At 39.5% G+C, this 265,357-nt stretch overlaps 4 protein-coding genes across 10 annotated transcripts; 3 read left to right on the top strand and 1 right to left on the bottom strand.

The window, feature by feature from the left end:
- Positions 1–7,885: 7,885 nt before the first annotated feature.
- SPIC (Spi-C transcription factor) lies at positions 7,886–35,254 on the top strand. Its single transcript, XM_032644496.1, has 8 exons — positions 7,886–7,930; positions 14,325–14,427; positions 21,397–21,754; positions 25,527–25,552; positions 26,138–26,231; positions 27,916–28,028; positions 29,505–29,613; positions 34,497–35,254. Exons 4-8 carry the CDS (start codon positions 25,550–25,552, stop codon positions 34,922–34,924), a joined length of 747 nt encoding a protein of 248 aa, XP_032500387.1. The 5' UTR covers positions 7,886–7,930; positions 14,325–14,427; positions 21,397–21,754; positions 25,527–25,549; the 3' UTR covers positions 34,925–35,254.
- Positions 35,255–108,324: 73,070 nt separating this feature from the next.
- MYBPC1 (myosin binding protein C1) lies at positions 108,325–203,213 on the top strand. 5 transcript variants are annotated; one of them, XM_032645510.1, is made up of 31 exons: positions 108,325–108,487; positions 125,621–125,662; positions 128,513–128,554; positions 136,507–136,545; positions 137,337–137,372; positions 139,115–139,225; positions 146,653–146,801; positions 147,140–147,257; positions 148,759–148,810; positions 151,067–151,123; positions 156,384–156,550; positions 157,484–157,616; positions 159,362–159,486; positions 160,461–160,566; positions 162,034–162,200; positions 164,109–164,271; positions 165,369–165,475; positions 165,800–165,933; positions 171,893–172,052; positions 173,284–173,388; positions 174,150–174,338; positions 175,784–175,918; positions 181,211–181,378; positions 184,989–185,077; positions 188,048–188,243; positions 190,994–191,133; positions 195,087–195,246; positions 196,142–196,278; positions 198,150–198,336; positions 201,749–201,791; positions 202,928–203,213. In XM_032645510.1, the coding sequence occupies exons 1-30, from the start codon at positions 108,463–108,465 to the stop codon at positions 201,760–201,762; spliced, it is 3,453 nt and encodes a 1,150-aa protein (XP_032501401.1). In that variant the 5' UTR covers positions 108,325–108,462; the 3' UTR covers positions 201,763–201,791; positions 202,928–203,213. The 5 variants fall into 5 exon arrangements, with proteins under 5 accessions (XP_032501401.1, XP_032501402.1, XP_032501400.1 ...); XM_032645511.1 differs by lacking the exons at positions 136,507–136,545; positions 137,337–137,372 and adding an exon at positions 180,230–180,283; XM_032645509.1 differs by lacking the exons at positions 136,507–136,545; positions 137,337–137,372; positions 201,749–201,791 and adding exons at positions 180,230–180,283; positions 200,217–200,275.
- A 13,709-nt stretch (positions 203,214–216,922) lies between these two features.
- CHPT1 (choline phosphotransferase 1) lies at positions 216,923–251,904 on the top strand. 3 transcript variants are annotated; one of them, XM_032645811.1, is made up of 9 exons: positions 216,923–217,384; positions 232,299–232,446; positions 232,725–232,866; positions 240,713–240,797; positions 243,594–243,725; positions 245,977–246,135; positions 246,601–246,726; positions 248,898–249,008; positions 251,731–251,904. In XM_032645811.1, exons 1-9 carry the CDS (start codon positions 217,112–217,114, stop codon positions 251,773–251,775), a joined length of 1,221 nt encoding a protein of 406 aa, XP_032501702.1. In that variant the 5' UTR covers positions 216,923–217,111; the 3' UTR covers positions 251,776–251,904. The 3 variants fall into 3 exon arrangements, 2 of the variants coding, with proteins under 2 accessions (XP_032501702.1, XP_032501703.1); XR_004351786.1 differs by having other exon boundaries at positions 216,944–217,384; positions 248,898–249,097; XM_032645812.1 differs by lacking the exons at positions 245,977–246,135; positions 246,601–246,726; positions 248,898–249,008; positions 251,731–251,904 and adding an exon at positions 245,801–245,970 and having other exon boundaries at positions 216,944–217,384.
- SYCP3 (synaptonemal complex protein 3) lies at positions 251,757–260,054 on the bottom strand. Its single transcript, XM_032645813.1, has 8 exons — positions 257,354–260,054; positions 256,925–256,991; positions 256,724–256,758; positions 254,912–255,029; positions 253,976–254,075; positions 253,005–253,103; positions 251,940–252,044; positions 251,757–251,810 (listed from the first exon to the last, which is right to left on the bottom strand). Exons 1-8 carry the CDS (start codon positions 257,481–257,483, stop codon positions 251,757–251,759), a joined length of 708 nt encoding a protein of 235 aa, XP_032501704.1. The 5' UTR covers positions 257,484–260,054.
- Between the last annotated feature and the right edge of the window lie 5,303 nt (positions 260,055–265,357).

Here is a 265,357-nt window from a genome sequence, read left to right as displayed (position 1 = left end):
ACTGAGGTCATTTGCATCCTGATAGGACACACTGAGAACACAATACGTGTAGCATTTCTGCCCAAAGTGCATGATCTGAATCTAATTGTGAGGAAACCAAATGAAGGGACAGCCTATGAAACAATTGGCCTTCAAAATGTCAATGCCATGAAGGACAAAGAAAAGCTGAGGAATTTCTGCAGATTTAAAAGCTATGAAAGGGGACTTCCCTGGTGGCACAGTGGTTAAGAATCCACCTGCCAATGCAGGGGACACAGGTTCGAGCCCTGCTCCAGGAAGATCCCACATGCCGCGCAGCAACTAAGCCCGTGCGCCACAACTACTGAGCCTGCGTACCACAACTACGTGCCTAGAGCCCATGCTCCGCAACGAGAGAAGCCACCGCAATGAGAAACGTGTGCACTGCACCTAAGAGTAGCCCCCGGGGGGCTCGCCACAGCTAGAGAAAGCCTACACACAGCAACGAAGACCCAATGCAGCCAAATAAATAAAATAAATTTAAATAAATTAATAAAAGCTATGAAAACTAAAGAGAAAGCTCACTAAAATGGAGTCAGGCGACCAGAAGGGGGACGTCTCTTGCATGTACCACCCCACGTCAATACAGATTCCACCAGGAAGAGACACAACTTACATCTCTGTCAGGAAGTGACTACTTTACTGCCACCAGCAGAAGGAAGAAAGATTTTGTCATTGTCTGGCAAGAGCTCAGCCAATGAGAGACTATCATAACTCAGCCAATGAAAAGCCACTATACTTCTAACTCCCAGTTTCTTCCAGTGAACATTTTGTTTATAAAAGTCCCTCCCGGGCTTCCCTGGTGGCGCAGTGGTTGAGAGTCCGCCTGCCGATGCAGGGGACACGGGTTCGTGCCCCGGTCCGGGAAGATCCCACATGCCGCGGAGCGGCTGGGCCCGTGAGCCATGGCCGCTGAGCCTGCGCGTCCGGAGCCTGTGCTCCGCAACGGGAGAGGCCACAACGGTAAGAGGCCCGCGTACCGCAAAAAGAAACAAAAACAAAAACAAAAACAAAAACAAAAAAGTCCCTCCCAACTTTCCCTTCTCCTCTACAAAATAGTTTCCCCTTCTTTGCTTTACCGAACTTGTATGTGGGTTCACCACAGATGCATGTCCAGAATTGCAATTCCTTGTTGCTCCTGAATAAACTCATTTTGCTGGTAAAATAACTGGCCGGTTTATTGTTTTAAGTTAACAGGGGACTAAAGAGAACAGCCACAAAGTGTGATCTTGAATTGGATCCTGGAAGAGGGGTCAAAATTGCTATAAAGGATATTCTGGGGGCAATTGATGAAATTCAAATATAAACAATATGTTAGGTGAGTATTATAACTAAAATACATTTCCCAAACCTTATAATTACACCATGGTTATTAAAAAGGAAAAAACTCAGTTTTCCATCTGTGTGTTTCTTCCCTGTGAGTCTCCTTTACTACTCACACAAAACACTTCACTTCTGATGCTTCTGGTCACCAAGAGATTTTTTCCCCCCACACCAAGCAATTCTCTGTGACACCAGCCGGGTGTCCAGTAATTTAACTCAATTCTGAAACTGTTTATCTGGAGATAACATCAGATTCCACAGGTTAAGGGCTCAGTTCCACAAGACTGCCCCCCACGCCCTGACCTGACATACTCACTTGAGACACCAGTTGCAAGCCCAGCTTATCACCTGTGCTTCTGACCAACTGGCTGTAGATGGGAGGTTCCAATGACCCCCTCCTTGGGTTCAATTAATTTACAAGAGTGGCTCATAGAACTCAGGGAAACACTTACTTGTGTTTATTAGTTTATTAAACGATATGATAATGGATACAGATGAACAGCCAAATGAACATAGAACAAGGTCCGGGAGGATCCTGAGTGCGGGAGCTACTGGCCCCATGGAGTTGGGGTGCGTCACCCTCCCAGTGTGGATGAGTTCACCTACGTGGAAGCTCTCCAAACCCCACACTATTGGGATTTTTTTTTTAACTTTTAAAAAAATATTTACTATTTATTTATTTTTGTCTGTGTTGGGTCTTAGCTGCAGCACATGGGATCTTTCATTGTGGTGTGCAGGCTTCTCTCTAGCTGTGGCACGGCTCAGTAGTTGCAGCACATGGACTTAGTTGCCCTGCGGCATGTGGGATCTTAGGTCACCCAGGGATCGAACCTGCATACCCTGCCTTGGAAGGTGGATTCTTAACCACTGGACCACCAGGGAAGTCCCGCTATTGGGATTTTATGGAGGCTTCCTCCCGAAGGCATGATCAATTATTAACTTCATTTCTAATCCCTCTCCTCTTTCTGCAGGATGGAGAGTGCGGCTGAAAATTCCAAGCTTCTAATCGTGGCTTGGTCTTTCTCGTGACCAGCCTGCCTCTAGGAGCCGTCCAGGAGCCCACCCAGAGTCACCTCAATAGAACAAAAGATGTGCCTAGTGCTCTGTCTTATCACTTAGGAATTTACAAAGGTTTCAGTAGCTCTGTATCAGGAACTGAGGGCAGAGACCAATATATGTTTTGTGTTATTTCACAGCTATATCAGAGAATGTCCTTGTTTAAAGGACATAGATACTGAACTATTTAGACATAAAGGAGCATGATGTTTGTTGATTCATTAAAAATTTATGTATGGATAAAAAATAGAAAGTGAGATAAGCAAATGTAGCAAATCATTAACAATTGCTGAAGCTGTACTGTTCTTGAAGCTCTTTAAAGTTTAAAATTATTTTAAAATACAAAGGTTTCAAAAAGAAGCATTTATTGGTTGGTGCCAGGCACTGCTCTGGACACAGGACAGTACATTTTCGGCAAGGATGTGTACAGAATGCTATAGATATAATTTACTGTTGATGAGGTTGACTGGGAGAATCCAAGCTGTGATTGCCTTCCCTTACCATAAAGGTTTTTGATTCACTGGGCTTGATTTTCAAAGGAAAGTTATGGTTTCTCCATCCTTAGAAGTTTTGAAGGAGGAAAATAAGTTTCTGAGTGGGGTGGTTGGCAGGGGACATGAATTCTTATGACTGTTTGTCCTATGGCAACGTAAAAATCGAGGAGAAATGGAAATCCCATTTGAAAGTAAGGGCATTCTGGCAACAGATATCCAAGGATCTGGTGGATGGGTGAGAATTAGGAAAAAATGCCCCTTCCATTCAAATCCATTCTCCCTCAAAGCATTAGTGCTCTAAGTCAATCTTTCAACAAAGACCACAGATGCTGGTGGTTTCTCATTCTCCCCTAAAGCATGGAGGGCATATAAACTGCCTGATAAAAACTTTAAGAACAAGCAAGCAATCAACAACGTTTCCAAAGCTCCTTTACACCAAGATCACGAGTTTCTAAATCACCAAGAACACTTCCATAGAAGACCTTTGACTGGGAGAATGAAGTTGTGTTTAAAAGGGACAAAAATAGGTTGTAAATCAGAATATTGCAAAAGCAGAGATTAGTTCTGAGAAAACAAAATCAGTTATATACTAGGAGAAATACTCATTGAAGCATCAATATATGTTCCATTCCCCATGGACTTATTTTATCCAACTAGCCATCACCAATTTTGAAAGAAGATGAAAAGCTAACTTTCAAATTTCTCTTCTTCTGCAGGCATGTATATGACTAATACAAGAAATAAGGATTAAATGATTTAATATAGGCAAGGCGTTCAGAACAATGCCAGGTGCATAGTACATTCTCAACTAATGATAATTATTTTTTAAAAGAGACAAAAATATTAGCTAAGCAGTGTTGAGATTGAGTCCCATTTAAACCATAGTTGCCTGGGAACAAGTAAGAACCCATTGCAAACTGTCCTAAGGACCTAGAACTTCATCCAATGCAGGAGGAATTTTGCCCTAGAGAGTCATGGATTTGGGAGTCTAGAGATGCTGGGATCAAACTAAAAGACATTTTTAATGCTTTGGTTCTCAGGTCTGACCCTTCCCATTTTCCTGGGGGATCCAAGATCCTCAGCAGCTGGCTATTTTGATGTTTGCCCAGGATAGAACAATAGTGAAAAAGGTCAACCCTAGCAGGACAATGTCTGGGTTTGGTCCCAACGCTTCCCGGAAGCATGACCTTGAGAATTTGTGTGCCTTGATTTCCTTCATTGCATAATGGAGCTAGTGATAGTATTCAAATGGGGGTGAGGTTATTGGGAGAATTAAATGAGCAAACATGTGGAAAATTCCTAGAACAGTGTGCATTTAACGCATTACAGGTAATCAACAGATGTTAGCAAGCATTGTTATAGTTTACTTCTGCAGCAGCGACTAACTCTTCCAGTTTGCCCAGGGTTGCTTTGACTCTTCAGTTTCAAAACTGAAAGTCCCACATCCTGGGAGATGCTTCAGTCCCAGGCAAACAGGGACAGGTGGTCACCCTATGTACACCAGACTAGCTTTGCCAATCCACTTTGGAAGGGCTACTACAAAAATTGTGTTAGCAGACGTTGGCAGAGTCCATTGGTTCAAGATGATTCTGAAGAGTGTGTTTTAAGGCTCCCTTTCCAATATTCCTCCTCTTTGTGGCTTTTCCTGATTCACTCCAGGCCCTCACCCCACATCCATGCTTAAAACTAAGCTCCCCGAACTTTTTTCCCATGTCATTTCTCATGCGTAACTAGTTGGACTGTTTCCTCATTCACCTCCTCTTGAGACTATCAAGGTCCAAAGGGCAGAAGTCTTGTCCTGTTTCTACACGTGCAATCAACACTGGTGGGTTGAATGTAGTTTTGCTTTCCCGGATTTGAATGGGAGGGTCTGGATTAATTTGCCTCTGCAAAGTATTTCCATAGAGGTGAGGCTTTTTCCAGGTAGATAGTGCTATGTGACCTTGGCCAAGTTACTTAACCCCTCTGGGCCATATAATAAATAATGTCAGTGATGTTGTCAGTTATTGTTATTCATATTAGGCATAGGAAAAATTGACTTTGGAAAATGGCAGAGCGAGGATTTCAACCCAAGGAGTCTGTCCCCAACCTTAAGAGTCTGAGCTCTGGACTTCCCTGGTGGCTCAGTGGATGAGAATCTGCCTGCCAATGCAGGGGACACGGGTTCAAGCCCTGGTCTGCAAAGATCCCACAGGCCACGGAGCAACTAAGCCCATGTGCCATAACTACTGAGCCTGTGCTCTAGAGCCTGCAAGCCACAACAACTGAGCCTGCGTGCCACAACTACTGAAGCCCGTGCGCCTAGAGCCCGTGCTCTGCAACAAGAGAAGCCACCGCAATGAGAAGCACGTGCACCTCAACGAAGAGTAGCTCCCGCTCACCACAACTAGAGAAAGCCCACGTGGAGCAACAAAGACCCAATGCAGCCAAAAATAAATAAAATTTAAAAAAAAAAAAGAGTCTGAGCTCTTAACGATTTTTCTTGATTTCTTAAGTTGAGAAAAAAGAAAGAGCAAAAATAGATGAGAAGACTTACAGGAGGAAATATAGTATGTTAATGAGTTTGAATGAGTGCAGATACACAGAAGCAAGGTCAATAATTCACAGATTCAATTTTAGCTTTATCTTTTTTTAAGCGTAAGAAAAATAGGGGGGGTATAATGTCTTTAATAGTTTTCTGTTTAAAGGAACCAAAAATTCAGTCCAGAGACCTGTCTTTCTCTCTTACCCACTACCAGATGTTCATAAAGACATATTAAGTAAGATTTGATTTTCTACCAAAGCCAAACTGGGAATTGCAAAAACAGGATGAAAGAAAAAAAATTCTTTGAGACTGTTCTTTCTATCATAATTTTTTAATATCTTGGGTATATACTTATTTTCATACTGAGTTATATATGTCCTTAATATATTTAATCATTTGTTTTTCTTTTGTGCTTTTATAATTAATTTTGTGGGGCTTTTATAATTAATTTGAACAATATATGTCTCCAGGTTTCTGGTAAACAAATATAGAAATATAGCTGAATTTTTTCTGAAAGCGATATAGTATTCATTGATAAAGTTCCTAAGAAAATGGAGGGATAGGGAGTTCCCTAGTGGTCTAGTGGTTAGGATACGGCACTTTCACTGCCATGGCCTGGGTTCAATCCCTGGTCAGGGAACTGAGATCCCACAAGCTGTGCGGTGTGGCCAAAAAAACAAAAAATGAAAAAAAATGGAGGGATAAATATGGTTTCAACATATTAACTCAAAACAAAACAAACAAAACAGCAACAACAAAAAAAAGTCCTAATTGTACCCTCTTCACACTTCTGACATGGATGATGCTGGTTTGTTTGCCAGCATTAACTTCTTTTTCACAAATGTACTTAGTTTAGAAAAACCCTCCTATTGATGTCACCTCAGTAAGTTGTGTTTTTCAAAGAATTTGCCCATTTCATATAAATTTTAAAGTATGGACATAAAGTTGTTCATTATATCTTCTGATTATTATTGGTTCAAATGTATACAGTTATGTAACCATCACCACAATCACAATATAGAACATTTCCATAACCCCCCTCTCCTCAAATTTTCCTTGTGCTCCTTTGCAGCCAGTCCCTTCTCCCAGTCTCCCCAACCCTAGACAGTTGTTGATCTGGACTCTGACACTACCGTTTTGCCTGTTCTGGAATTTCATATAAATTGAATCTTAAAGTAGTCTTTTGTGTCTGGATTCTTTCACTTAGCATAAAGCTTTTGAGATTTATCCATGTTGAACGTGTGTGTATCAATAATTTGTTCCTTTTTCTCCTGAGTAAAATTCCATTGGATGGCTCTACAGCAATTTGTTTATTCATTCATGAGTGACAGAAATTTGGATTATTTCCAATTTGGAGCTATTATGAATAAAGCTGTGATGATCATTTTCATACAAGTGTTTGTGTGAACATGTTTTCATTTCTCTCAGGCAAATATCTAGGAGTGGAATGGTTGGGTCATAACAGGAGGTGCATGTTCAACTTTATAAGAAACTAACAAATTACTTTCCAAATGGCTATACCATTTTACATTCCCACCAGCAATGTATGAGAGTTCCGATTGCTGCACATCCTTGCTAACATTTGGTAATTTTCAATCTTTTTAATTATAGCTATTCTAGTATACGTGTAGATGTAGCTCATTGTGGTTTTCAATTTGCATTTCTCCAACGACAAGGATGCTGATGAGCATCATTTCATGTTTATTGTTCATATATTTTCTTTAGTGAAATGTATGTTCAAAAATTTCATCCTCTTTTTTATTTTATTTTATTTTGTCCCCTTTTTAAACTTGGGTTTTAGTCTTATTATTGAGTTTTAGAATTTTTTAATGTTCTAGCTATAAGACTTTTATCAGAAATAAGTTTTGCATATGTATTCTCCCAGTTTGTGGCTTGGCTTTTAATTTTATTCATGGGTATTGAAGAGCCAAGGTTTAAATTTTGATGAAGTTCAATTTATCAATTCTTATTCTTTTAGGTTTTGTGTGTTTTGTGTCCTATTTTAGAAATTTTTGGACTTCCCTGGTGGTTCAGTGGTTAAGACTCCGTGCTTCCACTGCAGGGGGTGTGGGTTTGATCCCTGGTTAGGGAAGATCCCGCATGCCACACGGCACAACCAAAAAAAAAATTTTTTTTGTTTTGCCTAACACAAGGGCATTAAATTTTTCTCTTATGCTTTCTTATTGAAGTTTTATAGTTTTACCTCTTCAAATCTTTGAATCAACTAATCAACTAATTTCTGTATATGTTATGAGGCAAAGATAAGGGTTCACTTTTTTCCCATCTGGATATCAAATTATTCCAGCTTCATTTTTATTTATTTATTTTTTTTTAAGGCTCCGGACGCGCAGGCTCAGCGGCCATGGCTTACGGGCCCAGCCGCTCTGCGACATGTGGGATCTTCCCGGATCGGGACACGAACCCGTGTCCCTGCATCAGCAGGCGGACTCTCAACCACTGCGCCACCAGGGAAGCCCCCAGCTTCATTTATAAAGAAATAATCAACCATACAAGTGTAAGTCTGTTTTTGGACTCTATTCTGTTCCATTGATCTGTGCCTATTCTTATGCCAATATCACACTATGATATTGATTACTGTAGTTTTATGATGCCTCTAACAAAAAGTTCTTCTGTTGAAAAATTGTTTTCTTTTAGATTTTTTGGACTTCCATATAAGTTTTATAATCAGCTTGTCAATTTCTACAAGTCATGTACTGAAATTTTGATTAGCATTGTCTAGACTCTAAATTTGAGAGATTTGATACCTTAACAATATTGTCTTCTAATCAATGAACGTTGTATAACTCTCCACTTATTTAGGTCCTCTTTAATTTCTCTCAAGAATGTCTTCAGTATTCAGGTCTTACACATATTTACCCTTAAGTATTTTATGTTTTTAAAATGCTATTATAAATGATATATTTTTTATTATAAATCTATTTATTTATTTACTTTGGCTGCGTTGGGTCTTTGTTGCTGCGCACGAGCTTTCTCTAGTTGAGGCGAGCAGGGACTACTCTTTGTTGTGGTGTTCTCATTGCAGTAGCTTCTCTTGTTGTGGAGCAAGGCTCTAGAGCACAGGTCAGTAGTTGTGGTACACGGGCTTAGTTGCTCCATGGCATGTGGGATCTTCCCGGACCAGGGATTGAACCTGTGTCCCCTGCACTGGCAGGCGGAATCTTAACCGCTGCGCCACCAGGGAAGTCCCTATAAATGATATTTAAAAAATTTTAATGTCCAATAGTTTCTTGTCAATATATAGAAATACAATTGATTTTTGTATATTAATCTCATATTCTGTAGCCTTGCTAAATTCATTTCCTAGTACCAGCAGTTTTTTAGTGGATTTCTTAGAATTGTATAAATAGCTGATCATACCATCTTCATTTTTTTTTGGCCGAGATGCACGGCTTGTGGGATCTTAGTTCCCTGACCAGGGACTGAACCCAGGCCCTAGGCAGTAAAAGCTAACCTAGTAGTCCTAACCACTGGACTGCCAGGGAATTCCCTGATCATATCATCTTGAAATAAAGACAATTTTACTTCTTCCTTTTCAGTCTATACATTTTTTTATTCCTCTTTCTTGCCTTATTACAATTGTTAGGACTTCTAGTACAATATTAAATAGAGCTATATATTGAAATGGGTAAATTTTATTGACCGTAAATTATATCTGTTAAAGTAGCTAAACAAAAAGATTATTTTATGCTGAGGTGGCTCTAATGCCTTGGTAGCCTCCATAAGCAAACCAAAACTTAAGCCAGAATCAGTTGGAAATGCTCTCATATCCAAGAAGACAAGATTTAAGAACAACCAATCACAAACAGGCAACTAGCCTTCCCCAAAACAAGCAAATGCTTAAGGTATAGCCAATCAAATAACTTCCTTGCTTTGCTTCCTTGTCTGCTCCACAAGAGCCTTTCTCTTAGCTCCTGTTGGTAGGGTGCTCCTAACAATTTTCTAACCACTTTCGTGTTGGAAATTGATGTTTGCTCAAATAAACTCTTGTAAATTTTAATGTGCCTCAGTTTATCTTTTAGTGTACCTCAATAACACTGATTTTTTAAAAAAAACTAAACTGAATATAACACAGAAGTGAACAGTTAAAGAGGCCTTTTATGGTAGGATGGGCATTGAATCACAGATGCAAAAGAATTACAGATCTTGATCTGAAAAAAAATAATAAAAGAAATGGAAACAGTGATGACTGAAATTAAGAAAGAAGTTATTGGGATGTGTGAAAATGATTGAAAAAGTGAAATAAAAATATTGAAGATTTTCAAAAGTATTATAATGGTGGAACAGGAAGACTAATATTAAAAATGTCAATGTAATATTTAACTTGTGATAAACTTTAGGAAATGTTTGAAGATGCTGTCTATAACAGGGATAGAGCAATAAATAAGGAGAAATTATTAAGAATGGCTAAAAAACTTTTTTTATCAGTATAGGCAATTTTTATCTTTTTAGAAAATTGTCAATATCGTGTGTGTGTGTGTGTGTGTGTGTGTGTGTGTGTGTGTGTGTGTGTGTTTTCCGGTTCGTGGGCCTTTCACTGTTGTGGCCTCTCCCGTTGCGGGGCACAGGCTCCGGACGCGCAGGCTCAGCGGCCATGGCTTACGGGCCCAGCCGCTCTGGGATCTTCCCAGACCAGGGCACGAACCCGTGTCCCCTGGATCAGCAGGCGGACTCTCAACCACTGCGCCACCAGGGAAGCCCCGTGTGTGTGTTTTAATGTTTTCACAATTTAATTTCTGAGTGTATACCTCCCCAATATTCAGCTTAATTTAGAGATTAAATTCTGACTTTTGGTTTCTAAACCACTTTGGCACACAATTTTCTTTTTTCCTTCTGGTAATATATTTCTAGTCTATAGCATGTAGGAGCAAAAATAAATAAAGCTGGCTACCTTGAACTATGAACTAAGAACAATAGCAATCCTAGTTGCTATATTAAAAGTTCAAGTTCTAGGGGCTTCCCTGGTGGCGCAGTGGTTGAGAGTCCGCCTGCCGATGCAGGGGACGCGGGTTCGTGCCCCGGTCCGGGAAGATCCCACATGCCGCGGAGCGGCTAGGCCCGTGAGCCATGGCCACTGAGCCTGCGCGTCCAGAGCCTGTGCTCTGCAACGGGAGAGGCCACAATGATGAGAGGCCAAAGTACCGCAAAAAAAAAAAAAAAAAAAAAGTGTTGTATGATAAAATACCAGCCTATAATTTTTAAAAGGTTTTATACTTTTTTAACTAGGTAATACAAATTGTAAAAAGGAAATTCAGAATACCAAAAAGTATATAGTGAAAAGTAAGTCTCCCATCTTTGGTAGCCAAACCCTAGTTTTCCCCAGAGATGCTCATGTTTAACAATTTTCTATGTATCCTTCTAGGATATTCCATGCATATGTAAGTACGTATAATATTTAATATATCCTTTAAAATATAAATTGAATTATCATATATACACTAGCATCTTGCATTTTTTATTTTATAATGTAGCTTAGAGTTCCATATTGGTATTTAAAAAATGAGTCATTGTAATGGGTACATAACATTCCATTAAAAAATATACCACAGAAGGGAATTCCCTGGTGATCCAGTGGTTAGGCCCGGGGTTAGATCCTTGGTCAGGGAACTAAGATTCCCACAAGCCGCTCAGTGTGGCCAAAAAAAAAAAAAAAAGAGTATGCTACAGAAACTATACATTGTTTTGCAAAGCCTAAAATATTTACTACCTGGCCTTTTACAGAGAAAGTTTGTTGGGTTCTGTTTTTGTTACTAATTTTTAACTCAATAGTGAATGATTAGAGAACATGGTCCCAGGGTTAAAAATTAATAACAAAAAACATAGTAAAAGGACTTCCCTGGTAGCGCAGTGTTTAACAATCCACCTGCCAATGCAGGGAACGTGGGTTTGACCCCCGGTCTGGGAAGATCCCACATGCCGTGGAGCAACTAAGTCCACGTGCTGCAACTACTGAGCCCATGTGCCACAATTACTGAAGCCCATGTGCCTAAGTCCATGCTCTGCAACAAGAAAAGCCACCACAATGAGAAGCCAGCGGACCACAACAAAGAGTAGCCCCCGTTCACTGCAACTAGAGAAAGGCCACGTGCAGCAACGAAGACCCAACACAGCCAAAAATAAATAAATTTATTTTTTAAAAAAATTAAAAGCCCTTGAGATATTGTATTTAGAAATCAAAAACATTAACTCCAGGGTAAAAAAGAAATAATAATGAAAAGTTAATAAATAATTGGAACAGAATGATAGTAAAAGCCCTCTGCATCAAAACTTGTAGAATAGAAAAAAATGAAACAAAAACAAAAAAAAAAAAGAAAAAATAATACTTGTGGGATAGAGCAAAAATGCTACTTTTAGCCTTATATGCTCACATTAGTTAAAAAAGAAACACAAACAAACAAACATTAAAGACATGTATCTCAAATAAGAGATTAGAAAAGGAACATGGAATAAATCCAAAGAGAATGAAAGGAAGGAGATAGTAAAGGTGAGGATGAATAGAAGAAAAGAAGCATACAATAGAATCAACAAAGTCAAACTTTTTTGAAAAGGTCAACAAAATTATTTTGGTTTGTTGTATTTTATAGAATATAGAAGACATGAATGAATGTACTGAGTTCTTATTTTAGGTTATTGCATTTTTCAGTTCTAGAATTTCTATTTGGTTTTTCTTCACATCTGTCATGCCCCTAACGTCTGCTATTAACAAAAATAATAATTTCCAGTTCTCTGCTGAGATTTTCAATCTTGTGTTCTATCTCCTTAAACACTATCAAACATAATTATTTTAAAGCCTGTGGCTGACAATCCCAATATCAGAAGCCCCGGGGTGTGGCTACCTCTATTTTCTGTTGTTACTACTTATTTCCCTTCAAATTGCCTAATCTCCTTAGGGGCTTAATGATTTTTTAATACCTGTGGGCATGATATTTGAAACACTGTAGAAGTAACCATGTAGAAGCCATTGTGTTATCTTCTATCTAAAAGTGCCACAGGGCATTTGCAACTTAGATTCCCTAAATCCATTTCGGGGATTAAAATGATAGCTACAAACTGGGCTAAAATTCCAAGCAGTGTAATTTCACTTCCAATTTTGACTTAATTGCAGTGTAGAAGCTTATGAGCTCTCAGTTCAAAGCTAGAGGGAAAACGTATGCCTCCGCCACCACAGCAAGCCACTCTGAATGTTTAATGGCATCAGAAGGGAGAGAAACAAGTGGGCAGCCTGAGTAGGCATATCAATTTTGTGCACACTCAAATCGATATGCCTGAAATAGTAATGTGACATTTGGAAGTGAGTTCTGAGTCCAAGAAAGGTGGAATAAAGATGACTTCAGTGTCCCCAAGCAACCAATATAATCCCAGTAATTAAGTGTGACTCTCCCTCCTTCAAGAAGCCCTTGGTCCTAACCTGTCTTTCAGCCCTTGACCTGCTGTCTCACTGGCTGCTGAGCGGTTCACTTCCTCACCTCCTTCCAGTCTTGACACAAATGCTACCATCGTAATATGGCATGGCTGATGAGCCTATTTAAAAGGGGAACCTCTCCCCTTCCTGCTTCTCCTTACTCTACTCAGCTTTCCTTTTTTCATAAACTACTTATTGTCTACTATGCTATGAAATTTACTTAGTCATCATGCCCATGTTTATTATCTGTCTCCTCATGCAGAAATGCTACAAAGACAGGAATCTTTGCTTTGTCCACTGATATATCCTGGCATCTAGAACAGCATCTATTTGAAGGAATAAATCAAGGCAGCTCTGAGACCACCGTGGATACAAGAGGGAGTGTCTCAGAGGTCTCACTTCTCACCTCTAGCCCACAGTTTATTAAACCTTCTTTCCCAACTACTTACAATCCTGTCCTCAAGAAGACCAGCAGCTTCTGGGAAGAACAACTGTCAGAAGTAAACACGATCTGAAACACACTAGGTAGTTACTAGCAAGTGTGCAAAGAAAAAGTGTCTAGGGAGTTCCCTGGTGGTCCAGTGGTTAGGACTCTGTGCTTTCACTGCTGGGGGCCCGGGTTCAATCTCTGGTTGAGGAACTGAGATCCTGCAAGCTGCGCAGCGAGGCCAAAAACAAAGAAACAAAAAACGTGTCTACATTTGAGTAAAATTTCGACACAGATAATATTCAGTGATTGGAATATAGTAAAGGGCAGACATTTCAAACACACCTGAAGTCTTTTTACTCATTAAGTTTCTTGTTAAAAAATCACTGAGGTGCATGATTTCTATTCATACTGAGTGCTCTACGTTTACAAAGGTACCTGGCTACCTGTGTTCATGTGACGTAGTCGGGGAACAGGAGGTAAATAAAAGATTTTGCTGAAAACCAGAAAAACAAACAAAACCAAAAACATTTCCCTTACCTCTGTATTATTGTGGTCTTATTTTAGATTTAGATATTGTAGTTTGTCGTTGTTGGATCCTGCCTGCCTGGCCCACCCTTAATCTGGCTCTGCACTCACGATAAAGATGGTCTTAGAGATTCCTGCAGTATTCTAATACTCATGTGCTACCACGCCCTGCATCTATCACCACAATATCGATTCTTTTGCCCAGAAGCGGATTACTTCTCCTTCTGGATACGTTTTGGATTGTTCTAGAATAGGCTGTTCCTTCGGTAGCAGCCCTCCCGTCTGAATGACCCATTCTCCTTTTGGATATTCCTCCTTGCCCTTCTCTTTCAGGAGACTTTGAGGTTGGTTTTATTCTTCTTGCTGTTTCACCTAATGGGCGCAAGATTTTCCCTTTTCCAAGTTCCTGGAGACTCTCACTTGGACCTCAACTGATAATGATCCTCTCAAATTCATGAACATTCTGGCACAGTAGCATCTAGTACTGCAGATCTGACAACTAGAATCTGAATCTTAACTTCCTCTTTTCCACAGAAACCTTGGGAATTCACACCACGAATGCAAAAGGAAAATAACCGAGCTCTTTGGTTTCTCATTAAACAAAATAAGATGCCTTACCAAATGTATTTAAAACCAGGTGGGTCTGCTTTTATATTTTTCCAAAGTAGCATGCCAAGAAACATGAATCTGAGGTTCATATGTGAGGTATTGTGTTATCTGATGGCAAAATTATTCCCATTTGAGTTTAGGGCTTCAAGTAAGAAATAACGCTAGGAATTGATTGGAGGCTGAGGTGAAAAGGACAGAACTGGTTTTCTAAATTTTATACATCTTTATTACTGCCATACATCTTTATTTCTGTCATAAATTTATAGATTATATTTAAATCATGCAGGAGTTTTAATAGAATTAAAAATGTAATTTGGGGAAATTCCCTGGTGCTTCCAGTGCAGGGGGCACAGATTCGATCCCTGGTTAGGGAACTAAGCTCCCACAAGCCGCACAGCACAGCCAAAACACTTTAAAAATTAAAAAACATTTTTTAATTTAAAAAATTAAAATGTAATTTTATAACACCGACTGACGAGTGTTTTCATTGCCCGAAGCAAAATTGTTTCCTTAGAATTTTCTTTTTTGGAATTTCATTTGCCTTGTTAGATAACCTTTCTGTAATCCCTTGTTCTCTTTGTCTATTGTTTACTATTTTAGTATGTTATTTGAAACACATAAAAGCATATGTATGCTTTTACTTTAATGAAATGAACACCTATAAAACCATCCCCTGGTCCAAAAACTAAAACATTTTAAATAAATGGTGTGTTTACTCCCTAGACCATCTCCCTGCTTGCCCCGTCCCAGGAGTATTCACTGTCTTTAATTTTGTGTTTATTATTCACTTGGTTTACACACACACCATATAAAGATAGATAGATAGATACATAGGTGATGAATAGAAACAAAGAAAAGAAAAGCTGATTAAAAATATATTGTTTAGTTGTTTATTTTTGAAACGTAAAAATCCTGTCATGTTTTAAGTGCTTTTCTGGGTTTTATTTTTTCACTGAACTTTATGTGTTCAAGATTCTTCCGTGTTATTGCAATTTCACTTTTATATATTATTCCATTATGTGAACACACCTCAATTTATTCATTCTCTTAGTGTGTATATGTGTATATGTCTATGTCTATGTATTATTTATCTATCGTGTGTGTGTGTGTGTATATATATATATATAGAGAGAGAGAGAGAGAGAGAAAGAGAAAGAGAGATGAGTTGTTTGCAGAGCTTTTCCATTATTAACACGGCTGCTAACATCTTTCTACATATATCCTGGCATTCATTTACAAAAGTATCTCTTGTGTATGCTCCTAATAATTAGTTATTTTCCTAAATGATTGTCCCAGTTTAGACTCCTACCAGTAATGTGAAGAATTCCCACTGATTCACATCTTCTTCATTTAGTTGGTATTGTCAGACTTCTTAATTTTTGTTAATCTCAACCACAGCATTAAAAACAGAACAAAACCTTCTGTCAAAGTTGGCGGATTTGTGGGGCTTCCCTGGTGGCGCAGTGGTTTAGAATCCGCCCGCCAGTGCAGGGGACCCGGGTTCGAGCCCTGGTCTGGGAAGATCCCACATGCCATGGAGCAACTAAGCCCGCGAGCCACAACTACTGAAGCCCGCACACCTAGAGCCCGTGCTCCGCAGCAAAGAAGACACCACAGTGAGAAGCCTGCGCACCACATCGAAGAGTAGCCCCCTCTTGCCGCAACTAGAGAAAGCCCGCGCGCAGCAGCGAAGATCCAATGCAGCCAAAAATAAATTAAAAAAAAAAATAAAGTTGATGGGTTTGTTTCCAAACTGAAAGTCTTGTAACATCTGGCCATGAGAAACCAATTGTCCATATGGCAGCTCCCAATTACCCCCATGTCACCAGGTGGGAAGCAGCTGTCACAGCCCCTGCTACTCTTACTGGCAGCATCTTACTTGGTATACAGCATAATGTATACCAGTTAATACTTCAGAGTGACTTCAGCTATATCCAATCTGGGCGTTAGAGTCTCATGATATTTTGATAATACATGCACTTTTTTTCTTCCTTTATTTTCAAATAGATTTTTTTTTTTTTGTGGTACGTGGGCTTCTCACCGTTGTGGCCTCTCCCGTTGCGGAGCACAGGCTCCGGACCCACAGGCTCAGCGGCCATGGCTCACGGGCCAGCAGCTCCGCGGCATGTGGGATCCTCCCGGACTGGGGCACGAACCCGCGTCCCCTGCATCAGCAGGCGGACTCTCAACCACTGCGCCACCAGGGAAGTCCTCAAATAGATTTTTTAAAAACCCCAACAACAAAAATTTGACATGGAAAAGCAGTTGTGTAATGCTTTTTTTGTGTTTTTTAAAAACATTTTTTTCTTATTAAAAATAAACCTAGTTTTACATATTAAAACTATTTAAATTTGTATTTGTCCTCCGCTTGGCATATTAGCTTCCTAAGAAAATACAAACTTAAAAGTCAGTTGGTGGGGACCCCCCTGGCCGTCCCGTGATTACAGGACTCCTCACTTCCAATGCAGGGGACGGGGGTTCAATCCTCGGTTGGAGAACTAAGATCCCACATGCCACCCGGCGTGGTCAAAAAATTTTTTTAAAGTGTGAATTAAAAGTTAGTTGGTGGCACAGTGGTTGAGAGTCCGCCTGCCGATGCAGGGGACGCGGGCTCGTGCCCCGGTCCAGGAAGATCCCACATGCCGTGGAGCGGCTGGGCCCGTGAGCCATGGCCGCTGAGCTGCGCGTCCGGAGCCTGTGCTCCACAACGGGAGAGGCCACAACAGTGAGAGACCCGCGTACCACAAAAAAAAAAAAAAAAAAAGTTAGTTGGTATCTGCCAGTGTTCCCCAGAGACGATATCTGAAAAGCTGAATTGAGAACAAGGAGATCCCAATTCTAACCCTAACACTCACTCACTGCTCACTCACTGAGTGACCCCTTATCTCCCTGGGCATCAGTTTCCTCACCGGCAAAATGGGAATAACACCTGCCCTGCCAGCCTTATGGGCTGTTGTGAGAGTTCAGTGATACAATGTACTCATTCACCCATCCAACCTCCACTGAAGCCCTATGTTGTGTTATAGTGTTTTACCACCTGCTTTGGGAAAGCAAAAGACATGTAAGAATTGCTCCCTCCACCTGCCCCCCAAAGCTGGCAAGGTACTATAGCAGAGATAATGCTGGAAATGACAGAATCTTATGAAAGTATAAGGTTATATGATCGTGGTGGTTATAATGAAGATTATAGGAAAGTTGTAAAAAACTGGAGCAAAACAGTACTGAGAACCCCTTAAGTCTTTGAAAGGTTTCTCTCTTTTCTAACCATACCAAAGGCACTTTACAGATTTCTCTTTTAATGAGTATTTTCATTGCTAATTGTAGTTATCTGATAAAAGTTAAATACAGAGAAGCTGTAAATATCATGATGATTAGACCAGAAATGTCTAGGCTGTTATAGGCACACAGCTATAACTTGGGATCCCATTAATGTGTCAGTTTCCCAAACTATTCTGAGCTCAGAGAATCCCCTCCCCACCCCGTCCCTATCAGTTCCCTACCCAGTTAACTTCTGTAGGAATGGGATGCCACTTCTCCATAATGAAAGATATCTGCCTTGCTAACCGATTTTGTTAGAACATAGGGAATTGCCACTCACAAATCGCTAGGAAAAAAAGAATCCTAGCCAAAAGGGCCTGGAGATGAAGCAGAATCACTTGCAAGCCTGTCTTCTTAGTGAACTAGAAAGTGAAAATATGCATGATGACCCCAGTAAGAGGGAAGAGACATTCCTCTTCCCTTTCCCAGGCCAGTGAATGGTTTAGGTTCAGAAGCTTCTGAGGCTGGAAGGGCTGAAGTGGAGAGGCATTCTTGCTCTTGGGGTTCCAGATAAAGATGTATACAAATTTCACAATGGGTTAGCTCACCTCTGCCTGCCTAGAATGCAGTCAGGTACACCAGTAGGTTGTCAGAACTTAGCTGTTTCAGGACTAGAGACAGCCCTTGCACAGGCTCTGTCATGGCTCTGAACACAGGACTAACAAACCAGCACTCCTTCAGCACCTCCACAGAAACCAGGAGAGTAAATCTGCTGGCTCCCCGCCTCTCTGTGGAGCTGGGTGGCTTTTTTTTACCAGTCCTGTGTCAGAGGAGTTTCCTCCATTGGTGTGAGCAGTGGTGGGAGCTATTACAGTAATTACAGTAAATACTAGAGCCTATGGAGAATTTGTTTTCTTGCCTTTGCCTATATTTTTTTTAATTTTTAAAAAAGTTTTATTGAAAAAAAATTTTATTGGAGTATAGTTGATTTACCATGTTGTTATGGAGAATTTTTACACAACCTGGTTGTTGGGAAGAGGCACCAGACATGGCAGGAAAGACCTGGGTTTGAGTCCTGGCTCTGCCACTTGCCAGGTGGCTGCAGGTCCCAGGTGTGGTGAGGGTCCCAGGTGTGGTAAATAGGAGCAGTTTTGTGATTAATAGCTACCATCGGGTGTGTTTACTACTCTGTTCCTATGCTATCTCAGTAAAACCTCTCAAGAGCCCTTTGACATAAGGCCATTAGCAAATTCTCGTTCTCATGCTTGTTCTCAGTCTTACTCCATAGATAAGGAAGCAAATTCTGGTTGAATGGTTAAAAGGCTTTGGTTGGAGTCAGGTAGAACTGGTTTGAAAGCCTTCATTTCTGTCACTCACTGTGTGATCTTAAGTCATTTAACTTCCCTTGAGGCTTTGTTACTTCATCTGCAATACGGCGATAATTATAAAGCAGGACCTAACGTTCGTTCAACATTTATTAAATGCTTGGACTGTCCAAAGTACATGATGTGAATTCACTCAGATTTTCACAATAACTCTATGTGGTAAGTAAAATCATTATCTACACTTTATAGAGGAAACTGGGAGGTTAAATAACTTGTCCAAGTTTACACAGATAGGTGCTATGGAGCCACAGTTGGAACCCAGGGCATTATTGTGAGGGTTAAATAATCTATTATGCTGGCCTATGTAGAAGTAAATATGTGACAGGAGTAGCGCAAAGGATAGGAGGGGATGTAAGTGGAATTATACTGTGGTAAGTTTCTTACATTATGAAGTGGTATAACAGTTTCTTATACATGACGTGGTATAATAGTTAGACTTGATAAATGAAGAATGCATATTGTAACCACTAAAGATAAATTACAGAAGTATGTCATACCGTTATTTTACCATGACATTATAAAGAGCTAATGAAGGAAATATAATGAAATAATAAAATACTTATTTAATCCAAAAGAAAGCAGGGAAGGAAGAACAAAGGAACAAAAAATAAACAGAATAGAAAACAAATAGCAAGATGGTAGATTTAATTCTAACTATACAGTAGTTACTAAATTGGACTGAACACTAAAAAGGCAGAGATCATCAAACTAGGTAAAAAGCAGCACCCAACTCTATGCTGCTTTAAAGAGACATACTTTAAATATAAAGACAGATAAAGAGAACATGTTGAAAGTGAAAAGGATAAGAAAGCTAGTGTGGTTACTATCAAAGTAGACTTCAAGGACTACCAGAAAGGATTGCAAAAAAGAGAGAGAGATTTTATAATGATAAAAGGCTCAATTCATCAGGAACACATAACAGTTCTAAATGAGTCTGCATTTAATAATAGAGCTTCAAAATACATGAAATCAAAAATTGACAGAATTAAAGGGAGAAATAGACAAATCCACAACTATAGTTTGACATTCCTCTTTGTAATCTCTGTAATCTTTGTAACCGATAGAAAATGCAGAGAAGGACTTCCCTGGTGGCGCAGTGGTTTAGAGTCTGCCTGCCGATGCAGGGGACATGTGTTCGTGCCCTGGTCCGGGAAGATCCCACATGCTGCGGAGCGGCTAGGTCCGTGAGCCATGGCCGCTGAGCCTGCGCATCCGGAGGCTGTGCTCCACAATAGGAGAGGCCACAACAGTGAGAGGCCCGCGTACCGCAAAAAAAAAAAAAAAAAAAAAAAAGAAAATGCAAAGAAAAAAATCAGTAAGGATATGGATGATTTGAATAACATTATCAACCAACTTGATCGAATTGACATTTATCCAGCACTACATATAATAACTATAAAACACATATTCTTTCAAGTGCAAATGGAACAAGATAGGCCCTATATTGGGTCACAAAACAAGTCTCAATAAATTTCAAAGAGTAATCTAGTGGAAGTTATTATTAAAATGAGGGTGAGGATTAGCTATTTGTCTCATAACCTACGGTTCTATGAATTCTACTGAGACATAACAAGTTTTCTAGCACCTTCTTCCCAGTCTTGCAAAATTATTTGTTTATTAGGTTTTCAGAGGTCTTACTAAGATTAAGACCCACTTCTTAAGTCCCCTAAGGAATCGAATTATTTAAATAGAAACTGCAAAGAAAGATAAGAGCTTGAGTTTGGTCTCCTTTTCTTGGGTTCTGAAGTTCTCTATTCTCAGAAAAAGCAATTTTTCTCCTGAAGCTTGGCACCATAGGATTTAGACTCCACCACATCTGTTCCTTACAATTTTCTAAAATAATATCAGTTGCCACTGAGGACAATGAACTTCTGCAAAAAAGAAACTGTTGATCAGGGATCCTCTCTGTAGAGCTCTTGTTACGCAGCTCATTTCTAGAGTGAACAGAAACACTAATGACCACCCCTAAAAAGATGCTTTGTGTGTGTATTGGGTACAAGTGTCTCAAGAAGCAGTCCTTAGATAAGAAGGCTTTGAAAATATTTACAATACAGTAGGAGTTCCTAAACTGGGCTCTATTGGCCTGACTGAGAGAGTTTGCCTGAAAATGTGCTGATGGCATTTTCCTGGAGAAAGAGCTCATCATAGCTTTAATCAGGTTCTCAAGGAATAGGAGCCTTACTCTCTAGAATGCTAAAAGGACAGTGTATCATTTCGTTTTTAAGTTGCTGAAAGCATTTTCATACTTTATCTTTACAAAGGGCTCAAAACTGAATTTTTATTTTTCATCTGTAATATAGAATTGTGCCCCCAAAACATCATGTGCTCATTGGTTTTGCTCAACTCTTTTTCAGGGTCCATTTATTCATATCTTGCAGAATAAAACTTTGGAGACACCTGTTGGGGAAAACGTTGGCTTAGAAAATTGACTTTTTTCCATTGATTTCAAATACATAACAAGCCTGTACTACTATGAGAATCTGCCGGGTGCTATGAAGTCTGCCGTCGGGACTAAGAACCCTAGTCCAATGGAACCTAATCTGCGGACATAGGGCTCCAACGTGGTTGAGAGCACGTGCATGAAGTCATTTGGGCCTAAATCTGGACCCAGCCCAGCCCATTTCTCACTAGCAATTGGACCTTAGAAAAAAAATCATGAAATGTCTTTGATCCTCGGTTTAGATTCTTCATCTGTGAAATGGAGCTAAGGAGGTAACTACTATCATATGTGATGTTTAGATTCTTTTGAAAAAGTTTTATATTATTTTTTGGCTTGATGTGTGGATTGACCTGGATCCTTCCTCCTCCCTCTCTAACTTTGCCTCTTGGACCCCACACTCATTTTGCTCCAGCTGCACTGGCTTTCTTGTTTGTGCCTTGAATAAACCAAACTCATTTCCACCTAAGGCTCTTGGCGTCTGTTGTTTCTTCTGACTAGAGGTGCTTCGCTGCATTTCTGCTTTTCTTTTGCTCACTCTTTCTTATCCTTGGATTTCAGCTCACACACACTCCCTTAGAATTTTTGTGACCATTCACCATGACTATATACACTTACTATGACTGTTCTCTTACTGTTTTCTCAGTACTTATTGTTAATAACACTTCTCTAGTTTGCTTTAAAAAAAAAATCATTTTTCCTCACCAGAACTTGTTCAGTGCTGTGGTCCCTGGACTCAGGACAGTGTCCGGCAAAGAGCTCATTTATATATATATTTGTTGACTAAATGAACCAAACAAAATAAAGTGGCACGAAAAGGGCGTAGACTGGCAGGGCGTAGATGGTACAGATTAAAAACTCATCAACATTAGCGATTTGGTTTTATACACTTTTTACTTAAACATCTACATTTCAGAAGAGGGGATGTGTGTTTACATTTGCATAATAAAACTCGGTCAAAAAAGTAATTGGTGTAGAACAATAGTCCCATATCAAAGGTGAGCTCAGATTCCAACTATGCAAAACAGAAAATCTCTCTCCCCACCCATAACATTTACAAAAAATTCTTAGGTGGTTTTCCCCCTGGCTAAATGTGACATCTATTAAAATGACCGAAGGTTACAGTTACTTAAGGGTGTTGCCTACCTGCGCTTCAGAGAGGAAAGTTATTTCCACCAGGACTATACCTAAATGTTAGATTGGCCTCTGATGGACAGGTAAGATAAAATAGGTAAATGGGCAGATGGATGGGCCGGGAAGGAAGCATTATAGGTGGAGGAAGTCCCCAATAATTTCCATCAGAGCCACCAAAAACCATCCCAAATAAACCTTCAAGCTAAATAAGAGGACTGGACCTGGTCTATAAATGCAGCAGCTTCAAGCATGTCCAATCAGATCACTACCCAGAAGCTTCTCCTGTTTTGGAGTTGTTACTGGATCCAGGTAAGAAGGGAAGACCATAGCATGGATTCATTTCCTCCTCTTAAATGCATGGTGGTAAGTAAGATTAAGGCTGGAATGAGGAGCCTCGAATGCCAGGGCAAGGGTCTGTGCCTTTAAGATCTCTAAGTAGGGCGATCAGTGAACGACATTAGAAGTAAAGTGGTTTGAGAGGAAAGAGACCAGAGTGAAGGCTGCAAGAAAAGCAGCGTAGGCTCCAGAATCAGGGGAGAAATAATAGGAGTAATAGAAAAAGAAAGGTGGACAAGGGTTGTACAGGTCAGAGGTGCCCAGTGGGGCTGTGTAGGCCGGAGGAGCCACAAATTATGCTCGGTGGCAGGCGGGTTTCATGGGATTTGTTCTAATGCTTTTGGCCCATAGGATACAAATATTCTGTGCCTCTTCAAAATAATAGCCTCTGGTGTCCACTGGCCATATCATGAAATAGAAATAATGAAGGCACTGTATCTTTAAAAAAAAATCCCCTTTGTAGCACTTCCTTAAAAACAGTACTTAATGAAACTCTGCCAGTGAGCTCTTGACAGTTCTGTCTTATTTCTGATATTAATGAAACAACTTGGTAAAGGGCTGAAGTGTCTTCCTGGTAAGTGTTTAGTTTATGCTTTTCAAAATTCTTTGTAATAAGTGTTAATTTTCTTCTCTGGCCTAATGAGTGTTTCTCATTGACTGCCTGTTCCAATACTAGAAATATTAAGCAATTGAAGTGATCAATAATGTTTTCAAGCTTTTTTCTTCCCTTTGGGTTTGCTACTTTTAAGAGTCATGATAGTTTTGTGGGGTATTTTAGTCAAAGGGAGTAGTCTCATTTAAGTATTTAATTCAAAGTACAACACTCACCTGAGTATGTATTTGCTTCGGTGCTTATGAGCTGAGGCATAATTAATTGAAAGTTATTGACATGGCCTTTTAAAAACATATGTACTGATAATATTCATTAGGGACTATAGCCCAAAATGTGATTTATGGATTTTCTTCTTTTTTTTTTAAGTTTTTGCTAAATTCTTCAACATCTCCCACATGGAGAAGCTGTATTTTTTTTCAGTTTTCTTGAGATATAATTGACATATAACATTGTGTAAGTCTAAGGTGTACAACATGATGATTTGACATACATATACACTGAGAAAGGATTACCACAGTAAAATTAGTTAACACATTCATCACCTCCCATAGTTACCTTTTTTTATGGTTTTTCTTCTCATATTCTCTTTTAAATGACATAGTGATTTCAAAGAGCAGAATAGAATTTCGATGTTTGACATATTGTATCGCGACATTATGGATATGTATAATAATAGCATTGGATTATATCATCTAATCATATTATGCAGTGTTAAATATTAAAGAGTAAGCTCATTGTTTTTGCAGGATAAATGCTAAAAACTTGTATAAACAGAGTTGCTTCATGTGCTAAATGAAAGGATAAGCAATGTGGACCCACCACCCGCTCTTTCTTGTTCTGTGGATTTGTTTGTTTTGTGTAGTTCTATAGAACATAAAGTTTGAAAACATTTAATGTGGGTCAGTATGATAATTGTTTATTTAAAACAAAATCTACATTACTTACAGAGATAAGAATGTAGATAATGTAAAATTATAGACCAGAGTTCTTAACCTAGGATTTTAGAAAGTCCACGGACAGTTTTCATAGAGTACATTTTATTTGTAATGTAAATTCAAATTTCATGAGAGAAAAAGCATGTCTTTCACCAGATTCTCAGAAGTCCATATGACACCAGGAACTTAAAAAAAAAAAAAAAATCACTGTTATAAATGGAGAGCCATGCTAAGGTAAAAAAGATTTTGATTTCCAGAACTTTTTAATACTTTAATATTTAAAAGAATTTAAAAATACTTAAACATACTCAAATTATTTCTATATTTTCATATCAATATAGTTTGTGTAATTAACTCTAGCTATTTTGTTTATTTTTAATCTCTTTTTATTGAAGTATAGTTAATTTACAATGTTGTGTTAGTTTCAAATGTATAGCAAAGTGATTCAGTTATACATAGGTAGCTATTTAACATTTAAGAAGTTTTGTAGGACATCCCTGGTGGCACAGTGGTTAAGAATCCGCCTGCCAATGCAGGGGACATGGGTCCGAGCCCTGGTCCAGGAAGATCCCACATGCCGCGGAGCAACTAAGCACATGGCGCCACAACTACTGAGCCTGCTCTCTAGAGCCCGCGAGCCACAACTACCAAAGCCTGTGCTCCTAGAGCCCATGCTCTGCAACAAGAAAAGCCATCGCAATGAGAAGCCCGTGCACCACAACGAAGAGTAGCCCCCATTCTCTGCAACTAGAGAAAGCCCACGCACAGCAGCGAAGACCCAATGCAGCCTAAATAAATAAATAAATTAATTAATTAATAAAAAAAAAGTTTTGTGATGACAGAAAAGCAAAAATAAATTTTTGTAGGAAATTTCTGTAGAAAGAAAATTTGTACTCATCAAAGAGAATTCAGACGGTACTTTTGGTTTATATAAGGTATATTCAGAAAATAAGTAAAGTCTTTTAATTCAGAGGCAAATTAAATAGAAACACTATTTAATTTTGTTTTTTAAATATTAATCTTTTTCAGAATTGTCAATTTATTAATGAAGCATGGTAAGTTGGCATATAAAAATCTTTACTCTTCCTCCATTTTGAAAATAAAATATATGGGCTAGATTAATAAGGGTATGAAATGGTTTGCAAAACAGTTCAATTTTAGGTCTTGGAGGCATGCTTTTGAAATTAAGAGCATTTCATTTTTAAATAATGATTCAGATTCTGTTTGATTAAAGATATTTCCCTGATCCCTTTTTCCAAATCAGTCTCCTGCTATATAACTCCTTGCTAAAAATTTGTAAAATGTTGAATACTGTACTATAGAATGAGGCTGCTCTCTAAATACTATGTTACAGAGCAATGGATCTCAGCCAGGGTTGATGTTGTTCCCCAGGGTATATTTGGCTATGTCTGAGACATTTTTTGTTTGTCACAACTGTGGGGGTGCTACTGGCATCTAGTGGGTAGAGACCAGGGATGCCGTTTAGCACCCTGCAATGCACAGGGCAACCCCTCTGCAACAGAGTCTTCGTCAGTCTAAAATGTCAATAGTGCTGTGGTCGAGAAACCCTCCTTTATATCAGGAAAATTAAGTTCTACTGGTAATTTCCTAACTCCAGAGTTCTGCAATTGTTCTAACAGGCTTATGTTGAACAAGACAAGCTGGGTCAAGCATTTGAAGATGCTTTTGAAGTACTGAGGCAACATTCAACTGGTGATCTTCAGTACTCCTCAGGTAAAGATGTCAGTCCCCTTCTGCTGGTAGTTTGTATTTGTTTATCCCACACTGTTAAATTGTCCCTCTCTGCTTTCCTCTCCCCTTTTGTAGCCCCAAGTTTGGTTTTGTTTTGTTTAAATTTATTTATTTTATTTATTTATATTTTTTGGCTGCCTTGGGTCTTTGTTGCTGCGCATGGGCTTTCTCTAATCGCGTCGAGCAGGGGCTACTCTTGGTGGTGGTGCACAGGCTTCTCATTGCGGTGGCTTCTCTTCTTGTGGAGCACGGGCTCTAGGCACGCGGGCTTCAGTAGTTGCGGCACACAGGCTCATTAGTTGTGGCTCACGGGCTCTAGAGCACAGGCTCAGTAATTGTGGCACACAGGCTTAGTTGCTCTGAGGCATGTGGGATCTTCCCAGACCAGGGCTCGAACCCGTTGGCAGGCAGACTCTTTTTTGTTTGTTTGTTTGTTTGCGGTACGCGGGCCTCTCACCGCTGTGGCCTCTCCCATTGTGGAGCACAGGCTCCGGACGCGCAGGCTCAGCGACCATGGCTCACAGGCCCAGCCGCTCCGCGGCATGTGGGAACTTCCCGGACTGGGGCACGAACACGTGTCCCCGGCATCGGCAGGCGGACTCTCAACCATTGCGCCACCAGGGAAGCGCCCCCAAGTTTGTTATCTATATCTGAGAGTCTGTTTCTGTTTGTATTATTTTTTAGATTCCACATATAAGTGATATCATACAGCACTTGTCTTTGTCTGACTTATTTTGCTAAGCATAACACTCTCTCAGTACATCCATGTTGCCACAAATTGCAGAATTTCATTTTTTTTTATATAGCTGGGTAATATTCCATTGTGTATATATATACCACATCCTCTTTATCCATTTGTCTGTTGATTGGGCACTTGGGTTGCTTCCATGTCTTGGCTACTGTAAATAGTGCTACTATGAACATTGGGATGCATGTATCTTTTTGAATTCGTTTTCATTTTCTTCAGGTATATTGAATATATCCAGGAGTGGAATTGCTGAATCATATGGTAGTTGTGTTTTTGAGGACCCTTCATACTGTTTTCCATAGTGGCTGCACCGATTTACATTCCCACTAATAGCATACAAGGGTTCCCTTTTCTCCACATCCAGGCCATTTTGACCTGTGTGAGGATATTTCTCATTGTTGTTTTGATTTGCACTTCTCTAATAATTAGTAATGTTGAGAATCTTTTCATGTGCTTATTAGCCATCTGTATGTCTTCTTTGGAGAAATGTCTATTCAGGTCTTCTGCCCATTTTTTGATTGGGTTGTTTATTTTTTTTGATATTGAGTTGTATGAGCTCTTTATATATTTTGGATATTAACCCCTTGTGAGTCACATCATTTACAAATATTTTCTCCCATTGTGTAGGTTGTCTTTGTTTTGTCAATGGTTTCCTTTGCTGTGCAAAAGCTTTTAAGTTTAATTAGGTCCCATTTGTTTATTTTTGCTTTTATTTCTTTTGCATTAGGAGACAGATCTGCCTATGTTCTTTATCCTAAATAAATTTAACATCTCAATATAAAAATGCCAAGAGCAATCACATATGTAAGCATATAAACATGTATAAGCATCACACACACACACACACACACACACACACACACACACACACAAATATAAACTTTGACTTTGTCAGTTTCTTTCTCTGTTTTTAAATAGATTACAGAAATTACCTGGCTTTCATCAACCACTGTTCTCATGTCAGAGGAAATTCCAACAGCTATGGTGTGCTGCCCACAGAGGAACCGGTCTACAATTGGAGAACAGTAATAGTGAGTACTTTTACCAGGGGACCAGCATCCCTCAGTAACAGGCAAATTTCCTATTTGTCCCAGCCTTCCCCTTGGTGAATTTGACGGTCAGTGTGGGGGACCATCAATGCTGTCAAGAAGGAAACTGTGCTTTATCATTGTTCTTCATCTGACTTCAGATGGGTTTCAATGATTTCTATAGAGGAGGTATTTTAGGGTTCTCACATCAACGCTTCTCCTCAGTCCATCCGAAAAGCTGCAGGAAAGTTACAGATCCCCTAAAACGTTCCCTGCACTGGCTTTACCCACAATCTTGTATTAACCTGCTCTATTTCCCCTCCCAAGCTCAGCTAGCTATGTGTATTGGACCAATTCATTTCTATTTTAGTAGCCTTCTGCAAACAGGAGTGTCCCCACCATCTACCTCTCCTTCCATGTGTTCTTTTACATTGTTTACTTTCTTTCTTTCTTCTTCTTCTTATTTTAATTTATCTATTTATTTATTTTGGCCATGTTGCGGCATGTGGGATCTTAGTTCCCTGACCAGGGATGGAACCCATGCCCCCTGCAGTGGACGCGCCGAGTTCTAACCACTTGACTGCCAGGGAATTACCTGCGTTGTTTCCTTGATGTGTCCCTTTTATCAAGCAGTCTTAATGTGGTAGAGTATAAATATTAAAAAAAGTGTTTTTTTCAGTTATTACCTTCAACCATAGTATGTCAAATGTCCTTTTTCTGTCCCTGTAAATTATACTGTTTGGGCGTCTCCAACAAGACATTTCTTTAAACAGGGAGTTTGGGTTTTGCTTTAACCTCTCTCACCTCCCCTTAGGGTTGCCAGGTAAAATATAGGATGCCTAATATTCTTATTTGCTAGATCTGGCTACCCTATTTCCACTTCAGCTTCCATCCCCAGCATACACTGCACAGCCTCTTGTGGTGGGGACTCCTTACCTGCTGGGCAGCCCTCCTGTATAGGGAGGGCTCAAGTCCACCCCCTTCCACCACCATGTCTAGTTAACCCATGGAGGCCCACATTTCCTTGCCATATGTAATGGTAGGAACTCAGCCTGCTTCTTCCTGCCTCTCTTGCCTCTGTCCTCCCTCAGCTGCCATCTTTCTCCTCTTATTTTCTCTTGCCAGATGGGCATCCTCTTCCCTTTTTGCTGGCACCTCAGTTTCTACTAATGATTCTTTTGGATCTTTCTTGCTGGGCATTTTTAGGGGAAAGGAGGGAAGCAACCCACTCTCCTTTCTCATAAGGAGGGGAAGATACAGAACTCACAAAGCCTCAGATTACCCTCTGTCCCTTGGCCCTCTCCATATATGTGTTTGATGCTAGCTCTGCCCTGGGAGACAGCAGTTGAAGGTAGTGATTTTCAGAATTCGAGAGATGCTGAACACTGTTTTTGCCCTCAGCTTTTGACTTTGGCCACCAATCAAAAGTGGGGCCACACGGGAAGTCCCACTTAACATCCTGATACGTTATTTATATAGAACAGTGCTGCGGACCTCTATTTTGAAGGAAATATTCATCAGTCTCTGCAGAACATCCCTGAAAACCAGCTGGTGCAACCTACTCTTCTCCAGCAAAAGGGAGGAAAAGGTATGTGGATCCATTACTCCTTGCATAGGTAAAAGAGTCAAATCTTCATCAAAGCGGCTTTAAGGGAATTTCATATCTGAGTTTGGAATTGATTTGCAAAATATTCTCTTCTCACAGTTGAGAGTAATTTAACTCTGACAGACAAACTACTCCAAGCTGTTTATCTTGGGTGAGCTTTCCTATAGCTTCATAGAGATGTTGTAAAGGTGCAAAGTGTCACTTCAGTCAATTAAATCTGTATTCAAGAATAAGGTGTAAGATATGGAGAACAAACTAGTGATTACCATTGCGGGGAGGGGCAGTATAGGAGTAGGGGATTAAGAGGTATTATGTATAAAATAAGCTACAAGGCTATATTCTACAACACAGAGAATATAGCCATTATTTTAGAATAGCTTTAAATGGCATATAACCTTTAAAAATTGTGAATCATTATATTGTAAACCTGTAACTTATATAATATTGTACATCAACTATACTTCAATAAAAAAGGAATGAGGTATATAAATTTTAGGTACAGAAGGGGGAACTTTTCCGTAAATTATTTTAGCAATCTTATTTCAACTGTGAAGCCCTCAGGATAGAAATCATCTCTATTAAGTTCTCCACAAACTTAATCATCTCTATTAAGTTTTCCACGTTCCATAATAACTTTATTTCATAAATTTGAAATCCTGATTTCATAAATGAAGATGATCTCATCTAACAGGTAGGCGAAAGTGTTAAAGTAGGATAATAGCCTCTGTTGGCTAAGATGTGGGCCACACACATTCACGTGCATTATTAAAGAGAGTATAAATTTTTACAAAGTTTTGTAAGGCAATTTAGCAATACCTACCAAAATTTTAAATGTTCATATCTTTTGACTCTTAGTGACTATATAACTCACTCACTGGGTTGATTATGTGAGCCTGGCCAGATCACTTACTTAATCTTCTGTACCACAGTCTCCTTATTCAAAAACAACCAAACAAATAATAATAATTGTACAGACATTGTAAGATTGCTATAAAAATTAAGTGAGAAGATCCACGTAAAGCATTAGGCTCATAGTCTGGCACTATGGATATTTCCCAAAATACCTTAGATGCATGTGTGTGCATATATATGTATTAGGATGTTCCTTGCAATGTTGTGTGTGATAGTAAATTACCTCCGACATACAAGGACATATAAGATACATCCCAATTTTATACTGTAATTTAAAAAATGATACCTTATCATAGCTACTGAAAATTATTATTTTAAAAAATTTTTATTTTATTTTTTAGTTGAGGTATAGTTGATTTATATTATTAGTTCCAGGTTTATAACATAGTGATTCAAAATTTTTATAGCTTGTACTGCATTTTTGTTATAAAATATTGGCTATATTTCCTGTGCTGCATAGTATATCCTTGTAACTTATTTCTTTTATACATAGTAGTTTGTACCCCAATCTTGCTCCTCCCTCCTTCCCTCTCCCCACTGGTAACGACTTGTTTGTTCTCTATATGTGTGAGTCTGTTTCTATTCTGTTACATTCATTTGTTAATTTTTAAATTTTTTTGGTTTATTTTGTAGATTCCACATATAAGAGATAACATACAGTATTTGTCTTTCTCTGTCTGACTTATTTCACTTAGCATAATACCTTCTAGGCCCATCCACTTTGTTGTAAGTGGCAAGATTTTATTCTTTTTTTAATGGATCATATTCCATTGTATGTATATATACATCTTCTTTATCCATTCATCTGTTTATGGACACTTAGGTTGCATCCATATCTTGGCTATTATAAATAATGCTGCTATGAACATTGGAAAGCATGTAACTTTTCAAATTAGTGTTTTCATTTTCTTTGGATATATACCCAAGAGTGCAATTGCTGGGTCATAGGGTAGTTCTTTTTTGGTTTTTTTGGCCGTGCCATGCGGCACGTGGGATCTTAGCTCCCCAACAAGGGATTGAACCCGAGCCCCCTGCATTGGAAACGCGGAGTCTTAACCAGTGGACCGCCAGGGAGATCCCTGGTAGCTCTAGTTTTAGTTTTTTGAGGAATCTCCCCACTGTTTTCCACAGTGGCTCTATCAATTTATATTCCTATCAACAGTGTACAAGGGCTCCTTTTTCTCCACATCCTTGCCAACATTTGTTATTTGTGATTTTTAAAAAAATTATAGCCATTCCCACAGGTGTGAGGTGATATCTCATTGTGGTTTTGATTTGCATTTCTGAATCTTCAGCGATGTCGAGCATAAACATCGCACAGATTTGCATGTGCCTGTTGGTCATCTGTACGTCTTTGGGAAAATGTCTATTCAGGTCTTCTGCCAATTTTTTAATTGGGTTGTTTGTTTTTTGATATTGAGTTGCATGAGCTATTTACATATTTTTGATTTTAACCATTTATTGGTTATATCATTTGCAAATATTTTCTCCCATTCAGTACGTTGCCCTTTTGTCTTGTTGATGGTTTCCTTTGCTGTGCAAAAGCTTTTAAGTTTAATTAGGTCCCATTTGTTTATTTTTGCTCTTGTTTCCTTTGCCTTAGGAGACAGATCAAAAAAAATATTGCTACAATTTTTGTCAAAGAGGTTCTGCCTAGTGCTTTGTTTCCTTCTAGGAGTTTTATGGTTTCTGGTCTTAAATTTAGGTCTTTAGTCCATTTTGAGTTTATTTTTGTAAATGTGTGGGAAAATCTTCTAATTTCATTCTTTTACATGTAGCTGTCCATACTTAAAATTATTTTAAATGAATATTTTTTGAGATAACTAGTTTTGTTCTTATAAAACAGTATACTGTATCCTAGAATTGTAAAAGTCTAACTATGCAGTAATATTCTAATCCAGCAAGGAATAATGTATAAAATCGTATAAGTAAAGTAAATCTACTGAATATTACTATTGAATATTAAATAATGGTAGTAATTCAATATGAGGCCAATAACACTTCTACCTCTGTCACCTATTTTTTTTTTTAAACAAACAAACCAACTAGTTACTAAGTCCAGGGTGTGGCGCCTGTATCTTTTCACTGATGTTTCGGCTGTGGATCTTTGCCATTAGGGAATGTATCATTTACCATTTTCTGTTTATAGAGCTTAGTCTTCCACCTGAGATAGTGATACATTTAAAACAATGAAATTTCAAAATAATTCGGGAATTCATTATTGAGAGAAAAATAGTACATGCATAAAAATAGAACATATATAGTTATTAAAGAGAAAAAGGAATACTTTAAGTATTGAAACAGAAAGAGCTCTAAATACATTTTGGTTTTTGTTTTAATCCTTTTTAATCCCATAATTCAAAAGTAATAATGCTCATTATTAAGAATTCAACTGATTCAGAAGTATGTAAAGAATAAGTGAAAAAATGTTCTTCCTTCCCATGCTATGGCCCACAAGTAACCTTTGTCAACAGTTTAGTATTTCCTCTATCTATAGCTAATCTCTATATTGTTCTATGATTTTATTTAAGATATATTATACACTGGAAAAAGTACAAAATACTGTGATACCATTTTTAATTTTTAAAGGATATGCATATGTTTATATAGGCAAAACAAATTATTTTCTAGAAATATGTAGGATTGGAGTTTTTACTTTCCATTTGTGCTTCTGTTTGAATTTTTTATCATATAATACTTTTAGTTTCAAAAAGTAAAAATTTAAACATTTTTTTCAAAATTGAAAAACAAACTTTTAAAGATGAGAATCCATTATAATTGATTTGACCACTGGGTGAGAGCCAGAGAACTTCTTTAAGGCTGTGACTTTAATTCATGATGTATTTTTTGGTAAGTCCCTTTCATTTCTCAATTCATAAACTCAAGATAATATAACGCAAAAGATAATCTTTGTAAAAGCCTTTGAGGTTTTTGGATGAATGATGACAGATGCATGAGTATTACACCCCAGAGACTGTTTAAAGCAGTTTGAGAATCCACTATTCTACTTTCTCAAGGGGAAAATGGAATTTGGCTGTGGAGCTTTTAGCTACTGACAGATCTGGTGGGACATGGTATTTACAGGCCAATTCAGAAGTCACAAAACCGGTTGTCACCTTTGTTCTCCAATCCACCAAACAAGCAAAAACCATAGCAACAAATCTTCCCAAAGTTTCCTTTTTAGTTATTCTGAACTATAAAGGGCTATGCTCCTAAAAGAGATTAAAAACTCTGGCAGTACCATTTTACTTCACTGCAATGAAAAAATACCACAATGCTCACTGTCATTGCTCACTAATAATGTCAAAATGTAATGAAGGTATTTTGACATTTCGGCTCTGTTTTTTTTCTCTTCTTTATTTTTTCAAGTAGTTATGCAGAACCGGAGTTAGCATTTTTACATGTCTGTTACTGATTTCATTTGTATTTGCACACGGTTTTACATTTTGCAAAATACATTCACCTTCCTTACCTCATTTGACTTAACTTATTTGAATAAAGCCCCTTCAAATGAGTTGTCTTTTGGAAATGGCTTTTGAGACTTTTCTTTAAAACCACTAAACTTTGCAGTCCATTTTGCTCAGTCTTGTTGTTCTGTAGACAGTTTAACATACAACATAAAATTAGAAGTCAAGATTTAACTGTGACAAAAGACCACACGACAAAAGGGAGACTCAAGTAGAGAGGTGCCATGCTTCCCTTCTCCAGTGAAGGATGGTACAAAATTTTGGACAACTTCCCTAACAAAGGTTCAGTTGAAACTGCAGTAGGCCAAATAGACCCTTGCTTTTCAAGTCCCATAAAATGATACCATAAATGCATTCTAAGGGGTGAGTAGGAAGAAAACCAGTCCCAATCAACTTTGAATTCTGTAGTCACTCAACAAACCCTTCCCGAGGATGTTCCTTGTGTAGAGCCATGGTGAAGTATGACATTGTTTTCCTCTATTTTAGGCAGGAAGAAGCTCCGACTGTTTGAATACCTTCATGAATCCCTGTGTAATCCCGAGATGGCATCTTGTATTCAATGGATAGATCAAACCAAAGGCATCTTTCAGTTTGTATCAAAAAACAAAGAAAAACTTGCCCAACTTTGGGGGAAAAGAAAAGGCAATCGGAAGACCATGACTTACCAGAAAATGGCCAGAGCACTGAGGAATTATGGAAGGACTGGGGAAGTCATCAAAATCCGGAGAAAGTTAACTTACCAATTCAGTGAGGCCATTCTCCAAAGACTGTCTCCATCTTATTTCTTGGAAGAAGAGATCTTCTACTCACAGTGTGTTCAACCTGATCAAGGATATCTCAGTTTAAATAACTGGAATGCAACTTATAATTATACATATGCCACTTACCATGATCTAAGTCACCCTGATTGCTAAATATACTCTTATACATCAAAATTTTCTGGCATCAGAAATCCCTACAAGTTTTAAGATTTTTCTCTGAAGACAGATACTGAAAAACAAAACAAAAAACCCAAACTTCATTATTGCTATCTTTTATGAAGTAGCATATAATCTATACTAACTTGGTGAAAAATTTTGCCAGTGAACAACTTTAAATGATCAAGTCCCATTTGAAAATATAGACTAAATGTCCTTCCTTTTACTATTGTCTATGTAATACTTCCTTCTAGACTAATAATGCTAGTGGAGATGCTTTGATTTACATATTGATTTAAACATTATTTTCCTGTCATACACTCAGACAAAAAAAAATCATTCTAACATGTATCCAATAGCTTTAGCAACAAAACAAAAAATGATTGCCTGTGATAGCGTTCCTGCTAAATTACATTCATGGCTTTAAAAATTTCAGTGACTAACACTAGAACTACCATATGATCCAGCAATTCCACTCCTGGGTATACATCCAAAGAAAATGAAAACACTAATTTGAAAAGATATATGCACCCCAGTGTTCACAGCTGCATTTTTTTTGGCCACACTGCACAGCTTGTGGGATCTCAGTTCCCCGACCAGGGATTGAACCCAGGCCTCTGCAGTGAAAGTGCAGAACCCTAACCACTAGACTACCAGGGAACTCCCATAGCAGCATTATTTATAATAGCCAAGATATGGAAGGCAACCTAAGTGTCCACCAACAGATGAATGGATAAAGAAGACGTGGTATATATACACAATTGAGTACTACACAGCCATAAAAAAAGAGTGAAATTTTGTCATTTGCAACAACATGGATGGACCTGGAGGGTATTATGCTTAGTGAAATAAGTCAGGGAGAGAAAGACAAATACTGTATGTTATCATTTACATGTGGAATCTAAAAATTGAAACGAATATAACAAAATAGAAACAGACTTAAAGATATAGAGAACAAATTAGTTATCAGTGGCAGGAAGGAAGGAGGGAGGGGGCAAGATAGGGGTGGAGTTTTAAAAGGTACAGACTACTATGTATAAAATAAATAAGATAACAAGGATGTAATGTACAGCACAGGGAATATGCCAATATTTTATAATAGCTTTGAATAGAGCATAATCTAGAAAAATATTGAATCACTATGTAGTACACCTAAAACTAATATAATATTGTACATCTGAAACTGATATTGTAAATCAACTGTATTTCTATAAAATAAATACATAAAAATTAAAAAGTAAATACTTTAGTGGCTATTCTGAACCTATCTTTTTTCTGCACTTCAGACCTCATGGTCTGTAACCCTGCGGTGCTAAAGACACTATGGTCTAGGGAAAATGCCACTTATAAACTCCAAAGTTACACTTCCCACAGATCATTTGCTTGCGTTTCTCTCTTGCTTTGGGTAGATCCAGGAGCTAAAGTTTCTTGCTCTCCTGCCACTCAGCCACAGGGAGGTGCTCTTGCACTGTTACTTCTCTGGCCCAAACTTGGGCCATGATCTCTTCTTTCCTTGAACTAGCCCAGCTAAACCAGATTGGAACAGTTGGAGGCAAAAAAAAAAAAAAGAAAAGAAAGACTTTGATAAAAGATGGAGGGTAGCAAATAATAAACCCTAGAGAGGAGCCAGGATTTAGGCAGTCTTTCTTGGAAGTTATGGTTTATCCTCAACATTCCGTAAGAAACCCTGGGAAGAAACCCTTTGTCTCTTACTTGCTGCTTGACAGGTTTATGCATATGCCATCTGTATTACCATGAAACAAGAGAGCTTCATGGACTATATGGGTCATCTTCAGTCCAGACCAAGAGGGCCTGGCCAGCAGGTCAAGAGCTCCTTGGAGCTTGCCCTATTAGATTTTCAGCACTGGGACTTTGCTGAGTGGTGTAGGGTTAAGAATCTACCTGCCAATGCAGGGGACACAGGTTCAAGACCTGGTCCAGGAAGATCCCACACGCCGCGGAGCAACTAAGCCCCTGTGCTGCAACTACTGAACTTGCGAGCCAAAACTACTGAAGCCTGTGCGCCTAGAGCCCATGCTCCGCAACCACAGAAGCCACCGCAAGGAGGAGCCCATGCACCTCAACGAAGTATAGCCCCTGTTCGCCACAACTAGGGAAAGCCTGAGTGCAACAACGAAGACCCAACACAGCCAAAAATAAAATTAATTAATTAATTAATTAAAAAAAGATTTGCAGCACTGCCATGGTCGTATAGTGGTTAGTACTCTGCATTGTGTCCAGCGTTCCCAGTCTCCCCTTTTCTTTTGTCCCCTCCTGGTGCCCTTCCTTCCCCAGGGACTCTTAAGAAAGAGCATGGTAGACCCAGAGTGACTAAATGGAGGCTAACTCAATATTGGCCATATCCACATGTAGTCTGAGTTTGTTATAGACAATCTTTGTGTCCTCCCAAAATTCATGTTGAAACCTAGTCCCCAGTGTGATGTTATTTGGTGGTGGGGTTTTGGAGAGGTGATTAGGTCATGAAGGTAGATCCCTAATGAATGGGTTTAGTGTCCTCATATAAGAGATCACAGAGAGCTCCCTTTCCCCTTCCACCATGTAAGGGTACAAGAAGACGGTTGTATGAACCAGGAAGTGGGCCCTCAGCAGACACTGAATCTGCCAGCACCTTGATCTTGGACTTCCCAGCTTCCAGAACCGTGAGAAATACATTTCTGTTGTTTATAAGCCACTTGGTCCATGGTATTCTGTTAGACCAGCCCGGACAGACAAAGAAAGTTTCAATTAGTGCTAAAATCAAAGTAAGACTCAGCTTTTATACTCATTCTCCCACAAAGAAAATAGGCTTGATAAAATATTAATCAAGCACATAAATTTTACCAAAGATTTGAAAGAGGAGATGGTGAAGAGGGTTTACAACAGAAATCATTCAGCCAACAAATTAATAAAATTCTATCAACATTTTTCCTCATGCCATAGTCCCTCCTATACCCAATGCAAGCCTGAGGGCTTCATCTTGACAATTTTCCCCAAAGCCCCCAGTCAGCATCAACTCTCTTTTCTACAGAGCTGCTTCCTCTTGGGCAAAAATCTGGGCTCTGCCTTTTACCTAAAATACATTGATCAAAGCCCATTTTCACAAACAAGTTCTTATAAAGATGCTCATACTAGCTGCTCAAAGACTAACCCTCTCCATATGTTATGGGAAATGTTACTCCCTGCCACCACCCAAGGACAAGGAAGAGAGACTTCTTAGCCTTTATTCATGGCCTCTCATTTTCTGGTATATGAAATCCCATCCTCCGTCTTGTCACTTTCATCCGGTTGAACAGATCAGTTAAACTCTTCTCTAGAGAGCAGGAGTTCCAAGAAGCCAACTCTATCCAGCTACAGTGCATCCCATGGGCAGCTTCCCATTATTTGGTCTTTTGGCCCAGGTATTAAGCATGAAATCTTTCCTTCCTTTAAACCACAGGATCCTCCTCTGGGCTCTGGTCCTGGAGCTTATGGTTCTGGTTAGTTTATCCTCTTTTCTCTCTTCAGTTATTCCTATTCATAAGGCATAAGGAAGGGCTGAGAATATTTTCTTTTTCCTCATCCCAGCCATTCCGTGGACACATTCTATGGGGCAGCCTTGCTCAAAGCCATCTCCTTTACTAAATTAAGGAAAAAACCAAATACACAAAGTGGATGGCAGCATTAATTACAATACATAAACTGAAAAATAGCTAAAATAAAGTCCTTTCTTTCTTTCTCTCTCTGTTCCCTCCTTTCCGTCACCCTGTGCCTGGTAGAATATGTTGTGCTCTGGGTATCCAGTGCTAAGTGAAACAGATATTGTTCCTCTGTTATGAAGTTTCAATTCTATCAATATTTAATCAAAGATTTATAAATTCTATTATTATATAACCAACATGTACTTAATGGCTGACTGATGAGCAATTTCTTGATTAATTGGGTACACATATGTAGTAAAGTATGTAAAGTGTATTAATATGACAGCATTAATTATATCTAAACTTAACTGTACAGATTAATGCATATACCCATATCACCATCATCCAGATTAAGGTACAGAAACATTTCTAGCACCGCATAAGTTTCTCTCACTTCTCTTCCCAATCTATGCTTACCTTCTGAACATCATATAAATAGAATTATACAACATATACTCTTTTGCATTTGGTTTTATTTTCCTCAATATAATATTTACAGAGTTTATCAATGTTGCTGGGTATATCAGAAGTTTATTCTTTTTCATTGCTTTTCAACTGCTGACTTTTAAAGGAAAGTACCAATTTTTTTTTTTACAGCCCTGAAACTTCTTTTAATTTCCAGACTTTATAAATATAAAATAGACCCTGATTATTCCCACACTCACATGGATAGTGTTGCTTTACTATCAAACATCATCCATACCTGTCCTTCAAAGATCTGGAATGACTTTTATACATTCATATAGCTACCACTTTAGTTTATATTTAGATATTTTTGTTCATATATTTTTTCCAACTCATATAATCTAGGTGGAATTTGATTTTGTATTTTGATGGTGTGGATTCTGATAGCAAAGATTTTAATGTAAAATAGGCTTTAAAAATTTACTCCTCTTTCATACGTTGATGAGTGTTAATGAAAACATTTTTTTTTTTTTTTTTTTTTTTTTTTTGGGTACACGGGCCACTCACTGTTGTGGCCTCTCCTGTTGCGGAGCACAGGCTCTGGACACACAGGCTAGCGGCCATGGCTCACGGGCCCAGCCGCTCCGCGGCATGTGGGATCTTCCCGGACCAGGGCATGAACCCGTGTCCCCTGCATCGGCAGGCAGACTCTCAACCACTGCACCACCAGGGAAGCCCTGAAGATTCTCTTTGATAAGCAAACCCATCCAGGATTTGTAGTGGTGGATTAACCAACAAAAGGCCAGTGAGTTCATAAACAGCTTAAGTTAACAAACTGAATAAACATTTTTATGATCTGTGTGAACAAATAAAATTTTACCTAACAAGTATGTTTTACATAAGCAATTAAATTATAACAAGTTCATGTGATGAAATATCGCATTTACAAAGTTTAGTCAGACTGATATCTTTTGGAACACTTTGTTTCTTCTCATTAACTCTTAGTAAAATCAGGGAGATCAGTTGGGATGCTCTGGGTTTCAAATAACAAAAAACCCTGACTCAAACTGGTTTAAACATTTGCTACTGACAACACCCTACTTCCTGGTACTGAATTTTGAAGCAGTAAACGTTCTTGGTTGTAGCTAACTGAAATCAGCTTTGACTCACTGAAGTATTCACTGGGATTTATTGAAAGGTATTAGACTGCTTACAGAATTTCTGAGAAGGCTGGAGAACAAGCAGCCAGACATAAAGCCCCAAACCACATCAAAGATCTGGCCAAGTGAAGACATCACTATCATTGTTACCAGTCACTAAGTGCCGCAACTTTACATCATCTTGCATGTCAGTGAACAGAGCTAGCATAGCATGACTGCTGCCCCAGAAACTATCTAGCTGCAACTGCCATGGCATTCAGAGATGGTTTTTTACCCTCCTTCTTACATCTTCTGTACATCACTAGATCCTCATTCAAATTCTGGGAAGGGAATTTCTTTTTTTAAAAAAAATAAATTTATTTATTTAATTTAATTTTGGCTACATTGGGTCTCTGTTGCTGCACGTGGGCTTTCTCTAGTTGCAGCGAGCGGGTGCTACTCTTCATTGTGGTGCGTGGGCTTCTCATTGCCGTGGCTTCTCTTGTTGTGGAGCACAGGCTCTAGGGGCACGGGCTACAGTAGCTGTGGCTCACAGGCTCAGTAGTTGTGGCTTGCGGGCTCTAGAGCACAGGCTCAGTAGCTGTGGTGCACAGGCTTAGTTGCTCCATGGCATGTAGGGATCTTCCCAGACCAGGGCTTGAACCCGTGGCCCCTACATTGGTAGGCGGATTCTCAACCACTGTGCCACCAGGGAAGCCCCGGGAATTTCTTATTGGCTGAGGCTTGGTCATGTGCTTATGCTTGGCTGCAAAGAAGGCTAGAAAAGGGAGTATCTAGAACTTTCAATTCTTATACTGGGAGACTGTTCCTGCATCCTATCAAGACTCATAAGTTCAAGAATTCCCCAAACATAGAAAGGGGTTCAGATGCTGGGCAGCCAAAAGAATGACAAAAGTTCTTTAGAATTTTAAACTACAATAACAAGGATCAGAGCATGTAATGTTTAATTTTAAAGACCTTTGCCCTACCTGGCTAATCTCCCAAAATACTCTTTGTTCTTAGTACTTCTGTGGTCACAGGAATTTAAACAGTTTCTAAACAAATTTTCCTTATCTTTCCGAGAAGGCAATTTCAGCATAGTATTTAAGTTCTCTAGATATCAAGTAAACTTGTAACATATTTCTAGAACTGAAGCTAATCTAAGATATTAAATCCCATAATTGGTAACTTTCACACTATGGAGTCTTTACTCATATCTATTTTCCTTTGTTCAAGGAATTCTTATAATGTTACAGTTTCATGATTTAGTTTCATTGAGATTGTTCAAAGAGCTAAAACTAATATAATCCAGTTACAAGTATAAAAGTTAACGGATATTCTTTTCCCAAGAGCATTTTTCTGATTGCCAGAGCTGGCCTTGAGGATGTGAGGAGTACACAGAAAGTGCTAAGAGTTCAGTGGTGTCTCGGGACCAGCTCTCAACCAATGAAGGTTGGGGGTTGGTAGATACTTACCTCTGCTTCTTCACCTCTTAGTTAGAATAATGCTGAGATGTGTTCTTACACTTTCCTATTCCCCTAATGCTGTTTCCTGGAACCACCTCTCAAACCACTAACATTCACCTTCTTGTCTCAGTTTTGGCTTCTGGAGGAAGGGGAGGACCCAACCCAATCCATTAAGTGAATCAAATTACTTAGGACACTCAGTTTTATCAATTATGGATGAGAACAGTGGGCCAGCAGTTAGAACTTACTGGAATACTAGTATGTTTGCTGTCTCCTCTCTCTCTCTTCCAGGCAGGCTATGCCATGAGTCACACTGGGTGTTAACGGCCCCATTTGATAGATGGAAAAACTGATGCTGGAAGAATTTAAGTATCTTTTCTAAAGCCACCCTGCTAATGAGTGTCCCACTGTGAATTTGAACTCAGGTCCATCTAATTCTTTCTACTATGCCATACCATCTGCTGATGTCAAGACCATCTTAAGTATGCATGAATGTAAGTTCTCTCCTGTGCCAGTGCTAGATCTTCATAACACTATCCTTTTGCAGAAAAGCCTTTGCTAAATTTATTAAATGCCATTAACAAAAATCATATATAAAATCACCACCTGCTCTCCATCACTGTTGATGGGGGTGTATATTAGTACAATCTTTGGAGGACAATGTGACAATATTAATCAAAGTTTTAAAACACATAGCTAAAAATTACAGTATTTTTAATTTATATCAGGGTTCTGATGTACAGAATTTAAACTTCAAATAGTTCTGAAAGGCCTATAATGGGAAAAAACAGAACCCTCCTCCAGCCCTTTCCTCTTCTTTTAGCTGTTTCTTCTGTATTTATGACACATGTCTAAATAAATGTCATTTCTGCTTTTTTTTTTTTTTGGTTTCCCAACTTTATATATTATCAATTGACATTATCAACCTGCCTCCACTTATAGGATATCAGGCTTCCTCTCATTTTGCTAAGGCACATCTTCAAAGAGCTTCTTTTTTTTCCTTAAGTTTATTTATTTAATTTATTTATTTTTGGCTGCCTTGGATCTTCGTTGCTGCGCGTGGGCTTTCTCTGCTTGGGGTGAACGGGGGCTACTCTTCGTTGCAGTGTGGGGGCTTCTCATTGCGGTGACTTCTCTTGTTGCAGAGCATGGGCTCTAGGTGTGCGGGCTTCAGTAGTTGTGGCACGCAGGCTTCAGTAGTTGTGGCTCGCAGGCTCCAGAGCGCAGGCTCAGTAGTTGTGGTGCAAGGGCTTAGTTGCTCCGCGGCATGTGGGATCTTCCCAGACCAGGGCTCGAACCCGTGTCCGCTGCATTGGCAGGCGGATTCTTAACCGCTGTGCCACCGGGGAAGTCCCAAAGAACTTCTTAATATAGCTTCATAGCAGGTTAATGTTTTTAGCACCTGTAGGTGTAAAAATACCTTCATTTTATTCTCAGTTTGACTGGGTAGCAGGTGTCCTGAATTTGGGAGGCATTTTTTTCCATCACCTTCTCACATTCACTGTTTTTTGAGACATCAGATGCCCTTCAGATGGTGGCTCCTTTTCTTTCCTTCTCTGAAAGCTTTTGGATCTCCTTTTTAACCTGGGCGCTCTAAAATTTCTTGATTTTGCCCTGGCATGGAGTGGTTTTTTGTTTTTGTTTTTGTTTTTTTTTTGCGGTTCGCGGGCCTCTCACTGTTGTGGCCTCTCCCGTTGCGGAGCACAGGCTTCGGACGTGCAAGCTCATCGGCCATGGCTCACGGGCCCAGCCGCTCCGCGGCACGTGGGATCTTCCTGGACCGGGCACGAACCTGTGTCCCCTGCATCGGCAGGTGGACTCTCAACCACTGCGCTACCAGGGAAGCCCGCTTTGTTTGTTTTTTAGTACATCCTTTTCTATTACCCACAACCCTTTCTCAATGTTTCCTTAGCTTAATTAAATTAAATCCTAAAAAATGCTGCTGACTTGTAGCTTCCAAGTCTGCATAACCTTGTAGCTCCTGAATCCACAAATAGCTGGTATCTTCTGCCTTTACCTCTAAATTCAAATCCCCAAACATATAATTGACTTGAGCAACCTGTCTTTGGTACTGGTTTTCAGAGGTCATTAATTATTGGCTCATCTGTAAAAGGGCTCCTTCTTCAGCTGGGTGCTCACCCTAGTTCCATGTAACTGTGACTGGTGAAGATGGGCAAACATTATTTGAGAAAGGGTATGCTTAGGGTGGGCACACCCAACACATTTCTACTGCAGCTACTGTGGTTAAGAGAATACAACACCTTAGAATGGTGATATAGGTAGTATAGTAACTGCCAGAGATGGCCATGTCCTGATCTCCAGAACCTGTGAATAACTTACGTCACATGGCAAAGGAGTACTTAGGGTGCAGATGCAATTAATGTTGTTGATTAGCTGACCTTAAAATAGGGAGATTATCCTGATTACCCAGGTGGGTCCAATGGAATCATTCACAAGCATCCTTAAAGGTAGAAGAGGGAGACAGAAGAGTCAATGTTAGAGTGATGAGATGTGAGAAAGACTCAACCAGCGGTTGCTCGCTTTGAAGATGGAAGGGGCCCAAGAGCAAATGAATGTAGGCAGCCTCTAGAAGCTGGAAAATGCAAGAAAAAATATTCTCCTCTAGATCCTCCAGAAGGGAATGCAGTCCTGCCAACACCTTGATTTTGGCCCACTGAGACCCACTTTTTGGACATCGGTCCTATAGATTGTAAGAATATAAATTTTCCTTTCTTCTTTTAATTGAAGTAGAGTTGATTTACAATATTGAAAGAGTTCCTTTTCAGGTGTATGGCATAGTGATTCAGTTTTTTTTTTTTTGCAGATTATATTCCATTATAGGTTGCTATAAAATATTGGATATAATTCCCTGTGCTGTACAGTAAACCCTTGTTGCTTATCTATTTTATGTATAGTAGTTTGTATTTGTTAATCCCATCCTCCTAATTAGTCCCTCCCCCTGCTCTGGTAACCATAATTTTTTTTTCTATGTCTGTGAGTCTGTTTTATATATAGATTCATTTGAATTATTTTTTAGATTCCACATATAAGTGATATCATACAGTATTTGTCTCTCTTTTTCTGACTTATTTCACTAAACATAATATTCTCTAGATCCATCCATGTTGCTGCAAATGGCAATATTTCATTCCTTTTTATGGCTGAATAATATTCCAGTGTCTTAAGCCAATTGTCTGTTGATGGGCACTTGGATTGTTTCCATGTCTTTACTATTGTAAATATGCTGCTGTGTACATCAGGGTGCATGTATCTTTTCAAATTAGAGTTTTCTTTTCTCCTGTATATATACCCAGGAATAGGATTGCTGGATCACATGGTAGCTTTATTTGTAGTTTTTTTTTAAGGAACCTTCATACTATTTTCCACAGTGGCTACACCAATTTACATTCCCACCAACAGTGTACAAGGGTTCCCTTTTCTCCACACCCTCTCCAGCATTTATTTGTAGACTTTTTGATGACATCCATTCTGACCGGTGTGAGGCAATACCTCATTGTGGTTTTGATTTGCATTTCTCTAATAATTAGCTATACTGAGCATCTTTTCATGTGTCTGTTGGCCATCTGTATATCTTCTTTGGAAAAATGTCTATTTAGTTTTTCTGCCCACTTTTTAATTGAGCTGTTTTTTGATACTGAGTTTTATGAGCTGTTTATATATTTTGGATATTAACCCCTTGTCAGTTACATCATTTACAAATATTTTCTCCCATTCTGTAAGTTGTCTTTTCATTTTGTTGATGGTTTTCTTTGCTGTCCAAAAGCTTTTAAGATTGATTAGGTCCCATTTGTTTCTCTTCTATTTTTCTTTTTTCTCTCTCTCTCTCTCTCTCTCTCTCTTCTATTTTTCATTTCTTTTCAAGTTTCTGGGAAACTTCCTTAACTTCATATTCCAACTCCTCAACTAAATTTCATTTTAGATATTATTATTATTATTATTATTATTTTTTTTTGCGGTACGCAGGCCTCTCACTGTTGTGGCCTCTCCCGTTGCAGACCACAGGCTCCGGACGCGCAGGCCTAGCAGGCCCAGCTGCTCCACAGCATGTGGGATCTTCCCAGATCGGGGCACGAACCCGTGTCCCCTGTATTGGCAGGCGGACTCTCAACCACTGAGCCACCAGGGAAGCCCTAGATATTATATTTTAAATATCCAAATGTTTTATCTTGTTTTCAGACTTTTCATTTTCATTATGTCTTGTTTTTATTCTATGGGCACATTATCCTCTCTCTCTAAAGTTATTAAATATATGTATGTAGCTTTAAGTTTTTCTCCATTTCCAGTATAATCTCCTTTCTTTCCAAGCACCCCCCCCACTACTTTATTTTTCCTATTTGCTTTTTCTTCTTTGCTTCCCTTTGCTTTTTATGTTTGTGACTTTCTGCAAATATATGGTGATTCTTATCTCTCCACTAATGTGTAAGGCACTAAAAAGCATTTTCGGACAGAACTTGCTGACTGTGGGCTTCACTTCAAGATGTTATGGTTGGGAGCTGGCTATTTCTTTGGGGGTCCCAAATATCACCACCAGCAAATGATTCTTTCTGAGATGAATATTACTAGGGAGGCTGAAAAGGCATAAAACCAGTTCCTGGGGTTCTCAGAGCAGGTTGAATAAGGGTCTGGAAATCCCACCATTCAGTAAGCAGATGTTCATTTAATATTAGTGTTTTCGGCTTCACACTTAACTCTACTTTCCAACCGAAGTTAGAGCCATTCTGATACAATTTCTCTACATAATAAATCTGTGACCTCCTATTAGATAGAAGAATTATTTTCTGGATAAAGGACCTGGGGATGCAACTTCCCCATTTAAAACCTTTCAACTAATCACTCCATTTTCAACTCAGTGTTGCTCACTGCTTTCCATGATACCTGGTGCTTCCAAGTTTTGAACTTCTCAGGCAGAGACAAACCAGCTTGGTTCTTAAGTTTCTTCTTCGGTGTACATGTGGACTGAAGCTTTCTCTTCTTGGCCAAGACAGTTAATAACCCTCCCCTGGATCATTTGTGAGTCTGTATCTACCATCTGTTTTTGCTGTTGGTTCCATTTCTTGGTATGTCTGGTAATTTTAAGTTGAATGTCAGACACTGAATATGAAAAATTATAAACTGTACATGATATTATTTCCCACCAGAAAGGATTTATCTTAGCTTTGATTAGAAGATAGATTAGGAGCAGATCACCTTAATTCAGTCACGGACTGAACTAATACAAGACTGGGTTTCAGTCTTTATAAGGTATAACATTTTTTATACAATCTCTTAAATTATAGCCTTTCATATATGTTATACCTAAATCTTAAAATTTCACTTTAAGGGCCCTGAACCAAGATGGCAGAGTAGAAGGATGTGCTCTCACTCCCTCTTGTGAGAACACCAGAATCACAACTAGTTGCTGGAAAATCATTGACAGGAAGACACTGGAACTCACCAAAAAAGATATCCCACATCCAAAGACAAAGGAGAAGCCACAATGAGATGGTAGGAGGGGTGCAATCACAGTAAAATCAAATCCCATAACTGCTGGGTGGGTGACTCACAGACTGGAGAACACTTATACCACAGAAGTCCACCCACTGGAGTGAAGTTTCTGAGCCACACATCAGGCTTCCCCACCTGGGAGTCCGGCAACAGGAGGAGGAATTCCTAAAGAATCAGACTTTGAAGTCTAGTGGGATTTGATTGCAGGACTTTGACAGGACTGGGGGAAACAGAGACTCCACTCTTGGAGGGCACACACAAAGTAGTGTGCACATCGGGACCCAGGGCAAAGAGCAGTGACCACAGGGGAGACAGAACCAGACCTACCTACTGCTGCTGGAGGGTCTCCTGCAGAGGCGGGGGGTGGCTATGGCTCACCGTGGGGACAAAGACACTGGGAGCAGAAGTTCTGGGAAGTATTCCTTGGAATGAGCCCTCCAAGAATCTGTCATTAGCCCCATCAAAGAGCCCAGGTAGTCTCCAGTGTTGGGTTGCCTCAGGCCAAACAACCAACAGGGAGAGAACCCAGCCCCACCCATCAGCAGTCAAGCAGATTACAGTTTTACTGAGCTCTGACCTTCAGAGCAACAGTCAGCTCTACCCACCACCAGTCCTTCTCAACAGGAAACTTGCACAAGCCTCTTAGATAGCCTCATCCACCAGAGGGCAGACAGCAGAAGCAAAAAGAACTACAATCCTGCAGCCTGTGGAACAAAAACCACATTCACAGAAAGACAGACAAGCTGAAAAGGCAGAAGGCTATGTACCAGATGAAGGAACAAGATAAAACCCCAGAAAAACAACTAAATGAAGTGGAGATAGGCAACCTTCCAGAAAAAAATTCAGAATAATGATAGTGAAGATGATCCAGGACCTCGGAAAAAGAATGGAGGCAAAGATGAAGAAGATGCAAGAAATGTTTTAAAAAGACCTAGAAGAATTAAAGAACAAACAAACAGAGATGAACAATACAAAAACAGAAGTGAAAACTACACTAGAAGGAATCAATAGCAGAATAACTGAGGCAGAAGAACCAATAAGTGACCTGGAAGACAGAATGGTGGAATTCACTGCTGCAGAACAAAATAAAGAAAAAAGAATAAAAAGAAATGAAGACAGCCTAAGAGACCTCTGGGACAACATTAAACGCAAGAACATTCACATTACAGGGGTCCCAGAAGAGGAAGACAGAGAGACACAACCCGAGGAAATATTTGAAGAGATTATAGTCTAAAACTTCCCTAAAATGGAAAACGAAATAGCCACCCAAGTTCAGGAAGCACAGCGAGTCCCATAGAGGATAAACCCAAGGAGAAACACGCTGAGACACATAGGAATCAAATTGGCAAAAAATTAAAGACAAAGAAAGATTATTAAAAGCAGTAAGGGAAAAACGACAAATAACATACAAGGGAACTCCCATAAGGTTAACAGCTGATTTCTCAGCAGAAACTCTACAAGCCAGAAGGGAGTGGCATGATATACTTAAAGTAATGAAAGGGAAGAACCTGCAACCAAGATTACTCTACCTGGCAAGGATCTCATTCAGATTCGATGGAGAAATCAAAAGCTTTACAGACAAGCAAAAGCTAAGAGAATTCAGCACCACCAAACCACCTCTACAACAAATGCTAAAGGAACCTCTCTAAGTGGGAAACACAAGAGAAGAAAAGGACCTACAAAAACAAACCCATAACAATTAAGAAAATGGTAATAGGAACATACATATTGATAATTACCTTAAACGTGAATGGATTAAATGCTCCAATCGAAAGACACAGGCTGGCTGAATGGATACAAAAACAAGACCCATATATATGCTGTCTACAAGAGACCCACTTCAGACCTAGGGACACATACAGACTGAAAGTGAGGGGATGGAAAAAAGATATTCCATGCAAATGGAAATCAAAAGAAAGCTGGAGTAGCAATACTCATATCAGATAAAATAGACTTTAAAATAAAGAATGTTACAAGAGACAAGGAAGGAAAGTACATAATGATCAAGGGATCAATTCAAGAAGAAGATATAACAATTATATATGCACCCAACATAGAAGCACCTCAATACATAAGGCAACTGCTAACAGCTATAAAAGAGGAAATTGACAGTAACACAATAATAGTGGGGGACTTTAACACCTCACATACACCAATGGACAGATCATCCAAAATGAAAATAAATAAGGAAACAGAAGCTTTAAATGACACAATAGACCAGATATTTTAACTGATATTTATAGTACATTCCATCCAAAAACAGCCAGTTACACTTTCTTCTCAAGTGTGCACAGAACATTCTCCAGGCTAGATCACATCTGGGGTCACAAATGAAGCCTCAGTAAATTTAAGAAAATTGAAATCATATCAAGCATCTTTTCGGACCACAATGCTATGAGATTAAAAATGAATTACAGGGAAAAAAATGTAAAAAACACAAACATATGGAGGCTAAACAATACATTACTAAATAACCAAGAGATCACTGAAGGAATCAAAGAGGAAATCAAAAAATACCTAGAGACAAATGACAATGAAAACATGTCGATCCAAAACCTATGGGATGCAGCAAAAGCAGTTCTAAGAGAGAGGTTTATAGCTATACAAGCCTACCTCAAGAAACAAGAAAACTCTCAAATAAACAATCTAACCTTAGACCTAAAAGAACTAGAGAAAGAAGAACAAACAAAACCCAAAGTTAGCAGAAGGAAAGAAGTCATAAAGATCAGAGCAGAAATAAATGAAATAGAAATGAAGGAAACAATAGCAAAGATCAATAAAACTAAAAGCTGGTTCTTTGAGAAGATAAACAAAATTGATAAACCATTATCCAGACTCATCAGGAAAAAGAGGGAGAGGACTCAAATCAATAAAATTAGAAATGAAAAAGGAGAAGTTACAACAGACACCGCAGAAATACAAAGCATCCTAAGAGACTACTACAAGCAACTCTATGCCAATAAAATGGACAACCTGGAAGAAATGGACAAATTCTTAAAAAGGTATAACCTTCCAAGTCTGAACCAGGAAGAAATAGAAAATATGAACAGACCAATCACAAGTAATGGAATTGAAACTGTGATTAAAAATCTTCCAACAAACAAAAGTCCAGGACCAGATGGCTTCACAGGTGAATTCTATCAAACATTTAGAGAAGAGCTAACACACATCCTTCTCAAACTCTTCCAAAAAATTGCAGAAGAAGGATCACTCCCAAACTCATTCTATGAGGCAACCATCACCCTGATACCAAAACCAGACAAAGATACTACAAAAAAAGAAAATTACAGACCAATATCACTGATGAATATTGATACAAAAATTCTCAACAAAATACTAGCAAACAGAATCCAACAACACATTAAAAGGATCATACAGCAAGAACAAGTGGGATTTATCCAGGAATGCAAAGATTCTTCAATATACAAAAATCAATCAATGGGATACACCATATTAACAAATTGAAGAATAAAAACCATATGATCATCTTGACAAAATTCAACACCCATTTATGATAAAAACTCTCCAGAAAGTGGGCATAGAGGGAACCTACCTAAACATAATAAAGGCCATACACGACAAACCCACAGCAAACATCATTCTCAATGGTGAAAAACTGAAAGCATTTCCTCTAAGATCAGGAACAAGACAAGGATGTCCACTCTCACCACAATTATTCAACATAGTTTTGGAAGTCCTAGCCACAGCAATCAGAGAAGAAAAAGAAATAAAAGGAATACAAATTGGAAAAGAATAAGTAAAACTGTCACTGTTTGCAGATGACATGATACTATACATAGAGAATCCTAAAGATGCCACCAGAAAACTACTAGAGCTAAAGAATGAATTTGGTAAATTTGCAGGATACAAAATCAATGCACAGAAATCTCTTGCATTCCTATACAGTAATGAGGAGAAATTTGAAAGAGAAATTAAGGAAACACTCCCATTTGCCACTGCAAGAGAAAGAATAAAATATCTAGGAATAAACCTACCTAGGGAGAGAAAATACCTGTATGCAGAAACCTATGACACTGATGAAAGAAATTAAAGATGATACCAACAGATGGAGAGATATACCATGTTCTTGCGCTGGAAGAATCAATATTGTGAAAATGACTATACTACTGAAAGCAATCTACAGATTCAATGCAATCCTTATCAAGTTACCAATGGCATTTTTTATGGAACTAGAACAAAAAATCTTAAAATTTGTATGGAGCCACAAAAGACCCCGAATAACCAAAGCAGTCTTGAGGGGAAAAAAAGGAGCTTGAGGAATCAGACTCCCTGACTTCAGACTATACTACAAAGCTATAGTAATCAAGACAATATAGTACTGATACAAAAACCAAAAGATAGATCAATGGAACAAGATAGAAAGCCCAGAGATAAACCCACTCACCTATGGTCAACTAATCTATCACAATGGAGGCAAGGATATACAATGGAGAGAACACAGTCTCTTCAATAAGTGGTGCTAGGAAAACTGGACAGCTACATGTAAAAGAATGAAATTAGAACACTCCCTAACACCATACACAAAAATAAACTCAAAATGGATTAGAGACCTAAATGTAAGACCAGACAGTATAAAACTCTTAGACAAAAACATAGGAAGAACACTCTTTGACATAAGTCACAGCAAGATCTTTTTTGATCCACCTCCTAGAGTAATGGAAATAAAAACAAAAATAAACAAATGGAACCTATTGAAACTTAAAAGCTTTTGCACAGCAAAGGAAACCATAAACAAGACGAAAAGACAACCCTCAGAATGGAAGAAAATATTTGCAAATGAATCAACGGACAAAGGATTAATCTCCAAAATATATAAACAGCTCATGCAGCTCAATATTAAAGAAACCAATAACCCAATGAAAAAATGGGCAGAAGACCTAAATAGACATTTCTCCAAAGAAGACATACAGATGGCCAAGAACCACATGAAAAGCTGCTCAACATCACTAATTATTAGAGAAATGCAAATCAAAACTACAATGAGGTATCACCTCACACCCGTTAGAATGGGCATCATCAGAAAATCTACAAACAATAAATGCTGGAGTGGGTGTGAAGAAAAGGGAACCCTCTTGCACTGTTGGTGGGAATGTAAATTGATACAGCCACTATGGAGAACAGTATGGAGGTTCCTTAAAAATTTTTAAATAGAATTACCATATGACTCAGCAATCCCACTACTGGGCATATACACAGAGAAAACCACAATTCAAAAAGACACATGCACCCCAGTGTACATTGCAGCACTATTTACAATAGCCAGGTCATGGAAGCAACCTAAATGCCCATCGACAGATGAATGGATAAAGAAGAGGTGGTACATATATACAATGGAATATTACTCAGCCATAAAAAAGGAATGAAATTGAGTCATTTGTTGACACGTGGATAGATCTAGAGACTGTCATACAGAGTGAAGTGAGTCAGAAAGAGGAAAACAAATATCGTATATTAACACATATATGTGGAACTTAGGAAAATGGTACAGATGAACCGGTTTGCAGGGCAGAAATTGAGACACCGATGTACAGAACAAACGTATGGACACCAAGCAGGGAAAGTGGCTGGGGGTGGTGGTGGTGGTGTGATGGATTGGGCAATTGGGATTGACATGTATACACTGATGTGTATAAAATTGATGACCAATAAGAACCTGCTGTATAAAAAAGTAAATAAAATAAAATTCAAACATTTTTTTAAAATTTCACTTTAAAAAGTCTGTTGTGTGGGGCTTCCCTGGTTGCACAGTGGTTAAGAATCCGCCTGCCAATGCAGGGGACACGGGTTCAAGCTCTGGTCCGGGAAGATCCCACATGCTGTGGAGCAACTGAGCCCGTGGGCCACAACTACTGAGCCTGCACTCTAGAGCCTGCGAACCACAACTACTGAGCTCCCGTGCCACAACTACTGAAGCCTGCGTGCCTAGAGCCCATGCTCCACAATAAGAGAAGCCACCTCAATGAGAAGCCACCTCAATGAGCAGCCCACACACCGCAACGAAGAGCAGCTCCCGCTCGCTGCAACTACAGAAAGCTTGCGTCAGCAATGAAGACCCAATGTAGCCAAAAATAATAAAATAAAAAAATGTAAAGTCTGTTGTGTGATTTTAAAAAATAAGATGAGAGTTTTCTAAACATATACTTTTCAAACTTATATATTTACTTTCTAGGAATAATAGGAAATGTAACATATTGGAAATTGGTGTTAAGGTGTAGGATTAACATGCTACTTTATTGTGGAGAATAAATTTTACTCACAGATAGAAATAATAAAAATCATTATTTTTTCATTAAAACATTTCATTGTATTAATGGTAGAATACAGTATTTCCATGAATTCTTATGCTAAATCATAAGATTTGAAATCATAAGATTTCACTTCTGGTGGATTGTTTTAGTTTACGTATCCCAGGAGTCATTCTCCTTGAAATTTAGGGGGGGATGTTTGAGAAGCGCTGATTACATCTCATCTTCTTCTTCCTCCTTCTTTATTGCTCTGATGGCTAGGAAATTCAGAACATCATATCCCAGACATTCAGTAATATGCAATCCCATTAATTTTGTTATCCATTTATTTAAACACTCATTCATGACTTCTGATTTAATTATCACTCTTGTTTGTATTTGCTTTCTGTTTTTTTTCTTATCTTTATCAGATACATCTTTATGTGTATTCATTATCTGCTGCTTTATAAACTTTTTGGGAAGTAGATGGGGGCATAAACTATATCTATTTTTATCTACCTATCACATTATTTTAGTCATTGTCTTTTTGGGTAAGTTTATTTTGAGGTTTTCTTCAAAGACAGTGACATGACTTACTATTTTTGTATCGCACTTTTATTAAAATCACTAGGAAATTAACCTAATCTAATACAAGGAGGTTAGGTAATCAACATAAGAGACATTAGTATTCCTTAGGCTATCTAAAAGGAATAATTATATTGCTGTACTTTAAAATACGTAAGGCACTTTAAAATACAAGAAAAGCCATCAGTTCTATGCATTTGGGCACAAGAAATTTGTATTTCTCCGAGGTTTTCCTATGCGATTTTTTTCAGAGGCAAAAACAACCCAACATTTTAAATGGGTATTTTTAGAAGCATTTATATGTAGGGGCCACATGATATCATGGTGATGTAAAAACATTTTTGTAGAGCAGGAATATCCTATCATGTCCCCTGAGTGGCAGAAGGAATATGTCATTCCAGCCCATAAAAATATTTTTGCTATCTTATTACCTCCATACTGAATAACTTAATCAGATCATTTGACTTTGTGGAGTACAAAGCGACTCATTTTGGTTGCAGTAAATGAGATAACTTTTAAAATTATTTCTTAGATTGGCATATGACTTTTGATAGGGGAATTGTGACTACCTGGGGGGGAAGTTGTAGGAGAAAGGAAATGACAAATAAATTAAATAGGTGAAAGAGCATTACAGTGAGGCTTATGGCATAGAAAATATCATTCACATAACAAGGAATAGGGGTGTTATGCTTTTTAAAAATGAGTGTGAGTGTATATCAGACTTAGAGTAGAAAAGATTGTGTTTGAATCTTCAGGATTGGACAGTGACTTAAAATTTTTGACACAATTTATTCATTGTTATAATGTAGATATTACTCTTTCTCAAGGCTGTCCTGAGAGCTAAATGACATACCGATAATCACTCCATTTAAAAGTGGCCCCAGGCTTCCCTGGTGGCGCAGTGGTTGAGAGTCCGCCTGCTGATGCATGGGACACGGGTTCGAGCCCCGGTCCGGGAAGATCCCACATGCCACGAAGGGGCTGGGCCCGTGAGCCATGGCCGCTGAGCCTGCGTGTCCGGAGCCTGTGCTCCATGACGGGAGAGGCCACAACAGTGAGAGGCCTGCGTACCGCAAAAATAAATAAATAAATTAAATAAATAAAAGTGGCCCCAATATAACTTAATCTCTCATTTTCTCAATGCAATGTTCAAAAAATGTTTTAAGTCACTTGAAAACATAAACTTCTAGAGTGTACATTAGTTAAATGACTATGTTAAGTATAGTAATTTTGTTATGACTTCTGGCTTGACTGACCTTGGGCAAACTCTTTACCTATGACCTTTGGTGACATCCCCCATAACGGAGGAAAATATGCTGACCCAACTCAAATGTCTATTGGTAGAATTCAACACACACATATCCTTAGGATATGTTGCACCTTGTATTAGTTTGCTAAAGCTGCTGTAACAAATTGGGTGGCTTAAGCAACAGAAAATCATTGTCCTACCATTCTGGAGACTAAAAGTTGGAAATCAAGATGTTGTCAGGGTTCACAGATGTAGAGAACAAACATATGGACACCAAGGGGGGGAAAGTGGCAGGGGTGGTGGTGGTGGTGTGATGAATTGGGAGATTGGGATTGACATATATACACTAATATGTATAAAATGGATAACTAATAAGAACCTGCTGTATAAAAAAATAAAATAAAATTCAAAAAAAAGTTCATCTGCACAACATTGTAAATCAACTATACTCCAATAAAAATTAAAAAATAATAATAATAAAAAAAAGAAAAGATGTTGTCAGGGTTGGTTCCTCTGAGGGCTGTGAGGGAAGGATGTGTTCTTGGCTTCTCTTTTTTGACTTGTAGATGGCCATCTTCTCCCCATATCTCTTCACATTATCTTCTCTGTATGCATCTCTCTGTGTCCAAATTTCCCCTTTTTATAAGGACACTAGTCATATTGGATTAAAGGCCACCCTACTCCAGTATGCCCTCATCCTAATGAACTACATCTGCATAGATTCTATTTCCAAAAGGTCACATTCTGAGATAGTGGGGGTTAAAACTTCAACATACGAACTTTGGAGAGACATGATTCAACCCATAGCATGCCCACATAGAACTCTGTGCTACATATCACAATTGTGTAATGTTGAATATGTTCTTATACCTTCCAAAGTATTCATGAAAAAGACAACCTCTTTCAGATTAAATATTTGCTCAAAATGTTATGCAGTTTAAATGAATCAACATTTGGGCAGAATATCCAGTCAAGGAAAAAGTTGAGGGGAAAAAAACCCTCTCTCTAAATTGAAGAGGTAAGAAAACTGAATACGGAGGATGAATTTGACACTGCCACATGTTGCACTAAGCTTCCTGTTTCCCCTCCGCCATGTGTCCTCCATGTTAACTCTCATGGTCAAGGTGCCTGAAGCTCTTTCATCTCCTACCTTGCAAGTTTCATCTTCTCCTCTCCCAGTGTTCTATGCCTTTCCTAGACTCCTATGTAAACAACTGTCCTTGCCCCAAAGATTTCAATGTTAATTAGTTCCTATGAACTGACTATAAACGTGTGGATATGATGCCGATTAGTTAGTATTTCTTCTTTTTCCTCCATTGACTTTTCAGATGTTCTTCGAACCCAAATCTACACATCTACTCAACACAATATATAAGCAAGTGGGAGATAATTTTAGAAATAGAACTTTCTTTCATGAGAATATTAGAAATAATGTTTGAGCTAAGGACCCTTACCGTACAGGATTTCCCTTAACCACTTGGTCAGGGACCAATTTGATCACTGTCTTTTCCCTTCAAAACGGAAATTGCTTCACTTTTTTTTTTCTGGTTTTACACACACAATCCATACTTCTTGTAATAAGTTCAAAAGATAACAATATAAAGGCACAGTAACAACCTTTTATTATTTTTATATCTCCTTCCAAACTTCTTCTATACATTTATAGCCATGCACATATTTTACAAAATGGTGCCATATGTGTACACTCTGCTTGTAATAATCTCTCTGCACAGAAAAATGCTGCGTGAACATATTTCTTTGTGGCCAAAGGGAGCTTCATATTATCATTTTAATAGCTACACGATATTCCTTATGTAGCTATGTCAGGATGCATTTCATACACTGACCCTTCAATCTTGAGCTATGACATTTTTTTAGAAAAGTTTCCAGATTTCACACCAATTTTTACCTCTTTGTTAGGGGCCAGCCTTTTAAGGTTCAAACTACTGTTAGGGGCTGGCCTTTTTAGATTCAAACTACAAGTTTTCACAATAAAAATAGAAACCCAGGGCACTGACACCTGAGCCACAACTCCTGTCAAGTCACATCCTGTGCAGAGTGCTACCGTTTTTCCACAGTGAAACATTACTTGAGCAGAGTCTCAAAATAGCCCTCCCTCTGTTTAGCATGCCAGGGTCTTACTTGTGTTATCTGGCCCTCCCAAAGCGGCCGGCAAGAATTCTCAACTCCTCAGCCTTGGAGTCTCCAAGTCCCTGTGACAGACCAGACTTAGCAATCAGGGTATAATGTCAGGGGAACTGTGGGCAGTTGGAACTTCGGGAGAGCAAGTGGGAATGCAGACGCATGGAGCCAGCCAGTCCCCTGTCTCCACACGTGGCAAGAGATCCCAGCGTCATGCTAAGAAATATTCTGAGTTGGGGATAAAGGTCAGGGGTACAGGCTTATGGTGTGCCCAAAACCCAGCCTAAGCAGCTCACACTTTGTACATGCTGTTACCTATAAATGACAGACCAGGTTTAGGGGGATTATAGAGTTTTCAAGTCTTTAATTCTTTAATTCCCACTAGTAAAACTTAGTCAAAGAACATGGGCTTCAAAATCAGACAGTCTTAAGTTCAAGGCTAGATTTGCCACTTATTGTTCATGAGAACCAATACTTCAGGCACTCAACAAATACTTATTAAATAAATGTGTTGAATGTATGTCTGTGAATAACAGTTTCCCCAGCTGTAAAATGAGGATGATAATCGTACGAATTCATGGGGCTGTTGTGAGGACAATTTGATGAATGTACAATTGGCATATAAAAGATGCTCCATAAATTACAGCTGGTACTTTATTATTCTCAGAAGAAAAATTAGAACTCTTCTTCCCAGAATCCTTTTTTTTTTTTTTTTTTTTTTTGCAGTACCCGGGCCTCTCACTGTTGTGGCCTCTCCCGTTGTGGAGCACAGGCTCCAGACACGCAGGCTCAGCGGCCATGGCTCACGGGCCCAGCCGCTCCACGGCATGTGGCATCTTCCCGGACCGGGGCACGAACCCGTGTCCCCTGAACAGGCAGGCAGACTCTCAACCACTGCGCTACCAGGGAAGCCCCCAGAATCCTTTTTATAGTCCTCTCACCAGATTTATTTGTTCAACAAGTAGTTATCAAATAGGCACCATGATAAGTATGGGGAAAACATGTTGAATAACACACTGTCCGGGACTGCAACCTAGAAATATCCATTCATTCATTCATTGAACACTTATTTATTCACTACGTGTTAGTCAGGTACAGAGCACACAGTCTACCTCCAAAATATTTTTTTTGTATCTGTCTACTTGCTTCCATCACCATCGTCATCACCCTGTGGACCAGAGCCACAGGTTCCTTACTCTTCTCCCTGCTTCCATTCTTGACTTTTTAAAACCACTTCACATCCAAGGTGATCCTTTAAGACTATAAATCAGAATGTGCCTTCCCTTTGTTAAAGCACATCCATTTAGAATAAGATACAAATGTGTTACCTTGGCCCACATGGTCCTACGTGACCTGGTCCCTTCCTACATCGCCAGCCTCAGCTTAGCTCACTCACATCACTCTCTCCCTGCCCCTATGTCTCACAGCCTCAGTTCCTAGAACCAGTCAAGCTTTTTTCACGCTCAAGGCCTTTGCCCATGCTGTTCTTTCTGTCTGAAATGCCATCTCGTTGGCTCTTTGGCTGACAGGCTTCATGTTTCAGTCAAAGGTCAACTTTTCAGAGAAGGGCGTCCCTAATGACCATTGTTTATTTCTTCACACTTTCCTTCTTACTGCTTTTTGCAATCTGCATTTATTGATTTTATTTATTTGCTTACCTTTTTATTGTCTTTCTCTCCCACTAGACCATAAGCCCCACGAGGGCAGGAGCTTTGCCTAGGACTGTGCCTGCCACAGAGTATGGGGTATGAAAGAATGAATGAGTGAATTTCCATTGCTCGATAACCTCCAGGAATGGAAATTCTTCTTTTTTTAACTTTTAATATTAAAAAAAAATACTTTTTTGGCGGCGCCATGCGGCTTGCACAATCTTAGTTCCCCAACCAGGATTGAACCTATGCCCTCGGCAGTGAAAGCACAGAGTCCTAACCACTGGACTGCCAGGGAATTCCCAGGAATAGAAATTCTGAACTTCAGGTTGGTACATTCTAGGATTCATAGCTTCTGATGTGAAAAGTTATTTTTGTGTTGGACTAAGTTTAAAAAATGGATAGAATGTGACCTGGAGAGGCGAAGGGAAAGTCAGTCTCCTCTAGGAGAACAGAAGGGTGGGACACACTGCAGCAGCAAAGAATTTTAAAACTCATTTGTATTTAGGGACACAATGACTTCCTTCTCCACTGTCCTCTAAGTAAGGTTAAGGCTTCATGGTGAAGAGGATGGGCTTTGGCGCCAAGAGCCTGGATTCACATCTCTGCCCTACCATTTATTAGCTGTGTGACCGTGGGCAAGTTAGATAATGGCTCTGAGTCCATTCGAGTGAGAAATGGACCCCTGAGCCCTCTACGGAGTAAGCACTCAGTTCATGTTAATTAAATATCCTTTTTATTCCACCCAAATGATTTTTTTAGGCTTACCATTGCAAGTTTAAAAGACACCAATAGCCAAGACCTAGCACAGTGCTGGGCGTGTCATAGATGCTTAAAAAGTGGGAGTTCACTGGTGGGGATGTAAGTTGGTGCAGTCACTGTGGAAAACAGTATGGAGGTTTCTCAAAAAACTACAAATAGAACTACCATTTGACCCAGCAATTCCACTCCTTGGTATATATCCCTCAAAAATGAAAACAGAATCTGAAAAGATACATGCACCCCAATGTTCATAGCATTATTTACAATTGCCAAGATATGGAAGCAACCTAAGTGTCCATAAACAGATGAATGGATAAAGAAGATGTATATATACATACAATGGAATATGATCCATTAAAAAAAGAATAAAATCTTGCCACTTACAACAAAGTGGATGGGCCTAGAAGGTATTATGCTAAGTGAAATAAGTCAGACAGAGAAAGACAAATACTATAAGATATCACTTATATGTGGAATCTAAAAAATACAACAAACTAGTGAGTATAACAAAAAAGACGCAGGCTCACAGGTATAGAGAACAAACTAGTGGTTACCAGTGGGGAGAGGAAAGGGGGGAGGGGCAGTATAGGTGTAGGGGATTAGGAGGTACACATTATTATGTATAAAATAAGCTACAGAATATATTGTACGACACAAGGAATGTAGCCGATATTTTATAATAACTATAAATGGAGTATAACCTTTCAAAATTGTGTATCACTATACTGTATACCTGTAACATATAATATTGCTCATCAACTGTACTTGAATTAAAAAAACATAGAATGCACTAGCATCAAGAAAAAAAGTGGGAGTGCGACATAAGGATGCAGTGGTTCTCATACTTGAGTGTGCATTAGAGTTAGCTCGAGGGCCGGTTAAACCACAAAGAGCTGGGCCCCTCCATGAGCTTCTGATTCAGTAGGTCTGGTGGGGCTTGAGAATGTGCATTTCTAACAAGTTTCCAGGAGATGCTGATGCTGCTGATACAGGGACCATACTTTTAGAATGACTGACAGGGGTTAAATACACCAACCAACTCTGGGTGCCAGACTGGTTGCATTCAAGTCCTAAGTACATCTCCTCACTAGGTATGTGATCTCCAGCAAGTTGCTTAATCTCTCTGGCCTCAGTTCCTTCATCTACAAATAGAGATAAAATAGAGCCTTCCTCTAGAAGGTTTTTTTTTTTTTTTTGCGGTATGCGGGCCTCTCACTGTTGTGTTACTCTCCCGTTGCGGAACATAGGCTCTGGACGCGCAGGCTCAACGGCCATGGCTCACGGGCCTTAGCCGCTCCACGGCATGTGGGATCTTCCCGGACCGGAGCACGAACCTGTGTCCCCTGCATCGGCAGGTGGACTCTCAACCACTGCGCCACCAGGGAAGCCCAACCTCTAGAAGTTTTTATGAGGTTTAAATGAGGCCTTTCACCTTGTAATTGTTCAATACACATTGACTGTTATTTGAAAATAAAAACCAATTAAAATGAATTTATAACAGTGCTATCCAATAGAACTTTCTGGGATTATGGAAGTGTCCTCGGTGCTGTCCAATTTGGCAGCCATTAGCTGCACGTGGCTACAGAGCACTTGAAATGTGGCTAGCACAACTGAAGAGCTGAATGTTTAATGTCAATTTCAATTAATTTGAATTTAAGTAGTCACATGTGACTAGAGAAGCACGAATGTCCAGTTAGTATTCCTCCCCGAGACCCGGGCAGAGCCATCTTGGTGGCAGCTCTTTGGAAAGCTGACAACGCAGGGTGGCGTGAAGACCTGGGTGTGCGTGGATCTGCCACTTTCTGACAGCTGACCTTAAGCAGGCAGCTCAACTTCCCAGTAACTCAATTTCATCTGTAAAATGGGAACAGTAACACCTGTCCTGATTCCTCAGGAATTCTCTGCGTGTTTTAGAGGGGTAATTAATGTAAAACCATAAATGCAGTACAACTGCAAGGATTTCCTTAAAGATTTATATCACTTCTTCAGATTTTCTTCCCTAGGACCTGTTTTAAGGGTTATGATTCTTCAGCCTTTTGTGTCCACAGTGTCCAACACATAGTAGGTCCTGAGTTAAAATGCAGCCTCCACACAGAACGTCTTCTCAGTTGGCCTGCGTATATCAGGGCTCTAGGACATGTAGTAAAAAAGGAGGAAATATCTATGTTATTTTAAATACACCAATATTCCTTTTAAAATTTTACTGAGGGAATTCCCTGGCAGTCCAGTGGTTAAAACTCCACGTCTTGGGGCTTCCCTGGTGGCGCAGTGGTTGAGAGTCCGCCTGCCGATGCAGGGGACACGGTTCGTGCCCCCGGTCCGGGAGGATCCCACATGACGCGGAGCGGCTGGGGCCATGAGCCATGGCCGCTGAGCCTGTGCGTCCGGAGCCTGTGGTCCGCAACGGGAGAGGCCACAACAGTGAGATGCCTGCGTACCGCAACAAAACAAAACAAAACAAAACAAAAAAACTCCACGTCTTCACTGCCGAGAGTGTGGGTTCGATCCCTGATCCTGATCTAAGATCCTGCAAGGCACACAACATAGCCAAAAAGAAAAGTTACTGAGAAGACTCTGGGGCTGATGCCCACCACTGGCAGGTGAAGCCAGGTCCTGGGGTTAGTTTAGTGCCGGTCTATGAGCAGGCAGAGCTGGTTCCTGGAGTCTGGCTCCCAGATCTGGCCCAGCGATCCCAGAGCTCATTTCAGATCGTTGAGGGAGGGTTGGTTCCTGACACAGTGGGGTATGCGTTCTTGAGTGTCCTGAAGGTTGCGCTGTTCTGCTAGTGGGCAGGGCCAGGGCTCAGATGGTCCCAGGATAGGATCTGGCCTGTGTTCCGGGAATCGTAGTTTCTTGCTTCTGGTGTCTGCCCCCTGGTGGATGCGGCTGGTCTAGACGCTTATGCAGGCTTCCTGGTGGGAGGGGCCCGTGCCTTGGCCCTTCGGTGGGCTGGGTGAACCCAGAGGAGGCGTTGGCCCTTTAATCTTTAGAAAGCCTGTCTGCTGATGGGTGGGGCTGTGTCCCAGCCCAGTTAGTTGTTTGGCCTGAAGCGTCCCTGCAGGCTGCTGGGAGGGCCCGGGTCTTAGAGCTAATGAGCCAAGATGTCAGCCGCCTATATCAACCGTGTTCGTGCGGCCGAATGTTCCCCGGTGTGTCTGACACCAGTGTCAGTGTTCCCAGGGTGAACCACTGCCACCCCGGCATCTCCAGGAGACTTTCCTAGACCAGCAGGTAGGTCTGGCTCAGGCTTCTATCAAATTACTGCTTTTGCCCTGGGTCCTGGTGCACGTGAGATTTTATGCACGCCCTTTAGGAGTGAAGTCTCTATTTCCCCCAGTACCTAGGGGCTCCTGCCAATAAGCCCTGCTGGCCTTCAAAGCCAGATGCCCTGGGGAGCATGTGGGAGAACCTCTGCAATGTAATTATTCTCCAGTATATCGGTCACCAACCCAGGGTGTATGGGATTTAGTTACGTTGTGAGTCTGCGCCTCCTACACGTCTTGTGGTTCCTTCTTTATGTTTTTAGCTGTAGAAGATCTTTCCTGGTAGTTTCCAGTCTTTTCATCGATGATGGTGATGCTGAAAGCTCGGCCTCTCTGCACCCAATGCCGAACTGAATCTCAGAGACAGAGTTTTGGGTGAAGTAGAAAAGAATATCTTTATTGCTTTGCCAGGCAAAAGGGGGACACAGTGGGCTCCTGCCCTTGAAAACTATGTGTCCCAACCCAGGAGGATTTGATGAAGAGTTTTATAGTGATAGTTCAAGTGTGGGCTTGGTGACAAGATTAGGGTGAGTGCAGGGTCTCGGATGGTCAGTCTCCCAATCTTGATGAGCTTCTCTGGTAACCCCCCCACCGCCTTTTTAAAAAATTTTTGGCCGTGCTGCATGGCATGTGGGATCTTAGTTCCCCAACCAGGGATCGAACCACCACCCGCTTCACTGGAAACGCGGAGTCTTAACCACTGGACCAGCGTCAGGTCCCTTTAATCTCGCCTCAGGTGGTGTCTTGCCTGCTCCTCCCTTGATTAGCAACTGTTCGAATCTGCGCTTTGGAGCGCACGGAAGGTCATGGAGGCTGGAGTCTTGCCTACAAGAAATGGGGGACAAAAAAAGGCTTCCAGGGCTTCCCTGGTGGCGCAGTGGTTGGAAGTCCGCCTGCCGATGCAGGGGACACGGGTTCGTGCCCCGGTCCGGGAAGATCCCACATGCCGCGGAGCGGCTGGGCCCGTGAGCCGTGGCCGCTGAGCCTGCGCTCCGCAACGGAAGAGGCCACAACGGTGAGAGGCCCACGTGCCGCAAAAAGAAAAAAAAAAAAAAAAAGGCTTCCATGCCCAAGAGCCCCACAGGGTCCTTCTCGGTTTCAGTTCTTCTGCAGACCGTTGTGATTTTGGTGTGCTCGTGAGAGGAGGTGAGCTCAGGGTCCTTCTACTCTGCCATCTTGGCCGCTCTCCCCATTCTGAAATGTTTTGCCTAGCGTTGGCACTGAAGGGGGAAGCACGTTTCAGGAACCAAGGGAGAAGATGGACCAGCGCAGGCTTCAGGGCCCACGGAGAGGACTGGCTGGAAGAGGGCAGGCAAAACACTGACTCTGCCCACCTGCGAGCCAGCAGTAGCCCCGGGGGCCCCCTAGGATTCCACAAGCAGCCACCTGGTGACCGGGCCCTGCTAAGCAGCATCCGCTCAAGGCAGGGCCTGGCGATCAACCAGACTCGGGGCCTACATGCGCACCCACGTAGTTAGCCCATGAAGGACCTGTGCAGCCCAGTTAGGGGGAACCCCTAGAGCATAAAAAAGTTATTGTCCAAAAATGATGTTTGTTTTGTCACAATTATGAACGACACATACTTATTTTAAAAATTGGAAAATGCAGGGTACTATATAAAAAATATTTAATTCTCTCACAACCCCTCCACCTGAGATAACCCTCATTAACCTTTTTTTTTTTTTTTTTTAACTTTGGCCATACCGCACAGCATGCGGGATCTTAGTTCTCTGACCAGGGATTGAACCCATGCCCCGTGCAATGGACGTGCAGAGTCTTAACCACTGGACTGCCAGGGAATTCCCACCCTCATTAACATTTTGAGGCATTTCTTTCCAATTATGAGTATGGGTGTGTATTCATTCATTCATTTAATAAGTATTTTATGAATGCCTGCTATGGGCCAGGCACTTTTCTAGGTGATGGTAATACAGCAGTGAACAAAATAGACCAAAAAAAAAGTTGCCCTCATGGAGCTTACATTCTAGTGGATGATATTTGAAAACTCAGTAAAATATATACACAAATTTAAAAACATAATTAGGCTAATATTGTTTACACCATTATATATGCTGCTTATTGTGTTTTCCCCTTTGCATTATGTTGGGAGAATTTTCTAATTTTTTTTTTTTTTTTTTTTTTGCGGTACACGGGCCTCTCACCGTTGTGGCCTCTCCCGTTGCGGAGCACAGGCTCCGGACACGCAGGCTCAGCGGCCATGGCTCACGGGCCCAGCCGCTCCGCGGCATGTGGGATCTTCCCGGACCGGGGCACGCACCCGTGTACCCTGCATCGGCAGGCGGACTCTCAACCACTGCGCCACCAGGGAAGCCCTAATTTTTGTTTTTTTAAGCAGGTCTGTCCTTATACCCATTGCCTGCTGAGACAATAAATGGGGCTTGCTGGGGCAAAAGGAAAAATAAATAAAGTTATGTGTTTAGGATCTTGATAGCCTGGGGTGTGATGCTCTTAGGGGATCAACTGGACTGTCCAGTACTGTGTCCCTTGGAATATCCTGTGCAAAACCAGAGAATCCGAAGTCCAGGAGTCAAGGTTCACGTCTTGGATTTTACTGAGTCTTCAGGCATCACCATTTCATCTGTGACTCTGACACATTTCTTTAGGTTTTAAAAAAACTTTTCTGGAGTCCTCAGGACCCATATTGTTTGTGGTCCACCCTCTTCTATTCCTGCACGACTAACCTGGCGAATTATTCTACTTCTTTGTAGGTTCAGGTGAAAACAACTAAAACTTAAATCCTGAAAGAGGCTTCTGAATCAGAGCAGTGAGGAGCATGGGTGGGGAGAGCAAAGCTCATACTATGATAAGGGGAGGGTAGTAGCCAGTGGACAGAGAGAGCAAGAAGAGTTTGTCCTCTTCTGTGCCCTGGGCCTTGACAACCATGGTCCCCTCCTTTTCACGCGGAGACTCTTTCTTCTTATTTCTTCCCTTCCTCCTCTCTCCCATGCCCCACAGACTTTGTCCCTTAGGGTCTGCAAAAGGAACCCGAAGGAACCCGTATTTCCTCAAAACATCAAGGGCAGGGGTCTTGTCTGACTTGAGAATAAAAGAACAAATCCATGAGTGAATGAAATTCACTAGGGTAGCCTTTGATGGGCAGCAAGTGTATTCTGTTGATGGGCCCCAAGGTAAATCATCAAGAGGGGTGTTTTTTTCTATTGTCTAGAAGGCAATAAGGAAGATGTCCGTTGGTTGCTGGTGTCTGCGCATCAAAGGTTACAGCCAAGACAGAGAAATGAAGACATTCTACACAGTGAATAGCATCACAGAGCCATATGTGCCGAAGACAATAGCCAACATGTCTTGCTGCTTTGGGATTTCACTGCTGATAATTTCATATGACATCTCTGCTTCTCTTCTTTTGTTCCTTTCCACATTCTTCACTGCATCATTCAGGCTGACAGTTCATTTACATTGCTAATAGTCATAAAAATGCAACCATTAGCAGTGAAAGGCTTTGCTACCAGAGGAAGAGACCGTATAACGTAGTATAAGAGTGTGGAGCAGAGCTGTCCAATAGAAATAGAATAAAAGCCATGGATATATTTGAAAATTTTCTCATAGCCACATGAAAAAAGAAAAAAATAGATGAAACTAATTTTGATCATGTCTTATTCAACGCTGTGTATCCAAAATATCATTTTAACGTGTAATCATGAGAAAAATTGTTAAAGAGACGTTTTGTATACACGCCTTCAAAATCTATCGTGTATTTTACACTTACAGGGCATTTCACTTCCCACTGGCGACGTTTCATGTGCTCAACAGCCATGTGGGCTAGTGGACACCGTATTGGACAGTGCAAGTGTGGGCTCTGCACCCTATACTAGGATTATACTAGGGGTATAATCCTAGGAAAGTAACGTAATCTCTGTGTTCAGTTTCCTCATCTGTAAACTGGAGGAAGTGTTAGTCCCTACCTCATTTAGAATTAGATTTTATGGGGATTAAATGAACACTTAGAACATTGCCTGACACAAAGTTGGCGATTAGTAAATGTTAGCTCTTATGTCCTTCAGATGTATGGTGTTCACCACCATCCTTATAATGATCAAAGCTGTCTTTCAGTATGGTCTTACTCTGGGCTTTCTAAATTGGGACTGTATGTCTGATATCTTGCAATGATGAAATTATATGCCACTTCAGAATTCCTGTCTCACTTCAAAGATTTTCAGGGGGAGTTGGGTCCTGAGCTGTGCTTTCACAAAGCAGGATAGCCTGTAATTTAACAAACTTCTTTAATACTATTAATGTCTGCAATTAGAGTCCTTTTGAATTTTCCAAATAAGCAGTATCATATTTTTATTAGGAGGTAAAATTAGGTTAACAGCTATAAAGTTACCCAGCTTGCATTTTGATGATCTTTTTTTAAAAAAATTTTTTTTCATCCATTGTGCTTAGCACTCTGATGGGCCATTTTAATTTTTTTAAAGGTTTATTTATTATTTACTTATTTAGTTAATTTATTTTTGGCTGCATCAGGTCTTAGTTGTGGCACGCGAGATCTTTGTTGAGGCATGCAGGATCTTCACTGTGGCGCGCTGGCTTCTCTTCTCTAGTTGTGGCGTGCAGGATTCCAGGGCATGTGGGCTCTGTAGTTTGCGGCACGTGGGCTCTAGTTGAGGCGCTCGAGCTCAGTAGTTGTGGCACGCGGGCTTAGTTGCCCTGCGGCATGTAGGATCTTAGTTCCGTGACCAGGGATCGAACCCACGTCTCTTTCATTGCAAGGCGGATTCTTTCCCACTGGACCACTAGGGAAGTCCCTTGATGATCTCTTAAGAGACTGAAACCATGTTTCACTACAGTAAGAAGACAGTACTTGTCTTCTTGAAACCATGGCTTACAGCCACAAATCCTTATTAATATCTCAGTATGTATTTTAGGGCATAAGCACCATGATATAGAAATTGTTACCTGAGGTGCTTTTATGACAGCTTTCGAATAAACAATGGAGAAATTTTACAAAAGTTGTTTTGGACCACTTTCAAAATCAGATCTTCCTCGACTTACGATGGGGTTACGTCCCCGTACACCCAGCGTTAAGTTGAAAGTATTTAAGTCAGAAATGCATTTAATACACCTGACTTGGGGAATACCATCACTTAGCCTAGCCTACCTTAGTGTAAGTGCTCAAGAACACTTACATTGACCTACAGTTGGGCAAAATTATCTAACATAAAGCCTGTGTTATAATAAGGTATTGAATATCTCAAGTAATTCATTGAATACCGTACTGGCAGTGAAAAACAGAATGGTTGTCTGGGTACAGGATGGCTGTAAATGTATCAGTAACTACATGATCACCAGGCCGACTGGCCGCTGCACCGGCTCCCACTGCCCAGCATCATGAAAGAGTATGTGAGAGAGTATCCTACTGCATAAGCTAACCAGGGAAAAGATCAAAATTTTAAATTCAAAGTACAGTTTCTACTGAATGTTGCTTTTCTGCTGAAAATTGCTTTTGCACCATCATAAAGTAGAAAAATGCTAAATCTAGCCATCGTAAGTTGAGGGCCATCTATATATCTTAGAAGTTTCCAGATCTCTAATTCTTTCATTTATTTATATATTCACTCATTCATTCATTCGTTCAACTATTTGTTTATTCAACAAATATGCATTGAAGGCTTACTATGGGCCAGAAACTTTGCTAGTTACTGAGGAGTCGACAGTAAGCAGAACATATAGTCCCTGCCCCCGCAAAATTACAATCCGGGGGGGGAGAAAGATGTTAATCAGGTAATCATGCACATATAATTGCCAACTGGCATGATTGCTATTAAGAAGAGGAAAAGTTGCTTTGAGAGTCTATTAGGAAGGAATTTGATTTGGTCAGAGAAGTCTTCCCCAAGGAGGTGCTGATGGGGCTGAGAGCTGGAGGAGCAGGGGGAGTTAACCAGGTGGAGGTGGGAGGGAACTGCATTCCAGGTGGAGGGAACAGCATGAACAGCAGTCCTGAGGTGGCAGGGACGTGGTGAGGGGAGAGACGGAAAGAGGACCGTGAGCCTGAAACAGAGTGAGGGTAGCCTGGCTGAGACTGAGCTGGAGAAGTAGGTAGAACCAAACACTGCAGGTTCCTGATGGCCACATTAAGGATTTTATATTTTTAATTTTATTGAAGTATAGTTGATTTACAATGTTGTGTTAATTTCTGCTGTACAGCAAAGTGATTCATTTATACATATCTACGGTTTGTCACAGGATATTGAACATAGTTCCCTGTGCTATACAGTAGGACCTTGTTGTTTATCCATCCTGTATATAATAGTTTGCACCTGCTAATCCCAAATTCCCAATCCTTCCCTCCCTCACCCCCTCCCCCTTCCTTGGCAACCACAAGTCTGTTCTCTATGTCTATGAGTCCGTTTCTGTTTCAGAGATAGGTTCACTTGTGTTGTATTTCAGATTCCACCTGTAAGTAGTATCATACGGTATTTGTCTTTCTCTGAGTTACTTCACTTAGTATGATAATCTCTAGTTCGATCCATATTGCTGCAAATGACATTGTTTTGTTCTTTTTTATGGCTGAGTAATATTCAACTGTGTGTGTGTGTGTGTGTGTGTGTGTGTATACACACACATACATACCACATCTTTAAGGATTTTATTTATGTGAAGAGCATTGGGAAGTTGTCATTGGGACCCCAAAACTCGGGGATGCTTTTGTTTGCTGGGTCAAATCTCACTCTGATTCTTTGTAATTATGATGAAATTAAAATATCAGGACACCAAGACGTAGAGACCAGGCAAAGGGCTACACATGACCCTTATTCCTTACCAAGTGCAACCCAAAACAACAGCCACATTAACTCCTGCCTCTGGTCCTCCCTTAAGCTGCTTTTCTTCAGTTTGCCAACCAATTCTGGACCTCGATCTTTGTGTTTCTCTCTTGGTGTTTGGAAGAACAGACAATAGAAGAGTTTTTTGTTTTTTGCAGTACGCGGGCCTCTCACTGTTGCGGCCTCTCCCGTTGCGGAGCACAGGCTCTGGATGCGCAGGCTCAGCGGCCATGGCTCACAGGCCCAGCCGCTCCGCGGCATGTGGGATCTTCCCGGACCGGGGCACGAACCCGCGTCCCCTGCATCGGCAGGCGGACTCTCAACACTGCACCACCAGGGAAGCCCCAATAGAGGAGTTTTGACCATAGCTTAGATGTGAACCCATGAAGAGACCAACTTTCCCAGAAAAGGAAGTAAAGCTCTTACATATTTTAAATCAGACTGTTGAGTCTCAATTCTGGATAGGAGACAAAGAGGAAAAACATGATCATATTTGCCTTTTGAAAAGGTAACTAGATACAGTGTGAAAAAAAAGAGGAGGTTAAGAGAGGCTACAGAGAGACAAGAAAAACTATTGCTGTCGTGGTGATGTTAAGGCAGAGGTGTTAGGAGCTGATGTTAAGAGGTGATGCTAAATGTGAATGCAAGTAGACATATTTACAAGATAGAAGGCAAAACCAACTGGACTTGGAGATGGATCAGATATAAAAAGTATAGGAGAGGAAGATGTCAAGATGTCCTAGAATCTTAAGCTGTGTAACTAGATGAATAGTCATAGCCTTCAAGATATGGAGCACAGAGAGAAGATTTAAGGGGAAAAAACGAGTTCAATTTTCAACTGGTGGAATTTGAGATGCTTCAAAGATTTCCAAGAGATGGGATTTAAGCAGTGGATGTTAAGCTCTGGCATTCAAGGCGTACATTCTCCAAGATGCTTGATGGATGTTTTCAGTCCAGAAGCTCAAGCCCTTCAGTCTGTAAAATGCTCTTGAATTATTTCTTTGAGGCTTCCTTTCATTCTTCTCTGTTCCTTCTTCTACAACGCTTGTTATTCAGGTGTTATCTTTTCTCTATTTTTAAAAAAATATTTATTTATTATTTATTTATTTATTGGCTGCGTCGGGTCTTAGTTGTTGCACATGGGCTCTTCGTTGCAGTGCGCTGGCTTCTCTCTAGTTGTGGCACGTGGGCCTAGTTGCCCTGTGGCATGTGGGATCTTAGATCCCTGACCAGGGATCGAACGGCGTCCTCTGCATTGCAAGACACATTCTTAACCACTGGACAACCATGAGTCCCTTTTTTCTCTATTTTTTATCTCTCTTTTTTCTGACATTTTCTGGAAGATTTCCTCAAATTTGTCACCCAACACTTCTACTGAGTGTCAGACAAAAAGAAGTAAATGTAGGCCTGGCCTCACAAGGAGATATCTAAAAATGATCACACAGAGCTTCCCTGGTGGTGCAGTGGTTGGGAGTCTGCCTGCCAATGCAGGGGACACAGGTTCAAGCCCTGGTCCGGGAAGATCCCACATGCTGGGGAGCAACGAACCCGGGCGCCGCAACTGCTGAGCCTGCGCTCTAGAGCCTGCAAGCCACAACTACTGAAGCCTGCATGACTGGAGCCCATGCTCCACAACACAAGAAGCCACCACGATGAGAAGCCCGTGCACCGCAGTGAAGAGTAGCCCCCACTGGCCACAACTAGAGAAAGCCCACACAGCAGCAAAGAACCAACGCAGCCAAAAATAAATAAATAAAATAAATTAATTAATTAAAAAAAAAAATAAAAATGATCACACAAACCTGAGTGGTGATTGGTGCTGCTATAGGCTAAATGTTTATGTCCCCACCAAGGTTCATAGGCTAAAACCTAATCCCCAGTGGTATTAGGGGGTGGGGCCTTTGGGAGGTGATTAGGTCATGGGGAGGGGGCTCATGGACAGTATTAGTGCCCTTATGAAAGAGATCCTGCAGAGCTCCCTTGTCCCTTCCACCATATGAGGATACAGTGAGAAGGCAGCCGTCTATGAACCAAAAGGCCATCTCTCATCAGACACTGAGTCTGCGGATGCCTTAATCTTGGACTTCTCAGCATCCAGAACTGTGAGAAATAAAAGTTTGTTGTTGTTGTTTGTTTGTTTGTTTTAAATATTTACTTATTTATTTGGCTGCTCCAGGTCTTAGCTGCAGCATGCGAGATCTTCGTTGTGGTGTGCAGTATCTTTAGTTGTGGTACGTGAGATCGTTTAGTTGCAGTATGCGAGATCTTAGTTGCAGCACGTGGGATCTTAGTTCCCTGACCAGGGATCAAACCCAGGCCCCCTGCATTGGGAGCACAGAGTCTAAACCACTGGACCACCAGGGAAGTCCCAAATGTTTGTTGTTTAAGGCAACCCAGTCTATGGTATTTTTGTTATAGCAGCCTGAACTAAGACAGATACTTTTATAAAATCTGTCAATTGTTGCCTCTCTTGCTATGATGACTCCTCCTCCCTTCTTCTGTTCATTCATATTATATTAAGGTTGAGTTCTGCCATGCACCTATGCAGTGTCCATGGGTATTACTGGAAAATCTTATACTCAAGAGAGGAAGAATCTAACAGAGGTTCAGAAAATGAAAAGAAGAGATAAAAGGGAGAATAGTTTGAGATGGGAATTTGGATAGCCTCTATCGCTGCCTATCTTTGATTAATTGATTTTTCTCTTAATTATTCTGTCATCATAATTGGGAGGGGGAAAAAAGATGCTAGTTCCGTCTAAAAGGTCATGATTTCAAAGCAGTCCAGGCTAACCAAACTCAGAAAATGACTTTGAAGAAAGTGTCTTCATGGCTTAAAAGTAAAAGTTGCAGCTATTGCTTCAATGGGAGATTCCATGAGGGACAATGTTTTTGGTTTTTTTTTTTTGGCTGCATTTGGTCTTCATTGCTGTGTGTGGGCTTTCTTATTTGCAGCAAGCAGGGGCTACTCTTCGTTGTGGTGCGTGGGCTTCTCATTGCGGTGGCTTCTTTTGTTGCAGAGCACAGGCTCTAGGTGCACGGGCTTCAGTAGCTGTGGCACATGGGCTCAGTAGTTGTGGCGCATGGGCTTAGTTTCTCCACGGCATGTGGGATCTTCCCGGACCAGGGATCGAACCCGTGTCCCCTGCATTGGCAGATAGATTCTTAACCACTGTGCCATCAGGGAAGTCCCATGAGGGACAATGTTAGATGGTGTGTTGGTCCATATTTTTTGAAAAGGAGGCTTGAATTGACATTTAACATATACTTAGGTTGACCTGCACCCTGACCTGATGCCCGTGATAGAGAAGAGAATGTCTATCAGGGGCATCAATAATGCCAAGTGAAAGGTCAAGTTAACTTCCTGGAATATGATTTCCCAAAGTGGCCCTAGGCTTCAAGCTGACTTTTTTCAAAATATACATGCCCCTCCCCCACTTAAAAAAACACCACCACCACCATATTGATTTCTTCCTTTTATTTAAATCCCCATCCTCTGAGCTCCAGCATTTTGAGTTCACTAAAAAATATTTTTCAAGTCACCTTTGCAAACTCCTAAAACAGAGTCCTGAAAATGTTACTAGAATAAGAAAGGCAGTCCTGTCTCCAGATGGAGTGACCCTAAATAACTCTGTCTTAGTTTCCTCATCTCTCAAAGGAGAGTAATAATAGTACCTACTTCAGAGGGTTGTTGCAGGGAGAAAATCAGTCTATACACAGAAAGTGTCTATATGCTTAGAATAGTTTGACTCAAAAAGTGTTAGTGATACTTTGTTATTATTATCAATGTTATAATTATATGAGAACTGAGTGGCTGGTAGGAGACATTCCTGGCCCAACATTCTCTTGGGATGATATCAGAAAGAGAATGAAGTGGTACTTGAGGGGTCTTGAACTGTCCAGGATGGATGAATGTGTTACAGTGTCTTTCTTTACCCACCTGAGACTCATGTGGACCTTAAACTTTGCCCTTGAGATTTTCTAGGGTATCTAGAGCTGCCAAGCAGGCAGAAGGTTCCTTGAGATTCTAACCACTTGTTATTTAAACCTATAGATCCAGAAGATAATACCCTTCACCCTTATGAGGAGCCCAAAGGAGACAGGATATTTTATCCACCCCAGAACCATAACACAAACTAAAGCAAAGGTGCCATGACTGTGATAATGGTTGGTGTGGCAAAGTACTGTCTTCACGAAACAGGCCCTGCTCAGCTTTTTATTTAAAGAGTGTTGGGCCATTCTATTCCTAGGGCTGATCTATTTGCACAGCAACCCCTGCCCCTTACCCCTCACACAGGGTGTGATTTACGCCTGGCTGAAAGCACACCAGCTAATTCTCTTTGAGCCTGACTCTTTCCCCAGCTTGCCATTTGAAGATGGTTTACGGGCACAGAGCTCTTGTCTGGAATGCTGAAAGAGCTAAAGGTTTGCCCAGTGGGCTCTGCACCAAAGGCGGCCCCAGCTTTATAGCCGTGATGGTTGATTCAAGGCAGGAGTTTGCAAATCTATCTTGCAGCCCCCTTAACCAGAGGGATAGACTTCTCGCCTTTAGGAAGGCATGTAAATTCACAATTCCCTTTACCTAAACTGAATCAATTCTCCACTCCTGTCCCAGGTTCCTGATTCCAAGGGCAAATCTTTCATATTACTTCTGTAAATTAACTATACTAGAGAAAGGTCAAAGAGCTTCAGATAAAATTCAGTTTAATTTTGAAGTGCGAGATTATCGCAACTGAATTTGAGGACGTCCATTCTTTTCAGCAGCTGGTGTTATATTTTCATATGTTGTATAAAAGTATTCTGTACAAATGTCAGTCCTACAGTTCTGGGGGCAGGACGTAAGGTAGATTTAACCAATCGGGAGATATTTTTCATGCCATCTCAAAGTAACTCACAGATGCCTGACAGCTGCAGCTGTCCAGGCCCCTCTCGATGGCATTGCTCTATGACTCAGAGGGATGTTTATGCCAGAGAATGCTGCCACTGCAACACTACCCCAGAGATGCCCCAGGAGAAAATAATTTGGAGCAATGAGTGAGAGAGGAAGGTCCCTAAGCAGATTTAGTCAAACCCAGCCTCATATCTGAGTGCAAACAGTGGTCTATGGAGAGGCGGAAAATGCATGAGCTTTGGGGTCAGATAGACCCAGCCACCATTCTTAGCTCTGGGCACTTTATATTCAGTCAGTCAGTCATCCAACTGACAGTTATTGAGGCTCTACTATGTGCCAGAAACTGTGCTATATGCTGGGATATAATGATAAGCGGGACTGGCTACATAATTTGTGGGGCCTGTGCAAATAAAAAAAAACCACAGGGCCCCTTGTTCAGAGATTATTAAGATTCAGCATGGCAACATCAGAGTGTTAAAGCAAGGATGGGGCCCTTCTGTGCATGGGGCGCTGTGCAACTGCACTACGTGAAGCTGGTTCTCATGAAAAAAGCCTTAGGAAACAAGAGACTTTGTGTTCATGGAGCTGAATTTCTGGGGAGAAATTCTTTAATCACACCAATTAATCTAAAATTATGGCTCTATAAGGACTGTTGAAGAACAAGAGCATGGTTCTATGAATGCCTGTCAGAGCAAGTATCTGAGTTCAGACTGCTACAGTAAAACACCGTAGAAGGAGTGGCTTAAACAACAGATTTATTTCCTCACAGTTTGGAGGTTAGAAGGCCAAAATCAGGGTGTCAGCATGGTCGGGTTCTGGCGAGAGCTCTCTTCCTGGTTTGCAGATGGCCTCCTTCTTCATGTCCTCACATGGCAGAGAGAGCGAGCTCTGGTGTCTCTTCCTCTTCTTATAAGGGCACTAATCCCATCATGGGGGCCCCACTCTCATGATCTCACCTGAACCTCATTGTCTCCCAAAGGTCCCATCTCCAAATACCATCGCATTGGAGGGGAGGGCTTCAAGTATGAATTCTGGGGGGATACAAACATTTGTACCTATCGAGGGGGTTTGATTAGTCAAGGAGACCAGGAAAGACTTCCGCAAGGAAGTGATGCTTAAGATAAGATTTGAAGGATGACTAAGCATTAACTAGCAAAAATGAGACCTGATCTTTGAGGGACTCCATCATTCCAAAGCCCGGTGGACACTTATGAGCCTGCAAAGGAGAAAGAGGAGACCATGTAAACGTAGGAGGAAAATAGAAGAGGCTTGAGTCATGGGAGCCAAGGGAGGGAAGTGTTTCAGGAAGCACAGAAAATCTATGTGGGTGACCCTGGCAAGTGACGTCTTGTATCAACACAGGGAAACACTCCCCAAGGTTTAATGGGATTCCTGAAATACACATCATTTTTATTCCTTCCTGGTAATTAATTGTCTCTACCCAAAAGTTGGTGCACCTTTACCCAAACAGGTGACTCAGTTCTGAATCTTGCATAGTTCAGAGAGGGAAGTTGAGGCATAGAGAAGCCAAGTGGAAGAGACTCTTCTTCTAGGAGTGAGATAATGACCTTCTAATACATGAGGTGTGGAGCCACCAGGCACCACTTCTAGTTCCACCCCCATCACCCCACTCTCACTGTGCTTTCAGTACTGGGATGTAGCACAGTCTCTCCCATGGCACGACCTTTGCAGTGCCGTTGGTCTGCCTGGAACACTTCTCCGTTTCCACGCTCAGGCATGGCTCAGACTCTTACTTGTTCTTCTGACCTCAGTTTACTAATACTTGCTTAAAGAGCCTCCTGCCCCCAAAACAAAGTAGGTGTTCCCTGCTTTCCCCTTTTATGTTATCACAAATATAATATGTAAATAAATAACAAATACAAAATATAATTCTTCTCATAGCCCCTGTTCTTTTCTTGATACCATTTTTCTACTTATGTGTTTACTTTCTAGTGAAGGTGCATTGTTTCACCATCACCTCCTGGCAGGCAGATTCTGTGTCTGTGTTCCCCACTGTATGTACACCAATCACCTGGCGCATTGAAGCTACTCAGTGAATGAGCATAGAAACGTGTTTGCCACAAGCCAAGGGAGCCCCGCAATGCTCTTGTCCAAGACTGACTTCGAGAGGAAAATGTTCTCGAATATTATTTAAGCGTCATTTACAGTCATTTCTCTAAGTGCCTCTCGATTCCATGGCTCTCTCATCACCATAGCAACCCACATATCCAAAGGGAAGTTTTCTGAAGCTTGCACTCTGTCTCTTCATTGAGGTAGTGTGTGTGTGTGTGTGTGTGTGTGTGTGTGTGTGTGTTTAGAGGAGAGGTCTTACAATCCATCAAACAGGCTGTGACATCAAGATCAACGTCGTACTCTGAGATCTCCTGTGACTCAGAATTATACATCAGTAGGGTTGGGTTCCTAACTGGGAGAAGGGAATGGGGTAGGGCTGGGGCAGGGAATGTAAACACTTGGGATTGATTATGGAAATGTCAGTTTAGACACATTCATGCCAGACTCCTAACAAAGAAAAGGAAAAGGAGCAGCTTCCAAGTGTTTTGTTCCTCTGAGTTCATTCCAACGCCGTCTGAACATTAGACCTCCTTATAGATGATGTTGAGCTCCGCAGCATTTGTTTTCTGCAAGCTACACTTGCTAACACTCGTCAACCAATACAGAAGCAAAACGGAAAACCATATGACTAAGCTCACATGGGGAGGGACTCTGGGCGTCTTGTTCACCAGAATATATCCAGCAGTTCACAGCATACCTGGCTTAAAGTAGATCTTCCTAAAGGAAGCACTAATAAAGAGGTAAAGGCCAGAACTAAGTATCTGTTGGGCCTGTGTTTGAGTTCTGGCTCTATTGCTCGCTGGGTGTATGACTTCACGCATGTCACTTAACATCCTTGAGCTTTAGTTCCTTCATCTTGAAATAGGGATAACAATAGTATCTAATTCAGGTTTGCTCTGAAGATTAGATGAGATATGCATAACATATGATTACTAATACTACTTAATGACTTCCAAAGTGAATGAGTGAATAGATGAAAGAAGAACTCTATATGAGACACTGCTAAGTGAGAAAGTAGAACGGGACATGTGTGCTTTATGTTATGTAAAAATTATTTACACAGTGATTAAAATCAAAACATCAAAAAATCTGTAAATGTTAGTAGTTGGTTGTTTTTTTTTTCGGTAAGCGGGCCTCTCACTGTTGTAGCCTCTCTCTTTGCGGAGCACAGGCTCCGGACGTGCAGGCTCGGCGGCCATGGCTCATGGGCCCAGCCGCTCCGCGGCATGTAGGATCTTCCTGGACCGGGGCACGAACCCGTGTCCCCTGCATCGGCAGGTGGACTCTCAACCACTGTGCCACCAGGGAAGCCCAGTAGTTGGTATTTTAACGTGGAATTATCTGCCTCTTTAATTGTATTGACCTCTAACTTGAAAGTTGGTTAATTATGCAGTAGCTTAAATACATATATGATACTGAAAGCAAATCTGAGACACAAAATTACTTAGCAGGCTATTGTTTGACAATAATAATAACGCGCTTGGGACCAATGTTTGTTATGTCTCTCCCCACACTACTTCACACACACACACACATTCCAGAATATCCCCATAGTCCCTGGGCTGCTCATCGAACTTGTGGCTGGCGTTGCTGTCTTACCAGACTATGGAGTCTTCTAGGATGTCTTACCAGAAAGACCAAGGTCCAGACTGGCAGAGACATTTGGAGCAGATTCACTCAGACGGAGATTGGAGAGCAAGGAACACACAGATTTTGTGTACTTAGTCGGGAAAACTATATAAGCCTGGTTTAAAATAATAGAAGAAGAGGGACTTTCCTAGCTGTCCAGTGGTTAAGAATCTGCCCTTCTTCTGCAGGGGGTGTGGGTTTGATCCCTGGTAGGGGAACTGAGATCCCGCACGCCGTGTGGTGCCACCAAAAAAAAAATAATAATATTAAAATAAAACAGAAGAAGCAGCCCAAGTTCCTTAGCAGGGCAGATAAAGCCCCTCTGAATCTGGCTTAGCGTCCTTGTTAGTCTCCACTCCTGGCACTGGGCAGGGCCCTTGCTCCAGTACCACCAGCCCTCTGGCCAGTCCCTGAGCGTGGCATGACGTGCATGCCTCCATGCCCTCGTCCGAGCTATTTCTTCTGTTGGGAATGCCCTTCACACCCTCCAGGTTCCCTCTGTAAAAATTTCCTGATCATCCTCTTCACCTTTTCTGCAAAAGATGGAATCACTGTGCCCAGCAGTGGATACATTTCTCCACCAGAGCACCCACCATCCTGTACTGTTAACTATTTGGTTCTATAATGTGACACCCTCAATTAGAGTAGCATCCCTACCCATTTTTTGTTTCTCTTTCACCCTGCACTGTCACTGGTAAATAACAGGCATCCAAGCCTGTTGGCTGACAAAAATACATGGGGAATGAAAACACAGGAAGAAAATTGCTTATTCACTGATATCCAAGGACAATTTAATTCAGCACCTTACTATTACACAACCAACTCTAACACAGAATTAAGTATAAACCTAGGTCATGTTCAGATGTCACCCAGAGGGTCCTAGTTACAGGAAGCGCAAAAAGAACTATGAAAATAATTTCACCTAATTTTATCTCTGCCTCCCGTGAAATCACACATAGCAATATACACCACTAGATGTTAATTTCCTTTCTTTCTTTCTCTCTTTTCCTTTTTTCCTTCTCCTATCCATTTCATTCATACAACAAATTTTGACCAAGCACCTAGTGTTTGCTTAGCATCACGATATGGGTGTACAAGCATTAATAAGATGTAATTCCTGCAGTATTTAGACTTAGAATCTTGGCACTATCACTTAAGAGTAGAATAAACTTTGGGGAAAACAATCTCTCTGACCCACAGTTTCTTCATCTTTGAATTGACCTAGCTTTTCTTCCACAAAGCAAGAATTCTCTCGCTTTGGGAAGAGGGAGAATGCCCTTTGGCAGGGGAGGGAGGAAAGGAAAGTTGTGGATACTCTTACATGTGGTTTTTTTTTTTTTTTTTGGTCTCATCACTAGGATGTTTGGCAACCTGCAGGGAAGAATGTGTCAGAGTCAAATGTCAGAGGGGAGTGGAGAGGCACATGACAGGAGTAACAACAGGTGGGTTTGCCAGGATGGACAGATGGAGTGACCCAACCATCTGATTGTAACTTAAAATACCTTTTGACTCTATTGATATTGGATGTTAATAATGTGGTAGAATTTGGACTGTTGATGAATGGATTCTATCCATGGATATAAGGTAATGTGATGTCTTTGGAGAAAATGTTATTCCTTAAATTTTAAGTGCCATGTGTGAAAGAGAATTATTGAAGGATCAAATCAAGAACAAACACATCATTGGATTTTGCTCAAAACATATGAACAAGCTTATTTTTAAGTGGGGAAGATCAAATGAGAGACTGAGGGTGTCATTTAGCTTGTGTTTTCAGAATATGGGCTGGGAGCCTGAAAATCTACAGTCGGATCTCATCTCCACCACTTCCTAGCTGTGTAACCTTGGGCAAAATACTGAAACCTTTATTCGCGAGTGTCTTCATCTGTAAAATGAGGATAATAATACTACCTACCACATACAATTGTTGTATGTGATGGATAGTAACCAGTAATATTACACTAGCCCGCTTGAGATGGAGAGTTGTGAATCGTTTTCTTCATCTTTTTTTAAAATTAAATTTATTTATTGATTGATTTTAGTTTTGGCTGCATTGGGTCTTCATTGCTGCGCACAGGCTTTCTCTAGTTGCGGTGAGTGGGGGCTTGTGTTGTGGTGCGCGGGCTTCTCGTCGCGGTGGCTTCTCTTGTTGTGGAGCACGGGCTCTAGGCGTGTGGGCTTCAGTAGTTGTGGCATGCAGGCTCTAGAGCACAGGCTCAGTAGTTGTGGTGCACAGGCTTAGTTGCTTCTTGGCATGTGGGGTCTTCCTGGACCAGGGCACAAACCTATGTCTTCTGAATTTATAGGTGGATTCTCAACCACTGTGCCACCAGGGAAGTCCAGTTTTCTTCTTATATCAAACCTTTTGATGAACTAGAACTTGAGCATTATAATTAAATCTAAATGGCATAAGGAAAGAAAGCAAAGAGGCTAGGAGAAACTTTCTTTTGGCTGAGTAGTTATTAGCTTGGATAATACAGTTGTAATATATCACAAGCAAATAGAGTACTGCAGAGTTTTGGCCGGGTATTCACGGAAACCATTAACACTTTGTATATCAGAAGTTAAAACCTAACCCCATGAGTGAGGCAGTTTGAGCCTGTATTTATGACTGTCCTGGAAGTCTGTTGCTGAGATGAAAGATCCTGACTCATTTGGGATCTTTGTCAAGTTCAGGCTAATGGAAGCAAGGGGTGAACGACTTCAGTTAGCTGGAGCTAATCTAACGCAGGGCTTGGGATCGATGCCTTCACTTGTCACAGAGCTGTTTTCCAGAGCAGATACTGAGTGAAGCTGAACTTGGAGGGAAGTTAGTATTATCCAACTAACCATAGTGTGACTTGTTTATTCTTTTTAAAGTGTTTTTGTCTGTATTATTATTTAAAACTTACTCTCCTATATCTGCCATGGGAGAGGCTTAACGGCTTGAATATCCCTGAACTGCTTATCTGCAAGGGAAACTGACTTTGAACATACATTCTTGGTTTTGCTATTTTTCCTTTTCTAATTCAACTTCCACCAGCACCCAGTGCAGTGCTATGAGGACAAGGTTGGCTAAAACCAAGTGTAACTAGAGTTACTAAGATTTTTTTTACTGTACCTGTCACTAGCTATATAAGATGCCCACTCTGTGTTTCATCAGTCCTATCAAATGTTCCTTTAAGCAGACTGTTATAAATGCTATGGGGAAAACAGGGCTAAACATAGGTGTGGGAATGCTATGGGTTTTTAGGAGAAAGGCAGACCAAGAGAATGGAAACGACTCCCATTCACTAGCCTTTTGATTGGGGTTTCACAGTTGCTTCAGATTCTGGGCACTTAAAACACTTTGCTCCCGTCTGCAACAGGATAAGGCAAGGAGAAGTTCTTTGTTCAGGGTTCAAGTACTCTTGCGACCATCTCAAAATAACTTGAGTGTAATACAGCAGGGCCTCACGTAGCTAAACCCTCAAGCCTTTGACCTGTCATGCTTGTTACCCCAATCGTTCTTTGCTCCTTTCTTAGGCAAGCCAGGCACTTGAATAAAATTTTCCATCAACACTCAGAGTTGCATAAACCCCCTCTTTTTGCTCTTCCAAATCCACTAGGAGTCTCCCTGTCAGTTAAAGAGAAGAGTACATAAGCTGGACTTAATCAAGCACTTCTCTTCTAATAAGTTTTCCTAGTGGCTTATACTGTTCTTCGCTCAGATTTGAATCAGGTTAAGTCCATCTTCCCAGTTGCTTTCGTTTTACCAAAGGATCTTTCTTAATTTGTCAGATTTTGCAAGGATTGTGACCTTTTCAACCAGCCCTTTATTCATGGGGCCGTGTTTGTCACTGTTCAGCATGTATTTATTCCATCAGGCAAGTTGCTGTGCTGAGTTGGACATTAAAGAAATCTGATCATTTATTTCTTTGCTCTCTATTTTGGAATATGCTGGAGTTTTAGCCTTGGTGACAGCATGAAAACAATACTTAACTAGATTGACAAAGAGAAGGGGTTGAGATGGGAGGGTCAAGCTACAAATATTTTGTTTTAAATTACCTCAAGTTGCAGCTGGGAAATGAAAAAAAGAGTGTCTTTAAAACTAGGAGTTTCTAGAGTTTTTGTAACGTGATGCAGAAAAGCAGTGCATAAAATATACATGTGACCAGAACAGTGTGAAATTGACACCAAAAGGAAGGAAATATACCAGTTAACCTCAGATACTTGGAAAATGGAATCGCAGGTGATTTATTTTTTTCTTTTGTATATAGTATGGGACCTTTCCCCTCTTCATTTCTATAGCTTTTCTATATCTTCTCTATATCTACATGAGTTTACACAATCTTTGATATTTTGTACAGGTGTTTTTTGTAGAATAAATTCCTAAGAAAGGAAGTGTATATATAAACCAAAGGTTTTTGTTGTTGTTGTTTGTTGTTTTTTGTTTTTTTTTGTGGTACGCGGGCCTCTCACTGCTGTGGCCTCTCCCGTTGAGGAGCACAGGCTCCGGACGCGCAGGCTCAGTGGCCATGGCTCACGGGCCCAGCCGCTCCGCGGCATGTGGGATCTTCCCAGACCGGGGCACGAACCCGTATCCCCTGCATCAGCAGGCAGACTCTCAACCACTGCACCACCAGGGAAGCCCAAACCAAAGTTTTTAAAATAGGGTATAAACCATTTTTATTTTATAAATGCATAAAATCTAAATAATAAAACATTACATAAGCTAAAACCCTACAAATTTTTCATTTTCCTTTAAAAATCATTTGTGTTGGTTTCCTTTTATCCTGGTTGCAAATGGCATGTGTTACTACATTACTATAACAGTTAACAGTAACAGTAATTGAAAACTGTTACTATTTTAGTGAACAATCCTCCATATTATTATTATTTACAAAACAGGATCATATTATAATACTGTTCTGCAACTTGCTTATTTCTCCTGACATATCTCTAACATATGAGTCCATGTCAATATATATATAACTCCTTTCTTTTTGATGGCTGTAAGCTCCTTTGTATGTACCTTTTCATTGTGTAGCAGATATATATATATTCATAATATATTTAATCAGACTCCAATTACTGGGCACTTGGCTCATTTTCTTAGTAATTGCAAACAGTGCCACAGTAAACATTCTTTTACGTCATCTTTACCATCCTTGTACACAAAGTTTTGTAGACTAAATTTATAGAAATGGAAGTTTCTAAATCAGGCTGGGGAATGGGTTAGACAGTCAGCTTATCATGACCACGGGATGATGACTTGTGTATCCTGCACGCTGCATTGTCCAAAAAGACACTCAGTTTTGTTGGAAAAATGGAAAAGTTTTCAGTTTCTTCACCAGTAGATGGCACCTAGTCTTCTTTTATCTTGACTAAAATCCCCCCTAAATTTAGTGCATTCCCGGCGTGTCAGTACACCTGCACTAACAAAGCCATGATCGCATCACATACAAATGCCCCAGTTTCATTCCACTTATCCCATGTTTGTATTGTTCTGGTTCCAGGACGCTGAGACTTTAAGCCGGAGGCTCTAACTTGAGCAGGAAGTGTTTATTTTGGGATGAAGAATCTTCCCCCATAGGAGGGCCTCTCAACCAGCATCTATTTCTTCGTCTTTAGAAACTGGGAAATGCTGGAGGAGAAGATGTTTTCTAAATCTGCAGCATTGCGTCTTTCTCTCAGAAAATATCAGACTCATGTGTTGGTCTGATTTTCTCAGTCTATAGAGGGGAACACAGAGTTGCAGAGAGGTTGAGGGGTCATGCTGAGAGATATTTCAGTCCATTACGCTTAGGAAAATGACCCTATAAATCTCCTTAAGTACATAGAGTTGATGGTTCAAATATACACAAAGTATCCATTTCATCAAACCTATAAATATACATGTTTAAAATGGCCAGGGAGGAAGGAAGAACAAACTGTAATTTTTAAAAATGTGATGACACATCATTTTGTTTTGTGTAGGTGTCAGTTTTCTTTAAAATAAATATATCTGAAAAGCTCAGGCTAAAAGTTTAAAATTTTACTTCTTAAACATTTTCATCAGAGTGACTGTAAATTTTCTCCCACCCAGAATACATTAGTATGACCTTGAATAAACCTTTAAGAAAAATACAGGAGAGAATTGGAAATTCATGATTTGCCTTTTCTATAAATATGGAAATGTCTCGACAGAGTTCCTGTCTCTCCTAAAACAATGATTCAAACACTTGGGTTTTTCTCAGAATAGATAGGAAGGATGAGCTTTGGGTCTGGTAGGAGAAGACAAAGAGCAATTATGATACGTTTGGCTAATTGTGCCATGAGCACTGTGAAAATTCCACTTCGGGCCCTTTGGGGACCATTTTACACTATCATGCACAGAATTTGCTTATCGTCACCATAACTTGCAAAAGTATAGTCCTTAAAAAATACCGAGATCTTCTTCCTCCCTTCCTCCCTTTTCCCTTTCAAATCCAGATAGAGAATGTAAGGCTAGTATCTTTTCTAACAGAATATTTCGTAAACGATTAGGCGATATGGCCCTGTAAAATGCAAAAGCATGTTTTGTTCTAAGTTAGCTGAACACATTATTAGGTTGATACCCCTCCCCTCAGAATCTCATGATATTGACATTGAGGAAAAAAATAAGTGGGGAATTTTCAACTTAAAAAGTTATAAAATGTAAAATTATTGGCTCCCATATTTATGCAACATTCTTTTTTGGCTATAACATTGTGTTTTTAAATCTTCTTGTCCAGCTTAAGTCTGATACATCAAAATCCCATCTTAGCCTAACTTGAGATTTTATTTTTTTTTAATTTTTAATGAATTAGCTAATTAATTTATGGCTGCATTGGGTCTTCAGTGCTGCGCGTGGGCTTTCTCTAGTTGCGGCGAGCAGGAGCCGCTCTTCCTTGTGGTGCACAGGCTGCTCACTGCGGCGGCTTCTCGTTGCAGAGCACGGGCTATAGGCACGGGGGCTTCCGTAGTTGTGGCACTTGGGCTTAGTTGCTCCGTGGCATGTGGGATCTTCCCGGACCAGAGCTCGAACCCGTGTCCCCTGCAATGGCAGGCAGATTCTTTTTTTTTTTTTTTTTTTTTTGCGGTACACGGGCCTCTCACTGTTGTGGCCTCTCCCGGTGCGGAGCACAGGCTCCGGACGCGCAGGCTCAGCGGCCATGGCTCACGGGCCCAGCCGCTCCGCGGCATGTGGGATCTTCCCGGACCGGGGCACGAACCCGTGTCCCCTGCATCGGCAGGCGGACTCTCAACCACTGCACCACCAGGGAAGCCCCTAACTTGAGATTTTAAAGGAAAGGTAAGTGATAACTTTGGTAGGAAATGGGGAAGAAAACTTTTTTTTTTAATGTGACTTATGAACAGAATATAACCTTTTATACTCAGCTCAGTATTAAGCTTTCTAAAAATAATCACAAAACTGTTCACTACAAGATTCCTTTTATATCCTCTTTCTTGGTGGATTTAGTGATAGTTACTAGGTCATTAGCTACATGACAAAGAAGCTGAAGTGTCAATGAACAACCACAAATGAAAAAATAGGCCTTTTGAAATTATAAAGTTAGTCAGTAAGGGGTGCTCTAATACAGTGACCTTTCGAAAATACTTCCATTGTATAAAGTCAGCTATGCCTGTAGGAATCCTTCCTCTGGACCAATCAACTACATCATTTGGTCCTTAAAACTGTTGAGACCTGTGGTTACAAACCTGGCTGCACATTTTAATCACCTGGGTGTGGGAGGGGGACATTCATAAAAAAAAATACTTATGCTGAGCCCTGTCCTACCCACCCCAATTAAATCTGAATGTGGGTCTGGATAAGGCAGTGAAAGCCCTAGTATGGGTACTCTTTCAAAGTCCCCCAGGAGAATTTGACCTGTATAAGGGTTGCAAACTATCGATCTAAACCTAAAAGAAATTCTCCATTTCAAATTGCCTGAGCAACTTACAAGCATCTGGTTAGAATTTGAAGTTTCTTCTTCTCTTCCTTAGAAGGGGGCAACTAGACTGTGCTAATGATATGGCCAAGACAGTTGAGGAGAGAACAGAATGTGCCTTATGGAAAGGTCCAAAGATACCCACAGAAATTGTTTAAAGAAAGTAAGCTTTTCTTGCTCAGGGTGCCTCATGGCTACTATTTATGATATCGTGCTTGCCAAGATCTTTTTCTCCTTTCAGAGACAGTTTCCTAAGAAAGGATGAAGCTGAACAGTTTAGTTGGCTTCCTCCAGTATCTTGTCCTAGCTCCCATTTAGTAAGCCCTAAAGATGACTTGAGCCTGTGAAACTTTCAAGTGGAGAATGTTTCTGGTCAAATGGAGTCCTCCTAGTTTAGGCAATGGGAAAGCGTCTTATCATTTCTTCTAGCTTTTTGTGTGCATGAGAAGCAGTGCACCATGGGAGTTAAGGTGGGCATTGGAGACAGACCACCCAGGTTCAAATTCTGACTTTTTTTAAAAAAATTAATTTATTTATTTTATTTATTTATTATTTTTGGCTGCGTTGGGTCTTTGTTGCTGTGTGCAGGCTTTCTCTAGTTGTGGCAAGCGGGGGCTACTCTTCGTTGCGGTGCGCAGGCTTCTCATTGCAGTGGCTTCTCTCGTTGCGGAGCACAGGCTCTAGGCGCTCGGGCTTCAGTAGTTGTGGCACGTGGGCCCAGTAGTTGTGGCTCGCGGGCTCTAGAGTGCAGGCTCAGGGTGCACGGGCTTAGTTGCTCCGTGGCATGTGGGATCTTCCCAGACCAGGGCTCAAACCTGTGTACCCTGCGTTGGCAGACGGATTCTTAACCACTGTGCCACCAGGGAAGCCCTCAAATTCTGACTCTTGTACTTGCTAAATATTTATATATTTGGACAAATTACTCAATTTCTCTGAAGTTTGTTTTCCTCATCTGTGAGATGGTGATACTAATTTTCAGGGGTATCATAAGAATTAAATGGAATAATGAATGCAGAATATAAGAATTAAATGAAATCATGGATGCAAAATATTCAACATAGCGTTTGACTCAGAGTTAGTAGTCAAGAAATAATAGATATTATTATCTTAATTGTCTTTATCCACCTCCACTTAGCTGACTGGCAGAATTAACCAGCTCTCTTTACTCCCTCTAAAAAAACATACTGACTGATGCCTCTAGCACCCCGGAATACTCTTAAACACATAGGCTTACTTCTCCTACCAGTTGAATTATAGCCTTATCAAGAGTATTATTTGTTCCCAAACTTGTTAATGCCAGTTATTCTTGTTATTGGAATTTAATTAAATATTAAGTAAACTGATGAAATACGAATGTGGAGAGTTGTTTCTATGAAAACTAGGTTGAATGCATAAATAAATGCAAATTGCCAAAAAAAAAAGTAGGAGTGGTAAAATAACTAAGTGTAACAGACTTAGAAAATGGTAAAAATCTAGAAGAGTTTAAGGCATAGTTAAACGACCTTAACTTTTGCCTCTGTTTTTGAAAAACAAATATTGGCTGTCATATGAATGTTTTATGTAATAATGATAAGAATCTCTAATCAGCGTATCTAATAAGGAAAAAAACTTGGTCTTACATCAAAAGGTTGATGATTGAATGCACACTTATAGAATTTACATTAAAATATTGGTACCTATCATTTTTAAAATTATCAGATCTTTTTTGATTAACCCACCATGTTGTCATATCAGATAAAGGGGCTTTTGCTGAATAATTTTCCAGAGATTTCACAATAGGAGAAAGGTGGGAAAGGTGATTTTGTTCCTTCAGGGCAGCCTCTTGCCAGTTAAAATTAGCATGAGATAGATGATAAGCTTTTTTTCTCCTGTTTTTGTGTTTTTACTACCCAAATTTTTTTTTTTTTTTTTGCGGCACGCGGGCCTCTCACCGTTGTGGCCTCTTCCGTTGCGGAGCACAGGCTCCGGACGCGCAGGCTCAGCGGCCATGGCCCACGGGCCCAGCCGCCCCGCGGCATGTGGGATCCTCCCGGACCGGGGCACGAACCCGCGTCCCCTGCATCGGCAGGCGGACCCCCAAACACTGCGCCACCAGGGAAGCCCCAACTACCCAAATTTTTAAACATAAGAGTATTATAATGTACCCCCATTCTATAGGTATAATGATCCATCATCTAGATTCAATAGCAGATTGTGTAGAGGCAGCATCTAGACTGAAAAGCAGAATGTTACGACTTTTAACTGCATAGATTATTAGCTTTACCTATTTTGTTCTTCATAAGATGGAAGTGTATAGTGTGTTGTCTTCTGTGTCCAGTAGCTTTTGTTTAGCATTAGTTTGTGAGATTCATCCATATCATTTATTCTCATTCCTATCTAATATTCCTTTGTGTGAATAGATCACAATTTATCCATTATAGTCTTGGTGAACAATTGGATTATTTCCAGTTTTTTGATATTATGAATATTGCTGTTATCTTGTGTGCATAAGAATATATTCCTATTGGGTGGCTAGCAGTGGAATTACCAGGTCATGTTCAGCCTTTGTAAATGGTGCCAAGCATTTTTTCCAAGTTGGTTGTCCTAGTTTCAGTTTTTAAATATTTGCTTCGTGGTGTTAGCCTGGGGGATTCAGACAGCACATGAGGATCAGAAGAAATTTTGTGGTGACGTTCTTAATCTAAGAGGCTCTTGGATAGCATGATCGAACCTCCTCCTTCTTTAAGACCTTTCTGGAGAAAATTTAAATTTTCCTAATTGGGATTATAGAATAGATCCCAACTTCATGGGAGATGGCCAGTGTACTGTGTGGAGGGCCCAGGATGACATGCAAACCGTAGGATTTAAAAAGTGCTACTGGATAGAGTCTGTCATACAGAGTGAAGTAAGTCAGAAAGAGAAAAACAAATACCGTATGCTAACACATATATATGGAATCTAAGGGAAAAAAAAAGGTCATGAAGAACCTAGGGGTAAGATGGGAATAAAGACGCAGACCTACTAGAGAATGGACTTGAGGACATGGGGAGGGGGAAGGGTAAGCTGTGACAAAGTGAGAGAGTGGCATGGACATATGTACACTACCAAATGTAAAATAGATAGCTAGTGGGAAGCAGCCGCATAGCACAGGGAGATCAGCTCGGTGCTTTGTGACCACCTAGAGGGGTGGGACAGGGAGGGAGATGCAAGAGGGAAGAGATATGCGGACATATGTATATGTATAACTGATTGACTTTGTTATACAGCAGAAGCTATTGTAAAGCAATTATACTCCAATAAAGATGTTTAAAAAAAAAAGTGCTACTGGAGGTTTAGGTCATTTTTGTAAAATAAGTTTGGGATGTGACTCTGTTAATCTTCTACTTGGGAGTGTGTCCCAGGAGGCAAGTTATACAGAAGCAAAGACACTTGAATGTAACAGGTGACCTGATCTATGTGTGCAATTATGGTAATCTCTCTTTGTCCCTGAGAAGGGAAATGACCACGGTGTTACGGTGGAAATAGACTTAGTAGATCTTGGAGAATGGTAGGGTCAATGAGGAGTTAAATTTTCTGGCTCAGATGATTGGGTTAATGGCGGAGTTATTAACCCTGATAAAGAATATGGGAGAAGCAAGTCATGCTGTGTGTCTAACGCAACTCTGACTCCAAGAAGTCTTTATGTTGGGAACGTATTCTTTAACCAGTGAAAGAAGTCATATCTGGCTTCTTATATAGTTTCTTGGTTTCACCAGCAAACCATACTTAACCAACAATGGCAAGATGGCATCAGCAACAATGAGCTCTAGTCCACTGGGTGGTATTGAAAAGATGTTCAACCCATGTACTACTTTGAGGGTGATAATGTGGTGACCTGCAAGGTGTCTGTCTCCCCAGCAAACTATAGGCTCTTTGAGGGCAGACGCTAGGTCCTTTCATTGTTGAACACCCAGTGCTAACACTGTGCTAGGCCCAGAGGACATGCTCCATAAATGGGCGTTGAGCTACATTGAATTCAGCTCTCTTTTAAGGATTGGGCTTAGGAGTCTTGTTTATTTCGAGACTGTAATTGAATTAAATGACAGGTAAAGGATGCTTCCTGTGCATGGAAGGTTTAGGTTGGAGCTGGAAGCTTTTGTATGCAGAAAAGATCATGCAGAGTTGACTTTGGAATAAAAAATCAGCATGAAATTGATTATAATCACACATTCATTAACGTAGGGTTTTTTTTTTTAAGCTTTTAAATTGAGCTTACAAATCTAGTGATTATATTTTTACCTCTGGCAAAATTTAGCCATCACTTCTAAGGAGATAGTATAATCAGATTGTTACACATCTGGTTCGCTAAATTATCTCTCTAGACAGCACATTACTCTAATAGGCTAGATTTTATAAATTTACTGTATTTGGTTTTATTTTTAAAGGTTTTACTTTTAGGAATTTAATAAAACTTTAAATACTTAAGTAACCCTGGGTGTATGTGTAAAATAAAAGTCTCTGAGATCTGCTAATGAACTCAGTGAGATTTCAACTTAAAACCACAAATCTAAATCATTTATTCAATTACATATTTAAATTGGAATTACAAGACTGTCTCCTAAACAGCACAGTACAAATGCCAAGTGCTAAATAAAGATATTATTACCATGGTTTTTAAAATTTTTTTATTGGATAAATTTGATATGTAACATTGTATAAATTTAAGGTGTACATCATGTTACTTCGGTACATTATATTTTTAATATGGTTGCCATTGTTATGATATTTATCACACTACATACTTAGAGTGCAGTATTATTGTCTATGTTCAGTAAACTGTACATTAAATCCCTATCACTGTTTTAGTACTTGTTACAAGTTTGTACCCTTAAACACTATTAATCTCATCCCGCCACCCCCTATCCCCTGGTAACCATCATTTTGCTCTCTGTTGTTGTTGTTTTTATATGTTTTATTTTTTTAGATTCCACATATAAGTGATGTCATACAGTACTTGTCTTTGTCTGGCTTATCTCACTTGACATAAAGTGCTCAAGGTCCTTACATGTTGTTGAAAATGGCAGAATATCCTCCTTTCTCATGGCTGAATAGTATTTTATTGTGTATATAGTCTTTTCTACATCTTTTTTATTCATTCATCCACTGATGGGCATTCTTGGCTATTGTGAATAGTGCTGCGATAAGTGTATTTACAATAATGAGTATATATGTTTCATCAAATTCCTGTTTATGGGCTTCCCTGGTGGCGCAGTGGTTGAGAGTCCGCCTGCCGATGCAGGGGACCTGGGTTTGTGCCCCGGTCCGGGAAGATCCCACATGCAGCGAAGCGGCTGGGCCCGTGAGCCATGGCCGCTGAGCCTGCGCGTCCGGAGCCTGTGCTCCGCAACGGGAGAGGCCACGACAGTGAGAGGCCCGCGTACCGCAAAAAAAAAAAAAAAAATTCCTGTTTACTTGGCTTTGGGTATATTCCCAGAAGCAGAATTGCTGGATGGTATGGTAGGTCTATTTTTAATTTTTTGAGGAACCTCCATATTTTCCATAGCGGTTGGACTAATTTACATCCCACCAATAGTGTATAAGGATTCCCTTTTCACCAGTAAGTGCCGGCACTTGTTTCTTGATAGCCATCCTAACAGAATACCATGGTTTTGATTCTCTCAACCTTTGCTACACTTAGTTCTAAATCTTCCTGGAGTTTTAAAACAAATTCATTATTCTCACTTAATGAAGATGATTACTGTGCTAGTTAACTGAGGTTGCCCTTTCACAGTAAAGATAGATACTTTCCAGTTAGTGGTGGTCTTTTAGGACTGGAGATTTGGTCCAGACTTGAGACTTGGAACCCCAGAGATAGTTAGCGATTCTTCTCCTGACTCCACTGTCAACCTGAGCTTCTTCTTACAGTCACTGTGTTTTGGGTCTTGAAACTTGAAAGGCGGTTGCCCTCTAACCTGCATTACCCAATTCTCTGTCTATTGTCAAGTATCTGAAACTCTGGACCAACTGCACACCCAGCTGATCACTTCCTTTCATTTTGTGTTTCTTCAGCTTTTAAGATATGCTCCTGGGTTTCTCAGTTATATCTAAAGATTTTTGGGCTTAACAGGATTTGACGGTACATAAATGTTTTTTCCCTTTAACTTAAAAGACTTCGAACTTGACTAAATACTAAGATATGAAAATGTTTCTCTATTTTTCTTGATGGAAACTAAAGCCAATCTAACTTTCAGGAATATTTTATATGATGCTTATTATGACTTTGTCTGACTTGTGGTCCTAAGTCATGAAATCATTCTATTGATACATCCCTCAAAATTAAGACAATGAAACTCTTATTTCTGGAACTTTCCCCTTCATAATCAATAGATAGACATACTGAAGGTCCTTTGCAGACTTTGCTAGTTGATCACTGCATTTTCCTCATTTTCCCAGAGCCCTTAAAAAGTAGCATTGCAGGTGGCACTACGGAGATCAATGAACTGAGCCTAGACAGGACATATCTTTGCCACCTTCCTTGTCATGCTAAGGGATCAATGAACATCTTAGGATTGGGAGACATGTGTTTTCAAAGGAAAGATATTCACCTAAATTTTTTTTTTTTTTTTTTGTGGTACACGGGCCTCTCACTGCTGTGGCCTCTCCCGTTGCAGAGCACAGGCTCCGGACGCGCAGGCTCAGCGGCCATGGCTCACCGGCCCAGCCACAACGCGGCATGTGGGATCCTCCCAGACCGGGGCATGAACCCGCGTCCCCTGCATCGGCAGGCAGACTCTCAACCACTGCACCACCAGGGAAGCCCAACCTAAATTTATTTGAGGAAATATAGGTTAATGGTTAAGACCTTGGATTCTGGTAAACATACCTTCTTTCAAATACTGGCTCCACCGCTTCCTAACTGTGAGCTATGGAAAATTATCTAACCTCCTTGTACCTCAATTTCCTCATCTTAAAATGAAGATAGAAATGCAGCATTTTATCAATATAAAAGGAGATAATGCATGTAAAATGCTTAGCAGAATGCCTGGGACACTGGAAACGTTTACTAAATGATCATGGTCACTTCCCTGAGTTTTCTGGGAGTGAGATGAGGGAAGAAGCACACCTTCAACCAGGGAGGAAAATGAGGGCACTGTGTGACAGCAGCAATGGTCCGGGCAGCTGAGCAGGACCAGAGTCTTTTCAAACAAAGGCACCGGGCAGAAAATAAATCTGAGCTGCAGAATCCCATCTCAGAGGCCCCAGCGCTGCAAATAGCAGCTGCAGCTGCAGACCAAGAGCTGGTATTTACATGTCCACAGTGTGAAAAGACTCATGGTGACAAACTGATCTTTTCCATCACACCCACACAAAGCCAGCAATCGCACATGGGAGTAAATTGAATATTTAGCAGCCACTTTTTAGTAGAGTATAGTAGACTAACTGATAATACAGATTACGTATATGGGAAATAGGGATCGGTGAATTTTGCATACTGATTAGATGCTCTTATATGTTCTATAGATGATTCTGGACTGTTTAGCTGCCAGTAGTAACTCCTTCCATCTGTAGGACATTTACCAGGTCCAGACACTGTGCCAAGGACTTCACACGTGTCAGCTCATTTAACCCTCCTGCATCTCTACGGGGCAGATGTGATTGTTGTCCCCGTCTAAATCTTGAAATGGGACCAGCAACAGATGAGGTAACTAGTGCTCGGAAAGTTAAATACTTTACCATACATTGCAGGATTGTAAGTACAGAGCCGAGATATAAACCCAACTCTGTCTGACTCCACTGTCTCATCTGTTAAAACTTTGCTGTGCCGCCTTGAAATGACAATGACATCTTACTCACAAATGATTTCATGTGCTTATTTCTTGTTGCCTCAAACGGGACCCCCATGGGGCAGGGCAAGGTGCCACACCTGCTTGTTTTGTATCTCCAAGCTTTCAGTGCCTAGTAGAATAAATACTTATTGATAGATAAGATGTTATGATGAAATAGGGGAATGGGAGAAATTGGTCGGATCCCATTGACATTACCTCAAAGTTACTAAAAAATAAAAATAAAAAAGAAGAAAGATTTACCTGTCAATCCATAGGCATTTATTGTTTTCAGCTACAAATTACTACATGCCTGTTGCAAGCTATAAAGACAATTAAGACAAGATGCTGCCTCAAGAATACCAAAGTTTTGACTAAGTATTACAAATTCAAATGCCCACCTGGGCTCCATACTTAACGTAAATGAGTGAAGTGGCCCAAGAAGCAAACTGGGGTGACCCCTCCTCAGCTCTAGCCTATGGTTTCTGTCTGGACCCAGTATTTCCAAGAGAAGCCAGAAATTCATGATTTAAATGATTTTTATATTTTTTACATGAAACAAGTGTGCCGGCCAGGCAAAATTCACTTGCAGATTAGGTTTAGCTCACAGGCTACCAGGTCAAGCTCTCTGGTTTAAACAATAAGACACATAAGTAAGAACAATAGGAGTTAGACTGTAATTACCATACAAGGAATATATGTAAAGTATTCAGTGAAGTCAGAGATAACTTCTAGCTGGGGCATTAGAGAAGACTGTGTGGAGGAAGGAAGTCACCTTAGAGTTTATCCTTCCAAAATGCATCAGCTTTGGAACCACTATGGTGGGAAGGAATGCTGTTTCAGCTGCAGGAGATAGTAGGAGCCAACACCTGCAGATGGGAAGTCATAGGTCAGGGTCGGGGACCTCTGAGTTACACTGTACTTTGGTTTTTAAAATTTGTTTCATTTTGGTTTGTTTTTTGGTTTCTTACGAAAAATAAATTTATTGTACATGTAACCTATAGTCATCAGAATTAGGAAAATGTGTTTTTCCTATAAACACTGTAAGCATGGAGAAGACATGGAGGCTGAAAATTGTTAGGGTCCATAAATTAAATGAAATTTTAAGGCAATGGAACGCTCAGTGATTGTAAACTACTGCATGGTGTATGACAGGGACATGAAGCTTAAAAGAATATCCGAGTCTTGGAAAGGATCCAGCAAAGGCACCAGGACTAATTTGGGAGATGAAGGGTATGTCTTATGAGGAGAGGCTTAAAGGGCTTAACATGCTTCAGCTTTAAAATAAGGCGGGTGAGCAGAGTTCTATTGATAGCCTGCAAAGCTTCCAGTATGAACTTGTACTTGGTGTGAGATAAAATTCAAAGTCACACTAAGGAATGTCAAGAAGGCAGGTTTCTTTCTTTTTCATTTTAAGAATGGTGAGTCCAGGAACATTTTGTGCAAGAAAGTTTTTAAAAATGGAATGGATTTCCGTAAGTATTTGGGGGAACAGCTTCAATTTTATCACCACCCATTCACTGAAGTGCTAAATTTAAATGTCAGTTATTCATGATATCAATCTATAATGTTGTGAGTAGAAACATCACTGTCCTGGTAGCTGCAAGTGCACGTAGAATAAACTTGAGACACACACAGAGATAGAGGCAGAGATAGAGAAATGAGAGAGAAAGAGAGAGGGAGAGGGAATTTACTTAGCAATCACTTAGTAAAGCTCTGCTAAAATTTTACAAATTCACAAAACCTGCACCACCCTTGCTACTTTTTCCTTCTTGTTTCACATATAATGAGGCAGTTTATGGCAGGGAGAACTGGTAGACCTAAGAATGTCAGTAACAATTCTGTGGGATCAGGCTTCAAATTTTAAATCACTTGGTAACCTGCTTCCTTTTGTATTTTGACTAATTTCATTGTGGATCCTGGACTTCTGCTCTTCACGACTTAGTTTAAGCTCAGAAATCTTCACAAAATATGCATAGGAAAAAACTGGGAGAAAATACTACGATTTTAACAATTTTTTATCTCTAACTGTTTAAATTTTTAATATTTACTATCCATTGTAGGTTCAGAAGTAGAGCTCAGGATCAAGGTCAGAGGTGGATTCTGAAAGTTGTTCACACAGTAATAGCTGAGGGTGTGAGAGGGGACTAGTTCACCCAGGGAGAGAATGTACACAGAGAGGGAGAGGTCCAGCAGCAGAATCTTGGGCAAAGTTCCCCCAACCTCCACCTCTGGCCAAGGGCCCAGGCAAAGGAAAAGAGGGAAAGCAGGGGGAGAGGCAGGGTCTATCTACTGCCATTTAGATCCGTAAGCCCCTTCCTCCTGATCACTTATTGATCATCTAAACAGAGCCCATTAGCTATTCACATATCTTTTGCTATGGACTGAATTGTGACCCCTTCCGCCCAATACATGTGTTGAGCCCTACCCCACATGTGATAGTATTTGGAGATGAGGCCTTTTGGATGTCATTAGGTTTGATGAGGTCATGAGGGTGGAAAGCTCACAATGAGATTGGTGTCCTTATAAGAAGAATCACCAGAGAGTTTTCTCTCTGTCTCTCTCTGTCATGTGAGGACATAATGAGAAAGCAGCCATCTACAAACCAGGAAAGGAGCTCTCACCAGAACCTGACCATGCTGGCACTCTGATCTCAGACTTCCAGCCTCAGAACTGTGAGAAATAAATTACTGTTAAGACACCCAGTCTATGGCATTTTGTTACTGCAGGCTGAGCTGACTAATGCACCTTCAAAAAATGTTTTTTGAATAATCTTTACACATTTTCAAATTGAAATTTTAAATTTTCTATCATAAGTTTAAATCATTTCAAAGAATGTAATTTCCAGCCTTCTGTAAAAGATGACATTAAAAATAAAACTGTAACCTCATTATTTTAAATATTTCCCATAGAATAAAAATGTCATAGTAATAGGGTACCCACCATAATATATTAAAGACATATATATAAGATTATATCAGACAGAATAGATTTTAATTCAAAAATTGTCACAAGAGACAAAGTCCATTATATATTGATAAAAGGATCAATTCATTAAGAAGAGGCAACAAGTATAAACATATGCACACCAAACAACAGGGGCCCAAAACATATGAAGCAAAAACATTGACAGATTGAAGGGAGAAATAGACAGTTCTACAATAGTTGGGGACTTCAATATCTCATTTTTAATAATGGATAGAACATCTGGACAGATGATCAGTAAAGAAATAGAGGACTTTAACAACACTATAAACCAAGGAGACCTAATAAACATCTATAGAACACTCCACCAAACAATAGCAGAATACACGTTCCTTTTTTTTTTCTCGTTGCGGAGCACAGGATCCAGACGCGCAGGCTCAGTGGCCATGGCTCACGGGCCCAGCCGCTCTGCGGCATGTGGGATCTTCCTGGACCAGGGCACGAACCCGTGTCCCCTGCCTTGGCAGGCGGACTCTCAACCACTGCGCCACCAGGGAAGCCCCATGTTCTTTTTAAGTATACATGGAGCACTCTCCAGGATACACCAAACGTTAGGTCAGAAAATAAGTCTCAATAATTTTTAAAAAATTTAGATCATAGGGGCTTCCCTGGTGGCGCAGTGGTTGAGAGTCCGCCTGCCAATGCAGGGGACACGGGTTCGTGCCCCGGTCCAGGAAGATCCCACATGCCGCGGAGCGGCTGGGCCCGTGAGCCATGGCCGCTGGCCTGCGCGTCTAGATCCTGTGCTCCGCGGCAGAAGAGGCCACACAGTGAAAGGCCCGTGTACCGCCAAAAAAAAAAAAAAATTTAGATCATACATATATTTTTCTATGACTACAATGGAATGAAGCTGTAAATCAATAACAAGGAAAACTAGGAAATCCCCAAATATGTGGAAATTAAACAACACATTCTTAAATAACCACTGGATTGAAGAAATCACAAGGAAAATCAGAAATCACTGAGATGAATGAAAGTGAAAACATAACATATCAAGATTTATGAGATGCAGTGAAATCAATGCTGAGAGTGAAATTTATAGCAATAAACACCTACACTACAAAATAAGAAAGATCTCAAATTAATAACCCACTGTGCACATTAAGGAACTAGTAAAAGAAGACAAACTAGATTCAAAGCTAGCAGAAGGAAAGAAATAATAAAGATCAGGGCAGAGATAAATTGAGAATAGAAAGAATCAATAAAACCAAAAGTTATTTCTTTGAAAAGATTAACAAGAGAGAAATGTAAGTAGCTAAAAGTATAAATGAAAGTGGAGACATTACTACCAACATTTCTGAAATTAAAAGGACTATAAGAGAATACTATTAACAACTATATGCCAACAAATTACATACCCTAGATGAAATGGGAAAAGTTCCTAGAAGACACAAATTACCAAAACAGACTCAGGAAGAAATAGAAAATCTGAACAGATTTATAACAAGTAAAGGCATTGAATCAATAATAAAAACTTCTAGGGGCTTCCCTGGTGGCGCAGTGGTTGAGAGTCCGCCTGCCGATGCAGGGGACATGGGTTTGTGCCCCGGTCTGGGAGGATCCCACATGCCATGGAGCGGCTGGGCCTGTGAGCCATGGCCGCTGAGCCTGCGCGTCCGGAGCCTGTGCTCCACAACGGGAGAGGCCACAACAGTGAGAGGCCCATGTACCGCAAAAAAAACCTCAAAAACCAAAAAACAAATAATAAAAACTTCTCAACAAAGAAAAGCCTAGAACCAGAACCTGATGGCTTCTCTGGTAAATTCTACAAAACATCCAATGAAAAATGAACACTAATCCTTCTCAAACTCGTCCAAAAAATAGAAGAGGAAACACTTCTTCACTAGTTTTTTGAGGCCAGTATTATCCTGAAACCAAAGCCAAACAAAGATACCACAAGAAAACTACATAACAATATCCCTCATGAATATAGGTGCAAAATCCCCACAGAATAGTTGCAAACTGAATCCAACAGCATATTAGAAGGACTGTACACCATGATCAAGTGGGATTTGTCCCAGGAATGCAAGGGTGGCTCAACATAAGAAAATTAATCAATGTTATACCACATTAATAGAATGAAGGGAAAAAACTCACAAGATCATCTTAATTAATGTAGATAATGCGTTTGGCAAAATCTAATACCCTTTCATGATAAAAACTCTTAGAAAACTAAGAATAGAAGGGAACTTCCTCAGCATGATAAAGGGCATTCATGAAAAACCCACAGCTACATCATACTCAATGGAAAAGCTTTTCCCTTAAAATCAGGAAAAAGACGAGAACACCCACTCAATACTGCTATTCAACATTATACTGTGAGTTCTAGCCAGAGCAATTAGGCAAGAAAAGCTAATAAAAGGCATCCAAGTTGGAAAGTAGGAAGTAAAAACATCTCTTGGGAATTCCCTGGCAGTCCAGTGATTAAGACTCTGTGCTTTCACTGCTGAGGGCCTGGATTCGACCCCTGGTCAGGGAACTAAGTTCCCACAAGCAGTGTGGCAAAACAAAACAAAACAAAACCCCAAAATGAGGCATTCCTTGTGGCGCAGTGGTTGGGAGTCCGCCTGCCAACACAGGGGACATGGGTTCGAGCCCTGGTCCGGAAAGATCCCACATACTGTGGAGCAGCTAAGTCCGTGTGCCACAACTACTGAGCCTGCTCTCTAGAGCCCGCAAGCCACATTTGCTGAAGCCCGTGGGCCTAGAGCCTGTGCTCCGCAGCAAGAGAAGCCACCGCAATGAGAAGCCCATGCACCGCAATGAAGAGTAACCCCTGCTCACTGCAACTAGAGAAAGCTCGCATGCAGCAGCGAAGACCCAACACAGCAAAAAATCAATAAATAAAATAAATTAATTTTAAAACAAAAACCCATCTCTCTTTGCAGATGACATAATCATGTATATAGAAAATTCCAAAGAAAACACACACACACACACACACACACACACACACACACACACACACACACACTGTAGCTAATAAATGAATCCAGACGAGTAGTGGGCTACAAGATTAACACACAAAAATCAGTTGCAATTCTATATACTAGAAAGGAGCAAATCAAAAAGGAAATTGAGAAAACAATTCTTACAGTAGCATCCCAAAAAATAAAATACCTAGGAATATATTTAACCAAGGAGATGAAAGACTTGGACACTGACACTATAAAACATTGTTGAAAGAAATTAACGAAGACTTAGATAAATGGAAAGACATCTCATGTTCATGAATTGCAAGACTTAATATTGTTAAGATGGCAATATTACCCAAAGCCTTCTATAATTTCAACGCAATCCTTATCAAAATTCCAATGACCCTTCTGAAGAAATGGAAAAGCTGATTCTTTTTAAAAATTATTTATTTTTTAATTGAAGTATAGTTGATTTACAACATTGTGTTAATTTCTGCTGTACAGCAAAGTGACTCAGTTATACATATATATATACAAATTCTTTTCTATAGTTTTTAAACCTCTAATTTTTTACATTCTTCTTTTTATACATTCTTTTCTATATATATATATATTTTTTTTTTTTTTTTAAATCTCTAATTTTTTTTTGTTGGCTGTGCTGTGCAGCTTGTGGGATCTTAGTTCCCTGACCAGGGATTGAACCCTGGCCCTTAGCAGTGAAAGCGCTGAGTCCTAACCACCGGACTGCTGAGGAATTCCCTTTTATATTATTTTCCATTATGGTTTATCACAGGATATTGAATATAGTTCCTTGTGCTATACAGCAGGACCTTGTTGTTTATCCATTCTATATATAATAGTTTGCATCTGCTAAACCCAAACTCCCACTCCATCCATCCCCCAACCCCCTCAACCTTGGCAACCACAAATCTGTTCTCTATGTCTGTGATTCTGTTTCTGTTTCAAAGGTAGGTTCATTTGTGTCATATTTTAGATTCCACATATAAGTGATGTCATATGGTATTTGTCTTTGTCTGACTTACTTAGTATGATAATCTCTAGTTCTAGACATGTTTCTACAAATGGCATTATTTCATTCTTTTTTTTACGGCTGAGTAGTATTCCATTGCATATATGTACCACATCTTCTTTATCCACTTATCTGTTGATGGACATTTAAGTTGTTTCCATGTCTTGGCTATTGTGAATAGTGCTGCTATGAACATAGGGGTGCAGGTATCTTTTCTAATTATAGTTTTGTCTGGATATATGCCCAGGAGTGGGATTGCTGGATCATATGGTAATTCTATTTTTAATTTTTTGAGGAAACTCCATACTATTTTCCATAGTGGCTGCACTAACTTACATTCCCACCAACAGTGTAAGAGGATTCCCTTTTCTCCATACCCTCTCCAGCATTTGTTATTTGTAGACTTTTAAATGATGGCCATTATGACTGGTATAAGGTAGTACCTCACTGTAATTTTGATTTGCATTTATCTAATAATTAGCGATGTTTTCTTTTCATGCACCTCTTGGCCATCTGTATGTCTTCTTTGGAGAAATGTCTGTTTAGGTCTTCTGCCCATTTTTCGATTGGGTTGTTTGGTTTTTTGTTGCTGAGTTGTATAAGCTGTTTGTATATTTTGGAAATTAAGTCCTTGTCAGTCGCTTCGTTTGCAAATATTTTCTCCCAGTCCATAGGTTGTCTTTGCTGTAGTTTCCTTTGCTGTGCAAAAGCTTGTAAGCTTGATTAGGTCCTGAAAAGCTGATTCTTAAATGAAATTTCAAGGGACCCTGAATAGCCAAAACAATACTGAAAGATAAGAAGTTGGAGGACCCAACACTTCCCAATTCCAAAACTTACTATAAAGCTATAGTAATAAAAATAGGGTGGTACTAGCATAAGGATAGACATATATACAAACAGAATAGAATTGAGAGCCTAGAAATAAACCCTCACATCTATGGCCAAATGATTTTCAACTAGAGTGCCTCCATTCAATGAGAAAAGAATAGTCTGTTCCACAAACGGTGCTGGGACAATAGGATATCCCCATGCAAAAGAATGAATTTAGACCCCTACCTGACACCTATAAAAAGTCAACTCAAAATGCATTAACAAAAGGAAGGAAAGGAAGGAGGGAGGGAGGGAGGGAGGGAGGGAAGGAGGGAGGAAAGCATTAACAACCTAAATACAGAATTAAAGCCATAAAAATTTTAGAAGAAAATAGCGTGAAATCTTCATGACCTTGGAGTCAGCAATAGATTCTAAGATATGACACCAACAGCATAAGCATCAAAAGAAAAACCAGACTTCATCAAAATTAAAAACTTTTGTGCATCAAAGGAAAGGACGTAATAAAGAAAGTGAAAGCACATCCTACAGAATAGGAGAAAATATTTGCAAATCATCTATTTGATTATTGTTTAGTATTCAAAATGCATAGGACTCTTATTACTCAACAACAAAAAGCCCAGTTAAAAAACGGGCAAAGGACTTGAATAGACATTCCTCCAGAGAGAATATACAAATAGCCAACAAGCACGTAAAAAAATGCTGGACACCATTAGTCATCAGAGAAATGCAAATCAAAACAACAGTGAGATATAACTCCACACCTTCCAGGACAGCTATAATTTTTAAAAAGGAAAATAATAAGTGTTAACAAGGATAGGGAGAAATTGTGACCTTCATGCATTGCCAGTGGGAATGTACGTAGTGCAGCTACTAAGGAAAACAGTTTGGTGTTTCCTCAAAAAGTTAAATACGGAATCACCACATGATCCAACAATTAATCCTAAGTATATATCCAGAAGAATTGAAATCAAGTATTCAAAGAAGTACATGTACACACATGTTCATGGCAGCATTATTCACAGAAGGTGGAAATAACCTAAATATCCATTGAAGGTGAATGGATAAGTAAATTGTGGTATATCTATATGATAGTATATTATTCAGCCATAAAAGGAGTGAGTACTCCTTTTTACATACCACAATGTGAATGAACCTTAAAAACATTATGTTATGTGAAAAAAGCCAGACCCGCAAGGTCATATATTGTATGATTCCATTTATATAAAATATCTAGAATAAATAAATCCATAGAGACAGAAAACATATCATTGGTTGCCAGAGAATAAGCAAAGAGGTGGATGGGAAGTAACTGCTTAATGCGTAACAGGTTTCCTTTTAGGATGGTGAATATGTTTTGGAACTAGATAGAGGTGGTGGTTACACAACATTCTGAATGTACTAAATGCAACTGAATTGTTTACTTTACAGTAAATGGTTAATTTATGTGATGTGAATTTCACCTCACTAAAAAATTAGTTTAAAAAATAACCAAAAAAACTTAATTCCTTAGAAATTAAGAAGTGCCCTTTTAGGGGCTTCCCTGGTGGCACAGTGGTTAAGAATCTGCCTGCCAGGGCTTCCCCGGTGGCACAGCGGTTGAGAGTCTGACTGCCGATGCAGGGGACACGGGTTCGTGCCCCGTTCCAGGAAGATCCGACATGCCACGGAGCGGCTGGGCCCGTGAGCCATGGCCGCTGGGCCTGCGCGTCTGGAGCCTGTGCTCCGCAATGGGAGAGGTCACAACAGTGAGAGGCCCGCCTACCGCAAAAAAAAAAAAAAAAAAAAAAAAAAAAATCTGCCTGCCAGTGCAGAGGACACGGGTTTGAGCCCCGATATGGGAAGATCCCACATGCCACGGAGCAACTAAGCCTGTGCACCACAACTACTGAGCCTGTGCTCTAGAGCCCGTGAGCCACAACTACTGAGCCCGAGTGCCACAACTACTGAAGCCTGCGTGCCTAGAGCCCGTGCTCCACAACAAGAGAAGCCATTGCAATGAGAAGCCTGCGCACTGCAATGAAGAATAGCCCCCACTCATCGCAACTAGAGAAAGGCCGCACGCAGCAGCAAAGACCCAACGCAGCCAAAAATAAAATAAATAAATTTAAAAAAGAAAGAAATGCCCTTTTAAATAACTCCTGGATCAATGAGAAAATAAAAACCTAAATCTAAGATTATTCATAAATTAATGAAAAAGTAAGAACTCTAAATCAAAATGTATGTGATACAACTAAAGACTTAGACTGTAAATAAAGTCTAAATTAAATTCTCAACATAGAAAACAACAACAACAAACTTGACCAAAAGAAGTTAGGAGAAGAAAAGATAATAAAATCATAAACTGGTTCCTTCTTTCTTTCTTTCCTTCTTTTTTTTACCTTTCACGGAAAACCTCTTGTTGGCCTTTTGGATAGAAACGGGATTATATTTTCCAGGAAGGATGATCCCTTCATACTTCTGCTGGAACCAGCTCATGGCCTCCTTTTTGCTGATTCTGTTTAGCAAAGGAATGCAGAATTGTATTAATAGAATAATATACCATAATGAAATAGGATTTTTACCAGGAAGGCAAGGATTGTCCAACATTTGTCAAGTTTTCAAAATATGTAACTCATTATGTAAACAAATTAAAGAAGAAAAACGTGATTACAATGATGTATACAAAAATACATTTGGTAAAATTCAGTAGTTGCTACTAATATTTAAGTAGGAAAAAAAGGAAACTACCTAAAAATGATAGACTGCTACAAATAGCAACTATCATATTAAAGTTTAAATACTAGATCCATTTCTATTAAAATCAAGAACAAGAGAGGAAGACCCATCCTCTGCACTATTATAACATATTTGGGCTTCTAACTAATGTAATAAGAAAATAAAATAAATAAAATTGAAAATTAAAAAACCAAAATTATTATTTGTGCATATTATATTACTATCATAAATTATAGTAAGTACATCCAAGTGACTTTCCTAAAAATCCTATTTGAACTAAAAAATTATTTGATTAGGTGTCTGGATACAAAATAATTATACAAATAACTTCATAGCTTTTCTTTATACTCTCAGTAACCAGTTACAAATGGAAACGGAAAACCGAGATTCCGTTTGAAATAGTAACAAAACTATAAAATGTCTAGGCACAAATTTAACATGAATGGTATAGGACAAAAAACAATTATTTTTTAATTAAGGTATAGTTGATATACAATATCATATAAGTTTCAGGTGTAAAACAGAGTGATTCACAATTTTTAAAGGTTATACTCCATTGATAGCTGTTATAAAATATTGGCTATATTTCCTCTGCTGTACAGTATACCCTTGTAACTTGTTTATACTTCTCTGCCCTCTTTGGTTGTTGCACGGAACATTACTCCTTTTATTTTGAAAGATGTGTCAGAGATTGATATTTACCTATTTAACATTCATTCTCATTCTCTTTAGTAAAAGAAGCCCATTGCCACTGACAATGAAAGACTATATTTCCCAGCTTCTTTTGTAGCCAGATATGACCATGTAATCAAGGTATGGCCCATGGGAGGTATCAGATGTTTTATGTGAGACTTCAAAGAAGTCCCAAAGATATTAAGAACGTGAGTCCTTTTTTCTGCTGCCTGGAATGTGGATGTAATGGCTAGAGCCCTAGCAGCCATTTTAGACCATAAAGTTACCTAGGATGATAGAGCAGGACAAAGGAGTCTAGATTCCTGATAACAGTGTGGAGTCACTACACAATGACTCTAAACTAATTACTTTTGAACTTGCTTTATGTGAACGAGAAATACTACTATCTTGGTTTAACTGTCATTATTTTGTGATTCTGTGTTATATTTAGCCTAATCTCATCCTAAATAACACGAAAGGAAAAACCCAGTAAAGGTTTTAGTAAAAGAAAAAAAAAAAAGAAGAGCCCTATTGACCATTTTCCCCCTTCCTGAGAGTGAGGTTGGAGATAAGGAGTCTGCAACCTTCTAGATGAACGTATGACATCTGAAATAGAGGTCATGTGTTCTTAAAACGATACAGTCGTAGGAAAATTACACGTCTACTTACTATTCTAACTTGAAATCTTACTTTAACCATCCAATAATACACTCTACAACTATTTATCTTGAAATTTGTCCATACTTCCAATTCCTCCAATAATGTTTTATCTTTTTATAATCAAGTCCTTAATTACCAAAAAGTTCCCTGGGTCATAAAATATTTTCTCCATGGGTTGCAATATTTCCTGGCACATGTTCACTTCAGTAAAATGATCAGTGTGTTAAAAACCCAATGCAGTGTCTGCAGAAGCCAAAGATGGCATGGCACCTCTTTTGTGGCATGTGTGAAATCTGCCTATCACTATAAACATTCTTTGCAACATGACACTTTGCCCTTATGTCCATTTCGTATGTGGTATTCAGTGTGCTGGGAATGCTGAAAAAAATGACTTTTTTTAGGATATAGAATCACAATGTTAAACCTAGAAGAGGCTTCAGAGGTCATTTTTTCAAACCCCTCATCTTACACAAAAGGAAACTGAGGCCCAGAAAGGCCACTTGACTTTCTTAAACTCTGCTGGTTAATGGCAGGTCCAGAAATAGAAACCAAGAGTCTGACTTCAAATTCTAGGTCTTTAATTTGTTTCATCTATTAATTGATACTCTTATGATAGACTCGGTAAAAAAAAGTTACTGTTTTTTTTCTTTCAATGTATCTGACTTTGTATTCCAGAATATGCTGTATTCTGGCTGACATTTAGCTGTTTGGCATCTAAGATAAAGGAAAATTTTAAAAAGCAAAGCAATGTGCTCAGTAGCACTATGTGGTTGAGAAAAGGCTTTTCTTTGTAGAAGATGTTCATCGAGCTCCTTGACTGGCTTTCCCCCCCGCCGCCCCCACAAGTAGCTAAAGAATGATGCTTTTGAGTTCTAAGTTGAGTTTCCATCCTTATTTGAAAAGTTAAGAGTTTGGTAGAGCTAAGTCTGACCAGCTGTGCTCTCAGCCACAAGGGAAATTAAATGAGACAATGTGGCTGGTTCAGCACAGATCAATCAAAGTCTCTTGAAAATGGTCTTGAAAACACATAGCAATAAAAGCACACAAGTAGTTGTCTTTTCATGTAAACTAATTTTAGTCCTGGTCTCTAAGGTGCCATGCATGTAGACAAAGAAAGGAAAATGTCTTTTTTAGGTTGACCACTTGGTAGCTCAAATTTCTCCATCAGTTCCATGAGAGTTTGGGGAGAAAGTGGCCAAATCTGATAGTCTACCAGTACCTTAAGTTAGATTTGTGTGTATATTTGCCATCTTGAAGCAAAACAGTAGCTACTGGTCTATCTGAATTTCTTTGCCCATGCCCCGTATATTTTTAAATGTATAATTCAGTGGGTTTTTTTTTAATATATTCACAAAGTTGTACATCCATCATCACTACCTAATTCCAGAGCATTTGAATCATTCCCTAAAGGAACTTCATGTCGACTAGCAGTCACTCCCAATCCCACCTCCCCTCAACCCCTGGCAACCACTAATTGAGTTTCTGATACAATGGATTTGCCTATCCTGGATATTTCATGTAAATGGAATCATACAATATATGGTCTTTTGTGTCTGGCATCTTTCACTTATAATGTTCTCAAGCTTCATGCGTGTTGTAGCATGTATCATTACTTCATTCTTTTATATACACTGTAAGTTTTTTAAAGGATGTTTTTTGAAAAAAAGGTAAATGCGGGCTTCCCTGGTGGCGCAGTGGTTGAGAGTCCGCCTGCCGATGCAGGGGACACGGGTTCGTGCCCCGGTCCGGGAAGATCCCACATGCCGCGGAGCGGCTGGGCCCGTGAGCCGTGGCCGCTGAGCCTGCGCATCCAGAGCCTGTGCTCCGCAACGGGAGAGGCCACAGCAGGGAGAGGCCTGCGTACCCACCCCCCGCCCAAAAAAGGTAAATGCTAAGCATTCCTTAATAGAAAACGTTGCTATTCTTGGAGGAGAAAATGAGACAAGATATTAAACATAGAAATTTGGCATGACAAATTAATGTTAATATGTTGATAAAAAGAAGAAAAAATTTAAACCCAATAATTAAGTATAGACAAAAACAAAAAGCTAATGGGAGCATAACATTATCATCAATATAGAGATTCTTCTTTATAATGTTAGTGAAAATTAAAGTGTATATTGAATTAGCATGTTATGAATTTTAATTTGATTTAATTTTTTATTATCAGGCAAACTTTTTGCATTTCTGAGTTGACACATGTCTCTGTCAGACAGAAAGTGAAAAGCAAGAAGGAGCACAAGGCTGCAGCTGAATTTAGAAAGTTAGAGGTGTTCTCATAGCCACATGAGATGGACAGAAGATTCCTTCCAGTAGGCGAGAGAGCAGAATACAGACAACAGATGTGAGAAAGGTCCTCATAGCTGTCAAGTTCCAGCATCCTTGTGCTGAAGAAGGGGCGGTGCCAACATGATTGATACTCACAGGGAATATAAAAGGGCCAGACTTCTACCCAACTGCTTGTCACACTGACCTGTACCATCTCTCTACTGCTCGTGGGGTTTCTGTCAACTAGTACTGGAAGGGAGCAAACTCATTGGAGAATAACATTTTATTGTGGCCATGCCAGAACCCACTAAGAAAGAGGGTAAGATTCAACCATAGATCTTTTTCTTGTACTTTTTAAGAAAGCATGTTTCTTTTTGGTATTTTCAAACAAATATCCAATTTCTTAAATAGACTGTAAAATAATAGAATCACTATGATTTAAGGAAAAGATCCTTTAGAGTAAACAGACCAGAGGGAAAATAAAGGGAGAATATAACCAACTGAAAAATATCTGATAATTATTGTTTATGAAGAATATTAACTAAAATGACAAATTATAATTCTATCATATTTTTCAAAGAATCTTTAAAGTTTAATGTAAGGGTGTTAATTGGTCATGATGAGCAGATTTCATTTTCAAGTGTATTTTCTTAGGTTCAATCACAAATTTTTCACCATGTATTTGCAGTTTGTGGGGGTCGGGAGGGGCTTGGAATGCTTTCTTAAATAGTTAATAAATTTGATCAAGGTTTCAAAAAAGAATTTGTAACAATATTTCCAGATTTGCTGTATTTTTCTCCTGGAAAGACATTGAAAATATGCAGATGCATGTATTTTTTGCTTTTATCATTTTGGAGCTTTATTAGTTATGACATTCTTACATTCTTGCATGGAAAGAAAATCTAACGCCAGTGATATCTTTGAATATCACTGATAGATTGTGTTCTTTATGGCCTTTATTGAAGATAATTTCACAATATGTAGACTTCTAAAAATAATTACGCTGGAAATAGTCTTCGTTAGAAGAAATGTTTCCTCCAATAAACAGTTTCTCCTATACATAAAAAATCAATATCTAAAAACTACTAATTAATTACATAAATAAGCTGGAATTAGAAATTACTAAAATAACTAATGAAAAGCACAAATTAACAGCACAAGTATATTGAGTTTAATTTTAAAGGGAGACATCTTTTAAAAATATTTTCTCGTTCATATTAGTCTTCATGAGTGCTTAGTAAATCTTTATTTTTCACGTCTGTAAATAAAAGCAACAAACAAACAAACGTTAGCAGGGAGCCAGGGAGCATAAAAATGGTGTTTAGGTTTTTTTCATTTTTTAATTCTAAAAACTCCTTTTAACCATTATTTCAAAGAATCCTGAAAAAGATGCTAGACTTGAATCCAAAGTTGAAATACTAACCAAATTATCAAAAGTCTTTGAAATATATTTTCTTTATGTAATTAAGTAACCAGTGTTGACAGGCTGTGGTGATCAGTTTACAGGTTGGCTTTGCTTTGTGGCGGAGGGCATTGATGGATGAAGTCTTCCACCCGAAATAACCACACCAAATGCATGCATTAATATGGGAACTTAATCCTGACTCTCAGGCAGTGAGTCCAACTCCTGCTAAAGTGTCTTATTTGTCATGTAAATGATTTACATGTGTATTAAATGTCCTTTTCATTTGATCTGTCACTTGACTAGCCTCTTCAAGGCTTATTTGGGTGAAATGCACTCTATGTTTCCTGACTGAGGACAGAATATTGTTTTAATTATCCTGCATTTAGTAAATCAATTTGCATGTGTTATTTTAAAGCCCATTGGAAAATGATAAAAAAGCTGAGAAACTAATAAATAAGATGATAAGCTGTAGAGCCTATAAAGCTAATTAAATTATTTGGATTGCAGATATGATAAAGTTTTACTTTTTGTCTGACAAAATCTGTCCATTCTACTTTTAAAGACAATGAAATTTTAGAGTGACAAAGAGGAAAATATATCTTCAACTTCAGCTCCCCCCGAAAAACCACGTATATATTTTGGTTATAGATCAACATACATACCAAAGTGCCCATAATCTTTTGCTATAAAAGCACTGTTGATATTCTGTGTAGGAGTTCCCCTCACCCAGCACAGTAATTTTATACTGATTCTTTGGTTAGTTTAAATTTGGATGGTAGGGAGTGGGGACAAAAAGAAGGTTTTTTTTTTTTTTTAATTTAAAATCCTTGGAGGAAGTACAGGGATTTTTTTGTTTCCTTACCAGCAGAACTGATTTTTAAAAGATCTACACCTTGAAGAGTTTTCTTAGTGAAATCATTGCATTTTTATTGTTTACATCAGAAGAGTAAGGAGTATGGCAGTTCAGGAACTATTCTGGTCCTTGTACCTTCTCCTAACTGATTTCACTTTTTACTGGAGTTGGTTTTGTTACATATGAGCATCGCTCTGAAAGACAGCCTCAGGAATAAAACATGCCACCAAACCAATTCTTCAGAGTCATTTCAAACTATCTGCAGAAACATTCCCCCAACCAGGTTTCTCCAGCCCCTATGGGTCTTCTTACATCTCTTCCTTAGCTGGGAGAACCATGCTCAGGAAGGGATTGAGCACTTGCTATAAATCTTGATAAGACACATGAGCTGGTTTGGCCCTCCTAGGATCCAGCAGCACCTGACAACTCTTAAAAAGAGACTGAGTTTTCAGCATCTGAAGGTGCAAAAGATGTCTCTCTCAACTGCCTCCCAACCTGCAGGGGTCTAATTCTAGGAGATTCATGTTGGGCCCTGGGACAGCTGGTCCTTCTAAGGAGAAGAGGGAAGGACAGGTGTACCTTTAGATCTCAAGGAGGATTCTAATGGAAGTAATTGGTCAACGGTCCTTACTTAGACCCTTCAAAATATTCTGGATGGCTCTGTAAGCCCTTTCTGAGAAAGAAAGCATTATTTTTAAGGAGTAACCACTTCCCATTGTCCTCCTCTGCACCTTTATCATTTGTACATCTGTTCACTGGAGAACTATACTCTTGGTACTGTCAGTTCCAAAGTTAAGGTCTGTCTTACACTTTAGATTGATGCAGAACCTGAGACCTAGTAAAATTAAATTGTTCTAATCAGATAGCAAGAGAAGATGTGGTAGGAAGTTTCAGATTTGTGGGAATCTCCCAGGATATCTCATTTACATACCATCTATTAATTGAGCACTTACTATGAACTAGTCGCTGGGATTTCAGAGATGTATACAACATGGTCTATGTTCTAAAAACCCTTACAGTTAATTGCCCCTGGGTCCTACTGAGTAAACGAATCAACTTTCACTAGAATTTTCTCTTTTCCTGTCAAAGAGTTATTTTATCAAACTAGAAATTAGATGAGTAATTTTATGAAATTAGAAATTTGCAATAGCCTTTCTTCTTTGTTTGAATCTCTAATAGTTTAAAAATACTATTAATATTATTTTTGCCTATAAATCATTTCTTCAGAATTTTATCTCTGTAGTATGTGATGATTAAAACCATAAAGCCTGGTTCTTTAATCTACTTAGACAATTGTTAACTATCAGATTCTATAGAACCTAGAAAAATTCTTTTCTAAAACACCAAGTTCAGGCGTTAACATGAATTTTACTTTTTGTTATGTGATATATCAGGCCTATTATATTTTATGTACTTAACTTGTAGGAAAAAGGCAAGAGTTCCTCCTTGGTGCTTGTGTGTCATTCAAAACACCTTGGGAGAGTCACTGTAACTTTCCTATCTTCCATGTAAGGTTTCTTCTTGAAAACTCAATCATATGGCAAAACATAGCTCCATTGATTAACATCATTTTAAAGGGTCATTCTGATAACTCCAGGAATCAAAGTATGGCATTGTTGTTACAGATTCTTTTGCTATATCAACATGAAATATCTATCTATCTATTCTACCTTGGCCTATTTCAGTAGGATTAGGTGGGAACATGGGCATGGAGGATAATGTTTTCAGTCCACAGGAGTTTTTCCTTTGCTATGTCTTTCTCTTGGTCCCTAGAGATTTCATTACATTTTAATGTTCTGCTAAGCCCCAAACCTATCTGAATGCAGAGCAGCATTCATCACCTCTTACCCATTTCCCAGCATCACTCAAGGCTTAGTCATCATCAGAAAAGGAGGCCTGATGATGGGAAACCTTCCTGTCATATTTACTCCTTGACCTTTAGTTTCCACCTGCATCTATTTCAAACACCAAAATAAATTTGTCTTTGGAGAAGTCATCTTACATATAGGCTATTACCTTTCCCTCAAATTGGGGAAAATTACATTTGCTGGAATTAAGCAAAAGAAAGGAAGAAGAGGGAGGAGGTATTTGATCGAGGGCAGGTATTTTCCTCCAAACTTCAAATGGTTCATTTAGGCCACATTGAAGATTTGGATGAAGAATAAAGAAGTTGCACGAACGAATGCCAATGTTTTTCCCCCTGAAAAATCTTTGCCAGGCTGTACTGGAAAGGCACAGTGTAGGTTTGAGCTATCTGCTGTAAGGAGGAACACACTAGAGGGGCTTAATACTTGGCAAAATCATTCTTTTTCAGTAGCCTGCTTTTATGACTGTCCGGCTGCACCTGTTAGGAAGATAAATAAAGGACTGGCCAATTCTTTCCTCTCAAGCACCCTAAATATATCGCTTAAAAAAAACTTTGAAAAGACAGGTCGTATCCTTGCTTCTCATCCAGTAAGTCTGAAGCAGTCTCCCCCAGGCCTTGCAAAGAGCAGGGGTAAGGGAGTTCCTGAAATGAACAAAGGTCAAGGTTAGGCTCTCTGGCTGGTCTGAGAGACCCAAGAGAAAGGAAAAAGAGAAAAGTGTATAATCCTTTGTTCTCTCAATGCCTTACTTTACTTTGGCCCAAGATATGGCCTTGAAACATTTTATTTTAGGTTCCTCCTGGACACACAATTCCGTTTCCTTATTTATAGCAATTTCAAAGTATCCCTTAATTTGACATGAATGTTAGAGTAAACTGCCCAAGCTGAAGTTGCTTTAAAGAAGTGCTTGGACACAAAAATAATTAAATAAACCATCTTTAAAAAGCTTGAGCGAATACGGAACAATGTTTTTGAATCTTTTTTTTGTAAACCCATATATGCTTTTTTTTTTTTTAGAGAGAGTTGTGAGAAGAGGCTGTCACAAAAGGAAATAGTGCTGTTGTTTTTACAGCCCTAGAAAGCAGTTTTGTTGTTTTTGCTTACATTTCTTATGATTGTTTGATTTAAAATTTATTTTTCAACTCTTTATGGTCAAACAGAAGAATTTTTATTGTTGTTAATAATTACTATTTTTATCTGCACTCCTCCTTAATTAGTTTATGAACCTATATTAAGAGCAACAGAATACTCTTGGCAGTCCATGACTGTGGTAATTCTAGACCTCATCTCTAGACATACTTGTGTGTGTTAGATAATAAAGAACAGGATGAAAGCTCTAGCAATCAAAAATAAGCAGAAAACTATTAATTTCATGTGTGTACCTGCATAGATATGGCCATGTCTTTTCCTTTCCTTATTCTTTTTTTTTTTCCATTTCAGTTCTTGATGGGAACAGATGTCTTTTCTGGAGTCCTTAGTTTGTTCGGAATATTGCACCCTGGGGAAGCCCAATAAATACACAGAAAGGTAGTTACTGAAATACAGTGTTTTGAGTTAGGTTAATCATGAAGTAGCTATTGCTTATTCAAGAGCAGTTTTCTAAAATTTGAAAGCCTAGTGATTAAGGAAAATGAAACTGTGAAAAAGAAGAAAAGGCTTTATCACTTAATTTCCTACATGCATGCAAATTGTCTTGTAACTGGAGAGAACAGGGCATCTGTCCCCACAGATTTTTACAAAAACAGCCCCAAAACATCAAAGTGATGATGCTGTTGCACCCAGATCTCTTCTTCATGGATAGGCCCAGTTATAATTCACAAAGAGTATATTTGTTTTGGACAGCCACACAGATAGACAACAAGCCAAATTTCAGGATGTTCCCATGCAAGGGGCAGATTATTTATGCACTTTTACATGCATTTCCAGAGTGAAGTTTTAGATTCCATCTGATCGGGTCATGAAGTGGTTGATTTGGCAAAGAAAAAGACAAGGATCATTTAATCCCATGCCTGTTTTTTTCTCTAAAATGAGTTCCCAAGAAGTTAACCATAATCTGACTTTCATTATGACTTTCAAGTCTGAAATCCACTTTGATAAGACTTTTGCCTTTTTATGCTCCCTAGGAATCTTTTTATGGGCCAGTTTGGCACATCAGTACAATACCTCAAATTATGTTTAGTAATATGTCAGATGTTAGATTTTATAATTTTGTTTTCGTTTTTTGAATTGTACTTTAGATATTTACAAGAACTTAGGGCTCAAATTTTTCTTTTTTCTCCAAAATCATCCAGTTCTTCCTCTAAATCACATCAAATCTCTTTCTAAGTTCCTCAGGAATTCTTTGCTTGTAGCAGGTAATACCTTCTTCCTTCTATAGAATTTTATGTTTTGGAGCAGAATGTTCTGCTTATAACTAAGAATCACCTAATTACACAATTCTACAATTTAATTTCTCATTTTTTTTTAGTTACATGTCTTTAGACTTGTTCTGCATAGAGTATGTATTTTGGGGGTTTCCTCACGTATATTGAGTAATAGTCATCATTAAACATAGTGACATAAACAAAGTATACTATTCACAGAACGTTCTAGACTGTTCAAAGTCCAGCTGCACATGTATTGAGTTAGTTATACTTCATATGCCTCAGATTCTTCAGCTGTTAGATGTGAATAGTAATAGTACCTCTTTTTTTTTAATAAGAATTAAATGAGATAAATCTGGTGAAAAGCTCAGAATAAATCCTAGCATGTAATTAGAGCTCAAGTCTTTTCCTCTTAATGCAGCAAACTCAGAAATCTTGTCGGGCATAAGGCGTTAAATGTCTCACATTTAATATAAAATTTGAGGGCATTTCCACCCTCTTATCAGTCACTGTAAGGTATGTAGCAACCACTGTTCACCTCCTTACCTGCTATTAATATTTATCATACAGTCCCAGACAGCTGTGGTTATTCTCATAACCATCATCGCCACCATGACGAGTATTTCATTTTTTTAAAACTTGTGGTGAAATATCTTCGCTTTCACCCATGGAGGCTCAGATCAAATTAGAGGCCTACACTTCAGAGCCTCTGTTGTGTTCCCACTGAAATGTGTTGTGTCCAGCTGGGGGTCCCCAGTTGTTAGCCAGATGGTGATAACCATTGTGGGAGCATGGCCTTTCCCACTTAGATGAAGGAGTCACCCAGCACAGTTGAACATGTAACTGTATCCTCCACCAAAGGTTATAAGGCTTGGGTGTTGGGGACATTAAGATTTTTCTTCCCACCCGGGGTGCTATGGGCAGGTGGAGGTCTTCCTCTGGCCTGAACATTTCTGAGATAACCACATAAAAACTCTGCATGACCACATATGGATATGGTGGGTGATTGATTGAGTGGCTGTATTTACTGCTGTGGAATTTTATTTTTATGACCCCACCTGGCATCAGGCCTGTCCTTCCTCTATTTTTAAAAAGTCACCCAATGTGAGGCCTAGCAATGGCTTGGGGCAAGGCTTGTAAGGGATTTATTCTGATAAGCCTATAACCGCAGAAGAGTGGTATGATTGTAGGAATGGCCCACTCAGGAGCAGACCCCCAGGAAAGGCATACAAAGGGACTAAAGGGAGAAATCGTTAACGATTCAAATCACTTTTGCAAGAATTTCCTTTTGACCTGTGCTAAATTTTTAAGCTTCAATTTGAGTAAAGCTTCTTCTACACTATTGTTCACATCTGTGTCACCCGCCATCCTCATTTGATTCTTACTTTAAAACATGGCAAGAATAATGATAAACAGACTAGTCATCAGACCTTAGCAAAAGATCTCATTTTCATCCAGCTCCATGTTAAGAGTGAGAAGCTATTTGTTGCTGTGTAATAATAACCAGATTTTAATCCTCCTGTGTGGAATGACATCTTAAGTTAAAAACATGTATAATTAGAACGATGGAAGAACAAATTGACTAGGGAAGGGAAAAAACCCTGTGGTTTCAGGGAATTTCCATCAAGCTAAATAATGAGTCACTGAAAATTTACATACTTGATGTACAATTAGACTCCACTTATTCAGAACCTTAGAATATAGTCTTTGGTGATATTTGGGCACGGTAAATAAATATGGATTAAATTGATTGAATCAAATTCTGAATAGCTGGATTCGATAGATAGCTAATAGTTCATTTTGTTCTTGAACCTTATTATTTCAACCAATTTGGTTATCAACATGCCTCAAATGTATTTATTTTGAAAAACAAAGTACAGTGGATATAATTTAACTTTGTCATCAATTATAGATATATGTTATCTTACCACATGATATCCCGAGAGCTCAGATTATCTGCCTTTTTGTTAATGGGCCCAGATTGATTTGTATTTTGAATTTGTGTCCAACTTTTGACAGCTTTCCTGTTTCATCCCTTGCCAGGAGGCTGCTGTCTTCTTTAATTACTCTTACCAGTCAGTAAGTGAAGCTTCCCCCTTCTCTTCCCTCTGTTGTTTGCTTTGGATCCTAGCCAGGTCAATAATCTGGCTGAGTAGGGCTGCCCTACAGAGTACTGTATTTAAGGAGGCACTAATTCTCAGCATCGTGCAAATGCAAGGTCCGCACCTGAGTGTCAGTGCCTCCTTAAGTGTTGCTCCCTGGGCACCTGGCTCACCTCACCCTAGTTCCAGTTACAGGGCTGGGGACCTGGGGTTGGGGGGGAGGGTCTTCTCTTTGGAGTAAAGCATTTGAGCTCTTAGTGTACCAAGTAGGAGGAGCTTGAGACAACTCTTTTTGCTCTTCAGAAGCCCTTATAATTTGCTGGTCAGCAGCTGTTATGTGGATAAGTGAGGTTGCTAGATAGCTGAATTCTAAATAGGGGACGTGGTACTAGACAATATTACCCTTTTGTTCCTATTATTATGCACATCGGAAAATAAGTTACTGCCCTCCAAATCAGTTTATGGCTTTTATTTTGATTGCTTCATTCGTTTTATTAAGCAAGGCTACAGATTTTTCCTAAATGACGCATATGACATGAGTTGTTTTTTTTTTTAAGTGTACACACACAAAATAATTTTTTAAGAAGATTTACCATAAATTCTCAATGATTCTCAAATTTTTGGTCTCAGATCCATTGGCATTCAATAATTACTGAGGAAACTAAAAAGCATTTGTTTCTGTGCATTCTATCCTTCAATATTTACTGCATTTGAAATTAAAATTGATAAACTTTTAAAACTTAAGAGTACAAAACACATGTTCTATTCGCTGTCAGAGTGTTGGTGTCATCACGTATTATATATCCTCTGGAAAACTCCATTATATATCCTCTCAAAACTCCTGTTTGTGAGAGAATGTGAGTGAAAAAGGCATATAATGTCTTAGCATTATTATGAAAATAGTTTTGACCTCATGGACTCCTCAAAAAGGGCCTCAGGGGTTCTTGGGGATCCCAGACCATACTTTGAGAATCTCTGTGTATAACTCCCCCTTAAATCCCAAGGTGTAAGCTATCCTCCAGACCTGTAGGCTATAATGAATAGAACAAAATAAGTATATAACTGTGAAAACATTAAATTACACATTAATTTATGTCCAAAAATCTTTACCTCTGATGCATAAACAATATGGCCAGTATAAATGCGCTGCCATTTGTGTTTGCTAATTTTTTTGGTGAAACTTATGATTCATATAATCAAAACTTCTGTAAATGTTATGAATGTCCCCATGCAGACAATATTTTACATTAAAGCAGTTTCCATCGTGCTGTTATCTAGGCATATGAGAGAGAGGCTGTGACATGTACACAGTGCCAGACCTCACTATCAACAGGGGATACACCTGACAGTGTATATTGAATATTTAATCTAAAAGGGAAGATAACTTGCTATATTACGAAAAGTAACAAAACAAGCATTGGCCAGATAAAACCTTATTCACCATGATTTCACAATACATAAAGCATTCACATGTTTTATTTCAAACCAAGAACTTGAGAATAAGAAATAATAATTAGTAATAACATATAATTTTCTCCTGTACCCCAGATTACCAAAGGATAGTTATAGTATTTGTTTTATCCCAAAAAAAGTGACAAAAAGAAAGCCACGCACACACATATACACAAAGACGTATAATCCTACCACTCAATCATAACAACTGTTATTATGTTCTTATCTTTTCTATGCCTATATAGCATATTCATATGATGTAATTATGCTCTCCATGCTATTTAATGGCTAAACTGAATTGCACCTGGGGGCCCATAAAATAATTTTAAGTCAAACAACGTATTATTTGAGCAAGTGAGCCCATGAGAAGGAGAGAACTGGGTTTATCATATCATTTCAGTGTACAGACACAGAGGGAGAGGCAGGTTAATGCCTCCTAAAATTAAAAATTTTTTTCCCTTTGAGACTTCCCTGGTGGTGCAGTGGTTAAGAAGCCACCTGCCAATGCAGGGAACACAGCTTCCAGCCCTGGTCCAGGAAGATCCCACATGCCGCGGAGCATCTAAGCCCGTGCGCCACAACTACTGAGTCTGTGCTCTAGAGCCCATGAGCCACAACTACTGAGCCCACGTGCCACAACTATTGAAGCCCGCACGCCTAGAGCCCGTGCTCCACAGCAAGAAGCCACCGCAACGAGAAGCCCGCGCACTGCAAGGAAGAGTAGCTCCCACTCGCTGCAACTAGAGAAAGCCCGCATGCAGCAACGAAGACCCAATGCAGCCAAAAATTAATTAATTAATTTAAAAAAATTGTTAATTATAAAAAACAATAAAATAAAAAAATTAAAATTTTCCCCTTTAATTTACTGATCATGGAACACTTGATTATGGAAAATAAAAATGGACTGCATTGGAGGGAGCCAACCATTTATGGAGTGACCGGGTTCCTGGTCTTTCAGCAAAGCACGAAGTCCACTTATGGGCTGTCTATTTAAGTGGCCACCAGTGCCCGTCAGTTAGAATGCCCTGGCACTCACTGTGCAGGCCTGCCATTGGTGGCATACCTGTGCTTTTTACAGTAGGTGGTCATAGGAAAAATCCACCATAAATAGATCAAGCCCTTTGAAAGCATGTCAGCATTGCAGAGGGAAAGAAAGTCTATATCTGCGAATTAGAAAGGATCAAAGCACAGCCGCCCTTGCTGAAGTAGGAAAGAGTTAGCTTTAGTTGCTGATTCAGAATCTGGTTAATTTTTATGTTGTCCATGAAAATATTTCCTTGGGCTTAATTTTTCAAAGTATCCTGGTTTCTTTTTTTTATTATTATCATCCATAAAAAGTTTAAAAACAACAACTTATATAACCCTGCTTCTCGAGTCCATCCTGTTGGTCTGTTTTCCAACAGTGACAATGGGTGAGGACGGATGAGGGGGACAAGAAGCTAACTTAATTCACCTGGCAGAAAAGTCCCATGGAATTTGCCCTTTGGTTTTTTTTGTTGTTGTTTCTTTTTTTTTTTCGGTACGCGGGCCTCTCACTGTTGTGGCCTCTCCCGTTGCGGAGCACAGGCTCCGGACACGCAGACTCAGCGGCCATGGCTCACAGGCCCAGCTGCTCTGCGGCATGTGGGATCTTCCTGGACCAGGGCACGAACCCGTGTCCCCTGCATCGGCAGGCGGACTCTCAACCACTGCGCCACCAGGGAAGCCCAGCCCTTTGGTTTTTGAATAAGCAGGAGTATAGCAGGACCCCACCTCAATAGATACCTGTTAGCTCAGAATTTCAAGCTTTAGAGAGCTTCCCAAGGCCTTGTGCTTCCTGACACTTACAACATGGCGAAACTAGGTGACAGTGGAGTTGGCATGGTTGGCTGAGGGTTTTTGCTAAGACATCAAGCCCAGATTTTGAAAAAGGAGAATGCTTAGAAAGGCAAGTGGTGTTTTGAGGGCCAAAACTCCAGTCCTAATTGCTCTCCCCAAATAGAAGGCGTGCTGACAATAAGAAGAAATCTAAATGATGGGGTTGGGTGAGTGCCTGGGAGCGGTCAGCCAGCAGGAGGGTCACGAATGGGAGACATAGTATTCCCTGTGGGGAAGGCAGACGAAAAAAGCTGCCCTCGGAGTGCCAGGGGACGGTTCTTGATTTCTTGGCAGCGGGCAGAAGGGGCTTTCGTGCGGGTAGGAACGGCCTGCCAGTCAACTATATTTACAGAGCACCTGCTGTGCAGAATTTGAAAAGGAGGAGGAGACAGGCCTTGTCCTCAAGAAGCTTGTGATCAAAGAGAGAAGAGAAGTTCCCAAGTACTGTGAACGGTGTCATATTTGGAATGGGAGAGGATTTGATGACATGGAAGGCTCAGTCTGAGCATTCTCATTCAAAGTGTGGGTCGTGGACCCCCAGCATCAGCATCACCAGGGAGCCTGTTAAAAATGCAGAATCTGGAAGCCCGCCGCAGACCCCCAGAGTCGGAACCTGCACTGGACCAAATCCCTAGATGATTCGTCTCCCCATAGCAGTTTCAGAAGCACAAGAGGGGCTGTGGAGGTGCTAAGTCTCAAATGTTTTGAGAGAGAAAACCACCTGGCTTGGTAACTAAACTGATAGAAAAAGGCAGTTAATTTACCTGAGATTCTTTTTTTTTTTTTTTTAATATTTATTTATTTGGCCGCACCGGGTCTCAGTTGTGGCATGCAGGATCTTTGGTGTCGCGTGTGGACTCTTAGTTGCAGCATGTGAGATCCAGCTCCCTGACCAGGGATGGAACCCCAGCCCTCTTCCTTGGGAGCCCGGAACCTTAGCCACTGGACCACCAGGGAAGTCCCTACCTGTGAGATTCTTAAACACAAGCATCTCATCTTAACCAACTTTATAAACCCCACCCTTGTTAAATTCATAATGAGGCTCGATGAATTCTGGTTGCATGGGTGCTTCTTCTACAGTCCCTATTCAGTGGGGTACACTGGAAATTGTTGTGAATGAATGATTGTTATAGAGGCAGCTCACGGATTTGGGGGACATGCAGATGATTCTTAGAGGCGTGGGCAAAGCTGGGCATGACAGAGCCTGTCAGAGACAAACATGAGTGAGAGACATGCGTGAACAGTTATTTTAAGGCCAAAGTGGGGAATAGCTCAAGGCCCTGAGACTTACCCACAGTGGTTCATTTTCAGTCTAAGTCATGTGCTGCTTGGCCTTCACCACACCTGGTCCCCCGTCTCTCTCCAGATTTAGAACAGCTGGAATTCTTTGGCTCAGCTGCCTTGAAGCCTCTTGAGAGTTCATCTTCTTATCCTTTCTGTCCCACCAGGACTGATTGATTGATCAATGTATTTATATTGCATAAACTCTATAATGCATGTAGAACTCATCAAAATAATAACTATTACCATTTTACAGTAGGAGAGTGAGGGGCCTCCCTCCTCTGTTCATTTCCCAGATGCTTCCTCAGCCCCGACCCCAATTCCAAACATGTTCTAGCATGATGCAGCCCACAGACCTAGAAATAAGGCAAATCCCGGCAGGTAGCGTGTGAGAAAAGACTTGCGTGTCATTCTCCCAGGTTATGTCACAGTAAAATCGTGATCATAATGATGAGAACCATGAAAAGAGAGAGGAAGCACATATGATGTTTACCACATCCCCTGCCCCTGCAGGAACTCCTTCATTCCTGCCAACAGACCTTGAGATAGGCTTTGCTATTATTTCTATGACATAGATGAGGAAATTGAGGCATATTCCACTCCCCATTCCATAGGGCAACATCCAAATGAGACTCAGTGGCCATGACAATCAGACCGATCGATTCGGCAGGGAAAAATGCAGGAAAATCTCTGAAAAGCCCGTCAGCCCACTTCTGCCTCCACAAGCGTGAGCAGCTGAGAAGGGAAATGCAGCCCCAACCTGCAGAGGCCAGGTGCTGACTCTAGCCGACCTGGTTCCACCCTTCATGGGCGGTGGGACCCCACAGGGCCTCAGTTCCCATCTGCAAAGTGGGGACGGTGATAGTACTGACTGCATAGCATTGTAAGGATTTTAAGAACTAATATACACTAGGTCGTGCATGCCGTGGGTGCCCATACATGCTGGTTATTTATTTATTCCTTCACTGGCTGTCAAATAATGGCGATTCTATGATTTTAAGAAGGAAAAGTTGTGGCTCTGCCTCTTCACCAGGCAGGCAGGCAGGCATTTGCCTACTTGTATTTGTCGCAGCTCTCCTAGAAATGTAGCAGCATTAATACCCTATCATGTTTCTGTAGTTCTGACTATCTGATACAGTTGACTGTTAATGACGGATGTTCTGTGGATTCGTTGGAAGTGGAACTAAGCCCTTTAAATTCTCATTTTGGTCTGATTTGTTACATAGAACACTAGGGCTATAGACACCATGGAAATGAAGAATTCACATTCAGGGCACTTTACAGTTTCAGTGTCCAGCGAGGTTCTCTTTTATTCATTTGATTAGAATTCACCCTTGGCCTTTTTTTCCAAAACAGGATTTTAAGCAACCTCAGCTTCCCTTACAAAATGAGCCTTTGTTTCCAAAGATGCTGGGGAAGAATAGCCAATTTGATAGCTCACACACAGACACCAAAGAAACCCTTCGTAATTCTTTTCTGTCAATTCATTTCCCATTTAATATGGTTTCAGCAGTTAGAGGAAGTACCAGGGGGACAGGAAAGGAATGAAAGATCTGTGTTTTTGTTTAGTTGGGAGGGACAAGACATACAAATATATGGAGACAACTGGAAAATACTTTTAAAATAATTAGGAAATAAATAGTGTATCGTGAGGTGGCCCAGAATGCCTCCAGGATAAAGCACGGGAACAGAATGGAATAATCAGCTCTGAGAGTCTTAAGAGAAATGTCAAGAAGACAGACCAAGATTGCCAAAGACTAATAATGGTACTAGTTATTGCTGTAAATTATAGAGCTCTATCCTACATGCCAGGAACTGTGCTATGCATTTTACATAGGATTAGCACCCTAAGAGGTCGTTTATCTTGTTATCCTTATTTCACAGATGAGGACACCAAGATTGACAGAGATCAAGGAGTTGTTCCCAATTACACAACTCGTAAGGTGTAGTGTCAGGATTTGAACCTAGATCTGTCGGACACAATCACATGTAGAGGAAAAAACAGAAGGTCTGCTGGGGAGAAGATCACCACTCTTCTCAGTGGCAGGAAGGTCAGAAGGTGAACAGAGAAACCAACGCTAGAACAGGAGCCACTGGGGTCACTAGAAGAGGGAGAGGCAGGAGGTGCCTGTCAACAATGGCTTTGACCCTTAACCTGGAGAGTGTGGACCTAACCTAGTAGGTAACAGGGACCCTCTTGGGTAGAATAACAGGATGAAACACAGTGGTGGCATAAGTACACCTGCAGCTGTGGGAAAAGAGACTGGAAGGCAGAGAAACTTGTCTTAAAGGAACCAGGAGATGTCCATGGACATTGGATGACAATGGCCAAGTCCAAAAGATAGAGTGTCAAAAGATAGAAATAGGCTCCTTGCTCGCGGTATTCTGATACCTGTGTGTAGTCCCAGCTCACCCAAAGCCAAGAGGTCAATATGAGATCTCCATTGCTGCACTCAAATCTCTGAAAATAAAATGCTTTGACAGAGGGTTTCGTCTCCTGGTTGACACTGGCAGGAAAGATCCTTTCATGACGTGGCAAAGAAACGAAAGTTTCTGGTGTGCCATCTCCGGGACACTTGTGCTATCACCGTATCTTCAAACCACATCACACTGACCACATTATCTTCTGCCTGTCTGTTAGGTGATACGTCTTTTCTCCTTTGGTTAGATTCCCCCCCCACATTAGTAAATCGTAAATACTTGTTTATGATCATCTGAGTGAAAATACGGTGATCATGTATTTTTAAACAATAAATTGGAATTTGTACCCAGCACAAAAAATTAGTGATGAAAGAAGACATTGCTGTTTCCTGGCAGCCCTGCATCACTCCTCCCCTGATCGCTACTGCAGTGCAGGCTACTCTTCTGTCTTCCTCCCAGCCTGCCTAGACTAAAGCGGGGCACTTGGCCTGCGCAGTGATCACTCTCAGGCCAAACTACTTGTTTGTGAGGTATTGTCCTCTTTGCTTGGAAAGAGTCACTTGTGGAAAAAATGTGGAAATCCTAGATCGGACAAAGATAAAACTCCTGGGATCCCACAGTGTGTCTATTACTACAAAAACTTTTCTTTGATATTTACTTATCAAACAAAATATTTTTAAAAAGATCACCTTCAGGGCTTCCCTGGTGGCGCAGTGGTTGAGAGTCCGCCTGCCGATGCAGGGGACACAGGTTCGTGCTCCGGTCCGGGAAGATCCCACATGCCGCGGAGCGGCTGCGCCCGTGAGCCATGGCCGCTGAGGCTGCGCGCCCAGAGCCTGTGCTCCGTGGCGGGAGAGGCCACAACAGTGAGAGGCCCGCGTACCACACACACACAAAAAGATCACCTTGAATAACTGCCTCTTCCTGCCCTGGAGTAGTAGCAGCTGGCTCACATACCCATCACTAAGTCCCTGTTCTGGGCATCCATGGGGATTCAGCAGGGGAAATTCTATGCCCGTTGGTCATAGGATATGCCTTTAGCTACTTGGACATAGTATATTCTTTAAAAGAAGTTTCTTTGACAGACTTTACCACCAGACTGCTCTATAATCCTGGATATCCAAAGCCTAGGATAAAAACCTCAAAACCAGAGCTCTGAAACCTTTGCATAAGTGTAGGCGAAAATCTGCTCCAGGCATACAAACTTCCAGAAATGACTGTGACTGTGAAGGGGGTTGATTCTGTTTCACAGAACAGCATAGTGGTTCTGAACAGTGATTTGCCTTTGTAATAAAAGGAAACGCTGCAAAGCCAGAGGACTTTGGTCTCATTGTCATTTAGAAAGTATGTCTCATGAGGGCAGAATGGTGTCAGAGATGCTGTCCTGTCCTTGCACTCTGGGGAAAGTGGGGTCTCATTTACAGAGCACCTTAGGCTCTAGGGGACGTGCTTGGTACTCACTGTGTCTCATTTCGTCCTCACAGCAGCCCTATGCATATGAGATAGGTGTTGTGTCCATTTTTCCAGAGAAGGGAAACAGGCTCAATGCCATTAAATGCCCTGCCTGCTGCCGGAGGGGATAACTAAGTGGAAAGACGTCTGCACGCCCATTTTACCTGCGTTCTGTCCGTCACTAAACTCTGCCCCTCCTGGAAGTCCACATATCTTCAAACCACATTTAGATCCTCACCTCACACCATACACCAAAAGGCAGTGTGTCTTGAGTTGATGCTTTTCTTCTCGTCAGTGCAGAGAAGATGGCTGCCTGGAGATGAACAGAGCCTGGGGCTGTGGAAAAAATCTTTTCTCAGTATAAATGAGACTAACACTTCCATTACTCTTTACATTTCTAGAAAATGAAGTGCTGGCCCCAGCACCAGCTCCACCCCGGGAAGGTGAGTAAAAACATGGCCTTATATGTTTGGGCCGCAAATACAGAACATCCATCCCAGCATGAGTTGGCCTCCATTGAGGCTGTGAACTTTAACCCAACTCCCATGGAGAAGTTGGATGACCACAGTTCTTATAGGTTTGTAATAATAACCATACCTTGTGTTTATATAACTTTCTTATGTTAATCTGACTTGGATGGCACGTCATATACTTATAAGACCTTTGAAGTTATGCCAAAGTTGTTGTTACGCCCATGCTTTAGCATTGTGGAGGCTGAGTCTCCAAGGGGCTGAAGGATTCACGGTGATTTTTCACACATAACTAAAGGCAAACAAAGCCCACATCTTTCTTGTGAGAGTGGGGTGATCCTACCTCAGTCCTGGAAGATGAGCGGCCCTTTCCTTACTTGAACTATGTCACCATCAAGCACCTCCAGAAACTCCTAGGGGAGTTTCCAGGAAGGTTTGGTGGCCTCCAAGGCTGAACATCAGCGATAACTTCTCCAGTCCTTGTACCCTGTTGTCCAGCAGGGGGCAAAAGAAAAGCAAGCAATAAAGAGTTCCAGTGAACTCCTTGGCAGGTAGAGGTAGTGCCCAGCAACACGACAGGTAAAGCCTGCTTTTATATCCACCAACACCTAAGGAAGAGAACAGGATTAGAAGAATGGCAAGCCCAGGACTTCCCTGGTGGTGCAGTGGTTAAGAATCTGCCTGCCAATGCAGGGGACACGGGTTTGAGCCCTGGTCCAGGAAGATCCCACATGCTGCGGAGCAACTAAACCCGTGCGCCACAACTACTGAGCCCGCATGCCACAACTACTGAGCCCGCGTGCCACAAATACTGAAGCCCACGTGCTCTAGGGTCCATGTGCCGCAACTACTGAGCCCGTGTGATGCACCTACTGAAGCCTGCATGCCTAGAGCCTGTGCTCCACAACAAGAGAAGCCACCGCAATGAGAAGCCCACGCACCGCAACGAAGAGCAGCCCCTGCCCGCCGCAACTAGAGAAAGCCTGCATGCAGCAATGAAGACCCAATGCAGCCAGAAATTTAAAAAAAGAATGGCAAGCCCAAGTGGAATCTCCAGAATCATTTGTCTGCTCAGCCCCCCGGGTGGGGGCAACCAAAATTACATGCATTTTCCCACGAAGGCACCAAAGTGCCCTCTCTCGTCACTCTTCCTCCTAAACAAGATGAGAAACTGGCATCCATTCAAGTATTATTCACAGGATATTTACCATGTCTACACCTCTACTCTAACCCTTCAGAAGGATACAGAGCTACCTATCAGATACTTATTGATAGCTAGATGCAAACGTACTCTACCAGATGTAGTCGAGGAATTCTAAGTAGGAAATATTTCCCTGTATTCAGTTTGCTTACAGCCAAGTAGGAAATGAAATACAGCCCAGAGAACAATTAAGTAAGATACAAACACAATATTGAAACATCAGACACCACCGTAAGAACCTCACAAGGCGGTATGTGACTTAATGCAGGTTAGTTGAATTGACAATGTGGTGTGAAGCCAAGGGCTAGGAGGTCACCATAGATCAGTCCAGCCTGGGTGAAAGCAGGAATTGAATAAGGCTTCAGTTGCTGGTATTTTTGCCTGGAAATTCATAAAAGGATATGACGCTCTTCTGCTTTAGAGATTATTTTCGGGAGGGCAGTTTGAGAAATCTAACTGCTCAGAGGAATCCCCTCCGTCCAGCTAAGAATACTAGATTCACACACTCAAAATCCTTCCATAGTAAAGAAGAGTACTGTTGTGTGTTAAAATAAATGAAACAGGCTCAGTGCCATGTTCGTTCAAACAGGGACAAGTTCCAGTTTAGTTTTCTTTCAAACCCATGTAAGATGTGTGACATTCTTCTTAGGAACTTCTTTGGTGTGTTTTCTCCTTGCACATACAGATTTATTTTTTGCCAGCACTGAGGTCACTGAGACCCTGCAGGCCATTACTGACATAACCTTTCCCTTCTGCTCTTCAGATCAGCAGCTATCATTGGGCCACTATAAAGTTTCCCTTGTTACGCCACGTTTCATATTCATTATACAATACTGACCTCCTGTTCCTAAAACAAGTCTTCTTCCAAAGTCTGCTAAAATTATCCATATTAGTTCATTAAGATTCAGATGTTAGGGTTTCCCTGGTGGCACAGCAGTTAAGAATCTGCCTGCCAATGCAGGGCACACGGGTTCGAGCCCCGGTCCGGGAAGATCCCACATGCTGCGGAGCAACTAAGCCCGTGCGCCACAACTGCTGAGCCTGCGCTCTAGAGCTACTGAGCCACAACTACTGAAGCCCGTGCACCTAAAGCCCACGCACCGCAACAAGAGAAGCCACCGCAATGAGAAGCCTGCGCACCCCAAAGAAAAGTAGCCCCCGCTCACCGCAACTAGAGAAAAGCCCATGTGCAGCAATGAAGACCCAACGCAGCCATAAATAAATAAATAAATGAAAAAAAAAGAATGAGTTTAAAAAAAGAAGTCCCTTGTTGGGATCTAAAATGAAGTGATCTATATTTTATACTATTTCCATACCAGCATGTTATAATATGTTCCCAGCATAGCTAAGCTATTTTAACAAAATCTGTTACGTGTTTCCATGTATACTTTTCCCCAAAATGATCAGATTTGTTAACTACTTTTATTAAGTTTAACGTGACTCTACATTATAATTCCCCAATTTGTAATTCACGTGTAGCATAATAAAGGAGCATATAGCATCATTTGTGCTCTGTTCTGTTATTAATTTCCTCTCTCCCCACCTCCACCCCTGTTGCTCATCACACAATGAAATGCTTTCTTTAAGATACTTTTAAAAATGTGTTTGTACTTTCCACACAGAACCAAATAAAGAGAAGCAGGCCGGAACTTCACCAGCAAAAGGTGAGTTGGAGGGAGGGAAAGTGAGGCTGAATTCACCAAAGTTAGAAGCAGAAAGAGCTCAGTAATGATTGCCATGGAGGCCCATAGAATTCCTCTGCATTATCTTCAATCAGTGTGTATTAGAGGTCTTCCTTTGCATCTTATCTGCATAACCCAATCAGCATAATGACGAATGGTGCTTTGATCAGTTTTCATTACATTTTTAAAAGAAAAACAACAATGATAAAAATATCACAAGCAGTTGTTGAGATGCCAGCAAATTTATTTGTAGTTTCCAAGTTCCCATGTGCATGTGAAGGAAAAGATGTGTCTGGTCTTCTTGGGATTACACCAATTTGGAAAATTATCTTAATTACCCAGATTTTTTTTAATTTAATGTTTTCATGTTACTGTGTAAACGGTTCCAGGTTTCACTAGTAATTTTGAAAACTAGCATCTCATTTTGTAACATTTGTGTTCATGGAGATTTATATAATGATTTATATAGAGGGACAATATAATTTAAGCAAACATCACGTTATTCCGTATTGAATTGGAAACATTTGGTTCTGTCCTGTTATTCTATTTTCACTTATATGGAGGTAGTCCAGTTTTAGAAAATGAATAACCTTTATCATATACTTTTTATGGATCCATGAAATACTAATTCCTTTGTCTCCCCATGGAGGAAGTCATTGTCACTACTGACCATTGTCTTAAGTAAAGGAGCAGTAGTCTTCTATAGAAGAAAGTTTTCACAGAGGTAGACCTGACAGTTTTGCTTTGTATGTTTGTATCATCATTTAAAAAATTTATTTTTTATTTGTGCACTGAGTAACATAGTTTAGATTCTGGAATAACCCATTATTTCTTGACTACAATAAGACCTTTCTCTTTTTTTCTGGACACCACTCAAAAGCGTTAAGTATCTCTTTGTTCTTACTATGTCATATTTCATTAACTAATTCCTATGATATTTTTGTCTTCTATATATTAGTAAAATACTTTTTTTTTTCAGTACATTGGACCACTTTTCCTCAGCTAACTTGAATTTACAGCTCTCATAAATGAACACATAGTGTTAGTATACTTACTCTGTCCTTGACCTTCAGTGGCTCCGTGAATAGTAACATGAATGCTAATCCTGGCCACATGGGCCACAGTCTGAAGGTTATTTGCATATGGAATGCAAACAGTGCAAACTCCTAGAACTCCTTCCATGAGATGGGTTCAAGGAGGTTTGGACATCCTGGCTGAAGTCATTACAACATTCTTCTTTACAAGGCTGATGGCATACACCTCTGTTTCCAAATTTGGAAAGGCGCTTGGACCAGGCTGTAAGGCTCAACCAAACAGAGCAGACGATGTAATCCCAGAAGGCAAACTGTCAAAAGTTTAAACAAAGCCTGCGCCTGACCCTTAATCTGAAAATCATATTATATTTGTATGCTTAAATGCGAAAATGGCTTTTTGTAAGTTAAAATCAACCAACCAACCAGTCTACCAATCAACAAAAACCCTTTTCCTTACACAGAACACGATATGATGAAAGAGCAAGGTCAGATGACCAAGAAAGTCATCCTGAAATTAGTAGCATTTTTTTCCTGACATTTGCAGAAGTGAAACAAGGTCATGGCCACATGCAGTCATGTGCCCAGGTACATAAACTGCCATGTATGTATTTGTTCTACATGCCTAGAAAGCAAATCAATTTAGGATAGAAAGTGACATCCCTAAATAAAGAAGGTAGGTGGTGGAAGTTATTTCTAAATATACAATCCCCTTCAACCATTACTTACTTTCATCAAGGACAGGGAAGTTTCAAAGAAAATACCCAAGTGAAAAGTAGACACAGTAATCATTGCTATTATGAATAGCCCTGGTTGAGAAAGAATTCTTAATCAGCATAAACAAGATTGACAGGTGCAACAGAGCTGCCCTCCAGCTTACACTAGAATCCCTGTCCTCCACCCTCCCCCAACCCTCAGTCTATCTAATTGTGTTTTTTTTTGAAAGGAAAATTAATGTATAAGGAAAAAAGAAGAAGAAAGAAAGAAAAAGAAATTTACAGAACCATTCAAGTCAAGTGTCACTCCTTTGTGCATCTTTCCCCTGACCATCCTAACACACTTTCACTTCCCTTTCTTCCTCCTGCTTTTTCTTGGACTGATCGCTTCTGTCATGAAATCACCCTTCCCTTCACTTAATCCCATATTAATGTTTCACACCTTTTCCTAACACGTTATAAGCTTTGTGAGGGTCAGGCACTGTGCCTTAACACTCTTTGGGCTCCTTATTTCATTTCTTCCAGCAGCTGGCAGAGAGCTGCATATGGTGATCTCCTAATAAATACCTGTAGAATGAATGGTCAGTTGAATTTCCATGCTGGCTTAGCTGCTCATCATACAGACAGTGGTAATCTAGATAGATTTTCATTTCCATTTGCTGGGCAGGAGGGTTGCACATCCCATGCATACCTCTTAGTCATAATGTTTGGAATGGGATGCCAGTGCTGTGTATTGTAAGATCAGCTCACTTAATGCTATTGAAAATGGTCACGGCTGGATAGAACATTTTCAGCACTTCAGTTAGTGCCCTATCGAATTAGTTGACATATATTCAATTAATAGCTCCAAGACTCTCACTTTTAAGAACATCATGCATAGCCATGCAGCCTTAATATCTTTCCCAGATTGAATCATTCTGTGACAGGCTGGAAATGTTCTGAAAATTTTTTTGTAGCCGCAGAATGTTGTTTGGTTCTGATATCTATCTTACAAGTAGTGTTTGTGGTTAGATTTGCCAACTTTTCACACTTACTGAGAGTTTCTGGTAAACAGTTGATTTCTCAGGAAGGGGTTTATTGTTTGTTTATTTGCTCGTTTGCCTCTGGACTTGTCCATCCAGGTATCCTGTTCTCTAATACTGCCCACTTTGTCTTGGAGTTGAAATGACAGAGATGACAATAAAGAAATGGGTTTAACCAAACAGCAACATGAGAATTTAGATATGCAAATCCCTTTCAGAGCGATCATACTGAGAGATAATGTCCTTGAAAAAATAATGCTGCTGTGGCTTAGAATTCTTCCAGAATAATCACAGGTAGCAATTCAATGGAAAGCTAAGTATAGAGAATTTTCTATACCCTCAATGGAGCCAAAGGTCTGCCTTCTATTCTGATGTTCATTTATTCATCTCAAGTATTCACTGAGTGTTGGCTAAATGCCAGGGGCAGGTCTGGGTGCTGGGTCCTGCCCTCCTAGAGCCAACTTTAGGGAACTTTAGAGTAGAGAGCAACCATCAGCAGTGCATTTCAGCTTTGGAAGCAGACAATTGTCATGGAGGGCCATGGGTGGAGAATAATGTGGGTGCTCAAGTGGGATCATACCTTTTTTTTTGATCAACCAACACCATATGTGTGAACATAGGATAATGAGACTGAATCTCTTCTGTGCCTTAACAATTAGCCCTGTGGGATGTTTCAAAACTGGTCCTAGTAGTGGTTACATGTGTACTAGCGGCATTAGAATCAGAGAATACTCTGAAGATCAGTGCTCATTTTAATGCCTAAATTCTGATACATAAATTTTGATTTTCTTTTTTACTTATTTTTAAAGATGACTTTTTTTAAATTAATTGATTTTTTTATTTTTGGTCGCGTTGTGTCTTTGTTGCTGCGTATGGGCTTTCTCTAGTTGCGGCAAGCGGGGGCTTCTCTTGTTGTGGAGCACCGGCTCTAGGCGTGCAGGCTCAGTATTTGTGGCTTGGCGGGCTCTAGAGCGCAGGCTCTGTAGTTGTGGTGTGCGGGCTTAGTTCCTCCATGGCATGTGGATCTTCCGGGACCAGGGCTCAAACCCGTGTCCCCTGCACTGGCAGGTGGATTCTTCACCACTGTGCCACCAGGGAAGTCCCAATTTTTGATTTTTAATTTTGTAATTTATCAGTTTACAGTCGGTATATTTTTGGGTAAGCCCAATTGGGATAGTTACTGCCTCTTTTTATTTTCCTTCCAGAAAAATTACTGCCCTTAGTAATTGTTGCAATGGAAGTAAAAACTTACTTTCTTTTCCCAGGCATCATCACTAACATTGCCACAAACTATCACGAATGAACCCTGTGTGTATTAACGATCTCATAATTTGAGATGAACATTCTTTTGTCATGAATGTGGTTGTCAGATGAGGAAGTGAATCAGCAGAATTTCCAGCGAACTTCTCCTACATGCTATGATTTTTTTTAATTAAAAGAATGATTAAGTTTTTTCTTCATTTAGGTCCCTTTACATCTGCAATATCTTTATCTTGGTGCTTCTTACTAGCATGCTAAAATATTTTTGTGCCATTTTACCTTTAGGTATCAGACAATCAACCATCTACTAAAATGTCTCTGCTTTACCTGTGTATTCCAGCTACATGATTTCTTTGTAATGAACTTTGTTAAAAATTAATATCACTGTACTTCACAATTTTAAAACACAACGATTATAAAATACAACATTGATTTAATAGATTTGGGGGAGAAAAAAAACTCATTAAATAAACGTATTTATGGTAAGATGAATCCTGACTTCAGAAGCACCAAAGCATGGAGACATGTGTCTTCTCATTCAGAAAATATGATAAATTAATCAAATGCCTCACAGCATGTTGAATTAATGTTAGCTGTTTTTGTTATTGCCTTCTATATGTGGTTGTTTTTGTTGCTGTTATTATTTTGGTAACATATGCCAATATTTACTACAACTGATTGCTTGAGGAATTCATAAATTTGTCTACATCAAACAAGGTATTGTATCAGTATTTAACTGAGGTTTGTTTACAGTACATTTTAATTTTATATGCTTTTATTCTAAAATCTCAACAATTGTCCCAAGTATGTATACTTTAAAAATTGATTTAAAAAGGCAATTTAAGTCAGCCATAGGTAGAAGTTATTTTATGCCCAAGAGAGCTTGGAGATTTATAGGAATGTATACGTTCCACTGTCTCTGGCGTTCTCTCCCTCACATTCCAGATTTCCTTCTGTGGACCCCCCGAAAAATTCCAGGCTTGTAATATGAGACCAAGTTCTTTCCCTACTTTCCAGGTGTTCTTCATTGGGAACTTCTGTGTTGAAAGAATCATTTTTATGGTTTTATAAATGCTATTTTCCCATGACTTAAAGATACATTTTGGTAAATTTCCCTTCTACATAGCTAGGGAAGGTAGGTCTGTTGCTTTCGGTCCGTGGTGTCATGTAGGCCGTGTTCTAAAGAGCCAAAAATAGATGTTTAAGTTTTCATCATCACTATAGTCACTTTTAAATAGAAAACAAGAAAATATGACATATATTTTATTTTTTGTTTGAAAATGTTCTTTGTATGATGCCATGCCTTTCATATATGTGATGTTGGATCAGGCATAACCCAGAAGATTTGGATATTCAGTTTCCCTCCTAGCAGTAGAACCTTTCTATGGTAAATAAGAACAATTAAACCTCTCATTCTTAACCAACTCAACCAAATTCAACCAGGCAACTTTTCAAGTATTTGGGGTCAGAATCCCAACATCTTAGCTATATTTCCCAATCTAAGGGGATGGCAGGACCAAAACTACTTTTATTTATGTATTTATTTAAATATCAACATTTTGTTTTATTTCTATTTATTTTTAAAATTTGTATTTATTTATTTATTTTGGGCGTACTGTGCGGCTTGCAGGATCTCAGTTCCCGGACCAGGGATTGAACCCAGGCCACTGCAGTGAAAGCCCAGAATCCTAACCACTAGGCCACCAGGAAACTTCCCAAAACTACATTTAAAAGAAGGGAAACAATAAATGTTGCCCCTCGTCAACTGTATTTTTCTAGCACTTCAGTAAATTTGAAAATGCATGTACAATGACTCAAATATTGCCCACTGAGAAGTAATTACTGTTTGGAAATAATGTTGGATCATCTAGAGTATCTTTTATGATACTTTGAAGCACTGCTTTCATATGTGTTGTCTTAATAGTCTAAAATAGTTGTGTATGTCCCCCACATAGTCTTAACATTTAGTGGACTTTGAAACTACTCACCCATCGAATGTTTGCTTGAAAAATGGCTTCTCTTTTCACTTTAGTTTTATGAACGTGTGAGAACACTCTTTTCCCAATCATTTTGCATTCTAAACAATTAACTCAAGGGTTTATTAGGCACTGTGCACAAAGGAAACAACCACCAAACCTGTATAAAATGAAGTGTTCATCTGACTAAAAATGGTTCTAGTTTCTAGTTTCTATATAACAAAGGAAGCTCCTTTCTAGGATGTGGTTGAGTATTAAAACTTCATTTTCAAGAATTTTTACAGGACTTTAGATCAAGATTCTTTACATAGTTTAGTAAATAAAGGCCTTCAAATAGGTGTCAAGAATAAAATACTACATACTGAATTAAATGTATGGCAAATAAAATAGAAAAATTGCAAGGTATTTTATTTTTGGTTATGTAAAATTTTAATTGTTTAGCCGTCTTCTGAAATACAGAATTCCCCTAAGAGCTCAGAAATACCTATACTTCCCCAAATGCAAGATTTTGTGGAAAGTTCATGGACATTCCAGGAGAAAAGGATTCAAATGTGAACTAAGTTTGGGAAATGTTAATAGTGTATCATTTCTTATCTCCATCCCCAGTGCCAACACACACGAGCACACTGATGGTTTTGAGATATCCTTCGGTAAAAGCACACAAACAATACAATAAAACACAAGCATTTAACTTTATTTAGCCTAGCGTTTTGCAAGCTTCTTTGACCACAGAAAGCTTCCTCTGAAGAATCCCGAATCCCACAGTATCCAGTGAATCACCTCTTGGGTTCTGAAGATATGACGTTAAGGTTTTCTATATATTACATTAGTTATTTTGTTAAAAAGTAACAAGACATATCTCTGGTTGACAGTTTAAGAAATTTCAGACTAGTAAATAATATATGTTGTAAATATACTAATAGGTTATGCCTGTGCCCTTTTACCTCTTGTCAGAAATTTTTAGAGCACTTTTTAATTAACAGTCATGTGCATTTGTTTTCTGTATCCTATTTTATATAGTCATTTAAGTTCACATTTTGAAACCCGTAATTATGCTAATATTTTAACTACAAAGATTATTATTATTTACACTAACACTAGTCTTCATGCTTTGGGAGGGAAGAGGCAGAGGTTCAGATAACACCAAATACCTATTTAAGCATCTAAAATGTAAGACACTTTGAAATTTAGACATTTTAGAAAAGGGAATATTCAGTGTCTTTGCACAAACACTACAAGGCATCTTTTGAATTTTACAAATGGGTAAATATTTTACACATATATAAAATATTTGTAAATATTTTACAAATTGGTAAGTGTTTTTCAAATTATATTGGCCAACACCAATATAATCTGGGGAAAAAACAGATAAAGCCCCTGTAGTAATTATTGGTGAACTTAGTAAGTATGACAAATTGATTTATACTAGTTAATGTTGACTTTTGTCACCTAAATATAGAAGGGGAATTAATTATAAGGTTTTCTGGGGGTATTGAGTTCTCAAATTACATAAAAACATATGCTTTCATGTCTGTGTCCAAATGAATGTGGTATATGAATTATGCTGTCAGTGACTTTGGCTACAAAATAAGAACTCGAAAACCACCTCCATTGCTGATGTCATCAGGGTTAGATTTTTAGCATTAATTTTTTTTCCTAGCTTACAATTATATAAAACGTTTGCATAGAGTACCATTTTTAAAGCTACTTTCATTGGGATTACCCAACTCTCTCACCCTTTTACTTGTTTATTTTTCTCTTTTGCCTTAAATACTGAAGTCTAATCTTTCAGGTGGAAAGTCTTCTAAGGCTTAGTCATCAGTTAAGTGTTTTGTGTAGTTTCTCTTCTTTTGCAGATTTCTCTTTTCTCAGGATACTCGGGATGAAGTTCTTTTCTCCTTAACTTTTTATTCCTCTTTCTTATTTCAGATGAAGAGGAAGCCTCCCCGCCTGGTGCCCTGCCTCCAGGTTAGGATGACTCCAACCCCTTTCCCCACTCTGTAATTTATTACTAATTGACAGTAAAGATAATGAACCGACAGGGCACCTTGATGAGACAACGCTCAGAGCAGGGGACTCAGATCTTGCCAGTGCCAAACAGGGAAAATGTTGGCTTTAATGGCAATTTCTTTTTTTTAACATGAGAAACTTTTTAAAAAGAGGCTTTCTTTGTGTCTTTATTCCTGTCCTGCCCCTAGGTTCTTTGTGAAATAAATAAAAGTAGTAACTCTTGGGTATAAATTTTAGGGGCAAAAATGTCTTTCGGGGCTTCCCTGGTGGCGCAGTGGTTGAGAGTCCGCCTGCCGATGCAGGGGACACGGGTTCGTGCCCCGGTCTGGGAGGATCCCGCATGCCGCGGAGCGGCTGGGCCCGTGAGCCGTGGCCGCTGAGCCTGCGCGTCCGGAGCCTGTCCTCCGCAACGGGAGAGGCCACAACAGTGAGAGGCCCGCGTAACGCATAAAAAAAAAAAAAAAAAAAAAAAAAAAAATGTCTTTCATTTCCAGCTATATACTCTTTTCCCCTGTTCTTTAGATATTTGGATTTTTAAAAATTTTATTGTTACTTTTTAAATAAAACACATACTTTTTATAGACGTTTTCAAAATTAAAGCCCTACTGATTTTCCATCCAAGCCAACTTCTAGCTTTTTTTTCTCCCATCATGAAAGAGACAGGATTTGGGGGATCTGAGAAGGTTGAAGTCAGCACTCCATTTTCTCCCCCTACCCCTTGTATCATCCAGATCACGCTTTCCTTTCAGGTTCGGGTAGTCGGGCCCTGGAAAGAAAAGATTCAGGTGAGCACACACCAGAAGCAAGGCGTCCCGACCCCATCCTAATATAGTAATCACTAATGACCTCATTTCTTGAAGCTGTATTTGATTCTAATCTTGGTTTTATTCAGTTTGTAGCTTTTATAGCAATCTCTTATTACATTCCTCTGACTAGAAAACTAATGCATTGAGAAACAGTTAGTTTGCATGACACACACACACACACACACACACACACACACACACACACACACACACAAATTCAGGAATCTGGTCACATATACCACAGGTTCATTTGTTTCATTATCACTATCATTTTTAACATTTGGCAAATACACAGAGATGAAGAGACTTTTAAAATCACCATTCCTGGGATGTATCAACATTAGATAATAATTCATATTTTTATGGAAATTTACATACAGTTGAAAGAACACCTCCAAATTCTGCATGGAGCCACAATTCTGGATGGTTATTTATTTAGTCGTTCATTTAGTCATTCAACAAATTTGTTTGAGGGCCTACTATTATCCTGCTATGGGAGTCTTATGGGCCAGGCATTTTTGCAGACGCAGATATAGAAATGAACAAAACAAAAAAAATCTTTGTCCTCTTGTTCCAAACATTAATGGCCACTATTTGCTATTACTATGAACATTACAATTACACACAACATAACATTTTCACATCAATTTGGGTATTTTTTTAAATTGTGTAATCATGTGACTACATTGCCTCACTTCATCGTGAAAATGATGGCCTATGAATAGGAATACTAAGCATGGTTGATACATGGGAACTAAAATAACTAAATCTACATTTTCTCCTTTTCAAGGAACATTAACAGGTTGAGAGTTGGCAACCCACGCATTTTTCTTCCAGTTATTAAGTGGCTAAAATGGAACTTCTCTTCATTCAGTTCTCAGAGACAGGGGAACTTTCTACTGTTCTCTCTCCTACCCTCTTCATTGGAGTTGACTGCTGATTAATACCTTCTAAGCACCTGGAGTGAAAACTAGAAAATGCAAAATAAAGTTCATTTCCAGCTTGTCTGTCTTCATGGGAAAGCCTCAAAGGGTTTATTTTTCTTTCTGTTTTTCTAGCTTTTTTCTTCCCTTTCAAGACGCTCCTAGAATTCTTGAAATCTGTGCCTGCAGGTCATGATCTGTTACTTGTCAAACTATACAACCTAATAGAATTGTATATAACCCTATATACAATTCAAGAATCTATACAACCCTAATAGAATTATCTAGTCATACAACAGCGAGGCATCTAGAAATTCAAGGCCAGGCTTGTTTGTCTGACCTTTCCCACTTGAGCTGCAAACTGATCCATCCCTTTAGTCTTTTCCAACTCAGATGTTGTATAGACATGACGTTATAGCCAGTCACCTGGAAAAACAATGAGAGTACTGCTTTCATAGCCTGCCCACCATTATTTATCAGGGGACAGGCAGGATTGGGAAACAAAGGAAACTTGTCTGCCAGGAAAGAGTAACAACCTTCCTGAAAAGTTTTGCTATTTCTAGGAATTAGAAAATGTTCCTTGATCCCATCGTGGAAGAGATATCCCTGTAAGAATGGGAATCTGTCACTCTCTACTGATGGCTGTCGGGGAGGTGGATAGAAAGAAAGATGTTATATTTATCCAGGTTAATTAGACAAAGAGAAGCTTCAGCATTGACAAGAACAACAAACCCAGGTAAGTCTGCCCAAGAAGAACCTGGCCCTGGAATGATCCTTTTCCTCCTTTCTGCTCATTAGAATGGTCTGTTGGCGAATCACCATCAGGGGAGGACCAGGATAAGCAGACTGCCAACAATCAGCTGTCCACCCTGTTCGTGGAAAAGCCTCAAGGTGGAACAGTGAAAGTTGGTGAGTGCCAAGCATTAAATCCTGTGTTTTTTTTCAAATAAAGATGAAATTCACATAACATAAAATTAACCATTTCAAAGTGAATAATCAGTAGCTATTAGTACACTCAATGTTGTGCAGCCAAGTTCCCAAATATGTTCATCACCCCAAAAAGAAACCTTGTATCCCATTGAGAGTTATCCCTCATTCTCCCTCTAACCCCTGGCAACCACTAATCTGCTCTGTCTCTAAGAATTTCCCTATTCTGGATATTTAATATAAATGGAATCACAATAATATATGACCTTTTATGTCTGGCTTCTTTCACTTAGCATAATGTTTTCACGGTCTGTCCAAGTTGTGGCATGAATCAGTACTTCATTCCTTTTCATGGCTGAAAAGTATTCTATTGTATTATGTACTAAACCCTGCTTTTTATAACCTGAAAAAGTGAGCGACAGCTTTCATTTCAGTAACCCGTACACGTAGTAGTTGAGTGGCGGGACCCTGGAGCCAGGGTAGGTTCAAATCAGTTTTCTCATCTGTAAAATGGGAATAATACTACTTGTGAAGTACTTTGAACAGTACCTGGTATATCTTAAAGCTCAGAACCAGTGTTTGCTGCCATTTCAACACACCTCGTTCCACAAGATGATTATAAATCTGCAGACATGCTGGATCGTTACATTTAGTATCTCAGAGAAAGCTGGTCAGACAGATGGCTCAACTTTGGATATATTCATTTGAAACATATCGATTACACACCTCCTGTTTTAGACACTGTGCTGAACACTGAGTAAAATATGTGATCAATCAGAATTTACAGTATTAATGGGAGGAGCAAACAAGAAGAAACTAAAACTAAAAAAAACCAGAACATCACAAAAGACATCACAAGTGCCATGAAGGAAATAAACAAGGTGGTAAGCCAGAGAATGACCAGGGGGTCCAGGAATTTTAACTAAATGAATTTTTATAAGGAACATACTGTAATCAGAACTAGTCTTTGACACCAAATATGCAAATGAACACACAGCTGACTACAGTCTGAAAATTACGTCTTTCAGGTGTAGAATGTAGAAGCACACTGCATGTGAATGAAACTTTTTGCTCCCCTTGTGTTTCTGCAAGACACCAAAATGCTAGGAGGGCAACTGGGCTACAATTCTGGTATCCTTTGAGTCTAATGAGTCAATACAAACAGGAGTGTTGAAAAAATAAACTCAAAAAGCTGGTGGAGTAGAAGGACGTGCTCTCACTCCCTCTTGCGAGAACAACAGAATCACAACTAGCTACTGGACAATCATCGACAGGAAGACACTGGAACTCACCAAAAAAGATACCCCACATGCAAAGACAAAGGAGAAGCCACAATGAGACAGTAGGAGAGGTAAAATCACAGTAAAATCAAATCCCATAACTGCTGGGTGGGTGACTCACAGATTGGAGAACACTTATACCACAGAAGTCCACCCAGTGGAGTGAAGGTTCTGAGCCCCACGTGAGGCTTCCCAACCTGGGGGTCCAGCAATGGGAGGAAGAATTCCTAGAGAATCAGACTTTGAAGCCTAGTGGGAATTGATTGCAGGACTTTGACAGGACTGGGGGAAACAGAGACTCTGCTCTTGGAGGGCACACACAAAGTAGTGTGCGCATCGGGACCCAGGGGAAGGAGCAGTGACCCCAGGGGAGACTGAACCACACCTACCAGCTAGTGTTGGAGGGTCTCCTGCAGAGGTGGGGAGGTGGCTGTGGCTCAGCGTGGGGACAAGGACACTGACAGCAGAAGTTCTCGGAAGTACTGCTTGGCATGCACCCTCCCGGAATCTGTCATTAGCCCCATCAAAGAGCCCCGGTAGACTCCAGTGTTGGGTCGCCTCAGGCCAAGCAACCAACAGGGAGGGAACCAAGCCCCACCCATCAACAGTCAAGTGGATTAAAGTTTTACTGAGCTCTGCCCACCAGAGCAACAGTCAGCTCCACCCACCACCAGTCCCTCCCATCAAGCCTCTTAGATAGCCTCATCCACCAGAGGGCAGAGACCAGAAGCAAGAAAAACTATAATCCTGCAGCCTGTGGGAAAAAAAACCACATTCACAGTAAGATAGACAAGATGAAAAGGCAGAGAGTTATGTACCAGATGAAGGAACAAGATAAAACCCCAGAAAAACAACTAAATGGAGTGGAGATAGGCAACCTTCCAGAAAAAGAATTCAGAATAATGATAGTGAAGATGATCCAGGACCTCGGAAAAAGAATGGAGGAAAAGATTGAGAAGACGCAAGAAATGTTTAACAAAGACCTAGAAGAATTAAAGAACAAACAAACAGAGATGACCAATACAATAACTGAAATGAAAATTACACTAGAAGGAATCAATAGCAGAAAAACGGGCAGAAGAACGGAGAAGTGACCTGGAAGACAGAAAGGTGGAATTCACTGCTGCGGAACAGAATAAAGAAAAAAGAATGAAAAGAAATGAAGACAGCCTAAGAGACCTCTGGGACAACATTAAATGCAACAACATTCACATTATAGGGGTCCCAGAAGGAGAAGAGAGAGAGAAAGGACCAGAGAAAATATTTGAAGAGATTATAGTCGAAAACTTCCCTAACATGGGAAAGGAAATAGCCACCCAAGTCCAGGAAGCACAGCGAGTCCCATACAGGATAAACCCAAGGAGAAACATGCTGAGACACACAGTAATCAAATTGACAAAAATTAAAGGCAAAGAAAAATTCTTGAAAGCAGCAAGGGAAAAACGACAAATAACATACAAGGGAACTCCCATAAGGTTAACAGCTGATTTCTCAGCAGAAACTCTACAAGCGAGAAGGGAGTGGAATGACATACTTAAAGTGATGAAAGGGAAGAACCTACAACCAAGATTACTCTACCCGGCAAGGATCTCATTCAGATTCGATGGAGAAGTCAAAAGCTTTACAGAAAAGCAAAGGCTAAGAGAATTCAGCACCACCAAACCAGCTCTACAACAAATGCTAAAGGAACTTCTCTAAGTGGGAAACACAAGACAAGAAAAGGATCTATAAGAACAAACCCAAAACAATTAAGAAAATGGTCATAGGAACATACATATCGATAATTACCTTAAACGTGAATGGATTAAATGCTCCAACCAAAAGACACATGCTTGCTGAATGCATACAAAAACAAGACCCATATATATGCTGTCTACAAGAGACCCACTTCAGACCTAGGGACACATACAGACTGAAAGTGAGGGAATGGAAAAAGATATTCCATGCAAATGGAACTCAAAAGAAAGCTGGAGTAGCAATACTCGTAACAGATATAATAGACTTTAAAATAAAGAATGTTACAAGAGACAAGGAATGAAACTACATACTGATCAAGGAATCAATCCAAGAAGAAGATATAACAAATATAAATATGTATGCACACAACATAGGAGAGCCTCAATACATAAGGCAACTGCTAGCAGGTATAAAAGAGGAAATCGACAGTAACACAATAATAGTGGGGGACTTTAAGACCTCACTTACACCAATGGACAGATCATCCAAAATGAAAATAAATAAGGAAACAGAAGCTTTAAATGACACAACAGACCAGATAGATTTAATTGATATTTATTGGACGTTCCATCCAAAAACAGCAGATTACACTTTCTTCTCAACTGCACACGGAACATTCTCCAGGATAGACCACATCTTGTGTCACACATCAAGCCTCAGTAAATTTAAGAAAATTGAAATCATATCAAGTATCTTTTCTGACCACAACGCTGTGAGATTAGAAATGAATTACAGGGGGAAAAACATAAAAAACACAAACACATGGAGGCTAAACAATACGTTACTAAATAACCAAGAGATCACTGAAGAAATCAAAGAGGAAATCAAAAAATACCTAGAGACAAATGTCAACGAAAACACGACAATCCAAAACCTATGGGATGCAGCAAAAGCAGTTCTAAGAGGGAAGTTTATAGCTATACAAGCCTACCTCAAGAAACAAGAAAAATCTCAAGTAAATAATCTAACCTTACACCTACAGGAACTAGAGAAAGAAGAACAAACAAAACTCAAAGTTAGCAGAAGGAAAGAAGTCATAAAGATCAGAGCAGAAATAAATGAAGTAGAAACAAAGAAAACAATAACAAAGATCAATAAAACTAAAAGCTAGTTCTTTGAGAAGATAAACAAAATTGATAAACCATTATCCAGACTCATCACGAAAAAGAGGGAGAGGACTCAAATCAATAAAATTAGAAATGAAAAAGGAGAAGTTACAAAAGACACCGCAGAAATACAAAACATCCTAAGAGACTACTTACAAGCAACTCTATGCCAATAAAATGGACAGCCTGGAGGAAATTCTTAGAAAAGTATAACCTTCCAAGACTGAACCTGGAAGAAACAGAAAATATGAACAGACGAATCACAAGTAGTGAAATTGAGACTGTGATTAAAAATCTTCCAACAAACAAAAGTCCAGGACCAGAGGGCTTCACAGGCGAATTCTATGAAACATTTAGAGAAGAGCTAACACCCATCCTTCTCAAACTCTTCCAGAAAATTGCAGAGGAAAGAACACTCCCAAACTCATTCTAAGAGGCCACCATCACCCTGATACCAACACCAGAGAAAAATAACAGAAAAAAAGAAAATTACAGACTAATATGACTGATGAATATAGATACAAAAATCCTCAACAAAATACTAGCAAAAAGAATCCAACAACACATTAAAAGGATCATACACCATGATCAAGTGGGATGTATCCCAGGGATGCAAGGATTCTTCAATACATGCAAATCAATCAGTGTGGTACACCATATTAATAAACTGAAGAATAAAAACCATATGATCATCTCAATAGATGTAGAAAAAGCTTTTGACAAAAAATCAACACCCATTTATGATAAAAACTCTCCAGAAAGTGGGCATAGAGGGAACCTGCCTCAACATAATAAAGGCCATATATGACAAACCCACAGCAAACATCATTCTCAATGGTGAAAAACTGAAAGCATTTCCTCTAAGAGCAGGAACGAAACAAGGATGTCCACTCTCACCACTATCATTCAACATAGTTTTGGAAGTCCTAGCCACGGCAATCAGAGAAGAAAAAGAAATAAAAGGAATACAAATTGGAAAAGAAGAAGTAAAACTGTCACTGCTTGCAGATGACATGATACTATACATAGAGAATCCTAAAAATGCCACCAGAAAAGTAATAGAGCTAAAGAATGAATTTGGTAAATTTGCAGGATACAAAATTAATGCACAGAAATCTCTTGCATTCGTATACACTAAAAAAAAATGAAAAATCTGAAAGAGAAATTATGGAAACACTCCCATTTACCATTGCAACAAAAATAATAAAATACCTAGGTATAAACCTACCTAGGGAAACAAAAGATCTGTATGCAGAAAACTATAAGAAACTGAGAAAGAAATTAAAGATGATACCAACAGATGGAGAGATATACCATGTTCTTAGATTGGAAGATTCAATATTGTGAAAATGACTGTACTACCCAAAGCAATTTACAGATTCAATGCAATCCCTATCAAATTACCAATGACATTTTTTATGGAACTAGAGCAAATCATCTCAAAATTTGTATGGAGACACAAAAGACCCCGAATAGCCAAAGCAGTCTGAGGGAAAAAAACAGAGCTGGAGGAATCAGACTCCCTGACTTCAGACTATACTACAAAGCTACAGTAATCTAGACAATATGGTACTGGCACAAAAACAGAAACACAGATCAATGGAACAAGATAGAAAGCCTAGAGATAAATCCACACACCTATGGTCAACTAATCTATGACAAAGGAGGCAAAGATGTACAATGGAGAAAAGAGAGTCTCTTCAATAAGTGGTGCTGGGAAAACTGGACAGCTACATGTAAAAGAATGAAATTAGAACACTCCCTAACACCATACACAAAAATAAATTCAAAATGGATTCATGACCTAACTGTAAGCCCGGACACTATAAAACTCTTAGAGGAAAAGATAGGAAGAACTCTTTGACATAAATCACAGCAAGATCTTTTTTGATCCACCTCCTAGAGTAATGGAAATAAAAGCAAAAATAAACAAATGGGACCTAATGAACCTTCAGAGCTTTTGCACAGCAAAGGAAACAATAGACAAGATGAAAAGACAGCCCTCAGAATGGGAGAAAATATTTGCAAACGAATCAACAGACAAAGGATTAATCTCCAGAATAATATAAACAGCTCATGCAGCTCAATATTAAAGAAACAAACAACCCAATCCAAAAATGGGCAGAAGACCTAAATAGACATTTCTCCAAAGAAGACATACAGATGGCCAAGAACCACATGAAAAGCTGCTCAACATCACTAATTATTAGAGAAATGCAAATCAAAACTACAATGAGGTATCACCTCACACCAGTTAGAATGGGCATCAGAAAATCTACAAACAACAGATGCTGGAGAGGGTGTGGAGATAAGGGAACCCTCTCACACTGTTGGTGGGAATGTAAATTGATACAGCCACTATGGAGAACAGTATGGAGGTTCCTTAAAAAACTAAAAATAGAATTACAATATGACTCAGCAATCCCACTCCTGGGCATATACCCAGAGAAAACCATAATTCAAAAAGACACATGCACCCCAATGTTCATTGTAGCACTATTTACAGTAGCCAGGTCATGGAAGCAACCTAAATGCCCATCAAGAGACGAATGGATAAAGAAGAGGTGTACATATATACAATGGAATATTACTCAGCCATGAAAAGGAATGAAATTGGGTCATTTTTAGAGACGTGGATGGGCATAGAGACTCATACAGAGTGAAGTAAATCAGAAAGAGAAAAACAAATATCGTATATTAATGCATATATGTGGAATCTAGAAAAATGGTACAGATGAACTGGTTTGAAAGGCAGAAATAGAGACACAGATGTAGAGAACAAATGTATGGACACCAAGGAGGGAAAGTGGAGGAGTGGTGAGATGAATTGGGAGATGGGGATTGACATATATACACTAATATGTATAAAATAGATAACTAATAAGAATCTGCTGTATAAAAAATAAAATAAAATTCAGAAATTAAATAAAAAAGAAAAACTATCTTTGAAGTACAATAAAGCAAAGTGCAATACAATGAGGTATGCCTGTATATGTTATTTTATACATATTACTTTTGCTTGAATTCCAAACAAAAATTATTTCCACTGATTTCCCCATTGCTCTTTTTCTGCTCCATAAACCTCAAAAGCAGAAGCAGTTAGAGTATCCTAAGAACTAGGGTACTCAAAAAAAAAAAAAATCAGGGCCCTTTAATTGTTCAATTCCAGCAGTGCCATTAACATCATAGGTTATGCAGTGTATTCCTGTCTAACTCCTTCCATCCAAGAGCAAAACAAATGGCAATTTTAAAACCACAGTCTGAATTACTTGTGCTTTTTTCCTAGGTGGAAATATCACCTTTATAGCTAAAGTCAAGGCCGAAGATCTTCTTAGAAAGCCCACTATCAAATGGTTCAAAGGGAAATGGATGGACCTGGCCAGCAAAGCTGGGAAGCACCTCCAGCTGAAGGAAACCTTCGAAAGGCACAGTCGGGTATGACCCTGACCTCCTGCCCGCAGGGGCTCAGCCAGCTCATTCCTCTGTGTGCGTAAAGGTCATTTTCGGTTCATCTCTGAGAGACTTCAGTCCCAGAACATCTGCTGGGAGTTCCCATTCCTAGTGTTTACACTCTAATGTGGTTGCCCTGCTGTCCCCAGGGGCTCAGAGCATTGCATTGACCCCTCCCCATACTGAGAACATTGTACCAGAATCCCCAGATACAGACACGTCTTTAAGCCAATGCTGAGGAACTGGGAAAATAACTGCAATGTGATGGCCTCTTTCTGTCGGCAAGGTAGGGCTGAAATACGTCCGGATACATTTCATTGCAGGTATACACATTTGAGATGCAGATCATCCAGGCTAAAGAGAACTATGCCGGAAACTACAGATGCGAGGTCACCTATAAGGATAAGTTCGACAGCTGTTCCTTCGATCTTGAAGTACATGGTAAGAGAGACTTCTAGTCTGGATAAGTTTAATTTTTTTATGTTTATGAGGTATGAGAGGATAGAGGAGAATAAGACCATTTATTAGTATGAGATTTTGGAAATAAAATTTCCTTTAAAACTGTGTGTGTTTCTGATTGTGGTAGTCTCAGCAAGCCTGCTGAATTAAATTGTTATGAGACAATTTACAAACAGAATTTGGAGGAATTTATTGTAAATGTCTCTTATCCATGCTATCCATGCTATTTAATCTCTCAGATAAGGGCCGATGACTTTTTTTGCTGCTATTGAATGTTTCGTTTGGTCCTCTTATTCCCACTCAGGTTTGGGGATAAGTTAATATGGGATGAAGATGCCAGGATACCCAGGTAGAAGGGAGGATTTCTTTTATAAGGACTGATGTCAGATATGGAAGTTCTTCTTCTATATGTTTACTGTGTACTGCCAAGAGTGAATTTAATAGGAATAAATTAAAGGTATATATGTACATAGGGGAAAAGACAATACTTCGATAAGTATACAAAGGGAAAGTTGACTTGGCAGCAAACATCATAAACTTAAAATGAATCCAAAGTGTGATGTAGCTACAAAAGACAAAGCTGAGGTAATTTAAAACCAGAGCGTTACAAGTGTTATAGGATCTAGGTTTAGGAAGTGATACCACTCTCTGTAACATGCTACTTGTTCCACATTTGAAGTAATGCCTTTGGCCATGGGTACCATACCTCCACTGGGATCCCTCCTGGAGTAGGTAGGGTAACTGGGAGACTGAAGAATCCAGGAACTATGCCCCCATTCAGCTTGAATGTGTAGATGAAGGAGGCCAGGCATTTATGACCCATTGTAAGTAGGGGAAGGGCTGTCACACAGAAGGAAAAGGCCATTATCCATGTCCTTGAGAAGTGTTTAGGCAGATTAGAATCAAAAGGTGGAAATTAAGAGAAGGTGAATATTGTCTTCACATTAGCACAAGCTCTTTCCTTAAAGCTATATAGAGACACAACAGAAGGTTGTGAGGGTCCCAGTCTGAGAGTTGTCAAGCAGAGGCTGGGTGACCATGGGTGGTGGTGCTGTCGAGATTTCTGTATTAAGTGGGAATTTGGTCCTGACCACTGCTTCTTCAACCTGGCCAGGCATCTCTGAGAATCACCTGAGGGGCGTTTTCAGAATATGGATTTCTGGGAGCCCATCCCTGATCTGGTGAATCAAAATCTCCAGCAGGGAGATCCAGAAGCTGACATTTTTTAAGCTCCTTAGGTGACTCTAATGGTCATACAGGTGGAATGACAACTGGATATGGTAACTCCTAAAGTCCTTTCATTGATTCTGTGTGAGGGGGGATGAGGTGTGATGCCTCCCCAGCTCAGCCATTGGGAGGAGAGCCATCCCCCCTTCATCCGGCATTCCTTCCGTCTGAAGAATCCCCACAGCCTGGAAAGGAACTGAACACAAAACTGCCTTCTTAATGGGTATTTATTTTATTGTTTTCTTTCCTTTCAAAGAATCTACTGGGACTACTCCAAACATTGACATCAGATCTGCTTTCAAGAGAAGGTAACTTCAAAAGGGTAATCTAGGTAGCTTTTGTATAACATGAAAGTGGAAGACTTTCAAAACACACTTTCCCTTCCTCCACACTCAATATTCCAAGTGAGATCAACTCTTTCACTGAAGTCAAACATGCTAAATATTCAAAAGTTAGTGTTCAAGAGAAGCTGTGGGTTTAATATGCCAACTCGTGTATATGCTGATCATTTTTTAGAATATTCTTGTTATAGGAAGCTCCCATTTTACGGGTCTATGAGGCTTCTTCCTTAGTTGCATTATTTTCTACCAAATGGCCCACAAAAATATATAACAATACACATCTCATATAGCATCAGTTAAGTGATATCAGAAAACTTACATTGCCTTTTATCTAGAAATCACGTATGGAGCAATTAAACCATGCGCCCAGAAAACTACAATTAAGTAGCTACTTACTGAAGTTAGCACTATTTAAATGTGGAATTATCCTAAATGAAAGACCACTGAGTCTGCTGGAATAAAGAACATTGTAGAAGGGCAAAATATAGATACTTACTTGACTTATTTTGCAGCTGCCAAGGCTGAAAAATCAGGGGGTCAAAGAAGAAAAATGAAAAGAATTTTCTAGCCTATGGGAAATGTGACTAGCCTTTTCCTGACATTATTTTACGCTCTGTACTTAATTCATCCAAAATACAAATTCATTCATGAGAGTAAATGTTTTGTTCTTAAGACTGAATCCACATAACAGTGTTGTTGAATAAGGAAAGTCATCTGAAACTAGCATAAAACAATGATCTAATCTGTTAATAAAAGTCACAGTTCCCTCCTAAATTATGAACAAATGAAAATTGTAATTACTTTTAAAAGATATTTAATACTTCCTGATCAGTCAATTGGATTTTTTTTTTTTTTCTTTTTGCGGTACGCGGGCCTCTCACTGTTGTGGCCTCTCCCGTTGCGGAGCACAGGCTCTGGACGCACAGGCCCAGCGGTCATGGCTCACGGGCCCAGCCGCTCCGCAGCATGTGGGATCTTCCCCGACCGGGGCATGAACCCGTGTCCTCTGCATCGGCAGGTGGACTCTCAACCACTGCGCCACCAGGGAATCCCCAATTGTATTTTTTTATGTCATAACTTTCAAAATCTCTTACCTTCCCTTCACCCCACGTTCAGCAAATGCATAGATCTAAAACTACATTCATCCTATGTATAAGTCTATTTTAAGAGAGGAAGACGTAATCTACTAAGTTTTGGGCTTTAAGAGAATAGAACTGTGTTTATGTCAAAAGGTCTTCTCCAAATACGTGCTATTAGAGAAATTTTGAAAACACATTATTTGAGCTCAATTCTTATAACTTACATGTTATACACACTGTTTTTAAACCCACAGACTCTTTTCTTAGAAACCATAACTAACATATGTAAAGAGCAGAAAACAAAATCTTCATTAAAAAATGAAACACGTAAGTAAATATGTAGTGCCATTTAAATGTCAGCGCCATAGCTTCTATTATATTTAGAGTTTATATGAAATCATGAAGGTGGGTGCATGCCTAAATTAAGATGCATTTCTCTATAGGAAAGCACTTTTAAAAACTCCTAGTAAAGGGCTCAACAATTCCAAGACAAATTTTTGGAAAATACGTTTTAAAAGGTGTAAATATTAATAAGAAAATAAAAAGCTTATAATCCTTTCTCTTTAAAAGAGAAAGGAATGCATCTTTTAAAAAGCTCTGCACTATCTCCATTTTTGTGATGTTGGTATCACATTATCTGATTAATCTATTGATGGACACAAAGAGGTTACCTTTGAATATAAGTTTTGTACTTATATGTTTGACACTGGTACACTTCGTCCTCCAAGCCAATCTCTGTCTGACATGAATAACAGAGATCAGCAAAAGTCCTTTGCTTTTTACACAGGTATGTTTCCAGCACCCCCAACTTGCAAAAACAAAGTACTTTGTGTTGCTTGGCTTAAGTGCATTTGTGTTACTCTATTTTAACACAAATCCAAGCACTTTTATATATGCAATCTACAAAAATGTGCCTTCCGAAATCATAGAGTAACACAAGCTCCTCATGTTTGCTTTTCCACAAGTACATTCTCCAAAACTTAAAATGTCACTTGTGTGAAAAGAAAGTGTTTGTGTTGGTTTAGTCCTATGACTTGTGTGCTAGTACAAAATTGCATATACGTTATATGTAGAGTGTTTGGGGGAAACTTGCGTATGTGTCTCAGCATTAAACCCGGTTTTGCTTTTCTTTTGTTAATGGCAGTGGAGAAGGTCAAGAGGATGCAGGGGAACTTGACTTTAGTGGTCTCCTGAAACGTAGGTGAGAATCCAGTGATGGAGTGAGGCGCTTTGGCCTGGAAATCTTTTAGATACCCACTCAGAGGAGTCAAGTTTAAAGTAGATGTTTTTCAAAGAATTTCTCATTTCTTAAAATGTGTTTTGTTTATGGAATACTTTAACAGCGTTGACTAAGAAAGAGACAGAGAAACAACTGCATACTAATCTGTTAAAGATTTTAGCTGGTGCTTTTACTTTCTTTTTAAATGTTTCATGAGTCTTCACATACTTTCTAAGAAGGGGATGAGGAAATCTGAAAACTGAGACAGAGACTTAAATACCTGAATACTTTTTATTTCTCTCATGATTTCTATTATTTCAATCATGATTCCTTGTCACGATTGAATAAATAAAGCCTCCATTTTTCTGCTTTTGATTTGACTGAAAAATCAATTTCAAAATTTTGGTAGAAGTCTTTTGGTGGAAGTCTCAGCAAGTATGTATATATATATATATATATATATATATATATATATACTTTAACATAGTATTGGTGATTTACTATATTTCATCAAATATAAGACACCATTCATGTTAATATATACCTGTATTTTATAAATCACTAAGCAATGAAAAAAATTGCTCCAAATTGTTTATTATGACATACTATTGACTGTAAGGTACATCCTTATTTCAGAGATGTTTAAAATGTCCAAAAATGTGCATTTTTAGACGAGATAAAATATAGTAGTAAAATGGAGACGTGTTTAGTATTATCACTCACACTCCCTTAACTTTGTACTCTCTGGCAATAAAATTTATAGATTTTCATTATGGGTATTTAGTATACAACCATTTTATAGAATTTCTGCCCGTAAATATGCATATACATAATCATAAATATACTATATTATATACGTGTTATATATAAAGATATACATATCTAGATATTTACTATAGCACAGAAGCAACAAAAAGAAAATGAGTTTTGCTGGGATTGTGTTTATCTACCAAACTTGTGAATAAACAGTAAAACTATAATTCTAAATTGATGATATATAATGTTGATAACAGTTTTCATTTAGCATTTTAGATTCACTTTTTATTATTTTTACTGCTTTCTATGGTTACTAAAAAATCATAAGTGTAAATAGAAATGCTTCAAAACAAATTACAAATAGTAATAAATGGGCTTGTGTTCATTCTCAGTTTAGTTGGATGACTTTCTTCAAGTCCCTGTGAATGAAAAATTCACCCCCACCTCTAAACATTTAGGTTGAGAACTGAAATATTAACAGGTGCCATTTATTAATAACCAAATGGATATTAGCCAATCAGTAGACTTTGGCAGTATCAAAAACATTTTTCCTTCTCTGGATACTTCAAATAATCATTAGTCTCAATAATATTTATTAATTCCCCAGTTGTATCTAAAGCAATAGTATATGAAGTGACGTCAAGTGAGCCTCACTCTTCCTGTTCTACAGGTGAGAAACCAAAGACCAGAGATGTTGAGTGACTTACCCCAAGTCACACAGCTAGTTAGAGGAAGGGCAGGGACCTAAATCCAAGTTTCCCTTTTCTGAGTCAGCACATTTCCTGTGACTCCACATAAGAAACGCCACTCTGAATCTGCCTCAGAAGTTGGCGCCTCGGACATTTTATAGCACAAATTGAAACTTTAGGAAGACAAGAGAGGTTTTTTGTTTTTTGGTTTTTTTTTTTCCTGCATTTACTCAACCAGGAAAATACTAAATGCTTTCTTTGTGTAGAATATAATACTAGGTGATGTGAGGAAAAGAAATCCAGTGCCTTCCAGCATTTGGCACGTAGAAAGAGATAGATACATATTTGTGGAAAGGAAAAGGTAGTGGTTAAAACATGGATTTGAGTCTCAACTCTCCCATTTACTAATTACTGTGTATGACTTTGGTCAAATTATATGTCCTCCCTGAGACTTGTTTTCCACATCTGTAAATGTGGAGAATAAAACTACTTAAGAGAATTATTGTGAGAATTAAGTTAAATGTAAAAGGCCTGGCTCGTACAGGTGTCAAATAAATATCCACTTCCCCCCAAAATGTGACATTTTCCCTTGAAGGATTTATATTCGTAAAGTGACAAAATACACATACACACACACACACACACACACACACACACTCAATCATTAAAAATGTAATACAGTAGATTATTAGGTGCCAGGTCTGATTAAAAGGAAAAAGAAAGAAAAAAGAACAGACTAGTTCTACCAGTAGTTTGCAGAGTAAAAGAAATCTCATTAATGGTCAAAATGACTAAAGAAAAAAAATTACTAGAAAAAAATGGGCAGTCAACATGTCTCCAGTTCTCATTTTCTTTACATCCCCTAATTATTATTTTGACTCATAATTAGATTGTTGTTATCATAAGACTATATTCATTTAATATACTATATACTAGTCCACTGGTATAACTTTAGAAATCATTGTGTTTTCCTACTAATTTGTGAATTGCATGTGTTTTCATTGTGGTAATGACATGTGGTTACCGTTTCTGCTCCTCCGAGAGTCTGTGGCAAAATCCCTATGAGTATAAATATCATTACAACCAACATCTTTATACAACAAAAGATCTCCCTGCCCTGAACAAAGTCAGCCTATTTCAAATAGACATTAAATAAATCACAGTCAGTCTTTTGGGCAGTATCTTGTTATGGGACTTGACCTATATAAATACTTAAAAGTTTATTCTACATAAAATTTCTATAACTGCTCTATATTTCACTAGGAGTGTCAAGTTATAGAAATTTCGATGTAGATGGAAGTAGTGTAAATGTTATATAGGTCTATCCGCATGCTTGGAAAGGAATCAGTAGTGCCTATAGAAATTTGGCTTTTTCTTCCTACTGAAACTTAATGTAGCCATGCAGATAGGGTCATGTGCAGCCACCACAGTAAGTATAGATATGTTTTGAATGAGTAAAGGAGATGCTACAGATGGCAGCCTTGACCTCACGTTCCAGTACAAAATAATGAATCCATCTCCTTGCAATTTGGGATTCAGTGAAGTGATGGAGAGGAAAGGAAGAAGGAAGAGGCAAGAGGTCATTGGTGTTTGTATTAGGATTAAGGTCGTAGTAGAGTGGGGTGTATTTTGGTGTTTTAATGAGAAAAAAATGGTGAGGATGATTGGTTTTATGAATCTACCAACAAAACTGACTCAAGAAACACACTGAAAATGATGACCTTTATTACTGGCTTCCTCATATAAACATTCACCTCATTCATCTAGGTACATCTCAGTGTTTTATTTGTGCCTCTTGTTATCTATTTTAATCTAGTTTGATATCTTTAAATCTTTTCATCAATGTCAGGAGGACCCTTGAAATGTGTATGTAGTTCTTCTTGGCTGAGATACAAATTGAACACAATGTAGTATGGCATAGTTTAACAATGTGGGGACTCAGGCTAATGTGACAAAAATAGAGCAATAATAAACTGGATTAAGGAAAGACCCACAGAGAATATATACATATATACACACATACACATTTAAATTGCAATGCTCCAAGACTTCCTACAAAATATTTAAATGTTATATTTGAAATTTAGACTGCTTTCAGGCAGTAGTTATAGTAGATCAGGCAAATTATTACCAATATTTCAACTTCAGGACAATTTTCTTAAGCTTTTCAATTTCCCCATGTTAACAGAGGGTGTAATTACCATTTCAGTGAAATGAAGATAATAGTTGTGTCTTGAGTCTTTAAGAGGCACATTTTCCTAATGGTGTAACTAGTCCTTTCCACAAAGGTTACTGATGGACCAATGACCTCTCACTTCCTTCCATTTCCCAGATTTGCCTCAGCATCCTCTACTGGGCAAAAGACTTACACAACAATGGAAATTAGATATGCAGAAGTCATCCTTGCCTAATGCCACCCTAAACTCTACGTTCATATTTATATTCTCCTCCCCTTCCCTATGATTACAACCCAGTCTTTCCTCAAGAAATTCTGAAGCAGGTGTAATTAATTGGACAATGCAAACATATGCAACTCATTATTTGCTAACATGAAGCGTGAATCTGTTTTCACACTGATGTTTAAGATGTGTTGACCAGTTTTCCTGGAAAAATCATATCCAAACCAGCATTATTCACAGTAAGCAGTCACTATAACATTTCCAAATTAACCTTAGTTGATAAAAAGAGTCAACTAAGCTTAAACAAAATTAGGACTACTTAGCTAGTGAAGGAAATCAATTTGAAATATATTTTGCATTTATACTAAGTCTCTTTCCCTAAAAGTGTTTATTCCTGAGTTTTGTTTCATTTTTTGGTTTTAAAATACAGACAAGTGTATGTACTTTAAATCATATATATGTGTGTATATATATTAGTTATATATGTTCTTTTGACAGTGATCAAAATTTAGAGTCATAATTTTGATAATTACACTAAGAAATTACTTTCGCCTTGTTCAAGGAACGCTTAATGACTTGCTTTACAGTTTCACATTTATATTTTCATGATTCATACCCAACCTGCTTCCAAAAAAGTTCAAGACAATACTTTAAGATGAAATACGAGAGATTTCTGGATCTCATTCTCTTTTTCTACTCTGACAATTTAGAAGAAAATAGTTTTCTCTTAAAAAGAATATGTATACACAAAAATCATATGAAAAACAACCAAACCAAAACCAAACCAAAAAACAAACGCTTAGTCACAGTTTCAAATGTTTTTTGTATTAAAAAACAGCAAAAATGGTTAATGTACACATTTACTAACATGGTAGGGAAAATGCTATTTGCAAAATCCAAAGATTTGAAACGCTGTGTTTGTACCATCTCCACACAGAGCTAGGGTATGCACGCCAATGAAGGTAGAAAGAGAGCATTGTTCTTTCACAGACCAACACCTAAAATCTTCTAGTTCTTAATCCTTATTTCAATATCGATATCCTAGATGAAAACATTTCTTTTAAGTTCCGTAAAATCTCACCTCCTATTTAGACTTGCAAGTTGAAAATAAGTAAAAATATCTTAAGGATATTTCCTGGTATCCTCCTCTCCCCCTAATATTGTGTTTTTAACTAGGAAAACGAGAGCGTTAATATAAGTGCACGTATCTGATCTTTGACTATCTGGAAGTTTCCCTGAGACTTCAGGCAAAGTACACTTTCCCCTCGGCTTTAAGGACTCAGGGTTTAAACAGAGCTTGTAGCACTGACCCGAAAAATCGGTGCCATACTCCGACCTTCCTTGCCTTTAAGGGCCAGTGGGCAGCTATTAAACTAGGCAATGGTTCTCCCCGGTTAGGGAGGTGAAACAGCAGGAGGAAGAACCTGAGATAGACGTGTGGGAGCTGCTGAAGAATGCGAAACCCAGCGAGTACGAGAAGATCGCCTTCCAGTACGGCATCACTGACCTGCGCGGGATGCTCAAGCGGCTCAAGCGCATGCGCAGAGTGGAGAAGAAGAGCGCAGGTGAGCACCCCTGGGGGAGATTAATCCTTCCTATTTCCTGCTGGGTTTGGGGACGGACTAGCTGGGGTGAAATTTGCAGGGGTTAACTTGACTTCAGGTGAAGTAGTTTACTGCCCCGCACATCACAGGCTAAGCGGGTAGCAGACAGCTGCTGAAGGTTTAAGGTAACAGAAGGTGCATTACAGTGACACATACAATGTATTATATAATGGAACATTAAACATTCCCGCTGTTACTAGCAATTTCTCAGCGGCCCCTTTCTCCAGCCTCTGCATCTCTCCCTCACTCTCAAATTCCTGATTCTTATTTAGGCAGAGTAGATTCTATGTTTCTTTGTTTTACTGTTATATTCTTCCACCCATTGGATGAGGCATGGGGAATTCACTTCTCACACCCGATATGGTTACCCAAGTGTTTAAACATGCCAATATTTGGGCAAGTTTCCACAGTACAAAAACTTTGATAAGCCCACTATTTCGGTCTGTCAAAGGCATTTCATTTAAGCTCACGAGTCATCGAAAGCATCTCATAAATTATATGATAAAAAAACTGTGACATAGATGTACACAGATAATGCCAATGATCCTGATAATAATCATATTAGGAGAATGAGCATATTCTTCAAGTCCAAATTTCATTTGGATACTTTGTATCATACATTCCCTGAAGAATGAAGATAATCCTTTTTGAAGCCTCTCCAATACTTCTTATGTTTCTTCCAAAAGCATGTGGATTCTCTTTACATTTTTAAACCATCTTATGGTTTATAAATGGATTCAGACTCCTAAAATATAAGGGATAATTTGGAAGGTTCCTAATTCTTTCTTCTTCAGTCTCAATTTTTTATTTAGCTTTAGGTTCTCATACATATATTGACCATTCAAATTCATAGCATATGCATGGGAACATAGTTTTGCGTCTTCTCTCTTACAGCTTTTGCAAAAATTCTCGATCCTGCATATCAGGTTGATAAAGGAGGCAGGGTAAGATTTGCTGTGGAACTGGCGGATCCAAAGTTGGAGGTGAAATGGTATAAAAATGGTCAAGAAATTCGACCCAGTACAAAGTAAGTGGAATTTGCGAATAATCAGTGATAACTATACAAATCAAAGAGTAATTTGACTTAATCTTCTATGCCTAAAAGCACTTTTTAGTTATACCTGTATGATACAAAATCATATAGAGGGACAGCAAAAACTTTTCATGTATTTTAGAACCATCAAAATTATAGTACTATATAAATTAAACCCTGTTTTATGTTTTAATTCTATACAGACTATTTCAAGTGATTCCTAACTATGGATTTGTGTCACTGTAGGTTATATGTGATTACTTCAGAGCATTGCCAAACTTCTCCCAGTTTTTTTTAAATCAAATTTTGAAAAAAATTGAAATCTATATTTGATATACCAGCTGGGAATCACACCTTATAATTAGATAACTTGTTTTTCCAGAATAGCATCTAAAGCCTGTGTTTTATTGTTTTTTGGCCCTTTCCCAAATGAAGGAAACAGACTAATCCCTGATACCTGCTGGTATCGCTAGTCTATTATGAAGCTACTTTACAGAGATCCTTCTCAGTCCGAGAGATTTTCAACTCCAATATATATGTTTTCACTTAACAGGAGCCACGTGCATATTTATAAAAGACTTTAATGCTGAATATCTGTCACTTCTGTGGTACAATTAGGTGGATTCCAATTTCTTAATGTGGTCATGCTCTCAGAGTGACTTTGTGATAATAATGTTTATATCTGGTAAAAATCTCTTGAAGGCAGCCTGAATTTACCAAAAACATAATTTTTTTTTTTGTGGTACGCGGGCCTCTCCCCGCTATGGCCTCTCCCATTGCGGAGCACAGGCTCCGGACGCGCAGGCTCAGCGGCCACGGCTCACGGGCCCAGCCGCTCCGCGGCATGTGGGATCTTCCCAGACCGGGGCACGAACCTGTGTCCCCTGCATCGGCAGGCGGATTCTCAACCACTGTGCCACCAGGGAAACCCCAAAAACATAATTTTACTTGTTTATCTTTATCTAGAAAAATGTTGCTTAGTGTTTTGTTCTTGAAATCTTCAAGTTGAGAATTTCCCAAATGAGAACTTTTCTTTAGTCTGTTATGATGCCCTGATATATCCATCCATAATCTAGGTCACAGATAATCAAATTTTGCAATCTCCTTAGATTTCAGGCTTTTGTTTCCAAACGCTCAACTTCTTTCTTAGTAGATGATATCTATGATATGATAACACTAGTTCTTAAGCTCATTTAAGAGAATATCACATTCTATAGAATTTACCATCTATGTTAATGATTAAGTTCATATTATTGCTTAAATTGTATAATCATTTATTCACCCAATAAAATCTGTCTCACTGGGCTAGCAAGGAGTGAAATCAATGAATCAATGAAAAAGATCGTCTCTGTCCCTCAATAAAGTAGATGAATTGCTCGTTTTTTAAAATATACAGAGTTAAAAATCTTAGCCAGCCCTATTTTCCAACAATAGGTTCATTGGCAAATATGTGAGTACTGATTTATATTTGAAATGAAAAACATACATAAAAGAAAATGACAAATTAAATATTATGTGTAAATATGCATATGTGTTACATTACATGTTATAAAGATAGACATTGGTTTCATGTTTGATGTTTATTAAACTATGTAAGACATGGCTACATAAATTGCAGATCAAAATTACTATTTCTGACTTTCAAATATTACTGAATTATAAGCCAGATTTGCTGGCAATAAAGAAAAGAGTAAAATCAAGTTCATGGACTCTGTTTATCTTCCTTCTGTTTAAAACAGATACATCTTTGAACATAAAGGATGTGAAAGAATCATGTTTATCAATAACTGTGTGCTAACAGATGATTCAGAGTATTATGTGACAGCTGGTGATGAGAAATGCTCCACTGAGCTCTTTGTGAGAGGTAAGGTGAAATTTCTTACTGTAGCCATTAAGAGCCAACATCTCTCCTTCTCTCAGGGATAATCAAAATGGAAGTGATGAAGTGAGCTTTTGAGCTCCAGAGCAGAGACGGTAGTACCTCTAGAGATGGTTTATCTTGGGTGTTAGATTGGCTCTGGATTAAAGCCTCTCTGTACTGCCAGTTATTGTGTATCCTAATTAATCTTCAGGTTCGTTGAAGACTAGAAAAGCCAAAGGGAGGAAAAAACTGAGTAAAAATGCCTTGTAGTTTTGGCTCAAGCAAGCAGTATTTTGCCATATAATTGTTCTCGTGATAACTTCTGAAACCCAATAAAGTCTACTGGATAACCATTTCACACACTCAGCTGATCACAAATAGATTTCTCTTGAAACAGCTTCATCAGTAAACGGCATCAATCGTTGGCACTGAGATCGCTGAAGACCATCATTTACTAAGACATTGTGAAAGAGCTGGAGGGTGTCAATGAAGCCATGAATCACTTATTTTCTTTATGAGGACCTATGATTAAGGCAGCTCTGTAATCTTGAACATCAACTATACTTCAATTAAAAAATTTTTTAAAAAGACAATTCTGCAATCTCTATCATCCGTCTAGAACCAGAAGTAGAGAATTTTAGTGTTATAGGTTCTCCTTCCCCAGAAATGCCTACCATCTGGTATCTTATTTGCCAAAAGAAGGATATCTGATACAATGTGTCTGCTCTCTAAAACAATCATTTATTTGATTTGAAGAGTTCTTAGAAAATTGGAAAAACTTACCCAGGGTTGCCAGCCATTTATTTTGCCTTGAAAAAATCATAAAAAAACCTACCTACTACCTACCACCATCTAACCATGGCTCTGTGATGCATGATACTTTCTTATTGTTGGTTTTTCATCTGTGAACAAACCCAGGGTCACAAGGCAGGTTTTTGGACATTAAATGATTCTGATTTTGGTTTTTTTCACACTAGAGCCTCCAGTTATAGTGACCAAACAGCTGGAAGATACAAAAGCGTACTGTGGGGACAGAGTGGAATTAGAATGTGAGGTGTCTGAAGATGATGCCCATGTAAAATGGTAAATAGCTTTCCTGAGGTCTGTCCTTTTTTGGCAGTGTTGGGTCTTCGTTGCTGCACACAGTCTTTCTCTAGTTGCGGCGAGCGGGGGCTACTCTTCATTGCGGTGCACGGGCTTCTCATGGTGGTGGCTTCTCTTGCTGAGGAGCACGGGCTCTAGCACGGGCTCTAGGCAGGCTTCAGTAGTTGTGGCTCACAGGCTCAGTAGTTGTGGCGCACGGGCTTGGTTGCTCCGTGGCATGTGGGATCTTCCTGGACCAGGGCTCGGACCCATGTCCCCTGCATTGGCAGGCGGAGTCTTAACCACTGTGCCACCAGGGAAGTCCCTGTCCATTTTTAATAGACAAAAAAAGTACCTTCATAGTTTGGAGAACAGGAAATTGCATTTACAGATACGAAAAGGATCTCAACCTCATTCGTGTTAGAAGTTTTAACTAAAACTATACTAAGATACTGGGTTTTTTTTTCACCTGTGAAACAGAAAACTGAAAAAAGATCCAGAAATCTATATTGGTAAGGATATAGGGAAATAGGCACTTACTAATAAATGGATGGCTCAAGGTTTTCCAGGTCTATGTGACTCCAAAGCCCATGGGTGCTCTATACCATGCTTACTCTCACTATGCCATACTGGCAAGTTACATGGAAAAGATACATTTTTTCAAAAAAAGAAAAAGAAAATATACTTTTTTCATGTTATTCCTAGTAACTTTATTGTTAAGTATCTCAGAAAAATACTTTAGACTGAGAATTACCAATGACTTTAACAGTTCTTAAAAATAAAAAGCATAGTTTTGGGGCCAGATGGGAAGTGTTTTCTCAAGTTCTCTGTGAGTAACCTCAAAATTAAAGACTAGACGATTCGGAGTCTTAAAATCTTAACTGAGAAACAGAGTAAATTATGCAGCAGGAATCTCTAGTAATTGGTACAGGATAGATTGTTCATTCTAATCTAGAATCACAACTGTCTTTAAAGTGTATTAAAATGATATTCTTACTAGTGTGTGTCAAGAGCCCAACGTAGGTAATATCCATTGTTAGCATCTTTATCTGATTGATCTTAAATGGAAAGAGTGGGCTTATGTTTTTAATGTCATTTTTCAGACAATACTTGTCACAATATTAATCTATTGATACATTGATCCATACATTCTTTTTTTTTTTTTTTTTTTTTTTTGCGGTACGCGGGCCTCTCACTGTTGTGGCCTCTCCCGCTGCGGAGCACAGGCTCCGGACGCACAGGCTCAGCGGCCATGGCTCACGGGCCCAGCCACTCCGCGGCATGTGGGATCCTCCCAGACCGGGGCGTGAACCCGCGTCCCCTGCATCAGCAGGCGGACTCCCAACCACTGCGCCACCAGGGAAGCCCCATACATTCTTTAATTCAACAAAAAGTTCTTGAGTGTCTGGCATCTGTCTCCTGAAGGGTCTTTTATAAAACTTTTTTTTATAATCTATTTTAACTCAGGTTTAAGAATGGTGAGGAAATCATCCCTGGTCCAAGATCAAGACACTACATTAAAGTTGAAGGCAAAAAACACATTTTGGTCATAGAAGAAGCAACAAAGGCTGATACTGCAGAATATTCTGTAATGACAACAGGAGGACAGTCATCCGCTAAACTTACCATTGACTGTAAGTAAGACTTCCTTGGATGTCTTCCAAGCTGTTTTACTAGTGTCTTGTGTTTGTTAATTCAGTTTTAGGAGAGTTTCAATCTATTTGGCTTGTACTTGTGGCAATTTTAAATATGTAAAATTAGATTCCATTCCAGCTGAGTGTCTATGTCGTATCAGTCAGGGACTCTAAGAACTTACTACTCAGTTTAATAGTAGAATACCAATATTGGGAAGGAAGTATAAAAATCACCTGCCAGAGAAGTTACCCAAATGGTTTAAGAAATATTTCAGTCCCCAAACCATATAAATACATGATAAATACTTAGATATGATATCAAATCCTGATATCCTGTTTGCTTAATCCTTTGGTGACCTTTGGTTTGGTGAACTTGCTATCTCTTCAATAAACATTCAACATTCTTCAATTACATTTGGGCTGAGAAGTTGCTCAAACTAATGGGCCTCAATTGGGAAGACTAAGCTAATTTGCCGATATGCTTTTTTTTTTTTTCACTTTTTTCTTTTTTTTTTGAGGGTACGCAGGCCTCTCACTGTTGTGGCCTCTCCCGTTGCAGAGCACAGGCTCTGGACACGCAGGCTCAGCGGCCATGGCTCACGGGCCCAGCCGCTCCACGGCATGTGGGATCTTCCCTGACCGGGGCACGAACCCGTGTCCCCTGCATCGGCAGGCGGACTCCCAACCACTGCGCCACCAGGGAAGCCCGCTTTATTTTTTTAAAACAATTTTTTAAAAGATTTTTTTTGATGTGGACCATTTTTTTTAAGTCGTTATTGAATTTTTTACAGTATTGCTTCTGTTTTTTATGTTTTGGTTTTTTGGCTGTGAGACATGTAGGATCTTAGCTCCCCAACCAGGGATCGAACCTGCACCCCTTGCATTGGAAAGCAAAGTCTTAACCACGGGACCACCAGGGAAGTCCCCCGATATGCTTTAGAGGCGTGAAAGAATTCATGTCCTTTTCCAAATGCCCCCTAATGGTAGTCAGCTCTTAATGGCAGAGTCTGTCCCTTCCAGTTAGCCATGAAAATTAGAATAGCAAACTTCACAAGAAGATCGGTAATACATGCAGAGCAGAAACTCTGCTTCCTTATTTCTTTCTAAGTCCGGGTGCAATTCATAAATACACTGCTTATGTTTTGTGGAATGATGGCCATTGTAGTGTAATATCAAAACGTTTTTTTAACCATAGGCAGATCCTTCTCTGTTTAAAGCAATTACAGTCAGTCCTGCTATAATGTAACATATGCATTTCTAAAAATTACTGTGCTGTACAAAGTCATGCAATAAAAATCATAGGGGAAAGTGGGGTTAAGAACACAACACTCAACAATTTTGTCAGGGACACATTTTTTAAAAAATAAAATGATAAGAAGTTATAAGAAAAAAACAGTAGTACAGTTTTACAGATGTTAAATGGTTAATAAATACTACAACAAATATGGCACTTTACCTTGAAAAAGACCTGAAATTTGCTTGTGGAAGTGGTGTCAGAAGTGTTGCAGTTTGTGAGCTATTGTGAAGTAGTGGAAGGAGGTTATGTGAAATTGGATGGAGAGCTGTCATCTCAGATGTGCATGGATGTGGCTCATTTAACATGGGTGAACTAAAGCAGCTGGTAGATGTTTGAGGCGTATGTGTGTGCTCTGTGCGGTCCTACCTGACTCAGTTCAGCTGGGTGCCGTTTTCTGGATTCACCTAGTCTTTCTCATGAGTAAAATCATGTTTAATCGAACGTGAAATGTGTGTTATGCTCTAGTTGTCCCCGAATATTTCAACTGCATTGAACAAATTCTCATTTTCAAAACAAGCATTGTAGTGAAACTGTACCATTGTGAAATGACACCGTCTTGGCCTGTCTGGAATTTAGATTTGGCACTTAATAACCATCTATTATTTCTGCAGTAAAACCTCTGAAGATATTGACGCCTCTGACTGATCAGACTGTAAATCTTGGAAAAGAAATCTGCTTGAAGTGTGAGATATCTGAAAACTTATCAGGAAAATGGACTAAAAATGGCCTCCCCATTCAGGAGACTGACCGTCTAAAGATTGTTCACAGGGGAAGGTAAGTAAGCTAGGGTGGTCCCCAAGTGAGGGCTGGTCCCCATCTTCACTTCTTCTGCTTCCTAAATTACATGGTTGGTAAGGATGTTTGGGGAGTATTCATAGGGAGAGGTTCTATTTCCGGTTCTTTGCTTTCAAATAGCAAGAATATGTGATTCCTCTGTTGTACATCATGTCCTACCTGTGATTCTGTACCTGTACCTTACAGTGAGGTGCTGTGTTATTTCAAAACCCATTGACTGAGTCTTTCCATATAAACATGAGCTTAGAGGATACTGAATTCTAGTTCAGGAACTGGTTGAACTGGATTCACTGTCCCTAACCAATAAGTGTCATATGACCTTTCCACAATTTTTTTTGCTGAGGTGGGGGGACGATTTGCATAATATCCTAGAATCTAGCAAGGATGTAGGACAAGAATTCTTAAACTAGGATCCATGGATTTTTAGGAGACTGTGAATGAACTTCAGGGGCCCCCATAAATCCTTTGAAATTGTAAGCAAATTCTGTGTGTACAAAAGCACTTGTTTTTCTCCAGATTGAGGAGCTGTAGTGTCCATCAGATATTCACTGGCTCACGCTGCCAATAAAGTTAAGAACTATTGCTCTTATGCCAATACTTTATAATAACTATAAATGGAGCATAACCTTTAAAAATTGTGAATCACTATGTTGTGTACATGAAATATATAATAATGTACGTCAACTAGACCTCAACTTTTTTTAAAAAAAAGAACTGTTGCTCTTAGGTCTGCATAAAAAGCCAAAGTCAGGTTATTCTTGGTAATTTCTTGAATCTTAAAATATGGCATCAGTGAGGTGTTATCTTCTATCCTTGTTTAAGCTATGAGATTTTAAAAAGGAACAAGAGATTCTTGCATAGTAAGCAGGCTGTATTTGTGGAGATGGTTTCATATAGCCCCAAATAAATACTGAATGTGGATCAATAAATAGGATAATCAAGGCACCACATTACTCTCAGTCTCTCTCCAGGCTGCACTAAACAAGTTAAGATAAAACCAGGTGTCTCCTCAGTTTGGGTCCTACACAGTCTAAATCTTTGCAAAGTCTTAGAAATATGTTTTTTCATTTCCTTAGAATCCACAAATTAGTGATAGCCAATGCTCTCGTCGAGGACGAAGGTGATTATGTATTTGCACCAGATGCCTACTCTGTTACTTTGCCTGCCAAAGTTCATGTTATTGGTGAGTAGATAAAAGAGATCATTGCAGAGTTGTGTTCTTGTCTTTCTGGTTTTGCTTACCTTGGAATTATATTCAAAATGTGATATTTAAAGAAAAATACATGTATTGGTAGTAATCACTAATCATAATAGTTGATTCTTAAGAGGTCTTAACAATGAAGTAGTTTTGCAAGGTACCAGGCACCAACTACTTTGACTCCGCTTATATCCTTTTTGACTGGATAAAATATTGGTTACTACCAATGTTTAACACTAGCCAAGTACTAACCCAGATAATCACATGGAAATAGCCGTCTGATAACAAAGGCCACGGTTAATATTCCAGATCCTCCGAAGATCGTACTGGATGGTCTTGATGCTGACAATACAGTGACAGTAATTGCAGGAAACAAGCTTCGTCTAGAGATTCCCATCAGTGGAGAACCACCTCCTAAAGCCGTTTGGAGCCGAGCAGATAAGGTTTGTTCTATACACACACACACACATACACACATACACAAACACACACACAGCCTACCCTACTCCCTGCCTCCCGTGAGTCACATGAAAGAAGGCAGCAAATAAATGTACAGTAAAGATGTAACTCCTTTAATAAAGAAAGATTACTGATTTTCAGGCAAATATAATAACTATTCATTTGCTTTTCATATTTCTGACTACCTACTATGTGACCCTTTGCATATGCATATGGATGTTATTATGTGCAGTGAATGAGGTTCTACCTTTCCTTCTAATGGGTGTCAGGGAATGGGGTGGAAGATAAATAGACAATGAATTATTAAATAAATAAATAAAGTCACTTTGGATAGTAATGAGTGCTACGAAAATTTAAAAAAAAAAAAAAACAAAACAGGGTGGGACTTCTCTGGTGCTGCAGTGGTTTAAAATCCACCTACCAATGCAGGGGACACGGGTTCGATCCCTGGTCCAGGAAGATCCCACATGCCACAAAGCAACTAAGCCCATGTGCCACAACTACTGAGCCTGTGCTCTAGAGCCCGCAAGCCACAACTACTGAGCCTGTGTGCCACAGCTACTGAAGCCTGCGCGCCTAGAGCCTGTGCTCGACAAGAGAAGCCACCACAATGAGAAGCCCGTGCACCGCAAGGAAGAGTAGCCCCCGCTCGTCGCAACTAGAGGAAGCCTGCGCACAGCAACGAAAACCCAATGCAGCCAAAAATAAAATAATTAAAATAATTATTTAACAACAACAAAACAGGGTAATATGATTAGTAAGTGACTGCATGGGGCATGAGAACAGCCTCTATGAATGACAAGAAACCATTTTGAGAAGATCAAAGCAAAGAGATTTCCAGTTGATGTCAATGCAAGTGCAAAGAACAAGAGGAGAGAATGCACTTAATGTGTTGGAGGAATACAAAGAAGGCCAGTGTGGCCAAGGCAGCGTGAGTGAGGAGGAGAATAATAAATAAAATCGGAGTGGTGGAGTAGAGCCGGCTCAAGTGTGACTCTGCAACTTCCTATGTAAAATGTTTTAGGCGCAGTAAAACTGTTCCATATGATACTAAAATTATGGGTACGTGTCATAGGTTTGTCAAAACCCATAAAATGTACACCACCAAGAGTGAACCCTGATGTAAACTATAGACTTTCAAAGATAACAATGTGTCAATGTAGGTTCATTAATTATAACAAGTGTACCCACTCTAGTGGGGGATGTCAGTAGTGGGGAAAGTTACGTGTGTGTGGAGACAGGGGTTATATGAGAACTCTTTGTACTTTTTCCATTCAATTTTGCAGGGAACTCAAAGCTGCTCTAAAAAATAATTTGTTTTTTTTTTTAAATCTTGGAGAGTGTTTCGTCCTTTTCCATCTTCTGGAGGGAAAAAAAAGCTTTATTGAGCTATGGGACAACTTCAAGCAGTCAAATCTATGTGTAACTGGAGTCCCCAAAGAGGGGGACATAAAAATATATAGAGGAAAAAATGGCCCCAAATTTTCCAAATTTGATAAAAACTAAAAAATCTCAGATACAAGAAGCTCAATAAAATCCAAGCACAAGGAACATTAAGACATCTACACCAAAAAAAAAAGACATCTACACCAAGACCCATCATAATCAAATTGCTCAAAACCTGTGGTTAAGAAAAAATCTTAAAAGTAGTAAGAGGGCTTCCCTGGTGGCGCAGTGGTTGAGAGTCCACCTGCCAATGCAGGGGACACGGGTTCGTGCCCTGGTCCGGGAAGATCCCACATGCCGCGGAACGGCTGGGCCCGTGAGCCATGGCCGCTGAGCCTGTGCGTCCGGAGCCTGTGCTCCGCAACGCGAGAGGCCACAACAGTGAGAGGCCCGCGTACCACAAAAAAAAAAAAAAAAAAGTAGTCAGAGAAAAAGTCACATTAAACCCGTGGGAACAAAGACAAAGATGACAGCTGATCTCTCTGGAAACAAAGCAAGTGAGAAGACAGTGGAGCAACGTTTAAAGGGGGGAAAACTGTCAACCTAGAATTCTATACTCAGTAGAAATAATTATCAGAAATGAAGGCAAAATAAAATTTTTTATATACAAAAGCTGAAAGAAGTCATCTCCAGCAGACTTGCACTACAAGAAATGTTAAAAGAAGTCCTAAAGTCAAAAAGAAATGATACTAAGATGAAAACATTTTCACAAAGGAGCTATCAATAAGTGGGTCAGAAATAATAATTACATGGATAAATGTATAAAATATTTTTTCTTATTATTTAAATCTCCTTAAAAATATACTTGGTTGTTTAAACAAAAATAATAGCAATGCACCATGGCCTTCAAACATAAGTGTAAGTAAAATTTGTAACAATGAAAACATAAGGCCAAGAGGGGAGAAAGGAAGTAAGGATTGAAAGGAGTGAAATGGATGTATGCTATTGTAAGTTTCTTTTGCTAAATGTGAAGTGTCATAATACCACATGAAGGTAGACTATACTATAAACCCTAAAGGAACCAGTAAAATAGTAAAACAAAGAGTTATAGCTAATAGGCCAACACAGGATGTAAAATGGAGCCACAAAAACATATCTAATGAATCCAAAAGGAGGCAGCAAAAGAGACACAAAGGGCAGATGGGACAAATAGAAAACAATTAGCAAGATGATAGAATTACAAAGAAAAATAGGTAAGTTAGAGATTTTACTACTTTTCTCAATAGCTGATAGAACAAAATGTACAAGTTTTGAGAAATACTATCAACCATCTTGATGTAGTTGACATTTATAGAACACTCCATTGAACAAAGTAGACTGGGCATTATTTTAAGATGCACATGGAAGATTTACCAAAATAGACCATAAATAAGTCTCAGTAAATGTGAAAGGATTCAGGTCATGCAAGATATATTCTCTGACCACAGTGGAATTAATTAGAAAACAATAACAGAAAGATTTGGAAAATTTCCAAATATTTAGAAACTAAGTAGCTTTTTTAAAAAGTAATTCATGGATCAAAGAAGAAATTACAAGGGAAATTAGAAAATATTTATGAACACAACACATATCAGAATTTACAAAATACCATTAAATCAGTACTGAATAGCCCTATACCTATGAAAGAAATGAAATTTGTAGTTTAAAATCTTTTCACAAAACAAATTCCACATCTAGATGGCTTTATTGGTTAGTTCCACCAAACATTTAAGAAAGAAATAATACAAATTCAATGCAAACTCATCCAGAAAATTGAAGAAGAGAAGATAGGAATACTTCCCAACACTTTCTTTTTTTTTTTTTTTTGCGGTACGTGGGCCTCTTGCTGCTGTGGCCTCTCCCATTGCGGAGCACAGGCTCCGGACGCGCAAGCTCAGCGGCCATGGCTCACAGGCCTAGCCGCTCCGTGGCATGTGGGATCTTCCCGGACCAGGGAACGAACCCGTGTCCCCTGCATCGGCAGGCGGACTCTCAACCACTGCACCACCAGGGAAGCCCCCCCCAACACATTCTTGAAGGCCAGTATTACCCTTATAGCAAAACCAGAAAAAGACATTACAAGAAGAGAAAACTACAAATCAATATCACTCCTGAACATAGATGAAAAAATTCTAAACAGAATTTAGCAAATCAAATCTAAAAATACATAAAAGGAACAGTACATTATATCCAGGTGGGACTTATCCCAGGAATACAAAGGTAGGTTTAACATTGGTTAATATAATTCACCATATTAACAAACCAGAGAAAAAATGTGGTCATCTCGATAGACACAGAAAAGCATTTGACAGAATCCAACATCCATTCCTAGTAAAAGTCTCTGAGCAAACTTGGAAGTGAAAGGAACTTCCTCAGCATAATAAAAGACATCCATAAAAATGCTACAACTATAATCCTACTTAATAGTGAAAGGTTGAATTCTTTCCCTTTAAGATCAGAAAGAAGAGAGAAAAGATGTTCACTCTCACCACTTCTGTTCAGCATTATACTGGAGGTTCTAGCCAGGGCAATCAAGCAAGAAAGAGAAGTAAAAGACATCCATTTTGGAAAGGAAGAAGTAGAACTGTCTTTATTTGCAGATGACGTAATCATCGATGTAGAAAATCCAATGTAATCTGCAAAAAAATCTACTAGAACAAATGGTCATAGTAGCCTTATTTGTAATATTCAAAAGCTGAAAACAATGCAAATTCCATCAGTGGGTGAATGGGTAAACAAATTGTAAGAAATTCATACAAGGGAGTACTGCAATAACTTGGATGACTCTCAAAATAATTATGCTGTGTGAAAGAAGCTGGAACAAAAAACAAAGAGTATTTTTTAAAAGCCATTAAAAAAAAACCTGACAGTACCAAATGCTGACAAGGATACGGAACAATTAAACTCTCATACATTGCTGGTGGGAATGCAAAATGGTACATCCACTTTGGAAAACAGTTTGGTAGTTTTTTATAAAGTGAAGCATGAGCTTACTATAAAACTCCACAAGGCTATTCCTAGGTATTTACCCAAAAGAAATGAAACACATGCCCACACAAAAACTCGTATAGGAATGTTATGGCAGACTTATTTATAATTGTCAAAACCTGGAAATGACTCAAAAGTCCAATTGTACAAACATATTCCAACTGCACGTGGAACATGCAATGGAAAACTACTCAACAATTAAAAGGAACGTACTAGTAATACAAGCAGCAACATGGATCAGTCTAAAAATATGCACTTGGAAGACTACATACTGTTTGATTCCATTTATATGGCATTCTGGAAAAGGGGAAACCAAAGGGGCAAATAACAGACCAGTGGGTGCCAGGGACCAGGATGTGGGGTTAGTGGGTTGCATGCCAAGGAGCATGGAGACACTGTGAGATGTGATGGAAACAGTCTGTAGCTTGATTATGGGGGTGGTTACACACTCACATAAATTTGTCAGAATTCATAGATTATATATCTAAAACTATGAATTTTACTTGATGTAAATTATAGCATAAGAAACAAAATAAAACATAGAAATATGAAGAGGATAATATAACACCACCCTAAGTAAGTTATTTTTCTTTTCAAGCAGAACATCTTTTGTAATCTTAAGATTAGAATTTGGCTAAAATGAGGAAATTTTTTTCTATTATAAAATGAGAATTATGAAAGCCATTTCAAGTATTCTTACCGTTGCCACAATCTTATGTTATTGAAGACTTACAAGTCCTAATCCAGACACAAAAGAGCAGAGTTGACAATACTGGCAAATTACCCTCTTTCTAAATTGCTTTGACCTTTCTCTGTTTTTCCTCTTTGTATATTGGCTGTCTATTATTGCATGGAAGATATGAGCTGGGAATCAGAAAAATGTAATGCTGCTTTAAACTTCTGGTGTAAGGAAGAAGGAAGGCGAGAAATGAAGGAAAATAAGAAGGGGAAAAGGAGAAGGAGAAGAAGGAGAAAAGAAAGAAAATATAATAGAAGTCTCAACCTCACTCTGTCTTTACTTTGGGGATTAGATGTTCATTCTTTCATGTCCTGCTGGAAGGGAAAACTCAGTACGCAACTTGTATGGGAAATTGGCACTGTGGCCTTCTTCAACCCTTTTCAGTATTTTTAAATTTCCAAGACATCTAAAGAAAGGAACAAATCATTATTTAGTTTCTGATGTGAGTTTAAGTATTTCTAATTTCATGTACAAAGAAACTCTTCTCCTAGAATGACACTTCTGCGCTTGTATTTTTGGTCCTCCAACTTTCTCTGTAAGGAGTTAATGGGTAGTGAACTTTGGAGTCAAATCCCAGTTCTACCACTTCTTAGCCGTGTAACCTCGGGCCACAGTTCTTCCCATGTGTAAAATGGGATGACAATACTTTTGTCCTTAGAGCTGGTGGAGGATTAAACTAAGAGCACATATTTCAGGTATTGGCACCATGTCCAGCTTAAGTGCCCGGGCACTCTGGAGGTGTCCTTGTTGTTTGCATAGGTCATGCCACATTGTATTTCTTTCCTCTGTAGGCTATTATGGAGGGCGGTAGCCGAATAAGAACTGAAAATTACCCTGACAGCACCACTCTGGTTATTGATGTAGCAGAAAAAGATGATTCTGGTGTTTACCACATAAATCTGAAAAATGAAGCTGGGGAAGCACATGCAGCCATCACGATTAAAGTTGTGGGTAAGTCCTCTGAGTCAACAGACTTCTAGAATCAGGCTGACATGTCTAGATCCAAAGTAGACTTTGCAAGTTCTTGGTTCTCTCAGCTTTTCTGGGTAGCCAACAAAGAAGCACACAGTATAGCTGTATTTTATAAATCACTGCCTTTCTTTTTTTATCTTTGCCACTTCTTTATATGTCTTTCTCTTTTCTTTCCTTTTTCTTCCTTTTCCTTTCCTTTCCTCTCTTGTGTCTTTACTTGCCTAGAGGACTAGTTGCGGTGAGGAGTAGCTAAGATTAGCCTTTTGGGGTTACTGTCATTAGCTCTCCACAGTCACACTCCCTTTCAGTGCCCTCTACAGTCACTGACACACAATTGCTAAATAATTTCCAACATCACACTCACTGTAGAGGAGTAAGATCTGCCTTGGTTTTTAGATGACCTTTTAAGTACATTTTTCCTGATCCTGAAATCAAGTGAAATGAGTATGGCAGATTACTGGTGGTCCAAGGTCTCATGATCTCTTCATCCCACTTTAGCTTTCCCTTAAGAAACATATTAATTTTTTTTCTTTTCTCTCTGTCTTTTTTTTGGCCATGCCATGTGGCATGCGGGATCTTAGTTCCCCTACCAGGGATCGAACCCGTACCTGCAGCAGAAGTGCAACGTCCTAACCACTGGACCACCAGGGAATTCCCAAGAAACATATTTCAAATTGATCCAAAACTAAGGTCACTTTGTTATGTACTGAACTATATTTATAAGACATGGTAACTTGCCATTTTTGACTTGGATTTCTACCAGTCAACATCTTATACAACAACTGATGTAAAATGTGCAGTAATTAGTTCTTGATTCAGTTCTGCTGCAAGTTCACTTCTGTGGTTAAAAAACAAAAAAACAAAATCACGTCCAACATCTAGGCAATAATTTCTTAGTTGCCATTTTCAAGGTAAATAACAAAAGTCTTGGGTTTCATACGGTTCTGTAATGTGACACTAGTTTAAAGGATTTGGAGACATCGTTATTTTATTTGTATCGGGCTCACCTTCCCTGATTCCATATAGAGCATGACGTTGTACCCAAATTAGTTACCCAGTGCACTTTAGTAAACGTGGAAAAATAATAAGAAATAACCTTGCTTCTGTGATTGTCATCCAAAAACATATTTTCCAATGAACATTCTTCTTTGTGCTCTCACTCCTTCAATTTTATTTTATTTTATTCTATTCCATTTTTTGTTGGCTACAGATGTCCCTGATCCTCCAGTGGCGCCGAATGTGACACATGTGGGAGATGAGTGGTGCATCATGAACTGGGACCCTCCTCTCTATGATGGAGGGTCCCCAATCTTAGGTAACTGCGTGTTGGTCCATCTGTGGACCTGCCAGTGGAGTTCGTGTCCTCTTCATGCACATTAGTACAAAGCACATTTTAAAATACTGCATTTAGAAGAAAACTTTTAAATATCCATTCACATTGAAATATATTGGGGGATGCTTTATAAGTACTTGAGATTTAAATAGCTCTGATGAATATCATCTGATTGCCTGTCCTCTTTTTTTGTTTGACATTTCTGTTCAATATATAATTTTGAAACAACTGTAAGTCTAACTTTATTCTGGTCAGTAAATGCCTAGATCCATAGAATTATGTCTATGAGGCAATTTCTTCTAGAGTTAAATACTTAGAAGAATTTGCTTCCCCTGTGGAACAGGAACTTTCTTCTACTTGCTAATAATGAAACTCACAAAACTGGTTATTTCCCCCTTCTTACATTGCTGGGACTCAAAGCCACATCTGTTGCTCAAATAGAGTGACTATGTAAGTTTCTATGGCCTACATATCTGTGGTTTATTTTTTCTCTTCTCTTCCTAGTACCATTTTATTTTTTTCTAGCCTTATTATTTTTATCTCTATCCCATGATGTTAATATTTGTATTATTTATAATCTCTCTCAAAAACACCAATGGAATAAGATGGGTTAAAAATACATATATGACTATTTCACTTTGAGTGCTGAGAATATGGGAAATTTTTGAACATTCTAATATCTAACAAAGTTTAATTTTGGAGACCAAGGAAAAGCTTCAGTTTCCATTTTGCGTCCCCTTCAGGTTACTTCATTGAGAGGAAAAAGAAGCAAAGCTCCAGGTGGATGAGGCTGAATTTTGATCTCTGTAAAGAAACAACCTTTGAGCCCAAGAATATGATTGAAGGTGTGGCCTACGAGGTCCGCATCTTTGCCGTCAATGCCGTTGGCCTCTCCAAGCCCAGTATGCCCTCCAAACCTTTTGTTCCATTGGGTGAGTCAAGAGAGGTGTGTCTTTGTCATGAAAATCGTTGCCCCAGATTGTGACTGCTTCCTTCTGACCTCTAACTGGAGCAGACCTGGAAGCTTCTTAGGGTGATACAGGAGTAGGAGACTAGAGGTGGTTAGGGGCAATTTTCTAAGAAATTACAAACAACACAATAGAGTTGAATGCCTTCATAATGTAGGCCCTGGAATTTATTACCAGAATCCCAAGGACAGCTGTGGGTGGCTCTGTTTGCCCCTTCCCACTGGAAACATGTAGCTGGGCCCATTGACACAAGACTACCCCCATTTGTCCTTCTGAAAGTATAACCCAGCACCCTGGTGTAAACACTATAACTAAAACAAATTGACATCAATTCAACCAAGCACACTTGAAAGCTAGTCTCTTTGCTTTATAGTCACACTTTAAATGTTATCTATTGAACCAAAAATGTCAGTTCAGTAAAGGCAAAGAAAGAGAAGACAAGACGTCTCCACTATTTTCTGGTAGTGAGTAGATTTTTCAATAGAAATATTTAGTACAAGAGTTTGCACTTTAAAATTAGAAAGTTATGGAAAATTTACTCTAGATCATTAGATCTCAAACTTTGACTTTTTCAACTTTCTGGGCCTCCCAGACTCCCATGTCAACCTCCCAAATGGAGGGAAAGTGTGACAGCGTTGATAAAAAAATTTTCACATCTGGCAGATCTTTGCTGTAAACACAGCATATGCTCGAGGAGTCTCGTTGAATTTTATTAACACGTGGGGGCTTCTGTGTATATTTTTTCTTATTTATTTATTTACTTACTTATTTTTAGCTGTGTTGGGTCTTCTTCGCTGCGCGTGGGCTTTCTCTAGTTGTGGCAAGCAGGGGCTACTCTTCACTGCGGTGCACGGGCTTCTCATTGTGGTGGCTTCTCTTGTTGCAGAGCACAGGCTCTAGGCATGTGGGCTTCAGTAGTTGTGGCTCGCGGGCTCTAGAGCGCAGGCTCAGTAGTTGTGGCTCACGGGCTTAGTTGCTCAGCGGCATGTGGGATCTTCCCGGACCAGGGCTCGAACCCATGTCCCCTGCATTGGCAGGCGTATTCTTTTTTTTTTTTTTTTTTTTTTTTTTATGCGTTACGCGGGCCTCTCACTGTTGTGGCCTCTCCCGTTGCGGAGGACAGGCTCCGGACGCGCAGGCTCAGCGGCCATGGCTCACGGGCCCAGCCGCTCCGCGGCACGTGGGATCCTCCCAGACCGGGGCACGAACCCGTGTCCCCTGCATCGGCAGGCGGACTCTCAACCACTGCGCCACCAGGGAAGCCCGGCAGGCGTATTCTTAATCACTGTGCCACCAGGGAAGTCCCTGTGTATATTTTTATTTGTATCCTAGTTCATTTTATCACAGTTCCTGTGCCATAATTCTGTACTTAATAATTTCTTCTTTTTCTGTCTCTTTTATCTCTGAAGCTGTAACCAGCCCACCTACTCTTCTGGCTGTTGACTCTGTAACTGACACCACTGTCACAATGAAGTGGCGGCCCCCCGACCAGATTGGTGCAGCAGGTTTAGATGGCTATGTGCTAGAGTATTGCTTTGAAGGAAGTAAGTACAACTAGTAGTTCAAACGAATACCGTCATCAATAGGTGAGGTATGCCCCCCTTTTGTTGCTCTTTCTTGGGAACTCATCTCCTTCCTACTGAAAATGACAACAAGCCAAAGGTCATCCTTCTATGATGGATGAGAATTTAGCCCTTCTTTGTTACTTGACTAACAAATAGAGATCTCAAAAATATCCCAGGTAGGCTCCCAGATCCGACAACACGAGTTATCTAGGACATAGGAGGAGAGATTCTGATCAAACTTCAGGGATTCCCACTTCTTGAATTGGTGGAATTAAAATGTACCAAAGCAACATAAAATTCTAGGCAGGATAAAGCAGGTTGGAAATTCTAAACTCTATACTGAGCAGAGGTCAGCTATCAACAGAGCTGCCTATTTCTGGGTAATAAAGAGAGATTATATACTTGACCATCTGGTGATCAATTGTGCCTTCTTAAAGGAAAAAAAAAGAATAATTAAGGACAACTTTCAGTGTTTAAAAGAATCAGCATTAAATCCCAGAGGGTGTACGAAATAGATTCAACATTATGGCAGTAACTTGTCTCAGGATACGGGTGCATAAAAATTTAATGGCTTAAATTTAGGAGGGGAAGAGAAATAGGCAAAAAAAACCCTTGTTGATAGAAATAATAGAAAAAGAGAAAATGACACAAGAAAATATAGGCCAGAGTGCACCTAAAACCAAAAAAAAGATGTGAACTTCACTAAAATTTCTTGTGTTTTTGATTTCATACTTGTCATGATTTGGAGATGGGTGAATAAAATTGCCCCAGCTCTGGACTCGGGCTGCATTCTAGGTCATGGTAGGGAAACAATCCACCAGGGAAGTTTGTTCCTTCTCCACAAATGAGAGGCCCAGACTTGGTCTCTAACTCTAAGAAAACCCTTTGGACCCCAAACTTTAACGTGGATCTTACGTGAAGGAAAGAGAGACTCAGAGCACATTTGGGAAACCAGGAGTGTGAACACTTCCCCAGAAGGAAAACCTCTATGGAGAAGAAATTTCTAACTTTGAAGAGAAAACTGCTGAAGAAGAAGCCCCAGGCTTCTGGATGGGGGCACGCGTGGAAATAACCAGTGTTGGTCGGGAGAGGAGAGAGAAAGGGAGAATAAAGCATCTTGGTGACACTTAGTTCCGTTCACATGCACTCACTCACAGAACACTATTGTTGATTTTTCCAGGGCTTAGACAGCCACTAACCAAAACCAGTGGAGACATTATAATCTTGAGTGCTTTGGAGTATGATTTATTCCCATTCCATTCCCCTCCCCCAATTTGAAAAACTCCCAAGCCCTCCTCTCTGTTATTTATACCTCCCAGCTAACAGAACTTTCCAATCTTCTGTGTGATGAATACAAACCTTTTGTGTATGTATGAAACAGAGCAAATTGTTTACTCTTTTCTTTCTGATAGGTTTAAAAAGTAAGAAGATACAGCAAAATGATAGATGGCTGTCATTTTGATGTTACCCACCTTAGATAAAATGCAATGAAGTGTATTTTACATAATTCTGTGTGTTGTCTGTGTAGATATATATGTATACCCGCATATACATATATATATGTACACAGTCATTATTGTGTATATATTTTGCCACGTAACATTTTGGAATTAGCTTTCTATGGAAGTTTTTTTATAACGTGTATATCTTTCTTCTTGCAGTCTTTTCTTACTTCCTTTATGTGGCTGCCCTATTCTTCATTCTCTTTTAATGGCTGTTGTCCTCCAGACTAATTTTCTGAAGTGTTTAATGCTTTTAGATATGGCAGGTTTTACTCTGTATGATAACTCTTTCTTTCATAAGATCGTGTGTTGGTTTGGACTCTGTCTTTCTCTTGGTGTTTATTTTATTGTTTAATGCCTGCACCATTTTACTCTTCTTCCTTAAAAATTCTCCTCATGTATTAAATAACTTTCACACTCCCTTCCCGTTTTCTTTCTCTTTCCCTCAAGTAGTTCAAATATGAAGAGATGTTTTCGTTTCCCTCTGATCTTTTTTTTTAACATCTTTATTGGAGTATAATTGCTTTACAATGGTGTGTTAGTTTCTGCTTTATAACAAAGTGAATCAGTTATACATATACATATGTTCCCATATCTCTTCCCTCTGTGTCTCCCTCCCTCCCACCCTCCCTACCCCACCCCTCTAGGTGGTCACAAAGCACTGAGCTGATCTCCCTGTACTATGCGGCTGCTTCCCACTAGCTATCTATTTTACGTTTGGTAGTGTATATATGTCCATGCCACTCTCTCACTTTGTCACAGCTTACCCTTCCCCCTCTCCATATCCTCAAGTCCATTCTCTAGTAGGTCTGTGTCTTTATTCCCATCTTACCCCTAGGTTCTTCATGACCTTTTTTTTTTTCTTAGATTCCATATATATGTGTTAGCATACGGTATTTGTTTTTCTCTTTCTGCCTTACTTCACCCTGCATGACAGACTCTACGTCCATCCACCTCACTACAAATAACTCAATTTCATTTCTTTTTATGGCTGAGTGATATTCCATTGTATATATGTGCCACATCTTCTTTATCCATTCATCCGATGATGGACACTTAGGTTGCTTCCATCTCCTGGCTATTGTAAATAGAGCTGCAATGAACATTTTGGTACATGACTCTTTTTGAATTATGGTTTTCTCAGGGTACATGCCCAGTAGTGGGATTGCTGGGTCGTATGGTAGTTCTATTTGTAGTTTTTTAAGGAACCTCCATACTGTTCTCCATAGTGGCTGTATCAATTTACATTCCCACTAGCAGTGCAAGAGTGTTCCCTTTTCTCCACACCCTCTCCAGCATTTAGTGTTTGTAGATTTTTTGATTATGGCCATTCTGACCGGTGTGAGATGATATCTCATTGTAGTTTCAAGTTGAATTTCTCTAATGATTAGTGATGTTGAGCATTCCTTCATGTGTTTGTTGGCCATCTGTATATCTTCTTTGGAGAAATGTCTATTTAGGTCTTCTGCCCATTTTTGGATTGGGTTTTTTTGTTATTGAGCTGCAGGAGCTGCTTGTAAGTTTTGGAGATTAATCCTTTGTCAGTTGCTTCGTTTGCAAATATTTTCTCCCATTCTGAGGGTTGTCTTTTGGTCTTGTTTATGGTTTCCTTTGCTGTGCAAAAGCTTTTAAGTTTCATTAGGTCCCAACAGCACACTAAAAGGATCATACACCATGATCAAGTGGGGTTTATTCCAGGAATGCAAGGATTCTTCAATATACGCAAATCAATCAACGTGATACACCATATCCCTCTGATCTCGTTTTGTCCTGTTTTCTCTTGAAATTTTCTTCTTCCCTAGTTCTTCACTCTTTCATGCCTGTTTTCTCAGTCTCCTACTTCACGTTCTCATCGATCGTCTCTTGATTGTGGAAATATCAACACAGTAGCTCCCAAACAGACCATTGGCTTCAAGATGTATCTCTTTTTCAAAGTCCTAAGCAATTTGTACCATCCACATGCTTCTCGCTTGCTGCCCCTTCTCCCTGATGCTCTTAGAAGGCTTGAAATAAGAGAGAGGAGAAGGTTCCAAGAGGGGCCAGTCTAGTCCCCACCCCCCTGCTCTGTTCCTGATAACCTAGATGGTCATCGTCCCAAACTAGTGGGGTGCACCTCCAGGCACTCTGTGAGTCAGCAGCATTCCCTCCACCGTGTGGAATGCGGGAACCAGGACAGCTCAGTTTGCCAGACCAAGAGCTTGTTGTCATGGCAACCAGGTGCTGCCTCCTGGGCTGCTGGGGCAGTTTCCACTTCCATGGAGAGCCTTTTCATTTCCTGGTAAGACGGGGCTGGCCATATCTCAAGTGCCCTCACTCCCAGACTCTGATGTGTGAGCCCCAGAGTGGGAGAACTGCGTTCCCTGGGGCCCCACAGGACCCTCCCAGGCTGAAGTAGCAGGGACAGGAGCAAGGGTAGACTGTTCCACTGTGCACTGCTCCCCTGTAGAGTCCAGAACCTGCTCCGCCTTTGTCTCCAGGGTCTTGCTGTGTTGTTCTCTACCTCTTGCTCCCACAGTTGGAGGTGCCCCAGCCTCCTTTCTCCTCTTCTTCTCTGTGGCAAGTGCCTCAGGACAAAAAAACCCCCACAGTCTGAATAGAGCAGGCTGTGCCCCTCCTGAGGAATTACCCCCTCCTCTAATGTGTTTGGTCTCTTCCATCACTGTTCTGAAGACAAATATCTTTGCATACTTTTCACACTTTACTAACAGAGAATGCTGACTACTGATATGACAGTCTTCTGTTGTGAAAGTGGGTGTCTTTAATTAATTTTAATGATGGATTCTCAAAGGTACATCAGCAAAACAGTCTGGTGAAAATGGGGAGGCTGCATATGATCTACCAGGTAAAGTATTCTCTGAGAGCTCTCAGACTTTCTTACTGTGTGATAAAGTTTCTGGGAATGTTCTATGCCTCAGCCTGAAGTACACCCACACACAAAAAAGCCCTTAAAGATGGAGGGGGGAGGGCGGGCGGTGAGTTTACAATGTGGGATCCAAGCTTCTTTTTATCCCCCCGTGGGCATAATAATGCATACAAACCTTTAGAACCTGCAATATTTGTAAAACCTGGATTCTGGGTTTAAGTTTTCTTGCTGTTGTAGACAAAGCCACCAAAAGCATTTTAAAAATCAGAACTTTTGATTGTGGTGAAAGATCGTGCCAGTTCCTTATGAGGTCTTGGCTCCTGAGTTGTGGTTCCTTTTGCCGTGGATATAAGCTTCTTTTCTTCATCATTGGGAGCATGATCAGATTTCCCATGCCCATATTAATGTCTTATAATAATAAACCAGCCAGGATAAAATGGAGAGATCATATGACTGTAAAGGTTGGTGTCTCTCATTCATAAGAACAGCATTTTCCCCTTTTTCTGAACTTTAATATATATAGATGATTAAACATCATGGTTACATCAATTGTAAAAATGTACCTTGTAAAACCAAATTGGGATAAACTACTACAGAATTCCTGGGACAGTTACCATTGTTCAGGGTACCCTAGTATCCTGAATAAGAGGTTTTTCAAAGATGGCAGAATCTGATTATCATTCTTCTGCTATTTACATTAGCCATTCTAGGCCATTTTTCATTTAAATATGAAAAACACCCAGCCATATAGTCTGAGTCCAGACCAAAGTCACATTCTCTCCAAATGATTTAATTTTGAGTAAAATACTAATTTGGAGTTGACTGTTTAACAGGATGATTTCTTTCACTAACCACCATTCTCCCTTCTTGTCTTTTCTTTCTTTTTTTTTTCTTCATGGATTTTAGCTGACAACTGGATAGTTGCAAACACAGAGCTGATCGAGAAGACCAAGTTCACCATCACAGGTCTGCCAACGGATGCAAGGATCTTTGTGCGCGTGAAAGCTGTGAACGCCGCCGGTGCCAGCGAGCCCAAGTACTACTCTCAGCCCATCCTCGTGAAAGAAATCGTAGGTAGGTGGCAAGGCTTTCAAAATTTTGTCTCCATTTCACATTTTTTTTAACCTCTTTCTTTCTCAAACCCTCCTATTTTGTTGTCACTCCTTTGATGTTTTATTAATGTCTCCTGGGAGTTAGAAATGAACAAAACTGCCCTTTATAGGCAGCGTGGGAGGTCAGCTCTGGTTTATAACTTGCTATGAGGACCAGATAACTAACTACACCAGGTTCCATGAGCCAATAGGCAGCTGGGCTGCCTAGTCACAAGGGGTGGGGGTCGGCGGCGGGGGGAAGCATTTCAAACAAACCATACAGCAGCAAAATGGCTCAAGTGAGTCTGCGAGGTCAAAACCATTTTCATAATAATATGAACACATTGTTTTCCCTTTTCAATACTTGGCCTCTGCACTGATGGTACAAAAGTGATGATGTGTAAAACTGCTGGTGCCTTAGCACAGATCCAATCTGTGCCACCAAATTGTCTGGCTGGTCTTTTCTTCCTCGCCACCATGCACTCGCAATTCAAATTAAAGGGCCAGCTTTGCCTTGGAGCGTTCTTGACGATACATATGAATCATTAATGTTCTTAAACCTTGGTTCTTGAGTACACTTTTTTTCTATACTCTGTATGACAATGAAATGCAAAGTATATGTGAAACTCTTATGCTAAATACGGTAGTACGATAGTTGTCTCTAGGAAAAGCATTTGTAAAGCATTTGTGCAACTGAATTAGAGCTTAAACTCGCGCGACCTTTTCCATGAAACTCCATTCTTCCTCGAAAGAATGACAGAGTGACAAACTCCGGCTAGCCAGACTTGGGTATTTGGCAGACATTTTCTAGAAAATGAATGGAGTGAGCCTGTTACTTGAAGGAAAACAACTTATAGTATATATTGTCAACTTGTCAATGAAAAACTTTAATCTTTGAAGCAAAAATTAAAATTATGGAAAACTGGTATCCACCATCATGGACTTGGCAGCTTTCCAATACTTAAAATCTTTTCTGATGAAGTAGGTGGTGATAGTAGCAAATGTAATTTTTTGACATTGAATAATGCAATATTTCAACATTTGAACAATCTGCATGATTCATTGAAGCAATATTTTCCAAATGACCAATGCAAGTTAAAAAAAGTCATGCGTGGGTAAGATACATTCAAAATGGAAGGCAGACCAATGGGGTTTAATGTAACAGATATGAAAAGTTCATAGAATTTTTCAGATTCCATACTGCAGCTAACCCTTAAGAAATTATAGCTCGTGTTTTAGTGTAGAATCAAAGAGGAATACCCACAATTGTCTGAAAAGTTTCTTAAAGTATTCTTCCTGTCTGTGTGAAGACAAATTTTCTTCATGTACTTCAACCAAAACAGCGTATTGAAACAGATTAGAGGCAGAAACAAATAAAGTCCAGCTAGCCTCTATTAAGTCAGACATTAAAGAGATTTGCCAAAATATAAAATAATGCCACTCATATCACAAATTTTTGTTAATGTAAATATGGTTGTTTTCATTTAAATGATATTTATGTTGTTATTATTTTTCAAGCAATAAATATATAAGTATTTCAAAATTTATTGGTTTTAACTTCTAATATGGTATATATGATAGATACAGTCCACATAAACAAAAGCTTTGCAGGGCCTTTGATGATTTTTAAGAGTGTAATGGGATTCTGAGACCAAAAAATTTGAGAATCGGTGCTCCAGGGAAAAGAATACCAGGAAGGGGTCTGAACATCTGGGTCTGGACCGTGTTGAGCCACAGACTTACGGTGTGACTGCCTGAAACCTTTTGGGAGTAAGTTAGGGGATAGATGGATGGATGGATGGATGGATGGGTGGATGGGTGGATGGATGGATGGTAGAAAGTATGAAGCATGCACATTTTCTTATTAGATTCTAGAGACAGACTATGAAAGCTGAGTCCTGTTTCCTTCATTTATTAACCATGTGGTCTCAGGCAAGGGACTTGATATTCCTGAGCCTTAATTTCTTCATCTGCAAAATGTATACAATAATAGTACTTACATCAAGAGGTTGTGAGAGTTGAATAAATTAATCCATGTTATTTGCTTAACAGAATGCTGGCCACATAATAAGCCCTTGGTATATGTTAGCTTTTATTATGATGATGGTGTAATGTGCTACAGAACCTCGCTGAGTCTCCTTTTCCTCCTATGTAAAGTTAGGGAGTTAGAGGATCTCTCAAGTTCTCTTCCAGCTCCAGCATTCAGTAATCACCACCACTACCATCATCTTCATCTTCTTCCCCTAAAGTTTATTGAGCATTTACTATTCTCAGCCATTATGCTAAACACTTTATATGGATGACCTTATTTAATCCTCACTACAATGCTGTGAATTAGATGCTGTTATCATCCCAGTTTTACGGAATAGGCTGAGACCAGATCTACTGTCTGATCTGGAACTCAAACCCAGATCTCTCTTTTTTATTTTTTTTTTACATCTTTATTGGAGTATAATTGCTTTACAATGGTGTGTTAGTTTCTGCTTTATAACAAAGTGAATCAGTTATACATATACATATGTTCCCATACCTCTTCCCTCTTGCGTCTCCCTCCCTCCCACCCTCCCTATCCCACCCCACTAGGTGGTCACAACGCACCAAGCTGATCTCCCTGTGCTATGCGGCTGCTTCCCACTAGCTATCTATTTTACGTTTGGTAGTGTATATATGTCCATGCCACTCTCTCGCTTTGTCACAGCTTACCAGATCTCTCTTGACCCCGCAGTCCATGTGTCTAAGCAGAGCATAGGCAGTGGAAGGTGATTCCAGGTCTAATCCTGGCTCTGTCACCTTGGGGCAAGTGACTTAAACCCCTGTTGCTTTAGCTTCTTTATCATAATGTAAAAACAGTACCTGTGTCATAAGGTGGCTGTGAGGTTTAAATTGGTCGCTTTGTGAAAAGCATTTATCCCAGTATCTGTTCCATACAGAGCCCTCAAGTGATAGGACCCACCTCATCCCTGTGAGCCATGAGCCTTGATTCTCTGCTTCTGATGGGTTTACAACCACATGTTCTAGTATCTTCATGGTGTTTGATTAATGAACATTAATATACAGCGGGCTAGGGCTGCCAATTATATACTTCACCTTAGTCATAAAGGGAGAAAGTTACCATCAAATTCTAACATCATTACATAAATAATAGGTGCTAAAGCATTTTTTATTATTTTCTGGTGAGAAAAAATGGGCAGCCCTACCAGCTAACGTGGTGACTGTAGATCTTTTATGGAATGTTCATTGGAGAACATACTCACTGTTAGAAACTAAGAAAACAATATATAAGGTCCTAAGAGAAAATTTAGTGCTTTTCTATAAAGTTGCTTTAGGCTTATAATAAAAATAGGAAGTTGTAGTAAAATTAAGGAGGTCAGGGAACAATCTTGTTGAATCAAGCTGTGAAAACATCTCTCCCTGAAGCAAACATTTGGAACCAAAGTTACCACATATAACCTGTTAATAGCCCAACTAAGATTTCACTTCAGAGACTTGAGCGTAGGGAAGTCCTGGTGAGTATCAGGACAAGTATGCTTATGTAATGCTGCTTCCAGTGTGTGATACTGACTGCAAACTTACGCTCTTCTACTCTCATCCAGAGGCTCCAAAGATTCGCATCCCACGGCACCTAAAGCAAACCTATATCCGCAGAGTTGGAGAAGCCATCAATCTGGTTATACCTTTCCAGGTAATAATTCAGGGTTGCTCATTTTCTCCTTCCCATGCTGGGGTGTTTAAGGAGTAGAGGGAGGGACTTCAGCATTTAAGTTATTCGTGATTCAGAATTTCCTCAGAGGAAAGGCAGGAAAGGATGGAGGAGATTTGGAGAGTGATTCAACAACCTCCTGCTTTACAAGTACAGAAATCTATAAAACTGTCATAGATTTTCCTTCTGCATGAGATAAACGAGGCCTAGTCTTGTCTGAGGCTCAGGGACCACAGGGGGCCAGAGAGGAAACACCAAGGAGACACTGAAACAAGAAATGCTTAAAGATCTTTCTGGTTCTATCCATCTGTAAAACTGATCTTCCTTTTAAGTGAAGTTCTTGCTGTAACATTCAGGAAAACAACATGTCCTTACTTCCCACGATTACCCCAAACCACACTCAAATCACCCAAATTCCAATGAGGGAAAACTGAAGTTTGAAATTTTGATGCCCCTAACTGAAATAAAATGAACATTGTTAAATCATCGCTTCTCAAAAGAATCTGTTGTTTATAAGATTAACCAGGCTTTGCATATGATAATCACTTTTGCGCTCTCTCTCTCTCTCTCTCTCTCTCTCTCACACACACACACACACACACACACACACACACACAACACCCACTGCACCATTACCTCCTTACTCATGTGATTCCTTTTATGCCCCTAAACAGTGGTGTTCAATAAAACTTTCTGTGATGATAGGAATGTTCTGTGTATGCAATGTCCAATATGGTAGCCAGCAGCCAAATGTGTCTATTGAGGACTTGAAAGGTGCAGCTAGGAACTAGGGCAACTGGGGAAATGAATTTTTAATTTTCCTTAATTTTAATTAGTTTTAGTTTAAATGGCCACATTGAGCTTACGGCTGTTACGTCAGACAGCATGGCCTTAGAACTAGAATTTAGGTCTCTGCAAACATTTGGATGTTTAGGTCTCTGCAAACACACACACACGCAGAGCTGGTTCGAACACAGGCTCCCATGAAAACTAACCTAAAGGGACAGCCAGTTCAGGCCATTCTCATTGCACCTGGGGCCCAGCCTTAGAAGAGGCAGTTAGCTTCTACATATACAGCACCTGAAATCAGAACGGAAGTCAAGGAGGACGTGAGTGTGAACACAGCAGAGGAGGCAGGCGCTGGCTTGGCAAGGTTCCTCCCACTTCTGTCCTCCCACAGCCTAAAAAAAAAACCAGGAGTTGGCACAAGGCAGGCACCCAGGACCCAGCTCCAGCCCTGGATTGGGGCTGAATCAGCCCTCTAGTTTCCACATCATGACAACAGCTAGGGCTAATCCCAGTTCCCAGATCTTGTTGGGAATGGGAGAGTGTATTCAGCTCTGTCCCTGGGTCTGGGAGAGGAGAGAGCATGAGAACAGGGACCTCATAGGTATGGCATCCCAGGGGCTGGTCAGCTACTAGGAAGGGGGTGATGAGACTAGTATGTCATGTTTGTATGTTTATGTAACCTCTAAAGTTCCCGAACCTTTTCTCATTTGAGCCCCAGATACACCTTGTGAGGCAGGAATGGCAGATTTCCTTACCCCCCTTGAGAAGGGAAGAAACTGACATTCAGAGAAGCTAAGTGACTTGCCCAAAGTCACACAGCAAATAAATGGTAGTGCCATGAACAGAGTCTATATCTCCAGACACTGGATCCAGTGCTTTTTTCACTCCATATGTTATCAGAGAATTCAATTTTTCCCCCAGTAGGTTAATAGTAAATTGTACACTTAAGGACATGAGACCTGGAACTATTTCCCCCATCTTTAACAGTATTGTTCTCTACTTCCCATATGCACATCTGAGCACCTGCAACCATTCTTCAAGCCCTGTGGGGAGGGGTTTGATGTGTGTCTCTCACATTCCTTAGCAGAACCTATCAACAAGTCACATTAGGAGCCCATGGGAAGGCTGTGCGTTTCCCAACGGAATTAATGCTTGGTTCCTGTCTGTGGGGTGAGCCTGGGTGCTCAGGAATCCTAGGAAGTTTCTTTGTAACGTAAACTAAAACTCATGTCCTTGAATGAGATTATAATTCCTCAAAGTCTGCTCTTAAAGAATAGTTTCAGCTGCTAGAGAGAACAGAGAGAGAATTACAGACAAGTCTGAAATGAGTGGAACTAATAATCATTAGCATGTAGATGATATTAATGAAACACCTCTGCAGTGCACAGAAGCTTTCTAAGAACTTCAGTTGTGATAACCACCCTGAAGAAAGGTACTCTCATTCCACTTTACAGATTGGGAAACTGAGGCAGAGAGTTTAAGTAACTTGCCCGAAGTCACACAGCTATTAAGTAGTGGAGTCAGGATCCAAATACAGATTCTAGGGTCCCAGGGCCCATGTTCTGAACCATTAGGCTGTGATGTGCAGGCTTTGGAGCTGAAGAGACCTGGCTAGAAGACCACAGCTTCCAGCACTTAGCTGCAAGGCCTTGTGCAAGTCATTTAATACCTTTATCAAAAAAAGGGGGAGGCTTCCCTGGTGGCACAGTGGTTGAGAGTCCGCCTGCCGATAGAGGGAACATGGGTTCGTGCCCCGGTCTGGGAGGATCCCACATGCCACGGAACGGCTGGGCCCGTGAGCCATGGCTGCTGAGCCTGTGCGTCCGGAGGCTGTGCTCTGCAGCGGGAGAGGCCACAGCAGTGAGAGGCCCGCGTACCGGTAAAAAAAAAAAAAAAACTGAGGATAATGATACTTATCCTGATGTGAAGAGTAAGGGAAGTTATAAATATCACATACCTAACATAGTACCTTGCATGCAGAATGCAATCAATGGGCAGTAGTGAATATTACGTTACTGCTATAACTGCCCACCACCAGGCCATTTTCCAAACTTGCCTAGGATGGGGTAAGCCACTGCCCACTTATTTAATGCTGAAAAGAAATGAGACAATCTGATCCCCTCCCGCCTCTACTTTTTCTGTCTTTTTTTTTTTTCTTTTAAGGGAAAACCAAGACCAGAAGTAACTTGGAAGAAAGATGGTGCACCTATTGATAAGAATCAGATCAACATTCGCAACTCTGAGACCGATACAATCATATTTATCAGAAAAGCAGAGAGGAGCCATTCTGGGAAATATGATCTGCAGGTCAAAGTGGAAAAATACGTGGAAACTGCATCCATTGATATCCAGGTTGTTGGTAGGTTTGGAGGAGGGAACTAGAACATTCTATATGGAGACAAATTGTCCTTGTCAATAAGGCAAGAGTCAGAATTTCTTCTGTTAGGCTGGCTCTACAGAAAATTCCTCTTTTTAGAATTTAAAAAAATAGATAAATTAGGAAGATTGGTTAGCATTTTAGAATAATTTTTCACTGACTAAAAGGACTAACCATGGGAGACTTAGGGCATATATAGTAAAGAAAATTAATGTATATTACTTTCTAGTGAAAACTATCAGTACTGTTTTACAATCCAGTTCTCTCTTACTCTGTTTCTCAACTCTTCAATGATAACACTATTTCCCATGTTGAATTCTTGCATTAAGAAAACATTATAGATTCTAGATATAGTTTAACATGTTTCTTACTACATTTAAAATTTGCTAATAGTAACGTTAATGGAGAATGAAGAATTTTTATTAAATGTAAGAAAGGTACACCTAAACAGAGTTAAACAGTTAAAGACTGAATTGTGGTTGGTCGTGCAGGGCTTAGATACTTACCTCTCCAAACAAGGTTAGTTCTTACTTGTTTCCACAGTTAGGGCAATAGAGGGAGGATCTCTTACAGTAGACCCTTCTCGCTTGAACAGTTCTATAATTTTTGCAATGTCAAGAAATGAATTTAAGAGCAGAGTTAGGAGAAGCCTTGTCTCCAGTCAATTTTATGATTATAGTTTAACACATGTGCTAGAACTAGAGGCTGTCTAACCAAAGAAGCAGCTTCCTGTGGCAAGCCTTCCCTTAGGTGAAAGTTCATGTCCTTTAAACTAAGCAATCTTTTCGTGCTGACTAAACTGTCTTGATTTTTGTTAAGTTGAAAGGAGTGTTGAGGATGTTCTATGTGCCCTTGGGTCTGGCCTGGCTCCATTTTATTTTATTTATTTAATTAATTTATTTTAAACATCTTTATTGTTGTATAATTGCTTTACCACGCTGTATTAGTTTCTGCTTTATAACAAAGTGAATCAGCTATACATAGACATATATCCCCACATCCCCACCCTCTTGTGTCTCCCTCCCACCCTCCCTATCCCACCCTTCTAGGTGGACACAAAGCACAGAGCTGATCTCCCTGTGCTATGCGCTGGCTCTATTTTAATGGAAGCCCTTGTGGTTGGGTCTGGAAGAGCCTTGCCCTCTGAAACACGAGGAAGGACTTTTTTATTTTTCCTACTTTGCCATGTAGTTACTTTACCAGGTAGTTACGAGCGCCTGGCACGTCACTCACACGCTCAAAGTGTTCAATAAATAGTAACAATTAGTATCCTACTTATTTTATTAGTCCCAAGTTCATGTTTCTGCCATGACTGTAAAAATCTAGCCATTTACTGTTGGGGAGCAAGTGTTTGAAAAGCCAACGTGAACTTTGAAGACAAAGCAGACCTGGGGTGCAGGTGGGAAGTTGAACTGGGAGAAGACATCTGTCTGTAGGACAAGTTGGTGAAAACAGGAGATAGAAAACTGTGGTTGTAGAGACTCATTGTTGGTAATTGTAGAAAGGAAGTGAGGATTATCACTGTGGTTTCCCTCCACCCCCCGGAGCCCATGAGGACTGCATGTTAAATGTTGCTTAAAAGAGAGAAAAACATGACCAGAAAGCACTCTGATATTTACTCTTTTCAATCTGACATTTCAAATAGAAATAATTATAGTTGCATTTTAATACCTGAAAAATATTTCAGGACAGAAAGGGTACTGCTTGCACTGCAAAGGATAACAGACGTGAAATTTCTCTGAAAAAAATTAACAAGTACTATGCAGGTACATAAGATAATTATTGTCCTTCCTTGAACCTCTATGCGTGATTTTTTTTTGAGGGGGCCTCCCAATGAAGATTTAGTTTTCTTTTGTATTAATTAATTTTTCTTGAAGTATAGCCGATTTACAATGTTGTGTTAGTTTCTGCTGTACAGCAAAGTGAATACATATATCCACTCCTTTTTAGATTCTATTCCCATATAGGTCATTACAGAGTATTGGGTAGAGTTCCCTGTGCTACCCAGTAGGTTCTTATTAGTTATCTATTTTATATATACTAGTGTTATATTTCAGTCCCAACCTTCCAATTTATCCCTCCCCCCAAGTTTTCGTTTACTTGACTTTGGGCCTTTCTGAATGTTACTGCAATTTACTGGAAGGTCAGAGGTCACAGAAATTCATAGTGCAGAAAATAAAGTGAAGAAAGACTTTATTTCTTCACGAATGCATTCCACTTCCATAACATGGAGACACTGATAAATACAAATGAATCTTGGAGGGAGCGATGGCAGAGGAAATAAGTTTTCCTCACTCCCATTAAAGGTGCCTTTTGAGGGCAGCAGAGGACCTCTCTCACAGACTGTGGGCTTCGGGCCTCTCACCGAAAGCTGGAGCTACACAGCCCAGGTAGGCTCTATGATTTCAAGTCTAGCATCAGCTTACCTTTCCCATTAGGCAGGGTAGCCTGTGACTCACTGCCAGTCGTCGGCCCCTGCAGGGATGGTTAATGATGTTTGAAGTTTCATTTACATTTTCCTTTCAAAATCCTTTTCTTTCCATGAAGATGAAAGTCAAGGGTTTCCAGATAAGATTAGTAGGAGTGCATTGTACTTCTCCGGAGGAGAAGAATGCAAAAGAAACGTGGGTAGAAATACAGGAAGGAAGGGACATTTTAAAATATCCTCCTGTAACGAGGTCTAGGTTGGGGGGAAAGTGACCTCACAGTGATGCCATGAATTCATCCTACAGACCGTCCGGGTCCACCCCAAGTTGTGAAGATCGACGATGTCTGGGGAGAGAATGTTGCTCTATCATGGACACCACCAAAGGATGATGGGAATACTGCCATTACAGGGTACACGATCCAGAAGGCCGACAAGAAGAGCATGGTAAGGTCTGGCTTTCTCTGGTTCCGCAGCAGCAAAATAACATTTCATCAGAAGTAAAGGGGGAAGCATGAGGTCCTCTCTGGTGAGGAACTCATGAGGGACATGGAGAAGTGATGTGGCACGGTGGAAAGGGTAAAGCCTTGGGAGCCACGAAGAGTTGGACTTGCACTTCCACTTAAAACCACATACACATGGACAGTCACTTAACCTCTTTGATCTCCATTTCCCTCATCTGTAAAATAAGGGCACTGATGTTTACCTCGCTTGTTTATCAAGAGGCTAAAACAGGGGCTGCCCTGGAGGTCCACTGGCTAAGACTCCGTGCTTCCACTGCGGGGGGTGTGGGTTTGATCCCTGGGCAGGGAACTAAGGTCCTGCATGTCGCGCAGTGAGGCCAAAACAATATAAAGCAACTGGCAGAATGCTCAGTAGAATTCAATAAAGTTATTCGTTCAACAGATATTTACTCACTGTGGATTCTGACTCAGATCTGCACCCGTGCAACTTCTTCCTCCTTGTAAAATGAATGTTGGTAGCATAGACTGATGTCTTTAAAAAAAAAAAATTCCAGTTAGAAAAGAAAGATTCTAAAGGTAACAGCATATGCAAAGGTCCTGAGGAGGAGAAGCATTTAGAGTATTCAAGAAGCAACTCAGTTGGAGTATGAATTATTATTACCTATGTTAGATCACCAGATTTTAAATGTTAAAGTCTAGGTCTTTCTGAATCAGAATCCATCCACTACAACTACCATTGCTCTACCTGTAAGTCAATGAATGAATAAATGAATGTTCGGACACAGTATGGCTTGGAGCCACTATTCATTCTCATAGGAAGAGTAAAACATCGTACCAAATGATATTGATAGAAAGTCTGCAGGCATTTACACTACTAGATGTCAGTAAGAACTTAGGGTATAAGGTTACATTGGGTTAATAGAAGGGGAGAGGGTTGGAAAGAGCAGTCTAAGTAACTGGAATGGATTTCAAGCCTTGCCTTTCCATAAACTATTTCTAGCATGTCTTTCCCCCCAGCCCTGGGTGGGTGTTAAATGACAAAATAAGACTTGGCATTTAAAAAAAAAAAAAAAAAATCTAGGGCTTCCCTGGTGGCGCGGTGGTTGAGAGTCCGCCTGCCGATGCAGGGGACACGGGTTCGTGCCCTGGTCCGGGAAGATCCCACATGCCGCGGAGCGGCTGGGCCCGTGAGCCATGGCCGCTGAGCCTGCACGTCCAGAGCCTGTGCTACACAACGGGAGAGGCCACAACAGTGAGAGGCCCGCGCACTGCAAAAAAAAAAAAAAAAAAAAAAAAAAGACTTGGCATTTTAAGAAACATGTTTCAGCCAAACCTGGACAGCTTGAGAGCTAGATCAATGGATGACTTTGCAGGGGAAGTATTGACCACCTTGGATTTCCTTAGCAATGAGGGCTCTTCTTTGGACCTTGGTCCAGATACTGGCAGTGAATCCAGGGGTACCACACTGCCTCCAGGTGCCCCCCATTCTTCCACCCCCACCACATTTCCAACAGTTGTCTTCTCAGATATCTAGTCAAGTCCAGCTGAGCCAGGACTTTCCTGCTGCTTCGTGTGTCTGAGGTCTGCCTGCTGACAGGAGAGGAACCCCAATCCCATCCACTTGTGTTTCTGGTGCATTTCAGCAAGGGCAGGCCTACAGACCAGAAGATGCTCACTCTGCCCAGTGCACTTCCCCGGAGGTCACCACACCACTATCTCACTGTGGCTACAGATGCTGTTTTTCACTTAAATTTCTGTAGTCTTTATACCTTCCATAAACATTGTTCTCATGGTGTATGCCAACACATTCATTTATTCATTCAGTAACTATTTGTTGAGCAGTGTTCTAGCTGGTGGATCAAAAACAAAAAGATAGCTCCTCGGGCTTCCCTGGTGGCGCAGTGGTTGAGAGTCCGCCTGCCGATGCAGGGGACACGGGTTCGTGCCCCGGTCCGGGAAGATCCCACATGCCGTGGAGCGGCTGGGCCCGTGAGCCATGGCCGCTGAGCCTGCACGTCCAGAGCCTGTGCTACACAACGGGAGAGGCCACAACAGTGAGAGGCCCGCGCACTGCAAAAAAAAAAAAAAAAAAAAAAAAGTCAGCTCCTGCTCTTGGACCACTCATAGTTTAAGCAAGCAGAAAGACATAAAACCAAATGATAAAACAGTATAATAAATGTTGGAATAAAGGTTTGCATAAAGTGCTTTGGAAATAAAGGAGGGCATAACTACAATTGTCTGGTGTCTTTAAAATATCCCAAATATAGAGATGATCATGGCCCCTAAAAGTTGCAAGGAAAATCGTTTTCCTTTCTGAAATTTTTTGTCAGCAAATGTATTTTCTCAATTAGTGGTACTAAACATATGTAGTGCAATGTGGTTTTCTACTGGTGGCAAGATAAACTTTGAAACCACTATATTTCTTGACATGGTGAGGAAAAAGTCAAAAAAAAAGAATAATATAGCTTTAGCTCATCCATTCATTCCTGTATTCAATGAACATTTATTTTGTGCATGCTACCTACTGTATACCGGGTGCTGTGAGAAGGCACTGGAAATACAGGGGTGAGAAGAAAAGTCCATTTTTACCATCACTGTGTATCCATTCCAGTGGGGGAGGTAGCAGATAAGCAAGTAAAATAGTAAGTATGTCATATGTTTAAGGTAACAAGTACTGTGAAGAAAACATAGCCAGGTTAAGGTGAAAAAGTATGACCAAAGTAGAGTGGTGAGAGGGTAAACAGTAGAGGAAGTAATATCTGAGCAAAGAATTGAAAGAACCTATGGTAATAATGTTAGGCAAGTTGACTGGGTGATATTAATTTTTGCGATTTAGCATCATCTCTCCCTCAGAATAGATAAGTTGGCATGAAAATTCTATAATTATACTTTGTTATACAAAAGATAAATAGGCAGGTAGGTAGGTGGACAGACAGATGACAGACACTGCACAGTAATGTAGAAAATATAAAGATAGTAGTTGACATTGTCCATGGAAATAATCAATAACCAATTTACTATAAGAACAGAGGAGGGCTTCCCTGGTGGCGCAGTGGTTGAGAGTCCGCCTGCCGATGCAGGGGACACGGGTTCGTGCCCCAGTCTGGGAAGATCCCACATGCCGTGGAGCGGCTGGGCCCGTGAGCCATGGCCACTGAGCCTGCACGTCCGGAGCCTGTGCTCCGCAACGGGAGAGGCCACAACAGTGAGAGGCCTGCGTAAAAAAAAAAAAAAAAAAAAAAAAAAAGAATAGAGGAGAGGACTATAGCCCGGCAGACAGCCTCTCAGACAGCTCTGAGGAACTGCTCCACAGAAACATAGCTTTCAGCACAGTTTTTAACCTTGTTTGAACAAAGAACCTCAGATATGACAGAGATACATTCCTTCAAGGTTTCCAAAAGAGACAGTTCAGCACATACACAGCAAGTCATTATGACCTTGGTGCCCGAGGAAGGGAGCTTTATCGCGGGAGGAGTACAAGCATTGATGTCCCAGGAAAGGAGGCATTTATCTGGATCTTCGAAAGAGACCTTCACTTCTGGACAGTGCATGCTTTTCTTTAAATGGTTAGAGCAGATGTACAATGTATGTTTATTAGGCCCCAAAACGGGCTGTTCTAGTTAGCATAAAGTTTAAGTTAAACCACATATAAGCCAGAATGACTTCTTCATACCTCAACATATGAAAATTTCTTCCATCCACATCTAGGGTAAATGAATCTAATGTGTAAATGAAGATTAAATGACGTAGTCAAGTGTAAATCAATTGTAAAGGGTTAAACAAATTAAATATACATTTCTGTTACCCTCAGTATAAAAAATTAGTCTCTTTTTTCCTCTTAGTTAATGCAACATCCCTGTTATTTATTTGAATCAACAGGTGAAATAGCTGTGTATTTTTAAGTGATTTTCCTCAAATTATTATTTTTGTTTTCAGGAGTGGTTCACTGTCATTGAGCATTATCACCGAACCAGTGCCACCATTACTGAACTGGTTATCGGAAATGAGTATTACTTCCGGGTGTTTGCTGAAAACATGTGCGGCCTCAGTGAGGATGCAACAATGACAAAAGAGAGTGCCGTGATTGCCAAGGATGGTGAGTTGGAAGCGGGCTGGACATCTGGGAACCTTGATTTTCAGTGATGAGACAGAGAAGACAGAAAGAAAAAGAGATGTGGTGAAAGGGGATAAGAATATCATAAACACACATTTAAAATTATGGTAAGGAGATGCAGCCACAGGCCAGGGAATGCTGGCAGCCACCAAAAGCTGGAAGAGGCAAGGAACAGATTCCCTGCTACAATCTCCAGGGTCAGCGTGGCCCAGCCAACACCTTGATTTTGTATCTCTGGCCTCAAGAACTGTGAAAGAATAAATTTCTGTTGTCGTAAGAAATAAAAAATAAAAAATAAATAAATAAAATTACGGTAAGAACGTCCAACCAAAATGTTAATCTTACAAGTAAAATATTTTAAGGAAAATTATATTATGATTGCATTTTTTAACGTACAAGCTTTCATTCATGGCAACATCTGGGTAGTGGGTCTCTCAATGGCTAAGATCACAGGGGTAGGAAAAAGTCACCATTTACTTTTAGAGCTTGGGTTACTTTTATTCTTGGACACCTTCAAGGATGCTACACATGAGAGCCACTTTTCAATGAAAGGAGAAGTTGGATTCCACCCCTGTCACTTCATTTCCTCATAAACCGTGTCCTTCCTGCCCTTCCTCGTTACTTTCACGTTAAAGCACATTGGTGAGCAAAACACGCAGACACTGAATTCTTCCCAGTACTTATTTCAGTTCCAGATGACCCCTCTGGGTTTCTTTCCTGTGTGTGATGGGCTGTACATTGGTATCCTTCTGAATGAACGCCCTGTGGCCTTCACACATGTTTTTCTAAGCTCAGGGAAGTTTTCAACGTGAGTCAAGTATGCTAAGAATAATATATTCTCAGGCCAATTTGTATATCTCTAATGCTTGTTTTTAAGGTAAAATCTACAAAAATCCAGTGTATGAAGACTTCAATTTCACAGAGGCACCCATGTTTACTCAGCCATTGGTCAACACCTACGCCATAGCTGGTTACAATGCCACCCTGAACTGCAGTGTGAGAGGAAATCCTAAGGTACCATGTTTTTGGTTTTTTTCAATCACATTAATTAAATTTAAAAATTAATTCCAAACTCCCTCTATTATATTCATTATGTCATAATTATAAGTAGTAATATAAACTTACCTCCCAACTGCTATTTGTGTCTTTTTCTGGGTGGTGGTATTGGTGGATAATTAAGGACACTATTTAAATGTAGAAAAAATATTTATATTTCTTTACTAACTAAGGGATACTTTCTAAGGAAAAACCAAACCACTTATTTTTAAAAGAACGGAGAGATAAAGAGATGGAAGTAATCTTGTGTCACCTGAAAAATTAGATGGTGATATTGATTTATCAAGCTTTCTGTAATAGTGTAAAGCAAGTAATTGTACTATAGTGCAAGGCAGAATTCGAATGTACAGTGATAAGGGTACAGAGTACCAGGAAGGGAGAGATCGCATCTGACTGAAGAGATTTAGAAAGGATTTCAGGTTTCATGTTGCTGGCATTTGAAAAGAACAGCAAATTAATGAATGTTGCCCATAGAGCTATCTACCCCTGGGTGGCACTGAGAGAAAGTGCCCTAGAATTTGGAAAAATTGCAAACAGTGATATTTTTCCTGCATATACCATGAGCAGAAATAGAGAAGTCAAAGGGAGAAGACAGCCTGAGGGTGGGAGGAAGATGCTGAATTCATGTTTAATTGGAGGTGATGTTGGTACATTCAAGCGGGAATGACCAGGAGGCGAGGAGAGCATCGCCAGAGCTTGGGAGAAAGGCGAGGGCTGTGACTCTTGGTTTGGGTGACCCAAGGATGGGGACACTGCATCCCACCCCTTGGAGCCAAGGCTCTAGAAAGGAATATCAAACGAAAGGGAGAAGTGAAGCAAAATGTCAAGGAGCAAGGTGTGAGCCTCAGGAAATACTGCCATTTGAAAGGCGGAAGGAGGAAGAGGACTGTGTGAAGGACACTGAGAGATGCTGTCTCTTGGGTCTGAGCAAGACAAAATCAATAAGAGGTAGAGGAGAGAGTGTGGAGGGTGTGCATTTACAGAAGGGAGAAGAAGACAATATGAAAAAGAAATGGCAAGTCAGTGGTATCGACTGTAGTTCAGAAGTCAAGCAGAATGGAGTAACCTTCCTGGGCGATTGATCTGGGGTTTTCTGTTTGGAGTAGATCCATCCATTGCCACCAGGTGATGAAAACAGATGTCAGAAGAGAGATTAAGTGGTGAGGAGGCATTAGCAGCCCATAAAGAATTAGAAAAGCATATCAGGGGCTTCCCTGGTGGCGCAGTGGTTGAGAGTCCGCCTGCCGATGCAGGGGACACGGGTTCGTGCCCCGGTCTGGGAGGATCCCACATGCCGCGGAGCGGCTGGGCCCGTGAGCCATGGCCGCTGAGCCTGCGCGTCCGGAGCCTGTCCTCCGCAACGGGAGAGGCCACAACAGTGAGAGGCCCGCGTAACGCATAAAAAAAAAAAAAAAAAAAAAAAAAAAAAAAAAGAAAAGCATATCAGGGAAAGGAAGTAGAGAAAACTGGCTGGTGATGACACCTTACAGGGATTCTTTGAAAAACACTGAGCAATGTACACTCTCCAGGATGAGTTAACCTCATGGACCTGTAGATCAAATTTAAATGTAACTGAATCTTGGGGAAGATTGCCCCAGGGCTGTCCTCTGAACAAATCTGGCTGGCTTCTTCAGAACTGCTCATTCGCTTTCTTGCCAAGCATTAAGTAGAATTTAATCTGAGAGAAACGGTTCTCAAGTTGACGTGGATTATTCTTAGATGTAGTCTTTTCTTTCTAAGCCATGCTTTAAAATTCTGTCACTGGCTTTGATGGTTTATTATTAGGCTAAGTACAGATATGTTTTGCCCTAATTTGCTTCCATCTTCAGCCCAAAATTACCTGGATGAAAAACAAAGTTGCTATTGTGGATGACCCAAGATACAGGATGTTCAGCAACCAGGGAGTCTGTACTCTGGAGATTCGAAAGCCCAGCCCCTATGACGGCGGCACCTACAGCTGCAAAGCAGTCAATGACCTTGGGGCAATGGAGATCGAATGCAAACTGGAGGTGAAAGGTATGACATCCCAGATCTTGTGTAGACTGAACTGAAAGAAAATCATTTAATTATTGTCCTTACTGCCAAATCCCAATTACTTGCCAGCATTTTCTGGGGGAGGGGAGGAAGCGGGGAGAAGATTTGGGGAGAGAAGACATTTTTACATTCTGCACTCACTCTTGTTTGTGATGGCTACTTGATTTTTTAAGTTGACTTACTTTCATCTCTCGCAATTCTTGTTAACTAAAGCACTATTAATTTCAATGAACTGTGGTATGGGCACAGCATGGTAACAATGAATCAAGTCAAAGGGGTATTACTTTGGTGATGTAGTCCATCTTAGATAAATAGAAGCCTCACGTAAAAACTCATTTAATGAAACTGTAGTTGAGGAATTTAACTATTTTTAATTAGTTTACTATTTTTGTGAAACTTTCAATGTATATGTAAATTTGCCAATTTAGTATTTAATATTACACATGTAGAATTCAGCATACACATATTATAACCTGTTCCTTTAAAAGTCTCACTAGAGAATTTCCATTTGTAGGTATGCATTTCATTTATACTAGTTTTCAGAAGTGTTGCAGCTAATGTAAACCAAGAAAGCACATGAAGATTTATGGGGTAGAAAAGTCTCAGTGTAATTGTCCTCTTAATCAGTTTTCATATTAACTGAGTATAATTTCTATCCTGAAGTTTTTTTCTTGACAATCAATACCTTTTGGGATACGATGAAAACTCTTACAGCTGTCAGAGTCACCGTTAGGAGATAAGGAGTGACATGATCCTAATGTCTTTTCTCTCATTCTTATTGCATTATTTTGCCATTTTGTGATAACCAAAGTCTTTGCTTTTCCTACCCTCTATAATGAAGAAATTATAATCTAAAAGTCAGATATAATTTTATAAATATCTATTTTAGAAAAAACGTAGTAAATGCTTAGGGTATTTATGTCAACAATAACAACAACAACAAAAGAGTTTTTTAGTCCTAAATCTAGTGTAAATATAGTAGAGAAACTTCTCGAAAAAATTTTTTCCTTCTGTAACTTTAAAAAACCAGTATTCTCTCTGTTATGATTTTTGTCCATCCTCAGATAATACAGGATAGTAGATTCACAATTGAAAGAAAGAAAATTTTTAAGTTTTTTTCCTCTTAAATGTAAAGCATATGCTATTCTTAGAAACTTTTAAACTTTACTATTGAGATAGTGGATACAAATTTAAATGTTGTTCTTTTAGCTATTTATTAGCTTTTTTTTTTTTTTTCCGGCTGTGCCACGTGGCACGTGGGGTCCTAGTTCCCCGACCAGGGAGCGGACCCGGGCCCCCTGCATTGGAAGCATCAAGGCTTAACCATTGCACTGCCAGGGAAGTCCTATTTATTAGCTTTAAAGGCAGATTAAGGTCATAGTTGCAAACACATCTGGTTTCTAAACTCCTTATTAGTTCCAAGGTATTGTTGGTACTTATGTTCCAACACCCAAAACACAAGAACGCAAAAATCAAAAACCCAATACCACTTCTGCATGCTTTGAAAATACCTGAGTGTTGCTAATGATATAAAATGATGGTTTCAAAATGGTTCAACATTTGGGGTCCTCCATAAGTGAATAATGTTATGCATATAAATGCTATATTCTTTATAGTAATTGTATAGTAATTGAATTTAATAACATAAATAATGTATTCTAGTATATAAATTCATAATAAGGTATCAACTGTGATATATTAGTAAAAGCTTTTGGTCCTAAAAGTAAAGCCACCATTATTTATCATCAGATTGTTATCTGATAATAGGTGACTTGAATCAAGTTAAGCTGTGAAAAAAAAAAAAAAGTAAGACTGTCAACCGAGAATAAATAAATACTGGTGCAAATATTCTAATTCTGCAGTGATATATCAAGGAGTAAATTCCCCTGGACAACCAATCTTCCTGGCGGGGCAGCAACAGGTTTTATAAGTTCATATCCCACTGGATATTTCTTCTTTCCATTCCATTCCTCTTACATGAAATCGCACTTTGCATGTAAAGCTTGTCTTTCTATTTGCTTTTAAATGTATTTCTTAGCAGCTCATGGCGTGCAGTGGTTATGCCATGAACAAGGAAGGCAAAATTATTCAAGGATATTAGGTAATATAGGAATAAGTGTTGTCAGAAAACTAAGGACCATACCACAGGTTCCCATAAATAAAGCCAGAAAGCCACATTTGAAGATGGCCTCATTTTAGATATAAGGTTACCAAAATTTGGGAATCATTTGGCATTTCTTTAATATTTTCAAGTGTAGAGAGAGATGTTCTTCCTTTAAGATAGCTTCCAGTGTGGGTTCGTTAGATTCACGTTGAAGTTCAGAAAGTTGAACATTTTTCCATTGCCAAGTTGTAGAAGAATTGTTCTGGGCATTTCTGATGGGGAGAGGACACAGATAAAAAACTATTTGGACTGGTTGAATCCAATATCTGGAAACTTTCATATTTAAGATTTTCCAATGAAAAATTCTCTAGTAGAATGTCTGTAACCCATCTATCCGTTGAACATTTTGGATAATTTCATGGGACCAAGATTATTTCATATATTCATGAACTTAAAAGGAAAGAAAATTCTAGGCTCCATTACTAAATGTATTAAGCGATAAATGAGTCCTACAGTATATGTACGATTGATCCCCTATTTGGAAGAGCCAATTAAGAGGTTCTTTGGGGCTAGGTGAACAACCTGATGTAAACTCTAATGACATAGACCCATGCCTGAGTTTACAATGTTTGCTCTCTGAATTTCTAGAGATAACATCAACTTTCAAAAGAGGAAGGAATTAGGACTCTTTCTTTAAAAGTTCCGTAGATTGCACGTATAGTCTCTTTCTAGCCTGTTTTTTTAAGCCTTACATTTAGTTAGATCAGTCATATATAGTCAGTTCAGAATACAATATTCTAGAATATTCTAGTCTAATTTCTATATCCACTTGATAATTTTGCCTTTTAGAATTTCAACATATATATATGTATACTAATGCTTTGTTGATTGTCCATGTTTTTCTGTTGTTGAAAAACACAATATATATATGTTGTAGGGGGGGTTCTTTAGCTAATGGTTTGGAAACTGTTACCATAATTATTCACTTTACAGTCGAATTGGCTTTGCCACCTGTTCAGGCAAAGTGGTTATGCCTATTAATAAATGTTTTACCTATTAATGATCCTTTTGAAGTGACTGGATCCCAGCCCTTCATTCCGTGCGCTTCTATTTTCCTGTACTTTTCACCTGACTAAGGATTAATGAAATCACCTCATCATAATCGTGACCATAATTTCATCCAAGTACTCAACTTTGGTTTTAGCACTTTATTAATGCTTACAACATGTCTCTCTCTCTCTCTTTCTCTCTCTCTCTCTCTCTCTCTCTCTCTCTCTCTCTTTTCCTTAGTTGTAGCACAGTAAGGATTTTTGAATGTATATTATCATCTAAGGTAAGCTTTCATATGGTTTTGGCATATGAAGCTTATGACTGTCATAAGCCATACCAAGCCTGTGGAGTATGGCATGATTTTCATTATGCAACCCAATGAAAATAGGCTATTTAAACTCCCTAACATTGTAGTTTTAATGTGTATTTCAGTATCTTGCCATTAACAGCTAGTACTTACTCATCACAACGATCTTCTGTTGACATGAAGCAAGTTGTTGAATGCAGTAGAGCATGAATTAAAGCATTTAATGTAGATGAAAATGAGTGATACCCAAGCATTCTGAGCTCTTTGCATCAAGGAATGGACATGTACATAAGTGGCATCATTTTTACCAATATGTGACTTTTTTAAAAAAAAAAAAGGAGAATGACTTTCCCAAATTGCATTAAAGAAGTTTTCAGAATGTTCAAATGGCATGCTGTTTTTGTCTGGACGTGAATTTATTAGCAAGTAGTAAAACACTTCTCTAAAGGACCATTTTTATGGTTTCATGGGTTCTCTCGTGAAGGGTACTTTTATTTTTTTAATATAATTCAGAACCATGGAGGGTAAGTATGAAATATTAGTAGGTGTTTCTCTCACCTTCAGAAGGCATTGGACAGGTTTTACTATGTTTAACAAAATATTTCCAATTTTTGCACTTTTGACAGTGTATGAATAGCCAAAGTTAAAGGAGTAGTTCCTTTTTTCTTCTCCCATGTGCTTGAATGGGAACTCTTTGTGCTTAATTGATAGGAACATTAACAAACTGGAAACAGTTCTTCCCACTGATTTGTAACACGATTTGCATTTATTCTGCCATTCATTCAGAACACTTAAATCATCTATAGAGGAACCTCGAAAAGAGCAATAAACACTCTCCAACTAGTGAGGAATTTGAGAACGAATAATAGTAGGGAACAAAAAACTGCTGTGGGTCTGCAGGGAACTTGCTTTTCCTTCTAGATGCCAAATGTTTTAGATTCTAAAGGTGCTAAACCCAGGAGAAGCTTTCCAAGTAGGGACTGAGTGAATCTTTGTAACTAACTGGAACATAATTAGTCACGTTTCCAGGCAGCTAGTCAAGAAGTCTTGTTTCAGAGATTTTTCACGTGTAGACGGTTTTGACTTTGCCTTTTCCTTCTTGTCCTTTCTAGGTGGTCTTTCCTTCTGCAGGCTCCTCTTGCAAGGTGTGCCTCCTAGCATAATTGATTCATACTTGCGAGAATTGCACTCAAGCAATCCTGAGGAATACTAAGGGCCTGGGCACTGCCGCTCTGCTCACCACTGCTTTGAAATCGGGTTGCAATGAGAAAGCATTTTCTGTTTTGCTCCCAGGCTCCCAAGTGTGGTTGTTTTCTTTCCTCCTGATGTTGAAGAAAAAAAAAAGATGTTTGCACAGATTGATTAATTAAAAATTGCAAACAAAATCTCATATCAAGTTAGCATTTTGGTCATTGTTGTCTGTGCTTGGTCACTGTACTTTCCAAAAAAAGCAAGCTATAGAATAAGCAAAAGCATTTATTTTAATTTAAAATAGTAGGCTCTAAATGCTTTGTTTTCCCCTAGAGTAAAAAAAAACAGTACAATACACCGTAATAGAATCTTAAAAACACATCTTTCTTTTGATCTAAGAGATTTTTCTAAGCAAAGGGGAGTTGTTTATTTCATACAACCCTACTTAACACCAAGGGATCTGTGCCCTTTTCCCCATTTAAAGTCATTACAAGACTTTTTAAAGTCTTTCAGACAAGTTTTCTCAACAGAAGGGAAAATGTATTCAATGAATGGTACAATAAATCTGAAGTGTTTATGATGAAATGACACAGTATTCGTTTATGTGTTTCGGGTTTGCATGATCAGCCAGAACGGAGGATGAACGCTGGGAGCCAAGATGCTACCAAACTCAGGCCTGACCCAAATCATGTCTCTGGCATAGCATCCTGGCCAAATCCACCAGAGTTCCTGCCAAGACAGCTAGACACAGTGATGGAGAGCTGTTGCAGACTACAGAGCGGTTACAGATTTAGAGTTTGCTGATGGCCTCCATTCAAACTGATGAAAACCTTTCCCAAAATCTAGAAACTGAGAAACATTCGTGCAAGCCTGTCATCTTTTTAGCAACATCCTTCACTCTTCCTGATGTTACAGAGAAAGTCTCCGTTAGGGAAGTGGAGTAGAAGGGGGAGTCAAGTACCGTACCATTATTGTTTTCTCCCTCGCCTCCCTCCCTTTTGTTCTTTTGGCCTTTTCTTCTAGGAGCTAAATACATCCTGACCTACAGGGAGACCCACAGCGTCCTGGGACAGCATCTTAAAGTTTCTGCTCTGCTTTCTTTCCAGATCAGAGCTGGGAAGATGTGATGATAGCCAGGAACCTGGGTAGTAGTTGTGGGGCTCATAAAGGGAAGGAGTGAATGATCCAGGTAGTTGCAGTACTTTGGAGAAAAGCAAGGGAAAACTTGAGTTCTCGTCCAAACTCTGGTGGCTGCCTCTTTTTCTGTTTTGTTTGGTTGGTGATCTTGCCTTATGGCTCTTAAGAATATTGGCTATCACCCCATGTTCTCAGTTAACCTTCAAAATAATAATGTGTGCAATTCCTGTGTAATACCCATGTTAATCAGGAAACCTATTTACACATTATTGGCTAAGATATTTTACATAAGAGAAATCTGGCTAATCTATAAAGACGTGAAGACCGTATGTCCATGTGCAAACCAAACAAACAAGAGTGTGGCCAAACTTGTCGGCGTGGTCCCTGCAGCTCGCTGCTGGGTCAGGGCCTCATTGCAGCTGTGGGCTGGTTGCTTAACTCAAATACTCATTGACCAGTTTTGCCAAGTCATGGGCAATTTGTTATGCCTTTTATAAACATTGTGTAAATGCAACTATAGAGCATTTTTACAAAATGTTGTTTCCCCAGTCGTGACTTATCCTCTCTAACTGTATTGTATGCTAGGTAATGTTATTTTTCTACATATGATGTCTCCTCATATTAAGGGTACTTACTGTAAAGTTCCCACGAGGAAGAAAAAGTCTATTTTGAAACTGCAAAGAACAAAAAATATCAGGAGCTGTCATTGCTATTAGCTTTCCTATAATTTTGTTCTAATTTTGTTTAAATTTCATTCTATTAAAGAAAAACATTATATCACAGGATTTACCAAAAATTCTTTTGGGGAACTAAACATACAACATTAAAATTTTTTTTAAGCATTACACTATTTGCTCACTTTAAAAGAAGGCTTAATGAATGTTTTCATCTAGATTAATATAGAAATAGAAAAAAACCCTACTAGTTCCAAGAAACATTGGAATAAGGCAATACATCCATAACCCACTCACTTTTATTTTTATTTTTTAAAAATTTTATTGGAGTATAGCTGATTTACAATGTTGTGTTAGTTTCAGGTGTACAGCAAAGTGATTCAGTTATACATGTACATATATTCATTCTTTTTCAGATTCTTTTCTCATATAGGTTATCACAGAATATTGAGTAGAATTCCCTGGGCTATACAGTAGGTCCTTGCTGGTTATCTATCTTATCTATAGTAGTGTGTGTATGTTCATCCTGAACTCCTGAGGTTTCCCCTTTGGTAACCATAGGTTTGGTTTTGATATCTGTTAAGTCTGTTTCTGTTTTGTAAATAAATTCATTTTTATCATTTTTTTAAAGTTAGATTCCACATATGAGTGATACCGTATGTTACTTGTCTTTCTCTGTCTGACTTACTTCACTTAGTATGATCATCTCTAGGTCCATCCGTGTTGCTGCAAATGGCATTATTTCATTCTTTTTCATGGCTGAGTAGTATTCCATTGTATATGTGTACCACATCTTCTGTATCCATTCATCTGTCAGTGGACACTTCGGTTGCTTCCATGTCTTGGCTATTGCAGATAGAGCTGCAATGAACATTGGGGTGCGTGTATCCTTTCAAACCACGGTTTTCTCCAGATATGTGCTCAGGAGTGGGATTGCTGGATCATATGGTAGCTCTATTTTTAGTTTTTAAAGGAACCTCCGTACCGTTCTCCATAGTGGTTGGACCAATTTACATTCCTACCAACAGTGTAGGAGGGTTCCCAGGGTTCCCTTTTCTCCACACCTTCTCCGGCATTTATTGCTTATAGACTTTTTGATGATGGCCATTCAGGTATCTGGTGATACCTCCTTGTAGTTTGGATTTGCATTTCTCTGATAATTAGCGATGTTGAGCATCGTTTCATGTGCTTTTTGGACATCTGTCTTCTTTGGAGAAATGTCTATTGAGATCTTCTGCCCATTTTTTTATTGGGTTGTTTGTTTGTTGATATTGAGATGCATAAGCTGTTTGTATATTTTGGAGATTAATCCCTTGTTTGTCACTTCATTTGCAAATATTTTCTCCCATTCTGTGCGTTGTCTTTCATTTTGTTTATGGTTTCGTTTACTGTGCAGAAGCTTTTAAGTTTAATTAGGTCCCATTTGTTTATTTTTGTTTTTAATTTTATTACTCCAGGAGGTGGGTCAAAGATGATATTACTGCCATGTATGTCAAAGAGTATTCTGCCTATGTTTTCCTCTAAGAATTTTATGGTGTCTGCCCTTACATTTAGGTCTTTCGTCCATTTTGAGTTTTATTTTTATGTATGGTGTTAGAGAATGTTCTAATTCCATTCTTGTACATGAAGCTGTCCGGTTTTCCCAGCACCACTTATTGAAGAGACTGTCTTTTCTCCATTGTATATTCTTGCCTCCTTTGTCATAGATTAATTGACCATAGGTGCATGGGTTTATTTCTGGGCTTTCTATCCTGTTCCATTGATCTATATTTCCGTTTTTGTGCCAATACCATACTGCTTAACCACTCATTTTTAACTTGATTTCTGAAACATTCTGTTCATCTCAACAAATGAGTTCGTGAATGTCTGATGTGTGCATGGCACTGTGATGGATTCAGCTAGGAACTCAGTGAGAAGCCACTTCTGCCTTCAAGAAATTGATAATATACCACACTACTACCCAAAGGGAAGCACATACACAGAGCAGGCTGCAGGCATAAGAGAACACTGTAAGGATTCAGAGATCGGATAATGTGGTTTATGTATTTGTTATTATCAATGCATGTATCACACTAGGTTGGAGTACAGGACATGCCACGTGATTTTATTTTTCTAAATCAAATTAACTATGACTCTGAGCTCCCCACTAGCCAGAGAGATTGAGAAATTCTCTCTGCCCTCCTTCTGGGTCCTATCTCAGGCCCTGGGTCAACTGGAATCTTTCTTGGTGCCTAGAAAATGGAGAGAAGGAAAGGCCTCTGGTCTTCAGGCTATACTGGTGACTGCAGGATGCCTATGGTCCAACCCAGTAGAGTCCAGCCAAAGACAAGTGACTCTGAAACTTCCTTGACAAGTGTAGACCTGCGCTCTTTCAACCTCCAAGGCCACAGCTTGGCTATTTACCTACTACCTTTTTTTTGGTCACACCGCACAGCTTGTGGGACCTCAGTTCCCCAACCAGGGATAGAACCCGGGCCCCATGGAGTGAAAGCGCCAAGTCCTAACCACTGGACCACCAGAGAATTCCCTTTATCTGCTACATTTAAACATGTTCTTTGTGGGGAGACTGGACAGTTCTACCACTTAGTATTAGCCTTGGACCTGGGCAAGAGGGACCTCTATATTTTCAAGAGCCTCACTCTGGCCCTCCTCTAGCCATATCTCCCTCCACAAAGCAGGGAGGCCATGGAACCAAGGGGATGTGCATACTTAGAACTCTTATGAACCTCCCCCGCCTCTTGCAGACTGCAGCCAAGTACACTTTTAAAGACTTTGTGGGCCTTTTCCTTGAGTTCAAACCCCCAAGGAAGAACCAAGTGACCAGAATATATACCCCGAGGCCCAATGGGTGGCCTAGAGGCACCTGTTTGTCAGGGAGTTGGGGTGTGGAGGATGTGACTGAGCTTGTGCATGAGGCAGGGCATCTGCCTGTGTGTACCTGCGACCCCTCATGGTGCAGGAGGGAGCAGGGCAGAAAGCACAGGGAGACCTGGGCCTCGGTGGGCCACAATATTTTGGCAAGTATCTCTGAAGACTTTGATATTTCTGCATTCAAATCTAGCCTTCCAGGTCATTAGGAGGGTATCCCCCCAAAAAACTGGAGGATATAACTATTTTATTAACCATTGGTTAGCTTGATTTATAACTTCTAAACATTTATGTACATGAGCTATAAAAATGAGGGGGTCAGCCAGCCCCCAACTACCTCTGTTCCCTTTCCTGGTCCCCTCCTCACTCCCCTTTACCAAGATCTCTCTCACCTCTCCACTATCACCACTTCTTCTCCCCTGACTCCAGGCCTAACCCTCCATCTCCTTCTTCCTTTGAATGGAATTCTAGAAATACAAATTTGGCCTTCTTTTCCTAGGAGTAGGAGTAGAGTAAGGAATAAGAAAACCAGACAGTCTCCTCACCAACTCTCCCTGTAATATTACTTGATTCTAAATTGAACTGTATCTTTATTTCCTTATTTTAGCTGGGTCACTAATTACCATCCTTGTACCAAAGATTTAGCTGATTTATACGTGTAGGTATTTATGTAATCCTTTGTAATTAAATTCTGATAACTTAGAATGGATGAGAGAAATAAATGCACTAATGGAATGACCAATTCTGATTCTAAGGGCTGTCATCACCCTCTTAAACTCACCTGATGATCTCTCTCTGTCCCCAGATGCACTGGCTGGAGTAGCCTCTGGCCTAGATAAATATTTATCTTCTATCTGGAGTTGATTACTAGGGACAAAACACCAGGGAGGTGACAGGGCAGTTAAACACTCCCAGGGGGCTCACTCAGAGTGTGGCTTGGGGGTACTGGCAGACTCACATCTTTAAAGGCAAAAACCTTGTATTCAAATGCATAATTGACCATAACTTCTTCTTCTCCCAAGGGATCGCTTTAGAGAGAATGTCTCTCTTTTTCATAGATAAGCACTTACACAGCTATCCACAGGCAAGAGATTTCATCCTTCCAGCCTTCTCCTCTCACCTTCATCCTAGTCTTGGAGACCAAGAAAATACATTAAAGATATTATACACTAATTTAAAAACATTGGCTTGGGCTTCCCTGGTGGTGCAGTGGTTGAGAGTCCGCCTGCCAATGCAGGGGACGCGGGTTCGGGATGCGGGTTCGTGCCCCGGTCCGGGAAGATCCCACATGCCACGGAGTGGCTGGGCCCGTGAGCCGTGGCCGCTGAGCCTGCGCGTCCGGAGCCTGTGCTCCACAACAGGAGGGGCCACAACAGTGAGAGGCCCGCGTACCGCAAAAAAAAAAAAAAAAATTGGCTTAAAATTTTTTTAAGTTAATAAAAAAAAGAAGAAAGAAAGAAAAAATAACTAGGCGTTACCAGCAACACTGTGGCAAAGAAAGGAGCCACTATTCAGACTTTGTAATGCATCCCTCTTGGGCAATTGGGATGAGGAATAATTGGAAGGGAGCCACGTTTCAAAATAAACCAAAGCTGATTTGAAGTCATGTGGTCATTTGGAAGATTCCAAGCACTAGAGAGCCAAATGATGTATCCCCTGCAAGCTATGGGATAAAGTGCCATTGGACTGGTCACCCCAGCCTCATTCCTGAGTGTCCAAGGGGGCTCACTGGAAACTCAGTTCTCATTCCTGCCCTGGGCAGTAAGTACCACTGAGCTAGAGGCAGGCAGGGTAATAGTGGAGGTTGCCAAGAAGGGACAGAGCCTCTATATGTGGGGTTATTTTTATGTGCTTCTTCATAGCTCCTAGCTAAGGCTCAAGAAACATTATCTAGCAGTAGAAGCAGGAGTTCATCGGTGAGACAAGTTGTTTCCTGGGTCTTTCCATGACTGCCAGGTCTTCATAGTGGCCAGCATGGACTTTGACCCAAAGTCTGCCTTTAGTAACTCCACTCCCTGAAGAAGTTAAGCAACAGTGATGGACAGAGAGGGAGGGCGTGGCAAGAAAGGGCTCAGTGAAGGCCAAGACCAAGGTCAACGTCAAGTAGGAGGGAGGAAAGGAGGACAGACCAACACATTATTATTTGTACAGAGGGAAGGGCAGTCAACATAAGCGAGACAGAAATGAAGCCAGAAACAGCCTCACCAGACAAGAAACTAAAGAAAGAGGAAACGGCAATGAGAAAATCAACACTAGAAAGAAAAGAGCTCTTGCTTCTGTGCTTCGCGGGCATTATCTCCATCACAGGTTCTTCACCCTGTCTACCTCGACAGCCCTCCTCTCTGCAGAAGAAAGAACAACTTTGGACAGGATGTGAGAGCCCAGCGTGAAGTCACTGCCACCACCCCTCACGTGCTACTCATTAAAGTTTATCCACATGCTACCTTCTTCTCCATGATATATGAGTTTATTTAATAGAAAAGTAATTTTTTCCCTCCCAGATCTTCAAATGGATGTTGTTCCAAGCATATTGTCAGGGAGCTAAAGGTATCCCAGTCTGGGAAGCACAGCAGATTGTTAGAAAAGACTCATCAACTATGAACAACAAACAAACACATCAAACTCATCAACTATGAACAACAAACACCCTCACTGAGGACCAACAAGTAGATCTCAATTCCAATATATATAATAGAAAAATAAAATAGAAAAATTTAATATCTATCTATATATCCCTTCTTTGCCCTGGAAAGGACAGGTTGAACCAAAATTAAGTGAGCCAGCCTGGTCTTTCTTATCCTTTAATTGTCCTCAGCCCTGTGTCTCCTCGTTCTGCCCCATCCCCCTTCCACCTGGGGCCTGCTCAGAGCTGTGCCTCCACCCAAGCCTCCTAAGACTGAATATGCTTCAGTCCCTCATCAGTCAAAGTGTGGTCGCTTCCCAGCGGCATCAGCATCACCTGGGAGCTCGTTAGGAATGAAAACGCTTCCCTCCGCTCTCTCTCCAGATCCGCTAACTCAGAACCTGAATTATCACAGAATCTCCAGGTGATTCCTGTGCTCGACCATGTTGGGAGCGCAGCTTCAGCCCTCTTTCTCGCAAGTTCCTCGCATGGCTATTTATTTGGAGCCAGTCTCTCTCAGGTGTCTCAGAGGAGAGACATTCTGATAAAAGCATCACTCCTAAGGTGGTGTTATTTTTTTTAGTATAAATGTATTTATTTATTTTTGGCTGCGTTGGGTCTTCGTTGCTGCACGCGGGCTTTCTCTAGCTGCCGTGAGCGGGGCTACTCTTCGTTGTGGTGCGTGGGCTTCTCATTGCGGTGGCGTCTCTTGTTGCGGAGCACGGGCTCTAGGCGCACGGGCTTCAGTAGTTGTGGCTCGCGGGCTGTAGAGCGCAGGCTCAGTAGTTGTGGTGCACGGGCTTAGTTGCTCTACGGCATGTGGGATCTTCCCGGACCAGGGCTCAAAGCCCTGTCCCCTGCATTGGCAGGCGGATTCTTAACCACTGTGCCACCAGGGAAGCCCTCCTAAGGTGTTTTTGATAATGACCTAACCTAACATGGAAGTCTGACCTCCTCTGCTTATCCTAAAAGCCCCAACTCCAAAATAGGAATAACTCATTGTGGGGCTTTATGCACCTCAGATTGCTGAAGAAGGAATTTTTGAGGAAGGAGATTCCCTCTAGTGCTCCTCAGATCATACCATGGAAAACATTTTAAAGCAGTAGGATGTGAACTCAGAAAAGGATAATAAATAAAAGACAGTTAAAGGATATAAATAGGGCAGAACGCTAAGAACCGTGTCTCTGAGGGAAATCAATTTCCAACCCTAAATCACTTTTGCAATTTCAGATAAAAAGCAGTTACAACATCTGAGGGATTCTGTTGTGAAATTTGCTTTTCTGACCTTGTTCCAGAAATTAAGCATTTCTAGAGAAGACAGCAAAGGTTTTTGTCAATCTGTTATTGAAAACTGTATTCTGCTCGTGTATTTTGTAAGGTTCCATGGTTCTATAAAATTTAGACTTTAGAGTCACACAGTACAAAACTATAAAAACAAAATAAACCAAAGCAAGTAGATGAGAAAAGGCAAGTATATACCACAGAACTATACTAGTCTTCCTAAATACTCCAGCCTGTGGGTCCAAAGCTCTAAACCCTTACACAGATAGCTTGACTCCCTGAATGATAAGATTCTGCTACGCTGCAAATCTAGCCAGGTGATTTCTTGATTGCAATCCATGCCTTTTTCCAAACCAATGAAATCCAGGGGCTTTTTGAAGCAGTTATTTTACACCTAAACTAATGTGGCTATATGAGACTGTAACATTTTGTGGGAAGTTGATCTAGATGTCGAAGACGCTGAGGAAGAAGATTTGAAATGTGAGTGCAAGTTACACAAAAAGAACCAGTAGTAAAACCAAGATAAGCAATCAGCTAAAAACTTGTGGATGCCTCTTGTACTGTGGATACGTAAGACATTGGGAAAGGCTGGGGGATGAGTACACGGGATCTCTCTGTACAATTTTTGCAACTTTCTGTGAATCTACTATTTCAAAACAAAGAGTTTTTAAAAGTACGGATGTCTGCTGGGTGCCAAGAACTCAAGAACACACTCAGTGCAGGGATGTGGTCCTGATACTCTGAGGCTGGACAAGAAGCAGATCAGTACATAAATAGGTGCCCCAAGACAGACTGGATCACAAGGTACAAAGTACTCTGTGTGGAAGCAGGAGAGGTCAACTGGAAGAATAGGAGAGGCCATCTCAGAGAAGGAGGAATTTAAGCTGAGCCTTGACTGATTAGCACTGTTTTAGGGATGATGAAGGATGGAAGGTACTCCCTAAGCCCAGGGAGCAAAGTTGGGGGAGGGGCATGAGGAAGCGCTTGGTATGTTTAGGAACAGCTAATGGACCCATGAAGGTGGAGCATCGGAGTTAGGGAGGGGAGTGAGGGAAGAGGCACTTGGGAGATAAGACTGGAAGAGTGGACCTTAGAATGCCAAGCTGGGGAGGTTGGACTTTACCAAAGTCCTCTGAACAAGGGAATGTATCGTTAGTTTTAGTAAATTTAGTAAGATGATATATAGAAAAAGGACTGCTTAATATTGACAAAAATACTCATCTAAGTCTGCTATTTAATATATGTAACTTATTAGGTGACATTTAGCCACAGGTAGGAGTGCAGGCTCTGGACTCTGACTACATTGGCTGGAATCTTGGCTGTATCTCTATTCTAGCAATCATGGTCAAGTTATTGAACCTCACTGTGTTCCAATTTCCTCATCTGCAAAATGGGGACTAACAATGGTACCAGCTTCCTAGGATTTTTGTGAGGATTAAGTGAAATAACTCCTGATGCTCAGAACAGTTCCTGGTATAGAATAGTAACGCCTAAATGTAAGCTGCCATGTTTGTTCAGGAAAAGGAAAAATTATATATATATCAACCAGTGTGTAATAAACCATGATAATCAAAGGAAGCCATGATGCAAGAGGTAAAATGATAGGAAATCTCTAATCTACTTTTCTCTGACATTAGACAGATACGCCTTGAATTAATTTGAAATTTCCAAAAATTCACCAACCGCTCCCCCCCGCCCCCCCAAAAATAAAAACCATGGGAAAGGTGAAAAGCAGCTTAGAAGCATGAGTGTTAAAGAAGATGTGCTTTTGAAATTTTTATTACTTTTACTACTTTTTAACTATTCCATATTTGCAAAAGAAAAGGATTACACATACATATAGCATAAATAATACTAAAATGAATACCATGTTCCTATTACCTCGTTTAAAAACTGTGGTTGAGACAGCTAGATGACACTCCAGTATCCATTCCCCCACTTTTCAATAGAAATGTCTTAGCTGGAATAATGGTTGGCCTGCTAAAGACGTCATTTCCAGCCTCTTTTGCAGCTAAATGTAACCGTGTGACCAAGTTCTGGCCAATGGGATGAGAGCAGGGTGATGTGTGCATCTTTAGGCCATGCCCTTAAAGGGAAAGGAACACAGGGTCTCCCCTCTTTTCCCCCTTCCAATTGATTGGAAGTTGTGGCCAGCCATTTCTGACCACAAGGACAAGGGCAACACACTAAGTTGTCAGACTAATAAAATGGAAGAAATCTGTGTCCCAGACACCTTGGAGCTGCCATACCAGCCCTGGATTGTCTACCCAATTAGGTGAGAAAAAAATTAACATCTATCCTGTTTCAGCCTCTGTAGTTTTGTATCCTAACTCATACAATTACCAATACCTTTGAAGCCATCCGTGTGCCCTTCCACGATCCCATCTTACTTCCTCTCTACCAGGAGTAACGACTCTCTGGAATTGTATTCATCATTTTTGCCTTTTCTTCATAGCTTTGCCACATATGTACGTATTCCTGAACACAAAATCTTGCCTATCTTCGAACTGTATGTGAACGAAATCATACTGTCCTTTTTTTCTGTAAGCTTTTTTGCCACTCAGTATTATGCTTGTGCAATTTATCTATGTTAATAAGCGTAGCTTATTAAACTTGCTAAATACTATTAAATTATGTGAAAATACCACAGTTTTATCCATTCAGAATTGGTAGACATTTAGGTTATTTACAGCTTTTGGTTACTGTACAAAGATGCTATGAATGGTCTTATATGTGTTTCCTAGGACACATGCAAGAATTTCTCTGGGATACACTCCTGGATCAGAATTGTGATGTAACAGAGTATGTACACGTTAACTTTATCAGATAATGCCAGACTGTTTGACCAAATGATTGTACCCATCTATTCTCCCTTGATTACACTTGAACATAGGTAGACTGGTGATTAAGTTCTGGCCAGTGGGAGGTATGTACAGCTGTTGTTTGGGACTTCTGAAAAAGCGTTCTACTTTGCTGGCTGAGTTGAGTGGCATTCAGCTTTTTTCCTACCCTCTTCCACTTTCCTGCTGCTTGTAATACGAATAGGATGGCTGGCGCTACAGCAGCCTGTTCAGAACCAAGAGATGACCTTGTAGGTGGAAGTCAGAGTGAGGATGTTGGAGCAGAAAGACAGGAGAGCTTGGGTTCCTGATGACCATGGACCCACCATCCCAGTCCTGGGCTGTCAATTCTAAACTTACGTGAGAGAGAAATAAACCTCTATTTGCTTATGTCACCACGTTTGGGGGGTTTTGTTATAGGTATCAGAACATAAATCTAGTTTATTGTTTTTCTATTTCTTCTGGATTTTTAGGAATTCTTTATATGATCTGGGTACTGTTCAATATGGATTTTATTTGAGGGAAATACCTTTTTCCCATTTATGGGAAAAAGGTATTTCGCCCTTTCATTCTTTCTGATGTTTTTCATGTATATTAGAAATTATCTGTAATACAGTTAAATTTATTTACCTGGAAAAGGACTTTTCCTTGGCTTACTCATGGCACTAAGTTAAAAGATAGGTATTTCCAAGTTTACTGTACAAAAAACCAACATAGTTAAAAGTGGATCTCTGTCGTTCTGATTCCTTTCCTGCATTTGTCAGCATCGTTTTTCACATTAAAGATTAGGAGATGTATATTCAATGCATGGTTTGGTCTGCAGATACCCTCATATTGCTCTAAGGAAGGGATTGCTAATCTTTTTTACAGTAAAACGCCAGACAGTCAGTATTGTAGGACTTGGCGAGCCATATGCTCTCTGTCACACCACTGAACTTTGCCCTTGGAGCATGAAAGCAGTCATAAACAATATGTAAGGAATAGATATGGCTTTATTCTTGGCACAGAAATATGAATTTCATGTAATTTTGCATCACAGAAAAAAATCTTTTTTTCAGTCATTTAAAAGTCTAGGGACTTCCCTGGTGGCACAGTGGTTAAAAATCCGCCTGCCAATGCAGGGGACACAGGTTTGATCCCTGGTCAGGGAAGATCCTACATACCGGGTAGCAGTTAAGCCTGGGCTCCAAAACTACCGAGCGTGCGCTCTAGAGCGCATGTGTCACAACTCCTGAGCCCACGTGCCATAACTACTGAAGCCCATGCACCTAGAGCCCGTGCTCTGCAGCAAGAGAAGCCACAGCAGTGAGAAGCCCGCGTACTGCAACGAAGAGTAGCCCCCGTTCGCTGCAACTAGAGGAAAGCCCATGCACAGCAAAGAAGACCCAATGGCAGCCAAAAAAAGTCTAAAAAGCTGTACTTAGCTTATGGGCTGTATGGAAGCAGGTGGTGAGCCGGGTAGTAGTTTGTTGGCCCGTCTCCAAGGTGTTGTGGTGGAATCTGTGGGACAAACTGCACCTGCCGATAGCTGCTGCCCTACCGATCTATCACGAAAGCAGTTTCTGAGCTTATTCTATGCCTTAGAGAAGTGCATAATGATAAGAACCAGGAGGTGAAGAAAAAGGCAAGTGGCAAAGGTTGTGCAAAATGACATGTTTATGACAGGCTATCCCCTGTCTAAATGGGTGCATTGTGAGGTAAGGAGCTGGTGAACTGCCATTGTGTGGCAAGCATGCTTGCTCCACAGGCCAGTGGAAGATACCACCTGGATCCCTGTCTTTGGGACAAAGGGTGTGTGTAAAAATATCCATTATTATTGGTATCAGATGCTCTGAGAAATAGGCATTTATTTGGCTTTCAACCATTCAGTCCCCTTGTTAGACGGTGTTTCTGAGTCCTGAGTGGTAGGTCCAATACCTTGGAATCTGAACCCTGAACCTTGATCCCTGAACCTGCAAGTGAGGGTTCTCTAGAGCTAATACACAGCCAGGGCCCCAGTCCTCGGGGTTGGAAGAAAGAACTGTGCCCGTGTGTTTATCAGGCAGGACCTCTCTCTGGGCCGACGGATGGAGACCTCATGCCGGTGACCCAAGACGTGCAAAAATCATGTTCTCACACAATACCTCGCTCCCCACCCCCCGGCTCTGCAGGCTGCGGCGTCCTGCAGTGTGGCTAAAGGCCAGGGCGTTCGCACACCGCATGAGTTAGAGCAACCCGCTTCTAACTGTCCAGCCGTCGAGACTTCCCTCTGAGGAGCGTCACCAGCCGTCCCCCGAGAAGAATCGGGTCTTAGAAGCAGGTGCATCAGGCTCTTGGGGAAGTCTGGGCCCTTTTCGCGCCAATTAGAAAGTGACGATCGGCGGAGCCACCCCGGTGACCTGGTGGCCAGTGCGGGCCTGTCCCACCTGCCCCGACACCTCGCCCCTCCCCCTCGCCCCTCGCCCCTCCCCCTCTCCCGGAGCCCTCCCCGAGGCCCCGCCCCCCCGCGGTCGGCAGCTCTGGGGGCGGGGCCCCGGGACCAGGGGCGGCCCGGCCTGACCTCGACCTCCGCCGCGGGCCCGACCGGCGAGTCCCACCGGGCCGGCGCAGGCCCGGGCCCGCGAGCCCCTCCCTCCACCTGTCCCCGACCGGGCGCCCGCTTCGGGCTGCGCTCGCTCGCAGCGGCGGGGCCCGCAGGCGGCCATGGCGGCGGGCGCCTGGGCCAGGCCGGCGCCGCGCTGGCTGAAGGCGCTGGCCGAGCCGCTGAGCGCGGCGCAGCTGCGGCGGCTGGAGGAACACCGCTACAGCGCCGCGGGCGTCTCGTTGCTTGAGCCGCCGCTGCAGCTCTACTGGACCTGGCTGCTCCAGTGGATCCCGCTGTGGATGGCTCCCAACTCCATCACCCTCCTGGGCCTCGCCATCAACCTGCTTACCACGCTCCTGCTCATCTCTTACTGCCCCACGGTCACCGAGGAGGTAGGGCCAGCCGCCCGCCCGCGGACCCCCAACTGCTCTCCCCCGGAGCCCCGCGTCCCCGGCCCGAGCCGAGCTCGCCCCGCCCCCGGTGCGCCTGTGGAGTCACCCGGAGAGCCCCCCGCGCGGCCGAGCCTCTCGGGGCCGCGGAGGGGCTAACCCCGCCTCTGCCCCAGCGCCGCAGTCGCCCCGAGCGTTTCCCGGCCCGCCCGGAGGCTGTCACGCCGCTACCCTGTCCCATGTCCACCCCGAGCCTCCCCCGGACGGCGGAGGAGCTGTCAAGGTCACTGTCCAGTCCCGTGTCCACCCCCACTCTCCTTCGGGCGGCGGACGGGCGGTCTCGGCCACTGGGAGCGGGGGGCGCCTGCCTGCCTGGCCGCCGCCCCATCCCGCGCCAAGCTGGGGGGTGGACAAGCAGTCGGTTCCTTTGCGCACTGGGCACTGAACACCCACAGCTCCGTCCCGCCTGGCTCCGGGGATTGTGGTTGGGTTGGCCAAGCCCGAGATGCCCATTGAACACTTTTATACTCAGCCGTCCGTTTCTCAAAGGTTGGCGCTGGTGATCCTGTAATTACTGGTAGCACTGATCAGAGATAAGTTACTTTTAAGAGGTTACTTCCTCGTTGCTTCGTTGACTTTCTCGTGGAAAACAAAAGTATTAGCAAGGTATTAATCCTTATCTTCACGACCCAGGGATCGTAAAAGCCATCGGATTTTATTAGCAATAAATATTTGACCTATGTCCAAAATAAGACGAGTAAATAATGTGGGCTTTCTATACTTGGTAATCAGGAACATCCCTTGGGCTGAGTGTGATGGGGGACAGGAGGCAGAGGGAGCTACTCCCATATATAGCTTTTTAGAGTACATGGGATAAATATTACATTGCACGTTTTGTGACATTGCTTTCTTTTCCCTCAAATAGAGAACTCCGTTTATAATCATATTTTAGGATAGGTCCTGTGGAGAACTAATTCGAGATGAGGTTGGATAGCAGGAATACAGTGGAAATGTTTCATGCCCTCCATACATGGATCCATTTTTTAAAGTATTTGATGAAACCTACATTTTAAACGTATTGAATATCTTGCTGATTGATGGATATGTTATTATATATGGTTTTTCAGCAGACGTTCCCGTTGTTAATTCATTTACATATTGTTTTAAAAAAAGTAAGTTGCAGCCTGTTTGCAGAATTCCCCAGAGGCAGTGCGCCAGAATGAAAAGTGCACTGGGTTAGAAGTGAAGGCTTGGTTCTAATGTGGCTCTGCCACAGCATGGAGTGACATGAGTCTTGCTTTCCCTGTGTAAAATAGAAATAATACCTGCCAAACCAATTTCACAAGAATGCAGTGAGGACTAAATGATATATTACATGCAGATAAATGTAGAAAATTAGAATTTGTTCAGCATGTTAAAAATATTACTGGTATTAAAAATGTCCTGAAAACCTATAATAAAATTTAGTTTTTACTGGGCCTAGATTTGTCTAACAGCATTTGGATATTTCTGATATTTGCCAGTTAAATTGTGAACTTTTCAATGTTATTATTAACTTAAGAACCATTTGTTGAGCTCTTCCAAAAAGCAGGCCATACCAAGAAGTCCAAGAGAATCTGTTTAGGGATGTCGGGGTGAGGGTGGGGGGCTGATGGAAAAGGTAAAATTATGATTAAATTAATTTTTAGGCTATGCTTCATTTAAAAAAAAAAGGTGGCAGGTGGGAAGAATCTGAGGCACTTTTCAAAAAAAAAAAATACATCGCAATGATCCAAAAGTGGGAAGTAAGGGTTGAAATAAAATGAAACGGAGTTTCTGAAATGTAATTAGATCCTGCACTGCTTCCAGGTGGCTGAAGCAGTGAGGGGAAACACCATTACAGGATTCACATTGCCTGTCTGATAAAATCCCAGCAATAGCACAAAAGAAGCATAGCAGTTCAGGCTATTTTGCTTTCAGGCCGCAGAGCTAGTAAATGACAGGACCTGGTAGGGTTCAGACCCAAGTTGGTCTGACTACAAAGCCGGATTCTTTTTACCACATACCACCACCATCTCATCTGCAGTTCTTGCCTTTCTGTGTGATGTGTAGGAAAAATACCTTGGGTTCTATGTAATGCTTATTAGGTATGTAACGTACGTTCACATCCATTATTGCGTTTGTGTCTTATATCAACTCAAGGAGGCTGGTAAGTTTTTTCCCTTCCTAGAATGGCCATCCCACCATTTTAGTATTTCTTCTATCCATCCATCCTGAAGTAATAGTAGCATACATTTTTATTAAGAGGAGATTGAGGCCTGGAGAGTTAAGTGACTTTAACTTGGCCTGAAACTTGTTTTCTGATTCTTAGACTTAAGAATTCTTAGTGCTTTTTCAGACTTGACAAATTGCTTCCAGAAAAGGTCAGGGAAAACCCATATGGTTTTTGGACTCTGATGCTTGGATTTATCTACCCATTGAGGACGTAATGCTGACTACATATCTATATTAATAATAACATTTGATCTATTTTTTAACTGTGTTGATATTTCTAGGACATGACGGGATGAAGGGAAATTAATAGGAAAAAAGTTAAATGATTTATATTAAACTTCTACAGTGGCGTTCTGAACTGTATTTCACACCACCATTTCGTTAAGGAACTTTCCACTCCAGCCAAATTGAACTACTTCTTTTCTTTTCTTTTTTTTTATGACTGTGTTGGGTCTTCCTTGCTGCGTGCGGGCTTTCTCTAGTTGTGGTGAGCTGGGGCTACTCTTCGTTGCGATGCACCGGCTTCTCATTGCGGTGGCTTCTCTTGTTGCAGAGCACCGGCTCTAGGCGCGCAGGCTTCAGTAGTTGTGGCTCGCGGGCTCTAGAGCGCAGGCTCAGTACTTATGGTGCGCAGACTTAGTTGCTCCGCGGCATGTGGGATCTTCCCCGACCAGGGCTCGAACCCATGTCCCCTGCATTGGCAGGCGAATTCTTAACCACTGCGCTCATGGAAGCCCTGAACTACTTCTTATGGCAAAGATTTCTCTCCTTCTTTTCCCTCTCTTTTCTCCTTCCTCTTCCTTTTTCCTGTCCAACTTCATCTCTCAGTGTCCAGTCCTAATGCTACATCCTTAGGAAATTTTTTTTCTTCTTTGGAGTCAAATCAACCACTTAATCCTATAAACTCCCATAATAATGACAATGATTACTAACATTTACCAGGTTTTACTTATGTACCAGGCATTAACTTAAGCTGCTTTTGTCTATTATCTCATTTGATCTTCTCAACAACTTTAGGTATCGTTATTATCCCCATATCATAGATGAGGAAACTGAAGGGAAATAAATTAACCTCTTTAAGCTGATACCAGGATTCCAAGCCAGAAAGCTATACTTCCACCGCAGGTCTTTGTAGCTCTCTTGTGGAACGTCTCCATTTTGTTTTGGTTATGTGTGTGATGTGATTTTGGTTATGTATGTCCTTACTGAGCAAGACAGTCTACCATATTTTAAGTTCAGACAGCAATTGCCCATTTGCACGTTCTCCGCAGCATAGTGCCTTGCGTAAAGCAGGTGCTTGGTAAATATTTGCTAAATTATTGCCTGCATGCATGAAATAACAAATTGTAATCTTGGGAGATGATGTTTTCCCACCGTTATTCAGTTTTACCTGGTCTTAGATTAAATACTTAATCAATTTGGACCGGGGGAATTTTAACACAAGTAAGCAAAAGTTGGGGCAAACAGAAAACAAGAACTGAATTGCATGCCCCTCACCTTGATGAAGCAGTTCTGTCTGAATGCTGCTCTGTATATAGTCCTTGGCCCCCATTCCTTGGCTCCTTAATCCTAAACTAGAATCACAGACTCTGACTGCTTGAAGGACCTGAGAGCCTCTTTAATACAATTCCTACATTTGAAGAGGAGAAAACTTGGTGATTCGAATCTGGTTCTTCTGGCTTCAGCTTAGTAGCATTCTCTACCACAGAACACTCATATGCTTGTTTCTGGCTGGAATAAACTGTGGCTCCATTCCCTTTTCAGCTTATTTGAGTAAATATTTTTGCTCTGCCCTCTTTTTTTTCTTTTAACATCTTTATTACAGTATAATTGCTTTACATTGTTGTGTTAGTTTCTTCTGTATAACAAAGTGAATCAGCTGTACGTATACTTATATCCCCATATCCCCTCCCTCTTGTGTCTCCCTCCCACCCTCCCTATCCCACCCCTCTAGGTGGTCACAAAGCAATGGCCTGATCTCCCTGTGCTATGTGGCTGCTTCCCACTAGCTATCTGTTTTACATTTGGTAGTGTATATATGTCCATGCCACTCTCTCACTTCATCCCAGCTTACACTTGCCCCTCCTCATGTCCTTAAGTCCATTCTCTACGTCTGCATCTTTTTTTTTTTTTTTTTTTTTTCCCCCTGTGGTACACGGGCCTCTCACTGTTGTGGCCTCTCCCGTTGCGGAGCACAGGCTCCAGATGCGCAGGCTCAGCAGCCATGGCTCACGGGCCCAGCCGCTCCGCAGCATGTGGGATCTTCCCGGACCGGGGCACAAACCCGTGTCCCCTGCATCAGCAGGAGGACTCTCAACCACTGCGCCACCAGGGAAGCCCCTCTACGTCTGCATCCTTATTCCTGTCCTGCCCCTAGGTTCTTCGGAAAGATTTTTTTTTTTAAGATTCCATATATATGTGTTAGCATATGGTATTTGTTTTTCTCCTTCTGACTTACTTCACTCTGTATGACAGACTCTAGGTCCATCCACCTCACTACAAATAACTCAACTTCGTTTCTTTTTATGGCTGAATAATATTCCATTGTATATATGTGCCACATCTTCTTTATCCATTCATCTGTTGATGGACACTTAGGTTGCTTCCATGTCCTGGCTATTGTAAATAGAGCTGCATGAACATTGTGGTACATGACACTTTTTGAATTATGGTTTTCTCAGGGTACATGCCCAGTACTGGGATTGCTGGGTCATATAGTAGTTCTGTTTTTAGTTTTTTAAGGAACCTCCATACTGTTTTCCGTAGTGGCTGTATCAATTTACATTCCCACCAACAGTGCAAGAGGGTTCCCTTTTCTCTACACCCTCTCCAACATTTATTGTTTGTAGATTTTTTGATGATGGCCATTCTGACTGGTATGAAGTGATACCTCATTGTAGTTTTGATTTGCATCTCTGTAATGATTAGTGATGTTGAGCATCCTTTCATGTGTTTATTGGCAATCTGCATATCTTCCTTGGGGAAATGTCTGTTTAGGTCTTCTGCCCATTTTTGGATTGGGTTGTTTGTGTTTTTTGATATTGAGCTACGTGAGCTGCTTGTATATTTTGGAGATTAATCCTTTGTCAGTTGCTTCATTTGCAAATATTTTCTCCCATTCTGAGGATTGTGTTTTGGTCTTGTTTATGGTTTCCTTTGCTGTGCAAAAGCTTTTAAGTTTCATTAGGTCCCATTTGTTTATTTTTGTTTTTATTTCCATTTCTGTAGGAGGTGGGTCAAAAAAGATCTGGCTGTGATTTATGTCATAGAGTGTTCTGCTTATGTTTTCCTCTAAGAGTTTTATAGTGTCTGGCCTTACCTTTAGGTCTTTAATCCATTTTGAGTTTATTTTTGTGTATGGTGTTAGGGAGTGTTCTAATTTCATTCTTTTACATGTAGCTCTCCAGTTTTCCCAGTACCACTTATTGAAGAGGCTTCTTTTCTCCATTGTATATTCTTGCCTCCTTTATCAAAGAAAGCGTGACCATATGTGTGTGGGTTTATTTCCGGGCTTTCTATCCTGTTCCATTGATCTATATTTCTTTTTTTGTGCCAGTACCATACTGTCTGATTACTGTAGCTTTGTAGTATAGTCTGAACTCAGGGAGCCTGATTCCTCCAACTCCATTTTTCTTTCTCAAGATTGCTTTGGCTATTCAGGGTCTTTTGTGTTTCCATACAAATTGCGAAATTTTTTGTTCTAGTTGTGAAAAATGCCAGTGGTAGTTGAATTGACTCTGTAGATTGCTTTCAGTACTATAGTCATTTTCACAATGTTGATTCTTCCAATCCAAGAACATGGTATATCTCTCCATCTGTTTGTATCATCTTTAATTTCTTTCATCAGTGTCTTATAGTTTTCTGCATACAGGTCTTTTGTCTCCTTATGTAGGTTTATTCCTAGGTATTTTATTCTTTTTGTTGCAGTGGTAAATGGGAGTGTTTCCTTAATTTCTCTTTCAGATTTTTCATCGTTAGTGTATAGGAATGCAAGAGGTATCTGTGCATTAATTTTGTGTCCTGCTACTTTACCAAATTCATTGATTAGCTCTAGTAGTTTCCTGGTAGCATCTTTAGGATTCTCTGTGTATAGTATCATGTCATCCGCAAACAGTGACAGTTTTACTTCTTCTTTTCCAGTTTGGATTCCTTTTATTTCTTTTTCTTCTCTGATTGCTGTGGCTAAAACTTCCAAAACTATGTTGAATAATAGTGGTGAGATTGGGCAACCTTTTCTTGTTCCTGATCTTAGTGGAAATGGTTTCAGTTTTTCACCATTGAGAACGATGTTGGCTGTGGGTTTGTCGTATATGGCCTTTATTATGTTGAGGTAAGTTCCCTCTATGCCTACTTTCTGGAGAATTTTTATCATAAATGGGTGTTGAATTTTGTCTAAAGCTTTTTCTGCATCTATTGAGATTATCATCTGGTTTTTATCCTTCAGTTGGTTAATATGGTGTATCACATTGATTGATTTGCGTGTATTGAAGAATCCTTGCATTCCTGGGATAAACCCCACTTGATCATGGTGTATGATCCTTTGAATGTGCTGTTGGATTCCGTTTGCTAGTATTTTGTTGAGGATTTTTGCATCTATGTTCATCAGTGATATTGGCCTGTAGTTTTCTTTTTTTGTGACATCTTTGTCTGGTTTTGGTATCAGGGTGATGGTAGCCTCGTAGAATGAGTTTGGGAGTGTTTCTCCCTCTGCTATATTTTGGAAGAGTTTGAGAAGGACAGGTGTTAGCTCTTCTCTAAATGTTTGATAGAATTTGCCTGTGAAGCCATCTGGTCCTGGGCTTTTGTTTGTTGGAAGATTTTTAATCACAGTTTCAATTTCAGTGCTTGTGATTGGTCTGTTTATTTATTTATTTATTCATTTGCGGTACGCGGGCCTCTCACTGCTGCAGCCTCTCTCGTTGCGGAGCACAGGCTCCGGACACGCAGGCTCAGTGGCCATGGCTCACGGGCCCAGCCGCTCTGCGGCATGTGGGATCCTCACGGACCGGGGCACGAACCCGCATCGCCTGCATCGGCAGGCGGACTCTCAACCACTGCACCACCAGGGAAGCCCTGGTCTGTTTATATTTTCTATTTCTTCTTGGTTCATTCTCGGAAGGTTGTGCTTTCCTAAGAATTGGTCCATTTCTTCCAGGTTGTCTATTTCATTGGCATATAGTTGCTTGTAGTCATCTCTCATGATCCTTTGTATTTCTGCAGTATCAATTGTTACTTCTTTTTCATTTCTAATTCTGTTGATTTGAGTCTTCTCCCTTTTTTTCTTGATGAGTCTGGCTAATGGTTTATCAATTTTGTTTATCTTCTCAAAGAACCAGCTTGTAGTTTTATTGATCTTTGCTATTGTTTCCTTCATTTCTTTTTCATTTATTTCTCCTCTGATCTTTATGATTTCTCTCCTTCTGCTAACTTGGGGTGTTTTTGTTCTTCTTTCTCTAATTGTTGCTCTGCCCTCTTGATCTATATATATTAATCCATGTCAGTGTCTGTTAAGAGAGTGTTTGTAGCAGATAGGTGCCCAGCCTAGGGTGGGTTAAAGGGCATTGAATAATTTCTTTCCTTCATGATGATAGAAAGTTGAATCGAAAAGCAAGTGTATCTATGGAAATCAGAATGACCTTAAGAAATGGTTTATTCCCTGTCTAAATAATTCAGATTTGGTTGGATTTTGGACTATAAAGTAAAGAGTTATTTGTTGGGGGACAAAAATAACAGGGTATTTAACTAGGTTATTGGGGGCAATAACCTAGTCAAATTCTTTTATTCTTTTATAGGTTTGGTTTCTTTGAAATCTAGAATATTTCCTCTTTTTTAAAAATCACCTATCTCTCTCTATTTTTTTTTAACCAGTTCAGTAACTTAACAAGCATCGCTTATTAAGGCAGGACTCTTGTAAGAGAGTGGCCTCTCTTACTAAAGCAAAATAACTTGCAGGAGGTGAACGTTCTAGAAGCAGGGCACAGAGTAGAGTGAGGCAAGCAGGCATGTGCACGACCCTGAGAGTAGTAAATGCCGCCTTAAGTTCTGCAGCCACGGTGCCTTGCTTGCCTCACCCTAAATCCAGCCCTCTCTAGAAGGAGCTTCTGCAGGTAATATAGAAGTAGCTTTGCTTTGAGGATCGTCCCTTTGATTCCTGTGGCTTTCCTATACTTGAGTCCCAAGAAACAAGCTGTTTCTCCTTTAGAATTCTGGTTCAAGTGTGGATAAAACATGGCATTGTGGTGTATAGAAGGAGCTTTAAATCCCACTCCTGGTTGGTTTGACCTGGGCGAGGGTCCGACCACTTGGTTTCTGTGAAGTTAAAGAGCAGAACAGATGTGAAAGCACCCAGCACAGTTGATGATGATAGATCTGCCCAGGGGATTCTCTTCATTCCCCTCTCCCTGCCTGTTTCCCTTGGCCCAGTGAGAGGCTGGCATTTTCAACAAGGATTCTAATAAGTACTAAAAGAGGTTTTTAAAAAGAATACAACTATTCACAGGAAATTTACAAAGAAAGAAGAATGCCTTTCAAAGTAAAGATTTCTAATGTCCTGAGAAAGCCCCTCCGGCCCTGAGGTGCTGGTTGCCTGGTGTTCATGCCCCCCCCCCCCCCCCGCCCCCAGCTTGTAACCCGCCTTATTTCCTGAAGGTGGGTGTGCTCCTCTCAAATGCTGGCCTGCACCCGAGCTGAAGCCAAAGCTCGTGGTGAGGCAGTAAGCGGCTAGGGTCTTCCTGCTGGGCAGGACTGAGAATGACCCTACCCTTTGTGACCACCAAGCCTTTGGAGCCTACCCAGCCTCGGTTCCAACGGGAACCGTCCTTCTGTAAACAAGGAAGTGCCCCTGGCCACAGGTTCAGCTGTGTCACAGGCACATAATACGAGTTAGAGCCGTGTCAGATTAGCAGCCTATTAAAATTGAACGAGTTTAGCTTAAAAATCACTAGAATCACTCGACTGGGTACAAAGTCCACCTCTAACGCCATACCAGCGTTACATTTTTTCACATATGCCTGACCTGTCTTCTGATTTTCTTTCTTCCTACCTCTTATAAATGCAGTTTCTATTTTTTATGGCGAGAGAAGTCAATTGATGTTTGGATAATTGAAATCTCCCTGTTACAAGGTGACCCAGTCGTTACTGATTATGTAATACCTTTTGCATCTGTATCAACTTATATCCAAAGCTATTTAAAGCAAAGAGACACTTTTTAAGGATGAAAATTCATATAAATAGGCATTGTATAGTTTCAGTATTTCCTAAATTTTAATTGAGGAAGATTTTTGCTTTTGTGTATTACCTATGCTATTTTTTATTTACTGTTTTTCTTTACAGCAACTTTAAATCTACTCCTTTTTAAAGACTTACACTCGAAGCCTTAATATCTACAATCATAAATTTGATAGCTATGCTAGATAATTTTTAAATTAATATTTTCCAAAATACATTAAAGACATAAGTATTAAAATGAAAATTTATCTGTGAATCACCTAAAATTATCTTATATAGTATCAGAAATAATAACTAAAATATACTGAGCTCCTCCCATATGCCAGGCACTTTTCTAAGCCCTTGACATGTAATAATTCATTTAATTCTCACAGTGAGATAGGAACAGTGATTATTCCCATTTTTCATAAAGGGAAACTAAGGCACTGAGAGGTTAAGTGGCTCATCCAGCTAACTCAAGGATCAGGTGCAGAGTCTATACCCCTAACCACTTTGCAAGAAAAACCCAAGACATGTATTATTCCTTTTGGAAACCATTTTACCTGATAGGTTACCAGGTAACCTGTTAACCTGATCAGTTGATTTTAATCATCTAGTTATTTAGCTCTCATGGTATAAACAGCAGATTTTAAAAACAGAGAACATACCTCCTGCTCTTGAGAGGATTCTAGTTCCATATTAAAGATGGGGCCTTAGAGACTACCTAGTCTAGCATCTTCATTTACAGAAAACCTAAGAATGTATTCCCCAAAATCCAGTATTCTAAGTTCTGAGCTGTAAGTAAAATTTGTCCAGTGAGCAGAAATGTCTTCACTGGGACTTCCCGGGTGGCACAGTGCTTAAGTACCCACCTGCGAATGCAGGAGACACAGGTTTGAACCCTGGTCCAGGAAGATCCCACATGCCATGGAGCAGCTAAGCCCGTGAGCCACAACTACTGAGGCTGCGCTCTAGAGCCCGCAAGCCACAACTACTGAAGCCTGGGTGCCTAGAGCCCGTGCTCCGCAACGAGAAGCCACCGTAGTGAGAAGCCCGCACACCGCAACAAAGAGTAGCCCCGCTCGCCGCAACTAGAGAAAGCCCACGCACAGCAACGAAGACCCAACACAGCCAAAAGAATATAGATAAATTCATTAATAATAAAAAAAAGAAATGTGTTCATTGATCACATTCTAAATCTTTTCGTCCTTTTCCTGATGTGTGTGCTCATTCAAACACGTATAAAAAGGGGTATAATACCCAGGATAAATAATTGATCTATTTATGAGTGTTCTCTCTGATCCAGAGTTACTTTGAACAAGAATAATTGCCATACGGTCTGGTTCAAATCTCTGGTTTCTCTAATCCTTTATTTCAAGTAACTGGAAAAAGTAAAATATCCCAAATACTTAGTTGTATGCAGTTCTTTTTCAGTGATGTAACTGAAAAGCAATTTAAATGTATTAGTGTTTTTTTTTAATGACTAGGGCTTATGATTGATTCTTAGTAATTATTTTGTTTTCTAGAATAAACTTATATAATAATCTTTCACACAGTCATGGAAGATTCATCATTAGTGAGTTATTACTTAAATTGTGATATAGCCACATAATTGAGTACCATGCAGTCATGTAAAAGAATGATGTAGATCTTTATGCTTGACCTGGAAAGGTTTCTGTGATGTAGTATAAAATTCCGATCTTAAAGGATACAGTAGATATTATAAAAATTATATAATTAAGAACTTTAAATATTAAGAATCTAATATGATCTGGAGAAGTTCCACTTTTTATATAGTCTCCTTCTGCAGAAGTATTCTGATATATTGCTTAAGACTTTGTAATCCACACCTGATTTTCCCATGCTTACATTTAAAATTTTTTAAAATAAGTTAACATGAAAACTAGAATTGAGTTGGGGTGGCCCTGTAGATCCTGCTTCCACCCAGAGTGTCTGCTGTAGTGACACCCACATTAAGTAGACTCCTGGAAGGAAGGGGCATGCTGCTCCCGGTAAGTGGATCTCCCAGCTGGGGCCTGTTTTGCAGAGATAACAGGTGAGAAAAGAAGTTGAAAATTTGCAGACTGTTTCATAGCTCCCAGGTGGGAATGGAGGTGATGACAACAGAGTAAAGAGAAGATAGGTCCAGCTCCTGTGGCCTTGGGAAGACTGGAAAGGTAGCAAACGAGCAGCTGGCGGACTGGTATGCCTTTCTGGGCTTAAGAGGAAAGAAGTCTCTCTCAGCTGCAGCGCTTTCCCACCTGTCTGGTTCACTGCACCTGGAATTGTATTGTGGGGGCAGGAAAGTGCTTCTCAGCAGGTTTGAAAGAATAGGTAAGAATCCAGGTGGGAAGCTGCATCCAGCCTGTGTAGCCTGCAGCACGACCGATCTGATAGATCTACCATAGGGCCAGTCAGAAAACCTGGGTTTGATGCCTAGACCCAGTCTAGCTGCTCTTCTCAATGGAACTTTATCACCCCTCCCTAAATTTCTCTTTTATCTGTAATGCAAAGTACATGATAATGCCTTGTCCGCCTTGTCTCTGTGGATTGCTGTATCAAATACAATAATGCATTTTTAAAATATATTATTTATTTATTTATTTTTGGCTGCGTTGTGTCTTCGTTGCTGTGCGCAGGCTTTCTCTAGTTGTGATGAGCGGGGCTACTCTTCTTTGGGGTGCGTGGGCCTCTCATTGCGGTGGCTTCTCTTGTTGCGGAGCACGAGCTCTAGGTGCATGGGCTTCAGTAGTTGTGGTGCATGGGCTCAGTAGTTGTGATTCGTGGGCTCTAGAGCGCAAGCTCAGTGGCTGTGGCACGCGGGCTTAGTGGCTCTGCAGCATGTGGGATCTTCCCGGACCAGGGCTCGAACCCGTGTCCCCTGCATTGGCAGGCAGATGCTTAACTACTGTGCCACCAGGGAAGCCTTTCATAAGTCTTTTAAAGCAATTAATAGTGTAGTCATTAATACTGGGCATGTAATATTAACAAATGATGAAATGTTTATTGAAGTTCAAAGTAAACTTCTACTTAGATTGAAGAATGAGGTAGCACGTTGATTGGTATTTGCAGAATTACCACATAGACCATACATACATTGATATTTTAAAAACTATATTTGCCACTAAAAATATGCAAAACACAATTTAATGACAATAGCTAACTTTTTTTTTTTTTTTTGGCCACTGTGTGCAGCTTACAGGATCTCAGTTCCCCAACTAGGGATTGAACCCGGGCCACAGCAGTGAAAGCCCAAAATCCTAACCACTAGGCCACCAGGGAACTCCCTACAATAGCTAACCTTATTGAGCACTTACTATGTGCCAGGCTCTGTGTAAAGAGCCATCTAAGAATATTTTTCATCAGATACAACTGCAAGTATTATTCACATCTTACAAATGAGATAACCAAAGTTTAGAGAGTTTACATGACTTTCCCAGGGTCACTTGGCTATTAAATAACAGAGCCAAGAACTCAAACACAGATCTAACTTTAAAACCCTAGTCAACAATTTTGCTGTACTTCCTCTCTGAGACATAGAATTCTGGGTTGACCATTGCTATCATCACACAGGTCCCTGAGGAAGTGGAGTACATTTATAAAGTGCTGAAAGAAAAGAATGGTCATTTTTAAATCTTTATTCTTTCTCTTGTTTAAATTGCATCATTTCTATTGATCTACCTTCAAGTTTACTCTTTCCTCTGCCATTATTATCTATGCTTCTGTATGTAATGTGTCTTTTTCCTCTGGCTTCTTTAATAATTTTCTCTTTATCACAGGTCTTCAGTGATTTGATTATGATGTGCCTTGGTGGGTTTTTTAAAAAAAAAAACAAAAACTTATTCTGCTTGGGGTTTGTTGAGCTTCTTGGATATGTAAGTTTATAGATTTTTATCAAATTTGGAAATTTCCAGCCATCATTTTTTCTTTTATGTTTCATGTCCAACCCTCTTTCTTCTCTCCTTCTGAGATTTCAATTACATATATGTTAGACTACTGTAGTCTCACAGGTCACTGATGCCCAGTTCAATTATTTTTAGTCTTTTTATTTCTGTGCATGATTTTGGGTAGTTTCTGTCGGTACTCTGCAAGTTCACTGATCTTTTCTTCTGCACTGTCTAATACGCTGTTAATCTCATCTAGTATATTTTACATTGAAATATTGTACTCTCCATTTCTAGAGGTTACACTGTAGTCTTTCATGTTTTCCTCCACCTTCTTGAACACATGAGGCATATTTATAAGAACTTTTAATGTCCTCATCTGCAGATTTCATTATCTCTGTCATTCCTGGGTCTGGTTCTATCGATTGACTTTACTCCTAGTTGTGGAGCATATTTCCCTGCTTCTTTGAATGACTAGTAATTTTTATTGGATGCCAAACATTGTGAATTTTACATTTTGGGGTACTAGGTTTGGTGGGGTATTCCTTTAATATGTTGTACTTTGTGTTGGCTTTAGTTAAGTTACCTGGAATCAGTCAGATCCTTTTGAGGCTAGATTTTACATCTGTTAGGGCCTTTGGTCTAGGGCTAATTAATGCCCACTGCTAAGGCAATACACTTCTGAGAACTCTACCCATGGTCTTACATGCTGTGCCTGGTGGGAACATAAACCATTCCCAGCTTTGTGTGGGCTTCAAGAATTGTTTGTCCAGTGGTTCTTTCCCTGGCCTTGGTTAGTAGTTTTGTCTCATTAGGCACAGGTCACTTCTCAGCCAAAGACTCTAGATCTCCACAGTTTGTGCCTCTCTCCTCTCCAGTGCTCTGCCACACAGATTCTAGCTGCCTTGACCTTCCTGACCTCTGCTGCGTTTCTTCTCAGCACAGCAGGATTGCTGGCCTCTGTTCCGGTTCCCCACTCCTGTACTGTGGCCTGGAGACTGCCTATAGGCACTAAGCTGGAGCAGTCACAGGGCTCAGGTCATTTGTTTCCCTTGTGTCAGGGATCACAGTGCTGCACTGCCTGCAGTGTCTGAAAATGGTTGTTTTATTTATTTTATTGCTTTTCTAGTTATACAAGATGGGAGAGTAAATCCAGCCCCTGATACTCCATCATGAAAGGAAGCTGGGGTCTGTGGTTTGTCTTTAAGATCTTCTTTCATAGCAGAGACTTAACTGAATAATTTCAAATCCGTGCCATATATGAATAGTGTTATATTAAAAGAGCTGTGGACTAAGAATCAAAATCAGGGTCCTAATCCTTGCTTGGTCATTTAACTTTCGGCCTCTCACAGTACGGACTTTTGTGACACGCTACCCAGATGACCTAGAGCAATTCACTTCTCAATTTAATTCTCATCTGTAGAAGGAAGGTTATAAATGTTCCTTGTAACACACTGAGGTGATATAAAGTGCGAACATAAGAAAATGTGTCACTTGGCTTGGGTTGAGCTATTTTCAAACAGAAGCTAGCTTATTGTCACTCACCAGTCTTCACTGTTTACATTTCTTTTTAGGCGCCGTACTGGACATACCTTTTATGTGCATTAGGGCTCTTTATCTACCAGTCACTGGATGCTATTGATGGGAAACAAGCCAGAAGAACAAATTCTTGTTCTCCTTTAGGGGAACTTTTTGACCATGGTTGTGACTCTCTTTCCACAGGTAAGGTTTTAGTGGAGGTATTTTTCCTATAGTTGTTTTTTTTTGTTTGTTTGTCTTTTAATGATGGCTTAAAAACTGAGCTGTTTGGTTTGTTTTGGTTTACAGTTGGAAGCAGTTTTGCACAGTGTATTTTGAAAGTCTGTTCAGGAATTTATTTTGTTTAGTGTGCCTTATTTTCATGCCAAGATTATGCACCTTAAAATTCTGTATTTCTAAACAGTCAATGGCAATTATTTAATTAATTATTTTAAATTGTTAATGGTTCTTGTTTCTTTCAGTTTTTATGGCAGTTGGAGCTTCAATTGCTGTTCGCTTAGGAACGTATCCTGACTGGTTGTTTTTCTGCTCTTTTGTTGGGATGTTCATGTTTTATTGTGCTCACTGGCAGACTTATGTTTCAGGCGTGTTGAGGTTTGGAAAGTAAGTATGTATTTTAAGTTGTACATTTAAAAATATAATCAAATTCATTTTCACTATCTGTCATACTTCATTTATCCGTAGTAAGGGGGACAAAGTGTCAATCAGGAATTCAAGTTACCTTTTAACGTATTGAAGCATCCATAAATGCTACACCTTAATTTTAATCTTTCAGGTATTCTTCATGTTATAGTTACATATTTGATGATAATTGTATTTTTTTCCCTCTTCTCCAACTTACTAACCCAAGTTTACATTAGACAGGAGAAAGAGAAAAATAAGGGACCTGAATAATATAGAAAAAGGATATGCAGTACTTTAAAAAGTAGCATTTACAGCAAAGGAAAGAATAAACAAGACAAAAAGACAACCCTCAGAACGGAAGAAAATATTTGCAAATGAAGCAACTGACAAAGGATTAATCTCCAAAATATACAAGCAGCTTATGCAGCTCAATATCAGAAAAACAAACAACCCAATCCAAAAATGGGCAGAAGACCTAAATAGACATTTTTCCAAAGAAGACATACAGATGGCGAAGAAGCACATGAAAGGATGCTCAACATCACTAATCCTTAGAGAAATGCAAATCAACACTACAATGAGATATCATCTCACACCGGTCAGAATGGCCATCATCCAAAAATCTAAAAACAATAAATTCTGGAGAGGGTGTGGAGAAAAGGGAACCCTCTTGCACTATTGGTGGAAATGTAAATTGATACAACCACTGTGGAGAACAGTATGGAGGTTCCTTAAAAAACTATGAATAGAACTACCATATGACCCAGCAATCCCACTACTGGGCATATGCCCTGAGAAAACCATAATTCAAAGAGTCATGTACCACAATGTTCATTGCAGCTCTATTTACAATAGTCTGGAGATGGAAGCAACCTAAGTGTCCATTGACAGATGAATGGATAAAGAAGATGTGGCACATATATACAATGGAATATTACTCAGCCATATAAAGATACGAAATTGAGTTATTTGTAGTGAGGTGGATGGACCTAGAATCTGCTGTACAGAGTGAAGTAAGTCAGAAAGAGAAAAACAAATACCATATGCTAACACATATATATGGAATCTAAAAAAAGAAAAAATGGTACTGGCGAACCTAGGGCCAGGACAGGAATAAAGACACAGATATAGGGAATGGACTTAAGGACACAGGGAGGGGGAAGGGTAAGCGGGGATGAAGTGAGAGAGCGGCATTGACATATATACACTACCAAATGTAAAACAGATAGCTAGTGGGAAGCAGTTGCATAGCACAGGGAGATCAGCTCTGTGCTTTGTGACCACCTAGAGGGGTGGGATAGGGAGGGTGGGAGGGAGACGCAAGAGGGAGGGGATATGGGGATATAAGTATACGTACAACTGATTCACTTTGTTATACAGCAAAAACTAACACAACATTGTAAAGCAATTATACTCCAATAAAGATGTTAAAAAGTAAAAAAAAAGCATTTGGCTTATGTGATAAAATAATGAGACATGGAATCTAAAGGTCCTTTTTGGTCAAATTTTTGTGTGTCCAGAAAGGGTAACCCCTTTACAGCAGTCACCAACAACAGTAATCATGAGACTCTCAGCTGTGGTAGACAGTTGATGAGATGATGTAATAACATTGTAACATTTGCCCCGATGCCTCATTCTTAGACACCAGGAAATAGTGCACAAGGCAGGAACTCTGTTCTCTATCCCTCTTTCCATCAGCTCCCTTTCTGCCTGGTCCTTTAATAGCTGTCTGCCATTGGCTCATTCTCTGCTTTGGCTTCCCCGTCTACTGATTCTTTTTAGCCACACTTTATTGCTGCATGGGAAAAACAGTAGCTCTGAAAAAAATCTCTGATAATGATAAATGAAAGAAGCTCAAAACTACGGATCGTTATCAGAGTGAAGGCCTTTGGCAATTTTCCACATTGACTCTAAATTAGGGAATAGTCACAGCTATCACCTCTTGAGCACTTGCATGGCTCTGGCATTGTACTCAGTGCTTTACATGCCTTATCTCATTTATTCCTCACATTAATCCTGTAAGGGTTTTACCGCCACTGTACCAATGAGGCAGAGAGGTTCTGTAACTTCCTTATACTGCTAAAAAGTGTAGAGCCAGGGTTAAAACTCAAGTCTCCAAACCCCACACTCTTAACGACTGCTGCTCAGTACTGTGGGATTATCAATGTATTAGGTACTGTGGAAGGATATAAAATGCATTTTTAAAATATCCGTTTTAGGAACTATATAGTATACTGTGTTAAAGGGATAGGATAATACTTCTGTGACACTGCTAATACAGTCCATAACCATGTGAAAAATGACCTGCTTTAGGTTTCCATAGCACTGAAGAAATCCTAAGTAAGGAGAAGCTGGCTGTAGGCTGAATTCGTTTAGGAAAGCTTTTATGGAAAATGTTGAGTCTTCAGCTGATTCTTTACCTACTGGTCAAGAACCCAAGGATCAAATTCCCAGGCTAGGGAATTCCCTGGCGGTCCAGTGGTTAGAACTTGGCGCTTTCACTACTGGGGCCTGTGTTCAATCCCTGGTCAGAGACCTAAGATCCTGCAAGCCGAGCAGCCAAAAAACAAAAAAGCCAGGCTAAAAATTCAAGGCAAGAATGTAAAATTAAGAATCTGTACCTATGTATAGATTAAAATAGGCTAAAACAGAAACATAGCTTTGCAAAGTCTAATGCATTTTAGTTAATATGGTGAACTTGCTATGGTAAACTGGAGTCATATAACAATGCAATGTTCTGGTTAATTGTTATTTAATGACAAATGCAATGTTCTGGTTAATTGTTGTTGTTATTTAATGACTTAGACTTTACCTTTCTGGCTTATAACTTCATTAAAAATCTTTCTGAAATGAATCAGTTCACATTCCTGGCCCAGTTGTATATTTTATACTCATTTGCTATCGACTGAGAGCCTAATGTGTGCCTAGAACTGCACATACAAAGATGAGTCACTTGCCGATGGAATAAGCCAGACAGATTGGGGTAAAAGCATTCTAGGCAGGAGCATGAGGAAAGGAAGTACTCAGAACATCAGGGGAATGGCTGTTATGGTTGAGCACCATGCATGTCAGGGACTGGAGGAGATCCTGCAGTGCCTAGGGGTCAACCATGTAAAATACTTACTCTGTATGGCACAGATCCTAATCTGTGTATTTTTTCACTTTACCAAAGTAAAGATGCCATTGAGCATTGAGTAGGATACATTGGTTCCAGCTTAACACTATAAGAAGGATCTGTATGTAGGACATCAACCAAGCCTCTGGAAATGCTTACAAACTCAGTCAGTATCAATTGTTGACTAGGACGTATTTCCTGAAAATCTGTCAATTTTTGAGAGGTTTAATTTTTATGGTGTTTATGTTATTAGAATACAGATAAATGATACAGATATATGAAACCAGGCTAAACAATCTCAGAATCTACTGTGGAAATTTGTTTTATGAATGTATTCTTGGTTTAAGCCTACTTAACGTGGTTTCCCTTGTTCTGAAAGACTGAAGAAAGATATGCCAAATGAGAGCTTAATTGGACTAAAAAACTTACTACATTTTGCTGTTTAATTTTTTTCCAATTTTCAAAGACCGTTAAGTTATTTATTACTATTGCTCCTGTTTTAAGTTTACTAGTGAAAAGCATAGGCTCTAGAATCAGATTGGGTAGAATCAAATTCTGTCTCCAAGACACCAGTTGTTTGACCACAAATAAATTATTTAACCTCATTTTCTTCATTTGTAAAATGAGAATAATCATAATTGTGTTAAAAGGTTATTGTAAAGATTAAATAATAATGTATATAAAGGACTTAGTACAGAATCTGGAGGACAGAAGTACTCAGTAATAAGGTTAGCATTATCATGACATATCCTTTAATTCAATTTCTTTTGTATGTTTACTTTGAGTGACATTAAAAAGTAACTCTTACTAAAAGAAAATCAGATGTCATGTATTAATCAGTAAGTTACTGATAAGGAACTAATTTCATAAGGAAATAAGCATACAGAAGAAACTGAGTTAAAATAAATTTGAGGATGGAAGGTCAATATAATTTGAGTGATTTTAGTGAACACTGATATAATATTTTTACAATGAATTTTAATAAATATTTTTGCAGTATTCATACAAATATTTATTAAGCATCTGGTATATGCCAGGCCTTGTTCTAGGGTAACATGAGTAAACAAAATATGAGTAAACAAAACAGACAAAAATCTCTGCCCCCCTTGGAGTTTATGTTCTAATATGGGAGACAGACAATAAAGCAAGCTAAACAAGTAAATACTGCACATAACACATTAGCTAGTGAGTGGTAAGTGCTGTGTGTCATGAACTGTAAAGAGTCTGGGATTTTACCCTTACAAGCTTCTGAGCGAGCCGGTTAATGTTTCATGAATGCTGAGAGAAGACACAAAACTCCTGGGTCAGAGGCAGAGGACAACTTTATAACTCAGGGCAAAAGCAGCAGCCTAAGGTTCAGGTTCATGCCGGGTTCCCTTGCTCCACTCCCGAGCCCCATGGGGTCATGCGGTGTGACTGGATGAATGCCTGCACATGTGGTGGGTGGCATTATGGGAGAGGAACACTGAGGGATCTGTTGCTTTTATAGTAAGTGGAAGCAAGCCTGCTCTTTGCGGGGAGATGTAACCTCATCCTTCAAGGTTGCTCACTGCATACACAGCCCTGAGAAATGGCCCGGGTAAAGGGTGCTCAGGATCTTGGATTCCTTGCACACCCCACAGGAACGTGCAGGGATGCTCAGGGTTCATGGCAGAGTGCCTCTCCTAATTGTATGAAGAAAATTTAAACAGAGAAGGAAGAGAGTTACTAAATACTATTCTGTTTTTCTTATGAACATTAAAATACTGTTTTATACTGTTTCATAGAACAGAAAAAGAAATACTATTCTATTTTACTTGCAGATATTTTGTTATATGTTTTATCTCCTGAAAATATGTAGATTTTATTACAAATATGAATTTGTTATCTTGAATAAGATAATTTAAATGACAAAACATTAATAACTATCTCAAACTATAATTTTCAACTTTTAATTAAGGATTTTTTAAAGTTAATCAGTGATATATTAGTTTTTTCCTTAGTATAGTTAGTGAAATAATTTACAGGATAACAGTTAAAATCTGTCCCTATATTAATGCTTGCCATGTGAGATAAGGCATATCTTATTTATAGCATATTTGCTCCCATGTATCAAGGGTCTGCTTCCATGCAATTCAATACAGCAAACAATCCTTAAAGTTTAATTAAAAAATCTAAACCAAGTCCAATGTTGACTTGTATTATGTGGTACTTTGTTATTTACATGTGAATATTTAGACTCGGTGTTAATTTTCTCTTCTTTCAAAATCCTTAGAATTTCCATATGGTATTATGTCCATTTTTCCACATATTTGTGGTAAAGAACTAATTTCTACCCTGCCCGCCCCCCAAATCCATCATGGAGAGATAACATGCAATTAAAAAATTAAAAAACAGACTTACAAAATGCAGTCCCCAATATTTCATTCAATTCAAGAGATACAAAATTACTCTATCAAACTATGATGAAAGTTTCTAAATGCTTACTCTCAATTTCTATACTTATTGCGGACTGTAACAAACCCTAGACCACACTTTGAAGAGCACTGTTGTAGATTGTTCTCTATAATAGTTTGAGAATGTACCTGCACCATATCCCCAGTATCCATCTTTCTTGGATTTTTTATGTCTTTGGATTTACTTTTTAAAATCTTGGACCCCCTAATGAGTTCTCTACGTTTGTAAATTGTTATACAGATTATTCTTTTATTTGTCTAATACATCTTTCAAGCTTCAACTGGCTCTTCATATTTCAGATATTTAAGGATTTTGTTAGTGATTCCACCCTTTTTACCATATCCTTTCAGCTTTCTTTTTTCCAGACTCAAGAATTGTCATTTAACATACATGCATGAACACCAACATTCTTCATTGTAAAGAAAAAAATTACTGAGAAAAAATAAACAATAAAAAATTTCCCCCAAAAATTGTCATTTATTTAGTTTATCCTTAAAAGGCAGAGAGGAAGAATGAAGCTTTCAGTTTAATTTAAAATCTGTGGTGTGAATGATGCGTATGTGAAACCAAGGTTCCTAGCTCAATCCCTGTATGTGTCATTTAGTTCAGAGAAAGTTTGTTCTATAATTTCTGTCAGCTTTTCTAGTTGCTTCTGGTCACTAATCATATCCTGGAAAAATTATGGATCAACTTAATGTAATTCTGCCACTGTTACTGGAAAAAGAGTGCACAATTCTAATAATAAATCATAGGTGTAGTAGCAAGAATGTTGGCTCTGGAGTCTTTTTCCTGTAGTAATATCCCCTGTTTCAATACAGGCATGAAAAAATCATTTCAATTTCCCCTTCCCAAAAAACAGGCACAATTTATAGTTCATAAGACTCATAACTGATCTTAGTAAATGTTATTACTTTTCCTCCTTTTTCTCCACAAAATGCCGTACATTGTATTATTACATTTACCTTTTTCAACTAACTTGACTATTTCTCCATGCAGCCTGGAGGCCTTGGTTTGCCCAGCACTGATCTTACAAATACTGGATGTTATTATTTTCCTTTTATTTATGCGTTAATGTTCCATTCACCTTCTCCTTCTAAATGCCCCCAAAAATAACTCAGTTGAGAAGTCTTTTCTTCTATATCTGGATCTGTTCCTTACATTTCTTATATTTGCAGAACAATAAGTATTCCTCTAGCATCTAAAAACTCCAGGGCATCCAAATGGAGATGCAAAGTAGGTAGACATAAAAATTTGGAGCTTGGAAAAAAAAGATGTGGATTAGGAGAAACGGATTTAGAGGTCATTAGCATATAGATGGTAGTCTTAGGTATACATGTAATACTCAGAGAATCTAAAAAGAGAAAAGAGGAATTCTGGAAACAGTAGCATTTAAGATGTGGAGGAAGGAGCCTGGGAAGAGCTTCCAGCAAGCTAGGAGAATCACGAGAGAACATGGCAATAAAAACATAGCAAAGCATTTCAAGAAAAAGGGAGTGATCAGCATTTTAAATATTGAGAGGAGTTATGCAAGATAGTAACTGAAATGTATCCCTTGCATTCAACAAATTGAAAGTCACTGTTTACCTTAAACAGTTTTAATAGAATGGGGCCAAAAACTGGACTATAATGGATTAAGCAGCAAATATGAAGAGAGGAGGAAATTACAAATGTGGACTACTTCTCAGCCTGTTTTTGGAGCAAAGGAGAGAGGAGTTGATAGCTGCAGGGGATGCAGATTAGAGACTGATGTTGGTTTAGTGGGTTTTTGAAAGAAGTTTGTTTATATATAGGGGGAAAATGTCTGTGGAAACCAAAAAACTATAATAACTATTAGTAACATAATGAGAAAAACTGTTGTAATTTTCCCTACTTTTTAAATGAAATTGACTTGAGAGTGTTTAAGAATTTGCCTTAAATCATCTGGTTGTTTTTATATTATCATAATTTTTCCTGATTATAAGAGTAATACATGATTGTTATTAAAAAATTCAAACTTTGCAGAAGTATGTAAAGTAGAAGATAAAAGCCTTCTGTAATCTCAGTGATAACTGTTATTAGCAATTTTATATATGATATACAAGTTTTTTACCTATATGTAAGTGCATTGTTCTGTAGGCTTTTTCACTTAATTGATAATTCAGTGATGAAACTAAAGGTAAAAATAAACCAAGCCTATAGAGATTTTTACATCTTTTGATTTTAATATAAGGTTAATTAAGCTTCATATTTAGGAATTTGATTTACAAACATCTGTTCTTTATCTTTCCTCTTTAGAGTGGATGTAACTGAAATTCAGGTAGCTTTAGTGATCATCTTTGTGTTGTCTACATTTGGAGGAGCAACAATGTGGGACTATACGGTAAATCTGAGGATTTAAATTTATATTTAAGTACTTTAAAAATATTTAGGAAAAATATTGCATTGTTAATTTTCTTCAGAAATCCTTGGAGTTGTATTTAATAGTCATTCCATTTCTTAACCTTTTTTCTTCATTTTATAATTTTACTATTCTATATACCTTATTACAGCATGAATATACTACCCTATGCATGAATGTACTACCACATAAAAGAAAACGACCCCATTTCCCTAATATAAAATTAAACAGACTAGGTGAACTACCTTTTCAGGCCAAAACTTATCTCATAAAATAGATACATAAAACGTAAATTCAGTAAAATATTTTATGTTTGAAACTTGTCCCTCAATATTAGGAAAGAAAAGTTGCTAATTTGCATTTTTTATAACCTACTATAGTGAAGTTTCCCACGCTAAGGAGTGTTTTTATTTTCTGCGTGGTTGGAGACCTCAGTATTTTGATAAAAGCTGATTCTCAGAGGCCACTGTTATAAATTCATGCTTTGTATAGGCAGAAAATTTATGAAGAAACTATTCTGTCTCTACAACCTAAGTTTACAGTATTGGCTGACTAAAACTTCATGCCCAGAGAGTTAAGAAGAGTAATAAGGATAATATCAATAGTCAACAACTAATACTTACTCAACATTTACTGTGTTCCTAAATATTTTACTATCACTGTTTTCATCTGACCCTCAGAACAACCCTGTGAAATAGATACTGTCATTTTTGTGTTTTATAAATAAGTCTTAGAATGATTAAGTAATTTGTCCAATGACACATAACTAGTAAGTAAGTACTGGAGCTGATTCCAGACTCTGTTTTTAATCACTAAGCTATATAACCCTGGTAAAAATAGTAAGAGATACAAAACTAAACATACTCTTACCATAGGATTCAGCAACTATGCTTCTTGGTATTTACCCAAATAAGTTAAAAATTATGTCTCTGCAGGGAATTCCCTGGCAGTCCAGCGGTTAGGACTCTGTGCTTTCACTGCCGTGGGCCCAGGTTCAATCCCTGGTCAGGGAACTAAAATCCCACAAGCTGCATGGCACAGCCAAAAAAAAAAATTATGTCTTTGCAAAAACCTGAATACAGGTATTTATAGCAGCTTTATTCATAATTGCCAGAACTTGGAAGCAAGTCCTTCAGTAGATGTCCTCCAGTGGGTGAATGGATAAACTATGGTACATCCAGGCAATGGAATTGTATTCAGTGTTAAAAAGAAAGAGCTGTCAAGCCATGAAAAGACACGGAGGAAACGTAAATGCATGTTATTTAGTGAAAGAAGCCACTCTGCAAAGGCTCCATTTTGTATGATTCCAATCATACGATATTCTGGAAAAGGCAAAATGATGGAGACCGTGAAAAGACCTGCTATTGCCAGAAGTTATGGGGTTAAGGAGGGATAAATGGACAAAGTCCAGGGGATTTTTAGGGCAGTGAAACTATTCTGTGTGATGCTATAATGGTGGATACCTGTCCACCTGTCATTATGCATTTGTCATTTATGCATTATGCATTGTCATAGAATGTACAACACCAAGAGTGAACCCTAATATATACTATGGACGTTAGGTGATAATGACGTGTCAGTGTAGGTTCATGGATTGTAACACATGGATTGTATCACTCTGGTTGGTGGAGGATGTTGATAAGTGGGGAAGCATGTGTGTATGAGTGCAGGGAGTATATGGGAACTCTGTGTACTTCCCGTACAGTTTTGCTGTGAACCTAAAATTGCTTTAAAAATTAAGTCTGTTTTTCAAAAATTGTAAGAGATTTCCCTGTGGCATTTAGTTTCAGAATTGCCAATCACAGTTCATATCACTAGGCTCAGAAATAGACTTTGAGCATATTTTTAAGTAGAGGAACATTCCCTGAGATATTCATATTCCTTCTTATCATGTAAGAATAAATAATAGAATCAAGGATACATAGGCCTCTAAAATATGCTAGAGGGATGTGATGTGTCTTTCATGGTACCTGTTCAGCCAGTACCCATTAGAAGGGAATGTGGACTTAGAGGCAGTTAGGCAACTCTGGTCATTGTCAGATGTGGTGTTTTAAATTTGGAATTCTGATTTGGTTATACTGGGGAAGAATTTAATCTTAAAATCATTTCATTCAGTGTTTTGCCAATACCATAGGAAGAAAGCATACCTACTTATTCTCATCAATAAGAATACTTAATTTAGATATAGATCTTCTAATTTTAATTGCTGATCTGTAGTTTCCACAAATTTTGGTGCAGTATTTCAAAGTATATTTTCAATACACAATAGCCTACAGCTTTTGGCAATTCATTGTTACTGTCTTTTAAATCCTTTGCTGCCTTTGGAAGTTTTCTTGAACAGCAATTGACCAACAGGTAAATATATATTGCTAGAGATTTAATCCTGGATATTAACTACACAAAACTTTTGCATGCATACACGTTTGTCACATTCATGATGCAGACCATGGTGTCTGACTGTCCTGTGATGCTGCCTTTTAAACGTACTAAAGTCAAGTGAACTATCCTTTTTCATGTTTCTTTAAGTCAGATGAAGGCTTGTGAGATGAAATACTTCATCCCACTTATTTAAATAGACTTAGCTGGATTTTTCACTTTAAGAGATAAAACCATTAAAAGAAAAGTTACCACTTCAGGTTACATTCCAGAAGTTAAGGTTTGATTATAAGAAAAAGAATAGCTTATTGTACAGGGCTGTATCACAATGTTTCTTTACTTTTTAATAGGAAAAGAAATTCTATTTTCTTAATGATGTGTTTCTTTCCTCTACCCCTAAAGATACCTGTTCTAGAAATAAAATTGAAGATCTTACCAGTTCTCGGAGTAGTAGGTGGAGCAATATTTTCCTGTTCAAATTATTTCCATGTTATCCTCCATGGTGGTGTTGGCAAGAATGGATCCACTATAGCAGTAAGACATTAATTTCATCATCATTCAGTATTAATTTTATGATCAATTTTCTTTTCACCCAGCTACAGAGATACTAAAAATATGACAAAGTTCAAGAATAGGGAAGGAAACTAAATATCTTAAAAGTCTTTTTAGGCACATAACACAAAAGCATTTTTAAAACAGTTTAGACTGATGTTAAAGAATTTTTCCTCTTTCTACAGCCTTTCTCAGAGTAGACTTTTGTGACATTCGATTTAATCATCTGCTGTTTCATTACTGTACATAATCAAGAGTTGCCATTTGTCTTCTTGCTCGTTGTGCCTGGCCCTGATATAGGAGAGGAGGAGGAGTAGGGAATGAGTTCCTGGTTGAATATCAGGAAAGCTGCCAAAGGTCATGGTTTCACATATGGGGCAATTTATTAGTCATGATGTAAATTTTATTGAAATTTCACTGAAATGTATTTTTAAAACTATCCTAATATTTTAAAAGGTAAAAATTTTAACCTCAGTTCTGGAGTCGGTACAACTTGTATTTGTGTTCTTTACACTTTGCTCATCTATAATTCTTTTGTATTTATTCATATTTGTTTTTTAAAACTTCTTCAATACTTTTACACAGGAAAGAGGCAGAAAGGAATTCTGCCCGGTTTTTAACAAATATAACATAATATCCATGTGTTTAAAAAAACATATTGTCATCTTCAAGGTAGTTGATCACAAGAAGATAAGTACTTATTCCAGTGATGCCATCTTTTGTCAAAACATTCTTGGAATGCCTTTAAGCTATAGTTCATTCTCTCTATAATTTCTTCAGTGCTGTAGTTCAAAATTTCTATCTTTTAAGGGTGGGTTTGATTTTGAGAAAAATCAAAGTCATGTGAAGCTAGGTCTAATAAATAAGAGGAGTAAAAACATGAAATATAGCATTTTTAGTTTTAAAAAAGACTCATTCTCTTAAATGACTTATAAATTGGCTCTTAAGGCTATTTCAAAGGAATCCACATAATTCATAAATTATCAATCTTTATGAATATATGTTATATACATAATTCAAAGGCAAAGTATAAAACTCACTTAGATACATAAGTTCTGATATATTTGGAAATTTTAATTTGTTGTGTTTTGAGGTGTCTTGTCAGTTAACCTCAGAATTGCTTTAGAAATGTTAAAGTATTCTGCATAAGATGCTTAAGAATACTTTTTGCTTGACCATGGACGATAAAATAGAATACTTGCAGGAACAGGAGCTCCACTAGGGATGATGAGATCTAGTGATGATCAGTGTCCACTTTAGAATATTTTACTAAGACATAATTCATTAAATGTCTGAAGGAAGACAAGAAATCAAACACTATGTCTGTGTTTGAAATCAACCAAGGAGTGGTTGATTTCAAACTCGTAACTGGTGGTTTTCCAACTTCTTTAGCAGCAGATTTCCTTGAATAAAATTTACAGAACCAAAGTACGGGTAAAAGCACTGTTTTAATAATCTAAATATTTATAACATAACTATATAGTATAGTGTTTTATTAAGATACGATTTTGTAATATTTATAATATTATTCATGTAATTTTATAGTAAGTTCTAATTTATAACATATAGACTTAATAAACAAGAATAAGCCTGCTTTAATGGATACATTTAAATTGGTGGTTATATATTTAGTAAGCCTTAAAATCAAATTTATTTCAATATTTTGTTTAGGATAAGCAGTGCTGAGAGCATCCTGATTTGCATAGATAAAAATGTAATGGGTCGGGTTGTACAATGTTACGTAAGAGGGCATTTGTAGTCTAAATGCAAAAGGCAGGGGCAGGGGTGGGATACTGGTATAGAGAGAGACCAGGGCAGATTTAAACTCCTCCTAATCAGTGATTAAGATTGTGAAAAAGTGGCAGGTTAAGCTTTATTTCAATATCTGCACAAAAATATGTTAACCTGGCAATTGGAGTGTTGATGGCCTTCAGCATGGTAAAATTTGGTATGGAATAAATCATGTTATTTTTTTAGTGGTTATTAGTTTAAAATGTGTGTTCATATAAAATTGGAACCAAACATCTAAGCACTGTATTACCTCTGTGTAACCCTAGGTTTCTGTGGAAGTTTGAAAAGCATGGCTAAGGTCTGTATACTCCTTTAGGCCATACATTATCATACTCTTCTCTAGGTCTCTAGTTCCTAACACAAAATAGATGCTTAGAAAATATTTGCATTGTAATAAATGCATTTTTAAAATTTGGTGCTGATTTTCTGCTTTATCCATTAGGGTACCAGTGTCTTGTCACCTGGACTCCACATAGGAATAATTATTTTACTGGCAATAATGATCTATAAAAAGTCAGCAACTAATTTGTTTGAAAAGCATCCTTGTCTTTATACCCTAATGTTTGGATGTGTCTTTGCTAAAATCTCACAGAAATTGGTGGTAAGAAATTCTTTTAATTTATGAGTCATGGTATAAATATGTACTTGTTCCTCAAACACAAAGCTGGAAACTATTTCATACAATGGGTAGGTTTTTTATGGTGTTATCATCACAATAAATAGTTAGCTCTTTGTGCTCCAAGTAATACTGTAAATGAATGTTAGATTCAGAGACAGACTCCTTAGTATAGTAAGTTCTTTTAATTATTTGTTTAGCAATGATTATCAATTATAACTTTCTGATATCAAGGAATTTAAATATGAGAAACTTTAATAAGCTACCCAGTCATGAATTTGAGAAATTTTAGATTCAGTATTCCCATATCAAATGTGAGATTAAATAAATGGTCTCTTTATCCTTATTTGTCTTAATAGTAAATTAAAGTTCTAGGTAATTCTATCCTGAAACTAAAAGCTGAAACATTTAAAATTTAATGGTGAAATTATTTTGTTTACTTTTTTATAGATAGCTCACATGACCAAAAGTGAACTGTATCTTCAAGACACTGTCTTTCTTGGCCCAGGTCTTTTATTTTTAGACCAGTACTTTAATAATTTTGTAGACGAATATGTTGTTCTATGGATAGCAATGGTAAGTGCTTTTTTGGTAAGATTTTTATTTATTTTTAACAAATATCAGATAATACTATGCTTAAATGAGTCATTTCAGTGAGATATCAGGTAGCCTTACTTTCTAATCTATACAGTAACTGTTTCTGAACATTTAAAATTACTTCTTTAAAGCTTGCTTTATATTGTGTTTGAAAACGGCCCACATATCTGGAGATCAGGGTTCCAACAACCTAAATCCTTAAAAACACAACTGTGTACCTTAAAAGAATAGTACCAAAAAAACAGTACTAAGATGTCAAAAATCACTTCAACTCTCTGGCAAAGGACTACAGACATGTATTAGTGTCTGACTAACTTAATCCAGCTTGTTAGAATTATTATGAGCTTATAGCAGATAACAGGTAAATTAAATGTAGTTGGTGTTAGCAGAGGTGGGCACTATTGTATCAAGAACTGTCAGCTAATACTGAGGAAACAAAACAAAACAGAACAGACAGTACTACCCAGTACAAGGTTCTGGGACCATTTTATGCTAGAAGTAAGCAATGCTACGTATCTGTATGGCCCTTGAGGATAGTGCAAAATTTATATTAATAATGATGCCTCTTATCAAGCAAATTAAATTCTCATTAATTGCATCCTGCTTAGAAAGTGATTTGGATAATACATATATTAATTTCTGTTCAAAATGATTATAAAATAGAATTATGGTGCATAAGAGAGAAGCTTTAGCCATCTGAGGAAAAGAAAATCATTGTTGGTAACATTTTAATCACACAAGTGGATAAAGGAGGCATTACTAGATTTTTTATTTTACTAAGACATTATCTTTATGGTTGGTCTTCAATTAATGGTAGTTCTGGACAATCTTGCTACCTCCAGACCTCACTGGACTTCACCAAATTGTTAGTGATATACAAAAACTAATATTAAAGTGAGCTAAAAGAAACACTGAACCTTTTGATAATTTAAATGATCTCACACTATTTGTTAGATAGAGGTATTAAAACAAAGCCTGTCTGTTCTGTGCATGGACCCCTGGGGTACATCTGATCATCCTTTATACTAGGTTCTATATAGTATTATACTTTTTTTTAGAGTAAGTTAATAACTTAATATCCATTCAGAAGTCTTCCATTCTTCAAATAGTGGTGAGATGTAAATCTTAGTCCTTGAAAGTTTCTCAGGCAATATTCTAAAAAATATCTGAAAATCAGAATAATTTCTTTTAATTTGGTATCCACTATAAATATTATTAGGGCTCCAAAACAATCTAAATGTAAGAAATAGGTGGTGATTTTTCAAAATATCTGAAAATTCAATGTAGGGTTTCTTTTAGTGAACGTTAAAAATTTGAGCACCTCATTTGTAATGAGTGAGTTGGCCTGGTTTTACATTAGTGGTGGAGATTATGGTGAGAAAGTCGAATTCAATTTTTCTTTAAAACACTTTGTGGACCACAATTAAAAACAAACAAAAAGCCACTATGTATACCAAAATAAGCGTCTTGTGCCCTTTGGCATCCTTAGGGAAAAGGTTCTTGCTTCAGAGAGAAAAGAGTCAGACAGAGTTTTTCAAGTAAATGATAAGGAGATTTTTTCCCCCCATTGATGAGAATTCCCTCTCCACCCGCAGAGCTGTGAGGCTCCTTTTTCTAAAAGGAAGCATTTCCCCCCAGCCTCTGGGAAGGTTCTTAAATAGTGTGCCTCCCTGCTTAATTTTGTAAAGAACACAATTTTGTATATGCCTTCCCTCAACTATGATGTCTCTTCCAGGCCTTTACTTTCTTACAGCTACTCTCAAAGGAATAAGAAAAGTATATGGTGAAGTGATTTCATTGTAATGACTGATAGATAGCCCCTTCTAGTAGAAAATTTGAGGCTTTGTTGCACAGTAGAAAATTGAAAGGATATGGAGTCAGAAGACTTGAGTTCTGTTGTTTTCCAGCTTTTGTAATTTATACCTTTTACCACTCTGAGCCTCAGTTTCTGTAACTGTGAAATACCCTGCATATTCTAGAGGACTACAGTGAGGTCCAAATATGAACTATAAAATGTAATATTTTTGGTTAAGGTTTGAAGAATTTTTGGTTAAGGTTTGAGTTTAGGGGGTGAGGGGACAGAAAAATAGCTGCTGCTTTAGAAAAGATAGACCATAATCCATTTTATATTTTCTTTTTTGCTTCTAAAGGTCATTTCTTCATTTGATATGATGAGGTACTTTAGTGCTTTGTGCCTGCAAATTTCAAGACACCTTCATCTAAGTATCTTCAAGACTTCATGTCATCAAGCACCTGAACAGGTTCACGAGCATATTGACTAATAGCCCAAGGAAAAGAGGAGAAGCAGTTAGGGGAACCTAGGAGTGAAGGGAATCCCCTTTTTCAGGAGGCTAGTATACTATCAAATAAGGTTATATTTTAATATAAACATTAAGTCCTGTAGATTCCATTATGTCTGTTTCAGTGGCAAAGCCCTCGTTGTGTAGCAACATTTTTTATCAAGGTATTATCAGAGTAATACAATCTGTAAATTAATTAGAAACAAAACCAAAGAAAGAAATTTCAATTTTCTGAGTATAAGAAAGTGAACCACTATAGTTCTAAAGAGCAATCTCTTTGTCTCAGAAATCCTTATCAGACAATTGGGGTTTTCTCTGCCAAAGGATTACATAAAAATTCAGGACTTAAAGGATTTTAGCCATCTTGAGGGTGATGCTTACTTCACTAAAAATTGACAAGTGCGTTCATAATATTACATAAGTGCATGAATTGTAATAGTGTAATTATTGAGTCAAATGATGTTATAGGTATTTTTTATTAGCCATTTTCAAAAACGGTACATTAATTACTATTGTATAAAACAAAATACTTGCTTTAGTATACCAACTTCTGTAATTTGTAGTCAGTAAGAGGAATTTATCTTACCAGTTCAGAAAAACAAATGAATCTTTACAGTGAGGGCAACTTGTTCCTTGATATTCTGAGTTTAAACTTCACTGTCACAAAAAAAGGAGACATTAAACATTTCCCTTTGTGAAAAACAAAACAATAGCTAAAGCACAATTGACATGTAAGAAAATTAGTAATTTATGAAAACATAGCAAAATTATCTTCCCTTTAGAATATCAGCTAAAGCTACTTCAAGTACACTTTTACTCATTTGAGGTAAAATGGGGATAAAATAAGTATCTGTTATTCAACAACTAACTACATTATGTACTGATTCTCATCTTTCCACTCTCACTTAAAAGTGTTTACCTTGCTCATTATGAATAGAACTATCACATGGGTCTTTGGTGATCCAAATCCTCGGACTCCCATCTTACCTGTTTGTAATTTTATCCAACAGTTCTGTAGACCATAAGCCATATGGTGAAATATTTTTTTTAAAAAAAGGAGTAATGAACATGTACTATATCTTAATATGCAAGAAAAAGGCATATTGAAAAAGAGTGAAAGTTGATATTCCTTAAAAGGAAAAAATAGGGACTTCCCTGGTGGTCTAGTGGCTACAACTACATGCTCCCAATGTGGGGGGCCCGAGTTCGATCCCTGGTCAGGGAACTAGATCCCACATACCACAACTGAGACCTGGTGCAGACAAATATTTTTTTTAAAATAGGAAAAAATACATACTTATGTGAATTAAGTACACAGAAAATACTCTGGAGGACTTATTTTGCCTCTGAAACAACTGGTAAATTCAATAAGGACCTTCTTAATTTGAATAGTACTTAAAACTTAAATTTTATAATACTTAAAATTTACATTCCAGCATGTACTTTGGCTTAAAAGGCTTTACAAAATGCAAAAATTTAGGAAGTAAACTGTCCCCTTAATGTCAGATATTTGTTAATGGTGGAGGACTAATTTCTTCCTACATAAGTTAGCACAGTTAGAAAAAGAGAATCAGTATGGATTCATTTTTAAAAACTTGGAAAACCTAAAACTAAGATAAGTGTGGGTTATGCAGCAAAAATTAGAATTTAAAATATGGAAAAACAGGACAAAGTCACTCCTTTCTCCGTCTATTGGGCATATTTTCTGTTTTTGAATGATTCAGTGAAAGTAGTTTCAGCAAAAAATAGTAAGTTTAACTCAAATATTTCAAACAAATGCTGAAACAATTTAATATTTATTAAATCAAGAGTTTCATATGTTTTTCTATGTTAAAAAATGCACATTTTAAAATACAGGATATAGGAATTAACTGTTCAAATTTGGAAATGAATGTAAAAACATCCATATATTTACTGAATATTAAAACTGAAAAATAAGACATTCTGTGTAATTTATAGTTAAAGACAGATGTGAAATACTTAAACCATAAGTAATTAGGTATGTTAATGATATGCTCTTAATCATTACTAAGGGCATGTGTCATTTAATTGTGGACTGAGCCAAATTAAATGGCATTTTGATGTTGTGGAAATGACATTCACAAATCCATGTCTTAAAATGGATTATTTATATATCTTGTTCGGTTGTGTTGATGGTTTTTAGCAGTTTAATTTATTCCAGAACGGAAACTTAAGTTGCGTTTAATAAATTTTGTAAGTCAATAGAATGTATTTTCTTTTGAAATCTTATTTTCATTAGAATTGGTAGTGTAACTTAATGAATATGCATGAAAGGGTGTACATATAAAACAGATTTTGTGGGTTTTTTTCCTTAAGAACAAAATTAATTAACCATCTATACCTGTGCTTTCTACCTTTTGGAAGTGATACAAATACACTGAAGCCAAAACTTGAAATTAAATCATATTTATTGCTAAGAGTTAATTGACAAATGTTAGAAAAAATCACTATTAGTATTAAAGAGCTGAAAGCACAGTGGTACATATAATTTAGGAATTGCTGCTACTCACATAACTTCATTATTTTATTTGGAGGTGAAGAAGAAGGGTCTTGCACTTAAGCTAATGATTAATATGATGTAATATTTTAAACCAGAATTTTCAACCACTCTAAAAACTTACATGCCTCTTAGCTAATGTTATAATTGTATCATATTACTTAGGTTCAAGTTATTCCTTCAAAGAGTCATCAGAATAACATGGACTGAAGAGACTTTCGAACATTTGCCATCTCTTGCTGCTGCTGTCAAATGAAAGGAGATATTAAACATTTGTTTAATTTTTAGATAAGTGTTATATATATTTCAGCAAATAAAATATTTCAATGCTTACAATAATCCTTATTTTTTCAATTTTAAATATAATAACTTACCGTTTCAATCATAATTTTTTTTTGCAACATAGCCATTTCTTTTCTAAGTTCATTTTGTGCACCAGTAAGTAGATAATCGTGATTCTTCTCCAAGTCCTCCATACTCTAAAACACAAAAGGCTAGTTTAGTTACAAACCACCACTTTTCATCTCAGGTTCAAAACTTATACAATTAATTTTCAAAAGCAGGAACTTTTTAATATTCAACAATGCACATTATTTATCTCAAATAAAAATATTCTAATACATGAAAACCAAAATATCCACTGAAGGAATAGAAAATGTCAGACATAAATCAAATATTATTAAAGGAGGTACAATAGTAGTGTACCTTCTCACTGGAAGAAACAAACAAAAATAACACAAAATTTTATAAAAGGAATAGAAGCAAAACTTCCTGTAGCTATATAGTAGAAAATGGAGACTTAATTCCAATTTAGTTGGCAAAAGAATAAGACTGAAAGGAAGGTTAGGAAAAGGGGTTAAAAGTGTTCTAGGGCAAGAGCATAAACAAAAGCATGAAAGTGCAAAGTGAGTGAGTTCAGAGAAAGCCGTTATGTGGAGGGGGTGGAAGTAATGGATGAATGTAGTAATTGGAGCATTAAAAAAATAATCATATTTTTGGGGGGTGAATCTTGAATACCTAAGAATTTAGAATGAGAAGCTACTGACAGTTTTTCAGGAGGGAAAAGGTAATGTTGTAGAAAGAAAATATGGCAGACCCACGAAGGATGGGTTGGAAAACAGAAATCAGTTAAGAGTTTTCATAGTATAAGCAAAGAATAATGAGGTTCTGAACTAGGGCAGTAGCAGTGAATGTGAAGAATAAGAGAGATGGAGGAGTCAAATATAGTACTAAAGTTCCTACACCAAGTGGTAATACTTAGTGATAGCATTTAGTACTTAAATTAAATCGAAAACAATGCATTCAAAATGGAAAACTGTTAAGAATTTAAAATGTATAAGCAAAATGTTCTTCCCTTAAACTGAGAAAAAATTTATCTTCTACTTCCACAAATGAATTATATTTTATAAGAATGTATTATGTTACCAAATACAACAAACCTTTATGAACTGCTCATATAATTGTTTAATTGTTTTCAGTCTCTGGTTCTGAACAATTCTAGACTGTTGAAAAACTTTCTGTTGCTGTCGAAACATATTCTACAAATGTAAAAGAAAAAATTATGAAATAACAATTTGGGTAAAATTTAGCAAAAATTAATTCTACATTACACTTAAAAGGAATATTTTTTTTTTTTTTTTTTTTTTTTTTTTTTTTTATGCGTTACGCGGGCCTCTCACTGCTGTGGCCCCTCCCGTTGCGGAGGACAGGCTCCGGACGCGCAGGCCCAGCGGCCATGGCCCACGGGCCCAGCCGCTCCGCGGCACGCGGGATCCTCCCAGACCGGGGCACGAACCCGCGTCCCCTGCATCGGCAGGCAGACCCTCAACCACTGCGCCACCAGGGAAGCCCAGGAATAGTTTTTAAATCAATATTTTTAAGATTTTAGCATTTACTATGACTGAGTTTAGATAATTTGTGTTCACCTCTTATATACAATAATATAATAACCCTACCGGTCATTGAGTAGGAAATCTCAACAGTACTCAAAACATATTTTAATTCTTGGTGCTTTCAATGTCAACACAGATGATCCTTACAATATTGCTGGTCTTTCAGTTTCTTGGCCTGTTTTCCACCAATGATTTTTGTTCTTCACCCTACTTTAGCCATCCACTTACATAAGCATACCCTAGATTTTGTCATTACCAAAAACTATAACCTCTGCATAGTATTAATAATAGCAAACTTGATATTAACAATATGTTACGGAGCAAAGACCAACAGCTTTTATGAGTATGGTATGTGCCTGTACTTCTGCATTCAGCAGAACCAAACTCATAGCCAGCAATGGGCAATGGAACCTGGCTAAGGTCCATGGATGTACTGCAAGGCCGGCCTCTCCCTTCCTACTTGACACTTGGTAATAGTAGATTAATTATAAAGCTATAAAGCTAAGCATAATACTAACAGTTAGTTTTTCTTCTTGTTCATCAGCTTTCTGCACATCTATATCCCACTGCTGGAACAAAGTCAGAAACTGCTGAGAATATTCTTGGTTAAGCTTCTGCCTGTAAAACATAATGAATATTGTCATATTTCACATCAATATGGAAAGACTTTCAAGACAAAACTGATTTGACTAATTATACTATAATAAAAAAGAAAATAATATCAGATTTTCAGATGTGAAGCCAAGAAGTAAAGTTATGATTTATGATGATTCAGAAGTATTTATTTTCCTAACCAACTAACAGAAAAACCCTCTCATGTACTTTAAGCTCTTGAAAACTAAGGGAGTTTTATTGTACATATACATTTTCCAGAAAAGTCCATTTTATCTCCAAGCAATTTATTTTTCATTTTCTCCTACTGAATATAGGTTGTGATATGATAAATAGATTCACTGAAGTTATTATATTTATCATATAAGATTTCCAAATAGAAATATTTCACTTAATTTTTCCTCATTTTGGTACAATGATTTTGTACAAAAGAATAGTTAATTCAGCTAAAATATACAAATTATTTATAATACATAAGGTTCATCTTTTTCTACACTGTTAAACAGTTAACTATCATAAGACTAATGGTTTATATGACATTTACTTTTTATTCAGCTAGTGTATTTTTAGAATGAATATAAATTACCTTTATTGTTTAAAAAAACCCTCAAACATTATTTAAAAGGGGAAAAAGGACATCTTTATTGATTTCTAGGAAATATATCTCAAGTCTGTGAAGGAATGAAGTTATAGGACTAAAGGACTTAGGAGAAAATCAAGCCAAATATACTTTTTTACTAGAGATCCCAATAAGTAGAAGATGATAGTACTTCTCATTTTGCACCGATGAATACTAAGAAATGATGCAAATGTTGTGGCAGTGAAAAAAACAACATCCTTACCTTTGCTCTTGTTGGGTTTTCCAAACGTTTTCAATTTTCTGGTTACTGGTTTTGAGAGAAGCCTTGGTATACATTTCTAGTCTTTTTCTCTTGGCAAGAAGAGCCTTGTTAATATCAGCTATATTGAAAATAAATACTCATTAAATTTAATGTGGAAGAAAGTTACTTTGTTCCCACGTATTCAAATAAACATGGATAAAGCTGGTTCAAGAGTTTTGAAAAGATCTTTAAAAATACACAAAATATCAAAAAGCAAGATTATTTCCTTGCTTTTTTTCTGAGAAAACTTTTAGTTATTGGTATCCCAATTCTGATTTTCCTAACTAGAGATAATTTTTTAATTTAGAGGTGATTAAAAAGAGCTAATAATTGAAAGAAAGGGTCTGAAAGACAGACTTTAATTTCTTCATAAGAAAACACTAATAAAGGCTAAATTTAGAACTCATTATATGAAACACAAAACTATTTTAAAAGAGTCTAAAAAGAATAAAAAGTTAAAGAAAATACTTTTTTAAAATATAGTCAGTTGATACTTTAAAAAATATTTTTACTAAAAGAGACAAAGACCAACCAAGCATAGGAAAATCTTATTTTAAGTAAATATCTAAATAAATTCATTCAAGAATCCTTTTAGGGCTTCCCTGGTGGCGCAGTGGTTGGGAGTCCGCCTGCCGGTGCGGGGGACACGGGTTCGAGCCCTGGTCTGGGGGGATCCCACATGCCGTGGAGCACCTGGGCCAGTGCACCACAACTCCTGAGCCTGCTCTCTGGAGCCCGCGAGCCACAGCTGCTAAGCCCATGCGCCTGGAGCCCGTGCTCCGCGGCGGGAGAGGCCACCGCAATGAGAAGCCCACGTGCTGCAAGGAGGACCCAACACAGCCAAAAAGAAAAGAAAAAGAAAAAAGAACCCTTTTAAATACATTTTTATGGGACATTTTACCAATAATATAAGTACTGCGTTTCATAAACTTTTTAATACTTCAGGTAATCCTTTGCTAGGCACGTGCATATGGATCTACCATCAATAGTTACTTTTCAGTAATCATGATGAGGTGACCTACACTATTACATAAATGTTTTGTATTTCCAATATCCATCTATAATAATAAATTTATAAGACAGATTATAAAACAAGCATTTTGTTACTACCAAATAGGGCAAAGCTTTCAAAAAAGACTTGATTATATGAATAACACTAGAGAGGAGCCAAATATTGACTCTTTTGTAAGAATACTATCCCCTAACACAGTTAATGTAACTGATATTTGACATACAATTTAAAGTTTATGAACTTTTTATCTGATCTCTTGCTTACTAGCAAGGTGGTCTTTAATTCTCAACTACATAGTTTAATAATGTAAAAATAAAGTTATTTTAAAGGCTTTAATTTACACTGCCCTTCCTAAAGAACACAGGAATGCCATAGAAAATAACTAAATTGAGAAAATGAAAAACTGACATATACAGATATGTGCGTGTGTTTGTATCACTTAGTCCGTGAAAGTCCAAACAGAGGGATAGACACTTTTCCCATCCATTTTTGCTCTAAAATTTCATAGTCCATTAAACTCACACACCTATAAAGTAACAGGACCATTCTTAGCTCACTATCGTTAGCACCATCTCTTTTCACGTCAACAACTGGAAATAGTAAGGAAATCTATGAAGCCGAACCACATATACTTCTGCAAAATCTTACATATGAGAACAAAGCATTAAATAACAGTCTTATATTCCACTGATTATTACTTACTATTATACAAATTATATGGTTTAAAACAATTTTGAATACAAATATCTCCTAAAACATACCTCCAAATCTTTCCAGCATATTCTGTACTTCACCCCTGTGAAAAAAAATACATCAAAAAACTTTTAATTAAGGATCCATAAAATATCATTCTTGTTTTGGAAGAAATATCACCTGCCCAGTATTTTACATGCAATACTCATTGGACAACCAAATAGACTTTTCTTAAAGTCTAAGAGGTGAAAACTGTTTAAGCATATTACCCCACGTCTTCAACTTTTCCTGCAGAAGTCCTTTTCTTCCCATGTTTATCAAGTACTGGAGTCTTCCCTGAATTGACAATAAAAAAAGAAAAAGTTGAAATTAAGTATGCTATTTTGGTAATTTTTAAATGGAGTAATATCTTAATTTCGAGGTTTTTTGAGGCTTTGTGCCAAGACAAGTTTTTAAAACAGACATATAAATGCACTACTTTCTCTGCAGGTTAGATGGAATTAAATCAGGATCCAAGAGCATTTTATGGGAACAATTTTGCAAGTCTTCCTGTGTTAATGTCATAATAATCTATGTACTGTTTATCAGACATCAGGCGAAAGATGCTATAGGAGCTTCACTAAGTCCAAATAAGAAACATGAAGTACATGAAAATAAATGCAGGACATGGTCACTGCCCAACATTAGCTACACGGTACCTTCGATGACATCCTCTGAACCAATCAGATGTTTTTTATCTGCTTTCTCAAAGTCACAGGCTCTTATAACCTGATCCTCCATGAATGTCCTCCCAGATTTCCCGGTATGTTTTCTTCCAGAGGGCACCATTTTTCGATGTTTTCTGATTTAAAAAAAAAAAAAAAATCAAACCTGCTGAATCCAAAGACCATTTAAATAAGCTGGCAAATTTCAAAATGAGAGATATCAAATAAAGATGATTTTAGTTGAATACCACTTTAGGAGTCTCTTCATTTATTCTGTTGGACCAAAAGTTAACAGAAGAAGATAATGACTGCGCCGCCCCTGAGGCCGGCGGTGGTTCGCCTCTGAGGACTGGGAGGGCGGCGGAATCCTAGCCCGGCCAGGTTCTGGCTAAATCGGGGCAAATCTAGATCCAGCTGATTTCAGTCACAATGTGAAAATCGTAATTACTGACAGGATGGATCACGAGCCCGCCCCAAAGAAGTTGCCAGCAACAGAAATACAACATAAAACGTTCTGCGTCCTGGGCCGCAGAAAATAACGTCCCGTAAGATTTCCACGACCCAGGCCTCGAGGACCAGTGAAGGGGAGACCTGGCTTCATCTAAATGGTTTCTGCGGGGTGTGGGCCCGCTGACGAGGGCCCACCCACCTCGCCTGCTGTCAACCTGTCCACCCGCCCAGCGTCGCGTCCAGTCCCGAGGCAGCGCAGCTAGCGCCTTTCCACCCACTCACGGCCCTGCCCGCAGGGAGCTGTACTGCCTTCAAATTCCTGTCAGGGGCCCCAGGGAGACCCAGCGGGTAAGATTTACCTCACAGGTCAAGAATAACCCCTGGCTCACATTCCCGCGCGGGACAAACGCTCCCCTCCTCACACCTGGAAAACACCCCAATGGCCGACGACCACAGTTATACGCCTCAGTACAGGAGTCCCCGCCGCTCCCGCCTCGCCTGCCGCAACCCCTCAGTCTTCACCTCTTCACAGCCTCGAAGCTATTCCGAAGCAGGTCAGAATTCTCGCGGAAGAAAAGCCAGCCTCGCCTCGTCCGGGAGCGTCTCTGATTGGCTGGCAGGAGGGCACATGCGTGCAGCGACCCTGGGGGCTCCGCTCCCTCGGATGCCACGCCCAACGAGAGTGCTGACCCAGAGCACCTTGCGGGCGGCATCTATGGCTAGTACACCGGAAACGAGGCGGTTTCCAGTTTCTTTTTGTAATTTAAGTTTAAAATTTTCACAATATTTTAATAATAATGTTGCAAAAGAATATAAAGAACACACAACTTAATTTGTGAAGTACAGTTTTACCAGAGCCTATTGCATCTCCTCAGGGAGTCCTTTCCCTCCCATCCCCTCATTCTCTACTCAGAGATTTTTTTAAAAAATTATCTTGAATTTTGTGTTAATCATTGGATCCTCCCATTTTCTAAGTTTTGTTACCGCATGTATGTGCCCTGAAACAACTCTGCTTAGTTCTGTTTGTGTTTGGGTAGTATAGAAAGTTGTACCATATTCTATGTAGTATTCTGTCATTCGCTTTTTAAACTTAACATTATGTCACTAAGAGAATCTAGATTACATGTAGCCATAGTTCTTTCATTTTCAATGCTGCAAAATATCCCATTGTGCCTCTATTCCACCATTTATTCATTTATTTTCTTGTCTGTGGACATGTGGGTTATTTTCAGATTACAGCCTGTATAAACAATGATCCTATGAATAGTCTAATCTCCTGCATATATGCTAAAGTTTTTACAGAGTATCTGGGTGTGAAGTTTCTCAGTCATAGGCTAGATGATGTAAAAGCCAAATTGGTTTCAAATTTATACTCCCACCAACAGTGAGTTCCCATTGTTCAATGCACTCATCATCACTTGGTATAGTCAGATTTCTTAATTTTGCCATTCTAGTGGGTGTAAAATGATATTTCTTTAGGGTCTGCTTTTGTATTTCTCCAATCACTCATAAGATTAAGCTCTTGTTATGTTTATTGGCCATTTGCATTTCCTTTTCCTTAAAATATCTATTTGGGTTTCTGGCTCATTTTTCAATTGGGTTGTAGCTCTTTATATATGGGAGTGGTGTTAATATTTATGACTGCTTTCTGTATCTTTTTAAATGAATTTATTTTTATCCTGAAGTCATAAAAATACAAAAGTTTTAAGGTTTTATTTTTAAGCCTTTGTTCATCTAGAATTTATTTTTGTGCCTGGTGACCGGTAGGGTCCAATTACTCCCCCCCCCCACCGCCCCTCACTGTGGAAACCAGTTTATTGAATAGTGCATGCTTTCCCTTTAACAGCTACGTCATCTGTCATGTTTCTGTATGTTCTTGAGTCTGCTTCCCTAGCCTGTTCCACTGGTCAGTTTGCCTATTCCTGTGCCAAAGTCAGTTTTCATCATTCCAGCTTTATTAAAGGTTTGGCATCTAAGAGGGCAAGTCACACCTTATTTTTTCTTCAGGAGTATCCTGTGTATTCTTGAACTTTTGCTTTTCTAGTGAACTTTAGAATCACTTTTCCAAGTTCCAGGAGAAAAAACAAAACAAAACAACCTACTGGATTTTAATTGGAATGGCAATAAATCTATACATCAATTTGGAGAGAACTAAGTCTTCCGATTCTTGAACGTAGCATATTTTCCATTTATTTAGAACTTCTTTAATATAATTCAATAAAGTTAATTTTTTTCTCTGTGTAGAGTTTGCACTTTTATTAGATTTATTTATAAGTAACTTATATTTTGTCTCTATTTTTTTCAAATTGTTATATAATTTTGTTCTAATTGATATATAAATATCCAATTGATTTCTGATATGGGTCTTATTTCTTTTTAAATCCACATTTTAAAAGTTTATTTATCTGCTTATACACAACATTGTTCCAGAAAGGGTTTAAGGTGGCTTAAAAGACTCCATAAAATACACCAAGGAATTAGTAATAGAAGAATCAGGAATGAGATGTATGCAAAATGCTTATATAATCCTACTCATTTACTCTGGGTGGACCACAAATTTGGCTCTAAGTTTTCAGCAGGCAGTCAGAAAAGGAAACTTAGTTACATCATTTACAGTGTTCATAAAGCAAAACCAAACCAGTTGCCCAAGCGAAGCACTGTTATTCCTAATATTAAGACCAGAAAGAAATTTCTCTTGAGAGGCTTCATAAAGAGGTCAGTGTATGATGTAATTAATAATCAGTGTTCTCAGTAGCAACCTAATGGGAGACACAAAGATGAATTTCACAGGGCTCTTTCTTCAATACAGGCAGATGGCATCACATCAACTTGAAAATCAGGAAAAGCAATTTTATCATGAGTTTGGGGGTTGATGGGGGGAACACAATATGATATGGTCAAGGTACTCAGCTCTTTGCTCTGCTCAACAAAACCAAAGATACATTTTGGAACAACAGAGTTGAATCCAGTACCCAGAATGTCTCCGGAGAAGTCCTGAAACCCTTAAAATTCTATGCAACATTGTCTGAATAGGTGCTTTTAGTCTTCTTGCCAGAGAAAACAGTTTATCAGATACACTGCACTCAGCGTACCCAGGTGATACACATAAATTAGGAACCATTTCTTTAGAAAATCTAGAGAATTAGACTACAAATCATTCATGCTATTCAGATACTTATGTTTTCTTCTTATAGCCTAGCTTATTTTTCCTATGCAAAAAGAACTTTTTTATTTCCATGTGGTGCCACGGCTTGGGTGAAGGTTTCAGGGTGGTTAAAAAAGGTTGCCTCCTGGCTGGAGGAAGGGGCTCGGGCAGAGATCTCGAGGCGGGGGAAGGCAGGGGGGTCTCGCAGAGGCCGCCGGGCTCTGGAGGTTCCTAGTTGCGCTGACAGGAGAGCCTTTCGAAGAGATACTCGCCCAGTTCGGCCTGGGGGCCCGGCCAGACTGCGCAGGTCTGTCAGGTGCACGCCCATCTTCTTGAGGAGCTTCTTGATGAGCTCCTCCTGCAGGAAGTGGCTCTCTAGGAGCTCGCAGAGCTGGGCGTCTGCGCTCGCAGAACCCAGGGCCTGCAGATCCAAGAGCGCCCGGTCCAGGCTCCTCTCCAGGGCCGTGGCGGCCTCCGTGGCGCCCACGCTGGCGCCCCACTCCTCCGGGGACAGCGCTGGGCGCCCTTGCGCTTCTCCATAGACAGCTCCCGGAAGAAGCGGCCCACGCCCCACGCCTTCGAAGTAGAGGCTCAGAGAGAGGTAAGTGGACGAGGCCCGAGGTGCAGGTTGATCAGGCGGCTGACGGCGGCCTCCACCTCGGTGGAAGGACTCTGCTGGATGGGGGGTCACGGTGAGTCAGCAGTGAGGAGGACTTCCCCGTAAAGTGTGTTGTGAGGATGGACCCGGAAGCAGGGACCTGGGTCTTCTTCTCTCCAGCAACTTGCTAAACACTTTTATTACTTCCAATAATTTGTAGACTCTGGAATCTTATAATAATATCATCTGTAAATAATGACATTCTCGTGTCTTTGTAGTTCGTAGGCTTTTTTTCATTTTCTGCCTGCACTGATTAGGATTTTTAGTACGAAGATGAATAAAAGCATGGATACTAGACATTTTTCCTAATTTTAAGGGCATGTTTCTAAAGTTTCTATTAACAGTGATGATATTGAAACCGTGGGTTAAATCCGTTTCACCTGCCGTCACTAATCAAGGTCGTTTTAAGATTTGCCTGACCTCCAAGCTGCCCTTAGCCTAGACAATAAGGTGTTTGCCCAAGTTGTTTTCCAGGAGCTTGGAGTCAGCTGCTATAGTTTGAGCTGAGCTGGGTAAGTCTGGATAGGACCACCCACCCTTCAGCTGGGCATTCCAGAGTGTCTGCTTGGTGATCTTTTGACATCAAAGGGCTAAAAACTCTACCCTCAGAACATGCAGAGGCCTGGAGCCTAGTTAAACCTGCTCAGGATGTCAGTTACCACACCTTTTTCCAATCACCTTTCCCCACACTCCCCATACCTTGGACCGCCCTGCTTCTTTATTCTTTATCCCATAAATACCCTGAGCCCCTTGCCTTGGGAGGCAGAGCTCAGATTGGTTCTCCTGTCTCCTCTCTTGGCTGTCTTCTGAATAAATACCCTCTTTGCTGTAAACCTCGGCATCTCAGTGTTTCATCTTGCTGGGCGTCAGGCGAGACAAACCTGGTTCGGTAACATATACCATGTGTGTGATTTTGGTAGTTGCCCTTTTTGAAAGCTTAGCTTCTATTTTTAGTTTTCTAAGAGTTTTTTGTTTGCTTATTTGTCTTATTTTTTTTAATCATGAATAAGTGTTGCATTTTATTAAATTCTTTTCTGTATCTATTGAAACGATCTTTTAAATTTGTTAATGTAGTGAAAAAAATGTATATCATCTCCTAATGTTAAACCAAATCTACATTCCTGTGACAAACTCAAGTTGATCACGATGTACTAACTTTTTAAGCACATTGCTGTGTTTGGGTTGTCCAGCTTTTTGTGTCCATTTTCATGACTGAGATTGGCTTGTAATTTTCCCTTAGCCTACTGTCCTTATCTGGTTTGTAATCAAGGCTATGCACACGGCTTGCTCCCTCTTCAAGTCTTTGCTCAAATGTCACTGTTCATCTCAATGAGGCCTTCTGTGCCTCCATTTTTAGATATTGTAATTGTAAACTCAGCACCTTTATTTCTCTTCTTTCCCTAGTCTCCTTCCCCAGCTACCTTTTTCCTACCACTTACTGCTTTCTGTTGTATGTAATTTGATCATTTACTTAACCCCAAATGTTTGAAATTCTTTTGTGAAACTATCTGAACCTAGTGACGTCATTGGAGTAGATCCTTGAAAGTTTTCTTTTTTATCTTTATTTTTTTAACATCTTTATTGGAGTATAATTGCTTTACAATGGTGTGTTAGTTTCTGCTTTATAACAAAGTCAATCAGCTATACATATACATATATCCCCATATCTCCTCCCTCTTGCATCTCCCTCCCACCCTCCCTGTCCAACCCCTCTACGTGGTCACAAAGCACTGAGCTGATCTCCCTGTGCTATGTGGCTGCTTCCCACTAGCTATCTGTTTTACATTTGGTAGTGTATATATGTCCCTGCCACTCTCTCACTTCATCCCATTTTACCCCTTCCCCTCCCCTTGTCTTCAAGTCCATTCTCTATGTTTGTGTCTTTATTCCGGTCCTGCCCCTAGGTTCTTCAGAACCTTTTTTTTTTCAGATTCCATATATATGTGTTAGCATAACACAATAACTCAGTTTCGTTTCTTTTTATGGCTGAGTAATATTCTATTGTATATATGTACCACATCTTCTTTATCCATTCATCTGTTGATGGACATGTAGGTTGCTTCCATCTCCTGGCTATTGTAAATAGAGCTGCAATGAACATTTTGGTACATGACTCTTTTTGAATTATGGTTTTCTTAGGGTACATGCCCAGTAGTGGGATTGCTGGGTCGTATAGTAGTTCTTTTTATTTTTATTTTTTTTGTGGTATGCGGGCCTCTCATTGTTGTTGCCTCTCCCGTTGCGGAGCACAGGCTCCGGACGCGCAGGCTCAGCGGCCATGACTCACGGGCCCAGCCGCTCCGCGGCGTGTGGGATCCTCCCGGACCGGGGCACGAACCCACATCCCCTGCATCGGCAGGCAGACTCTCAACCACTGCGCCACCAGGGAAGCCCGGTATAGTAGTTCTCTTGATAGTGTTCTTGATTTTTAACTTTCTTCTAAACAAATTGGTCTTTTTAAGCATTTGTCTCTATTGGGGTCAACTATATAGTAAACTGTTTTTTCTAAGGAATTCTCTATTTCATTTAGTTTTATAAACTTACCTGCATAGAGATGTATACAGTAGTCTCCTTTGATTTTTTAAATTCTTCTGCATTAATAGGTATTTCCCCTATGCCTGTCTCTTCTTTCCTTCCTTCCTTCGGAGTTAGATTGATTCTCTCCCTTCGCCCCCCAATTTCTAAGCATTTTGTGGACAGGGTTTCTAGTTCAAGAGCACCTTCTTCTGTCAGTATAATGAAGTGCAGTTTTTTTTTAAGCAGTAATGGAGTTGGGGTGAGGAGGATAAGTTGATGTGTCTTGTTTCACTTTTGTTTTTGCAGGATTTTTAATTTTTCTTCTCTTGTCTTTCTTTCTCATAGCCCCAAGAGGCACCACTTCTTTTTTTTCCTAATATTTATATTATTTATTTATATTTATGTGCTTATTTTGGTTACTGCAGGTCTTAGTTGCAGCATGAAGGATCTTCCTTGCAGCATGCGGGCTTCTTAGTTGCGGCATGAGGGCTTCTTAGTTGCAGCATGCAAACTCTTAGTTGCGGCATGCATGTGGGATCTAGTTCTCCAACCAGGGATCGAACCCCGGCCCCCTGCATTGGGAGCACGGAGCCTTACCCACTGGACCACCAGGAAAGTCCCAGGCACCACCTCTTATCTGATCCTTCTCCAGAAGCAATGTTTCTTTAAGGCTGCCACCACTATTGGTCCTGCTTTCTTTCAAAACCCAACCAGTACTAGCAAGTCCCTGGCCTGTCTTCCTTGTTTTAATTCTTAGTAGTATTACATTTTGTCGTTCTAGGAGTTATTTTATCTTTACTTCATCTAGGTCTTCTGCTCCCCAGCACTCTTTTGCATATAGTCTCTTAAGCTTCCCCTCCTACAGGCTCATACTGTTCCCACAGGCTGACAGCAAGAGCTCTGTTAGAATTTGTTGTCTATTTCTCTACTAGGAGAAGTTCATTGTATTCTCTGTCTCCTGATAACGTGGAAGGCGTGGGTTATGTGTGAAGCCTTACTTTTCTATTTCATTAATTTCTGCTCTTACCTTTATTACCTCCCTACTTTCTTTTATTGTTCTTTTTCTAACTTTTTATGTTAGACCATTAGGTTGTTCATTTCCAGCCTCTCTCCTTTTCCAAGATGCTCATTTAAAATGATAAATTTCCCTCTATGTATCATTTAGCTGAACCCCACAAGTTGTGATAGGCAATATTTTCATTCCCATCCAGTTCTAAGTATTTTTAAG

The sequence above is a fragment of the Phocoena sinus genome, chromosome 10 (genome assembly GCF_008692025.1).
Source record: "Phocoena sinus isolate mPhoSin1 chromosome 10, mPhoSin1.pri, whole genome shotgun sequence".
Taxonomy (NCBI): domain Eukaryota; kingdom Metazoa; phylum Chordata; class Mammalia; order Artiodactyla; family Phocoenidae; genus Phocoena; species Phocoena sinus.
This window is presented reverse-complemented; position numbering and strand designations above follow the sequence as displayed.

Bases quoted from the DNA above. Each gene is read 5' to 3' on its own strand.
- MYBPC1 (XM_032645509.1), top strand. From the start codon at position 108,463: ATGCCAGAACCCACTAAGAAAGAGG. The intron at 128,555-139,114 runs GTGAGTTGGAGG...TCTGCTCATTAG, and splicing joins CGGAACTTCACCAGCAAAAG to AATGGTCTGTTGGCGAATCA. The intron at 156,551-157,483 runs GTGAGCACCCCT...TCTCTCTTACAG, and splicing joins AGTGGAGAAGAAGAGCGCAG to CTTTTGCAAAAATTCTCGAT.
- SPIC (XM_032644496.1), top strand. The intron at 26,232-27,915 runs GTAAAGATGTCA...GTTTTTAAATAG, and splicing joins TGATCTTCAGTACTCCTCAG to ATTACAGAAATTACCTGGCT. The intron at 28,029-29,504 runs GTGAGTACTTTT...TTATTTATATAG, and splicing joins ACAATTGGAGAACAGTAATA to AACAGTGCTGCGGACCTCTA.
- CHPT1 (XM_032645811.1), top strand. From the start codon at position 217,112: ATGGCGGCGGGCGCCTGGGCCAGGCCGGCGCCGCGCTGGCTGAAGGCG. The intron at 217,385-232,298 runs GTAGGGCCAGCC...ATTTCTTTTTAG, and splicing joins GCCCCACGGTCACCGAGGAG to GCGCCGTACTGGACATACCT. The intron at 240,798-243,593 runs GTAAATCTGAGG...CTACCCCTAAAG, and splicing joins CAACAATGTGGGACTATACG to ATACCTGTTCTAGAAATAAA.
- SYCP3 (XM_032645813.1), bottom strand. From the start codon at position 257,483: ATGGTGCCCTCTGGAAGAAAACATACCGGGAAATCTGGGAGGACATTC. The intron at 255,030-256,723 runs GTATGTTTTAGG...TTTTCAATATAG, and splicing joins TATGCTGGAAAGATTTGGAG to CTGATATTAACAAGGCTCTT. The intron at 253,104-253,975 runs GTTAGTATTATG...TTACATTTGTAG, and splicing joins AACAAGAAGAAAAACTAACT to AATATGTTTCGACAGCAACA.